We start from the raw sequence: 231,596 nt of genomic DNA, 5'->3' as shown, positions 1-231,596 counted from the left end.
GTAGATAGGAAGGAATGAGGGCCTAACCTAAGAAAGAGTGTTGAGGTCAGGAGAGGAGAAATTGTTCTAGAAACTTAAGCCCTTCAAAGTGCTGAAACCTGACTTGTACCCCAATGGAAGCTCTAGAATTGGCCTTGACACCAGGCCGCTCATGAGGATGGTGTCCTGTTTAGCCAGTGACTACTGCACTAGGCAAACAATATGCCTCTTCGCTCAACTCACATGAGTCACTTCCTACCTGCGTCAAGGAAAGGAAACCTACCTTATCAGATGCTAACATTTATGCCTCTGATCAAGACCCTTCTCCCCAGAAAGGCATGAAATTCCTTTACAGTAGGGACCACAGTTTGTGCAATGTGGCAAATTGTTGTAAGGGAGGTAGGACATCCAAACTCTAAACTGCTGAGTTCCTCTCTGGGTCTTAGGTTCTCAGCGTAGATAATCAACGGATGTTTCTGTGACAGGCATGTTCAGGTCCCTTAGCTGCATAATTTGGGGGTGCCTGGAAGCATGTTAGTACATTTTTCATCCCTTAAGTCCTAATGGTGCGGTACAGCTTTTATATGAAAGCAATGCCCAGAGAAGTTACAGACTGGCCCAGGTGTGGCGGCCGTGAAAATGAGCCTCTCAGAACTCCCTACGAGGGGCGCAGAACCGACTGCTCCTGCTGCTCCAGCTGCTAAGCCCTGAAAATCCGCTAGTGCCTCCACAGCGAGAGGGCCCTTCCTGAGGGTTGCTCCAGCCAGTGACCGAGAACAGCAGGGCTACTGAGGCAGGCCCATTTCTAGGAGAGGCTGAACTCCTGACAGGCAACTTTAGCTTGAGGAGTCTCCCATGGCCTTAGCCAAACCTTTTTTTTTTTTTTTTAAGATGTATTTATTTATTTAAGAGAGAGGGTGCATACAACTGGGGGGAGGGGCAGGGGGCGAGGGAAAGAGAGAGAAGCTGACCCCCCACTGAGGGCAGAGCCAGATTGATCCCATGACTCCGAAATCATGACCTGAGCCAAAATCAAGAGTTGGACACTTGGGGCGCCTGGGTGGCACAGCGGTTAAGCGTCTGCCTTCGGCTTAGGGCGTGATCCTGGCGTTATGGGATCGAGCCCCACATCAGGCTCCTCTGCTATGAGCCTGCTTCTTCCTCTCCCACTCCCCCTGCTTGTGTTCCCTCTCTTGCTGGCTGTCTCTACTGTCGAATAAATAAATAAAATCTTAAAAAAAAAAAAAGAGTTGGACGCTCGACTAACTAAGCTATCCAGGTGCCCCCTGAGCCAAACCTTCTTAAGAGTTGAAGTGCAGTCTAAGTTCAGTCTAAGTTCTTTCCACCCATCCAACCTTCCCTCCCTCTATGTTTCAGTCCAGGTCAGACCTGCCTCATGTTTAATGGCTCTTTCACTCACCCAATTTTTCCCACAGGTGTTACCCTTAATAAATTTTTGCATGGCTAATTCCCCTTCCTTTTCATCCAATTTGTGTGAGAGTGTGTGTGTGTGTGTGGTAAAATGCATATGACAAAATGGACCATCTTACACATATTTATTCATTTACTTTAAGTAAACTCTATGGCCAACATGGCGCTTGACCTCATGACCCCAAGATCAAGAGTTGCATGCTCTACTGACTGAGCCAGCCAGGCGTCCCACCCTCTGAGACATTTTTAAGTGCAGTTCAGTGTATTTAGTACATGGGTTTAAGTACGGTTCCGTGTACTAAGTTCACACTGTTATCCATCTGTGTCCATAATTTTTCATCTTGTAAAACCAAAACTCTATACCCTTTAAATAATAACACCCCATTCTTCCCTCCTCCCAGCCCCTGGCAACCTCCATTCTGCTTTCTTTCTTTTTACCGTTCTACTTTCTGTCTCTGTATTTGCTCTAATCACCTCATACAAGTGGATCATGCAGTATTCGTCTTTTTGTGACTGGTTTATTTCACTTAGTGCAATTTCCTCCAGGTTCACCCATGTGGCAGAGTATGTCAGTTTCCTTTTTAAGACTGGAAGATATTCTGTTGTATAAGTAGACCGCCTTTGCCTTATGCATTCATCTGTCGGTGGGTACTTGGGCCGCTTCCACATTTTGGCCTTTGGGAGTAAGGTTGCTATGAACATGGGTGTACAAATACTTCGTTGAGACCCTGCTTTCAGTGTTTTTCACCCAGAAATGGAATTGCTGGATTACGGTAATTCTGCTTTTAATTTTTTGAGGAACTGCCATACTGTTTTCCATAGCTGCTGTACCATTGTACATTTCAACCACCAGTGCACAAGGGGTTCGAGTTCTCCACATCCTCGCCCACCTTTTTTTAAATTTTCTGGGGTTTTTTTTAAGTTTATTTTTTTAAGTAATCTCTCCACCCAGCATGAGGCTCAACCCACAACCCCGAGATCAAGAGACATATGCTCTTCTGACTGAGCCAGACAGGCTCCCTTATTTCCCAGTTTTCTTTTCTTTCTTTCTTTCTTTTTTTTTTTGTTTGGTATGGTGGCCATCCTGCTGAGTGTGAGGAGGTATCTCATCGTAGTGTTGATTTGCATTTGCCTTGTGATTATTAATGTTGAGCATCTTTTCATGCGCTTATTTATATCTTCTTTGGAGACATGTTTACTCAAGTCCTTTGTCCATTTTTTTAATTGGATTGTTTGTTTTTTTGTTGATGGCTAATTCCCTTTTATTGTCTGCTTCCTGGCAAACCCAGAGTAATAGAAGTAGTGCTGGGAGTGTTCCAGAAAACAGGGAGTAAGATGGGGATGATGGGACCCCGAATAATAAGAGCCAGGAGACCACAATTACCATTATTACCAGCAAGACTGAAAAGGCAACCAAGGGGCCAATCAGCAGGGAGTTGTGGAGAGGGTTAATAAAAGATAGCATCCCTAGGGGCAAAATAGACTCAGTTAAGAAGGGTGATTTTTAACCTCCATAACCAAAAAAAGCCCACAAGAATGGAGGAGCAGGAGGCTAAGGGTAGCTATCCCCAGTAAGTCATGCTCCCATGCTCAGTTTCGAGACCTGAGCCAATTTTCAGACCAGAACCCATTGATGAATAAGGAGCTGGGAGCCTAGGAACAAAGCCCCTGCAACACCATGGCAGATATATACCCCAACTATGATTCCCTCTGTCCCTCCCCCAAAGAGACTCATGGCCATTTACTTGGGTGACCATACACTGGCAAAAGGGAAATAACCAAGTACGTTGAGGACCATTGGACACTTGGTCTGAGTTGACACTGACACTCAGAGACCAAAGGCATCATCAGCCCCCTGGCTTCTGGGGCTCACTAGTAAATGGAGTCCTGGCTAAGGTATGGCTCATAGTGGCCCCAATGGATAGGTGGGGATCATTTCCCCAGGCCCCAAATATATCACTGGAAATCTAGAATAATACCACATTGTGTTTCTGGCCTGTGTGGTAAGAATTGTAACAGGGAAGGCTAAATGTGAACCTTGGAGACTGCTCTCATCACTGGCCAAAAGAGCAAATTAAAAGCAATGTCTTACTAGGGGATGGAGGATGGTGGTGATTAGTGCCACCATTAAAGACCGGAAGGATACAAGTGTGACCCTGAAAGAGGCAGGGTGAAAGATATTCCTAAGGAGGGGAACTGCAAGCCGTGCCCTTGGTTTTCCACTTTATATGGAAGGACGAGTGGTCTAAGGTGAGATGATATAGACAGGTTCTTGGGCAGGGTTCAATGGCACGGTGGCTGTGGATGAATTATATGGAAGAAGGCACAATACGTAATTTTTATCAGATGACAACGCCCACCAGAAAGCCTCCACCATGGAAGAGGCACTGAACAATCAAGCAGGCAAAATGATAGATCAAGTCACATTAGCCAGTCTTCAGCCCCTGCAGACTTGATAGGCTGGGCACATGAACACAGCGGCCATGGTGACAGAGATGGAGGCAACATATGGACCCAAAGTCCATATGGAAGAATGGACTCCCGCTTACCAAGGCTGCCTCTGAAGGTTCACCCTGTCAGGAATAGAGAACAACACTGGGTCTCTGATTGGCTCTATTCCTAGAGAAGATCAAGCAATTGTGTCAGGTTAAGTCAGCTGCAATGTGCTCCCTCCTTCCGAAAAGGCCAGCAATTCATCCTTACAGGGCTAGATACCTATTCTGGGTATGGATTTGCCTTTCTTGCTCTCAGAGCTTCAGCTAGCAGAATGTCTGATTGAGACACGGATTGCCACACAGCGTAACATCTCACCCAGGGGACCCACTTTACAGTGAAGGGATTGCAGAAGTGAGCCCATGACCACTGGATCTGCTGGTCATATCATATATTACACCATCCAGAAGCAGCCAGCTAATGGAATACTGGTAATGACCTTCTAAAGGCACAGCCGAAGCAGTAGCTGAGAAGAAACACTCATCAAAGACTGGGGTGCCATTCTTCAGGATGCGGTATTAAATAAGAGACCTCTTTATGGTGCTGTAACCCCAAGAGAGGGAATACATGGGTCCAGGAACCAATATGGGGAAACAGAAGTGACCCCACTTACCATCACTCTCAATGACCTGGGTGATTTTGTGCTTCCCATCCCAGCAACTCTGGGCTCCACGTGGTTGAAGTTCCTGTGTCCCTACAGGGGGTGCACTTTGCCACAGGACACAGCAAGGGTCCTCCTGAAGTACAAGTTATGACTGCTCCTTTGGGACCTTGTGCCCAGGGACCAGTAGGTGAGAAGAGGAATCACCATACTGGCAGTGGAAACTAACCCTGATCAATAGGAGGAAGTAGGGCTGCTTGTATATAATGGGGGTGGGAGGAAATACCCAGGTGGTCCACTTGGGTGCCTTCTGGTTCCCTGTTGCCCCTCTGTAACTATAAGCAGACATGGGCAACAATACCACACCAGACTGACAAGGGTATGATGACCAAAGTTCACACACCACCACCACCACCAATAACAACCCAGGAATGAGGGGCGCCTGGGTGGCTCAGTCGTTAAGCGTCTGCCTTCGGCTCAGGTCATGATCCCACGGTCCTGGGATCGAGCCCCGCATCAGGCTCCCCGCTCAGTGGAAAGCCTGCTTCATCCTCTCCCTCTGCCCTGCTTGTGTTCCCTCTCTCGCTGTCTCTCTCTGTCAAATAAATAAATAAAATCTTAAAAAAAAAAACAAAGACAACCACCCAGGAATGAAGGCGTGGGTCACATTACCAGGTAATCCACCAAGACTTCTGAGATGCTAGCTGAGGGTAAAAGAAATTGAGAATGGAGGAAGAAGAGGGTGAATACTAGTTGTAGCCCTGAGATCATTTGCAATGACAGACGTTAGTTTTTTCCACTAATCTCCCTCATTGGAGTTTTTCCCTATAGAGAGAGATCCATTGAAACTATGGAATAGCTGTTCACCAAACTAACAGAGAAATACATTTGTGGGACCCAAAGGGTGGAATATGGTGGTCATGAAAATTTGCCTCTCAGGTCTCCAGCTGTGGGAGTGAGTACAGCTGACCAGTCTTCCCAGCTGTTGTGCTCTGAAATCCACTGCGTTCACTCTGAAACCACATTCCCCAAGGGTTACTCCCAGCCAATGACTGACTGTGGCAAAGATGCCTAAAGCAGACTCATTCCTGGGAAGCTTTCATCCTAGTAAGTCTCTTCCATGGCTAATCCTGTCCAGAGAATGCTTTTTTTTTTTTTAAGTTTTATTAATTTAAGTAATCTCTACGCCAAACATGGGGCTCGAACTCAGAGTCCGGAGATCAAGAGTCATGTGTTCTTCCGACTCAATCAGCCGGGCATTCCTGAAAACTGCTTCTCCTAGAACCCAGAATAACCCAGCTATAGGCAAATGGTGGAGTAGATGATGAAACCCAGACTGCCTAGTCTGGCTTTCGTAACCCACAGTGCTATCCCCAAGGCACGAAATAGGAAGGCACCCAGAAATTGCTGTATAAACGAATGAGTATAAAAATGACATGTTGACAAGGGGTTAATTTTCCCAGGGAGGCTTTAAAAACTTTGAGACTTTTGGGAGAGCGCTGAGAGATAAGAAAAAAAAGTTTTAGGGTGAAAGTGTTAGAACTTCACGGGTCAATGTAACTTCTATTTGATCTTGAAATCTTGGATACTGGCAAAGGTCAGGAAGCTGCCTGGGGAAACGGAGACCACCCGGACCGTCCTACACTTCAGCAACTGTTGCCAGAGACCCCGGGGGGGATCGGTTAGTTGTTGGGAACAGCGTATTCCTGGATCCCACAATCAGAAACGTTTGAGAATTGCTCCAGTTGATTCAGCTGCACAGTCAAGTTTGGGAAAGTATTGCTGAACTCTGGAAGCTGCCATAGTCCTTAAATCAGAGCAAGAAGGGACAGGGGGACTGCTCTGCCCAATCACCTCCTTTCACCTTGCTTGCCCAAACAGCGGGTGAGAGAGCAACTGGAGGACTTTGCGGAAGTAGGGACCTTTCCGCCATTCAGCAGTGGGAGAAGCAGCTTGGCCGTGTCAGTAAGTCTTCACGGATTGCCCTCCCTGTGCCCAGCACCACGCTGAGCACCGTGCGGGTAGTCGTGAGGGGGTGAAGACTCCACCTAGCCCAGCTCTTACTTGGCAATTAAATCATACCCTCTGCCGAAAACCCTCCAAGAGCTTCCCGCGGCACTTCAATTTAACTGGACTTAAACTTCACGCAATTGTTTCCTGTTTACCCTGTGCTCTTTGATACTTTATTCCCACCCTTTCTGTCTTCTTTTGGATTAATCATATGCTTTTTATTCCAGTGGGGTTTTTTTGTTTGTTTGTTTCTTCTATTAGCTTTACACATACACATTCTTTTTTTTTTTTTAATTTTTTTTATTTATATTATGTTAGTCACCATACAGTACATCCCTGGTTTTTGAAACCCAGAAATGGACCCTCGGTTCTTTGGGCAACTAATTTTTGACAAAGCAGGAAAAAACATCCAGTGGAAAAAAGACAGTCTCTTCAATAAATAGTGCTGGGAAAATTGGACAGCTCCATGCAAAAGAATGAAACTTGACCACTCTCTCACACCATACACAAAGATAAACTCTAAATGGATGAAAGACCTCGATGTGAGACAAGAATCCATCAAAATCCTAGAGGAGAGCATAGGCAGCAACCTCTATGACATCGGCCACAGCAACCTTTTTCATGACACATCTTCAAAGGCAAGAGAAACAAAAGATAAAATAAACTTGTGGGACTTCGTCAAGATAAAAAGCTTCTGCACAGCCAAGGAAACAGTCAAAAAAACTAAGAGGCAGCCCACGGAACAGGGGAATATATTTGCAAATGACACTACAGATAAAAGACTGGTATCCAAGATCTACAAAGAGCTTCTCCAACTCAATACACGAGAAACAAATAAACAAATCATAAAATGGGCAGAAGATATGAACAGACACTTTTCTACACATACACATTCTTGTCGTGTTCTCTTAGTGTTTACCGTAGACTCTAGGGCCTAGAGAGTGCAATCCGTGTCCTTGATTATATACTGTGGGAGTCATATGGTTCACTGTTAAAACTGTTATAAATCCCTCATTACTGTTGCTTAAAGCAATATTAATTGTCCACATACTTACTCTGTCAGCGCTCTTTATTCCTTCCTGCAGTCCTATGCTTCCATTGCGTCATTTTCCCTCAGCCTAGAGTAGAGCAGCTCTGCTGGCAATGAGTTCTCTCTCTCCGCTTCAGCTTATCTGAAAATGTCTTTAACCTTTTTTAAAATGGGTCTAATTGCATTAAAAAAAATTTTTTTTATTGAGGTGAAATTCACGTAACATAAAATTCACTACTTTCACTGTTTTTTAAATGTACCATTCAGTGGTTTTTAGTATATCCACAATGCCGTGCAACCATCACCACTATCTGATTCCAGAACATTCCATCACCCCCAAAAGAAACTCCGTACTGTTTAATTCTCCCCCCCCATCTCCTGGACACCATTAATATGCTTTTTGTCTCTATGGATTTGCCTATTCTGGATATTTCGTATAAATGCAATCATATAGGTGAGCCTGGCTTCCATAGTTTCTACCGAAAAGTCAGATACAAGTGTTATTGCTCCTTTGAAGATAATATGTCTTTGTCTTCTTTTAAGATTTTTTCTTTCTTTTTGATTTTCAGCAGTTTCATGATGATGTGCCAAGATTCTTTGTGTTTGTCTGCTTGGGGTTCCTGGAACTTCTTGAGTCTATAGGTTGATATCTTTTTTTTTTTTTTTTAAGTTGTTATTTATTTATTTGACAGAGAGAGAGCCCCCCAGCGAGAGAGAGAGAGGGGGAACACAAGCAGGGGGAGTGGGAGAGGAAGAAACAGGCTCCCAGAAGAGCAGGGAGCCGGATGCGGGTCTCTATCCCAGGACCCTGGGATCATGCCCTGAGCCGAAGGCAGATGCCTAATGACTGAGCCAACCAGGCGCCTCTACAGGTTGATATCTTTCATCAGTTGGGGGAAATTCAAAGCATGTCTCTTCAATATTGAGCTGCACCATTGTCTTTCTCCTCTCCTTTTGGGATTCTAGTTATATATGTGTTAGAACTTTTGACTATGGCCCACGTATCTCTTAACACTGTTCTTTTTTAAAATCTTTTTTCCTTAAAATAAAAAAAAAACAAAATCAAATCAAATCTTCTTTTCTTTCTGTGCTTCCTTTTGGGTATTTTCTCTTTTTCTAATTTTATTTTATTTTATTTTATTTATTTTTAAAGATTTTATTTGGGATGAGTGGGTGGCTCAGTTGGTTAAGTGTCTGCCTTTGGCTCAGGTCATGATCTCAGGGCCCTTGGATTGAGTCCCGCATGGGGCTTCTTTCTCAGAGGGGAGCCTGCTTCTCCCTCTCTCTCTCTGCCCCTTCCCCCTGCTTTTGCTCTCTCTCTCTCTCTGACAAATAAATAAAATCTTAAAAAAAATAAAGATTAAAAAATAAAATAAAAAAATAAAGATTTTTATTTATCTATTTAGAGAGATTGAGCAAGCAGGGGGAAGGGCAGAGGGACAGGGAGAGGAAAAGAACACCATGCAGACTCCTCGCCAAGCATGGAGCGCAATACAGGGCTCGATCCCACCACTCCAAGATTACCACCTGAGCCAAAATCAAGAGGTAGATGCCCAACTGACTGAGTCATCCAGGCGCCCCCCTTTTGGATATTTTCTTTTGACCTGTTTCCCTTCAATAATTCTGTCTTCTGCCATATCCAGTCCCATAGATTGAATGTGTCCCCTCCCCCCCAAATTGATGTTGAAATCCTAAGTCAGTTGCTTAACTGACTGAGCCACCCTGGTGCCCCAGAGATAGTCTATTTTATATTGAAAAGTCATTGAGGTCGGGAGACCCAAGTTAGGTCAACCCTCTTCCCACTGGCTTAGGGGTTGTACTAAAATCTAGACTGGCCTGACACAGCCTGAGCTGGCAAGGTTCCCAGATTTCTCTGGGTTTCTTGCTTCTTGGTCATTGTGATTTTAAGATAGGCACAAACACTCCTCCCTATCTCCAGAGGCAATCTGTGGCTGGGTTTAGTGTTTCCTCAGTGCAGTCTGAGAGATAGGCAACTGCAGGCTTCTCTTAACAGTTTGTCAATTTCTAGCCTTAAACCAGTTTAAAATTTTTTTTAAAAAACTTTTATTTATTTAAGTAATCTCTACACGCAATGTGGGGCTTGAACTCATGACCCTGAGATCAAGAGTTGCATGCTCTTCCAACTGAAACAGCCAGGCGCTCCTAGCCTTATTTATTTATTTTTTAAGATTTTATTTATTTATCTTAGAGAAAAAGAGCGAGCGAGTGAGCGAGCAGGGGAAGAGCAGAGAGGGAGAGGGAGATAATCAGCACACTTTGCACTGAGCTCAGAGCCCAATCCCAGGACCCTGAGATCACGACCTGAGCCTAAACCAAAAGTCAGCGGCTCAGCTGACTACTGAGCCACCCAGGCACCCCCTTAAACGAATTTAAAATAATCTCCTACTTGTTGTCTGAGCACATGCAGGCCCATTATTGAAAATTAATGGCCCCTAGTGACTTTTCAAGAACTTCTGGTGATGTCTCCAGCCTGTCGACTGACAACTTCCCTATGCCGCATATCCGTTAACCAACACGCACGTTTATCTGGTCTATCCTGGGCTGCCTTAGTCAATGCTAAAGTTTGACAGCAGCCTCAGGACCATTTCACGGCAGTAGCGGGGGATTGTTGGCAGAGATGCCAACATACTGTCATTCCCAGAGACAGAGACCTGCTGTCAGCCATAGTGGGGGGTTTGTACCCCCAGAATATCCTCGGTCTCAGGGGTTCCTTATGGAGTCTCTGAGGCCCCACCTGACTTTTTAAAAGATTTATTTATTTTAGGGGTGCCAGGGTGGCTCAGTCAGTTAAGCGTCTGCCTTCGGCTCAGGTCATGATTTCAGGGTCCTGGGATCCAGCCCTGCCTCCCGCTCCCTGCTGATCGAAGAGTCTGCTTCTCCCTCTCTCTCTGCCCCTTTCCCCCACTCGTGGTCTCTCTCTCACACTCTCTTTCTTAAATACATACATACATACATACATACATAATTAAATACATACATACATAATACATACATACATAAATACATACATAAATAATACATACATACATAAATAATTAAATAAAATCTTTTTTAAAAAAGATTGATTTTAGAGAGAGAGCCTGTGAGAGCGTGCAAGTAGGGGGAGAGGCAGAAGGAGAGAATCTTCAAGCTGACTCCTAGCTGAGCACGAACCTGAGGTGGGGCTTGATCTCACAACCCATGAGATCATGACCTGAGATGCAATCAATGAGTCCGACACCTAACCTGCTGAGCCACCCAGGCCACACACACTTCTTTCCTGACTTTTTAGACTCTAGTTATGTCTGGTCTGATCTTCACTGCCCATTTGTGGGTCAGAACAGAAGAAGTTGCAGTTTTGAACATGGATCACCAGTTGGGATCATATGCCCTTGGCTATCCTCATTCCTCAGTATGCTGTATTGGTAGAGTGGGATAAAAGTGCACCACGGCACTGGGAAGCCCCAAGGACCCTAGTCCCAGGCTGGCAGAGTTCATGCTGGGCAGGTCATTTAACCCTGCTGTGCAGAACTTGTTACCATCTCTGTGCCATTCCTCAGTTGAATTAGAGTCCAACCCAGGCCTGATACAAAGCCAAACGACAGTGGATGTGAAGGTACCATCTCTCCTAAGGAGAGGGAGGGGACACGGGTGTGAAGTGAAACCACCAGTCCCTGCCTAATGTGCTGAAGATGCTGCCTGCAGGTCAGCAAAAACCGTTCCCCCAGGCACAGACTTAACCTGAGACCTCAAAGACCTGGTTTGTTATTTTCTTCTCCTCCTTTAAACACGAGGTTAGGTTCTGTTCTACAATCGGGACTCTGGCACAAAAGGCTTCTCTGTTTATTAATATTGGCTACAACTTTTTGAGTTCTAGATTGTGGGCCAGGCAATTTCCTTATTATTTTTTCTAATCTTCACAATTACATTTCACATTAGAGCTCCTCCTTCTCGTCATGGGACAAGAAGAATAAGACTCAGAATGTTAAACGACTTGCCCAGTCTGCAGGGGAGCAAGGCTTACAACCATTACCGGGTCTTTCCTTTTCCCGGAACCTGTGCTCCTAACCATTATTCAAGGCTGCCTTCTTCCCTGGTAAGAAAGATTCTGAGGCAGGGGGAAAGCAGCAGGGAGAGATGCAAGAAGAGGCTCTTAGATTTCGGAATACACCTGACCGTGTAAAGTTCACCTCTACACACAAAGTTTTTTTGTTTTTTCCCCCCAGTCACTAAACACGCGACATACTCCACCGGCCATCTTGGTTGTGGCTATCCCAATTCCCTTTTATTTTTCTGTGACGACAACCAAGGGAATGAAGCAAAGCCGCCCAGCCCAGGCTTTTTAAGGAGCTCCAGCAATTCCCCCGGCAAAGAGCCTCCGGGGCCTAGGGCGTGGGCCATTTCAGGCGCAGCGTCTTCCAGGGCCCGGCTCCCCGCTCGCGGGTCGGCGCCGGACGGGGAGGGGCTCGGGCTGGCCCCGCCGGGCCCCGCCCGCGTCCCCGCCCCCTCATTTAAATACGCGGCGCCGGCGGGTGCGACGAGCTCGCCGCGGACCCAAGATGGCGGCGTGTGGACGTGTACGGAGGATGTTCCGCTTGTCGGCGGCGCTGCAGCTGCTGCTGCTCGCGGCGGCCGGGGCCCAGAAACTCCCGGGCCAGGGCGGCCACAGCCAGGGCCAGGGCCCGGGGGCCAACTTTCCGTCCTTTGTAGGGCAGACTGGAGGCGGCGGGCCGGCGGGTCAGCCGCTGCTCCAGCTGCCTCAGTCACCTCAGCTCCAGCACCAGCAGCAGCAGCCGCAGCAACCGCCGCAGCCGCCGCAGCCGCCTTTCCCGGCGGGTGGGCCTCCGGCCCGGCGGGGAGGAGCGGGGCCAGGCGGGGCTGGCGGGGGCTGGAAGCTGGCGGAGGAAGAGTCCTGCAGGGAGGACGTGACCCGTGTGTGTCCCAAGCACACCTGGAGCAACAACCTGGCGGTGCTGGAGTGCCTGCAGGACGTGAGGGAGGTGAGGAGGCGGGACGGGGCCGGGAGGGCCAGGCCTGGTGCGGGCCCGAGGGTGTTGCCGGCCTTGGAAGCCGCTGACGCCGGTCCGCTGCTTCTCTCTCCCCTCCTCTGTGCTTTGCTCGCTCCTTCCCTCCCCGTCCGTAACTAGCTCCCCGGCGCATTCCGAGAAGAGGACCCCACCCCCCATCCCTCATTCCCTCCCTGGTGCGGGGGTCTGGGACTCAGACCCTGGCTCCTGGCCGCTGTCTGCGAAGGCCCAGAGCCTGTTTATGTTTGCTCCGGTCTTTTGTGTGATGCTCTTAAGCACAGTAGCTCCTCGCCGAAGACCTGCTTAGAATTTGGCTATTTGTTTCGACTTGGACAGTTCGTAGCAGCCGTTTTAAACATGAAAAAATGGTTGGCGTACTTAAGCTGTTAAGAAATGGTCTGTTTATTGGCAGTAGATCAGGTTTGTTTAGGTAACTCAGGTTCTGTTCTGATGTGTATTGTAGTCAATACCGAATTTACCGTCTTTACCCCATTCTTTTATAATTCTCAAATTCCTCTTATCAATAGGATGTTGAAACTAATGTATGTCTTTTTTTTTCTTAATTTCTTTTGATCAATTTGTAGTGAATCTCAAGTTTAAGCTATTACTCCAAGTAAATTAGCGTCCCAAAGCTTGGAAAGTTGGGACAGCAGTCGAAGCTGTAATACCTATACAGTGTTTGTGACTGGGTTGTGGGATCTTGCCTTTCTGACGTCTGAATATGATTTTAGTAGTCTCTTTTAATGAAGTCTAGATTTGATATTCTTTAATGTGAGTCAGTTAACTGACATGTCTTCTCTAGATTTAATATTGCAGACATATTTGACAATTCTCAAAGTTTGGGAGCAAATCTGCTAGGGTTGTGGGTTTTGTGTTGTTGTTTTTTGTTTGTTTGTTTTTAAGGTTTAGCTGTATAGAATTAGACCTAAAGGTTGACAAATAGAATGAAACTGCTGCTTGATACAGTTTTGTTTGGGAAATTGTATCATCAGAATTGTCTAAGGTGTTCATGATCATGGCAAGATCACTGGTTTGTAGAAAATTGCTAGTCTTGGCAGTACGCCCCCCAACCCACCCCCCCATCCCACTGTGATACCTGCTCTAGTATTCTGTACAGAGTAATTCACAAGAGGAAAAGACATACATAATCAGAAGACAGAGAGAAAGGAAATTACCTGAGCTAACAGAAATGGTGGGGCCGCAGATGACTTCTCATCTACAACTTGAAGACTAGAAGGAAAATCCATTGTTATTCTTTATTCTTCAGCTACTTTTCTAGTAGATACAGCTGGGATTCTTAACTGTCAGGCTTTTTGGAATTGTCTGTTTGGTCTTTGAGGATGTATAATTGATGTTGTTCCCTCAGAGTAAGACCCTAATATTGGTGACCACTTTGTTAGTGGTTTGTGGCAGAAATAGGATGTTATTAGGGAAAGTGGCAGAAAGTGGCCCATGCTTGGAGTACACGTCTCTTTCTTTGTGTGCATTAGGGACATTTGAAAACCTCCACACTCAGGAGCAGGCTTTCTTTGTTGTGCAGAAGTGTGTAGCAGCATATGTAATCCATAAATAACAGATTTGACCACTTTTGGAGTCTGTTTAATTTTCTGCGTACTGTCTTGCATTACTTAGTGCAAAGAACCTGGCTTGAAAATGGAGTCCCTGCTCCACATTTGACTGTAAGAATCTCAGCAAAGATACTGTTTCAGTAACTAAGTTTTTCCTCCTTAATGGAGATGATGTATAAACTCTTTGAGGGTAGTTACTGGGTCGTCTATTTCCTTTGTAACTTTCCGGAGTACCTGATTCAGTGCTGAGACTCAGTAAATATTGCCAACACATTGAGGATGAATAAACTAATGAAGTCAGTTTTATGCTCCAGAGGAAGAAAAAGTGTCATGTAAATTGGAGGGGGCTATTCTGGGGAGCAGGGCTTTCCAAATTTACATTTTAGTTAATTTTCCTCTAATTTTATATACATAAAAGTTGCAAAAAGAATACCATGAACAACTGTGTATATTTTTCGGGAGGTCCAACTATTTTCTCTTTTCTTTTCTTTCTTTCTTCCTTTCTTCCTTTCTTTCTTTCAAGATTTTATTTATTTATTTATTTATTTGACAGAGAGAGAGTCAGCCAGCGAGAGAGGGAACACAAGCAGAGGGAGTGGGAGAGGGAGAAGCAGGCTCCCAGCGGAGGAGCCTGATGTGGGGCTCGATCCCGCGGCTCCGGGACCACGCCCTGAGCCGAAGGCAGACGCTTAAGACTGCGCCACCCAGGCGCCCCTCTTTCTTTCTTTTTTTTAATTTTTAAGTAGGCTCCATACCCAACGGGGGGCTCAAACTCACAACCCTGAGATCAAGAGTTGCATGCTCTAGGGACCGAGCCTGCCAAGCTTCTGGAGATGGAGCTATTTTTAAACTACTTTTTCTTTACTTTAAAGACAGCAAAAGAACATTTTAATCCACTTAGTTTGAGAATTAGTTAAATCTGATTTATGTGTTTGAAAGAGCATACCTGAATTAAAGAAACTGCCTAGGCACTCTTGAAGTGAAATTATGGAACATGTTTTGTATTTGCTTTTGGTAAGTAGTACTATTTGATAGGAAGTTGATATAATGTGCTGCTTTATCCCTTTGGGTTTTCTTTGGTTTTTTTTTTTGTTTCCTTCTTTATCCTTTTGGATACAGATTTGGAGAAGACTGTTTTCTGTGTACTTGCTATTAGAATTATGGAAAGGCAAAGTATTGTGAGTATTTAAATGGTAGTAAACATTTTTATTTTGAAACAGCATGGGGGTATATAGTGTTAAGTCTTAAGCTCAAATATTTTAAGATTTTCTCTATTGTAGTGTTCAAGGTTATGTGGTAATTCACTTACAAACTTGATTTGAAGATATTTTAAAATAATTTCTACTGATACTTTCAGTTTGTCTAATGTATCATATGCCAACAAATTAAATATCTAACTGTAAACTACAGTAAACCTGCATATAGACTATAGGTCACAGCTTTTCCTCAGTCACTTTGGCTGCTATTTTGAAGGTTATGTGTTATGTGAGGGATTTTTTTTTTTTTTGAACCCTGTCAGATGAGTCATGCTTTTTAAAAGGTCAAGTATACCCAGTGGGTCCACTATTAAATAGTACATGTAATGGTAGTAATGACGGGATAGTAGTCCTGGTTGTGTGTGTGTGTATGTTATATGTGTTATGTATACTTATGTATGTTAGGTTACATACATATGTATACATATAGAACTAGTAGTAGTGCTAGTCATAAAAAATAGAACAAGAATATATAAAAGGGAAAAGGAAAAATGTACCCTGGGCTATTCTACCAGGTAGAGGAATAATAATACCAAAGAAAGAGAGGTACTGCTTTGTAGTTAATATTTAATAAAGAGATAAAACATGCTTTATGTTGAGAGTAATTTTAAAATACTTTATATATTTTTGGCTGAAATGACTGGTATTATCTTGTGTTTAGAAGTTTTAGATGGGGGGGGCGCCTGAGTGGCTCAGTCCTTAAGTGTCTGCCTTTGGCTCAGGGCATGATCCCAGAGTTCTGGGATCGAGCCCCATATCAGGCTCCACTGCTGGGAGCCTGCTTCTTCCTCTCCCACTCCCCCTGCTTGTGTTCCCTCTCTCGCTGCCTCTCTCTCTGTCAAATAAATAAATAAAATCTTTTTTTTTTTTTTTTTTTAAAGAAGTTTCAGATGGAGACATTGGTTTCTTGGGAAAAGTTTATTACTGAAGTGCATAGTTTTTCTTAGGGTTTTTTTTTTTAATGTTTGTTTTTGTTAGGTTTTTTTATTTTTTTAACATTTTTATTTTTATTTTTTTAAGATTTTATTTATTTGGGAGAAAGAGATAGCGAGAAAGAGCAAGGGTGGGGAAGAGAGTGGAAAAGCCCCCGATGCGGGCAGGGCTCGATCCCAGAATCCTGGGATCTTGACCTGAGCAGAAGGCAGATGCTTAAATGACTGAGCCACCCTGGCGCCCCTGTTTTTGTTAGGTTTTAAAACAAAAAACTTTCTAATATGGAACATTTCAAGCATGCACAGAAGTGAATAGTATGGTGATTCTCCATGGATACATCACCCAGCTTCAACTATCTCTACGTTTTTTGTTCATTTGGCACAGGAGTTGGGAGACTGGCATATTTTAAAGCAAGTCCCAGACATATATCATTTCACTTTCTTTCTTTTTTTCCATTTCACTTTCTAGCTACCTCATTGTGTTTCTTTGATAAGGACTTCAAAAAATAAAACAAATGCAGATATTTAAGATGTACTATTTTACATATTAAACAACAATTAACATTTAAACATTACAGACTGTTGGGGCACCTGGGTGGCGCAGTGGTTAAGCGTCTGCCTTCGGCTCAGGGCGTGATCCCGGCGTTCTGGGATCGAGCCCCGCATCAGGCTCCTCCACTGGGAGCCTGCTTCTTCCTCTCCCACTCCCCCTGCTTGTGTTCCCTCTCTCGCTGGCTGTCTCTCTCTGTCAAATAAATAAATAAATAAAATCTTAAAAAAAAAATAAAAATAAAAATTTTTTAAAAAAATAAATAAACATTACAGACTGTAAACCCACTTTCAAACTCCATGTGAGCATTTTTATTACTCTATTCTTTAAATTTTTTTTTTATTTTTGAAGATTTTTATTTTTCAGTAATCTCTACACCCAACATGGGGCTCGAACTTACAACCCCGAGATCAAGAGTCTCACACTTTTTCAGCTGAGGCAGCCAGGTGCTTCTACTCTGTTCTTAACCTTCCATTTAACAGTACAAGATCATGTTTTGCACCATCTATATTATCTCATTTAATATTCTGGGTAGTCCTGTGAGGGTGAACGTCTTATTATCTTAGTTGAGAAATAGGCTCAGAGAGATGAAGTAATTTGTCTGATGTTATGTCCTAAGTGGTAGACCTGGTATTCAGCATGTTCTCTTTGACTTCAAAGTCATACACTTTGCAATCCACCATGGATGGTTGCAGCTAGGGAAATTGGTATGTGACTGTTGAGAATGCCAGGTGTTCAGAAATGGACACAAAATGAAAAGAGTTGCCTGGAATTAGAATCCTCTATTTCTTTACTACCGAGAACAATTGGGTAGCAACAGCTCCCATGCACTCGAATATTGTAGATTTCTCAGGGAGACAGACCAGCATTATTAGACAAAGTTAATTTAATTTCTAGTTTGAGCCCATCATGAGCAGAATTTCTGCTTAATGAAAACATTTTCAAATCCCATCTTACCTGAAGCAGGATTTGTACTAGTATAATGGAAGAATTTAGATATATTTCCCTACTGTTGGTACTGAATCCGTGGAACAGCACAAAGAGTGAGCTAGGACTAGAGCTGGCACTGCCATTAGCTAACCATATGACTGGGCAGGTCTTTTTACCACTTTGAGTTCTGGTTTCCTCATGTACTAAATGAGAGGTTTGGGTAATAGTACAGTTTCCAAAGACTTATTTATTAGAGAAAGCACGAGCACAAGCAGGAGGGAGGAACACAGGGAGAGTCTTAAGCAGACTTTGCTCTGAGCACAGAGCCCTACATGGGGCTTGGTCTCACAACCCTGAGATCATGACTGAGCGGAAGCCAAGAGTTGGATGCTTAACCGACTGCACTGCCCAGGCACCCAGTAAGATCCCTGTTATTTAACTTGTACAAGTTTCCTATATTCTCTATGTATATGTTGTATAGTTTTTAGGATTTATAAGTATACCATCTCCTGATTCCTCATTCATTCATGGATGGAAATAGTGATAGGACTAATGCAAATGGCAATTAATCCAAACGTTGTTTGGCTTTAGGATATGCTACGATTGTTTTGTTTGAGCCAACGTGGAATTTCCTCCAGTGCTAACTCTCAGTGGTTGGAAGCAATCTAACCACAAAATCAAGGCATTATTGATCTTTTATTATGAAAGAACACTAGTGCTTTAAGACACTACCACTGCTTATAGTTGGTTTGATAAATGAGATTGTGATCAAGAAACAGTTATATAAGAGAGTGTTAATCCCTTGGTGCCATCCAGACAGTAAATTGTTCAGGGCAATGAAAAGAGCACAAAATTAGGATTTAGACTTGAATAGAATCCGGCTTTGCTACTCTTAGCTTAAAAGTTTTTTTCTCCCTTAAGTTGTGACTGTTCAACCATGTCATAAGTAAAGATATACATGAATTCTTGAGTTTGATGTGCTACTTATATTTTTCTAATATACATTAAACAAAATATATGGCCATTAAAGTATACAGTACTAACACCATCTGAAATTATCTTTCTTACCTTCTATGGTACCTGCTTTGGAAAATACCAGGACTGGATTATCTCTTAAGATCCTTCTAGCTTTGATACTTCGTGATTCTGTGATCTGTAAGAATACAGTTATGTGCAAGAGAATGAAAAAAGCACAGGTGAAAAGGGGAGATACTTTAAAAAATTTAGGGGGTTGTACCAACTAAAATAGAGTTTGAGAATTTTTTCAGAGTCCAGATTATAAAGGGTCTTAGATGTACCACTAGCTTGTTCTCCAAGTAAAGCCCAGAAATGGGATGTGTTTTTATTCCAACCTCAGATAAAAATACTGATTGAGAGTTACTTGTAAAATTCCACTGTCATTGATGAGAAATACTTTTCTAAGAAGTCTGTTAATAGAGTGCTTAATAGTGTATAGTTGCTTAATAATTCATTGTTCTTTGGAAGAAAATAAAAATACTTGAACAGTCCAAAAGATGAAATGGTACATTTCTCTTCTGTACATTTCTCCTAATGTGTTCAAAACCAATTTAGTCAGCAACAATCAAAAAAAAAAAAAAATCTTCACCTGTTTATATAAGATACTTAAATATTTGAAAACTAAGCAGTTAAAATGGCTTATAGGATGTCATGCAAATTAATTTTTCTTCCTTAAGCAAACATTTATTGAATACCTACTATGTGTAAGACACTGTGCTTAGTGTTAGATGATATAAATACATGATAATAGTTAGCATTTATTGAAGGCTTTCTGTGTGCCCTGTGCTAAGGGACCAGATGTTTTCTAGGCACTATATCTCATTTAATCCTATTAGAGATATATTATTATTATTATTACTATTATTATTATTATTTAGTGAGGAGACTGCCTCAGGGCCAGTAAGTGGTAGAATTAAGATTTGAAAGCAAGTCTGTCCAACTACAAAATAGCTCATTCCTCTTCTATCCCTGTGGTAGTCCAGTGTGGTAGTCACCAGCTCTATGTAGCTGTTGAGCATTTGAAACATGAATAGTCTGAATTGGGATGTGCTGTGAGTGTAAAAGACACACTTCATTTTTAAAGACTTGGTACAAAAAAAACAAGTGTAAGATATCTCATTAATTTTTTATATTGATTACATGTTTAAATGGCATTATTTTGGATATATTGAGTTAAATACATTATTAAAGTCAATTTTACTTTTTATTTTTTTATATGACTACTAGAAAACATAAATAATAGATGTGGTTTACATTTGATTTCTAATGGACAGCACCGATCTGGAAGAAGAAAAAGAGATCTTTACTAAAAATTATTAATATAAGTTATAAAATAGTAAGTACCATAAACGAAGGATAAATGAAGTGCTAGGGCATATGCTAGAGGAAGTGGTTGGGAGGATCAGAAAAAAGCTTGTGAGTACTTTCCATTCTTCTTAAGTTGATTGTTCATATCATGAAATTCTTTTTTTTTTTTTTTTGGAAGATTTTATTTTTCAGTAATCTCTGCACCCACCGTGGGTCTTGAATACCACCCTGAGATCAGGAGTTGCATGCTGTACTGACTGAGCCAGCCAGGCGCTCCCATATCATGAAATTCTTAATTTAGCTACCTTAAAATGCCTCCTGATCTGGCATCATCCCCATGCCTAATTTATGAGTTGTAAGGGGTGCTCCTTCAACTTGAAAAGAGCAATACTCATAAAACCGGAAGTCAGTAAGTGGTTCAGCTTTATTTGGTTGACTTATAGAAATTGGAAACTTACGAAGGAATCTCAAGTGATGGCCCTCAGAACTGTGCCAGTTGCTAACTCTTGTATCTGCATTAAAATAGAGTGTGGAGGAACAAGAAGTGTGGACTGGAATCTAAAAACAATGAATTAAGAGAACCAGGCATCTATTTTTATTCAGCTTTAATAATTTTACTGAAATTAGAAAATTATGTTAGATTGATTGCATAGTATTTATAGTACGTTCTCCTAACGAAGACTTGAGTAACATGTATAACTCTGTAGGGGGAGGAGTCAGTGAAAACGGGTACTATCCTGAATTCCTGGATCTATACACTTGTAAAATAGAACAAACTCTTAAATTGTTTTTGTGTTCCTTAAAAATAACAAATGCGATATATATTTAGGATGATAAGTAAGATAAACAGTGAATTGAAATGATGTGGGAGAAAAATTAACTAGGAGAATGTGCATACAAGCTATAAATCAATTCAAATGCAAAGTAACAACAAGAAAGAAGGAAAGAAAAAAAATAATGATTAAAGAAAAATACAGAAGGTATCCACGAAGGTTTCTTTTGTAACTTAAGTTTAAACTAGAAAGAGCCTGCAAGTCAACAGAATCCCCAAAGTTCCTGCACTGTCCAAATCAGTTTTATAATGTGATAAATAATTGAAGTGGACAGAAACTTCAAGGAGGAAGAAGGGGATGTAGTGGAGGGTTTTAATCATGAACAAATCTGCCTTCTGTTAATTAGTACCATCTACTGAGCACACCTATTTAATACAAGAAATAAAAATCAGAATTACAGTCCTGGATTCAAATCCCAGCTCACTTACCACTTACTGTGACCTTGGACAAATTACTCTTTTCAACTTCAATTTTCTTATCTATAAAACTGAGATATGAAACCCACTCCCACAGGGTTATGGTGAGGATAAAATTTTTTAAAATATGTAGACCATGCATCAAATTGCATTTGCCCATAAATGGTCTTTCCTTTTCCTTTCTCTTTGTTGTTGCAGATGAAATCATTCAAGATAAGGTTTTGTGTTCACTGTGTTAAGAGAAATGTGAAGTGAATGTAATATGCCACACCTTTTATATAATAACTTCCTAGACTCCTTAGTGAAAACTTTAGTTGAACTTATTTGAAGAGTAAGGTTAAGAACATTTATAGTCTTTTTTTTTTTTTTTTTTTTAGTTTTCTTTCAGGATTTTTTTTTTTTTTTAAGTAATATTTACACGCAATGTGGGGCTTGAACTCACGACCCTGAGATCAGTAGTCGGATGCTCTTCTGACTGAGCCAGCCAGGCGCCCTGAGAACATTTAGAGTCTTTACTGAGTATTTAAAATGTGTGCACTTTGAGATTATGGAGTGCAAAGGAGTGAATTCTCTGGGTAAAGGAATTCAGTTCTGCCAAATGTTCTTTAATTCTCTTGGCCTAAATGATGCCTAAATTTGGAATATACAGCCTGTCAGACAAAGGAAAGTCCCGTTCTTAAATAGAAGAGGAAAAGAATTAGTTCTTCTATTCTGAAGACAGCATTACTTAACGCAGATCCTCCCTCTGTAGAATGAAATGACTAAGAACACAGTTTTTTATTAGTTGAGAAAAAGAAGGCATTGATTCTTTTTCCCTATTTTATAAAACCAGATAAATATAAAAATCACTGAAATTTTCCTGAAGATTGGCAGCTTTTCAGAGGGAAAGTAATATGTCAGGACTTTGATATTCTTAAGGTTGGAATATTCTCTGGGCTATGAGCAATCTATATTAAAATATAAATACAAAAATTAATCATACATTAAGGATAGTACAAAGTATTTACAGAATGCAAGCCTTCTTTCTGAGGTAATTAGGTAGCAGAGTTAGTTTTGAATAGTTCTGACACAGTTAAAATTCTACAGTCTCATATTATTAAAACTGATTTGATCTATTGGGACCTCACTGTTTGCCATGTGTATTGATAAAAGTTTTTGGTGTGTCTGGTTGTTGTTGTTTTATTATTATAAGAAGTTTCAAGAAATTATACTATTATATATTGATTTCCACCTTGAAAGTGTATCTAAAATAGGAGAAATTAGAACAGTGAGAACAGAAATCAGAAGAGATTGGTGTGATTCTTTCCCTTCTTATGGAGACAGATTTACATTCTTTAGTGCCATGATCTCTGCCTCCTCCTCCAGCTCTGCCTCCTGCTAGCTCATGCAACATCCTGCTGTTCCGTGTCCCCCACTCTCCCCATAGGTGGTGTAGTGGTACAGGCTTCCAGAGAGCATCACCTTACAGCTTGTGAGTTTACAGAGTTTTTGTGTAAATAATATTTGTTGGTAAAGATTTTATATTCAGTGATTTGGGAATTTTCTGCACCAGCATATTGTTCACTATCTTTCCCTTTGTATAACCCAGTGTCCCTCTCCCACTCCAGCTCTTCTTTAGGCATTGTTTTCTGGCCACATTGTTTTTATTAGATTGAATGAAGAATTACCAATATTTGGTAATATTTGACTTAGAAAAGCAGCAGTTTCATATGGTTCAACCTAATAGTTAAGATTTTGAGTAAATAATATCCGCCATTTGCAGCAATTCCATTGTTTACTTTTTTGTATCATCTTGAAATCAACAGTTAAGAGTGAGGAGATAGGATGAATTTGTCATTTTAGTGGAGAGCTTCATCTTGGGAGTCTCCCTGAGATGTTTTTCCCCTGAGCTTTTTACTTGGTTTATCTGCCCCCAGGACCAAAAGAAGACAACCAGTCTAGGTTATTTTAAACGTGTACTCATCATTTGTAAAGTATTTACTGAGCACTTACTGTATGGGTTAATTAATTAATAAGCAAGATTATTTGGCATAAAAAAGGTGACTTGAGAGTTTTGTTTCATATAATGTGTTGCAAAAAACTTAACTCTTGCAGTGGTAGAAGTGTGAAACCAGGTGCAAATATCAAAAAGGACCTTACCCAAATACACTTGCTTTTTAAAAAATGAGTGTTGGCCTAACAGTCTAATTAATCTGAGTCAAGTAAGTTGCTATCCAATATGTGATTTATGGAACCCTTTTTTTTTTTAAAGATTTTATTTATTTATTTGACAGAGACAGCCAGCGAGAGAGGGAACACAAGCAGGGGGAGTGGGAGAGGAAGAAGCAGGCTCCTAGCGGAGGAGCCTGATGTGGGGCTCGATCCCAGAACGCTGGGATCACGCCCTGAGCCGAAGGCAGACGCTTAACAACTGCGCCACCCAGGCGCCCCTATGGAACCCTTTTTTATGTCACTTGTAGCTCTTGATAAAGTATACAGTAGGTAGAGTAGATATCAGCCTTATTTTACAGATAAAAAAAAGGAATCAGATGGATTGTGATTTGCCCAATCACATAAGTATTAAAAAAAAAGAGCTTAGACTCCAACCCAAATCTTTTTAAATGTAAAGCCTCTTTCTGTGTTATCACATTGCTTTTCTGATAACTTTTACATTTACATACACATTTTTATTTTGTTTTTTATAAACTTTCCTATTTTTATTTAACTCTGTCAACAATATTTGAACATATACTATGTGCCATTGTTTCTTCAAATAGTTTTTCTGTGCCTCTTCTCCTGGGCTTTAATTTTACATAGGTTAAATTGCTTGCTATTGTCTTAAGTCTTGAGGAGATGTTCTTCATGCTGTCCTCCCTGCTGACCATTGTTTTCTTTCCCCACTCTGTTTCATTTTGGATAATTACTGTTGCTGTGTCTTTAGGTTCATTGATCCTTTCTTCTTTGGTTTTCAGTCTGCTATTAAAGCCATCTAGTGTATTTTTTATTTTCAATATTTTATTTTTCATCTATAGAAGTTTGATTTGGATCTTTTATATATATGATATAAATATATATATATATCTTTTATATATATATAATACAAGTATATATATTCCATTTCTCTATTATGTTAATGTACCATTTGTTTTTTTAACACTTTATTTTTAAGTAATTTTTTTTTAAAGATTTTATTTATTTATTTGACAGAGATAGAGACAGCCAGCGAGAGAGGGAACACAAGCAGAGGGAGTGGGAGAAGAAGAAGCAGGCTCATAGCGGAGGAGCCTGACGTGGGGCTCGATCCCAAAATGCCGGGATCACGCCCTGAGCCGAAGGCAGACGATTAACCGCTGTGCCACCCAGGCGCCCCTTAAGTAATTTCTGCACCCAATGTGGGGCTTGAACTCCCAACCCTGAGATCAAGAGTCATATGCTCTATCAGGGGCGCCTGGGTGGCACAGCGGTTAAGCGTCTGCCTTCAGCTCATGGCGTGATCCCAGCGTTATGGGATTGAGCCCCACGTCAGGCTCCTCCACTATGAGCCTGCTTCTTCCTCTCCCACTCCCCCTGCTTGTGTTCCCTCTCTCACCGGCTGTTTCTATCTCTGTCAAATAAATAAATAAAATCTTTAAAAAAAAAAAAGAGTCATATGCTCTATCACTGAGCCAGCCAGGTGCCACTTTCTTTATAGTCTTTTCCCCTCCCCTTCCTTTACAGTGTTGAGTGTATTTATAATGGCTCTTTTAGGGTCCTCATCTGCTAATTCCATCAGTTGTCATTTCTTGGTCTTTTTCTACTGATTAATTCTTCTTCTTATGGTCACATTCTCGTTTCTTTGCATGTGTGGTATTTTTTTTTTTTTAAGATTTATTTATCTTAGAGAAAGAAAGCATGTGCTTGCATGAGCAGAGAGAGTGAGAGAAGCAGAATCCCTGCTGAGTGGGCCTCCAGCTTACAACCCCTGAGATCATAACCCCAGCCAAAACTGAGTCTGGTGCTCAAACAACTGAGCCACCCAGGCTCCCCTACATGTGTGGCAGTTTTTAATTGGATATTGGCCACCATGTATTTTATGTCTTTGAGTGTTGAATTTTGTTGAATCCTTTAAAGAATGTTGGATTTTGCCTGGCACAGAGGTTATATGCAGATCAGTTTGAGCCTTTTGAGGCTTGCTTTTAAGTTTTGTTAGGTTAAGTCCAGAGCAGCCTGTAGTCTGTGCCTAATTTAACTCTGCTACTAAGATGTGGCTCTTCTGGGATTGTACCCAATGTCCTGACTTATATGAGGTCTCTCCTTTCAGGCTGGTGGGAATGAACTACTCCGTGCCTTGTGTAAGCATCAAGAATTATTTGGTCTATTTGCTTTTGTGGTTTTTTTGCCACCACACATGCAAAGGATAAGACAACACTCCGGGGGATCCCCTCTGCAGATATCCTGGGTTCTCTGTGTAGCTCTTTTTTCCAGCACTCTATTTTGCACGTTCTAGCCACCTTGAATCCATTGAACTTTGATTTCTTTCCTCTTCTCAGTGAGAATACTAGATTCTGTTTGGGCTCCCCTGTTCTGTGCTGTAGCCTAGAAACCCCAGACAGTAAGTTGGGGTAATCATAGGTTCACCTCGTTTCCCTTCTCTTAGGGATCATAAGCCATGCTGCCTATTGTCCAGTTACTGAAAATTATTTCATATATTTTGTCCAGTAGTTAATTACTATGGAGGCAGTTCTTGTAATAATTAATCTTTCATAAGCAGCAGTAGAAATCACCATCACTTGAATTTTAACTTCTGACATATCAAATGGGATTGAGTGGGGAGAATTTGATAGAAAAGGAGATCATGAATTATTTATTAAAATTGTAAATATATGTATGTATCTTTTGACCCAACAGCCCTACTTCTGAAACTTTATATATCACAGTATGATCAATGTGTAGGAAGTATTTTATTGAGGCTTTTTTTGGTAATTGCAAATAATTGGAAATAACCCAACAACCCTTCAATAAGGGAGTGATTAAATATATTATGTGTATCCATACAATGAGCTATTGTATTATTGTGGAAAAGAAGGTATTTACATGAGGTATGGAAAAATCTCCAAGATCTATTATTAAATTATTTGCTTGTATTTGCATTAGAATGCTCTGGAAGGGGGAGCCTGGGCTGCTCAGTCGTTAAGCATCTGCCTTCAGCTCAGGGCGTGATCCCAGAGTCCTGGGATCAAGTCCCACATCAGGCTCCTCTGCTGGGAGCCTGCTTCTTCCTCTTCCTCTCCCACTCCCCCTGCTTGTGTTCCCTCTCTCGCTGGCTGTCTCCCTCTCTCTCAAATAAATAAATAAGATCTTTAAAAAAAAAAAGAATGCTCTGGAAGAATACAGAGAAACTAGGCTAATAATGGAGGATAAAAATTTGTGGGAAACTTTCCACTATATTATTTATATTTTTTATTAAAAAATTTTTTGAGCCAGTTATATGCTATCTATTTGATATTTTTAAAAAATTAAGATAACAAAAGATCTTTATTGCCCTTTGTTGACAAAACTACCTTAGCACAAGAGTGCCACAGGTATAATTTCATTATGTGTCGAGGGGTCAGCTTCTCTGTAACTGGGTCGTGCCAAGGCTTTTACTAACTTAGAAGATAAAAGATTTCCTTTCAGTTAATGTATTATTTAGGGCAAAACTAACTCCCCATAGTAAACCCCAAAATATCAGTGGCTTAATGCAAGAGAAGTTGAGGGAACTATCAGCGGTCTGGTGATCCAGAGACCCTGGTTCCTCCCATCTTGTGCTTTTGCTTCTTAGGGCTTCAGAACCCCTGCCTGCCTGCTCCTGTTTTTTTTTTTTTATTTTATTTTTTAATTTTTAATTTTTTTAAAAGATTTTATTTATTTATTTGACAGAGAGAGAGCGCCAGCGAGAGAGGGAACACAAGCAGGGGGAGTAGGAGAGGAAGAAGCAGGTCCCTGCTCCGCTCTAGGACCCTGGGATCACGCCCCGAGCCCAAAGGCAGACGCTTAATGCTTAACGACTGAGCCACCCAGGCACCCTCCCACTTTTTTTAATCCTTATTTCCCTCCCCATCTTTATTCCTTCCATAGAATTCACATACTATAAAATTCACCCTTTCAACCACCTTCTCTCGAAAGCCCTAGCCCTGAGGTGATGACTGTGTCGTTCCCATTCCACTGATGAGAACTTTTCACGTGCAGCACCTAGCTGCATGGGGGAGTGGGTAAGCACTCCCAGTGACAGTTTGGCACTGTGAAAAGGGGAGCACACAGTTCTGGCAGACAGTTAGCAAGCTCCATCGCAGTTGTCTGGGCAAGTCAGATCAGGTTCATGTGCCAGCCTTTGATTTGTCATATTAAGAAGTTAACGTTCCTTCCATTTTCTCTAGGAAAGTGAATGTTGTTGATAAATAATCAAGGTTTTTCTTTTCTTTTTTTTCCTACTCTAAATGTGTAGAAAGGGGGGCGCCTGGGTGGCACAGCGGTTAAGCTTCTGCCTTCGGCTCAGGGCGTGATCCTGGCGTTATGGGATCGAGCCCCACATCAGGCTCCTCCGCTATGAGCCTGCTTCTTCCTCTCCCACTCCCCCTGCTTGTGTTCCCTCTCTCGCTGGCTGTCTCTGTCGAATAAATAAATAAAATCTTTAAAATAAATAAATAAATAAATGTGTAGAAAGGGAGATACTTTCTTGTGATCAGTTTTCTGTGTTACAGTCTCTGATTTAAAGTATGGAAGCAGTCTCAGCAGTGCATATTGATCTCAGTTCTAATTTTATAATACTTGCTGAGGGTCAGTATCTTCCTGTCCCTGGTCATTGAGCCCCAAGCCCCAGGTTAATGAAATACTCTCCTTTCTTCCTCTCTTTCTTGGTGCTCTGTGTTTTGTTTTGTTTTAAAGATTTTATTTATTTATTTTAAAGCGAGCCAGTGTGTGTGGGGGGGGGGGCAGAGGGAGAGGGAAAGAGAATCCTCAAGCAGATTCTCCACTGAGTGGGAGCCCGATGTGGGGCTCGATCCCATGACCCCAAGATCATGACCTGAGCTGAAACCAAGAGCTGGCAGCTTAACCAACTGAGCCACCCAGGTGCCCCGGTGCCATGGTTTTTAATCCATCCTTCCAACCTCCTTCTCCTGGCAGCTAGGGGATTCCTCTTTTCTTCTGTGTTTGCCTGCACCTTTAAAAGGGCTTTGTTGATAACTGTTTATTGATGAAGGCTTTTCAAGTTCTGTTCTTAACTGAAGAACATACATATTGCTAGAACCTGAAGTTGTTGACTTTTGAGGTAACTTATTCTTTTGATGTTGTGTAAAAGGGATGAGGAGATAGATTAACATTTTTTGGGCAACTCCTATGTGCTTGTGTACATTATCTTGTTTAAGCAGCACTGTTCCTAAGAGATACATTTAGCTTTGGCCCCCATTTTATTATGAAAAGTTTCAAGCATACAGAAAAAGTTTTTAAAAATAGTACATTGAAAAAAAATCATACATTGAACACTTACGTACTCAATCACTGAAATTCTACCATTAACATCTTACTGTTTTTATCACATAAAGACGTTAGTTTTAAACATGTAAGTTGTATGAAAAATTGTATTCCATGTCAATTTTAATTCATAACTTTTATTGTGTTTACTAAAATAAAACATCCTCCTACTGCCAGAAGTTAAAAAATCTTGTATCTTAGTAGAAAACAACTGCATCCCTCCTGCCCCCAAAGTGCCTTAAAGTGGTTAGGAAAACCAGTATCTTTTCTGAAGTGGGGTTGCTTCATTCTGCTCTGGTTAGCCAATATTCTTAGACTTTCCTTTTTTCCTCAGTTTCCTTTCTTTTCTTTTTTTTTTTTAATAAGATTAATTTATTTGAGAGAGAGAGAGGGAGAAGGAAGGAGAGAGGACGGGAAAGGGCAGAGGGAGATAATCTTCAAGCTGACTCCCTGCTGAGTGTGAAGCCCAATGCAGGGCTCGATCCCAGGACCCATGAGATCACAACCTAAGCCAAAACCAAGACCTGGTCACTCAGCTGACCCAGCCACCCAGACACCCCCTTTTCTCTTTAGTTTCTGAAGAATTTTTTTAACAGTTGCCTATTTCTGGATGTGTTCTTTCCCTTGTTATAAGTATCAGTTTATGTAACCTAAAAGGAATTCCAGATGCTTTAAGGCATACCAGACTTGGGAAATTGAGCTTTCTCCTGAATGGCAGACCCTGCAGCAAGGCATGGCAAGCCAAATTGATACACGTTGAAACTTTTGCTATTATACATGAGAGTTTAACAGTGCCGTATGATGGTGATTTATAGATTGCATTGAGGTAGTGATAGATTTATTCTTTTTTTTTTTAAAGATTTTATTTATTTATTTGACAGAGATAGAGACAGCCAGCGAGAGAGGGAACACAAGCAGGGGGAGTGGGAGAGGAAGAAGCAGGCTCATAGCGGAGGAGCCTGATGTGGGACTCGATCCCATAACGCCGGGATCACGCCCTGAGCCGAAGGCAGACGCTTAACCGCTGTGCCACCCAGGAGCCCCGATAGATTTATTCTTTAAGTTAATTAGAACATAGCAAGGATGATGTAGCAAAAATGGAGAATAATTGTTACTCTGAGCCAGTATCCTCCATCACCCAAAATAATTGTTTAATAATTTAGTTATAATAATAGTTTGTATGGAATGTTGTTAACCTTTTGAAATGTTTAATTTACTTTTTTTTTTTTAACGATTTTATTTATTTATTTGACAGAGAGAGACAGCCAGTGAGAGAGGGAACACAAGCAGGGGGAGTGGGAGAGGAAGAAACAGGCTCCTAGCAGAGGAGCCTGATGTGGGGCTCGATCCCAGAACGCCAGGATCACGCCCTCACCCAAAGGCAGACGCTTAACGACTGCGCCACTCAGGTGCCCCAAAATGTTTAATTTACTTTTAAAAAATTCCATTATTTTGTTTCTCCATTGGTTGATTGAGAGATCAGTCTTCTGTAATGATAAATGAATTCCATTGACATGCTAAAGTCTAGGCATAGATTTATTCTTGCTGTACAGTGCCTATATTTCTTGGATTCCGAAGTTGGCTGTTAGCTGGAGGTTTCTAAGAGTCAATCAGTATGATTGGATATATGTTAAAATGCTGTTGGTATTCGTAATGACTCCTTTTTGCCAGAAGAACATTTAAAATGTAGGGTTCTAGTTTATTTTTTCTTTCTTATGTGGTTAGGTTACAAATTAGAATACTTGTGAAATGATGCTACTTGTTGAGGGAAACAAATTCATTTATATAATGTATTTATATAACATTTATATAATATTTCCCCCAAAATGGTTAATTTCTTTCCTTGCAACACTTAAAAATTCATCACATTTTCAGCAGAGAAAATGAAAGCAGATTCAGCCATGGAGAATGTTTGCTATCAGCACAGAAACAAATTATTCAAGAAATAGTTGTGTGTATAGTTTTTGCAACAAAATTTGGTCGCTTTGCACATAATCAAAGTGGTGATGCCCATTATTTAGTGTTTATTTGTATTTGTGTTTTAAATTTTTCCACCAGCAAACTGAATAATTGCTGAGCAAACACTTAAAGTTACTCATTGAAATGGACTCGATATCCAATTAGGGATGTCTTACAACTTAGTGTAGAAGGTATTGTTCAGGCCACTATGCCTGTTCTGCTAGTGATGCTGTATTTATTGATGAAGTAAAGGAAGGTATTTATTTTAACTAAGTATGAACATATATAATATTTTTTAAAACTTTGAATCAGAAAATCGTAGATTCTAAATTGTTTTGTGTAGGTCAATTTGGTGAGCTTCAGTTTCTTTATAAAAATGAGCAGTTTTAAGGCATAAAGGTTAAGTGATGTGTGGTGTGCCTGGGTGGCTCAGTCGGTTAAGTGTCTGCCTTCTGCTCAGGTCATGATCTCAGGGTCCTGGGATTGAGTCCCGCATCGGGGCTCCCTGCTCAGCGGGGAGTCTGCTTCTCCCTCTCCCTCTGCCTGCCAGTCCCCCTGCTTATGCTCTCTCTCTCGCTCTCTCTCACGTGCAAATAAATAAATAAAATCTTAAAATAAGTTTTTTTAAAAAAGGTTAAGTGATGTGTGATCTGAAAGCATTTGGTGAACTAGAAAGCTTCGTATGGGGTATAAAGAACTCTACTACTGATCAGGATGTTCTGTGGGAGTTGGCAGATTATGTCAATTTAGCATTACATGGAAGAATTATAGCTCTTTCATTCAAGGTTTGGAACAGTTTATCAACAAGTATTAAAAATTATTTTTAGAATATTAAAAGGAAGTATTCCCATTAATGTATGATTAGTTAATTTGATATTTGTGTGTAAACTTGGATTTGATTTAATACTTTGGATTAGACTTTATAAGCAGCTTTTTATGTTAACGATAAGAACTTAGTGATAGAGATCTCTTGCTGTGATGTGCCTTCACCATTTGGTTTAGCTTGAGGGCCTAGACCTCTGTCTGTATTTGCTTTAAGCTTTTATCCAAGGCAATTATATTAAGTACCATTTTTAAAACACATTCTTTGTTTATCCTACTATACCATTCTTATACCCTTTCTCCTTCATTTCAATTTTGGGCAAATTACCTAATGTCTCTGAATTTAATGTAAGACTGGTGATTAAACCCAGAATAGTTGGATTCCTTGTTTAGTTCTTTTTGAAAAACCGAATTGGAATTCTTAACTAAAAATTTGTGGTAAAATTCCCACCGTCCTTTTTGAATTTAGATATGGTGTAAGGACAGGTTTATTTTATAAAATTTGAGGAGTGTGACTGTTAAGGTGTTTGTGTTTTGTTTTGTTTTTTTTAGTAGTGTTTAATCATGAACTGAGGTCCATTTCATTCTCTAAAAGCACTAAATTTAGCAAGACTATTTGATAGTCTTCCCTTGCCTGCAAAATTTTGGGGTCATATTGTGATTTTCTAGTGGTGTGGTGCCTGCCTGATGTCCACTTGTTTGTTTTTCTAATCCAGAGGTATTCTAACTTTAATAACGCAGCTTTTTAGTTCAGGAAGTTCTTTGTATTGAAACATGAATAAAATTATGCAGGCACGGGGGCGCCTGGGTGGCGCAGTCGTTAAGCGTCTGTCTTTGGCTCAGGGCGTGATCCCGGCGTTCTGGGATCGAGCCCCACATTAGGCTCATCCTCTGGGAGCCTGCTTCTTCCTCTCCCACTCCCCCTGCCTGTGTTCCTTCTCTCACTGGCTCTGTCAAATAAATAAATAAAATCTTAAAAAAAAAATTATGCAGGCATGGGATTAAATCACTTAGTAGTATAAGTGTTTTAAAAAGAATCTTTTAAAAAATTGGTAGTATTTCTTTCTGTGTAGATCTTTATAATAATGTGAAAAATCCATCTGGGGAAAACATACTTGCCTTAGAAACCACAGTTTATTTATTTTTATTTTTAAAGATTTTATTTATTTGAGAGAGAGTGAGAGAGAGCATGAGAGTGGGTTGAGGAACAGAGGGAGAAGCAAACTCCCTGCTGAGCAGGGAGCCCAGCGTGGGACTCCACCATGGGATTCTAGGATCAGGACCTGAGCCGAAGGCAGCTGCTTAACTGACTGAGCCACCCAGGCACCCAGAAAACACAGTTTAAATTACTGGATTTAAATAATGAGAAACTAAGCCACTTGATTGTGTTATATACTATTTTCGTAAAGATTTTAGTATCATAGCATAGTGACACAGTGTGGTTGGCTTTTTTTATTTTAAAGTATATGTTTTGTATATTTTGTATAGAAAAAACTTTTTGAAAAGGAAATGTGCAGTTTCTTAATGGTATATTAATAGATTTTTCTGATATTGAACTAGTCCATCTCTTCTTTTAGATAGCAGAATTTAGTTTGCTATAATTTTACTTAGAATTTTTGAATCTGTGATCATTAGAATTTAAGGACAGATTTATAAAATGGAACTTTCTGAGACTATGATCAATAGGAATGTTATAAAAAATAATACTAATCATACCTTCTAAGAAATATATCCTAAGAGATGGTTTGTAAATCTGTTGCCAACAAGACTTGCTTAATTAATGTCAGGCATTTATGATGCAATTAATAGTAACATTTCCAAGGTAATATTACTGGTGGTGGTTTGCATGGAAGAATAAAGGAGAGTCAAAGAGAAGAATCAGTATTTTTCAATACATGGCCGGTGGGAACGGCTGCCCTGAGTAGCTGACATTCGTGTTCATGGCAGATTGAGCTCTTTAGTGAAATGTCTACATAAGTTTAGATCTGTTTTTGAGAGAAATAGCAAGTCAGTGAAGATTATTGGGTAGGAGAATGGCATGGTAAAATAGTTAAGGAAATTATTCTTGTGTGCAATGTGGATTGAAGTAAGGAAAATCTGAAGGAGCTCAATTTTGAGTAAGCTGCTTTTGTAATTAAACTGTGAAGTAAAGACCCGGACTATGGTGAACTAGTATGAGATGAGGATGGGATTGATGGGAGACTCATTACCTAGGAAAAATTTAGAGTGCTTTTGTTCATTCATTTGACAGCTTTTGGGTAAATATTATTTATTCCATGTCCAAAACTTAATGATAGATGCTGGGAATATGGTGACTATCATACCCCTCACCTCCTACTCTGAAAAGACATGATCCCTGATCTTAAGGAGTTCACCATCTAGTGGAGACGGTAGCCATTAAAGAATTACACAAATCACAAAATAAATGGAAAATTATAGCTATGATAAGTGCTATGAAAGAGAGAGATGTGGACATTTGGCTAGTCAGAGAGTCAGTTAATGTTTTCCTGAGAAAATGATGATTGAACTGAAGAAACAGTGGAATTTAACCAGGTGACAAGAAGTCAAAGTTTAACTGTTAGGCTACCCCCAAAAATATATAATTCTTAGTTTGTGTTGAATTTGAAATGACAGCCAGGTATTTCAAGCAATTTCTAGTAAAAGGATGTAAATTTGGAACTAAATCTTGAACTGAGTCTAAATTTTAGTCGTTCAGCTTAGAAGGCTATAGTTGGAGGTATAAAAGTGGTTGAGGCCTCTTAAGAATGTGTAAGTAGAAGAGTATGATTGCAAGGACTGAGCCTGGGCAATGCTCACAATTGAGGGTTGGAAAGAAGCTTGCGGAGGGAATTACAGGGAACAGAAAGAGTGGTTGAGAGTTAAAAGAAGATTAGAAGAGTTTAATTGTGGAAGCCAAGGAGGGAATTTTTAGTTGGGGGAGCCAAGGAAAGGGAGATTTGAAAGGAGGTGGTAGTTATCACTAGGGTAAATAGAATAATAGTTAAGGTTAATGACTGAGAAAAGAGCATGGTTTTTGGTAAAATTGAGATAGAACAGTTTCTGTAGAACCCAAATTTGAATCTGTTCCAGGAATTCGGTAGTGGTGACAAGAGGTGAGAATAGGTGGAAGGGAGGATATTCCAGTTTTTTTTTTTCAAGATTAAGGAGATCTATTTTAGTTTAAAAGAAACCAGTAGAAGGTGAAAGATTGGAGATGCTGAGAAGGAAGAAGATGAATATAAATGCTCATGAAGAAAGAAAGGAGGGGGGAGATTCAAATCATTTGGTGACAGAAAACATGATTTATAATTTTTTAAGAACTTAAGGCTATAGCCCTTAAGAATTTCAGAAATCTTACCAGTTCCCAAGAGAGTTGCTATCTCAGGTTGCCATGATCCACAGAGTAAAGATTATTCTGCTTTTCTTCCTTTTCTCCTTCCTCAGAACTGTTTTATTCTGAAGTTAAATTTCAGCAAAAGTAGAGATGTTTAACTCTGTTGTCCAAAATAATTGTGTAGCTGCTTTCTAAATTGTCACTGTGTCGATTAATATTGCAGGGTAGTTTTGGGGTGAGGCCAAACACCTGGGGCTTTGCGCTCCACAAATAATGTTTAGTAAGCCTGGATGACCTCTAGGAAAGTGGATCAGAAATGGCTTAAATGCCATTCTGTAGTAGATTCAGAAAAGTTGCGAAAAGCACCGTAAGTAGCTACTGTAAAGAAGAATTGTAGCTTTGGGAATGCATAGTGTCAGGATTAGTAGGAGTGAACATTCTGGATCTAGCTAGAGGTTTTTCACACTTGAGCTTAGCCAGAAGGCCAAGAAGTGATACCTAGAAGTTTTTCAATATGTTGTTTAATACCTGAACTTTATCAGTGTCTCACCTGATTTTGTGTCTGTGTAGAAAGACCTGACTTTTTGGGCTCTACTGAGTATATATGCTTGCTTGTAGCAGAACAGTGTTGTATTCTCAATTCCCAGCCCAGTGCCTCTTATGTGCTCAATAAATCCTTGATGGAAAAAGAAAGTAACTTTTTACTGGCTGTGAGTAATTAGAAAATTATTTTAAGTTTCGCCGCCACTAATGCAAACAAGGAATATCTTGTTTTGTATAGTTTATTTTCAAACTTGGCATCTATCCTACTGTTTTTTGTTTGTTTTTTTAGAGAGAGAGAGGGTGTGCATGAGCAGGGCGGGGGAGGGGGAGAGGAAGAGGAAGGAAGAGAGAGAGAGAGAGAGAATATGAATCAAGCAGGCTCCATGCTCAGCACGGAGCCTGCGGCAAGGCTGGATCCCACGACCCCGAGATCATGACCTGAGCAGAAATCAGGAGTCAGACGCTTAACCCACTGAGCCATCCAGGCGCTCCCCCTACTGTTTGTCTTACTCTTGTACCAGCAGCGTACAAGTTCAAGAACAACCTAAAACTATGCCATCCATTTTTTCCCACTTTTTTTTTTATTGCACTTCATATTTTATTGTGGTAAAGTATATACAAATAGAATTTAGCATTTTAACTATTTTAAGTATTCAGTTCTTAAGTACATTCACATTGTTGTTAAACCATCAATCACCACCATCCACCTTCAGAACTTTAATCATCCCTAACTGAAAGTCCCTACTTCTTAAACACCAACTCTGCATTCTGCCTGCCTCCAGCCCCTGGCAACCACCATTCTTTCTGTCTCTGAATTTGACTATTCTAGTACCTCATGTAAGTGGAATCATACAATATTTGTCCTTTCGTGTCTGTCCTATTTCACTTAGCATTAATGTCTTTAAGGTTCATCCATGTTTTGGCATGTATCAGAATTTCTTTATTTTTTATTTTATTTTATTTTTTTAAAGATTTTATTTATTTATTTGACAGAGAGAGACAGCCAGCTTTTTTATCCAGTTTTTCTAATATCATTTGTTGAAAAGACTGTCCTTTCCCCCACTGAATGGTCTTGGCATCTTTGTTGAAAATCATTTGATCATATATGATAATGTTCCTTTCTGGGCTCTTTATTCTCTCCTATTGGTCTATGTGTCTTTATGCCAGCACCACAGTTTTAAGGCTTTGTGATAATTTTTGAAATCAGTAAGTGTGTGAGAGCTCAAACTTTGTTCAGGATTGTTTTGGCTATTCAGGGTCCCTTGAGATTCTATATGAATTTGAAGATAGATTTTTCAAAAAACATTATTGGGACTTTGATAGGGATTGCACTTAATTGTAGATCTTTTTGGTAGTATTGACAATATTGTCTTCCAATCCATGAACATGGGATGTCTTTCCATTTATTTGTGTCTTTAATTTCTTTCCACAGTGTTTAGTGGTTTTCAGTGTACAAGTCTTTCTTCTCCTTGGTTAAGTTTATTCCTTTGTATTTTTTTTTCTTTTTGATGCTATTGTAAATGAAATCGTTTACTTAGTTTCCTTTTCAAATCCTTCATTTCCCTGAGTTTTTTAATCTCAAGCTTGACCACACTGAGCCTGGAGCAATTGTCAGTTACAATTCCTGTGTTCCCCTGGGTGCTGGATCCAACAACAGTCTTCTGCTCCTGGGCTTCGGCTTCCGGTAAGCTGTGATTCTCTGTATTTGTCTGTCTCTCCAATTTTTGGCCAAGAGTTTACCCCTATGACGTCGGTTCTCTTCTGGATCTAAGAAGAGTTGTTAATTCTTAGTTTGTTCATCTTTTTTCTTGTTGTGAGGCTAGAAGTGATGAGGGGCACGTGGGTGGCTCCATCGGTTAAGCGTCTGCCTTCAGCTTAGGTCATGATCCCAGGGTTCTGGGATCGAGCCCTGCATAGGGCTCCCTACTCAGAGGGGAGCCTGCTTCTCCCTCTCCCTCTTCCTGCCACTCCCCCTGCTTGTGCTCTCTCTCTCTGTCAAATAAATAAATAAAATCTTAAAAAACAAAACAAAACAAAGAATAGGAGTGATGATTTCGGAGCTCTATATATATCGGCCCAGAAACCAGAAGTCTCCTAGGCTGTCTTGTACTTTTTTAATCCTAGCCCTGAAGTCACTCACTTCTCCAAGGAGTTCTCTTTCCTTTTAGTGGAGAATGATATTTAGAAGCCAAGGTCCAAGTACTAGATGTGCTCATTGCTTCTGAAGTGTTACTGCTTCAGCAGGCAAATGTATAAAGTGTATGTGTGTGTTTCTGTGTATTTACATAAATACATTCATATGTACATATGCATATCCATATGTGTGTATATATACACATAGACATCTATTCGTATCTCTGTGTGTAGACACACATGTTAAAAAGTGATTTTTATTCATATTGATGCCTCTAGTACTACAGGGTTCATTCTAGCTTCCATGTTTATAATTTCCTTCTATCGCTTCCTGTCATCCTCAAATTATTTATTTATTTGTTGAATCCTATAATAGAGTTAAAATAATTTTAGAATGCTAAACTATGCCGTTATGAGAAAACAAACCTACTAGAGTTCAGTATTTGTTTACAGCTCTTTTTGTCATTGGACAGAAGATATATAGCCAAAATACTGTGTTCATGAGCCACTCAAGTTATTCTCCCTCCTCCTTACTTCTCTCTTTATACTTGTTCTCATTTTTATAGTTAGGTTCATTTTCTTTCTTTCTTTCTTTTCTTTCTTTCTTTCTTTCTTTCTTTCTTTCTTTCTTTCTTTCTTTCTTTTTTAAGATTTTTATTCATTTGAGAGAGAGACAGAGAGACAGAGACAGAGAGAGCACAAACAAGGGGAGAGGCAGAGGGAGAGAGAGAAGCAGGCTGCCTTCTGAGCAGGGAGCCTGATGGAGGACTCGATCCCAGGACTCTGGGATCATGACCTGAGCTGAAGGCAGATGCTTAACCATCTGAGCCATCCAGGCACCTTAGGTTCATTTTCTTTTCTTTTCTTTTTCTTTTTCTTTTCTTTTCTCTTTCTCCTTTTTTTTTTTTTTTTAAAGAGAGACAGCAGAGGGATAGAGAGAGAGAGAATTTTAAGTAAGCTCCACACCTAGCGCAGAGCCGATGCGGGGCTTGATCTCGCAACCCTGAGGTCATGGCCAAAGCCAAAATCAAGAGTGGGGCACTTAACAGACTGAACCACCCAGGCGCTCCCATTTTTTTTTCTTCTTTTAATTGCATTTTTCCCTCCCCCATCTTATTTTAAAAATTTTGAGTCAGTAAAAATAATATGGTTCTAGGGGCACCTGGGTGGCTCAGTTGGTTAAGTGTCTGCCTTTGGCTTAGGTCATGATCCCAGGACCCTGGGATGGAGCCCCATTTTGGGCTTCCTGCTCAGCAGGGAGTCCGCTTCTCCCTTTCCCTCTGCCCCTTCCCTCACTCATGCTCTTTATCCCTCTCTCAAATAAATAAATAAAATCTAAAAAAAAGTAAAGTAACATGGCTCTAGAATTGCCTTCCTGCTACACCTTTTACCCCATTCACATTCTTCCATTCTTTCCTGCACATTCCTAGGGTAGCCAGTCTCAGTTTTTAATTTATACTTTGTTTCTTTATGTACAAGTGAGCAGATACATGTGTATTTTCTTATTTTCCCTTCTTTCTTACCCAGATGGAAAGCATAGTTGATACTCTTTTGCACTTTGCATTTTTTCATTTAACGTTATATCTTGGAAATCACTTTAAATCAGTTCATAGAGATCTTCCTTAGTTTATTCAGCCACTTTCCTATGCATGAGTATAAAAGTTATTTACCATATTTCAGAGTTATGAACAGTTCTGCCCTGAAAAGCCCTGTACTTAATGTACTTTCATCTTGTTGGAGGTACTACTGTTCCTAGAAGTGCAATTTTGTTGACTCTTGTTACTGCACCAGCAGAATATAGGTTCCAAAGCAAATTAAAGATTTTAGAAGTTTTGTACAATTTATTGTTCACCAACAGTTGATTTTTCAAAAACCTATTAATAGATGACTCCCCAGGTATTGCTACTGGGTGATGTAACCTGGCTGAAAAATTCCACCTATCTGAATTGCTTTAAAAGTTAAACATGATCAAATTGAAACAGGAAGCCTGTCCTTATCTCAGTATGTTATGTTCAAGTTCATAAATTTACTCTTAAGTCATAAAACATTATATACTATTTCATAATTATTTTTCTTAATTAATAGTTCTTAGTTGCAATTTTTGGGAAAAAATTGTCCTGTACAGTTCTGCGGGTAATATGAAATACAAGCCTGTCACTTGTTAGGGAAAAAAATCTAGACATATATTAACAACACTTACAGTTTTAAAAATTGGTCCTTGATTTAAAAAACAAAACCGTCACAGCATTTGCAGTTAGTGTGGCTTTGATTCTCAAGGACTTCCTATAACGAACTGTTGCTTTTCTCCTACCCAACCCCTGGATCTCCTTATTTTCCAGATAGGCCTAGAAGAGCCTCACTGGGATTTGTTCTTATCCATACTGAGAGCAACATTCTCAATTTAGTTCTTTGATTTAGCATCTTTAAAAGCCTTTAGGATTTAGATCTGTGTTTTTAAAAAATGGTGCAGTGTGAGATTCAGCTATTCTGGAAGTGTTATGCTAATACCTTCACATGAAGATCTCTTGAGTTTTTAGAATAGTTTATGCATTTAATTTCTCAAATCCTGGTATGTTATTAGTACTCAACATTCCTCAGGCAGCCTTGAACCCTCTGATTCAGGATCCCAACCCATTTATCCGGATTATTAGGAGTTGGCTCTTAATATAGAACTTTCAGGACACATTTACCTATTTTTAACTAGTTAGAAATTACTTAAATGCCTTGTAAGACCATGTCATCTTGGCAAAAAACATCGTTTCAAAGGTCTTTTCTTAAATTTTGTTTTAACTGGAGAACTGAAGATAATCTATATAAATGGGGAGAATTTAGGGAGGAGAATTTAAGAAAACCAAACCAAACCATTGTCTCCAGACTAGGTAACTTTTTACATACTGAACCACAACAGAGCAGAATAGGAGTACAAGTTCAGAAAATGCTCCCATACTCACATAGACACCGTATATCCTGGCAGGCATATGGATTATTCGAGTAATACATACATCGTTTTAATACGTGATTGTAGAAGTCAAGAGTGCTACCAGTTTTATAATGGAAAGCTGTAATTTTCTATTTTAGCTCTCCCCACTTTGAACTCTTTTAGCTCTTTATTCTTGCATTTACCTAATTTTTAAGTAGAATATTTATGCTGTTCTTGTTTTTTTTTAAATATTGGACATTATCTATTGATTTCTTACAAACGATTTACATTTAGTCCTCATAAAGCACACTTGACAGTATTTACTCTGAAATTGAACTTCATAGAGCAAGAAATCCTACAAAGTTACAGGATAAAATAGACTCTGTTGTACGACAGACAGTATTCAGACAAGTCCGTAGCTGTAGAATATGGCATTAATTGGCTGAGTTCTGCAGAAAGCTTTCACCTACATTAATGAGGTCAATTTTGGTCCATTTCCTTTTTGTCTCTGTCTCATTCATCAGTCATGAGTCATCAGCATACTCATATAAGTAAACACTTTTTTAAAAGAGAAATCAAACTCATTGCCACTTAGGTCTGGTTGGTTAAAAAAACAAAAGCAAACAAAAAACCAACCTAAAGTTGTGTTTTATTCATTCTTTCTATTTTAACAGAGAACAGGGAGCAAATCTAAGTTCTTGCATCTAAGAATGTTTTAGTGTGAAGTCAGAACACTTAGAGCAAGACATGGGATCCCCCTACTTTGGTGTTTTGTAATTTTTATTGTTATATTTGAGATTCTTGTTACAGATTACAGTCCATTAGCTATGTTTATTTTGCATTGCTGGACCCATAGTCATGGCCCATTTTAACTTTGCAGAGTTCTTTGTTAGAAAGCATTTGTAGAATCTACCTTTGGTGATTTCCTTTGTGATTCATACAATTTATCAGAATAGATTTACGTAAATTTGTGTGAATGTAGTTTTTAAATTAGGGAATGTTTTCTTCAACATAGGAACAGCTAAGGGTATATATGGTCAGTTTGACAGAGATTTTTCTGAACTGGCATTCAATTTTTTAAGTTTCTTTTAGTAACTGCTGAAAACACCATTTATATAAAACTCACCAATGAATTGATTTTTCCTTTTATAAATAAGTACATACTGGGCAGCACTAATACAAAAGCTATTGCTTTAGCCTTGGCATTTTACTGACCTTTAAAGATTCATTTCTCTTTCTTTCTTTTTTTTTTTTTTTTTAAAGATTTTATTTATTTATTCGACAGAGATAGAGACAGCCAGCGAGAGAGGGAACACAAGCAGGGGGAGTGGGAGAGGAAGAAGCAGGCTCATAGCGGAGGAGCCTGACGTGGGGCTCGATCCCATAACGCCGGGATCATGCCCTGAGCCGAAGGCAGACGCTCAACCGCTGTGCCACCCAGGCGCCCCTCATTTCTCTTTCTTGATGTTAATCATAGCCTGTATAGGCTTTGCAATTAGCAAAGTGAACAGGATAGTCCTCTGAAAGTTTCTTCTTGTGTATTTTTGTTGAAGCCCCGGGTTGTGGAGGGTAGCATCCCATGTATAGAGTATGGTAGAAGTCATTAGAAAAAATGATTTGACCTCAATAAGATCTCAATGTCTGTTTTCCTAAATTAGAATTGGTATATGAAATAAAAATAAAAAATATTTCTTCAGCCACTCATTAGGTTCCTATGCATAAGTAAACAGAACCTTGTCAAAGGTTAGATTTTAAATGAAAAGAATAAAAAAGTTTTTCTTCACTAAGCTTCATTGGTTTTTTTGGCTTAGCAGCTCTTGTTAAAGCATTTTTCCAGACCTATTAAATTAAAATCTGGTATAGACCTGTTCTCTAATTTCTTCAGCAATGTTGTTTTATGAAGCACCCATTTATTCCCACTTATATCTTAGACTAGAAATTGGCCATCTACAGCCCATGGGCCACACCCAGCCCATAGCCTGTTTTTTTATGTCTCTGGAAGTAAGAATGGTTTTTACAGTTTTAAAAGATTGTTAAAAGAAGACACCAAGATTGTAGAGATTGTGTGTGGCCTGCAAAAACTAACAGTAATTATGATATGTCCCTTTATAGAACACATTTAATATATAATATATAATGTACATACAGTTTTTTAAGAGTTTACTATCAGTCTGAATTAGAAGAATGTTTTGGTATAGCCTCTTTACATAATCCTGCATTTATTGTAGGACTTCACTGAATTTGTCAGTTTTTATTTTGTTACGAACTTTTATTAATCAGGGCCAAATGTGTATGCGTGACACTGCAGACTTTCATTAGATTAGTTTGGCTTTTTGAGAGACAGAGAATGTGCATGGTGCACAAGTGAACCAGCATACTTAATGCTTACTTTCTTGGGCGGGTGTGTACATTTTTGTGATATTGCTTTAGGGGTGGTGATGAATTTGAATATTGCCATTTCTCCATTGGTGTAGCATTTTCTCTTTGATACCTTTGTCTACTGCATAGAGAGTTATTTCCTTGAGGCTGTATTTTGATATTAAATTGGGTTGTGTATGGTTGGTTTGGATGAGAGTTTTAATACTGGTAGACAGCTTCTGGCAAAAATCCCCTGGTTGCCTGGTTATAATGCTTTGTCATTTATCATATTTTATTGACTATAAAGCATACTTTTTATTTTTCACCTTAACATCTTTGAAATCAGGATGCATCTTAAATTTTATGACGTAATTATGATTGGCAGAGTTTTTTCCTCTAGTGGTACATGAAATAATGGTGCATCTTAAAATCGACAAGGTATGGCTTGTATATTCTAGTCATTTATAATATCTGTTAGGTGCTTTGTTTTCTTATTCCTTATGTTAATCCTGCGCCTTCTTATTTTGCAATTGCAGCCAGAATTCATTATTTTGGAAATTTTTCATCATTTAAGGGTTTGCTTTGAGGGTTATTTTAATTCTGAGATTGGTGAATTGATTTAGATCATAAGCACCATCAACCATTTCTAGTCAACAGAACAATTTAGGAAAATGAACAGTTAACATAGAGTGTTTGAGTAGTACAGTATCCTGATCTGTTACTGTTAGTTTAGTTAACAGATCGCCGGTAGCCTGGTCTTTAATATTATTTACTATTTTGCTGAATACGCTGTAGAAGGACATTAACTAAAAAACCTGTTTAGCTTTAGCCTTAGCTGAGATTTTCTTGAATGTTTGCAACTGGGAACACCTTGTGAATTTATAGTAATATCCGGTTGATGGAAAATAATTAGAAATTACATAGTAATTGTTTTAAGACTTTTACTGTCTCCTGAGGTGAGCCACTTTGTATTACAGGGACAGTAAGTTTTTAAAAATCTTTTTCAGTGGAAAATCACAAGTCAATAGTTTCAAAAAAGGCAAACCAAATAAAAGTAGAAAGAAGTTTGGGGTTAATGCCACCTTTAAATATACATGCATAAGGTTTTTGTTTAAGTTAGTGATTCCAAGCCCTAGTTGCACCTGGGGTGATTTTTAAACTGTTAGTACCCAGATGTCTCCGGTAAATTAAATCAGAATGTCTGGGGGTGGTTGCTGGCATTGAGTTTTTTTAGCTATTGTATTACAAAAGCAGCTGGCATTGGATTTTTTTTCATTCTATTATTGTATTACAACAGCAATATTTTTATAGATTTCCCCATGTATTTAGCCCTTTCTTTGCTCCTCATGCCTTCTCACATCTCTGATCTTCCATTCCATATGGGACCACTTTCCTTCTGCCTCCAAACATTCTTTAGAATTTCCTTTAGTGAGGGTCTCCTAGTGGCCAGCTGTCAGGTTTTGTTTGTCTGGAAAGGTCTTTATTTTACCCTGTTCTTAAAAGATATTTTTGTTGCATCTAGGTATCAATTATCTATTTCTGGGTAACAGACCATTCCAAACTCAGTGACTCAAAAACAACTGGCTTCCCCATGTATCTGTAGGTTAGCAGTTTGGGCAGAGCTCAATGGGATGGCGTGTCTCTGGTCTACGTGGTGTCAGCTCAGCTCATTCATGTATCTGTAGTCACTTGTCAGGTCACCTGGGGGCTGGACAGTCATATGTCTGGTGGTCTGCTATAGAAATGGCAAGTTCCAATGCACAAGCACTTTTCAAGCCTTTGCTCGTATTTGCTAATGTCTCATTGACCAAGAGCAAGTCCTGTGGCCAAGCCTGAGTCACATTCAAAGGGGTATGAGAAATGGGAGAGGATTATGGCCTTAAAAACAAACAAACAACAACAACAAAAAAACTATCACAGTGTAGAATTTTAGGTTGGAATATTTTTTTTCTTTTAGCACATTTTCTTCTTTCCACTGTCTTTTGACTTTCACTGTTGCTGTTGAGCAATATCTGAAAAGTCAGATATTCTTTGTGTACTCTCATTGACTGTGATTTGTCTAGGTGTGAATTTCCTTTTATTTGTCTGTCTTGGGCTTTATTGAGTTTCTTTTGATTTAGTGTCTTTCATCCATTCTGGAAAATTCTTAGCCATTATCTGCCTCTGCCCCACTCGTTCTCTTCTTCTAGAACTTCAAGTAAGTTAGATTTCTTGCTGATTTCCCATGTATATTTTTTTTATTTCTGTGAAGGTTTTATTATACACAGAGTGGGGAGAAGGCTCAGTCCTTTTGGCAGCCAGGACTTTGCTCAGCTCCTCTTGCTTCCTCTTGGCATGGATGTGTCCCCATGCTTTTCTTGATGATCTCGAGGGCATACTTGCCCTTGGAGACTTTGAGCAGCTCCAGCGTGATCTGCTTGTATGAGGCGAAGCCACATAACTCTCCGATCATGTCCCTTAAGAATTTGGTGTGCGTGGTAAGGCATCCACAGTGGTGGCTGTGCCTCAGCTTGCTCGTTTGGCCCTTGTTGAGGCCCATGGCCACGGGGTATCACAGAACCATGGCTGCTGTTCTTCAGTGGCTGCTGTGGTGTAAGGCTCTGCATTTATTAGCTTTTCTTCATGCTACATTCTGAAGAATTTCTTTCGACTTACCTTCCAGTTTACTAATTTGCTCTTCCATTATGCCCAGCTGCTTAACTCTGTCTACTTTTTTTTTTTTAAGATTTTTTAGTTATTTGTTTGACGGAGAGAGAGAGAGAGCGAGCGCAAGCAGGCAGAGCAGCAGACAGAGGGAGACGGAGAAGCAGGCTCTCTGCTGAGTAGGGAGCCTGACACAGGACCCTGGGATCATGACCTGAGCCGAAGGCAGATGCTTAACTGACTGAGCCACCCAGGCGCCCCTACTTTTTTTTTTTTTTTTTTAAGATTTTATTTATTTGAGTGAGAGCGAGAGAGAGCGGGGGCTGCGGGGGGAGGGGCAGAGGGAGAGGAACAAGCAGCCTCCCTGCTGAGGAGGACCCTGAGATCATGACCTGAGCTGAAGGCAGACGCTTAACCGACTGAGCCATCTAGGCACCCCTCTTTCTACTTTTTAAAAAACTAAATTACTGTAGTTCATATTTTTTTTTCCTTTTTTAAAATTAAGGTATAATTTACATGCAGTATAATTGTGTGTGTATGTGCATGCGGTCTTTGAGTTTTAATGCACACATAGATTCTTTTTTTTTTTTTAAGGTTTTATTTATTTATTAGAGAGAGAGAGAGGGAGTGTGAGAGAGCACAAGCAGGGGGAGTGGCAGAAGGAGAGGGAGAAGCAGACTTCCCCCTGAGCAGGGAGCCCAGTGCAGGGATGGATTCCCGGACCCTGGGATCATGACCTGAGCTGAAGGCAGACGCCTGACTGAGCCACTCAGGCACCCCAACACATGCATAGATTCATTCCTTTTGTCTATATGTGCTTTTGCCAATATCAAACTTTTTTTTTTTTTAAGTTTTTTTTTTTTTTGAGAAAAAGAGAGAAAGAGCAAACGGGGAAGCACAGAGGCAGAGGGAGAGAGAGAGAATCTCAAGCCGACTCCACCCTGAGTGCGAGCCTGGCTCGGGGCTTGATCGCACAACCCTGAGATCATGACCTGAGCCACCCAGGTGCCTCTCTTACGCTCTTAATTACTGTTGCTTTTTAGTAAGTCCTGAAATCTGGTACAGTGTCTTTTTATTTTCTTTTTCAAAATTGTTAGGCTCTTCTAGTTCTAGATCTGCTAGATCACTTTTTGTATTTTACTGTTCCATAAAGACTTTGTCAAGTTTGTCTCATTCTTTAACTCTTGCACTGTAAGGTTGCATTGGATGCAGTTTTAGTTTTTGAGTTTCTTTTTGAAAAATAGTATTTGTGAAGATTGATATCATGACCTTTATTCTTTCAGAGAACAAAGAAAATTTACGTTCTGTCTTGTAGTTACTACATGGATGCATTAGACCTTTTATAACATACCATCTTTACAGTTTACTTTAGGCTTTCATTCAACATAGTCGAAAATTCTAAATTTTTAATTTTCTGTCCATAATGGCAAAGAGAAAAACATTGACAGAAGAAGATGCTTCAGTTACGTGAATTAGGAGAGAAATGTAAAGAGACACATAGCAGCACTGTATATTTATGTGTTTTGATATGATAGGCACCATATCAAAGGCTTTATGAGGGTATTGAGCACTTTGAAAAGTGGATTGGAGATGTGCTGTAAGTGTAAAATGTACGTGGGATTTCAAAGACTGGAAAGAGAAAAGACAGGTAAAATATCTCAATTTTTTATACTGATTACATGTTGAAGTAGTATTTTGGATATATTGGGTTAAATCAAATATATTAAAATTAATTTCACCTGTTTCTTTTCACTATTTTAATGTGCCTACTAAGAAATGTAAAATTACATGTGTTGCTCATATTACATTTCTGTTTGGCAGCACTGGTCCGTAATCTAATAATATAGAAGCAACATTTTGGGCTGAGTATTTAGACAACAGTATCCTAGGTAAATTTTCTGAAACTCAAAACTCAGTGGGTGAACAAATTATTTCTAAGGATAAAAATGAAATATATTCTTATCTAATAAGTTATTCAGCAAAGTCTTCATCAAGTAGTATTTTATGACAAACATCTAGAACATCTTTTGCTGAAAGAATGTACGGCTGTGTTTGTATATCTTTTATGATGTTTTTGCACCAAAATTTACTAAACAAGTGGACAAATGCTGAAGTCGGGTGTGTATACAGAGGTTAATAGAAGGATACAGGTGATGTAGAAGTGAAAATATTCTTTGGGTTTATTATCCTGATTGGTGTTTATTAATATATAAATGAAAATGTTTTGCAGTGATAGAGCAAAGAAGCAGCAGTCCTGTATTATGAGGTATCAGAATTTTAAAAACTGCACTTTGATGATGAAAGTATAAGAAGCAGCAGAAGTAATGATAAACTGGAATCTGTTAGAGATGTATTTGAAACCTGAGATCAGTATTTACAGGATGGATGTGTTCTCTGTTTGTTACTGACAGCTGATGAACAGCTGGGTATGTATACCTTCAAACCCAGGAAAATATAGAATAACTATTTGGGTTTACCATATTAAAAGGTATATTGAGATTTCTAATAAAATTTTCTACTTCTACTTTATTCTACCCTAAATTATTCATGAAGTTTTTAATATAAAAATTGTAAATAATGATTTACCTAGTATTTTTCATAGTATTCTGATGTTGCTGGTGACTACCTACATGATTTTTCCTAGTATTCTGAAGGTTAATTATGATTGTTCTATTATCTGTTTCAAACAGTTCTGAAAACTGAAGTCTTTTAAGATCTCTCTGTCTTTTTGTTCTCATTCAAGGTGACTTATTTCACAGTATGTTTAGTTATTTTTACTGTATGTCACTTACTGTCTTTTGGGAAAGAATGATTTGGAGCCTAAGATAAAAGTGCTATTTTTCGGAAGGAATTTTTATTTGCTTCTGTCAGGCACTTCTGACCACTACCAGTCCAGGACCACCTAAATCAGTTTCATAGTCTTGAGGTTTTCTGAAATGGCCAGACATGCAAATCTGTGGAGGGGATGGTTTGTTTACTTGTAGTTTGCCCTTCAGAGTGTAGCCTTGTGAGATTCCAGCTTAAAGGAGGAGCATCTCTAGTAGACTTTCTACCTTGGGCAGATCTTGGCTTTGTTTCTGCCCACATAGCCCTTGAAAAAGGAGGACCATTTTGATAGGTTTAGCAAATACCTTCAAGGCTAAAATGAGGTTTTTGAGTTCTCCTAAGTTTTTGGATGGCCCCCTTTCTTTCAGCACTGGCTTGGCAATATCTGTAATATTGTTAGCTATTCGTTGTTTTTAAGAAGATTTTTTAAATCTTTTAACATTTTTAGTTAATTATAATTTGAGGATCATTCCAAATAATCTAACCCACCATTATAAGAAATGGATTAGTTTACCTGTACATTAGGTTTAGGATACTATTGATTAAGCAAATAGAAGATATGCGTAGAAGGTATTTAAGTATTATAGGAAGATCAGATATTTTAGTAACTTGTAGTAGGCTCTTGCTATGATTCTTGGTCTTGGTGGTCTCAAATACATATATCTTTTCTTGAGCAGCAAAACAAATGGTTTAGAGCAGTGTGTCAGAGACATGGCAGAAGGTAAATCGAATTGGCGTGTTGGTGAATGGGAGCTTGAGAGCTGGTACTTATGTTCCCATTCATATTGAATCTTGCAGTTTATGAAGGCAAAAGAAGAAATTAAGTAATTAATGTAATTGTGCCATAAGGAGTGAAATTTTTGCCCCTTACATGATTTGACAACTCTGTGTGCCTTGTAACATGCTTTGGTTTATTATGCATTAAAGTCAATACTGATGTTTACATTTTGCGCAGTGAATTATGTCGAGGATCATTGTCAGCTGAGATAGTCACTATAAAGTCAGGCTGGAGTTATTCTAAGCATTGAATAATTCATAATGCTATGAATTGAAAAACTGAGTGTGTTAATACTTATTAGGCTATAAACATTTAACCACATTTTTACATCAGTAATCTAGCACCACTCTTAAGAAAATATGAACGAGTTCTGTTCCTATACTTGTTTTTTTTGTTTAATACAGTTTTTGTCGTTGTTGTTTCTCTCTTGACTCTTGCATCCTTAGAGTAGTTGTAGCATCAACTGCTACCACCAGCAGCCACAAAACTGTGTTTTGGTTAGTGTCATTTCACAGACCTATCTCCGAGAAAAACAGGATAACTTCTTTCCAGGATTACTTACATGTCATCAGCTTCTGAGTCTTCCAGAGAGGCAAGCATTTTATTTTTAATAGTTCTACAAAACTCATTTGATTTGTTCTGCTGTAAGACTATCATTGAAATACCTTGTGAGCCAGAGATCTGTTAATAGAATTTGTGTAATATTGAGATATAAACTTAGTGGTTTGCCATCTGCCCATTAAAAAACAGATGAGATTCAAATAAGCAGGTGAAAATTTAGTAACTCTTCTAAGCCTTATTGACAAATCTAATTTAGAAGGCTGAGGGATCCCATTGCGATTAGAAAGATACGTGATATGAAAGTGTGTCATGTTACTTTTGGAAGATAGGAGACAGAAGTTGTTCTTCAGAACTAAACAGGCCCACTTGCCAGACTGTAGAATGATAAGCTTTAATGTCTTAAAAGTATTGTGTTCCTTTTTCCTGTATCTTCTTAAATTTGGTTGGGTGACTTCATTGCACTTAGCACTTCATGTGTCTCTTTTCCTTTAAAGAAATCCAAATACCATTGGATTTCTTTAAAAGAAAAGAGACTTTTACTGTGTTGTCATTACAACTTTAAATAGACATGGGCTAGATCAAAGATAATAAATTTATTCTAATGTTTCCTACACCTTTGTTTTATCTGAGTGAGATTTAAGTAAGAAGTACACATTCCTCGTAAATCATTTAGGGGTTATGATTCTTTTGTGGTAATAGGAAGCCCTATCCAAACTAGGATAAGCTAAAAAGAGAATTTGCTTCATATAACTGTAATAAGGAATAACACTGGCTTCGGGCTTACCTAGATACTGGAGCTCAACCTCTTAGCTGGACTCATTTTTCTCTTCCCTCTGCTTCTGGGTTGGCTTCCTTCATAGTCTCTAACTGGTGGCAAGGTGGCCAAAGTAGCTTTTATTCCTACTCCATCTATGCCAGCATTATTTGCAAATGTTTTATTGTTTGTCATTGTCTGAGTCCCTGAAACACTTAGGAGTGTTATATGTATAGTCTGAGATTGGAATCATTTGATTTCCCTTCCCAGGAATGAAGTCCCACCTGAAGTGCTGGAACAGAGTAGGATTAAAAGTGGGAGACACAAACAGGAACTCACTGTATGTAATAGAGTTTGAACATTGGAAGCAGTGACTTTTGTTTTTGGGAGTATTTCTGAGGTGACCCAAATCAAGATCAGTTCTATGTCCTAGAAAACTCTAATGTTTTTACTTTACTTCTTTCATTAGAATAATGAGATATCTGCCATCTCGCTCATTTCACGTTCCAAAGAGCTGGCTGAACCACTGTGAGCTAGGATAGAGCTGAGGGAGATGTTCACAACACAGATGACATACTGTGTTCTTTCCACTGAAAAACGAAACAAAGGAGACATAAAATTCTCTCTATCTGAAAGACAAGTCCAGGAGGCCAGTGCTCATGTTTCGTACCATGAGTTATAGATCTCAGCTCTTAGTCAGTCTTCAGTTCTCAGTAAATTTGAGAACTTTGTAGTAACGAAGTTTTAGTGTTTTGCTGAATTAAACAGTTTTTAACCTCTATTCAATCATATCTCTCTTTATATTAACAAGAATTTAAAAAGCTTTCTAGTCAGAAATGTTATTAGCATTTTATAAAAGTAAGGAAAAGTAAATGACATTTGGGGACCTCACACTTTATTTCCTCAACAAAAATAAGCCTTGCCCCCCTGCCCCCCTTTTTTACCACTGTCCTACCATCCTTTATTTTTTGTGTTAAATGGTTGACAAAGCTATACCACATTATCTCCTGCTTACAGGTCAAGAGACAGGATTCGGGGGCGCCTGGGTGTCTCAGTCGTTAAGCATCTGCCTTCAGCTCAGGGCGTGATCCCAGAGTCCTGGGATCGAGCCCCACATCGGGCTCCTCTGCTGGGAGCCTGCTTCTTCCTCTCCCACTCCCCCTGCTTGTGTTCCCTCTTATGCTGGTTGTCTCTAATACTGTCAAATAAATAAATAAAATCTTAAAAAAGAAAAAGAGAGACAGGATTTGATCCCTGTGGTATAGTATATGTCATTTTAGTCAAGATTTTCTCCTATAGAAAGTTCGAAATACTAGGTTTTGGAAGACTATTGAAGAGTCAGGATTCTTAGACTCCCTACATTATTTTTCCAGGTAAAGACATTTTTCTTTCCCAGCTTCTTAGATACCGTTTTGGAACCCCTTAAATATTTTATTTGACATTTACATTTTTCCTGTGATTATATATATTTTTCTTTTTTCTTTTTTTTTTAAAGATTTTATTTATTTATGTGACAGAGAGACAGCCAGCGAGAGAGGGGACACAGCAGGGGAGAGGGGGAGGAAGAAGCAGGCTCCCAGCCGAGGAGCCCGATGTGGGACTCGATCCCGCAACGCCGGGATCACGCCCTGAGCCGAAGGCAGACGCCTAACGACTGCGCTACCCAGGCGCCCCGATATTTTTCATTCACACCTTAGCAATATGTGTTAGGTTTAAAATAATTAACATTTAATATTTCTATTATTTATTTAATTTTTTGTAGGCTGTTTTTATTTCCTAGCATGGAGACTAAACTGGTGAAGAAAAATTTTGTTGTATTTTCTACTTCCCAGCAATTATTTATTATGCACTTTCTATATTCTATACAAATTTAGAGTCAGGAATACTCTTTCTGCCTCTGCAGACATTTCTGTCTCATACAGTATGACTGTGTGATACGATAGGCAGATTGGAGCAGAAAAACACATGGAGGAAAAAAAAAATAAGACCTGTTCAGAGCTTATTTAAATCATCTAGAAAGTGAGGACGGCCTGGATTAAAGCAATGACAGAAGAAATAGAGATTGACTAAATCTGAACAACTGTGAAAAAAATGACTCGGGAGAGCTTGTTATAGAACTAAGATATGGGACATGGAGGAGAAAAAGGAATCAAAGGTAAATCCAAAGTCCCATTGGGTATGTGGGGGTTGCTCACCAAGGGAATGCTGATGCCATTCGTGGTAGAAAGGAGAATTGAAGTGGGGAGAGAAATTAATTTTATTAAATAAATAAATGGGAGAGAAGAGACAAATCTGTATGGAATAGCAGATAAGTTACATAGATACTTCTCCTTCTAGAGGTAGTGCTTAACTCACCATTCCCCTTTAAGTACGAGTTGAGCTTAGTTAATTGCTTCCAAAGAGTAGGCTATGGGAAGGTAGATGGGAGTCATTTTACAGTGGAGAAACCTGGCAGACACTCCCTTGACCAGGTTTTCATCAGTGATGTCACGTTTATGTCATGTCTGCCTTTGTAATGATGTGTTGAGAATGGCTCTTCTTGGGCGCCTAGGTGGCTTAGTCTGTTAAGCGTCTCCCTTTGGCTCAGGTCATGATCCCAGGGCCCTGGGATCAAGTTCTGCGTCAGGCTCCCTGCTCAGTGGGGAGTCTGCTTATCCCTCTGCTTTTCCCCCCCCCATGCCCCCCCTTCGCAAAAATAAATAAAATCTTTTTTTTAAAAAAAGAATGGCACTTAACTCTCCAAAACCTATAACCTATGGGAAAAATATCACATAAACCTAAACTGAGGGGTAGTCTTCAAAGTACTTGACCCCAGGTTTCCTTAAAACTCTCAAAGTCACAGAGACACAGAGGCTAAGGAGATAGAATGACTAAATCCTAGATGGGAATAATGATTGACCAAATATTTGGGCACACTTTGGCCTAGTCAAGTTGATACGTAATCTTGTGCACTGTCCAAAACTAAGAGAGGATAGAAGGTTAAAGAGGATAAAGTATTAAGAAGGAGGAGAGAGTTGTGTCTTAAACAGCAAAAACAGCAGAAAGCGTCAAGATGGTATACAGAAGATTATTTTTATTTTTATTTTTTTATTATCAGTTGAAAAGATTATTTTTTATGATAAAAGTCAGATGAAGTAGGAAATAAGGAACTGTAGACAGACTCTTTATCTAAAAAGTGAAAGGAAGATGCACAGTGACACAATGGATAGTAGAATTAACTTAAAATCTCATTTTATTTTAAGATGAGACTAATTTTTTAAAGATGGATTTAAACATTTTTATCTGTCCTTCTCTTAGGACATCCTTTTCTTCTGACTACTTCAGTCCCCCCATACCCGTAGGGCCAAAATAACAATACATAAGACTTTACTCAGTTCTTGCGGGGATAAAGCAAGTTTAACAGCCCCTCCTCTCAAAAAAAGCAGATGCTTCACATCCTCTAAAAATGTCTTGAGATTCTCACGTATTCAAATTTATGAACATGTATCCATGGAAACATGGATGAAAGCCACAGAGGTTAAATCAGACTTACATATTATAAAGCAGGTGCTCAGTGAGTTAACAAATATTATAAAATCCTAAATTGCTCTTATCCTTTTAGGTATAGTCTTCAATAATATAGTTCAAATATATGTAAACATTCTTTCATTTTATTATCCTCCATTCATAATTGAGTACATGGAAGACTGGCTTAAGAACAGAAAACAGTTAAATTGGAGATGCTTCTTTTTGCTAATATCAACGCTTGCACCCCCTTTTCCCCCCAATCTAAACTAGGGATTCTAGTAATTTCACAAAGATGCACCTTAAGTAGTGATAGTGCCAAAGGTGAAGTATTGATGGGCAAGTAGTAGTACCTCCACTCAGGAGTTCAAATGTTTGTCAGTTGGTAAAGTCGTCAAGCACGCATAGTCTACTAAAGGGACAGACCATACACAAGACCATTCCTTCAACTTTAGGAAAAGTAGCTGTTCCACTTAATCCACAGAAACAAATACAGAAAGTCAAGTAAAATGGAGGAACAGAGGAATATGCTCCAAAAGAAAGAATAACAAAGGACCTCAGGAAAAGAACTAAATGAAAGAGAGATAAGCAATATGCCCGATTAAAGAATTTAAAGTAATGATCATAAAGATACTCACTGGGCTCGAGAGAAGAGTGGAAGAACTCAGTGAGACCTTCACTAAAGAGACAGAAAATATAAAAAAGGACCAGAGTTGAAGAACACAATAACTGTAATTAAAAAACACACTAGAGGGAATCAGCTATAGATTAATGATGCAGAAGAATGTATGCGTGATCTGGAACACAGGGTAATGGAAAGCACTCAAGCTGAACAGCAAAAAGAAAAGAATTTGAAAAATGAGGGTAGTGATCTCTTGGACAACATCAAGCAAACAAATGTTCACATTATAGGGGTCCCAGAAGTAGAAAGAAAAGAGTAAAAAACTGATTTGAAGAAATAGTAGCTGAAAACATACCTAACCTTGGGAAGGAAATAGACATCTAAATCCAAAAAGTGTTAAGTGTTAAAAACAAGATGAACCCAAGGAGGTTAACCTCAGCATGTAATAATTAAAATGTCAGAGATTAAAGAGAGAGAATTTTAAAAGCAGCAAGAGAGAAGAAAAAAGTTACCTATAAGAGAAAACCTATAAGGCTATCAGCTGGTTTTTAGCAGAAATTTTGCAGGCCAGAAGGGACTGGCATGATATATTTAAAGTGCTGGAAGGAAAAATCCTGCAACCAAGAATACTCTACCTGGCAAGGTTGTCATTAGGTTTGAAGGAGAGATAGTTTCCTAGACAAAAGATAAAGGAGTTTATCGCCACTAAACAAGCCTTAACGGGACTTCTTCAGGTGGTAAAGGACTGGCCATAATTAGATCTAAGAAAATTATGAATAAAAAGATGTAAAATATGGCAATATATACATAAAACATGGGGGAGGGAGTAAAAAAGGAAAAGGAAAAGTTTTTTTATTTTTATTTTTTTAGGTTGTGTTTGAACTTAACCATCAAATTAACATAGACTGCTGTTTACTTAGGATGTTATATATGAACCTCATGGTAACCACAGACCCAAAACCTGTAATAGGTGTAAAAATAAAGAGAAAAAGCTAAACAACACCACAGAAACCAATCAATCACAAAGAAAAAAGGCAAAAGAAGAAAGGAGCAGAGAATTACAAAAAGAACCAGAAAACAAATAAAATGGCAATAAATATGTAACTATCAATGATAAATTTAAATGTAAATGGCCTAAATCCTCTCTTCAAAAGACATAGGGTGGTGGAATAGTTAAAAAAACAAGACCCATCCATATGTTGCCTACAAGAGACCCATCTCAGACCTAAAGAAAGGGCTGGGAAAACATTTACTATACAAGTGGAAGCAAAAGAAAAGCCAAGGTAGCAATACTTCTTTCGGACAAAATAGTCTTTAAAACAAAGACTGTAGCAAGAGACAAAGAAGGGCATCACATAATAACAGGATCAATCCAATAAAAGATACATAACAATTGTAAATATCTACGTACTCAACACTGGAGCATCTAAGTACATAGAGCAAATTAAGACATAAAGAGAGAAACTGATGGTAATACAATAATAGTAGGGGACTTTAGCACCGCACTTACATCAATGGATAGATCATCCAGGCAGAAAGGAAGGACAACAAGGAAGGACAGTATCTTTGAATGACACATTGGACCTGATGGGCCTAACAGATACATAAAGAACATTCCATCCAAAAATAATAGAATACACATTCTTCTCAAGTGCACATGGAGCTTTCTCCAGAGTAGATCATGTTAGGCCACAACACAAACCTCAACAAATTTAAGAAGATTGAATCGAACCATGCATCTTTTCTGATCATAATGGTATGAAACTAGAAGTAAAGAACAAGAAAAAAACTAGGAAAAAAACCCACAAATACATGAAAACTAAACAGCATGATACTAAACAACAAATGGGTCAATGAAGCAATCAAAGAAGAAGTTAAAAAATACATGGAGAGGGGCGCCTGGGTAGCGCAGTTGTTAAGCTTCTGCCTTTGGCTCAGGGCGTGATCCCGGCGTTCTGGGATCGAGCCCCACATCAGGCTCCTCCGCTGGGGAGCTTGCTTCTTCCTCTCCCACTCCCCCTGCTTGTGTTCCCTCTCTCGCTGGCTGTCTCTCTGTCAAATGAATAAATAAAATCTTAAAAAAAAAAAAACATGGAGACAAATGAAAATGGAAACATTATGGTCCAAATCTTTGGGACACAGCCAAAGTAATTTGAAGAGGGAAATGTATAGCAATATAGGCCTATCTCTGGAAACAAGAAAAAGCTGAAATAATCTGTCCTTACACCTAAAGGAACTAGAGAAAGAAGAACAAAGAAAGCCCAAGGTGAGTAGAAGAAAGGAAATAATAAAGATCAAAGCAGAAGTAAATGACGTAAAGACTAAAAAAAAAGAAAAAAAAATCAGTGAAACCAAGAGCTGGTTCTTTGAAAAGATAAACAAAATTGATAAACCTTTAGGAAGACTCATCAAGAAAGAGAGAGAAAGGTCCCAAATCAGAAATGAGAGGAGAAGTAATGGCTGATACCACAGAAATAGAAAGGATTATGAGAGAATAGTATAAAATATTATATGCCAACAAATTGGACAACCTAGAAGAAGTAAATTCATAGAAACATAAGATCTTCCAAAACTGAACCAGGGAGAAATAGAAAATCCAAACAGACCAATTACAAGTATAACTAAATTGAATCAGTAGTCAAAAAAACAATAAAAAGATAAAACATCTAGGTCCAGATGGATTCACAAGTGAATTCTACCAAACGTTTGAAGAAGAGTTAATACTTATTCTTTTCAAACTATTCCAAAAAGTGGAAGTGGAAGGAAAGCTTCCAAATAGATTCTACAAGCCCAGCAATACCTTAATACCAAAACCAGACGAAGATGCCACAAAAAAAGAAAACTACAGGCCAATATTTCTGATGAACATAGATGCAAAAATCTTCAACAAAAGATTAGCCAAGTGCATATAAATGCATTAAAAAGATCATTCACCATGATCAAGTGAGATTTATTCCAGGGATGCAAGGATGGTTCATTATTTACAAATCAGTCAACATGATATACCACATCAACAAAATGAAGGGTAAAAATCATATGATCATCACAGATGTAGAAAAAGCATTTGGCAAAATTCAGTATCCATTCATGATAAAAACTGAACAGAATGGGTTTAGACGGATCACACCTCATCATGAGAAAGGCTGTATATGAAAAACGCACAGCTACCATCATCCCCAGTGGGAAAAAACTGAGTTTTTCCTCTAAGACCAGGCAGAAGAGAAGGATGTCCACTCTCACCACTGTTGTTCAACATAGTACCGGCAGTTCTAGCCACAGCAGTCATATGAAAAAAGAAACAAGAGGCATTCATATTTGTGAAGAGGAAGTTAAACTCACTATTTGCAGATGACATGATACTATACATAGAAAATCCTAAAGACTTAACTAAAAACACTAGAAGTAATAAATGAATTCAGTAAGTTACAGGATATAAAATTAATACCCAGAAATCAGTAGCATTTGTATATACTAGTAATAAAAATAGCAAAAAAAAAAAAAAAAATAAGAAAACAGCATCATTTATAATTGCACCAAAAAGAATAAAATATCTAGGAATAAACTTCACCAAAGAGGTGAAAGTCCTGTACTCTGAAAACTATAAAACACTGATGAAAGAAATTGAAAATGATGCAAATGGGGGCACCTGGGTGGCTCAGTTGTTAAGCATCTGCCTTCGGCTCAGGTCATGATCCCAGGGTCCTGGGATCTAGCCCCATGTCAGGCTCCCTTCTCAGCGGGAATCCTGTTTCTCCCTCTGCTTCTGCTTGTGTTCCCTCTTGCTGTGTCTCTCTCTGTCAAATAAATAAAATCTTAAAAAAAAAAAAAAGAAAGAAAGAAAATGACGCAAATGGAAAAATACTCCATACTCATGGATTTTAAGAATTAATACTGTTATGGGGCGCCTGGGTAGCGCAGTCAGTAAGCAGAGTCTGCCTTCGGCTCAGGGCGTGATCCCAGTGTTCGGGAATCGAGTCCCACATTGGGCTCCTCCGCGGGAGCCTGCTTCTTCCTCTTCCACTCCCCTGCTGTGTTCCCTCTCTCGCTGGCTGTCTCTCTGTCACATAAATTAATAAAAAAAAATCTTAAAAAGAATTAATACTGTTAAAAAGTCCATATTACCCAAAGCAATCTACGGATTCAATGCAGTCCCTATCAAAATACGAACAGCATTTTTCACAAAACTAGAACAAATAATGTTAAAATTTGTATGGAACCACAAAAGACCCTGAATAGCCAAACAGTCAAAGAAAGAAAAACACAGCTGAAAGTTTGACAACTCCAAATTTTAAGATATACTACAAAGCTGAGGTAATCAAAACAGTATGGTACTGGCACAAAAATAGACATGCAGATTAATGGAACAGAATAGAGAGCCCAGAAATATACCTGTGATTTTATGGTCAATTAATCTATTGCAAAGGAGGCAAGAATATACAGTGAGGAAAAGACAGTAACGTCACTAAATCGTTGTGGGAAGACAGGACAGCTGCATGTAAAAGAATAAAACAATCACTTTTTGACACCATACACAAAAATAAACTCAAGATGGATTAAAGACTTTTTTTTTATTAAAGATTTTATTTATTTATTTATTTGACAAAGAGACAGCCAGTGAGAGAGGGAACACAAGCAGGGGGAGTGGGAGAGGAAGGAGCAGGCTCCCAGCAGAGGAGCCTGATGTGGGGCTCAATCCCAGAACGCCGGGATCACGCCCTGAGCCGAAGGGAGGCGCTTAATGACTGAGCCACCCAGGCGCCCCTGGATTAAAGACCTTAATATGAGACCTGAAACCATAAAAATCCTAGAAGGGAACACAGGCAGTAATTTGTCTGACATAGGCCATAGCAACATTTTTCTAGATATGTCTCCTAATGCAAGGGGAAAAAAAAGTAAACGATTGAACTACATCAAAATAAAAAGCTTTTGTATAGTGAAGGAAGCTATCAGCAAAATTAAAAGGCAAACCTACTGAATGGGACAAGATATTTTCAAATTATGTATCTGATAAGGAATTAATATTCAAAACATAAGGAACTCATACAACTCAACACCAAAAAACAACCCGATTAAAAAAAGAGGAGGGGCACCTGGCTGGCTCAGTCCGTTAAGCCGCCCACTCTTAAAGTTGAAGACCATCTGTAAATCAAAATGCAAGTCTTTAAAATTCTTAGCTACCCAGGGTTTTATTGTTTTACTGCTTTATTTAAGTTAGTATGTATTTGCCGTTTTAAAATGTTCTTCATTCAGCATATGTTCTTTCCAGATAACTAGTGTATCTTCTAAAAAGGAGTCATTTTACTTCCCCTTTACTATAGGGGAAACTAATTAAAAGCCCAGGCTCAAGACAGGACAGTTTCTACCAAGGCACCAAGGTGACTGCTTCTGGATAGCTGCATGTGCTGGACTTCTTTTCAGATGCTTCTGGGATACAGTCTACTGACAGGGCTCTTCAGTCTTCTATGCTTCCTTTTATCTGTTAAGTTTTAAAACTCCTCACTCAAATGTTGGATCTGTTTTCCTACAGTGTTCAAACCTGGAATAGTGTCTTAATTAACTGTCCCCGGAGTTTTGGCATATCAGTATCTGCAAATTGTATCCACCATCCAATCACTCCCTCTTAGATCAGCGTATACTCTCCTTTTCTTTTCTTTTCTTTTCTTTTCTTTTCTTTTCTTTTCTTTTCTTTTCTTTTCTTCTTTTCTTTTTTCTTTCTTTCTTTCTTTCTTTCTTTCTTTCTTTCTTTCTTTCTTTCTTTCTTTCTTTCTTTCAAGATTTTATTTATTTATTGGACAGAGAGAGACACAGCGAGAGAGGGAACACCAGCAGGGGGAGTGGGAGAGGGAGAAGCAGGCTTCCTGTCGAGCAGGGAGCCCGATGCGGGGCTCAATCCCAGGACTCTGGGATCATAACCTGAGCCAAAGGCAGACGCTTAACGACTGAGCCACCCAGGCGCCCCATACTCTCGTTTTCTAGACCCAAGCAGAACGTTCTGCCTATTTTAGTACGTAAAAACCTCTATGATTAAAACTTGCCTTAATTGGGAGTCTTACTGCTTTACTTCGGTTCACTTATTATATAGTAAAAGGAATAATGATCTAATAAATAAAGATACATAAAAATAAAATGAAACTCACAACTTAATGGTATGTGGTTACAGAAAAGTTGTGTAATCTTTCTGGATCAAAGGCCCTTCTAGTTTTGCTAACCACACCAGTTTGGATCGGGAGTGGAATTGCTCAGTGGGAAAAGTAGTTTGACCCTACTGATTAAAGAATGAGGGGTAAATCTTCCTCTTATCAATTTAATAAAGTTCTTCACTGTTCCTGAGCAGTGAAATTCTGAATTCATTTTCTTTATGAGAATCTAAGTAAGTTAATTAAAGTCATATTATTAGAATTGTTTTTACGAATGTCCTTATCTGTCCATATAATGTACCAGCCTACATACTGTTAGACTGTTAGTTTCAGCTAGACTTTATTCCTTGGCTCCAGACTTTAGGTTATTTTGTATATGATCTGCATACTAAGATGGTCCATATAAAAGTTGGTAAAATTGCAGTGCTTGAGTTATCCTCAAGCTAAAACAAAAATTTTGTGGCGAGAAGTCTGTGTCTCCTAGTAAAAGAGTTTAAGCTTTTAGTAAAGAACTAGTATTTAAAGTCAAATTTTAGGGGCGCCTGGGTGGCACAGCGGTTGGGAGTCTGCCTTCAGCTCAGGGTGTGATCCCGGCGTTCTGGGATTGAGCCCCACGTCAGGCTCCTCTGCTGTGAGCCTGCTTCTTCCTCTCCCACTCGCCCTGCTTGTGTTCCCTCTCTCGCTGGCTGTCTCTATCTCTGTTGAATAAATAAAATCTTTAAAAAAAAAATAAAGTCAAATTTTATAAAATGATGAAATCAGTAGGCTCTTACTATTGTTTGTTTCATCTTGCTTTTCTCCTATAGGACTGTTTTTGCTTTCTTGTAGTAAAAGCAAAAGGGATTTTCAGTGATTTAGGAATTTGGAATTGACTCTTACTGTAATACAAAGTAGATGAATTATCACTAGCTTATAATTGTCCCTGAATGAACTAGTGACTGAATTTTTCCCCTGAAATCTTTTAAATCCTGGGCTAATTGTTTGTGAGCCATTGGTCAACCTGTATTCAGGAATGGGGACACATTTTAGTAATTAGCTCGAGGAAAACGTAATTAAAGTTAAGCTATTGCTAAGTGAAACCATATGATGTTCCACAGCAAAATACAAATAGGGGTTGATATATCCAAACCAATTTCTTTAGTTAGCATTAATTAGTGAGAGAAAGCCTAGAAATGATCCTAGTTCTTACCATAGAAGGAGAAGCTAGCAAGAACTTTGTTTTCTGCCATGCTCTGTAGTATGTGAGAAGTTTGCCACTGCTATACTATATTACAGAAACTGATTAACACACATCAATGTTATGATGTTTGATGTTATGCATGGTTATTTTATACAGAAGCATAAAAACAGTTGCAAATCATTTGGAGAATGGGATCACATTTTCAAGGTACTGATGGAATTGATTTTTTTTAAAGATTTTATTTATTTGACAGTGAGAGGGGGAACACAAGCAAGGGGAGTGTGAGAGGGAGAAGTAAGCTTTCTGCCAAGCAGGGAGCCCGATGCGGGGCTCGATCCCAGGACCCGGAGATCATGACCTGAGCCGAAGGCAGACGCTTAATGGCTGAGCCACCAGGCACCCCTGGAACTGATGATTTAAAGGAAACTTGTGCTAAGTTTACATTTTTAATGTTCTGTATAGTGGATCCTTTCACAACATGAATAATTGACCTATCTTATGTTTTGTCAGTCTGGAACAAAGCCACTAAACAAAGAAGATTATGATTTGGGAGGGTGTGATGACCCAATCCAGTTTCAAAGAAGGAAAAGTTGGCAATTTGTGAACATATTTTTAAAGCCACTACAGTGATCATTTGATCAGTAGGTGACAGTAGTCCATCTAGTTAGTATCACCCAAGCACAGTTATGACTGATTAAACTTTTTTTTTTGCTGTTGTGTTTTTTACGTTTCACCACAAAATCCTATAAAATAAATGGAAGGAAATTACATCTTTTTATATTAGCATCTCATCTTTGGTATCTATCAGTTGGTCCACTGTTGAGCAGAAAGTGAGTTAAAGTGACAAACAATGATATCATTGAGTTTACAGGTTGAGGAAATGAATACTAATAAGATACATCCATCAAAAGATTTTATTCATGCATTTTACAAAGTTTCTGTCTATAACAGTTCTTTCCCTGACTGTTAATTTTCATCATGATTTAATGAAGTCCCATCTGACTTTAAGTGACCAACTAATATTTAGCAGCAGTATAGTGAAGAAAGTATGGGAGTCCAGCCCATTTATTGAAGAAATCCTGTCTTAAATAACTTTTGAAACGAAGTAGGGTTTAAATATGTAATGCTCAGGAATTGAACAAAAAAAAAATTTTTTTTCAAGACTGATTTTGTACAAACAGTAATTCCCAAGTATCTCCTGGGGGGGATGAGTATTCTGTGTTGTACCACCTGTTTTCTAAAGACTTCTGCTACTGAAGTTTACCATAATTGTAAGCCACGTTGCCATGGTTAAGAATGTTGGATGGATATGCTTTGGCTAAGGATTTTTAATAATCCCATAATAAATCTAGATTGATAATTTATACCTTTGTATGTGTGAGTCCTTGTTATCACATGGCTCCTTCTGTAAAAGAGCTGTTTGCCATTATGGGATTTGGATATACAGTGAAAACTCAGATTTTAGCAGGCACAAGAAGACCAAAATCATGGCAAAGTGTAAGAACTGGAGTTGAAACTGTTGTGAAGTCTGTCCCTGTTTTAATTAATTAATTAATTATATTTATTTATTTTTAAAGATTTTATTTGAGAGGAGAACAGAGCCCCGAGGAAGGGGGGAAGAGGAGAAGGGAGAGGGGGGAGGGGCAGAGGAAGAAGCAGGCTCTCTGCTGGGCAGGGAGCCCAACACGGGGCTCCATCCCAGGACCCTACGATCATCACCTGAGCTGAATCCAAGAGTTGGCTTCTTAATCAACTGCGCCACCCAGGCACCCCCAGAATAGTCAAATTTTAAAGACAGAGATAAAACAGGGTTTCATGACTCAACCATGAACTTAAATGCAAGTTACCAGGGGGAGTTTCTCCTAGAAGAGGAAGTAAAAGCTGGATTTAGTGAGCTCTGTGGGAGAATGGAGAATTCTCCCTGAATCATAGCCCACGCTGTACTGAGGGTATGGCTGAGGTATGGCTGTGGAGACACTGTAAAGGCAACTCCTTGGAAACTGCTTCTGTTCCTCTGGGCCCCTGTTGTGCTTGAAATGACCCAAGCTAATTTTGAGTTTTAGAAAGGCAGTTGAAGAGCAGACCAAGTGATCCTCATACATCCACTTTCACACTGGTGAATTTGTGGCATATTTATAAGGAAACAAGCTTCCCTCATTTTTTTTTAAGAGTATGGAATGATAAAAAATGTATTTGGTCTTCATCCCTGGTTCCAGGCACAGAGCTTCTAAAGCCCCCGGAATTTCCTGAATGATAGGAATTCTTTTGTTATTTATAACAAGCCTCCTTCCATTATACCTGCGTCCATGTGAATGTGGTGACTTAAGGTGGGGCCCCTAGATGGGGCTGGTCATGTGAAAGGCCAAGAGATTAGAGGGTTGGAACTTTCGGTTCCACCTACCCACCTCTAAGAAGGTGGTGAGGGTGGGTGGCTGCTGGAGGATGAGCTTCATAAAAGCTCTTAAACTTGAAGACCTGGAAAGCTTCTGGGTTGTTGAACATACCAAGGTGTTGGGAAGGTGTTGGGAGTCTTCTGGCTCCTCCTGCCACTTTGCCCTAAGCATCTCTTCTATTTGTTTATTTCTCAGTTGTATCCTTTATAATAAACTGGTAAATGTGAATAAGTGTTTTCCTGAGTTCTGTGAGTCAATCTGTAGAGTTACACAACTTGATGAGGGGATCTTAGTGCCCTCAGATTTGTGGCCAAGTTGGACAGAAGTACAAGTGTCCTTGGGACTTGGGACTCGTGACTGGCATCAGAAGATTGAGAGCAATCTTGTGAGATTGACCCTTCAACTTGTGGGGTCGGTACTAATTCCAGATAGTATAGAATTAAAAATTTTGTCATCCCGTTGGTGTAGGAGAATCTGATAGTTGGTGTCATAAAAAGTAAGCTCTGCTTTGCTTTTATATGTCTTTACTAGATATTAAAATTTGCATTAAAAAACAGTGCATAAGAATGAATCTGATAAGAAAATAAAGATCTAACTAAATAGAGATGGCAATCTTCTAGGTTTGGAAGACTTGGAGATTAAATTCAGTGGAATCCCAGTCAAAATCCCAGCAGGCATTTTGGAGGGAGGAGGAAAGGTAGGGAATAGAAAACTGACAAGCTGAGTCTAAAATTTATATGGAAATATAGGTGAACTAGAAATAGTTTCAATAACTGAAAAAGAAAAATAAAATTAGATGTTTTGCATTACTTGTATTTCAAGACAGTTTATAAAGACTTACTATAAAGCAATTAGGACAGTATGGTGTTATCAGAAAGATAAATTTATCAATCAGAGGTCCATGAAATGGCTGTGTGTTTTGTAAAGGAAGTTACATTGGAACAAGGCAAAACCTGTTAGTTTACATATTCCTTAAAGCTGCTTTGGACCTCCAATCACCAAGTTGAGTGTAACAGAGACTATAGATGGCCCCCAAGCCTAAAATACTGTCTGTCCCTTAAGATCAGTGGTTCAGAATAGTAAGTCCATAACTAGATCTACATATTATGGTGTCTCTCCAGATTGGATGGAGGCCCCCAAATGTGGGGCAACCTGATCGGATAGAAGCTGGAGGCATAGGTGGTGAATTCACTTGAACCAGAACAAAGGAGATAGAAGTTTATTGAATACACCACAAGGGAGCAGTGGGCAGGACAGCAAAGCAGCGACTGTCTTCAGTGAGGCAGTGGTTGGGGGCTGTATCTAAAGGGGAAGGTGTAGAGGTATGGGGACATAAGGAATTTTCCTTTTTTGGTACCTGTGCCTGGTTTTAAGTAGCCCATTGGTTCAGTAGGGCTTCTGGATATTTTGAGATGGGTCACCCGATGGGCCTGTTTGTATTCAGCCAGGGGGTTACAATAGGCCCTTTTTTTTTTTTTTTTTTAAAGATTTTATTTATTTATTTTGACAGAGAAAGAGACAGCCAGCGAGAGAGGGAACACAAGCAGGGGGAGTGGGAGAGGAAGAAGCAGGCTCAAAGCGGAGGAGCCTGATGTGGGGCTCGATCCCATAACGCCGGGATCACGCCCTGAGCCGAAGGCAGCCGCTTAACCGCTGTGCCACCCAGGCGCCCCACAATAGGCCCTTTTGCCTTGATCAAGTTTCCACTGCTCAAGTCTGTTGCCTAAGAGCATCCTCTACACATATGCGTGGCCAAACAATTTTTGATAAAGGTGCCAAAAGGGAAAGGCTAGTTGTGCTAACACAATTTGTTGAGGAATGTGTTATACTTATTTGGAAAAAAATTAATTTCAGACCTACCTCACAACCTTCACAAAAATTAACTTGAAATGGACCATAGACCTAAACTAAAACTGTACGAATTCTAGAAGAAAATACAGAATATTCTTCATCAACTTGGAATAGGCAGATTTTTTAAGACACAAAAACACTAACCTTAAAAAGAAAATAAAAATGGATAAGTTTGATTTCATAAAAATTAAAATTTCTGCTCTTTTAAAGTCACCATCAGGGGTACCTGGTGGCTCAGTCAGTGGAACATGTAACTCTTGATCTTGGGGTTATAAGTTTGAGCCCCACATTGAGTGTAGAGATTACTTTAAAATATAAATACATACATATGTAAATACATAAATATCACCATCCAGAAAATAAAATGGCAAGTCACAGACTAGGAGAAGATATTTGTATCTAGAATAAATCAAGAAGTCTTTAATAATAAAATAACTCTAGGGGCACCTGGGCATCTCAGTCAGTTAAGCATCCAACTCTTGATTTTGGCTCAGATCATGCTCTCAGGGTCGTGAGATGAGCCCCACTTTGGGCTCTGCTCTGAGCATGAAGCCTGCTAAAGATTCTCTCTCTCCCTCTCTGCCCCTGCCCACCTGCCCACCTGCTCCCCCGACTTGTGGTGTACATGTGTGCTCTCTCTTAAAAAAAAAAAAAAAAAAAACCAACTCCACTTGCAAAAATAGGAAGAAAGATTTGAACAGTGCTTTACAAAAAATATTAAAATGGTCACTTATCACATGCATAAATTCTGTATATCATTAGTCATCAAGGAAGTTCATATTTAAACCATGAGATGCCATTTACCATCCACTAGAATGGCTAAAATGAAAAACAAGGAAGTGAAGCAGCCAGAGCTCTCATACATTCTGGGGGGGGGGGTCTAAATTGGTGTAATCACTTTTGAAAACTGTTGTAATTTTCTTATATTTCAACATACTTAACATATAACCCAGAAATTCTAGCCTTAGGTAGAAATGAAAACAGCCTTACCCAGTGGAAATGAAAACATACTCACATGTAAAGATCTGTACATGAATGTTCAGAGCAGGTTTTTTCATTAAGAGCCCAAATCGGAAACACCCCAATTGTCTATGAATTGGTGTAAATGGATAAAAAAATTATGGTATGCTCATACAACAGAGTGCCACTCAGCAGCAAAAGGGAATAAATTACTGATACACACAATGGCACGGATGTCCTTCACAGACATTTTGTAATTGAAAGTGAATAGACATAGAAATGAGTCCATTCATATGAAATTTTAAATAGGCAGACATTTATCTGCTGTGATAGAAAACAGACCATGAGTTGCTTAAGGCAGGGGTGGGGACAGAAGAGATTGTACAGGGGCTCAAGTGGACTTTGGGGGATGGGAATGTTCTATATCTTGATTGTGGTGGTGATTACGCAGGTACATACGTTTGTCAAAGTCACCAGCCTGTACACTTAAAATGTGTGAATTTTATTATTGTATATCTCAAAGTTTATTTTTTAAAAAAAATTTATTGAAATGTGATGGATAAACAATATCTCTTTTACAAAAGTAATTTCATCATGTCTATACCCTAATTGAAATCCTTTAACACTTTCTCAATCAATTTAAAGATATTATTTATTTGAGAGAGAGAGCACGTGTGCATGCGTGTGGGGGGAGGTCCACACCCGTCTTTAGCTGCTAAAACTTAGCCAGACTCTTTCCAATATGATGTTCCCTCTGCCTAGAATGCTCTTGCTACACCTCCACACCCCCCCACCCACTTTTGTATAGCTACATCCTCTCCCGCGGCTTAAGTGACAGAGCTTGTCCTGCCCTCCCCATCTGAAATAAACTTCCCACTGTTACTCATTATTCACTGGTTTGTTTGTTTCACAACAAAATTTGCTGTAATTTTAGTCGTCTGCCTATTTTTTCTTTACCTCAGTAGCTCTCAAATGTCGGTTCCGAGAGGGAGTGCCCATGACTGTCTCATCCAGCATGCATCCCTAGCGCCTACACCAGAGGAGAAATGAAGGCATGAACATTGTTCCTTAAGCCTGAAATCTCTCTTCCTTCTCCTCTATTGAAATTCCCCCTCATCTTTCAAGGCCTAGCTCAAATGACAACTATTCTTCAAAGTCTTCTTCCAGTACCCTATTTAATTCCCCTAAGAATTATTTTCCTTCGTGTACAGTTTAGTGTTGATCAAATGTTTTCAAAACTGGTGAAGGAACTTAGAACCAAAGCACAGATTGAACAGTGGTTTAAGCAGAAGGACCTATAATTTAAAAGAGTTCCTATCTTCCAAGGCAAGACGCTTGAAGGAAAAGATAGTAATTCATCCCGTAGAAGATAATACTGAGTCTCAGGCAAATGTTGGATACACTTTTGATTGCTCAGGGAAATTTTTATGTAGCCTATTTTCAACATTCCCAAACTAGTCATAGCCGTGGCTTAAACTATATACACTTCAAACTTCTTTGGTTAAAACTTAATTCTTCAGGAGGAAAGGTGAAGGACTGTAGGAAAAGAAAAACTGGAAAGGTGTTTTCCATTTTCTTCTAGTTGTAATTACCTTCCTGTTCTAGACTAGCTTCTATTGTGTCTACTTGGACTAATGTGTTAGCCTGCAGGTGAAAAAAGTATTTTATTCATTTTTAAATATTTTATTTTAAGTAGGCTCCACACCCAATGTGGGGCTTGAACTCAAAACTCTGAGATCAAGAGTCACATGCTGCGTTGACTGAGCCAGCCACGTGTCCTGAAAACAAATATTTTAAAGGAGATGTCTTCTCCTTCCTCTTCTTCCTCCCCAGTAATTCTCCTGGTACATGATTTATCTCATACATTTGAAATCAGCCATATAACATCATTATAGTCTTTGGCGTAACACTTAAAGGCAACCCCCTGCCCGTCAACACAAATACCTGCACACAAATTGACAAACTCCACTTTAAAGTTTGTCTTTTCTTTTATTTAAAAAAAAAAGGCGGGGGCACCTGGCTGGTTGAATAGGTGGAGCATGTGGCTCTTAGTCTTGGAGTTGTGAGTTCAAGCCCCATGTTTGGTGTAGAGATTACTTTAAAAAAAAAAAAAGATATAGCACTTGAAGGAATTTCTTATTTCTTCCTATCATCGGCCTCTGATTAATATATAACTTCTAGGCATTAATATTCTTAGGAAATTAGAACAGCAAGTTTAACAGAGTAAGTGAAAGTTGTTAAATTGCTTTTCAGCAATAATCTGTATTTGGCATACTTTTTTTTTTTTAAGGTATATTTATTTGAGAGAGAGCGAGAAAAAGAGGGCGAGGGAAAGAGAGAATCTCAGGCAGACTGTGCAATGAGTGCAGAGGCTGACATGGACCTCAGTCTCACGACCCTGAGATCACACTACTTGAGCCATAATGAAGAGTCAGACACTTAACCAACTGAGCCATCCAAATGCCCATGCGTACTTTGTCTTTCTCATGTCAAAAGTCCTCAGTGGTCCTCAAACTTGAGCATCCATTGAACCACCCGGAAGACTTGCCTAGAATACAGATTTAGTAGATCTCGGGTGGAGGGCTAAGAACTTGCAGATCCTGGTGTGGATGCTCTTTGAGAACCTCAGTAGCTTGTATGAATGTTTCTGCACGTTTGGGCCGGCTGCACCACAGCTCTCTTTATTTTTATTTATTTTTATTTTTATTTTTAAAGATTTTTAAAATTTATTTATGAGATAGAGACAGCCAGCGAGAGAGGGAACACAAGCAGGGGGAGTGGGAGAGGAAGAAGCAGGCTCACATCAGAGGAGCCTGATGTGGGGCTCGATCCCATAACGCCGGGATCACGCCCTGAGCCGAAGGCAGATGCTTAACCGCTGTGCCACCCAGGCGCCCCACCACAGCTCTCTTTAGGTGAATGTTACCTGCATTTACAATTTACCTACTCTATTACTCTAGATAATTTGTGTTTATTGTTATGCAGTGTATTGGGTGGGCAGGAAAATGGAGTTTTCACTTGTAATTTTAGATTCAGCCTAGTCTTTATCTTAAAATTTTCTTGCCTTATGTAAAGCAATTCATAAAACCCATTTTATTTCAGGGCAAACTAAAAGCTATTTTTATTACCTATAATTAACCTAATTCAGGAAAAAGGAGCAGGCTTGGGGAAAAGGCTAGCATTGACACAAGTGTGGAAGCTCAAAAAATGCTTTTCTGAAATTAATATTACCCACCTCGATATAGCATTCAAAGTTGTTGTTTTGAGGATCCTGGACCTAGTTATTCCAATCTAGGGCTGCACTCGTAAGGGTTAAATAGTTTGTTGGATTCAACATGAATATTCCAGGCTTGCTCTGACTTCAAACATCATGTCATCTTATTTGAGTAGTTGGAGGTATGTTACTATGCTAAAACTTGTAGAAGTGGATAGAAATACAGAATCCATTCTATTGATGAACCGTCTTTAATCTTCTCACACCTACTGCGCTTGTTTCATGTTTTCAAAATGTAGTATTTCAAAAACTGTTTCTACACATTGCACCCTTACATTTATAGTATAACTATAGAGTTTCTGTTTAAATCTTTAAAAAATATTTTCAGAGAATAGCTGCCAAGCTTATTCTCCAAGTCTTGACTTTTGTTTGTGTCTTTGTCGTATTTCAAAGACTGACAGTTGTTACCCAGTTGGCCTTGAATTACAAAAGTCCAGTACTTAAAATGTTAAAAAAGATCTTTTTTGGTTTAAAATTCTTAATGTTTTAAATTTGGGAATTATCACGTTTCATGGCCCAAAATAGCACATTGAATTTTTGGCAGCTTCTGTCCTGCCCATGCCAATAAAAGCAGCACCATATGGTGTGACTGCTGTTACACTAGGAAACCCACACCCTGTGGAGACACTGCCTGGCACGAAGCAGAGTCACTGCTCCCCATGTGCTTATCTTTTTAAGTCAGCATATTGGCTAAGATGTATTCAGATTCCAGGACATCATGGTATCCTATCAGTTGAGTCTTGCAGCTCTTTTTCCCACCAGCTTTAACGTTTGGCCACATTATAAAAACATGTACTCAAAACTTGATGGAATCTCACCCATCTTCAGAAAAAAAGCTTTTAAATGACTATTGTAAGAAAGGAAAGTGTATACTTTTTAGGACACAATTAGTACAATCAATTTAGTACTCCTTGCAGAGCTAGTACACCTCCACAGCTGTGTAATCTCTTCCTCTCCTACTAACCCTCCTTCCCTGACCAAATATCCAGAAGGAAAACAATTTGCAAATATTCATCCTTGGTGTGGGTTAAATGTTGGAAGATAGGCTGGAATTTGTAGTTCTATGTGATGGCAAGAGTTTAGAACATGGCAAATAGAAGGGACCAATTGCTGTCCTTCTCTCTCTTCTGTGTATTTTGACCTTTGTTGACTGGGTGTATTATGTTTTCCAAATAAGTGCCCTCTTCCTGTTCTTTGTCCTATGCTAGAACAGTCATTTAATTCATTGTGACCTTCATCCAAATGTTTCCCAATCATATAAAATTACTAATAAGGATTTTCAATATAAAATTAGCTAATTCTCCTGAAAATCAAGGCACACAGGTAGGTTTTCTTTATCATAATTTATTAGTTTTCAATAACCTTGTTCAGTTATTCTTAAATATAAGCACCTACTAGGTGTACTAGCTGTACTAGGTACTGTGTGTAAAAAAATGGAATAGACAGATTTTCACCCTCCAAGAACACAGAAGCACTTTATAATACAGTTTAAGATTTTTTAAAATGTATTCATTTATTTTTTTGGGGGGGGGGCATGTGTGCAAGCAAGGCGGGGGGGGGTGGGGGGAGAGGTGGAGGAAGGGAGAGAGAGAACCTGAAACAGACTCAGAGCACGGAGCCTGACGCAGGACTTGATCCCACAACCTTGAGACTACAACCTGAGCTGAAATCGAGAGTCAGATGCTTAACCGACTGAGCCACCCAGGCGCCCCTATAATACAGTTTAATGCTTTACTAGAGAGATATACTATGCTTGTATCTTGAGGCAGCTGATGAAATTACGCTTTCTAAAGATTCAAAGGAAAATACTACATTTCAGCGTTACAGAGAAGTGCTTATACATGTTATTGCATGGTTTGTCAAAAAATGCTTAAAGCTCAGAGGGAATTATAAGCCTGGTTCAAACTAAGTGACAAATAACTGAAAAATTAAATATCTCTTTAAATATTTGATGTTATTTCTTTTTTTAAGATTTTATTTATTTATTTGACAGAGAGAGAAACAGCCAGCGAGAGAGGGAACACTAGCAGGGGGAGTGGGAGAGGAAGAAGCAGGCTCCTGGGGGAGCAGGGAGCCCGATCCCAGGACCCTGGGATCACGCCCTGGGCCAAAGGCACAGACGCTTAACGACTGAACCACCCAGGCGCCCCTGATGTTATTTCTAAAATTTGAATATCTAATGGTCATCTGTGAGTTTTCAAACAAAATTTGGGGAAATTATATTTTTAATTTGCATATAGTGGAATATTTTGTTGGTAAGGCAGATGCCTTATATTTAAATATTTTAGGATAAGAATCTAGATGTACTTAACCTTTTGAGGTGCTAATGTGAACATAGTTTAAGTCAGTGTTTTTCAGCAGGAATGCTTTTGGTGATTAGGAGGGACCATTCCTCATTGTGCAGTACTATCCTGTGCATTGAAGGACATTTAGCATACTTAGCCCCTTCTTTAAATTTTTGTATTTGTATAAAAAGCTAAATGCCTGCTTAAAACTGTTTAGCCCAGTAACATCAAGGCAGCTTTTATTAAGTATAAGTGAATACCAGTATGTAGTCCTGATTATTATTATTATTATTATTATTATTATTATTATTATCATCATCATTATTTCTTCTTCTTCTTCTTCTTTTAAGATTTTATTTATGTATTTGAGAGAGAGAGAAAAAAAAAAAACACAAGCAGGGGGAGGAGCAGAGAGAGAAGCAGGCTCCCCACTGAGCAGGGAGCCCGACTTGGGGCTCGATCCCAGGACCCCCAGATCATGACCTGAGCCTAAGGCAGGCACTTAACCGACTGAGCCACCCAGGTGCACCAATAAATTGTAGTTTAAACATTTCCCTCCACATGTCAGTCTTACCCACAAGTCCGTGTAATAAACAAAAATGCCCCTTCATATTTTCAAATGTACCTGATTGGAACTTGGTCACTGTTAAAAAACAAAATTCAACTGAGTAAATGTAGAGGTCATATTAGTTTTATTCGATGATGAATTGGACAGCATCCTATCTAGCAAATAGAGAGGAGCTCCAAAGAGCTACACAAAATGGGAGACTTCTGTAGGCAGAAGGGGCAGGGACAAGGAAGGAGTGGACCTCATCTTTCTTTGGGGACCAGAGGGAATCTGCCACCCAGGCAGATTACCTCACTAGTGCTGACTAGGAAATTCCAGGTTGAGTGGTTTAAGATTACATTCCTGAGAGAGATTGAAACTGTGAAGTTAGGTATTAATTAAGTCTTGGGTTAACACAAGTGACTCCATTTTGGGCCTTTTTTTTAATTAAACACTGTTTACTTATTACATAGTCCCTTTGCTCTCTGTATATGTATACCAGATTTTACTTTCTGAACTTTGAGGGCTGCCATGAACTTTAACAACTAAAACATCTCTCTCTTTTTAAAAAATTAGAATACATGCTTAGATATCTGTGGAAGGGGTTTCCACCTTGCTTGGTGTGGGAGCCTATAATTTTGGTTATTACAAATCTCACCAAACATTTTCTCATGCTAGAAATAGTATCCACATCACAGTGTAGAAGATATTTTCTTTTTTTTTTTTGAAAAACAGCTTTATTGAAGGATATTTAACATAGTCACTCATTTCACGTTTCCAGTGATCTTTAGTAACTTTATTGAATAATGTAATTATCACCATAAATCAGTTTTAGAATATTTTTATCCCCCCACCCAAAGTCCCTCATGCCCATTTATAGTTAATTTTACCCCATTAATTCCCCCACCTAGACTCTACTAATCTACTTTCTGTCTCTAAATTTCCATTTTTGGACATTTTATATAAATGCAGTCATGAATATGTGACCACTACCTTCTTAAAACATTTTTCTGAGGAGGCAGTGACCTCTTTGACGTTGGCTGTTGCCACTTTTTTCTAGATATTCTTCTGAGGCACGGGAACAAAAGCAAAAAATAAACTATTGAGACTACATCACAATAAAAAACTTCTGCATAGGGGCGCCTGGGTGGCGCAGTGGTTAAGCGTCTGCCTTCGGCTCAGGGCGTGATCCCGGCATTATGGGATCAAGCCCCACGTCAGGCTCCTCTGCTGGGAGCCTGCTTCTTCCTCTCCCACTCCCCCTGCCTGTGTTCCCTCTCTCGCTGGCCGTCTCTCTCTCTCTGTCAAATAAATAAAAATCTTAAAACAAAACAAAACAAAACAAAAAAACTTCTACATAGGGAAACAATCAACAAAACTAAAAGGCAGCCTACAGAATGGGAGAAGATATTTACAAATAACATTTCTGGTAAAGGATTAGTATCCAAAATATATAAAGAACTTCTATAACTCAATACCCAAAAAACAAGTAATCCAATTAAAAAATGGGCAGAAGACACGAACAGACATTTCTCCAAAAAAGACATCCAGGTGGCCAACAGATACATGAAAAGATGCTCAACCTCATTCATCATCAGGGAAATGCAAATCAAAACTACACCGAGATAACACTTCATACCTGTCAGAATGGCTAAAATCAACAACACAAGAAACAATGGGTGTTGCCGAGGATGCGTAGAAAAAGGATCCCTCTTGCTCGGTTGGTGGGAATGCAAACTGGTGCAGGGCACTGTGTAAAATAGTGCAGAAGTTCCTCAAAAAGTTAAAAATAGATCTGACCTATGATCCAGGATATTACTGGATATTTACCCAAAGAATACAAAAACACTAATTCAAAGGGATACATGCACCCCAATGTTTATACCAGCATTATTTACAATAGCCATACTATGGAAGCAGCCCAAGTGTCCATTGATTGATGAATGGATAAAGAAGAGGTGATATATATATTATATATATAATGGAATATTCCTCAGCCATAGAAAGAATGAAATCTTACCATTTGCAATGATGTGGATGGAGCTCTAGAGAGTATAATGCTAATAAGCAAAATAAGTTAGGGAAAGACAAATACCATATGATTTCACTCACATGTGGAATTTAAGAAACAAAACAGATGAGCAAAGTGCGGGGGAGAGACAAATTAAGAAACAGACTTAATTATAGAGAACAAACTGATGGTTACCCTGGGTGGGGAGATGGGTGAAATAGGTGATGGGGATTAAGGAGTCATGATGAGCATCAGATGATGTATGGAATTGTTGAATCACTATATTGTACATCTGAAACTATTCTAAGACTGTGTGTTAACTAAGGAATTAAAATAAAAACATAACATTTCTCTGTGGCTTTTCTATTAGACTCTTCTTTCTCAGTCACCCCCTTAATCAGGTGCTTAAATGTCATGGTTCCGTTCTCACTTGGCCGGGGTGATTTCATTCCCAGGTAAATGTGATGATTCCTGTATCATAGGCCTAAACCTTTCTCCTGAGCTCCAGACTCATATTGCCAACTATGTCTGTGGGGGATGTCCATGGGCACTTGAGTCTCAACATTTCTGGCTGGAACTGAGCTGAGTACCTGCTACTCCAAGCCTACTGGGCCTGGATTTCACTTCTCAGTGAAGCTGCCACCAGCCACTTTGTCCCCCAACCCAGAAACTAGGGCACCATCATCCTTTATCCTTCTTTCCCTCACTTCAGTGTCCAGTAAATTGCCAACTCTGAAATCACCTCCTAAATACCACATACACTGAATATAGTTAACCTAAATTTAAATGGCATAAGTATGCCATATAGTTTGAGTCAAGAATATGTAGAGATTCTTTTTTTAAAAATATGTGGAGATTCTAAGTCAAGATCAGGCCTTAATGGGAAGCGTAGTAAATTCTCACCCTTGCCAGTAGTTAAAGGTTTCAAGATTGATCAAAATAAACTCAGCACAATTTTAGTAATATCTTTCACAAGTTTCAAAATTCTTTTTATCAGCTTTAATTTTATTATAATTTAGCTTTAATTTTTTCTTTTTTATTTATAAAAGCTGCACATAATTTAAAGAACAGTGGATTCAACAAAGTTTGTTAAGACATGGCAATCTGTATTTCCCCTTAGGCTTTTTTAAAATTAAGGCTAAAGCATAGATTCTTCTGGCTTTTATCTCCCTTTTCCCTATACTGTAAGAAAAGTTTTCTACTTTCTATAGAAGTATAATTTACAGTTTCATTTCTCACAAAACAAAATTGCTACTCACATAACAAATTGAATGTCTGTTTGCTGTGGTTTGAGACAGTTAGATGGAAGCAGTTTCCTGTTTAGTAAGTCAGTGCCACTGTTTGTATTTCCCTGTTACAAAAGAGTAAAGTTCCTTTTTATTCTTTCATTTAGCAGCAAATTTTAGTTGGATAAAGAGCATTAAAAATTTTATGCAGAATCTTTGTTTACTTAGACTTCCGGGGCACTCACATCGTGGACTGAGTGGAATTCGCGAACTGAGGAACAGATTTGTGAGACTCTGTAGAAGCTAGCAAGGATTCCTTTCCTTAAGCAGCTGTTGAGAAACTAAGGAGAGGGGTTTTTCTTTCTGTCTAGGAGATGGGTTTCCTATGATTTCCTCTTCTGAATTATTTTTCCATCTGTTATCTTGGGGATGTCATCACGTTTTGCTCTTTAGTTCTGTTTTCTTTTTTTCTTTTACTGCTCAGGCCCTCTTCCTGTCAACGTTTCTTCCCTCCGCACAGGCCTAAAAAGTGCAGGTCCTTGCCGCCCCTTACATGAGGTTGACTGGTGCTCATCCACGCTCATCGCTGTGTGCCTCCCGCCCGCTTCCTAGAGTCTGCTCCAAATAGGTGCTTACAAGACGGAGATGAAGCAGAATTTACTGAGAGATTTCATATGAGATTGATTTCTGAGCAGAAAGTTACCTTATACATAAGTTGTTAACCAGTTTGTATCTGCCTAAATTTAGAAGTTTTTAAAAGGATGTATATGGCAGGGGGCAGTTTAAAGGGATAACGACCTCAGGAGATAAGTCGGCTTGTCAGAGGTGTCTTTTTTTTCCCTTCAGATCTAATCCATTGGTGTTTATTGACATGGGATGTTTTTTCTTGGTCATTTCTAAAAGCTTCATTTGAGGGGCACCTGGGTGTCTCGGTTGTTAAGTGTCTGCCTTTGGCTCAGGGCGTGATCCTGGCGTTCTGGGATCGAGCCCTACATCAGGCTCCTCTGCTGGGAGCCTGCTTCTTCCTCTCCCACTCCCCCTGCTTGTGTTCCCTCTCTCGCTGGTTGTCTCTCTCTGTCAAATAAATAAATAAAGTCTTTTAAAAAATAAAATAAAATAAAATAAAAACTTCATTTGAAGGATGAGCAGTTTCTGCCAGGAGAATTGGATTTAAGTAAATAATGGTGATGAATTCCTTCAGACGTGTGCAGAGGAACTCCAGAAATGCAATTCTTGATAACCTTTTTCTTCTCTGTCCTAGTGCTTTTCCATCAAGAAACCAAAATAGTGGGCTTAATTTTCTGAGAGTAGTGCTCTTTGATCTCTTTATTTAGTAATTTCTTGTCCCATCCAGCTTAAAGTCATTGCATAGTTTTGGTTTTAATTTGGGTCTATATTAGTGAATTGATGTTAAAATTAAAAAGTCTGAAAAATAGACCCAAAAGGAAGAGGTTCGGGAGAAGGTGTTTGTTCCATTGTGACCCCAGTGACTGACAGCTTGCCTTTGGAAGCCTAGAGATCAGATAGAATTTCTGTCAACCAAATAAAAAATGTATATAGAATGCCAGTATGTGCCTAGTGTTGTGATGGCCCAAACTGTGATCACTGCCTTCCTGGAACTGCCCTCAGTTATTTATTTATTTTTTAAGATTATTTTATTTGAGAGAAAGAGAGAAAGAGGGAGTGGGAGGAGGGGCAGAAGGAGAGGGAGAGAATCCTAAGCAGACTCTGCACTGAGCGTGGAGCCCATTATGGGGCTTGATCCCACAACCTGAGATCATGACCGGAGCTGGAAACCAAGTCGGATAACCAACCGGCTGAGCCACCCAGGCGCCCCACTGCCCTCAGTTATCTGAGAAGAAAAGTAACTCCAGAGAGTATGGGGGTTTTGTGATCAACCAAGAATTTATTTCCTTAGGATTTTAATGTTTAAAGAAAGAATTTCAAGATAGATAAAACTTGTAGGCAAATTACTGCACAAAATTTCTTGTGCATTTGCCTGCTCTGTGATGTCATGGTTGCACCAAGTAAGAATTAGAACATAGATTTGAAATTCTTACTCAGTTTGGAATGAATAAGGTGCCCTGTGGCAGATATTTTTAGAATGGAGGAGCAGCTCCAGGGCTTGCTGTGAGTCAGGTTCTCATTCAGAGACTGATCCTGAATATTGACTTTAAGAGTTGGAATCTTTCATCCTGGATTAGTTATTCTTCTGTTCTGAAAATGCAAGTTTAAGCTGTTGTCAGTAGATTAAATCAACACTTTAGCTAGCTAGCTAGCTAGCTTTATCTATATATCACAAGAATGCAACTTTTGGCATCAGAGACAATTTAAATGATCCCTCTATTTGGAAGTGGATATTTTTCACAGATGTAAGCTGTTGTGAGTTCGTAGTTATACTATCAAAATTGTCAGAGGGCTTCAGAAAGGTTGGTTCTGTTTTTTATAGGGGAAAAGTTTGAAAAAATGTGTTTTTCTCTTTTTACCATAGTTCAGATTCAAAGAATTCTAATGGCAAAGGATGAGATTAATGATTGGCTTCTCCCAAATCATAGCATAAGTTAACTGGTAGAATAGGAATTGAAATTGACAATTTCATAGTCTTACCTGGTCAGTTGGTTTCCTCGCTATGCAAAAAGAAAGCTGAATATGAAAAAAAAATTGAATTTTTGTCATAAGTGGAAACTGTAGCCTTAAGCCAATTCACAGATGCAAGATACTTTTGTCTGATCTATTTTGGGGGCAATTAATGATGTAAACTAGATCTACTTAATCTTAAATTCTAAAGTAAGGATGATTAGTCATCTCTGGAAAAAGAATCTGCTGTTTATTTTTTCTGTTTCTGTGTTTCTGAGACTTAGAGAGGATGTGTAATTATATTAATTAAGGTATTGATGAAACAGGGAAAAGGTTGAAAGGATAATTTACATTTATAGGAATTTTCTTGTGTTTATTTTTAATTGAGGCACTACTCCAAGAGGGCAGAGGAACAAAATAAAAACAGAAAAACTTAGGAATTTTTAATGGCCCCAAAGTGAACTAATAAGAGACTGTTATGTATGTATGTATGTATGTATGTATGTATGTATTTTTCAAGAGGGCCTGTACGAGCCGGGGTTGGTGGGGGAGGGAGAGAGAATCTTAAGTAGGCTCCACTCAGCGCAGAGTCCGATGAGGGACTCCATCTCATGACCCTGAGGTCATGACCTGAACTGAAATCAAGATTTGGATACTAAACCAACTGAGCCACCCAGGAGCCTCAAGAGACTGTTTTAAACCAGGGAGGTCATCTTCCCGTTCTTATATACTGTTTCTTTGTCTGGAAGCGGGGGCAATTTTAGTAACCAGTTGAATACATTATTTTGATAAGTCATGGATAGTGAGATCATTTATTCAATGGCAAACCTTTTGGAAAGGAAGTATTAATGCATTCACTTCTTTTCGGAAACTTCATTAACTTGCTCTTAGACCAAAATTACTCCATATTTATATTTTAAGATGTGTATTTGCTAAGTTTTTTTAAAGATTTTATTTTTAAGCAGTCTGACATCTAATTCGGGGCTCAGACTCAAAACCCCGAGATCAAGAGTCGCACACCTCACTGGCTGAGCTAGCCAGGTGCCCCTCCTTGTGTATTTGTTAACTTTGAGATAAAGCTTAAAAATTAAAGTTACAGCTAAAGGTTTTTAGTAAGTTAATTAATTAGTTAAAATATTCTAAGATAGAATGTCCTAAATTTTTATTTTATTTTTATTTAAAAATCTATCATGGATCACATAAATTGGTTTGTGTATATGCATCTGAATTCCTTATGTTAATGCCATCATTAGCTATCAACATCATAGATTCTTAACCAGGCATATGACTCAGAGTGGACATATGCAAGTGTCCAGTACTGTTTACAACTGAAGTGTGTACTTTTTTTTTTTTTAAAGATTTTATTTATTGACAGAGTGAGAGACAGGCAGTGAGAGAGGGAACACAAGCAGGGGGAGTGCGAGAGGAAGAAGCAGGCTCCCAGTGGAGGAGCCTGATGCAGGGCTCCATCCCAGAACGCTGGGATCATGCCCTGAGCCGAAGGCAGACGCTTAACAACTGAGCCACCCAGGCGCCCCTGAAGTGTGTACTTTAAATAAGTCGTAGGGGGTGCCTGGGTGGCGCAGTCGTTAAGCGTCTGCCTTCGGCTCAGGGCGTGATCCCGGCGTTCTGGCATCGAGCCCCACATCAGGCTCCTCCACTGGGAGCCTGCTTCTTCCTCTCCCACTCCCCCTGCTTGTGTTCCCTCTCTCGCTGGCTGTCTCTCTCTGTCAAATTAATAAATAAAATCTTTAAAATAAAATAAAATAAAATAAAATAAATAAGTTGTAGAATGTTTCATTTCGTGGATTTTATTTAGTACATATTACAGAAAGGGTAAGTCTCATTTAAATGCTTGAAGCTTTTTTCCTTGCATACTGAGGTAAAAATAAGGAACATGGAGAATCTAGGTAGGTGGTTTAAAAAAAAAAAAAAATCCACGGCACCAGAAGCAAGATTTTTAGAGAGAGAGAGAGAAAGAGAGAGCAATCCCAAATTGACTTTCTACTATCCACCCCACCCCATCTCTTTTTTCCCTTTGAAATTGAAACAAAAATGTGTTTTCCATTATTAGATATCATCTCTTGCCTCTGAATAGGTCTATGAATTTGATATGTTCTACCTGATGCAGAGAGCCTTTCCCCAGTCAAGTTCTGTGATGTGGGTTATTTAGTAAGATTTCTCTTGGAAAATGCTTACGTGCTTTTTGTGGCTCACTTAGGTTATTTGGTCTGTCCTCTTTCTGTGGTCCATGAGGTATTTCATTTGTATCACATATTCGAATTTAATATATTATCTTTGAAATAGCACCCTTTCCTCCAGTGCTTATCTTCTCTTTCTGGTGTAGACTAAAGATTTAAAGACCTTTAGTCAAAGCCCTGTATTTTAGACATTAGGTAACACAATATTCTTCTGAAGAATAGTAATTGCGATATCAAAATTTTAAAGATAGTATTTTAAGATCTGAGTGTATTTGGAAGAATTGTGGTAATGTAGTCCTGGACCTCTTTTGCACTGCTTTATTTATTTATTTATTTATTTATTTATTTATTTATTTATTTATTTGCTTGCTTGCTTGCTTGCTTGCTTGCTTTTATGAGAGAGGGAGAGAAAGAGTATGTGCCCACATGAGCATGAGCAAAGGGAGAGGGAGAAGCTGACTCCCCGCTGAGCAGAGAGCCTGTTGGGGGACTCAATCCCAGGACTCTGGGATCATGACCTGAACCCAAGGCAGACGCTTAACTGACTGAGCCACCCAGGCGCCATTTTGCCCTGCATTATACTACCTGTTACAAATGGCCGTCAAGTGATTTGAAATAACAAACCCAGACGAATGCAGGACACATAAATTGAATTGTCGGTCATTGATCTTGCTTATTATTAAGTTGACTAGTCGGCCACAAGTAACATTTATTTTCACAAAATGAATCAACTTGAGTTTGATGTGATGAGAAAAGTGCATTGACAGCCAGTGGTGGGCTAGAAACATTTCCTAAGTGATTGAGAAGAGTGATTTTAGATGACTAATATCCTTGGTTTTTTGCATATTTAAAGATAATTGCATCTGAACAGTCGGATTTAAATATAAAGGCTCTTTGGAGCCTTAAAACATGAGTGAGCAAAACCAAAACTATATAATCCTCTGATGCTTAGTTAGATACAACCTAAATGAAGTTCAAAATAGGTACCACGTCTGGATTTGTATATGGATATTAGATTGAAAGATGAGTGTGAGGGGCAGGCAGAAATTGCACACACACTTGTTTGTGCTAAGCAAACTTGATGAAGTCATTTAAAGACTATTCTTTCCATTGGGGTAAGATTTTTCTACCATAATTTCCTAAATTAATTTATCCCTTTACTCTCGTTTATCCTAATGTAATTGAACTATTTAAACTGAAGTTGCCTTCCAGTAGCTAATATCTATGTATCTACAAACTTACTCCTAAAGTTGAGGTTAAAAAAAAGAAAACCTCTTTTTATTTTTTTCCTTATTTTTGAGATTGATTTATTGATTTATTTTGGAGTTATGGCAGTACAAAGTTAACACTCCTCTAGAATATACTGTAATATTATTATAGTTTATTATATGCTTACAGTGAGCACTCATAGGTGTTTTATATGTTTTGCCCTACTTATTCCTACATATATAATAAATATTCATCCTCATTTATAGATAAGGAAATTTAGGCTTACAAGAGTTAAATAATTAGTCCAGAAAGTACCTTGAAAAACCTAAATCTGATCCCAGTTCTTTCCAAAGTCTATGCTGTATACCTTGCCCTACAGACTATATAGTAATGAGTGCTTAGAAATAGCTTGGAGTGTCCTTTGTTTCCATTACTGGAGGTGAACGTTCTGTACCTGAGAAGTAATGCATATTTAAACCATCGATATACTTAAGTATTTTAAAACAGTAATTCTAAAAGGATCTGCAACTGTTCCACTTATCTCCTTTCACTTCTCCCAGTGAACTACTCCCTTTCTTTACTTTCACTACTCCCCTTCTGTAACAACATTTCCCTTTCCTCAGAAAGGTAGTATTGTTTTTATGGAATCATACTAGATATGCAACCAGTTGGAGTCAGAATGTCTTGCTTTTTATTTAGTTTTCCACTTGTTCCAGCTGAAGCATTGGGAGATGTGACTTATTCAGGTCGTATAGTGATGATTAGCTCAGTTGGAGTACCATTAAAAGGATCCTCCTGGTCTTTTGTTCTTTGCACTTTGGTTTCAAAATCAAATCGTTTTATAATAGAAAATTACAACTTTAAAAAGGCAAAGATACAATTTGGAGATTATGGATAATTCTTTTAAAATATTGCATCTTTATTAATGTTTACATTAATCTGTCAATATTTCCCAAAGTGTTTAATTGATACCATTTTAGCATTTGTAGTTTGATATAGTGGTGCTTATGGACATATACTTAGTAGTACCTTGTTCTGTCAACTGTAGATTGATACTAAGCAAGTAGAAATGTGGGACTCTTTCAGAGATTTTATTAGATTGTAGTATGCACATTAATGATGTTTATATTCCCAGAAGATTCAGTTTTTAAAGTGTATCAATTGAGTTTTTCCCAGTTTAGCTGTAGACTCCCTTCTTTGAGCTGTATATTGAAGAATCAATTGGCATGGACCCCAATATACTTTCCTAAATTTCACCAATCTGTTAATAAAGCAAAGCTGAATTCATTAGAATATTTAGTACAGAAAGGAGAACACCCCCGTGACAGAAAGAAGTCAAAATTGGGATATTTAGATGGTTTTCAAAGGGCCTTTTAAAGAAGGGAACTGATTGTAATTGGACAGATTTGTTATACAATAATTTAGAATCGGTGGACACTTCAAGGTAAAGGTCTTAAAGCAATTCTTTTTTTTTTTTTTAATTTTTAAAAGATTTTATTTATTTATTTGTCAGAGAGAGTAAGCACAAGCAGGGGGAGCAGCAGACAGAGGCAGAAGCAGGCTCCCTGCCTGGCAAGGAGCGATGCGGGGCTCTATCCTAGGACCCTGGGACCTCAGCCAAAGGCAAACACTTAACCAGTTGAGCCACCCAGGCGTCTCAAAGCAATTCTTGATCATAAACATGTTAGATAAGAAAGTTATTTGCTCAGAAAAGAAGACTCTTAACTCTGATGAATTGATCTCTTAGGAATTCCCCGAATCAAATGGTGAAGTTATTTATTGATTTACAGTTTGTCTTTCTCGGGCAAAGATTCCCTGAAGTAACAACTATGTCATGTTTAGCACAGTTGGTCTATAGTCCTACGTTACCCTGACAGAGTTGGTCTTAGTTATCTGTCCCCTCTTATGGTCCTTCTTCAGCCCAGACTGGAGAGTGGAGCGTTGTCACCTAGGGACATGATCAATCCAGATGTAGACCATTGTTTTAAAGAGTCATGGTTGCATATCCAGTTTCTGGTCGTAGTACTTCATCCACTACATGTATCAGCTTTTCTTCTTCTTATTGTGGAGTAATCATTTGTTTGTTGGATCATCTGATCCATCATTTAAGACTCTGGAGATTGTGTATTTGTACACTGCGGCTGCAACAGGAGAGAGATTATGATCAGAGTTTGCGGTTCATTTCTTTCTTTTTTTTTTTTAAAGATTTTATTTATTTATTTGACAGAGATAGAGACAGCCAGCGAGAGAGGGAACACAAGCAGGGGGAGTGGGAGAGGAAGAAGCAGGCTCATAGCGGAGGAGCCTGATGTGGGGCCCGATCCCACAACGCCAGGATCACGCCCTGAGCTGAAGGCAGACGCTTAACCGCTGTGCCAGCCAGGTGCCCCGCGGTTCATTTCTTAACCAGGAGCCTAGTGCCCAAATTAAAACAAGAGAACAGCTTTCATCCAAAGTTCACAGGGCCTGTAGATCTATGTATGGGGCTATCAGCCAAATTATTTAATTTCATGATTTCTTTGATTGTCTAGTTCCTCTTTCAATCTGTGAACCATAGCATATAAGAGTTCCCCAACTTTCTGCCCCACTTATAAAGTGTGCTTGAAGAGGATTGAGGAAAGACCGTCCAGAATTCCTGTTGAGTAGTTAAGGCTTCAGATCTCAAGTTGACGCCCACTTCTTTCTTTCATTAATATTTTATGATAAATACTCATAACATAAAATTTACAAAATTTACTGTTTTAAAGTTTACAATTCAGCACGGAGTCCCACATTTTCTGTTTCTTGAGAGAAGTTACCAATCTCATTCTTTTTTTGAGGAAGAAGGGAACCAGAGGATCAGAATGGACCCTGAGTCAGCATCATTTTCCCAAGCTAGCAAGTACTCATCCAGTTTGCTGGTAGTAACCAACAGGCTTTTGTATCACACATCAGTACCAGTTATTAGGGACTACCCAGTGACCAGTTCTTTACCAGAATATTCCTATAGGTTTGCTAAATTTTAATGTGTAGTTTTGTTGTCATTCAAAGGAAGTTAGATGGCAGGTAGGAGAATATTAAGTGGAGACATTATCAAGTAGATAAACGGTTAGATCTGATAAGGAATCAGAAGATTTACTTATATAAGTAAAAGGCCTATAAACATGAGAGAGGTATTAAATATACAACATCGTTTTCATGTTGACAATTTGGCTACAGACTAGCTCCTGAAAATAGTCATTAAATGTTTTTTTGGTGGAGTCAGAAGCCTTTCCTAGTTGTGACATGACAGAATGTTTTAGATTTGGGGTTTTAGAATGGAGTTAGAAGAAGATAAAGGAAAAGGTGGAGTTTCCTCTTGTTTGGTTTTTTGTGTTGGAGTGCTGGTTTTGGTTTTGATATTTGAAGGATTATATTTGTTTTACAGCTGTACATTCAAATCGCAGTTATGCTAGGTTTGCCCAGTTCAGTTTTCACACAGATTTTAATTTTTTTCTGTACTTAATGCATTTATATGGAGCCTTAAGATTTTCATTCAGCCAGCAGATGATTCTGTGATGTTGAGCAAACGACTTCCCCATTTTTTTTTTAAAGAAGAAAGGTTTTTTTAAAAGATTTTATTTATTTATTTATTCATGAGAGACAGAGAGAGAGGCAAAGGGAGAAGCAAGCTCCCCATGAGGCAGGGAGCCCGATACAGAGCTGGATCCTAGGACCCTGGGATCATGACCTAAGCTGAAGGCAGACGCTTAATGGACTGAGCCACGCAGTTGCCCATGACTTCCACATTTTTGACTTAAGTGGAAAGGTGGAGTGGTTGGGGAGGTGGTTTTGGACTACCTCGTTGCTCAGTTTGCGGTGCCTTAGATGGTCATGAGGAGTATGGAGGAAGTCCCCCAAATTTGAAAATCTCTTGGATAAAGTATCTCTAAATTAAAAGAACTTTTAATTCTTTGACCTGATGATTCTGTGAGTTTTAGGACATAACACCCTTTGTAGCTTTTGGTCAGGACTACTTATAGGAGTTTCTGTAGGTTCTTTTTTTTTTTTTTTTTTTAAAGATTTTGCTTATTAATTTGACATAGAGAGAGACAGCCAACGAGAGAGGGAACACAAGCAGGGGGGGTGGGAGAGGAAGAAGCAGCCTCCTAGTGGAGGAGCCTGATGTGGGGCTCGATCCCAGAACGCTGGGATCACGCCCTGAGCCGAAGGCAGACGCTTAACGACTACACCACCCAGGTGCCCCAGGAGTTTCTATAGGTTCTAATAGCTGAATTCAGGTTTTCTTTTTTATATATGTCTGTTATTTTATATTTGTCTTTTTGTATATCTGCTGTTGTTCAGTAGTGATTACTTTTGCCCATTCAGTTTCTTGACGTGACTCTCTTTCAAGAAGAGACTATTTGTGTAAAAATATTTGCTCCTTCTTTGACACTTTTCAAGTCCATCGATGCTGAGGTATGAGGTACTGTTCTTCCCCCATTTCAGCTTAGCATTTTCCAGTATTCAGATGGTCTTTATCTCTCTCATCTAACCTTATTTTTGTCTTCCTGGCGGCTCCTGCTTCAAAACTTACAAATCCTTCAGAATTATGCATTTGCTCCCGCCCCCATCATCCCTTTGAAATAGCAGAAGAGAAAGAAAATAGAAAAATATGGACTGGGAAGAGTATATCGTCCTTTCATTGCCTCAACCGTGAAGATGTAGTCCAAATATTTTCAGAAGTATCTCTGTTTAAGCTTAAACTGGAATTGTCTTTGATTTTTTTTTCCATTTGGCACAAAATTCAAAAAATGCAGAAGGGTATATAGTGAAAATACATTTTTTTATGTATTCTTTCAGAGATAGTGTGTACACATACAGTTAAATATATACGTCATGTATTTTGAATTCATATTCTTTGCATGAATTATGGCCTACTAGAAAGCAGTAATGTTGCTTTTGATGCTTAAATGATTGGATTATTTACAGAGAATGAAAGGCCAATACTATCTTATATTTGCAAGGCCCTCTAATTTTCAAAGGCTTCATTCTACTTGCAGCAGCCCCATGAGTTGAGTAAAGCAGGATTTCTCTCTGTGATAGACATGAAATTTAAAGCCTAAAGAATTAGGTGACTTGATCAAGGGTGTTACACAATGAATATGCAATGGAAGTGGAATCCTAACTCGAGTCTTTTGGCTCCTAGTCCAGAGTTCTTACTGCCCTGTTGCCTCTGAAACAGGATGATGTAAGGGGATCTATTATACTGTGTCTGCTTTTATGAGGTTATGAAAAATACTATGAGTTGCTATTTTAGAAGAATTTTGATACTATATTTTTATAGCAGCAGTATAGTAGTAGTATTTACAGCTTCACGGTTCAGAGGAAGTATGGCCTTTGTGATGAGTTTTCTACAAGATAGTTTATTAATGCAAGCACTTTAGACTGAGTGATACTGCTCTAGGTGTCACTCTGGTAATGTAGGCTCCAAACTGACTTTATCTAGGCAACTGGGCAATGGAAAACAAGGCCTTTTATCCCTTTACAGCTCTGTGCCTGCCGTGGCCGTGGCTGGGAGCAAAGCTGATAGACCAACCTGTTGAAGATTCTTTCCCTTGAGGCTAGATGGAAATCTGGTTAAGTATTCGAAAGAATGCCTGAATCTGTTTCCTTCACCCATCAATTAGGTAAAAATGTTCCCACCAGCACTAAACTGGAATCTCTAGATTTCTTTTTTTTTCTTTTTTTTTTTAATGATTTTTTATTATATTATGTTAGTCACCATACAGTACATCCCCGATTTCCGATGTAAGGCTCGATGATTCATTAATTCTGTATAACACCCAGTGCACCATGCAATACGTGCCCTCCTTACTACCCATCACCGGTCTATCCCATTCCCCCACCTCCCTCCCCTCTGAGGCCCTCAGTTTGTTTCTCATAGTCCATAGTCTCTCATGTTTCATTCCCCCTTCTGATTACCCCCCCTTTCTTTATCCCTTTCTTCCCCTACCGATCATCCTAGTTCTTATGTTCCATAGATGAGAGAAATCATATGATAGTTGTCTTTCTCTGCTTGACTTATTTCACTTAGCATTATCTCCTCCAGTGCCGTCCATGTTGTAGCAAATGTTGAGAACTCGTTCTTTCTGATAGCTGAGTAATATTCCATTGTATATATGGACCACAACTTCTTAATCCAGTCATCTGTTGAAGGGTATCTCGGCTCCTTCCACGATTTAGCTATTGTGGACATTGCTGCTATGAACATTGGGGTGCATATGGCCCTTCTCTTTATTACGTCTGTATCTTTGGGGTAAACACCCAGTAGTGCAATGGCTGGAATCTCTAGATTTCTAAGTCATCTCCTGGGGAGAAAAAAATGAGTTATGGGAGGTAACTTTTCCGTCCCTGCTGATTGTAGGCCCTCATGAGGAAGGTTTAGTTCCAGAGAAGCTCGTTCATTCACAATGGGGAAATGAGGCAGAATCTTTGTAAGGCCATAATTGGATTTTAAAATGCTTGTCATTATAAAACAATCCCTACATTTCTTGAATATTGAGCAGTAGAAAGTTGATGAAAAGGTTGAGCTCTTATGTGAAAAGAAATATCTCCAAACATTCTTTTGAGGATGACCTGTCTTCTACAGTTTATAGGTATCTCTATTTCTAATTCATAATTGTAAAATAGGGGGAAAATAAGGAAAGAGTTCACAATATTTCTTATGATAGAGAAATTACATGTTTTTGTAATTTACATTTTTAAAATAAATCTTAAGATTTGTAAAACCAGAATCCTATGTGATTATGCTGTAATGTGATTGTGTAGTTTTTTTCAATAACTAGATCATTGTATCCTTATTTGGTGTTTGCCATTTCCTGCTCTGGGCAGAGAAGATGATAAATTACATTAATTTTGAATGTTTCCATTCAGTCAGTTTAACTAGTTCTAAAATTTACTTAAAATTGTTAATCTGACATCTCAAAGAAAATTTTGGGGCATGGCATCTTCATGGATATGGATCAGTCCATCATTGAGTCAAGAGTTGCTCAATTTGTTCTTGTTTGTTTTTTGTCAGCCATTAAGTTCAGTAATTAACCAGATTGCACTGTGTTTTCATATTTTCAGGATAGGGGTATAACCTCACTGAAGATGAGTGGATTAATACTTGACAGAGCTGAAAGTCTTGCCAGTATTTATTTGTATGGGTCAACTATGCTATCTGAAACAAAACAGAACTATTTGCTAATTCCCACTGTAGTGTGTATGTGTGTGTCCTTTTACTTTATTAAAATTAAAGAGCATTGAAGGTATTTTTTCATTTTAAAGGTACAGATCGGTCTTAACCTCAACATAGCCCCCTTACTGCTCTGCACTTGAGTGAGACTATCCAAGAGCCAAGGCACTAATTTATCTGTGAGGATCTTTTTTTTTTTTTTTAAGATTTTATTTATTTATTTAATTTATTTAAGAGAGAAAGTGTGTGTGGTGGGGGGGGCACGGGGGTGGGGTAAGGACTGAGGGAGAGAGAATCTCAAGCAGACACGCTGCTGAGCTTGGAGCCTGACAACACCGGGCTTTAATCTCATGACCTGAGCCCATACAAGAGTCAGACACTTAACCAACTGAGCCACCTAGGCACCCCCTTCTCTGGGGCTCATATCTATCTTTTACCCCTTTTAAAACTCAACATATTCTTATAGAAGTAACTAGTATGCCTTATTCTTGATGTTGAGTTTTTGGGCTTGCTCCTCTGACTATGCCTAAATAGTGTAGTCTGCACTGACACCTGGGGCCAAGATGATGATGGTAAGGAGTCCTTCCATGTCTGCCACCGTTTGTGTAGCCAGATAATCCTGGTGCTGGGCTGTCAGAGAAATTGTCCATGAGGCCCTGAGATTGGTTCCGTGTGATTGATACCGCCAAACATGCCCACAAATTTTGTAACACAGAAGATGAGACTGTGTATCTTCAGAAGCCTGAAGGCATTGAACAACAATACAGGAAGACATATGCAAGGTGTGGACTGCCACTCTTTTGCCAGTCCCCGGAAGAATGCTCCTGTGACATTTATTGTGGATGGAGCAGTAGTCAAGTTTGGTCAGGGTTTGGAAAATAAGTATTTATGCTCAGAAACAAAAGCCTCCTAAGAAAGTGATGATGAGGGTGCCTGGGTGGCTCAGTCGGTTAAGCGTCTGCCTTCTGCTCAGGTCATGATCCCAAGGTCCTGGGATTGAGCCCCACATTGGGCTCCCTGCTCCGTGGGGAGCCTCCTTCTCCCTCTCCCTCTGCTGCTCCCCCTGCTCATACTCTCTCTCTGTCAAATAAATAAAATCTTAAAAAAAAAAAAAGTGATGATGACCAAATGGACTAAAGAGATGGGCAAGTTCATCTCTGTCACTCTGCCTGCGGTCGATGTAGAGGAAGAGGAGATTGAGGCTAGAGAAGTTGCTGACTCGTGCACACAATGCGGAAATGACTGAAAAACAGTTGGACCACTAAGTCCTAAATAAAAGACAGCTGCTAGAGCTGGCTCTACTGGAAGCCAGGCAAGAGAAAATGAGGGAGATTTTGATTGACAACCAGTTCAAATGATCAAGACCTTTCTCCCAACCCATACTGGAGGCAAAGGTTTAGATCAGGAGGAGAAAGAACTTCTTCGGGACTACACGGTCTGCCTCCTACCTTTATGCCTCAGCCCCACTGATTCTCCTACATTCAGCAGGGTCTTTGCTTCCATATGATCTGCTTTCTAGAGATGGATTTTTCTAAATCTTTCTGTATATGGATCTCCTGTACTATTTTTTGTCTGTTTGATATAAGCTTCTTCAGCTGTGTAGAAACCCTATGAATAGATCAGTGCTTGAGTGTCTCTAGTTTCTAAAGTAGCTGTTCCTATTCCTTCTTCAAAACAAAAATGTTTATTTTTTATTTTTATTTTTTAAAGATTTTATTTATTTGTCAGAGAGAGAGAGAGGGAGCACAAGCAGGGGGAGAGGCAGGCAGAGGGAGAAGTAGGCTCCCTGCTGAGCGAGGAGTCTGATGTGGGATTCGATCCCAGGACCCTGGGACTATGACCTGAGCCGAAGGCAGAAGCTTAACGGACTGAGCCACCCAGGCATCCCCAAAACAAAAATGTTTAAAGATTAAAAAAAATAATAAGTAGTAGTAACAGTACAGTATTTACCAGCTATTACCCCATCCACCTACTGGGGAAGCACACAGGTAAATAATAGTAAATTAAATTACCACTCTCTGCACTGTGTTTAGCATAGCATACTAATTTGGATTATGGGAAACCATTATTCGATCAGCATTGGGATTTTATTAAAATTTGTAGTTATCCCACCCACATTATATTAGGAAATGTCAAATATGTAAGCCCGAGAATGGTCACCATAGGGTTCCTCACTTTCTCACTTAGGTCTCTGCCCTCTGCACAGAATGTGCCTTTCCGATTCCTCCCACACTGTAGCATTCTTCTACCTTGCACAGCCCCATCTCGTCTGCCTCAGCATACACACAGCATCACATCACCAAATCACAGCCTCCTTTTAAGGCTCAACTCAGATGTGCCCTCCTGCATTAGACCCCCTCTGACTTCCTTTCTATCATCCTACTCATGGTGGTGGGTACGGTTGCGGGGGGGGGGGGCTTTTTTCATTCTTTAAAGTATCAGGCCCTCCCTCCACCCCAAACTCCACTCTTTGCATCACAATTACATATAGACTCATGTTTTATCTACCACACTAATTAATTTACTTGAGAGACAACATCTATAATCTGTGTCTCATACCCTTTTTAAAAAATCTCCCACTGGACCTTTACTGTACATACTTTTTGAAAAGGTGGTTGAATGTTAAGGAATCACACAAAAACGCAACTCTTTAGTAAATCGCACAGAGCATTGTTGGAGGGCCCAAAGCCTGTGTTGATCACTGTCCTTTTGGAAAAACAATACTTAGCAGCAGTCCCTGGATACAAATAAAAAAAGTTAATTCTGATTGAGCCATAATAATGCACTAAGAGGTTATGAATCTGACTGATGGTTAAGATTCAATTTACACTTGCTCAGGGAAAGTTTACCAAAACTAGAAGACTGACTTTATCCTTTCATTACCAACCATATTATGTTCAGTTTGCTTTTTTTTTTTTTTTTTTGTGGGCAGGAGGGGGTGGTTTGGGTCAAGTTAATAAATGAATTGCTCATATGATTGGCACTTTACTAGGTTCTTAATGAGTAAACTCCAGAAGAAGGGTCTCTTTACTACTACTGCAGGACAATGTTTCTATTTACAGGGAGACATCGCGTTGTTGCCCAGCCTTCAGATTTTTGCAAGGTCACAAAAGCATTGATACTGTTGACATTTTTCCTTTGTTTTCTCCCAGGTGATTAATAAACAGAATCTGTTGTCACTTAATTTAGTACCAGGTATAATCTTGTGGATAGTTCAACTTCAGTCGATCTAACTTTAGAATGTTCCAAATTTTAGACAAAATCCAACTCCCAAGCATTTCTGTTTTAGAGACTGGGACAACTTCCAAGTTAGTTTTGTGAATCCTTTAATTTCTCCTGCCAGACTCATTAACTCAGCCTGTTCACCTTGGGGAAATCATAGTTCAGACATAATTTCTATAAAAAAACATCCTCTTAAGTGAATGTGATCGTTGATTTAATGGGGAACATTCAGAATCAAGCTTTTCAGTAGTTTATTCTGAAACCTGTTTGTTGTGCTTTGACCAGGAGAGAATGATTAAGATGAAGCACTAGGAAACCGTGATCATAATATGCAAATTACCTACATTAAAAGACATGAAATCAAGAAATACCTCTGTTTCTGTATTCCACATCTCAGATCTTACAGACTGCTAAGGCTGCAGAGCATTTCAACCATCTTAGACCACCGTTTCTTAATTTTTGGGTGTCTTATGGATCTTTCTGAGATTATGATGACAGCTGTAAATTCCCAGAAAAATATACTTACACACAAAAGTTTGTATTCACTTTCAAGACAGTTTCATTCCTAAAGTCAGTTCATGATCCTAGGTGAAGAAATTTCTGTTCTGTCCTCAGGGGTCCTGGAGAAGTTAAGTGACACACCCAAAGTCACATAGCTTCTGTAGCTGAGTATTTCCTTGGTTCATGGACCTGGCTTTGCAGAGTATATGTAGTCATGGGAATATATATATTTTTATATTATATATATATATATATATATAATTATATATATATATAATTTCTGTTTTTAAAAAAATTTTCTATTTCTATTTTAAATTATATACTTGCAAGATTATAGACTTCTAAGAAGTTACATTGAGGTCCTGTGTACCCATCACCTAGCTTCGCCTAGTGGTGACATGAGGTTAGTATGTATGTATGTATTTGAGAGAGAGAGCAGTAGCAGGAGGGGCAGAGGGAGAAGGAGAGAGAATCTCAGGCAAACTCTGCACTCAACACGGAGTCTTGTGGGGCTTGATCTCACAACACTGAGATCAGTACCTGAGCCGAAATCAAGAGTCCGTCACTTAACCGACTGCGCCACCCAGACGCCCCGAGATTAGTTTTTAAATCATTGATGGACCTTCTTTGCCCTCTTTAATAAGCCTGGTTTTGTTTTTTGTTTTTTTTTGTTTTTTTGGTTTTGTTTGTTTGTTTGTTTTTAGATATCTAACTTTCTTTAAAGAAAGGACACCTGTATTGTGCCTGATCCTCTGTAGCTTTCAGGATTATGAAGTGCCCCGTAAAGGATCCTGATGTCACTATTGCTGTTTTTCTTTAGTACTTTCTTCTCCATTTCCCCCCATTTTCAGATTGTACCATTGATTGGGAAGTGATGATGTCTCATCTATTTTTCTGGTATATTTCTCCCTGGCAATCTAAAACACATATAAGCCCAATTTTATTTCCTACTTTGAAGAAACATATTCAGTTAAATATTCAGATTTCTTGTTTTGAGTTTATTTTGGTGGTATTTGAAAACTTGAGGGCTTGTTTTTTTTGTTTGTTTGTTTTGTTTTTAACATCATCTCCTTTTTTTTTTTCCTTTTAGCCTGAAAATGAGATTTCTTCAGACTGCAATCATGTAAGTATGGATTTTCCATAACTCACCATATGTGCTTTATATATATGGCAGATTCAGGATGCTTTTCCTGTTGTTTTGGGAAACATTATGTCTTCTTAGATTCTCTTAATCTTAACAAGGATGATAAACCTTATTTAAGGACTATGGTAAATCTGAAAATACCCCTCAATTCTAGAAACAAGCAGATTTTTGTCAAATATTTATGTACTTAAGCTTAAGTTTTACTTCAGTTATAGCTGCCATATGAAAATAATTGTTTCTCTGCTTATCATGCTTACAACTTTATTTTTATTTTTTTATTTTTTTTATTTTTATTTTTTAAAGATTTTATTTATTTATTCGACAGAGATAGACACAGCCAGCGAGAGAGGGAACACAAGCAGGGGGAGTGGGAGAGGAAGAAGCAGGCTCATAGTGGAAGAGCCTGATGTGGGGCTCGATCCCATAACGCCGGGATCACGCCCTGAGCCGAAGGCAGACGCTTAACCGCTGTGCCACCCAGGCGCCCCTATTTTTATTTTTTTAAAGATTTTATTTATTTGAGAGAGAGAGCCAGCATGAGAGAGAGCATGTGGGTGGGCAGAGGGTGAGGGAGAAGCAGACTCCTGCTGAACAGAGAGCCCCACGCAAGGGCTCCATCCCAGGACCGTAGGATCATAACTTGAGCCTAAGGGAGACACTTAGCTGACTGAGCCGTCCAGGCGCCCTATGTTAAAGGTTTTATACACACGCACACGCACACACAGATATACTCTAGAGATAGCTATAATGAGTACATTGAATATCATTTATATAGGGGTGACCTGAGATCCTGACCTAAGCTGAAACCAAGAATCAGACACTTAATCGACTGAGCCACCCAGGTGCCCCAAAGGACTATATTCTTTAATAGAAAGTGCTGTTAATAAACATAGGCAACAGGGTCTCCTGGGTGGCTCAGTCTGTTAAGTGTCTGCCTTCGGCTCAGGTTATGATCCTGGGATCCTGGGATCCTGGGATTGAGCCCCACGTTGGGCTCCCTGCTCTGCGGGAAGCCTGCTTCTCCCTCTCCCTCTCTGTCTGTTTGCTGCTCCCCCTGCTTATTCTCGCTTTCTCTCTCTCTCTCTCTCTCTCTCTCTCTCTGTCAAATAAATAAATAAAATCTTTAAAAAAATAAATATAGGCAAAAGGTATAAATAGACTATTCACAGGTAAAGAAAAATGTCCAATAAACAATCAAAATTTGGGGGCGCCTGGGTGGCACAGCGGTTAAAGCGTCTGCCTTCGGCTCAGGGCGTGATCCCGGCGTTCCGGGTTCGAGCCCCACGTCAGGCTCCTCCTCTATGAGCCTGCTTCTTCCTCTCCCACTCCCCCTGCTTGTGTTCCCTCTCTCGCTGGCTGTCTCTATCTCTGTCGAATAAATAAATAAAAAATCTTTAAAAAAAAAAAAAACAATCAAAATTTGTTTTCTCTTGATTCTCTTTTAAATAGAAGTGTGAAAATTAAAAGACAGATGAGTGCGTTTTCATCCATCTGATTAGCAAATATAAAAAATTTGATAAATACACAGTATAGATGGGACTATAGGGATTTAAGCATTCTCTAGCCCACTGATCAGCACACTGCTACCCACTGGCCAAATCCAGACTACTGCCTGTTTTTATGCATCAAGTTTTATTGGAATGCACCCACACCCATTCAGTTCCATACTGTCTTTGGTTGCTTTCCATGCTATAGTAGAAAGGTTGAGTAGTTTCAGCAGTGACTGTGTAGGTCCCTAGAAGTGTAAAAGATTATACTTTCTGGCCTTTTGCAGATAAAGTTGCTAAACTCTGGTCTAGCCTATGAATAAGAATATAAATAGGAAAAACTTTGTAAAGCAGTCAACTTAAAATGTGTATATGCTTTGGCCTAGCATTTTTACTTCTAAGAATTTATGTACAGTTACACTTAAAAAAATGGACTCACATAGGTCTGTAAGAGGATATTGTGGCATTACTTATAAAGAAAAAAGTAAGGAAAAAAACTCTAAATCCATCAATAGAGTGGCTCTGGCACAGGGAAATCCCATAAAGCAGCTAATCTGTGCCCTAGAACTCCTAAAAGGCTAGAGGATAGGAAGGATTTGACACTGCTGAAAATGGGAACAAATAGTATACCAGAAAACAGGAGAACTGATGTCCCTATAAAAAGAGAAGACTAGGACACAGAGACAGAGAGAAAACCATGTGAAGATACAAAGACCTGATGGCTGTCTTCACAAGCCAAGGACAGAGGTCTCGGAAGAAATCAGTACTTCCAACACCTTAATCTCAGACTTCTAGACTCCAGAATTGTGAGACAATAAATCTCTTGTTTAAGACACCCAGTCTGTGATATTTTGTTAGGGCAGCCCTAGCAAACTAATACACTTTTGGGTTGGGATGGGTTGCATGATAATTTTTCCCATTAAAATTAGTGGAACAGATTTTACAAATTAAACGGTTTTCCACCTAGTAGGGAGTTGTGGAATGAGTTAGTGTTGTTAACCAAGAGATAAGATTAGTTGTGAACAATTGTTAGGCCAATACATTTGAAAATGTTTACGCAATGGACAAATTCCTAGAAAAACAAACTTACCAAAGAAGTAGAAAATCTGGGTAACCTGTATTTGTTTTAAAAAATGAGTTTGTAAATAAAAATCTTACTGGCTGGCTGGCTCAGTCAGTGGAGCATGTGATTCTTGATCTCGGTGTTGTTAAGTTCAAGCCCCATGTGGGGTGAGAGATTACTTAAATAAAATTTTTAAAATATATGTATATATATACAATATTTTAAAGATTTTATTTATTTATTTGAGAGAGCAAGAGCCAGAGAGCACAAGTGGGGTGAGGAGCACTAGCAGGGTAAAGGGCAGAGGGAAAAGCAGACTCCCTGCTGACAGGGCTCCATCCCAGGACTCCAGAATCATAACCTGAGCTGAAGGCAGCCACTCAACCGACTGAGCCACCCAGGCACCCCTTAAAAAATATTTTTAAAAAATGAATCTGTAAATAAAAATCCCATAAAGAAAACTTAAGGACCAGATGGATTTTTTGGTGGAAGGGAAAAAACACCACCAGTCTTTTATTTATTTTTAAAAATATTTTATTTATTTGAGAGAGAGTAAGAGCATGTGCAGGGAGAGGGGCAGAGGGAGAGGGAGAGGGACAAGCAGAATCCCTGCTCAGTAGGGAGCATGATGCCGGATTCCAGAACCCTGAGATCATGACCCCAAGCCGAAGTCAAATGCCCAACCACTGAGCCACCCAGGTGCCCCATCACCAGTATTTTATTTTATTTTATTTTTTTATTTTTAAAGATTTATTTATTTATTAGAGACAGCTTGCACACAAGCAGAGGGAGCAGCAGAGGGAGAGGGAGAAGCAGGCTTCAGACTGAGTGGGGAGCCCAGTGTGGGGCTTCATCCAGGACTCCAGGATCATGACCTGAGCCGAAGATAGACACTTAACCGACTGAGCCACCTGGGTGCCCCAATATCATTCTTTTAAAGAATAAAAAAAATGGAAATATTTTTCTGTACATTATGAGGCTAACATAACCTTACTACCACCTAACAAGGATATAACAAGTGTCACTTGTGAACCATAGGTGAAAAAATGTTAACCAAATTAGTAGCAAACTGAATCCACTAAAATATAAGGGAAATACATCAGGACTGCATTGGATTTATTGCAGAATTGTGAAGTTAATTTACCATTTGAAAAGTTAATCACAGTAAAGGAGAAAAAGTTATGTCATCATCTCAGTATGTACATTGAAAATTATTTGACTAAATTCAATATTAGTTTTTTAAGTTTTTATTATGGGAAATTTTCTAACATTAGTAATTAGACTGAAGGCTGCAGGATGTAAGATTAATAGATTAAAAAATCAGTTGTATTCCTACTGACCAGCAATTAATGATCTGAAAATGAAATTAAAACTACTTTATTTACAATAGCATCAAGAAGAATCAAATACCTAGGAATAAGTTTAACAAAAGAAGTATAAGACTTGTATACCGAACTCTATGGAAAAGATGTTTGAACAAAATTAAAGATGACTTAAATAAAAGAAAAGACATCCTGTTTCATGGATTAGAAAACTTAATATTGTTAAGATGGTAATACTCCCCAAGTTGATCTAGATTTGATGCAATTCCTATCAAAATTTCTGTTGACAGCCTTGCAGAAATTGACATGCTGACCCTAAAATTCATATGGAAATGCAAGGGATCCAGGATAGCCAAAACAGTCTTGAAAAAAGAACAAAGTTGGAGCATTCATAATTCCTGATTTCACAGTTTACTACAGAGCCACAGTAGTTAAGACTGTGTAGTACTTGCATAAGGATAGACATATAGATCAGTAGAATAGAATTGAGAATTCAGAAAGAAACACATTGAGTTATGGAAAACTGATTTTCAGCAAGAGTACCAAGATAATTCAGTGTGTGGGGGGGCGAACAATAGACTTTTCAACAGCTGGTTCTGGGACAACTTGATATCCACATACCTAAAGATTAATTTGGACCCCTGTTTCATAACGTATATAAAAATGGATCAAAGACCTAAATATAAGAGCTAAACTGTAAATCACCCAGACAAAACTATAGGTGTAAATCTTAATGATTAGATTAGGCAAAGGTTTTTAAGATATGATACCTGAAGCACAAGTAACCAAAGAAAAAATAAAGTGAACTTCATCAATATTAAAAACTTTGGTGCTTCAGAGAGCACTATCAAGAAAGTTGAAAGACAACCCACAGAATGAGAGAAAATATTTGCAAATCATACATCCGATAAGGGTCTAGTAATGAGAACAAATTTTAAAAAGCCTCTTAGAACTCAACAATAAACAAACTTTAAAATGAGCAGTGAATTTGAATAGACATCTCTCCGAAGAAGATATACAGATGGCTAATAAGCACATGAAAAGATGCTCAACAACATTCGTCTTAAGGAAATGCAAATCAAAATCACAAGCTATTCTATTATACCCACTAGGATGACTGTAATAAAAAAGATAGACAATAACAGATGTTGAAAATATGGGGAAACTGGAATCCTCATGCACTGCTGGTGGGAATGTAAAATGGTGCAGCCACTACAGAAGATAGCCTGGTAGTTCTTCAAAAGGTTGAAAAAGTTATGATCTGAACAATCAGTTCCACTCCTAGAGACTCCCAAGACAGTTGAAAACATATGTTCATGCAAAAATGTGTACACAGGTGTTCATAGCAACAATAATTATAGCAGCAAACAAGTGGAAACAGCCCAAACGTCCATCAGCTGATTAATGAATAAATGAGACACGATATAGCCATATAATAGAATAATATTTGTCAGGAAAAGGAACAAAGTATTGATATATGTCACAATAAGGATGAAACTTGGGAACTGGACACAAAAGGTTACATATTTTATGATTCTGTTTATATGAAATGTCTATAATAGGCAAATCACAGATTAGTGGTTGCCAACGGCTAGGGGAAGTAGGGAATAGGAAGTGACTGCTAGTAGGTATGGCATTTCTATTTTTTTAAATTTATTTATTATCATTATTATTTAATTCCAGTATACTTAACATACAGCGTTATATTAGTTATACAATATTAGTTATATTAGTTTATACAATATTAGTTATATTAGTTTATACAATATTAGTTATATTAGTTTATACAATATTCACCAATTCCATACACCACCCAGTGCTCATCACGACAAGTGTACTCCTTAATCCCCATCCCGTTTCACCTATCCACCTACCACCTCCCCTCTGGTAACCATCAGTGTGTTCTCCATAGTTAAGAGTCTGTTTCTTGGTCTCTCTCTCTTTCTCTCTCTCTCTTCTTTTTCCTCTCTTTGCTTGTTTGGTTTCTTAAATTCCACATATGAATGAGATCATATGGTATTTGTCTTTCTCTGACTTATTTTGCTTACCATTATGTTCTCTAACTCCATGGAGTTTCTTGTTGGGATGATGAAAATGTTCTAGAATTAGTGGTGATGGTTGTCAACATTTGAATATACTAGAATACACTAAATTATACTATAGAAGGGTGAATTTTTAGTACATAAATTTTATCTCAGGAGTATAGTATAATCAACCCTCATGTAATCACCACACAGCTTCAATTATTTGTTCAGATACATCTTGTGTCATCTCTAGCCCTACTTATTTCCCCTCCTTTTGTGTTATTTTGAAGCAGAACCCAGACATCATTTCATTTTTTAATATTTTGTTAAATACCTCTAAAAGTTAAAGGCTTTAAAAAAATAACCACAATACTGTTATATCTGAAAATCTCATAATTCCTTAATGCTATCAGTTAACCAGTTAAGGTTCAGATTTCTAATTTAACCCCCATCTTAGAAGAGGATTTATTTAAGTAACCTGATCATATGTGGTTATAAAAAGACGAATAGCAACAAAAATAAACCATTGGGACTATATCAAAATAAAATGTTTCTGCACAGCAAAGGAAACAATTAACAAAGCTAAAAAGACATATCCAATAAAGGGTTAGTATCCAAAATATACAAAGAGGTGCTAAGTTCAATACCCCAAAAATAAATAATCCATTTAAAAATGGGCAGAAGGTATGAACAGACATTTCTCCAAAGAAGACATCCAGATGGCCAACAAACACATGTAAAGATGCTCAACATCATTCATCATCAGGGGATTGCAAATGAAAACTACACTGAGATATCACTTCACCCCTACCAAATGGCTAAAATGAAAAACACAAAAAATAACAAGTGTTGGCAAGGATGTGGAGAAAAAGGAACCCTTGTGCACTGTTGGTGGAATTGCACACTGGAGTAGCCACTGTGAAAAACAGTATGAAGTTTCCTCAAAAAATTAAAAATAGAACTACCCTATTATCCAATAAGCAAACTGCTAGGTATTTACCCAAAAAATTTTAAAAAATTAATTCAGAGGGATACATGCATCCTGATGTTTATAGTAGCATTATTTACAATAGTCAGACTATGAAAAGGGCCCAAGTGTCCATCCGTAGATGAATGGAAAAGAAGAGGTGATTTATATAGAGGTGATATATATATATATAATGTTTTTATATATTTATATATATGTGGAATATTACTCAGCCATGAAAAAGAGTGAAATCTCGGATGGATGGATCTAGAGAATATAATGCTAAACAAAAATAAGTCAGAGAAAGACAGATACTGTATGATCTCACTCGTGTGAAATTGAACAAAACAAATGAGCAAAGGAAAATAGAAGAAACAAACTAAGAAACAGACTCTTAACTGTGGAGAACAAACTGATGGTTACAAGAGGGGAGGTGGGTGGGGAGATGGGTGAAATATGAGATGGGAATTAAAGAGTACACTTATCATAAAGAAAATGAAAATAAAATGATAAAAAAATATACCACTTCCCAATGGGATACAAATGGAAAAAAGAATAGCACACATTTTCTTTTGTAATCAGAGAGACTGATACACATTAGTAGCAATGAAGAAGTGAAAGAATTCTAGATATGTATTAGATCCTAATGTCTAATAAAGTGTAAAGGGCTACATCTAGACTGAAAAAAAAAAAAAGACAAACACGATGAAATATTAACAGCTTTCTACCCAAGATTGGCAATAAGACTAGTTGGGTCATTGTCACAGAGATCCTAGCCAGTGTAGTAGGGTAAGAAAAGAAAAATGGGTAAAAATTAGGAAGGAGGGCACCTGGCTGGCTCAGTCAGTAGATCATGAGACTCTTGATCTTGAGGTTGTAAGTTTAAACCCCAGGTTGATGTAGAGATTATTTAAAAACAATTGGAAAGGAAAAAATAAAACTCATTATTTACAGATGACATGATTAAGTAGAAAACCCAAAAGAACTTACAGATAGACTATTAATAGGTGAATTTAGTAATGACCTTAGGTATAAGATCAATACACAAAGCTTAATTATGTTTTTATATAGTAGTAACAAGCAGATTTCTTAAGTCAATTTAAAAGTGACACTGTTTAGGGTGACTGGGTGGTACAGTTGGTCAAGTGTCCAACTCTTGGTTTCAGTTCAGGTCATGATCTCAGTGTAGTGAGATCAAGCCCTGCAACAGACTCTGAGTTCAATGTGGAGTCTGCTTAAGACTCTCACTCTGCCCCCCCCCCCCCAGTAAATAGTTGTTTTTAAAAGTGACACTATCTAGCATATAAAACATCAAATACTGGGGCGCCTGGGTGGCGCAGTTGTTAAGCGTCTGCCTTCGGCTCAGGGTGTGATCCCGGTGTTCCGGGATCGAGCCCCACATCAGGCTCTTCCGCTGGGAGCCTGTTTCTTCCTCTCCCACTCCCCCTGCTTGTGTTCCCCCTCTTGCTGGCTGTCTCTCTCTCTGTCAAATAAATAAATAAAATCTTAAAAAAAAAAATCAAATACTTAGAAAATGTGTAAGACTGCTCCACAGATAACTACAATATGTTTTTCAGAGAAATTAGAAGACTTAAATAAATGAAGGGATGTATATACTATGCTCATGAGTTGGAAAACTCAGTATTATAAAAATGTTAAAACTCTCATGAAGCTGTCTGTAAATTCTGTGCCATCTTTTATTTGTTGTTATCAAAATGGCAGGCTGATTCCAAAATTTATTTGGAAACACAGAAGGCCAGTAGTAGCCAAAACAATCTTGAAAAGAGCTACACAGAAAAAATTTCACCACCTGGTTGAAGACTTAATGTAAAGTAGCAGTAATTAAGGCCGCATGATAGAGGCACAAGGGTCAACAAATAGAAAAGTGGAACAGAATGAGTCCAGAAACTATCTACTATGTATCAATCTATATATCTAGAGAGAGAGACACTTGAATAAAGATTGTTATCCCTGCTGTACACGATTCACAGAAAATCCATTCTAGATGCTTATAGATCTAAATGTGAAAATTAGGGGCGCCTGGGTGGCACAGCGGTTAAGCGTCTGCCTTCGGCTCAGGGCGTGATCCCGGCGTTATGGGATCGAGCCCCACATCAGGCTCCTCTGCTATGAGCCTGCTTCTTCCTCTCCCACTCCCCCTGCTTGTGTTCCCTCTTTCGCTGGCTGTCTCTATCTCTGTCGAATGAATAAATAAAATCTTTAAAAAAATAAATAAATGTGAAAATTAAAACAAAATTTCTAGAAGGCAACAAAAGAATACTTTCATGACAATGAGATTAGCAAAGAATAAATGGGAGACAAAAGACAGCATAAAGCAAAAGATTGATAAATTACATACATTGAATTTTATTTTATTAAATATGATATTAAGAGTGTGAAAAGGCAAGCCATAGAGGAGAAAACATTTTAATACATATATCTAACTATGTGTCCAAAATATTTTAAGAATTCATACAAAGCAATAGAGAAAAGACAAAGAAATAGAAAAATGGGTAAGATAAATTTAACCAAGGAACTCAAAGTCCTGTATAGTGGAAACTACAACACATTAATGAAAGAAAATGAAGACACAAATAAATGGAAAGATACTCCATGCTTATGGATTGGAAGACTTAATATTGTTAAAATGTCCATATTACCCAAAGCAGATTCAGTGCAATCCCTATCGAAATTCTCATGGCACTTTTCACAGAAGTAGCACAAGTGATCCTAAAATTTGTATGGAACCATAAAGACCCCCAAATAGCCAGAACAGTCTTGAGAAAGAAGAACAAAGCTGAAGGCATCACACTTCCTGATTTTAAACTGTATTACAAAGCTATAGTTACCAAAGCAATATGGTATGGGCATAAAAACACATGAAGATCAGTGGAACAGAATAGAGAGCCCAGAAATAAACCCATGCATAGTGGTCAGTTACTTTACAACAAAGGAGCCAAGAATGTACAATGGGGAAAGGACTGTCTCTTAAATGGTGCGGGAAACTTGGACTACTGTATTGCACCATCCACAAAAATTAACTCAAAATGGTTTGGAGACTTGACCATTAAGACCTGAAGCCATAAAACTCTTGGAAGAAAACATAGGCGTTAAACTCCTTGACATAGGTCTTATGATGATTGTTTGGATTTGACACCCAAAGCAAAAATAAACAAGCGGGACTGCATCAAACTAAAAAGCTTCTGCACAGCAAAGGAAATAATCAACAAAATGAAAAGACACCCACTGGGTGGGAGGAATGATTGCAAATCATATATCTGATAGGGAGCTAATATCTAAAATATGTGAAGAACTCATACAACTCAGTGAAAAATGAAACAATGCTATTAAAAAATGGGTGGAAGATGTGAATAAACATGTTTCTAAAGAAGACATACAGATAGCCAACAAGTACATGGAAAGATGCTCAACATCCTTGATCATCAGGGAAATGCAAATCAAAACCATGTTGAGATATCACCTTGAACCTGTCAGAATGGCTACAATCAAAAAGACTACAAATAATAAGTGCCGGTGAGGATGTGGAGAAAAGGGAACCCTCATGCGCTGTAATGTAAATTGGTGCGGTCACTGTGGAAAACAGTTTAAGGGTTCCTCAAAAAATTAAAAATAGAGCTACCATATGATTCAGCAATTCCGCTTCTGGGTATTTATTCAAATAAAATGAAGACACTAATTTGAAAAGATATGTGTACCTTCATGTTCATTACAGCATTATTTATAATAGTCAAGACCTGGAAACAACCTAAGTGTCCATTGGTGGATGAATGGATAAAGAAAATGTGATATTTATGTACAGTCAACTGTTATTCAGCCATAAAAAAAGAACAGAATCTTGCTATTTGTGACAACGTGGTTGGACCTTGAAGGCATTATGCTAAACACTATACGTAGTGAAAGCCCAGTGGGCCCTGCTGAGTCCCTGGTGAGGCTTCCTGCCCCTGCCTCTTTCCTGCTTTCTAAGCAGGCTTGTTGTGGGTGTTTGGGACAAGGGTTGTCTTTCAAAATTTTGTATTGTTGTTTTTATTATTTGTAATTTAAACCCAGTGACTTGCACAGTTGTCTTCTCACACCCCGAGGAGGAAGACCCTGGCGCTGCCTTCCATCTTGGTGGCAGGTTGGGGGAACTCACACCTTAGCAGCGACCAAGACTGAGTCCATCCTGGCCTGGGCCAGAGCAGGGGAACTGGCCTCCCCAAACCTGCCTGGACTCTGTGACCTCTGGGAGCCAAGCCAGCCCCCATGCCAGCCCTCAGGGCCTTGCCTTCCAGACCACCTCCCTAAGGCCAACCAGCGTCTGGACATTGTCTTCTTGTAGGAGCCCCACCCTCCTTCAGGGGCGGGCTAGAAAGGCCTGCAGCCCCTCTAGGGCCCTGACTCCTTCCCCACCCCTAGGCAGTGATAGAAAAAAAATGTTTGGATTAAAAAAGAGAGAGAAAGACAAATTCTGTCTGATCACTCTTATATGTGGAATCTAAAGAAATTTAAAAATTAAATAAAGCAAACTCATAGATACAGAGAACAGATCGGTGGTTTTAAGACGTGGAAGCAAAGGATGAGAGATATGAGTGAACTGTTTTTTTAGTGGGTTTTGTTTTTTTAATTTAAATAAAATGAAAATTTTAAAATAGAAATTATGCCTTAAGATACAACATAACCATTGTATGGACAAATTTGATGTAAGTCTTTTTAAAAAAAGAAAAAGGAGGGGCGCCTGGCTGAGTTAGTAGGAAGAAAAGGGAACCCAATCAAGAGTCGACCATACGACTTTTGACCTCCAAGTTGTGAATTTGAGCCCCACGTTGGATATGGAGATTGCTTAAATAAATAGAACTTTAAAAAAAGGGGGGAGGGGGAGAAAAATAGGTAAGATACTTGAACATCCATTTTTTAAAGATAGTATCTGAATGACCTCTAAACAAATGAAGAGGTACCCAACCTCATTAGTAATCAGGGAAATAGAAATTAAAACCTCAATAATTCACCATTAGAATCACTAAAATTCAAGACTGATGGTATCAGTACCATGTATTGGTGTGACTGTGGAATAAGAGAACTTTCATGCATTGATGGTGATAATGTAAATTAGTACAACCACTTTCAAAGCTGTTTGACTTTATATTCTAAAGCTGAACATAAGCATCATATATGATACAACCATTTCACTTCCAGATATTTATTTACTCAACAGGAATGTTTATGTGTCACTAAAGAACGTTTATAGCAGCTTATTTTAATAGCCCTGTTTGTGAAAGGTTAATAAAAACCTTTTCCCTTTCTTCATGAGAATTTGAATTCTATTTACTATGTAACTCAGTTCTCTGGTAACCTGATAAGAGTAAAATACCAATTAAGTTTCAAGGCAGTATTGCTTATGATGAAAATGACCCTAATTGGTAAATTCTATTTGCACTGGGAAGAACTATACATGAATTATAATTACTCACTAAGGGTGCCATACTTTGGGCTTCCCTGATGTGGCAACTCATACCTGAGTATGTTCCTTGTGGGGACCCTGAAAGCTATGGCCAGAGGTTGTTACTGGAGATGGTGGCTCCCATGGGGCTTTAGTCTTCTAAGCCAAGGCTCCTCCTTCAAGTGCCCATTATGGGTCTTGTCTTCTCACACCTGAGCTGTTACCTGGAGAGAATATACCTCCAGATGGAACATACTGTTGCCAGGACTTCAATTGAAGAACAGTTGATGCTGCCCTGGTGACAAGCTGTGGTTCCTGTCTTTTCTCCTATCCCCAGAAAGCCAAACTGCAGCTGCTGATTTCACATTTCTACTCTGTGATAGTCCTTTCTAGAACTGAACTCTACTCTTCCAGGGAAGAGATTAGGGATTATTTAGTAATGGGTATAGTGAAAAATAGGCCTATGAGATAAATTATGTTAACTATATGGGATAGACTAAAAGTAGAAAGAAACAAATATAATAATAATAATCTGTATGGCTCAGGATGTATACTCTTTTACATCATCAATAGTATAAATTCTATCTTACATTCTGATTTAACTATATTGGGATCAGGAAGAAGCATATAAAAGTTCATTCCTTACCTTCTATAGTATAAAGCTATTATAGAATATCTAAAACTAACAAGTCAGGAAACAGCAAGTAGTTTAATGAAAGTGTAGAGTTAGGTGTGCCTGGGTGGCTCAGTTGGTTTAGTGTCTGCCTTCAGCTCAGGTCATGATCTGGAATCTGCTTCACCCTCTCCCTTGACCCTCCACCCCTGCGCTCGCTCACTCTGTCTCTCTCACTTTTGCTCTCTCTCTCAAACAAATAAAATCTTTTAAAAGTGTAGAATTAATTACCCTAAGAAAAAACTAAAGGAATTTAAAATATTTGTCTCTGGGGAGTTGGTAAGACTTCAGAAAGGGACTTGTCAGGCAACTGTTTTGTTTTTTACCTACCTTTATAGAACTAATTGACTAAACAGCTTTGATTTAAAAATGTTAAGATGACTGGAAGAGCAAGTGGATAAAATGAGCTATACAGACTTTCAAGAGCTTGCATGAAGGAAGATTTTTTCCTTCACCTTCCACACCCAAAACTTGTCATTATCCTAATTTTCTCACATACATCCCATCTTCTCCCATCCACCAGTTCTTGACTTTTAACTGGTCTGCTAGCCTCCTCTAGTCTAGCCCTTCTCTGCACTGTAACCAAAGTTGACATTTTGAGTTCGTTAGCTTCCCGTTTCCTGTAAGATAAAACACATTCTTTAATGTGAGCTCTGATACTCAGTGTGATCTGATCCCTGCCTGCAGTCCCCCAGCCCCATCTTTCATACCTCAACCCAGCCATTCTGGGCTATGGGTGTCCCTAGAAGTTATCATTACTCTTTCTGTCCTTTTTAGCTTTGTACTCCTAGAACCCCAGTCTCCATCAGTTCACCTGACAAAATTCCTTCTTATTCCTGGGGATTGAGCCTGGTATACCTTCACCACTACCACCCCACCTATCCCTCCTCCACATTCACTGAGCTGTGTTCTTCTTTCGTATTCCCATAACATCTTCTGTATGCATCTGGCGTCACATTTATCGCACTATATTTTCTTATTTGCGTCCCAGTCTGACTCTTTTCGTCTTTAGGCTCCTGTGGTTGAGCTTCTTGAATGCTGAGGCAGTGGCTTTTTTTTTTTTCTATACCCTTCATTTTGTCACCTAGCAGGATTCCAGGTTATAGTAGTTACTTAGTATGTGTCTAGGAGAGGGAGATGGGTAGGTGGATGGATTCATAAGTGAACATCTTATGTTTAAGAAAATTGAAGCTGAACTACATCCTGCTAACTGACAGCAATTAGTGTCAAATTGCAGTTATTTTTCTTAGTTGATTGTCACCACTCAGAAAGGGACAAGTATCAAATATGATGCAAGTAATCAACTCTCAAAAATCAGGTGTACTGTGTGTTTATGTTTTCTAGAAGAAAAGGTTCTAGTGGCAGCCTATGCTGCATTCCCTTTTTACTTCATTCCTGAAAGAATAAAAATGCATTACTAGGTCATATTAAAAATAAAAGACCAGGAAGTAGATTAATGGTTGCTAAAGGATGGGTGGAGGAAGGATGAGGAATGACACAGCAGCTATGGGGTTTCTGTTTGGGGCAATGAGCATGTCCTCAAATTAGACAGTGGTGATGGTTGTACAACCGTGTGAATATACTGAAAACCACTGAATTGGACACTTTAAAACGGTGACTTTTACAGCATATGAATTGTATCTCAAAAAAATGAAAAAAATGAGATAAAGTTAAAGACATTTCAGAAGCTCTAAGTGATTATCTAAATGGCTTTGACAGAAAATCAATTTCTAGCCCATCACAGGATATGTGAGTTTGCATTAAAGTAAGGAAGCACTCTGTGGTTTGTATTTTACAATTTTTCTGTCACTTTTTGCTGTTTACTCTAAATCCTTGAGCTACCAGACAGCTTTCCTTTCTTGTTTCTTTCTTTTTCTTTCTTGGAAGAAATGGTACTGAGTCAGCTACAGGTCACTCAGTAAGGAGGAAATATTTTAATCTGTCTTTGGTTTGATGTACACACAGAATTAGAATGTTCTTAATTTTAAAAGAATGTTGCTTTAATTTTAAAATATAAAATTTAGGGGTACCTGGGTGGCTCAGTTGGTTAAGTGTCTGCTTTCAGCTCAGGTGGTCCTGGGATCAAGCCCCAACAGGCAGTCTGCTTATCCCTCTCCCTCTGCCCTTCCCCCCACTCATGATCTCTCTTTATCTCTCTCTCTCTCTTTTCAAATAAACAAATAAAATATTTTTTTTAGAACTTTTTTTTTTTTTAACACTTTATTTATTTATTGGACAGAGAGAGACACAGCAAAAGAGGGAACACCAGCAGGGGGAGCGGGAGAGGGAGAAGCAGGCTCCCCGCCGAGCAGGGAGCCCCATGTGGGGCTCCATCCCAGGACTCTGGGATCATGCTCTGAGCCAAAGGCAGACGCTTAACGACTGCGCCACCCAGTAGCCCCCCAAATAAAATCTTTTTTAAAAATTTTAAGGGGCGCCTGGGTGGCGCAGTCATTAAGCATCTGCCTTTGGCTCAGGGCATGATCCCAGAGTTCTGGGATCGAGCCCTGCATCAGGCTTCTCTGCTGAGAGCCTGCTTCTTCCTCTCCTACTCCTCCTGCTTGTGTTCCCTCTCTCGCTGGCTATCTCTGTCTGTCAAATAAATAAATAAATAAATAAAATCTTTAAAAAAAATTTTTTAAATAAAATATAAAATTTAATGACCAAGTAGTACTGACTTGATTCATAGATAATTGTAAAATGTGTTTGTAAAATTCTGACCTTATCTTTTGAATCATTGGATTCATCTTTGCTTGTGAGGAGCCAGGAGGCCCAAGATTCCTTCAGTTAGAACTAAGCTTCTCCTATACCCCCATTCTCAGTTTGGCCTCATATGTCCTATTGGTTGAATTTGTCACTCATCATGGTATAAGTTTGTTTGTTTTTTTTTAAATCTATTTAACAAATACTTGTTGATGCCTGTGTATTCCATCCCTCACTCTTCTAGGCACTGGGCATACACTGTGCTGAACAAGGCAGAAGTCCAATCTTTTAGAGGTTTTGTTATAGTTGGTGGCCAGATTCTACTCCTTTTTTCTAAAAACTCACTTATTGATGATAGGTGAGGGATTAGAGCTTTTTGCTGGCTTTTTTTGTTTTTTTTCAGGGGGGCAGAGAAGAAAACTCATCCTTCATATTTTATTTATTCACAAAATTCTCAGTACTCCTGTACAGAATTAAATGCTTATTTCTCTGTTGTTCCTCACACAGGTTATATAAGTCTCTGTTCTTCTAAAAAGCAGATCTGGTTATATCACTCTCTTACTTTCCCTTCAGTGACTCCCCATTACTCTCAGGTTGAAGTTCAGACATGGCTTGCAAGGGTTTTCAGAGTCAGTCTTCCATTAGACTTTCAGTTCCTCTAACATGCCCTGTTTCCCTTTTGGTGAGCTTCCACATATGCTGTTTCATTTACCTAAAATAGTTCTCTCCCTACCCCTTTACTGTGGCTAACTGCTAATCTTTCAGGGTTCATCTTAGATAGGACTTTCTAAGGTACACTTTACTTGACCAACCCCCCCATCGCAGTCCAGTACAAATTGCCGTTAACCAAATACACTACTTGCCGTTGACCAGAGCCACTGCTGGATAGTATAGTCTTTGTCTTTCTCCTTTTGTTGTATCCCCCAGTTCCTAGTACAGTACCTACTCAAACTTGTTTTTCTGTTTCCTCTAATAGCCTATGAAGACCTTGAGTTTAGACTGTGTGTGGTATAAGTGCTAAGCAGATGTTTCGGTGAATCAGTGAGTGAGTGATTGTATTGTTTAGTCTTGGAGTATAGCAGAGAGAAAGGCTCGTGAACTGCATCTCTCTCCCCCAGTCTCTTCATGTTCAGCATCATACAAAGCCCCTGCTCTGTCTCTCCATCTGAGCCAAGTATAAGGGATCATTTGTGCTACGTCTCAGAAATTGAATCATACATAGAAAATTGTTAAGTAAAGTTGCGAAAGGTACGATAATATTCAGTGCTCATCCATAAATAGTAATGGCTTTAGGTAGTTTGGAGTTTAAAACATGTTAAAAACAATTGTGTAAAGTAGACCTTATGGTGTATGTGTCAAGACAAAGGAGGGTTTTAAAGGACTGAAGATGGTTGTGCTGCCAACTAGACGCTTGGCATCTCTTCTTCATAAACTGATCAGTGGAAGCACTGTGGATTGTGAAATCTGCAACTAAACCCACCAAATCTGAGCTTCTGGGTTAGACTTTTTGATTTAATAGAATGTAGCTTGTACGACCTTATTAATGTTCTCTCTGAAAACCTTATCAGGGATTTTAATTGTAATTTTTTTCTTGAGGTTAAAAAAAAAATTGTCCGTAAGTGAAAAAAGAAAAAAGTATGCCTAAATGGTAGTGTTTTATTTTGTCTGCCCATTTTTTTCATTTTATCTGTAAACACAATGACATTTTTATCTTACTTTTCATTAACTGAATATGCTTTATCTGACACTGTATAATGGACTTTTATCACTTAAAGTAACCATCGATGAAAAATTTCATACTATTCTAACTGGAGTTTTTGTTTGTTTTTTCTCTTGTACACAGTTGTTGTGGAATTACAAGCTGAATCTAACTACAGACCCCAAATTTGAATCTGTGGCCAGAGAAGTTTGCAAATCTACCATATCAGAGGTAGGTTGTGAAAGAATTTTGTGGTTATTTAATGACTTAGAAGAGAAAATTACATCTGTTGACCAGGCCAGTCATTAAGGGAGGAATGACTGACTTGGTTACTTTACTTTTTTTAGAATTCACATCTGTATTGGCTGAGAGAGAGGCCGCAGCGGCGGGCAGTGTAACCAGCTTCCTTTTTGTTAACATGCACCTACATTTATCGTAGGATGCTGTTGATTCAGACACATTGGAAATCAGGCTCCATTGGTCCCCAGAGGACATAACTGCTTCTGTCATCAGTGCTGCGCTCACACTTTTTGCAAACTGCTGATGTCTGAAGCATATCAAAATGGTCTCCCCAGGAGGCTTATAAATGTTTCTGAGTTACAGAGTTGGTTCAATTGAACCACAGAGGCATATGCTTCAAATAATAGGAGTTAGCATTAAAAAGGTTTGTGACAGGATTATGTATGTTGCTATAGATAGATGTTGAGTATAGAAACAAAAATGATTAATGAAAGTGTATAGCATTGTATGGATGCTAAGTGGGGAAAATTTTCAATTATCTTGGTTCAGTGTGAACACAAATAATGTTAGTGAAAATTGTGGTTTTGAAATTTTTATTTTATTTTTTGGAATCAGTGATTGAAATTTGAAAAGCGGACGCCTGGGTGGCTCAGTCAGTTAAGTGGCTGCCTTCGACTCAGGTCATGATCCCAGGGTTCTGGGATCAAGCCCCACGTCGGGCTCCCTGCTTCTCACTCTCCTCCTCGCTCATGCTCTCTCTATCTCTGTCTCTCTCTCTCTCAAATAAAATCTTTAAAGAAAAAAGAAAGAAAAAGAAATTCCAAAAGGCCAGAAGTATACTGAAGTATAAGAATCACAAAGAATAGTTGTTGTTTTTCTACCTCAAAGTTAATAATTCTAAATCTTGCAACACATAGATCTGTCCTCAAACTATGCTACTGATGACTTAATTCAGGACCACGTTCTTAGCTCTTAAGGAAGGCACTATTGCAACCAGATAAGCTCTCAGCTATTCTTCCTGACTGACATCATCATGGGACCTTGTAGAACATGTTTTCTTCCTCAGACCTTCTAGTACTGGATCCGATATGTTTTATTCTTTTAAAGCAGTGACCCTTCTTCATAATTACTTTGGGGCTCCAGAATAGAATAGCATATCTTCCAAAAACATTGGCTTCAACTTTAGTATTCTGCACTTCGTACTCCTTTTACTAGCTATATGGTTAGCTGTGTAGACCAGTTGGATTGCCACGTGGAAATTTATTTCAGAGTCTACGCAGAGTCATCAGAATAATTTCCCTCTTTACTGGCTTATAAAAGATATGTGTGTGTGTGTGTGTGTGTGTATGTTTGTGTGTGTATGTATGTATGTATAACTGGCTTTCTTATAATGTTTATGTAATGGTGGTCCTCTTATAACCTTTTGGGGTGTTGTGGTTTTGTAAATGATTTCAAGTAAAAATAGGAATTTATCCCTCCCTAGAGGGAGATTATAGTGGAGTCAGGAAAATTAAATATCAGGAAAACATTGTTGCCAACAGAATGTTTTATTTTCTATCTCCTTCCTTTCCTCTTTCTTGCAATCCTACTTGCAAGGAGAAAAACAGCATCACAAGAATACCTGCAAACTGCAAACCAAACTTCTATTTACTCTCCATTGTTGAGCCAAATACTGCGGGCTTTCCTCCTGCTTTGTGTCACCAACAGAGTGAGGGCAGCACTTTTCTAATGGCACCTTACGAATCTGCTCCCCAGCCACTTCAGAGTTACTCCCATTCATGGACTGTTGATGACTTAACGGTGTTTTTTGCTGTTAATCATAGAAATTTTCCTTCTCTTGTATTAAGCTTCTAGCCAATGGGAGTGGTTGAAGGAAAACACAAACTTTTAATTCAGACACTACACCCTATTGTAATTAGTGGTGAACTGAAATACAAATAGGTACTACATCTCTGTGTTTCAATAAAATCTCAAGTGATTAAAGCTAAATATACATTTATTTTCTCATTGGGGCTCCAATTCAAAATGTGCTCCCGGATTTTCTTCGGATTTGTAAACTATTGATTGTCCAGCATAAGAGCTTATGAATACTTGCACTTCACTAAGTTTTAAAACCCAAGCATCTGCCGCTAGTTCTGTGTTTTACGGGGTTTTCTCAGTGGTTGAATTACAAATGCTGAGATTTTTCAAGCAGCTATTTCTCATTTCACTTTTGAGACTTAATTCTGTTTTGCTCAAAAACAAAACAAAAGCCTTTTCCTGGAAATACATTCATGACCCTCTTTTTGGGCATCTCAAAAAAAAAAAAAAAAAAAAAAAAAGCTCAAGGTTAACTTGAAAGAGTTGCATTCATCTTGATTGTTGAAGATCTCTGCTGCCTCTTGAAGCCAGTGTGAGACTATTTGCTTAAATTCTCAAGTTTGCTTCTTGAAAAGGAAACGCCATTTTCTGTTTTGAACTGAGTGTTTGACTTGGTTTGGATTTGATACAAGAGTTAGACTTGAAGAGACCCAGGATAATGAGTGTGTGGTGTATTCTTCACCCAGCACCTTTTGGAAAGGGAGAGTATATTTGTTTTGCCCTCTGTACCTATTTAGGGTAGGTAGTGTGATAGTAGAGAATGGTCACTCTTGGTTTCAAAAAGCCAATAAAACATTTTCTTCTTGTTTATATTAAAAATAAACATTTACATTTGGGCCCTTTACTCTTGTCAAAACTACCATTTTTGTTTGTTTTTAATTTCTTCAAATGTGGTAGGATTTTTCCAAACAACCTTTCCTGTTTTATAATTGAATCTTACAACCCAATAAGTAGATTTTACTTTTTTTATGCCTGAATTTCAGCATTTTGGGGCTAGTTTGCTTCCTTAGCACGGTGGGGTTTGGGATGCACTTTGCAGGAACATAAACCATGTGGAATAATTCTGTGCGTGATCCACTAGAACATGTATCTAAACCACCCAAATTAGATTTGCAGTAGTCTTCCCCCTCTCAGACTTCTTGCCAGACTGCAGTGAGCATCATTTTAAACATGTTTCTGTTCCAGACCACAGTGGTGAAGCTGGGAGTCTACTAAGTTCAAAAACACATGTCCGAATCCACAGTTAATTCAGAACATATTAATGTCATGTCAAGAAGTAATATTATGCCTTCCTGCCTCCCTTCTTCTGGCCATTAGGTTTACCTAACAATAATAGTTCGCTGTGTAGCTTGGCTTGGGACATGCCACTAGACTTCAGTTCCACACCTGTTTTCCAGAACTGTTTCCCAGATTAATCTCCTCACTGTCCATTGCATTCTTTGCGTGGATAAAGGGACTTCTCAGTAGAACCATTCTAAAGCTGTAGATTTTAAAAGTTTTTTTAAATTATATCTCAATAAAGCTGAAATTTTAAAAAATTTAAAACACATTAATCAGGTATTTCCTAGACGCCACAACAATCTGAGTAAGCATGACACTATTTTCTTTATAACAGATGTATTTCTAAGTGCTTTCCTCTTTTTCTCCCAAATATAGATGGGAAATCAGTAAGAAAATATCAGACATTCTCTTTTGTAAAAGTTGTTTGATAAGAGAATAAAATACTTGTGTAAAATAGTCACTTTCTTTGGAGCAGATTAAAGAATGTGCTGATGAACCAGTTGGGAAAGGTTACTTGGTTTCCTGCTTGGTGGATCACCGAGGCAATATCACTGAGTACCAGTGTCACCAGTATATCACCAAGATGACGGCCATCATTTTCAGTGATTACCGTCTAATCTGTGGCTTCATGGATGACTGCAAAAATGACATCAACATTCTGAAATGTGGCAGCATTCGGCTTGGAGAAAAGGTATCTACTATATTATACTGGCTTCACCATGGGGGTCCTACGAACTTGTTGAATGAAAAGTTTTGTATAACTGGAACGGGAAAAATTTAAGGCTGGAGATGGCCTTAAAGTGGAGGTACAGACAGCCCCAAGGTCTAAGGCTAGTTGACCCGTGAATGCATGTCATCTTTTTGTAGTGTTTCAGTACTGTATGAGGAAGCAGAGGAATTAATATCAGTCAAGAATAGTGTCATCTTCAAAATACTAAGCCAGTTGCTTGTTCCCTATAGCGTTCCCTGGCAAAGCATTGGGCAAAGTAGTTGATTTAGGAGAGACTTGAATTGTCTAACCTTTCTCTGCATATACCTCATTGATGCTATAAAAAAAAATTAGTAAACACACTGGTATCAAAGAAGATATTTAAGTATTAGAAAAGTTTAAGATACATGAAGGTGCTTCTGGCTTGTGAGAAGAAAGGTACTCTATAAATGGAATCTATTGCGGTCTTTATCTCAGAAGAACTAGTTTTAGTAAAGACAAGAAGGAAGATAACCACCTAGCTGATGACTTCTTTATTAATTATGTGTGGTCTTATTTTTGTTCTTATGGGTCTGTTGTCCAGAAGGTCACAATGGAGGTTTGGCCAGGTTTATTCTGAATTTATTGGCTCAGCAAAATGAAAGAAACTCCTGAGAAGTAACAGATGCTGGGGGAGAGGTGGTCTGAGGCATATGTCTGACATCAGCTATTAGTTGCCACTGCTCATTAATCTGCTCTTTAGGAAATATGATGGAAAATAAAACCCTTTTGTCTCTTTGGCCTCTATTTGTTCATTGCCCCACGGTTTGCTGGCTTCTGTCACTAACAGAGGGTGGGGGGCATGGTGTTGGAATGCTAGAACTGCGCACACCAGTTCAGATGACGGTTTTAGTGCTGGTTATTGTCTGCCTGTCACCAAATACCGTTTCCTTCATACCAACACAGGGCTCTGGCCCTTTCACAGGGCACCTCTGAGTCAGTCTTGAGAGCACTGTGAACTTGGCATAGAGCTTTTGGCAGCTAAAGAAAGGCCAGTTTTAATAAAGAAGGCAGATTTCTTCCTTCCTTGCAGACTCTAGAAATGGCACAAAAGCACTTAGGCTACCCTAATAATTTAGGAAGCTCTTTTGACTTTATTTAGGGTGTTAGAGATCATGTCCAATTCCATATCTCACTCTTTTTAAAAAGCTTCACCTAAGTGTTCCAGACACATTTTTTTTAAGGAATCATTGAAGACACTTTTGTGATCAGTGGTCCACACTGTAGAGTAGACCATTACAATTCATCTCTTTTTGTAGTAGTTTTTCCCTGTTGACACCAAGATAATCGCGGGTTAGCTTCCCACTAGCAAATCTGAATTGTCAGTATAAAACCTGCTTTAAGCTGCATGTTTGAGTTATTAGGTCTTAGTGCCTGAAACGAACACAGAAAATAGTACTAGAGCCCAAGAACAAAGCCCAACTTTGTTAAAATAACCTTAAAAAAAAGTTTCTTTGGATCCCCAAAATGCACATTTTTGTCATGTTTATCTTTTGCTATACCTACCTGGTTAGGTGAATTTCTGTTTATACCAGGCCCCTGTCCTAGCACCAAAGGCTTTCTGTATTTTGGGGACAATGAGATAGATTTATGCTCTTGAAAAAGTGTGCTCCTTCCTGTATAATCCACTCTGGTGCTACAGCCGGGTTTAAAAATGAGGGAGGCATGTCCTCAGCCCTTCTTGGCTTTTCTAACTATAGTTTATTTCTTTGAGGCCAGTTGTTTAGATATCCTGAAAATGAATGAATCAGCTTCTGGCTTGTTGATTTCAAATTTGCCACTAAAGCTTGCAAACTCCTCTGTGACTGGCTTTGAACTGACTTCCTCCAAAGGTCAGAGGACAGGGGCAATGGTTAATCTGTTTGTATCCTGCCTCTGTATGAATGTAGAAGAGTCGTGGTGTCAACTATGATTTTTTTCAAGATGTTAGTATGTAACTTTGAGAACAAAGACTATATATTAATAAAAATTTTTGTAAATAAATATAGTTAAAGTGAAAGGGCAGATCTTCAAAAGTGAAAGTGTAAATGATTTACATCATCAGAAGAAAAAGTACAATGTGCGCTCCAATACAGGAACTTAATTGTGGACATGTTATTACTTTTAGACTTTTCACTTGGTAGTTATGTAATTTTATTATTCCCTGCTTTTAACCAGCTACTTTGAATAATTTGGACAGTCTTTTTCTCTTTTTATGTAGTGAGGAAGATCACAGAAGACACCAAAAACATTGAACTAGAGAGTGGTTTATAGCAGAGATGAAAACTGAGTTCTTTGTTTTTGAGATTGTGTTACTTTTCTTTAAAAAAAAAAAAAAAAGGAGGAGGAGGACCAGGTTTATGGGGAAGAGAAGATATTACCTATCAAATTGCTAAAAACTGATCAGGACACTTAGTAGTAGATGACATTTTTTAAGACAGACATTTATCTCACCACAGTAGAAGTCCATTTTAAGTCCATTTACAGGATCATTTGTTATTCCTATGTCAAGCCTGTGTATTAATAACCTATTTAACCTAAGTAATTTTATTTTCCTGTAGATGGTGTGCCAGTGTGTAGTTTACCTCCCTTGCTTTCATTCTTATTCAGTAATTAGCCATGCAGCCTTCTTTGTCAAATATTTGCATACATTTCAGTTGTATAACTAAAATGGGCCGACCTGGAAATGCTCAGAGACGCAAGGAAACCGAGAAGAATTCTTGAAATACATTTATTTGAAAAAGTTATCTAAAGTTAGGATGAATGAAAACATGTAATAGAGATGATGGTATGGCCCAGCACCAATATGTGATGCTACAATTGCTGTAATCATAATTAAATCTCAGATTCCTTAGGGGGTCTCAAGCCACGATGATGCTGCCTTTATTTAAATCTAAGAAGAAACAAATGGAACCATTAAGAAATATAATAGCCCTAAATAGATAATCTTACTGGTGGCACATTTAAAACAGTTACAGACCCTAAGCATACAGGGTAACACTTAGACTTGTTATATGGAAATAATTTCTTTACCCTGTGCTGCCAGGACTAAAGGCTAAACCTAAATCAAGAGTTAATTTATCAGATTATTATTTTCAGCCCCTTTTATATGATTAAGACTTATTGCTAACAGCCATCTAAGTAAGTTATGGGCTACTGAACTTTGGGATAGGATGTTGTTTTGTTGTTTTATAAACTAGGATTACGTTTATAATAATCTCTTGTATACTGTAAATAGTAGTATCTGATATGTTTCTGTCGAAATGTTTATTATCATAGGTTTGCTTTTCTTTTGGGAAGTGGAAACGGGTAGGCCTTGCCTAAGTGGGTCATAGTCAGACGAACTTGAGTGTCACTCATAAATAAGGAAGAAAAAATAAGCCTTATTCTGGATTTCTGGGGTTTGTGTCGACTCTTCTCTCTGCCTTTATCTTTTTGTCACTTGTCTCTCAGAGTTTATCTTATTCAGAATTGCCCTCCAAAAAACCGTTTTGGTTCTCTCAGGTTTTTATACATTGAATACAATCATACAACTAGTGCTCAAGTTCAGGTACAGATAGAGAATAGGAGGCATGAGAATCTGCTAGTAGAGTGTGCTTCCTGATCTTTTTGGGGTCAGCAGACCTTTTGAAAATTTAATGAAAGCTGTGAACCCTCCTCAGGAGAAATATATAACACCCACATACAAATTTGAGGAGTGTCCTAGAACACCAAGGTCTAGAAAAATAAATAATGGACTGTTATGTAGGCATCTTACCTTCTGCAACCTAAGGCCTGTGTTTACTCCTCTGCACAAGAGATACCACAGCTCTTATGCCCTCTCCACAGGTACTGTAGGAGAGAACGTGGACATTTTCATGGAAATACTTGGGAATTAATGTGCTGTCAAACAAACTGCATTACAACTAAGTTTAGGGGAAAAAAACTGTTATTGTTGAAATTTTGCTTAAAGTAGATGTTTTCCTGCCTGGTTTTAGGCATCTTTTTATTACGTACAGGTGATTTCATAGACCCAGTGTTTTACTATAATAAGATTGTGTGTGTAAATAAGAGATAGCATATAGTTCCTGCTGCTTTGGTTTGCTGTATTTATAGTTATACCTCTCACATTTTTGAAGCATGTCTTTTGAGTATACCAGATTGGGACTCTTGAATAGAAATATTTAGGGGAAATTCCTCATATTTTGAGTGAATGAATGCTTGTGGTTGCTATGGGGACGATGCAATGTACAATTAAAGATAATTGGATGGTTTTAGGAAAGCTCTCAAACTGAGTTTGTATGAAGGGTGGTAATCTCATTAAATCATATTAAGATAAATCCAAAACATCAAAGTGAGTATTACACTACAAATTGTACATATTGGGGTCTTTGTGGACAGTATAGGGTAGCAAAATGAGAAAGAGGGTCTCTGTAACGTTTTTTTCTCAATGGATTTTGTGCTTGTTTTTTTTTTTAACATGACTAAAAGTGTTATTATTCAGGAAATACCTCTCACCCTTTGAGGTCAACGAACAGAGATTTCTGCACGGTTAATTCAGTATTGATATGAACCACGTTCAGAATATTGGGCTGATGTAAATTCTTAGAATTTTTCTGACGTTTTAAACATAAAGAATTCAGGTTTCTATTTCTGGTGCTAACTAAACTGTAAAATCTCCCAGGATCTCGTTTTCCATTTGTAGCATGCAAGTACTCTGTTCTAACAGAAGATTGTTGAGGACATTTTCTGTAACTTCCACAGTGTGGTTGGTTCCCACCGAATTTCTCAGCAGAATATCAATAAGCCAACTATGTGTTGAATTGAGGGTTGTTGTTTTCTTAAGCAAATGATGTTTATTTGAAGCTCATTGTGGTGAGAGTTTTACAATATTAGTACCCTTGCTATTTTAGGATGCACATTCACAAGGTGAGGTGGTATCATGTTTGGAAAAGGGCCTGGTGAAGGAAGCAGAAGAGAGAGATCCCAAGATACAAGTCTCTGAACTCTGCAAGAAAGCCATTCTGCGGGTGGCTGAGCTGTCCTCAGATGACTTTCATCTAGACCGGCATTTATATTTTGCTTGCCGAGATGATCGGGAGCGTTTTTGTGAAAACGTGAGTCAGCTCAGAAGCTGTTCTTCTCCTTTAAAATGTTTTTTAATTCTCTAGTCCAAAATAAAATAAACCAGCACACTTTCCCATGTAGATAAGGCAGTGAAATGGAAGGCGGAGTCGTTCCCAGGATAACAGAGAATGATGTTAGATATTCAGCCTTGATGATTTAACATCTAGTTAGCAGTTGGCTTCTGACAGTCTCCACACATTATTTTTTCTACTTTATCTCACTTCTCAATTTTAGTTCTTGGAAGTCTATGTTATTTATATACAGGAATCCTGTTTTACCAGGGAATCCTATTCACACCTATTCCATGGCTAAAACTGCCATATTACATGTTATATGTTTTTGGCTAAGATGAACAAAACAGCAGCTGGCTAACTTTTAAAACTAAATCCTTGATTACTATCTGCAGACCTTACAGAAGACTTGCTAAATTCTCTCCATCCTTACAAAAAGAGCTGAGAGTAACGTGTATACCCCCACCCTCTGCTGTTTTGAATTAGCAGCTTTAACCCTCAGAGCCACTGATTATGAGTCTTATTGACTCCAACATAAAGTATTAAGAAAAGACTCACAGACACTTCTCTTGGTTCCCATCTTTCCTGCGATCACTGTTGTCTTCCAAAGGCTACTAAATGTTATTTTTAAATGGCTGAGCCATTGTTCAAAGGTACTCACATTTATAATAATTTAAAGAAAGTTCTGTGTAAGACTGTGGATAGTGCCCAGTGTAACTACATCGCTGATTGTCATCACCCTCATCACCGTGTGTATGTTCCATCTCACAGACGCAGGCTGGTGAAGGCAGGGTGTATAAATGCCTCTTTAACCATAAGTTTGAAGAATCCATGAGTGAGAAGGTGAGTATTACTTTGAAACAAAGCAATATTTTATTCATTTCTTAAAAGTTTACTTAAATCCTCTCAAACAATGTTCTTATAAATTCATATCAGAATATAAATGACTGATAAAGCTTACCCTTTTCAGAGGCGAGACACTTGGCTTTTAGTAGAGAACCAAAGCATATTTTGCTTAAGCCAAGAAAACAAAGCGTTGTGATATCTAGACATTGGGAAGCCAATTGGGAATCAATTTGGGGAGTAAAACTAGAGAATTGTGTATCATAGTCACAGTGAAGCCAGCCCTGCAAACTTAGGAAGCTTAGGCTAACCAGACCTCTGTGCTTTACAGGTAATTACCTATTTAATTTTTCAGCAGCTGTCTCATTAAGCATTCTCATTACTATTAGTCCCCTGTCCCTGGATGCATGCAAGAATCTTTTATGACTTTTAAAACGAAAATTATTCTTGGTTTTGCTCTCCTGCCGTTTGCTTTCCTGTGCAGCTGAAGAAATGTTTCATTTCAGTTGCTTGTATCTTTTACTATTGAATAATTCTATTTTAAAAGCATAGAATGTAACATAGCGTAGCATGGAGTGTATGTCAGCTGCCAGTTTGATTCTTGTGAACTTGACTTGAGGGCCATTGTGGAAGAGGAAGATGGCTTGGTCAAGTCTCACTGTATTAGAGGCCACCAAGCACTCGTGTGCATAGGACAACTGCTCTGCTGTTGCAGCAAGAACCAGCAGCTCAGGGTAGGATTCCAGGCCTTTCCCATCCATTCACCCCTCCCCCTTACTACACTAGTTTCACATACTTGTGTTCGAGTCTAACCAAATTTAAAGGTAGGCGTTTTGGTGACAGCTGCAGTTGTTGACATATACTCGGTCATGAGCCTCTTCTGGTCTCAGAGGTCCCTGTGAACACCAGAACCACGGGAGTGGTCTTACAACTCTGTTGTTGCATTCTTTATTCAGTGTCGAGAAGCACTGACGACCCGCCAAAAGCTGATTGCCCAGGATTATAAAGTCAGTTATTCGTTGGCCAAATCCTGCAAAAGTGACCTGAAGAAATACCGGTGTAACGTGGAAAACCTTCCTCGGTCCCGGGAAGCCAGGCTCTCCTACCTTCTCATGTGTCTGGAGTCAGCCGTCCATAGAGGTAAGAGTTCATTTCTCCTTATCCTTTTCAGTCCTTTTTGAATTCACATTCTAAAGCCTCTTGTACCTGTAAATGTTATTTTCCTCCTGCATTTGCTCTTTTGAGTGCATCTGTCCCTTGCGACTCAGGAACATTTCTTTGTAACCATAACTCCAGGAACTGAAGGCTTGGTGTCCCAAAGCCTTTTTGAAGGCTCTTTCTCTTAGCTCAACAGTCTCCAATTTTTATTCTAAATTTCTTTATTTGAGAGAGAGAGAGAAGGAGCAGGGGGAGAAGCAGAGGGAGAAACAGACTCCCTGCTAACCAGGAAGCCCAATGTGGGGCTCGATCCTGGGACTCCAGGATCATAACCTGAGCCAAAGGCAGATGCTTAACTGACTGAGACACTCAGGTGCCCCGTTGTTTTTTTTTTTTTTAAGTAAGGTATATTTCTCAAATCCAATGATTTTGATTTTTTAAAGTGCATAGTCAACATTTTTAGGAGAGTCAAGGTAGGATAATGATTTAACAAAAGAGCTTTGGGTCGGAGAGATTTGGCTTTAAATTAATGGCTCCATCATCAAATTAACTGGCTGGGTGGCCATTGTTTACATTTCTTAATCTCTCGCCAAACTTATTTTTCTTATCTCTAAAACAAAAACAATATTTATAGTGAGGAGTTCTTATGAGGCTTGAATGAGGTTATTTGGAATAGCACTTAGCATTCAACACATGATAGGTACTGTTATTGTTATAATACTGATGATATTAAGAAACTAAATAGAAACTTTTGAGTTCAAAAGTCAACCCCTGACTAGAGAACCAAGATGGCTCTATAGAAGATCAGGATTGTCTTTCTTAATACTGCCTACAAGCTGTAAAAATGAAATGCTTAGCTCTTATTAAATAAATGATACTGGGACAATTGGTTAGTGATTAAAAAGTTAAGTGGAGGGGCGCCTGGGTGGCACAGCGGTTAAGCGTCTGCCTTCAGCTCAGGGTGTGATCCCAGCGTTCTGGGATCGAGTCCCACATCGGGCTCCTCCGCTATGAGCCTGCTTCTTCCTCTCCCACTCCCCCTGCTTGTGTTCCCTCTCTCGCTGGCTGTCTCTATCTCTGTCGAATAAATAAATAAAATCTTAAAAAAAAAAAAAGTTAAGTGGAGGGGCGCCTGGGTGGCGCAGTCGTTAAGCGTCTGCCTTCGGCTCAGGGCGTGATCCCGTCGTTATGGGATCGAGCCCCACATCAGGCTCCTCCGCTATGAGCCTGCTTCTTCCTCTCCCGCTCCCCCTGCTTGTGTTCCCTCTCTCGCTGGCTGTCTCTCTCTGTCAAATAAATAAATGAAATCTTTAAAAAAAAAAAAAAAAGTTAAGTGGAAAGTCAATCATTAAAATCAATAAAACTCTGAACTTTTGATGAATTTTTTTTTTCATATCCGGATAGTGGGGAAAACTCCTAAGCTTGAAAGCAATGGAATAGCACCCAGGGACAGTGCATGGTCTTGGATTGAATACCAAACAAAGGACATTTTGGAGACAATTGGAGAATGTTGATTATGGTCTGGATATTAAATAAAATTGTCCTAAAATGGAAAGGTGGAGATTATTGACTTGTAAAAGAATATTATAAAAGAGTATACATAATATCATCTAATTTGGGTATTTAAAAAAAAAGAGTTAATGTTCTAAAACTGCAGATTAACAAGAGAAGAAAGACTCAGTAAATACATGGCCAAAGGCTATATGCAGATAATTCAGAAAAGTTACACAGATTGCTAATGTTAAAAAGACTGACCGTATTAAGTGTTCATAAGGATATGGAAGAACTGGACTATGGAGCACTGCTGATGGGAAGTTAAAATAGTACAACCATTATGGAAAATAGTTTGCCAGTTTCTTGAAAGTTAAATATATACATCTACCGTATGACCCAGCCATATTTACCTAAGAGATACGAAAGCATATGTGCATTAAACTCTTATACATGAATGCTCATAACAGCTTTATTTGTAGTAGCCCAAAACTGGAAATGACCCAAATGTCCATCAACAGTTGAAGGGATAAGCACATTGTAGTATATCCATATAATGGAATCATATTACTTGACAATAAAAAGGAATGAATTGTTGATACATGGATGAATCTAAAAACAGTTATGCTGGGTGAAAGAAGTTAGACAAAAAAAGGAACATACTGTATGACTGTTTTATATCAACTTCAAAAAAGTGGAAACTGGTAAACTGATCTGTAGTCAGAGAAAGCAGATCACTGGTTGATGTGGGAGGGAGCTGGGTGGAGAGGGAGGGAGAGATTCTCAAGGACCATGAGAAACCTTTGGAGTTAATGGATATGTTCAGTATCTTGATTGTGGTGATGGTTTCAACAATGTACACGTATGTCAAACTTCCCCAGTTGTATGCTTTAAAAATAGAGTCTATTTTATGTTAATTATACCTCAATAAAGCTGTTTATTAAAAAGATTTCTTAAGTTTTCCCAGTTGGTATTTTTGGCTAAAGGAAGGAGCCTGGGGAGGCTATAATGAATATTTGAAGTGTGGTCTTTTTCATAGGCTTTAACCCTGTAGGCCAGTAGGGAATGTTCTTGGCTTTCATTGTTACCCCCATAATTATCTTATTGATAAGACTTCCATTGGCACAGCATTTGCATTATTAGTTTAGTATTATAAAATCTATGCAGAACACTGTCAAGATAAACCCCGGTCTCTGAAGTCTTAAACTCATTTTGCGCCGATAAAGCTCTTTCTGTATTCTAAGCTTCTCAGTCTAGATGATAGCATGACAGGTATATTATATTCTAGAGGAAAACTTGTACTTTTATATGTGTTGATATCTGATTGTAATGCTCACCATCCATAATGTTGTGACTTAAATCCTAACTTAGGGCGCCAGGTGAGCAGTGAGTGCCAGGGGGAGATGTTAGATTACCGGCGCATGTTGATGGAAGACTTTTCTTTGAGCCCTGAGATCATCCTGAGTTGTCGGGGGGAGATTGAACATCACTGTTCTGGATTACATCGGAAAGGGCGAACTCTGCATTGTCTAATGAAAGTAGTTCGTGGGGAAAAAGGGAACCTCGGAATGAACTGCCAGCAGGCGGTAAGGAAAAATTTTCTATTGCCATTTTGAATGTTACATTCTGTAAGCTGAGGAGCCTCTTCCTGACACTGTCCCTGCTTCATTTGTCTGGATCATTTGTGACATCACATGAACACGGTGCAAAGAACCAGACACGGAATATTTTTCAGGCGTATCTTAATAAGAACGTGGAATTTATTACAGAGCAGAAGTTTGAATTTATAAACAATAAATGGGGCTATATACTTAAAGAAATAGATAAAAAGCATTGTCTGCTGGGTTTTTAAAGGAAAGGTAACTTGCCAGGTAGAGTTTCTAAACTCAGAACCAAGGTGAACCAGGTTCTGGTAAATCAAAAAACGTCCTCCACTGAAAGAGGATTTGCCTGTTTCTATAGGTTTGATTGAGTTGAGGCTGAAAGAGAGCTGTAACGAACTGAAATTTTCTAACAGTTTCTTTTTATTACTGATGCGCAGCATACCATGGATTCCTAGCCTGAAGGATCAAGAGAGCATGTCATTTTCAAAGTCACACCATCTTTCTTGTTACAGTAGGGCAACTATGCATGGAAGGGCCTTTCTTTCTCTGTCCCCAAACTCTACCATCAGTTCTATAAAGATATTTGGAAAAAATTAGTGTACTTCTTGGGAAGATAAAGTTATTCTTTTTTTTTTTTTTTTTTTTTAAGATAAAGAAATTCTTGCTCCAGGGTTCACGAACAGTTGAGTAACTACAGACCAGGGACATAATGTAAAGTTAACAAAATACTATAGATGCAGTGTGTCTATTTCATTACCATTGTCCATATTTATTACTTTTTACTGAATAAAAGTCTTTGAACAATTCTCAATACCAAATGCAACAGTGGTACCCTGTACAGTGTACCCCATGCATCCCTTAGGATGCACAAAAGATACCGTTTAGTTTTGTATCCTAAATTAGGAAGTTGAGGTTCTTTTCTCAGTGAAAGTTAAGAAGACCACAGTTCAGTTGGTCTTTTATTTTGTTGGCATTTTTATTAAAAATTGAATATTTCAGAAAATCAGAATTTTACAGTCTGAAACAAAATTCCCATAGAATTTTGGTATGGAGTAAAATTTCATCTTAGCTCCTCTTACTTACCCTGACCTGGAGTAGACAGTAAGTTTTGTATATCCTGTGGTAGAAAAGGTAGGAGAATATATAGGCTCGTCTCCAAAATCCCAAACCCAGCTAGAAGGAAGGCTTCTGGAATTGGCTGTGGCTTTAGTTGGCACAGTGTAGTTCTTCAGGAGCAGTCCTTGCTGGTGATTATTTGCCTAGGAAACCTCTGTGACAATATGTGTGCCTGGGCCTCAGACCAAGAATGAATCGAGACAGCCCATATTTGCATCTCATCCTTAATGCAGCATGTGAAGGAGAGGGAGATGGTCAGGAATAAACCCGTCTTTTTACTGAGGCTGCACTTGTACCAAGGTGTACAGAAAAAAAGAAAAATCGGTTTAACTTTATTTCACGGCATCTACCTCCCGGGCTTTTTAAAATTTAGCTTGTTAAAAAGAATAGTGAGTCAACTTGAAAGATAAGTAAGGATCACCTGTCTCATCCTTTGTGTCTAGAAGAAAAATGGGTTCGAAACCTAGAGGTTAGTCTCAAATAATGAAATATGTGGTTTTGCCCACATTGAGTTTAGCCAAGTGGGAAATACACACTTAATTTGGGTTATTAGGGACCCATGATTTTTAGTCTTTGCTCACAAATATTAAAGGAGTAAATGAACCGAAGGGATAATATTTTCAAAAACTTAGTCGTCTTCTACTACATTATCCATCCTCAGTCAAGTGGAAGAATGTTTTGAAATAATTTATCTTGAGTAGGTTTCTTTCTCTCTTTTTCAAAGTTCTCTTCCTTGACAGAGTAAGCTTCCATGCCTGCCTCTGGTTGGCCTCTAATTTCCCCCGTTCTCTGCTTGGTGATGCTTTGACTCAAGTGATCTCTCAACAAAGAGTAAACTGTGAAACATGTGGACAATTTTCATCTTAATGAGTACACACTTTTCCAAATGTACCATAATCATGAACTTATTAAATTCTCTTCAGTTATGGCTGAGCGCGTCTGGGCCCAGTCTCTCCTTGGCCAAAGATGACTATGCGGTGTATTCTCTAGACTGATCGTTGCTCAGAAGCATTTCCCCAGGTTTTTCCTAAGCATTCAGGGGCTGAAATGGATATACAATCATGTAGCAATTCATGTTCTTAAGTGTTTTTTCCCACACTGTATCCCTGGATTCCAGAGTGGCAATGATCCCTGGAGCTGTTGGCCCACTGGAGTCTGTTGGGCATTCATTGTCTCCTTTTAGGAGCTGCAGTCTGGTGCATTCGTTGTGAATTCTCAAGATTTGCCTGTCACTTGTAGATACTTAACTGATATAGTTCTTACAGAGACTTTCAGATTCCCATGATACTTACAACTTCTCTCAGAAGAAGATGTAAATATTTTGGTCTTTGTCAGCAAGCGTCATTACTAAAACTGGTAGTAATCTTTCTGTCACCTAACCACAGCATTTTATACCTTCTCCAAATTGCCATCAGGAATTGGTATAGGGGCGTCTGGGTAGCGCAGTCGTTAAGCGTCTGCCTTCGGCTCAGGGCGTGATTCCGGCGTTCCGGGATCGAGTCCCACATCGGGCTCCTCCGCTGGGAGCCTGTTTCTTCCTCTCCCACTCCCCCTGCTTGTGTTCCCTCTCTCGCTGGCTGTCTCTCTGTCACATAAATAAATAAAAAAAAAATCTTTAAAAAAGAATTGGTATAAATAACTTCCATCCCACAATATTGGAAATCTTTTCTATTTCTCTCCTCTTGATTGTTGATTTTAGGATAAACAGAATTGGGATTTTCTTTCTTCATTTCCTTTTGATGTGTGTTCTCTGATCAATGTGTGACGGGGTCATTGGTTTTTTCTATGAGCCCTGTGGGATTGTAGGTCACGTGTATGCAGATCAGAGAAGGCTCTCCTCCATAAGTTAAATCTGTAACACAAAAAGGGCTCCCATTCTTTAACTTGGAAAAAAAGGAACCCAAACCAGAAGGATTATAGTTTCCAAGCTTGCTTTCTGTTATTTAAGGATCCCACCCCAAAACACCATCTGCTGTCCATCTGTACTAATAATGATCTTTTACATACATAGAATGCTTTGCTGTTTATACAACCTTCTCCTATCTATTACTCTTTCTTGTAATCCTCTTCAGTTCAAGAAACTGCAGCTAGAGGTTAATCATGCCCATGTTCTCAGAGCTAATATCTGGCAGAGCCAGAACTATTAATAGAACTCAGGTCTTCTCATCCTTCATTTAGAGCTTTTTCCTCTATGCCCCAACTGATTTCTCCTCAAAGACAGGAAGAAAGAACTAGAGGCACATCTTCTCATGCTTTCACTTTATTCCATGACAAAGGATGGACGAAGCAAAAGTAAATGTTAAAGGAAATACCCTCATTTTCAACTGCATAATGACAAGTATTTTTCTGGATATCTATAACAAGGAAGCTCTGATTTACCTCTTGGTTATATAAAAGATAATTGAGGAAAAATGGGAGTTTATAAGTATTGTATTCTTGATTTTGGAATTGATATTTCTTGCAAGTTAAATCTCTCCTCTGTTTTTAACAACGTGAAGCATGCTTGTTTTAATGCCAGTGTATTGGCAGCAAAATTCAAACTCTAGATTCTTATGACCAAATTAGGTCTCTGACTGGAAATGTCTTCTATTTACCCTTCTCCACTCAGTTCCGGCTTGGCCGGCTGTTAGTGTCAGATTTAGCAATCTGATTAACAAACGGGCAGACATGAAGGAAAAGGCAGCCTTTATATTGTAAAGACCTTTTGCTTTGCAAATGTCCAGGGATGGTCCAGACAGGTAGGCAAGCAATCCCCACCATGGCTGAAACAGAAAAACTTGCACTCAAGACAGAGAACCCAGTTGGAAAGTATTTGGCAGGAGCTCTTGAGCGTGGCCAATGACAGTTGTAGTACCTGTTCAAAGTCCACTGTGATGTACCAGACCAGGGAACTATTTGAAGAGATGACACTGCTCTTCCCTGATGTGTAAGTGACTTTTTCTTACTTAATTTTTTTTTTTAAATCCAGCTGCAAACCCTGATTCAGGAGACTGACCCTGGTGCAGATTACCGCATCGATAGAGCTCTGAATGAAGCTTGTGAATCTGTAATACAGACAGCCTGCAAACACATCAGATCCGGAGACCCAATGTAGGTTATCTCATTTGGGGTATTGATTCATACTGTATTTTTTTTTTTTAAAGATTTTATTTATTTATTTGACAGAGATAGAGACAGCCAGTGAGAGAGGGAACACAAGCAGGGGGAGTGGGAGAGGAAGAAGCAGGCTCATAGCGGAGGAGCCTGATGTGGGGCTCGATCCCAGAACTCCGGGATCACGCCCTGAGCCGAAGGCAAACGCTTAACCGCTGTGCCACCCAGGCGCCCCAATTCATACTGTATTTTATTTGGCAGTGTAGCATCGGGAAAATTCCTTTAAATGACTTTTGCATGGTTTTAACATCCTAACTAAAGTTGTGTTAAACAGAAACACATAGCACCCTTTGTTAAAACTAGTATCGGAATTGAGATCTCGGCTGTGCCTCATCCGTGATGTAGATCCCTAGACCCAGCATTGTGATGATGTTTATTGACCGTGACTGAGCATGTATAGGCCTGTATGTTAGGTCACTGAATAATTCCGTTTCATGGTCCAGTAAAAAACAAGAGTGAGAAACACTCAGGATAAAGTGACACATACTTTGTCTCTGTACTTTCATCCTGTTTGTATATTGACTCATTATATACATTGGCCACTTGATAATTATTAGAAAGTCATTAATTACAGTTGAAATAAAAAACAAATGTGGTTGGAGGATGTAATCATGAATAAAATGGACTCTTAAGTTGCATCCACGATTTAGGAGAGCTCTAAAATGCTATTATAAAGTATTTGAATCTCATGCAGTAGTAGTTTTATTGCATATGATGCACAAACAGCTCTTAAAACCAGGTTGCAGGTAAAGAACAGGCTTCCCATTCTGCAGAAATCTGTATAGTCCGCGCCCAGCAGTACCCAACAATAAAAGTAAGCAGTTGATGTGTGTCACCGAGCTGCAGGATTAAAAAAAGGTACTCTATTTTAAAGCTCTTTGTGCAGTTGGAGGACATAGACAAACACAGTGAAGACTAGTTAGGAATATTTACCAATATAAAAATAACTGCATCAAGCATGAGGGGTCAGGGGTGAGGGAAGGAAGGGGAGAATTGCTACAGCTGAAAATCATTTGAAGATACTATCAGTCAAATGCAATGTGTGGACCTTTTCTGGGTCCTGGTTTGAACGAACATACAAAAAGTCATAAGATACTGCAAAAAATTTTGAGAACTAATGGGATATTACATGACATTAAGGATTTTTTAAATTAATTTCTTTTGGTGGGATTATGGTATTATGTCCTCCTAGAAAAACATGCTCAAGAATTTATGAACAAAATGGTATGGTATCTGGGATTTTCCTCAAAATATGAGCAAGGCGGGGGGAGGAAGGTGTGTAGAGTTAAAAGAAACTTGGCTATGGGAAGGGAATGTGGCTATTAGGATTCTTTACTTTTGTGTGTGTTGGAAATTTTTCCTAGTAAACAGTTAAAAATACAGCTACTGCACACAGATTCTGTGCACACCGAGTCCCAAGTGCCAAGTGGCCCTGAAGTGGCGAGAAGGCATAGTCACCGTCAGACTAAGTTAATTTGAGTTATTCTCAGAGAAGTAAATCCCTGACTGCCCTCAAAAATAGCTCAAGGGCTTTTTCTACAGACCAAGGAAATACTGATGTGAGAGTTCCAAACCTGCTGTTATAATTTCATCCCTGGTTTATGCCCAGGATCCTCTCGTGCCTGATGGAACACTTATACACAGAGAAAATGGTGGAAGATTGTGAACACCGTCTATTAGAACTGCAATATTTCATCTCTCGAGATTGGAAGTGAGTATTTTGAAGCCAGAGTCAGGTGTAAGCCTCAGCCTGTTCTCCTGTTAGTCAGGATCTCCTCTATAGTTTGAAATAATCAGTAAGAATAAGTCTTTCTTAAATTCTGGGATGGCCAACGTGCTCCATTCCCCTGAAGAACCTTTCTTGCCTTCAAAATAGTATCTAAAAGCTGAGGCGGCCCTTGCGGGTCTGCCCCGTGTGTCCCCATTCACTACGACTTGGGAAGTCAGAGTCAAGAGTCACATGTTTCTGATACCACAGACATCCGTCCTCAAAGAACTTGGGCACCTGTAGGGCAGCAGAAGCATCTTCAGATAGGTCTCTAAGCAGATAATAGTGCTTTTTTATTTTTATTGATTTGCACTGAATATAGGAATTTGCTTTTATTTCTTTAACTATTCAAAGTTACTGAATTTTCTATCTTAAGAGGCTCTTATCAATAAGTGACAACTTGATTCTCTAATTCTCTTCTCATACTGTTAGCCAAAAAAAGGTGGGGTAGGGATGAAATAAGAGCAGGATCTGTGTTATAGTCAGAATCACTCTAATTTACTGGCTTCACTGCCCTCTTCTTTTCAAGTTTTAGTTTGCCTTCCACCCCTAGAGCAGCCAGTACCCAGCCACTTGGGAAGCTGGCTGTTCCTCCTGCTCCCATGGGAGCTCAGCTGCATGTTGACTTGGTTGTTTTAACCACTGTAGTTTTCTGGTGATTGAATATATTATCCACATACTTTACTGGAAAGAGATGATTCAGAAGATTCAGTGTATTTTTTTAAAGAAGTTATTTATTTATTTTTATTTTGTGAGAGAGAGCGAACACATGAGGGGGAAGGGCTGAGGGAGAGGGAGAAAATCTCAGACTCCATGCTGAGCACAGAGCCCAACGTGGGGCTCAGTCTCATGATCCTGAGATCATGACCTGAGCCAAATCAAGAGTCAGACACTCAATTAACTGTGCCTCCCAGGCACCCCAGACTCGATGCATTTTTATTTCTGTTCTCTCAAATTAGCTCTGGAAAGGACTAAAGAAAACTATGTGGGAATTTCTCCGGCCATCTAAACCAAAATAACAGGGTTTACTGAGTTTATTGCTTTAATCAAAATCATCTCATTTCCTTCCCCCTTCCTTCCCCCACGTAGCTCCTTCCCCCATGATCAAAAAATGCTTCACAGGCTTAAAAGCTACTCATTAAGTGTTAGCCTTTCTCCTCCCATTGAGTAGCTCTCCCCCAAAGTTGACATTATGATGTGGATAGAATTAAGCATCCATTAGTCTAATCTGGAGAAGCATCAGGCTCATTGCCTTAATCCATTGTCTCCAGAGTTCAAAGTTAAATGTCAAGTTTTTTTAAGTTAATAAGCATATTCAAGCAAACTAAAAATAAAACTGCCCTACTTGGCATGGGAAAAAGAAGAGGAACAGTTTGACTAGAAGGCATATCAAGCGGGAGATTCTGTTTATCTTGCCATTTCCTGATCTTATGAATCTCATATATCAGGTAGGATTGAATTTCATTCACGCTTAGAGAAACAGTATTGAGTGAAGAGTTGTGAATTGCCTGGTGATAGCTACAGCCCCGTTGTCCCATTTCAGCCAGGGCCTGTTAGTGCTGAGTCCACTGTAATGTTGTGCATCTTATGTAGCCAACGTGGCCTCCTGGAGGTGGGACCTAAAGCTTCTGCACCAAGGTCAGCAGACTTCTACCACTGTGTATTCCTGAAGAACAAAATTCAGGAATATCTTTTAACTCTTAACCTTATAGGCTGGACCCTGTCTTATACCGCAAGTGCCAGGGAGATGCGTCTCGTCTTTGCCACACCCATGGTTGGAATGAAACCAGTGAACTTATGCCTCCCGGAGCTGTGTTCTCTTGCTTGTACAGACATGCCTACCGCACTGAGGAACAGGGCAGGAGGGTATGCACTCAATATTGACTTCATTTCTTCTTATCAATCATTTGTTTTTGAATTAGTTTGCTGTGTATCGTTCTGATTTCTGCCATCGTAGGAAACTTTATCAGTATATCTGGCAGGGAAGGGTTGCTGCGCTTCTGGGAATTTCATTCAGTGAGTGTCCATAGAGTTGCTTCACCAGCTTTTCATCTGATTTTACGTTTTCAACAAAGTATTTGAACAAAAATGTCAGGGGACATTTCCACTTTTTTCTTTAAATTACTAATATCTGAATGACAAATAGACAATTTAAGTATTGTTGCCGTAACTTCATTTAGCATTAAAGATCCTTTAGAAACTCTTAACCAGGATACAAATGGTTTTCAGGCTTATTCCGAGTTCAGGTAAATTTGAATTCAGTGCTCCTGACCCAAGTGTGTGTTCTGTCCTGAACTGGAGCGGGCATTCTGCTCTACATTCATGGAGTAATAGCAGATTAGTTTTGCTAAACAGAAAACTTAAATCCAGTTCACTTTTTATCCACGTACTCTGAGAAAAGGATGTTGTTTCATTCAGTGGGTTAGAAAATGTTGAATGTACATTCTCCTTCCTCGAGGTATGGGTTTGTAGAAACCTCCTACAAGATTTAATCCTGACTCTGGAAGAGATTTGGGGTATAAAGTTTATGTAAATAACTATAACATTATTAGTTTCCTGACAACAGATTTCCTTTATGTGGTATCTTTTAATTTTGGTTCTGGTACTTTTAAAGTATTTTGCTGCTTCTTTCTCATGTAGCTGTCTCGGGAGTGCCGAGCTGAAGTCCAGAGGATCCTACACCAACGTGCCATGGATGTTAAACTGGATCCTGCCCTCCAGGATAAGTGCCTGATTGATCTGGGGAAATGGTGCAGTGAGAAAACAGAGACCGGACAGGTAGCTGACATAGCTATACCTGTTTATCTTCTAGTAATAATAATAATAATATTCATGATGAACATTTTACACAGAGTACAAACACCATAAAATGCATCTCTGTCTTTGTTACATTATTCAATGTCTTCTTCATAAGAAATCCTAAGGAAAATTTGGTCTCTATATCAGGAATAACTATACTTTTCCAAAGCAGTTGGTTTGTTTATATATTATGGTTACTGTATTTTGTAAATGATTATTTTCCTTCTTTGTGTTGCCTCTTAAAAAACCTGAATCCAAAGGTATGGCCTGCCTGTAGCAAGTATGTAAGATTTTGTGGTAGGCATTTTGGTACCAAGCTTACTGCTAGTTCCATCCCACTTTCTTTACCATATTTTCTTTTCCTTTTTTAAACTTGTTTTAAATTTATTTTATATTGTCTTTTTTTTCTTTTCTCAGTTTTATAAGGTACATTAAAGTCCTTTTGAGGGAAGGCAGGGTATCAACATAAACATATATAAATACTGGCATGCGTGAATAGTGTACATGCCCTACAGTAGTCCTACAAGATATGTAAGAATGGGAATTATTTTTTCCATTTAGTAATTGACAAAATTGATGCCCATAGGAGTGAAGTGTATCAACTTTCTTATGTGATACTCAGGTCTAATCCTAGCCAGACATCTGATCCATTGTCTTACAACCTCTCCATACAGGAAAGTGTAACAAAGAAGTAGCCCCCAAGAATTACATGCATGCTGTGAACGGTTCCTAAAGATTTTGTGTCTGGTTTAAAAAATAGAAAAGCTGCATTAGTAGTGTGTTCTAGCAAATTAAGCTGTCTTCTGTCTTAAGGCAGGGAAACCAAACATCAAGGAATAACTACTTGTTTAAAGCTCCAGTAATACTAGAACAAGTTGTGAACAGGTTTCCAGGTTCCACTCTTACTACTCCAAGACACCCTCTGGGATTAAACTACCAACAACTCACCGTGAGCAGGATTTGGGCGTTTTTAAGAAGCAGCGTGGCTCACTACTCAGACCTGGTGGCCCTGCCAATATCATTTTCAGCAGTCTGTTTCCTGGGCCTGCTGCAGTTCTGTCGAGTTTATTGTGAGAAAATGCCTGCAGTTGAGCTTTCTGCTGCCTTTGTGTAACGAAACAAAGGGTATGGTCATATGGAATCCCAGAAAACAGTTTCCTTTAACACACCCTTCAAAGTAACATTGAGAAAGCTGCACTGTATTGCAGCCCATCACTGGGAAGCTCCACTTAGGAAAGGATTCTGTGAATGGGATTTTTCCCTTAGCCATTTCTCTTACCAAAGGTTTTATGCATTTTCCTTCAGGGGTTCCCCCCCCCCCCTTCTGGCCGTTGTATAACTCTACAACCCTGCCTGTCCATTCCTATTCTAATTCTAAAACAGAGATTCTTGCAGAATACTAGTTAAACTTGATCCTTTAATAGAGCCCTTTGCCGAGAAGCAGCTGTTGATATGCTTTGGGAAAGTGAGCTTCTGTTCTACTTAAAACCTCTAAATTTCTAAAAGGAATAGTAATGGATTGATGCTACAAGGTCACTCCAGGTCAGGTTCCAAAGCCCAGACAAGATAGCTTTTAGATGCCCAGACCCTAGTGTGCTCACTTGCCTTGTAATTTCCCTCAGGATCCTTCTGTGTGGGCTAGGGTTAGAATTCCCTGGTTGACTTGTAGGAGCTATTAGCTCTATGCTGAGTTTTGGACCCTGGGTCCCGACCTACTTTGCTCATGAAGAGCTTTAAAATATTCCATGTCTTTCTACTGTGAATAATTCACTAATTATTATCAACATGCAGATTTAAAATAGGAGCAAAGATATCAACACACAGATAAAAAAATGGAATGATAGGTTTTTGATGGAATAGAATAAAGGCCTGATAAAATTGTTAGACGCTGAGGACATCTGAACATTGATTCTTGTTGGACTTACCGATTTGGCCTTCTGGAGGATTTGTATGGCTCTTGTACCCCCTTGACCCTCTTCACCACCCTGTTGCATCAAGTACTTCTCTTCTCAACAATCCCGGTTTGGGGACTCAAATAAAGCTTTAGTGTTCCATTCAGTGAAATAGTTCTAAAAAGGAAAGATAAGGAAGACCACTGAAAAGGAAGTAGACACTTCTCTCAGCTTCCCTTGTTCATTTATATAATTGAAGAATGCCGAGGGATTGCTTTCTTATTTGCAGGAGCTTGAGTGCCTCCAGGACCACCTTGACGACCTGGCTGTAGAGTGCAGAGATATAGTCGGCAACCTCACCGAGTTAGAATCCGAGGTAAGCGGCTTGTGGGCTCATAAACCATGGGCACCCTGTCAGTGGCCCATCCTCTTTTCTCAGTCCTGCCCTTTCTTGGCCCCTGAGAGTGCCCATTCCCTCCGTTGGCTTTACGAAGAAGTATATTGTGTTGCTTCCTGAACCCCTTTCCTCATCTCTCCACAGAAATACTCTATATACTTAGCCCTTTGGTTTTCTTCAGAAATTAGAATTATCACAGTGATTAGAATAATCTTTTTCCTCCCCTTTAAGAAAAGATAGCAGCTGTGCTTCAGATCTCTTAATCACATGCCAGACTAGTCCAAGCATTCCTGTTCCTGTTCTCTTATCTTGGCTCTTTCAGTTAGGTCAACTGGCAATGTTTGTGTCATCAATAATAAATAAAAGCCTGGGACTTCCATGTAACCGTGGAAGACCGAATACGTGTGTTTATCCCTGTTTCATCCTGAAACCCACAGAAATATTAAAAAAGAAATTAGAAAGTCTCATAAGCTTAGACATATTATTTAGAAATATAGAGAGCATTACTGGGGAGGGAGCAGCTAAAAATGTTAAAATTGTCTTGTGGGGGCAGAAATCAGGTAATGATGGGGCGATTGCTCTTAGTTTTTTTTTTTTTTTTTTTTTTTTTTTTTAATCTTCAGCCTTTTAGAACTGTTTGAGTTGTCGAAATAGGCAATATGTAAAATTACATTTCCCAACTAGTCTTTTTTTTTTTTTTTTTTGCTTTCTGTTTTTCTAAAATTTATTGCTTTCTTTCATCTTCTGTCATCTGCCTTCTCCCATTCTCATTGTCCTTGTGGGCTTATGAGGACATTTTGGGGTGTGTCACTCTTTAAAGGAAGATGTTATTTCAGCAGCTAGTGCTACACAGAGGTTACTGTCGCTTAGAGACATTTGTGTCTATTCCCCAGAGGCAGTGGTTTGTCATCTGTTTGTAGGAGCTTATAAACTAAAGACAGATGTCAGTTACCCATATTTTCATTTTGAACTGCTAAGCCATTTGGAAAAACTCCAAAGGCTAAACTCTAGTATTACTGTTAAATTTTTTTTTCTCTGCATTGTTCTTAATCCTGCCTTCTCTTTTTTGCTCAGGCTCGAGGGGTATTTGCCTCTAGAAAAACTTGCTTTCAGAGCATAATGGAGGAGCAGTTCGGTCTGTGCCCAGGCTATCTAACCTAAAGACTAGAATAGTGCCCAGGTGTACATCTGAGATATTTGCCCATCAGTTGCTCCTGATTCAGAAACACAAACTGCCACTCTTGCCACAGCTAGCTCTTTCTAATGCAAAATTATTAATATGTTTAATCTTCTACAGGACATTCAAATAGAAGCCTTGCTGATGAGAGCCTGTGAGCCCATAATTCAGAACTTTTGCCATGTAAGTAATGTCTGGAGAAATGGATGAGGAACAGAACCAAATTCGCTGGGACTTTTGCCCTCAAGTATATTGCACTTAACCTCTGCAGCATACATGACTCCTGAGTGATAGATTGACAGGTTAAAGTGGAAAATGTAAACAAATTAAGATGGGGTGCCACCATCCTGGGAAACCTTACGTAATTATGCTTGGTGGGTGCCCTGATATGTGATTAGCGGCACTTGTCGAGACGCCCTTCCTAGGGGGTGGGGCAGGCCCCTCCTGAGCACGGCTGAGGTGCTGCCAGTACATCAGCTCGGGGTTTGTTAGCAGTGATAATAGCTTCTCCTTATAAATGGAATGAACTCTGTTACTTTATAACTTTATTCACTTATTGAACTAGCTAAACTGCGGGGGTGAAACCATGCAGGAACCATGGCTCTGACAGTCAGGAGGCAGTGTTAGGTGTGATCCTGAAAGCCAGCTGCTGGCATCACGGGGGGAAGGAGCAAAGGCCTGCACAGTGCTGTTCTCGTTGGAGCTTTATGCTGGGCAGCTTGCTGTGCAGCTTTTACTCCACTGCATGGTTATCCCTTATAATTTCTCAGGCTGGTTTTGATATAATTTATGATGTATGATGTTGGAGAAGGCTCTAGAATCAGTCTAGTTTTCATTTTTTATGAACTGGGGTGCAAGATTTGTTCGTTAATTGTTAGAAATGAAGTATAAGTGTGCACTGCCTTCCCCAGGACGTGGCAGATAACCAGATCGACTCTGGGGACCTGATGGAGTGTCTGATTCAGAACAAACACCAAAAGGATATGAATGAGAAGTGTGCCATTGGAGTCACTCACTTCCAGCTGGTCAGTAATGCCAGGCTAACCCTGCCTGTCTTGGCTGCTTGGGTGGTTCCGAATTCCTTTCTCTTCCAGAGCATCAGAGCACCTCTCTGTGAAAAATCATTTTTTCCAAATAAGCCCTTTTCCAGTTCTCAAAAAAATGTGGTCTTTATCCACTATGCCCAGGCACAGTGGTAAGGTCTGGGAATGCAGTGCTAAATAATATGGAGTCTATACCTGTAGGGAACGGGCAGCCCAGTGGGGATAGAGATGAGTCACAATGCTTGCTTTTGTAAGGTATGTTAGCCTTTGCTTACACAGCTAGTATCAGTGGGATCTGCTGTTCTGTGTTTCTGTTCAGTGCAGCAGTCCAAATGTCTATCAGTACACTAGACCCTAAGCTTTTTTCTTTAAATCATACTACCGTATCAGGTCTGACATCCAAATAAGGTTAAACTGTACTCTTCATAGTTGGCACAGATCTAAAGGAAGTGTTTCTGGTAAAGCAAGCACCTCCTTCCCAAGAGGATGAAATCTGTCATCTGTGTAAAAGTGATCTCTTCTTGGGGTCTTTGGCCTATCATTTGCCTTTACCAAATGATATTGAGGGCCTCTAAGGGCACTGGAGACAGTGGGCTCCTTGAGCAGATAAACCCTGCCCTTGTCAATTTTATGTTCTAGTAAGAAAAAGACACAACAACACGTTTACAAATAAATACAATATCAGGTGGGCCTATGAAGAAAAATAAAGGCACCTACTGGCTAGGGGGGGGAGGAGAAAGGGGACTTCAGAAGGAGATGTTTGAATAGACGTGCAGAAGAGGTAACAGAACAGACCATGGGTGATCTGGAAGAAGAGCCCTTTTGGCAGAGAGAGCGTGATTGGAATGGTAGGGAAGCCAGAGTGGCCATAGCAGAGGGAGGAATGGGGAGGTGGGCAGGTCCTGAAGTCTGAGACGGAAGGCGAGTTGCACAGGGCCTGGAAGGTGGGCCTTTGCAGTCTCTGCACACGGTGTCACCGTGCACTGCGAATTGGAGCTTGCCACAGAGCTGCTGATTTTCTTTCTCATCATCTTTTTCAGGTGCAGATGAAGGATTTTCGATTCTCTTACAAGTTTAAAATGGCCTGCAAGGAGGATGTGTTGAAACTTTGCCCCAACATAAAAAAGAAGTATGTAGCTTTTACTTGATTCATTTCTGCTTCCCTAAAGTCTGGACAAAGATCCTGTGAAGTTCTGGTAGGATTAGCTTGGAGGCCGGCACACGCCTGTGGTAGTGTGGCCAGGCACTTGGATTGTGTGGCCAGATCATCTTTATAGCTGCCCGGAGCCCCAGGGGGCACAGGTGGTTCTGACGGGGAGAGGCCTGGAGGCTAAAGGGCCGACTGACATTCCCAGGTTCAGGCCGTCTGACTGAGGAAGCAGGTTGAGATTGCACTTAGAGGAACAAGTCGCAGTGTGAACAAGAGGTTAACGGACTTCCTCCTGACATCATTCCATTATGTCAGCTCTTCCGGAGAGCACCAGAGGCTTTTACTGAGTTAAGAGGTCTAGTGAAGAAACAAAAACTTTATTCATGTAAGAATTAGGTCTCAGTGAGGAGAGTGATGAGGTTTTACAGCATGGCGCACCAGTTCTTCATCTCACGCTTTTCAAAAGCACATTTCTAGAACATATCTCCCTCGTATAAACCAAGTTCCCATTTTGCTTACATTTCTGTACCTTTCAGGAATGAATTTCACTGTTCATCAAAGACACAGTCCAGAGTTAAGAGTAGCATTCCTCTCTGGTCACATGTTTGTAACAAAACAAGCATTGAACTGTCCTTGCATACACGTCCCCTCTCTGGCCTCCCCAGTCAGGAATGTAGTCTGCCTTCAGACGTTGCTAACATGCACGGTCAGATTACCGCTTTCAGCGCTCTGTAAACACAGTGAGACTTCTAGAAAGGGCATTTAGAAGAATGGTAAAGGGGGTCATGCACTCGGGGGTGGCAGATGATCTGGCCCCTGCCCCAGCCTGGCTCCAGCCAGTCTCAGCCTTCTCCTTTCCTTGGCAGGGTGGACGTGGTGATCTGCCTGAGCACCACTGTGCGCAATGACACTCTCCAGGAAGCCAAGGAGCACAGGGTGTCCCTGAAGTGCCGCAAGCAGCTGCGGGTGGAGGAGCTAGAGATGGTAACGCTGCGTATCATGGCCTCTGGGCCCAGAAACATAGGGGCAGGGTCTGCAAAGTTGGGTGGAGGGTGAGGGCAAATTGGAAGATTTTTAGCCACTACTGTGATTGTTAAGACTTGGAGCCTTGTGCTAAAATTTTACCATGTGACAGCTTCTTGCTTCACTTTTCCTAACCGATAAAATATTTCTACCACGTGTCACTGGAAGTTCAGCTGTAAGCATGTGATAGAATCATTGCATCAGTAATGCCCTCAAGGATCAAGGGTCTCTCCCTCTTGTCCCTGCTGTTTGTGGCACCAGCTTCGTTGCAAGGCTGGTTTCCCTCACAATGGCTTCCTGCAGTACCTGGGCCACCTGCTCCAACATTTGTCTCCAGCAGCAAAGTAGAACAGGAGAAACCTTCTCCCTTCCCGACAGCCTGTAGCAGGATGCTTCCCTCAGTGTTTTGTGTGTGTGTGTGTTTGTTTGTTTGTTGGGGTTTTTTTTGAAAGAGCATGAGCCGGGCCAGGGTGGGAGGGTGATAACGGGGTGCAGAGGGAGAGGAAGAAGCAAGCTCCCTGCTGAGCGGGGAGCCAGACATGGGGCTTGATCCCAGGACCCTGGGATCATGACCTGAACCAAAGTCAGACGCTTAACTGACTGAGCCACCAGGCGCCCCTTCCTCAATTTTCATCTTTCAATTTGAGATCTGTGCCCACTCCCTGACCAACAGCAGTCTCCAGGGGAGTGCCGCACAGTGATGAGCTTACAGGTCTGAGGTGAGACAGCTGTTGGCAAGTCAGCTGCAGTGTGCACTGTAAAAGGAAACTTCTTACTTTGCTTTTGAGGTTAAACCATGTTAAGAAAACAGCTAAAAGTATGTTTAATATGTTCTGTATTGTGAATCATACTTACTTCACCTCAGTCTAAGCAAAAACGAGTAATGAATACCAAACACCAATAATATCGCAAAAGCTGCATTACCAGATTTTCCCATAGGGCGGGAGTGATTCAATGATAATTATGTTTAAGTGGAGCGTCCTTGATGTCCTATTATAATTGAGATTTGGGGTCCCTAGCTTTGAACTTTGCTCTTTCAGTAAAATAATAATAATAATAATAAAAGTAGAACCCTACATTTATAAAATGGTTTTGACTTTCTGAAGTGGTTTCCACATCGTATGATCTAACTTCATTGCACAGCAGTCCTGTGAAGGGACCAGGCAGGTGACAGCATTTTGTTTTGCAAAGAAAGTCCAAGGCCATCTAGCCAGTTAGTGGCAGAATTGAAACTAAATCCCAGCTCCCTTGTACTGTGGTGGCCACACTGCTGCTACTTTGCTGGGTAGAAGTTGTGGTCACTAGGCAAGATCCGGTCAGCACATGAGGATGTAGAACCTTTGACATCTCCAGTTTAGAATAAGCTCATTTTTCCTTGCTGGCTCCCTCCCGTGCAGACAGAGGACATCCGTCTGGAACCGGATCTGTATGAAGCTTGCAAGACGGACATCAAGAACTACTGTTCCACTGTGCAGTATGGCAATGCTCAGGTGACTGCTTTTATTTTCTAATTGTGAAAATGAGAAAGTAACATTTTAATAATTAATTCTTTGCTGGTGGGATGAGCCTCCTCACATTCTCTCCAGTCCAGTCATCCCCTTGTATGCTGTACCAGACTTCTCCCAAAGGAAGTTCCTTACCTGCGTTCATCTTAATCTCCTGTTCATTGTCTTCCCTCTTTCAGGTTCCCTTGTCCTTCCCCACCATGTCTTCCTGAGAAGCTTTTCATGATCCTTCAAATGCTTCCTCCTCTCCATAGCTTTCCTAACACCGTGTACCTCCAAAATGGATTATTCCCTTATTCTGTGCCCATTACACAGAAGTTCTTAACTGGTTCTTATTCTTAACATAAGAATCAGCGGTAAACTCTTTCCTTAATGCAGAGAACAGGGCCCTACCCAGAATTGTCAGGAATGAGGTGCGAGGGGCGTCTGGGTGGCTCAGTTGGTTAAGCAGCTGCCTTTGGCTCAGGTCATGATCTCAGGGTCCTGGGATTGAGCCCCACATCAGGCTCTCTGCTCAGCAGGGAGTCTCCTTCTCTCTCTCCCTCTGCCTGCGTCTCTGCCTCCTTGTGCTCTCTCTCTCTCTGTCAAATAAATAAATAAAATCTTTAAAAAAAAAATGGAATGAGGTGCAAGCAAGTGATTTTTTTTCTTCTAATGTTCTTCCAGTGACTCAGCTACCTTTCCTAGTTCAGGGCATTGCCATGGTGCTTTAGTCTCAGTTATTGTTTTCTCAAACACTGCCTTTTCCTTCCTTCTGGAACTCAGACAGTTGGAACATCTGAATCTATCCTCTGTGTCTCCTTTTCCTTCATACTTTCCATTTTTTGCTGTTTGTACTGCATTGAGGTTAATTCCCGGTTCCACTTCCCAGCGTAAACATGTATTCTTCAGCTCTGTCTGTTCTGCTCTTAGAGAGACCACCAGTGGGGTTTTATTTTTTGTTTCCAAGATCTATAATTGGTTCTTTTCACAACTATCTGTTCTTGATTCTGATTTACCATTTCTCTCTGTTTGTTCTAAGGATATATTTTTTTAATTGCTCTATTACTGTTACCTCTCAGTTATTTGGTGATTCTTGGTTGTGCCTTGAGGATTTCCTAGAAGTCTCCTGACTTCATGTACAGCCCTAGTTACTGCAGCTTCCCATCTGCTTCCCTTCTGTATCATTTGTTTATAATATCTAAAAGGTGGGTATAGGGAAGGGCAGATTTCAGGATACACTTAAGTCACTATCTTAAAATCCATCATGTGGCACTTTATGCTTTTTTGTTAACCCACTTGTCTTTTTTTTTTTTTTTTTTTTTTTTGGTAGTTACTTGTTTATAAAAGTTTACCCTGTGAAACTGTATTTATCAGGGGTAAGGACTGGGTCTCTTTCATGTCTGGAATCTAACGCTCTGTTTTCATGTGGTAAATGGTGAGTTGAACTGAACCTCCTAGCTTGTGCCTCTTGTCTAGTCAGGGCTCTTGCTCCAGAGAAAGGCAGAGAGCCTAATGTGGGCTCCAGAAGGAATCTTGACAAGGAAGAGCTAGAAGGCAGAAGAAACCAGGAATCCTGAGTGGGTTTCCTTCCTTTTAGACTCCAGTGCAGCCTGCTCAACTCATCCATTATTTTTATACAGTCTGGTTCACTCTTAGCCCTGAAGCTGTAAATCTATAAATATAATTCTCCTTGGTGAGCAAATTCTGACTCCTATTGCCTAGGAATTCGGAATGGAACAAAAGACGGGCGATGCACTAAGAACTGAAGGCTGCGGTCAGAATACATGGATTATCACGCCCGGATACACCCCTTAACATGACCATGATTCTTGTGCCCTAGATTATTGAATGTTTGAAAGAAAACAAGAAGCAGCTGAGTACCCGTTGCCACCAGAAAGTTTTTAAGCTCCAGGAGACAGAGATGATGGACCCAGAACTAGACTACACACTCATGAGAGTCTGCAAGCAGATGATAAAGGTAAGGGATCCAGAACTGGGGGAAGCACAGGGTAAGTAAAAATAACATCATCTTCTTTAAACTTTGGAGCACGTTTGTGTAATCTTTCCATTCATCCTCTTTTATACAAATGAGACAATGGTTCTCATAGCATGGTCCCTCAGCATCAGCTGGGAACTGATAAGTGCTTGGGGCCACCCCCCCATCTTCTGAACCAGAATCTCTGGGAGCAGAGCCTTCCAGGTGATTCTGATGCCGGCTCAAGTTTGAGAACCACTGAGCTAAGCTAACTGAGCTCACCTTGACCTAAGGCACAAGTGAACAGATACCCAGTAAATACATGACTAGTCTCTGAGGGTGGTTAGTTGTACGTATACTGAAAGAGGCACCACCAAGTGTCCTGATCATCCGCCTACTGCAGTCAAAAGCTTTCCTGTTCTACAAGTTCTTTCGTTTCATATACTTCTGCAGTGAGCGTTCTCCACAGCAGGGCTGACTTGAGAACCTAGATACCACTTCCTGGATCTATCCACATGTATAAAGAGATGAAATTTAAAGTTCTAATGCCTTATTTAAAATATAATAAAACAAAACAAAATGCTTTATTATAATTTACTTAAAAAATAAAATACTATTTAAAATAAAATGGTACTCTTTACTCTCTCAGATACCAAAGAAAATTGTGAAAGTTAGAAGTGTCTTTAGCTGGGCCTGGTAGATTTGAGTCCTGTGTAAAAGCAGAAATGTCAGACCCTGATTTGAGGGAGTTTTATAAGATTTTGATGACTTTTATACAAATCAATCAGCAACCCACATTAGCAGCCTATATTAAGGTATCAGTAGACTGTAATTAGCAGATGGACTGTTGATTAGCACATAGAGATGGAATTTATTGCTAGTCCAAAATGGATCTCTCTGTCTTCAAGAACTCTAACAAGTGTGCAGAGGCTAGCTGCATAGACTTTGGTAGGGTTATAGCCCCCATAGTTAAAAGATGAACTAAACCGGTCCTTCCCCTACATTCCTGTTCACATTGTTCGGTGGGTAATTTTTAAGTTTCCCAATTGGGTAGATATGGCTTGAGGGCTACCTGGCCACCTGGTATGGCGTTATGTTCATACTTAAATAATATTTGAGCTCAGGAGATGTTATACAATGTAACACAGCCATGTAGGTACAAAGTCAGTCCTGTGCAAAATAGGAAACAGGGTAGTAGAACTGTGAGCGATACAGTAGGGAACAGATGAAGAAGGGAAGTTGAGGCTGGGCGCGTGTTCACACTTAGCCGTTCTCTTGTACCGAGTGGTATCTTCAAGCCGATTCTGTCATTAGCACACCAGTAGAAGAAGGAGTGATATGGCTGGTGTTAATTGCCGTATTTGGATAACTACTTTTGTAAAACTTTGTTTCTTGCAGAGGTTCTGTCCGGAGGCAGATTCCAAAACCATGTTGCAGTGCTTGAAGCAAAATAAAAACAGTGAATTGATGGATCCCAAATGCAAACAGATGATAACCAAGCGCCAGATCACCCAGAACACAGGTAATATCGTGTCCTGGCTTTCCTGGTCCCACTGAGTGTGGCTTCAGTGGAACTGAGCTGGCATATACCTGCCTCATTAAACTATAGGTGTTTTGTTGTCCGTGGGTTTTAAGGGAATAGTCTGGATACAGTAAGCAAAATGATTTATTCTTTCTTCAAAGAGTATCTGGGAGAACAGAATGGAAGTCGTAGGAGAGAGGAGACAGAAGGAGTCAGGGCTGGAGTTCTTTGAAAAGTCTAGAGATTTAACAAAACTTCCTGCATGTAGTAGAATATGTGGGTAATGTCTTTTAGAACAGAGAAATTTCGGCTATGAGTTGCAAGACCTTGCAACATAGTGCGTAAGATGAGTCAGGTATTCTCAGTGTTTTCCAAAGTGTCGGTTATGGGGAAGGCTGGCTATGGCTGCTTGGTCTTCATGACAACTGCTAAGAATACTGGTACCGGCAGAGCCCGCAGAGCTGCTACAAAGTAGAAGTCCTGGGGTCTCTGTCTCCACCCCTGCTCTTTCATTAAATTCTACTGCTGATTGAAAACAGCACAGTGAGAGCTCAGTAAATGTTTAGCAAATAAACAAATCAGTGGTTTATTTGTGGTCATTGACATAATATGCCCCCTTTTGAAAGGTAGATCTCTAATGTTTGTGAATCCATGTGGAATATTTTATCACGTACTTATGAATTTCCTCTCTAGATTACCGCTTAAATCCTGTGTTAAGGAAAGCCTGTAAAGCTGACATTCCTAAATTCTGCCATGGTATCCTGACTAAGGCCAAAGATGATTCAGAGCTGGAAGGTCAAGTCATCTCCTGCCTCAAGCTGAGATATGCTGATCAGGTAAATTGGCTTGGACTCTTCACAGAGGTGTGTTTGTAGAGGCCCCTCGACTCCTGGTAGTTTTTTCTTCGGAAGTCCCTAGCTTGCTCCTACTTTCCCAAGACATTTTTTAATACCTTCCCAAATCAGGGGCCTAATAAAAAGCTGAAATTGTCTGACGGGCTGATTAAGTCTCCCTTTGTCACATGTAGCGGCTGTCTTCAGACTGCGAAGACCAGATCCGGATTATTATCCAGGAGTCTGCTCTGGATTATCGACTAGATCCTCAGCTCCAGCTGCACTGCTCAGATGAGGTAGGTTTTGGGTACGAAGCTGGTTATGATCAGAGCTGATCAGGTAAATGTTTATTGGAGGGGTGCCTGGGTGGCACAACGGTTGGACGTCTGCCTTCGGCTCAGGGCGTGATCCCGGCGTTACGGGATTGAGCCCCACGTCAGGCTCCTCCGCTGTGAGCCTGCTTCTTCCTCTCCCACTCCCCCTGCTTGTGTTCCCTCTCTCGCTGGCTGTCTCTGTCTCTAATAAATAAATAAAATCTTTCAAAAAAAAAAAAAAGAAAATGTTTATTGGAGAAAAGTATTCTCTTTCTCTTCAGCCTTGAATCCAGCATAGTTGAAGGCCCATTTTCTGGATTCTCCATCGTTTGAGTTTCTGGTTCCCTGTGACACTGAATTAGACTTGGCCCTGGTCCTGTCACGATACATTGTTGGTTCCGTATTTCTCTGTTGTACTAGGGTATTCTTTTATTATATTTGTCTCTGTATAGTTTGTTCTTCCCTTCTCTTTATTCTGATGGTAACCTAGAATACCCTAAGGCTTGCCAGAAAGATAAAGCGCTCCTATAATAGCACTAAAGAAATGCCTTTCCTTGGAAATCATTTGACTTCCTAGCTAGAAAAGGCCATGTGGAGAACTTTGTTCAGCATATGTCAATTTTAGGGGATCATAGCTAAAGGTTTTTAAAAGAAGCTTACTCATAAAGCTGCCTAAAGGAGGCTAAGTTTTTAATCTTTGGTGTGGACTCTGTTTTAGGACCCCTTTGTGTGTGTGTGTGTGTGTGTTGCCAAGTTGTGAGTCTGGGTTGACCCTGAACCTTTGTAAAGCATTTGCTTTTGGTATTTCACTTGGCTATATCACCTTCCTCCTGTGTCATAAAGGATAGCCTTCTTTGTGACCAGTCTTGGGACCGTCTGATCAGATCTCAGGGTTGACAGCATAAAGATGGGTACACTGACTGACTTTCGACTCTGTGTGCTGGTCCTTGTGAAGGAGAATGGGGCCTGGCAGCTTGTACAGGAGGGAGGGGAGTGAAGTCCATCAGGAAACTGTTTGAGAGGACGTGTGGCCCTGTGTGGGAGGATCACCAAATCTACAGGCTGCAGAGACGAGTTTCCTGGTGAGAGTAGAGATGGCCTTGTGTTTCGTGTGTCTCCTGAGCAGATCTCCAATCTGTGTGCTGAAGAAGCAGCAGCCCAAGAGCAGACGGGTCAGGTAGAGGAGTGCCTCAAAGTTAACCTGCTCAAAATCAAGACGGACACCTGCAAGAAGGTAACCACCACCAACTGCCCTTTCCCCTGCCTGTTTTCACTCCTTTTTCTTTTTCCTTCCAGTGCTGTGCTCTGACATCTCAGTGATAACATCTAAACCTTCCTCCCCAGAATTATACACTGTCCTCTCTTAGGAAACCTTAATTGGGTTCTTGACAATTAATCACCTGTAACTTAAGTATTCTTTCACATGTGCTAATTATTTGTGAATATGTCTCACCCCATGACCGGGCCATTATTGAGGGGCACTGTGAGTACACTGCCGAGAGCAAAATGTCAAGTCCAGCATATCAGTACATATACTGCCTCCATTAAAATCATTTCAGAAATAGCACATAAAAACGAAGTTCACAGAATATGACTGTTAAGCATACATTATCTTGCAGAATTGCAACTGAGATGATCTATTTGATCTTTTTTAAAAAGCTTTTTCTTTTCTTGAAAAGTATTTCAGTGATGTCATTGTTGAGTCACTGTGACTATTGTACACAGATCTTTTCATCTGCTGAAATGCTTCCGATTGCACACAGTCTGAGAGTTGGCGGAAAGCTAAATCCAGATATTTTCCTTGGACTGCTTCGTCATCAAATGATCCTGTTTAACTTTTAGGAGGACTTTTTGAACAATATTTGAACTTTGGTTTTTGTTTTCTTGTTTTTGTAATTCTTGTTTTACAAGGACTGTAGTCTTTCCATTGAAAGCAAACTATTTTTATTTAAGAAAGCATTTCCGGGGGCACCTCGGTGACACGGTTGAGCGTCTGCTTCTTGGTTTCAGCTCAGGTCATGATCTCGGGATCGTGGGATTGAGCCCCACGTCAGGCTCAGCACAGAGTCTGCTTGAGAGTCTCTTGCTCACTCTCTCTCTCTAAAGTAAATAAATTTAATTAAAAGGAAAAAAAAGCATTTCTGGCCTGTCTTTACCTTGTATTTTTCATCGTATATAAATGGAGAGACTGCAGAGCTGATTTCAGTTCCATCATGTTTATGTTCCTCTTGTTCGGAACATCTTTAAACTCAGAATTGTTCTTGCGGTAAAATTTACGCTCTCTCCGTCTTTTTTTCTTTTGAGGATAATGGAGGTAAAGTGAAACATTTTGTAAATGTTGACCGTTTTTTGGGAATTTTAAGATAGCATATTACTCTGATTTTCAGGTTTTACATTTTTTAGTCTTCTTAAAGTAAGAAAATAGCTATATTATCCCAGTATAAATACTAACACTTAGTATTTAATAATATGGCATACCAGACTGCCAAAACCCATATCTGATTTTATAACCCCCCACTTTACTTAGCACACAGCTTTGCTTACACTAGGTCTCCACATGTATTTATGGAATTAATCAGCTGCTAAAAATCTATACATTCTTTGCATTGTCACCGCACTGCCCCTATCTCAACAAGTTCTGTTGTTAACCCTCAACCTTCCCTCCTTGACTTTTTTGTTTGTATATAAAGTATTTGCAGATAACAGATCTGATGCATTTCCTCTATGAAAGCTCTCTCTGCGATGATTTTCCCTTCCTAGGAAGTGTTAAACATGCTGAAGGAAAGCAAAGCGGACATCTTTGTGGACCCAGTCCTTCATACAGCATGTGCCCTGGACATTAAACACCACTGTGCAGCCATTACCCCTGGCCGAGGGCGTCGTAAGTCACTGTTCACTCTGACCCTCTCTGAACTCTGTCTCAGACTCCCTCTGAGAGCACTTGCAGCTGCTCTGTTCTGTAGCTGCAGCTCAGCCACAGACAATATCCTCTGGGGGCCTGGTTGATGCTGGGACTAGGCTTTTGTGGCAGAATGAATTTTTTGTGGCAGAATAATCCTGCGGGTTTGAACTGACCTGGCCGTGACCAGAGGTACAGATCTGATGAAAAGGGAAGGTTGAGTTACTTATCAGAGAAGCAAAACTTAGTCATCATCATGGCCCTCTTCCCCCTTGCCCAAACTAGAGCAGCTCTATCAGCTTTCCCAGTGGCCATACTGGGCGGGTCCTGGGCTGGTAGAAAGTTGTTTCCAAGCCAAAATTGCCCAATAAAGATGAGAAAGGTTTTAAGAGGCTCTGGGCAGCTGGCCTTGGAAGTTCAGTATCATTCTTCTTCATGTGAAATCTAGGGTCAAGTTTCCGAGAACAGATTTAACTTTGTAGAGCCTATAAATCTGAATTCTCTGGTGGTGAAGTCCCCTTCTTCCCAACCTTATAGAAATTTCTGTTCTGGGCAGTTTCAGACTCTTCTTATCCCTTTTCTTTCACAGAAATGTCCTGCCTCATGGAGGCCCTGGAGGATAAGCGGGTGAGGTTACAACCCGAGTGCAAAAAACGCCTCAATGACCGGATTGAAATGTGGAGTTACGCTGCAAAGGTAATGACCAAGAGAATCTGCTGAAATGGCCATCTCTCTGTCAGTTCCCCAGATACTCCACCGGTCTTCTTGTCCTTGTTGAGAGACCGGCAGTGAGAGTATTTGAAAAGTCCGTCAGTGTCCTTGAAGCCTCCCCGGCTTCCCTGAGCCTGCAGCCATGATCTGCTTCTGCACTGGGCTGTGTCTGCAGGCTTTGCCAGGGCCAGCGCTTTCTCCTCGTTGCCCGTAGTCCACCATGGAAAAGCGAGTCACCCAAAGGATGGGACTGAAGCCAGCCATACAGAGAGAACCCAGACATCGTACCCATGGGAAGGCAAGCAGGCTGGCCACTGCTGTCTTAAAGCTTGGTTTTCTGATTTGACACATGTTTGGGAGGAGCATACGTATGTGAGACTAGCCCTGGCCCTCGGCTAGCCTGAAGCAGGGAAATAATAGGGCAGGGAGACATCAGGACACTGGTGAATATGTGTGGTACCCGGGCAGACTGCGGCTGGGGGAGATTTTTCCTATACAGATTCAGCCTCAGTAAGAAGAATAACAGTTCTTCTCATGTATACGTTGCTTTGTGGTGTATAAAACACACTGATGGCCATATTAACTCACTTGAACCTTGAACCCAATGGGATGAGTGATTATTTCCTCACTTTTCGGTGGCGGGAAGCCGTGACTTGGCCAAGGTCCCTCAGTGAGAAAGTCCGGTTTCTAGATTCATGCTCTTGGTATCACCCCACACCAGGACGGACATTCCCAGTTGCCTTGGATTAACAGAATGATCATGAGAACTGCCCCCGCTTTCTTGACCACTTCCTCCTGTCAGCCACATGAAAGGTCAAGGCAAACAGGAAGGACCACGAAAAGTCTTCACATTTAGATGTAAGGGAAGAATGAAGGGAAAGGATCATAGCTGTCCCAGTAGCAAGCATGCCCCTCACCCCTTCTTCCAAGTGGACATAGTTGGCTTGGAAGCCCTTGGCTAAATGAGGCAGCAGAGAGGTGCCAGGTCAGCCTCTTTCTTGCTCACTGCCCCCACCGGTCACTCGCTGAGCAACGCTGTGGAGACTCCAGTGCTTGTTTTGTGTCGGCGAATGTCAGCACTGAGACTACATGCATCCAAAACCTCTCTGCTCTGCGTCTATGGGGTGAGCAGAGAAGCAGATAGACGTAGCCAGACAGCTCCAGGCAGACCCTCTCAGGCACCCTGGCTAAGGTGAGACCCAAAAGAGCAGGTCCCTATCCCTGTGCACCTCAGGAGCCTTTGAGCCCTGATTCTGCTCTCGCGGGCTGCAAGAGAGAGGTCCATTCAAGAAAGCCGAGAGGAAAACAGGGTGGAAACTGGCTAGACTGCAAGTCCGTGACTGTGGGAGTGGTGTGGTTTGTTCAGTCGGCCTGAGTCATGTTTGCACAGTGTTTCTGCTGGGGGCAGCGCTCGTGATTTATTGGTGAGTGAAAAGAAGTCAAGATAGAGAACCAGCATCCAACACAGTCTTGACTAGTCTGCGTTTTTGGAAATAAATCCGAATATATAAGAACCTGTGATATTGTGCAAGTAACCACCTTCCACCCTTTGGGCCTCTGTGTCTTCAGCTATAACGTGGGAGTAGTAAAATCTACTTTCAAGGATTGGTATAAGGAATAAATGATTAAAAACCTGTCAGTGGGGCACCTGGGTGGCTCAGTCGGTATACCGTCCAACTCTTGATCTCAGCTCGGGTCTTGATCTCAGGATCATGAGTTCAAGCCCCACCATGGGTTCCACGCCATGTGTGGAGCCTTGTTGGAAAAAAAGCAAAACCATGTGGAGCACTCTGCCAGGGCCCCACCCACGGTTAGGTCCTCAGGGTGAGGGCCGCTGCCAGGTTAGTGGTGGTGATCACCACAATGGATGGTATGAGACTCCACCTCTTTGTCTGTATTTTCTCATTTCGTGCAGTAGATATGCACCATATTATGATCAGGAAAAGGAATTGTAGCTCATTGATTTTCTTGTCCCTTGTCCTCTTTTTCCAAAAGAAATGGCATAAACTAAACTAAGAATTGAGGGGGGCGGGGGCGCCTGGGTGGCACAGCGGTTAAGCGTCTGCCTTCGGCTCAGGGCGTGATCCCAGCGTTGTGGGATCGAGCCCCACATCAGGCTCTTCCGCTATGAGCCTGCTTCTTCCTCTCCCACTCCCCCTGCTTGTGTTCCCTCTCTCACTAGCTGTCTCTATCTCTGTCAAATAAATAAATAAAATCTTTAAAAAAAAAAAAAAAGAATTGAGGGGGGCAAGTTAGAGCTGGCACCACCCCAGCCCACTTCTCTCTCAGGGGCCGATGCTGCGCTGTGTCGTTCCAGGTGGCCCCAGCAGATGGCTTCTCTGACCTCGCCATGCAAGTGATGACATCTCCATCAAAGAACTACATTCTCTCTGTGATCAGTGGGAGCATCTGTATATTGTTCCTGATTGGCCTGATGTGTGGACGTATCACCAAGCGAGTAACACGAGAGCTCAAGGACAGGTAGAGCCACCTTGACCACCAGAGGAACTCCCTGTCCAGTGCCCAGTTTGTACAGCCCTCCTGTATAGTGTACCCGCTCACCTCATTCTTCTCAGAGGTGGCACCAACACCCGTGTTAGAGCAGCAGCAGGTGTCCTCTGCATTGTCCCGTCTCCGACTTCGCCCGTGTCCGTGGTGCCCTTCTCCTCCTCAACCATTTTGTGCAGCAGCAGCAGCTGGCCGCTTTGGTTATTGCCTGTATTGGCAAATTTGGGTTTACCTGCCCGTAGACAAGTCTCTCTCATACCAATGGAACTACCAGTACTTCCAGAACCAACTTACCTGACCTGCAACTCAAATGATTTTTTTTTTAAAAAACCAAAAAGAAAAAAAGAAAAAAAAGAAATTTTTAAAGAAAGAAAAAAATGTATATAGTAACACATCTCCTCCAGGCTTGATTTGGGCAATGGGGTTATTTCTTCTGTGTGACTGTAAAATGAAGGCAGGACTTTAGGGGAAAACACACCACCCAATATGCTATTACTGGGATGTCTTGCTCATTTCTCAAAAGTACCTTTGGACCATGTGGGGGCCGTGGACTTCACCGAGGAGTGGGAAACCACTAACCAGCCTGCTTTGGGTCTTGTTTTCTTCTGCTGAAACAGTGATGCCTTCCAGTTCCCACCTTAATAGAGCCGCTGCTGGTCAAGACCCCAAGGCCATGAGTATTTCTATGATCTCCTCATTTCAGTGAAGTAAAGCAAGTATGAGCTTCCATAGGCCAAGGGCAAATGGGTTGGGGAGGAGATCAGAAGGATGTGAAGCTGGTCAGTCACTTGATCTGCACCGAGAGGCTGGACCCTGAGTCCCAAGGAGCAGGATCCCAGGCATCTTCCTCCTCCAGGCTAGCACAGGACTCCGTCACATTTGGATTGACCCTCCTGGGGGATAGCTGTTATTTTAGAAGGCCTGCCGGGAGGCAGTGACTACAGGATGGGAGGGAGCTCAGGCCAGGAAGGAGGGGCAGGGGTTGGTTCACTTTGCTTTATGTTTCAGGCAACAATGCAGGTCAGAGACGGTGGCTTGTAAAGATTTAGTGTGGTCTCAGGGTCTGATTGGCCATCCAACCTGACCCTTGTGTGGGCTCAAGGCCACCTTCCCAGACAAGTTCCCTTATACCTCTTTGTGGAGAGGACTTGGAAAGTTACTATGTTAAAAGATGGAGCCTATTCTCTGTGGGTTTTTTTTTCCTTTCTGTCCATTTGCTGCGTACATCCACTGTAGTCGGCATTGACTAAACGTTGTACTTTGATGATTCATCAGTCTTTCCAGAATCTGAGCTTTATGGAAGCAGTCTTCCTGGCCGTCCTCCCTCGTCCCTCCAGTGTGGGATGACAGGTTTGGAGTATCAAGGGGAGGGGTGCAGGCCTCAGGGTGCAACCAGGCACACCTTGGTTTGAGTTTGGGGCATGGAGTTATGGTGGCTGCACAAGAGGGCGGCGTGTACAGTAGGAGATATATTTATATAATATATATTTTATTAACCTGTTAGACGTCCACAGAGTATTATAAATCACGTGCCTAAAACTGTCCACATAGACCATGGCACCCTTCCTTGCCCTGCCCCTCCTTTGCCACCGTCCACATGGGCTGCAGGACCTACGCAACATTTGTCTCCCCTGAAATGTGTTTGATATGAAGTGGGTCAGTGTGTGGATCAGTTGATTCAAATTACTCCTTGTCTAATCTGACTGACATATATTTGAATACTGTGGTTTTCTTCTTTTGCTTGTTGCTGCCCTTCCTTGAGGCAGTGAGGTCCAGGAGCCACCTCTATCCCCCTGCCTAGGGTGCTTCAAGTCACCAGGGGAAGCTGCTAAGCTGCTTGGTGCCCTCAGTCCTGCTCTTAGGGTCTTCCTGATTCTCAGCACCTGTCCTGGGATTCTTCAGTCTCATAAAACTTGAAACTCTTGGAGTCCGGGCAACAGCACCCTACTATCACCATTGTGGGACTGAATTGGGCTGGTCCAGATGGTCCACCTCCAGGAGTCCCCACCCGGGCTGTGGGAGCTTGGGAATGAGAGCTGGGGATGTCATCTAAACGTAGGCCCTCACCGACGTGTCTGGCATGGTTTACAGGATAGAATAAACATTCACCATTTGGTGAGTGTGCGGATGCCGCTTTCCATCTGTACGTACTCCCTCCCAGTGTATGTAAAACATCTCCATAGTTTAATGTGTCTTGACATTTTGGGTTTGTCTTGGTTGTCTGCAGCAAATCTGGAAGCTTGAAAAGGAGTTTGATTCTTGAAACATTTGTCATCCTTAGAAATAGAATAAAACGGATAATTCTGCCAGTATTTTCAGTTGCTTGTTGCTAGAAAGCATTTCACCATCCTGCTTGGAATAGTTTCAGGTGACCGGTTCTTGAGAGTCCCAGGTAGTGTCCTGAGCAGTTTTCTACCTCCATGGAGCCCCGCACCATCGGAACCTGCAGCTCAACTGTATCCATTCTGTCCCTCCTTTGGTGGAACCACACAGGTTCTGGGCCTCATGGATTACTGGCCTTATGGGTCAGTTGTGGTTAAATCAGCTAGTCAAGAGTTAGTCAAGAAGAGGAAACCATGGCCCTAGCGGAGGAGCCGATGATGGACCTTGTCCTTATCTCTTCTAGTGTCTAGCCCATGGACAATAACAAGCAAACGGTAAGGGGTGGGGGGTTCCAAGGTCAAGGCTTCAGGCACTTGCTGAAAATTACAGTAGCCAGGTAACTCATCTGGCCTTGTCAGCTCACTCTGGTGTCTCCGGGAGTCCTACTTAGTGTGCTCCACGATGCTCGAGAGCCGCCGGGAGGTTACTGTCCTAGGCTGGAGGCCCTGCGGTACAGGAAATCAGAAATGCAGGCAGGCTGTCTGCATCTGTTCTCTCTGAGTTTCTCTCACAGAAGGGTAGCTCTGGAAGTGAGACCTTTACCCTGGTGCATCCCTGGCCTCCCTCTACTCTTGCTGCTGTCCCAAGAAAAGTCCGCTAGCAAGATGTGCTGAGCTGGGGGCAGAGTGAAGGCTCAGGTTCACTCCAGCAGGAAAGCCTTCCTCCTCTGCATTCCCTGAAGACCCTCTGGCTGCCACTCCCAGTTCTGTGGGTCCAGTCAGCTTGTTCGGAGCCAGCCCATCCTTGGAAGCCAGGGGATTCTGGTACTCAGCAGGCATTGGCTTGAATTCTCTGCAGGCCTCTGCTGTCTCATATCCTGCACTTCCTTTTCTGGGGGAGAGTGAGCAGCTCTTCGGGGGGGGGGGGGCATTCTGCTTTCCCAGAAGAGGTGACAGAATGATCAGATTTCACATCCTCCCATTTCCCGAAGTCATGTAATAAAAGAATCCAATAGTAAAGAGGTCTGTATTATCCGTTTATATATCATCAAAGTAGAAACGAACTTATGTGCTGATTTCCCTCTATTTTCCCAAGAGAAGATTCACTCTCACGTGTGACTTCTGGAAATGTCTCCCATCCTCCCCACCTCCAGGCTGTGGTATAGCTTCTCTCCCAAAGACCCCCACTGTAGTGAGTCACCCAGGGAGAGGTGGATTGCTTCAGGGGGTCTCCTTACTTAGCTGGTCTCAAGTTCTGAGAAAAACCTTTCGTTTCCTGTTTCTTCCCCTCCCCCACCAAAAACTACCCACACTCGGAGTACAGCTTAGGTTAAGTGAGCCAATAACAGAGGCCACGACGCCAGTCAACCCAGCCTGACACGTTCAACCTAAATTTTGCCATAGAACAAAAAGAAGAGGGCTTTTTGAATTGTGTCATTTAGGTGTATAGTATTTGTATTTCACATTCTTCGGAATTTGAGAAACCTGAAAGATCCCTTTTATTTCTCACCATTTGGGCGGCACCTGCATCGCTTTATCAAGTGCAGCACTCCAGTGCCCTGAGTTTCTCCTGGGCCTTCAGGGACTCCTCTCTCTCTTCACCTCTTCTCCTCTGGTCTCCGATTCCCAAGGGCCGTGGGGCCAGACCTGATGTTCTGGCTTGCCTCTATCTTTCTTACTGTCTGCCTCTCTCATCTGTCTTTGGTCGGCCATCTCTCTCGTACTCTCCTTTTGGTCCTCCTCTCCATTAGGACCAGGGTCACATGTTAGGGCAGTCGAGTTCAAAGGCAAGGCCCCCTTCCTGCCCCGACCTCAGACGACAGACAAGTTATACAAAACCAGACTGACTCTTCAGAGTGACCAGCTTCCCTGAGCCATCTAGTGAGGTCACTATGGAGACCCAGGGACTGTTTGTCATCCGGAGCACAAGGTGGGACTGTCTCTGCTTGGGCTGGTGGTGACAGGATCCTAATGATGGTTTCCTGTCCTTCTACCTTCCCAAGATTTGTCGCCACACACTGGTGGGAATGTTGGGATACAGGCAGTAGAGAAACCTCCCTAGGCAAGGAGAAAATTCAGATAGTGCCTCTATATTCTGTTTTTGCCTTCCCCCATCATGGAATCAATACCTGGACCCCAGAGCCCAGCAGGCCCTATGCCAGAGCCGGGGAGGCAGGAGCAGGCCCCCAGGGCAGGCTGCGGCACGTGGGCTGGAGCGGCCGCGGCAGAGCCGAGCCCCCAGCAGGCTTCCTGAGCAGCTCCTCCCGGCTCGGCATGCCCAGGTCAGTCCAAGCAGGAAAACAGACTGAACAGCAGATGCTGTGTGAGATCTTAGGCCTTGAATTTTTTTTTTTTAAGAAAGAGAAAAAGTAAAATTAACAAGCCTCTTTTGTAAATGATTTTTCTTTCTATGTATAAAATCCCGGCAGTTCCTTGTTTTTACATGTTCATGCTGTGTAATTTTGAGATGTTACCGAGATCCTGAACATAATGTGCATTTTTTTCTGTACAGATGAAATGGGAGAATTTAATAAAGAGTTTGCAGGCTTTTACTCGTGAAATCTTCTCTGGTGACTGGGAGGACCCCCCCCCCCTCACCCCCGCCCCAGAACCTGCTCTGCCAGGAGCGGCCGCGCAGCTGTGCACGCTGACTGAACTTGGTGCTGACTCGCCGCTGGACTTGCTGGTGTCCTTTGTCTCCTCGGCTGAGGAGGTCAAGCAGAGTAGGACATAGGACCTTTAGAGAAGAGCTGGAGGCCAGATCCAAGGTTTTCTGACTCTCAGGCTGAGGTGTTGGGAATTATTCACTTGAGGGATGTGTTTAAGGCACAGCCTCTGGCTCCTTCTCCTTACGGAAGGCACATGTGGATGGCCCCAGTGTCTAGTGGCCACCTTCCCACTGGGGCCAGAACTAGGCTGTATTTCTTCTCTGTGCCCCACCAGGTTCCTATTGGTCAGCCCTTGCCTCCCCATCCCAATAGCCCAGTCCCAGGGCCAGTGACCTCTTTGACACCCTTCCTGAGCCTTTTGCCTCCTCCACTGTTAGCAAAGCTAATTTGCATCGGGGTATTACAAAGTCCTCGCTTAAGGAGTTGGCATGATAGGAAGGATTTCTCAAAGTAGATATGTGTGTACCAGGATTCAAGTGCTGAGATGCCCAGTGTGAGAGGACTGAGGGGTCCTGGGACCAGGGTTTCTTCTCAGAACTCCTCAGATCCATTTTCGGCAGGTGCCACATAGTTGTAGCATGGAGGCTGGGAGAAGGTGTAGTGTAGAAGAAAGGAGGAAGAGGGCTTGGGGCCTTTGAGCCCCAACTACAAACGCTATGTAGGGAGCTCTGGGAGGCCAGCACCCTGAATGAGAGGAGTCTGGGGCCAGATGCTCTAGAGAGTCCTGGAGAGGCTCCCCTCTGTGGTGTAAGCATGGGAAATGAGATGCCAGGTGAGGCTGCTCATCACTGGTATTCCCACAGAGGAGAAGGTGGGTTACCTTGCCTCGCTGCACTTGGCCTCTCAAGGGGTCACTACAGCGGTCATGGGGACCATGCTGCCTTAGCCATCTCTGAATGAATCCCCCTACCGTAAAATTCTGTGTGATCTTTCTGGTAAAAGATCCTTGACCAACTTCAATCCTCAGAGGCGTTTGGCATTTGTTCTCAAAAGGGGGTAAGAGGGGCGCCTGGGTGGCTCAGTCGGTTAAGCGTCTGCCTTTGGCTCAGGTCATGCAGGGATCCTGCTTCTCCCTCTCCTGTTCCCTGTGTTCTCCCCCTGCCAAATAAGTAAATAAGATCTTTAAAAAAAGGTGGGGTAAGAATGAAAGGATTTTTAACCAAAAAGGGGAGAACCTTAGATACCCAACTCTCAACTAGATGAAGAAGTGAGAGAGGGTGGGTGTGACCTGGCTTTCTCAGCAGCGAAACGTGATTGTCTGCCATATGTGTTTCCCTCTGACTAGCCAGATTGGCTTTAGGACCTGTATAACCATCAGGCTCCAGGCTGGGGTGGCTGCCCTGTCCCCCAGAGTCTGCCGACCCTGGACAGGTGTCCCCTGGGAGCTATTGGCCTTGGTCCTGGGATCCCCCCTCCCTTGCCCAGAACAACCAACAGCACAGCAGTAGCTTCTCAAATTCCCTATATTTAGGAAGAAATTTGGACAGTCTGGGAGGAAAAGGGGGACCCGCGAGATAATGAAAGGCAGCGGACTAGGAGGAAGCTGGCTGGAGCAAGGAGGGAGGGTCTGGTGCACGGGCAGCCCCTCGGAGGATGTGGAATCCATTGTGGCTCTGCCCCTTGTGCACTGGGGCCCTGGCAGGAGGGCCCTTTCTGCCCACCTGCATCCTGGAACCAAGGGCTGCTCCTTGACCATCTCGGGTGAGTGGCTCCATAGGGTGGGCCCAATGGCAGCGAATCCTCCAGAGGGCAGCCAAAATCAGGCCATAGATCAGAGCTGCACCCAGCAGTCCCAGGTAGCAGTAGGCGGCGGCAGTGAGGGTCTGTTCCAACTCCACTGCGAGGGAAATGGGCACAGGGCAAAAGTCAGACCTGCCCAGCCTTCTGACACTGCATCGTCATGGTTTTCTCCCCGCCACTGCCTCCTTCTGAAGAGCTCTCTCTGGCTCACTTGATCCTCCCTGAGGTGGTATTACTCCCCATTTTTACACATAAAAAACTCAGACTTAAGATCTGTAAGGGCAAAGACGGTTTGGACTGGGGATGGTAGATCAGTGGGTGGATCTGAGGCCAAGAGAAGGTGAAAGACTCACCCAACGGGCCACAGAGAGTTGAGGGTAGAACTGGGACTAGACCCGGCTGCTCGTGACTGGGTCTACACCCTTTCCAGCCAGAATCTGAGGGCTCAGTTCTGACTCTGCATCGTCCCTGGGAGCTTCTCAGACCCTCTTGCAGGAGAGCCCCTCTGCTCTCTGCGCTCCTGAATATCCCGTGTTCCTGTCCTAAAACACTTACAGCAGTTTTTCTTGCATTTTAAACATTGGTTCAGTATCTGACCTACCCTTCTAGACTTACTAATGTTCAGACTGTTGGCAGTCATCTCTCTGCCCTGGGAAATACTTAATACTCCATAAATGCTTGCTAAGTGGGTCGTTGATGGTGAAAAGTCATGGCTTTGCCACCTAGGGGGTCCAGGTCCCAGGTCAGTGTCTGGGGGTCCATACCTAGACGAGTGTGTCCACTCTTCTCATGAGTCTCATTCCAGTTCTCCGGTTCTAGCCTTCTTCTACACCCTGGAACAGAGCAGATGCCCTTCAAATAGCTTCCCTCTTCTGTATCCCCCAAAGGAAATAAAGAGGCATTCACCAGAAGAGAACACAGAAGCCAGGAGTGACAGAGTGGGTATTAGGGCTTTGGGGATAGCTGGTCCCACAACATCATTGCATAGGCTCCAAAGCCACATCTAGGCTTCACCCAGAAGCTGGGGCAGAGCCAAGGGTTCTTTGCCACACATACAGTGCCTATCTTGACCTTCCAGTTTGCCAGGGGGGACCTGATGTCAGTGTTCCAGGTGGTTACGTCACGAAGACTGGAGCACACCCCCTAGGTCCTCTGTTCTCACCTTGGCTGCAGGGCAGGGGCAGCACAACTTCTGAGACTCCAGTCTGGTGCAAGCCTCGGCAAGTCACAGACATTCCTGCCACCTCCTGACTCAGCTGCAGCCAGCTGACCACAGGATCCCCAGCTCCTCCAGTGGAGTCCTCTTCCTCCTGATACTGGCCATTCAGGACCCAGGAGACCCTCAGAGGGTCAGGGTTGTGTCCTAGGGCCACACAAAGTACATGGAAGGGAGGGCCAGAGGCTGGGACGAACAGGCTCAGCTCAGGTGGCTGGAAAGCTGGGGATTGCATCTTAGCTGCAGGGAATGAAGGGAGGAAGCATGTTACCCAATACCACCAGCCTCTTCCAAACTCATAGTCCTACTGCATCTCCTTCCTTCTGGGGTCTCTGGAGACACTTCTTCCCTTCCTCTATGGCCTTCCCTTGCCTTTCTCAGAATCTGCTTTCTTCCACAGCTAGCCTTCTGGCCAGAATATGAGCTCTGAGCTTGTCTCTGCCACATACTTTTCAACCTCTGGGCCTCCAGTATCCTTCCTACAGAGCAAGGGAAGGGAATGGACTTAATGTTCTTGATTAAGCTTCCCCTCCCAGGCCCAAAAGTCTGGGCCTAAGGTGTCTATGTCCATCCTCAAATGCTCCCAGTGGATTCCACCATCCAGAAGCATGAGCCTTTTCTTTGCTGGCAGTCTAGTCTTCTAGACCTTCCTTCTCTTCCCCTCATCCCTACTAACCAAGGCTTCCTCTACAGGGGCTCCACCATCTACACCTTTCTGTCCACTGCCACCCACTCCGCTGCAGTCTTCTTAACACACTTGGGTCACCAGGTCCCTACACTCTTAGACTCACCCTGATAGAGCAGACGGGTACCTTCTCCAAAGACATACTGGCCTGAAAACCACAGGGCACAGTAGTAGGTGCCCTCATCAGCTGGGCTGGCATTGCCCACGGTAAGGAGTGCGGCATTCTTGGCTGGGTCCATCTCTGCCAGGAAACGAGGATTCACACCCAAACCATAGGTTGGGGGAATCCCTTCTCGCTGACTCAGCAGGAAGGTGGGGCCACTCCCTGTCAGCTGCTGGTACCAAGACAAGACATGAGCCGTGGCAGGGCTGCCCTGCACCACACACCAGATCTGTGGATTGCCTTGTCCACTCACCACAGAAGACTGAGGCTGGAACAGAGAGGGCTGGGAGACCTCTGAGGCACCTGAAGAGGCAGAGAAGATAGTGACCTACTTGAAACAACTCAGCGGTCATTTCTTAGACACTGTCAGCTCAGCCCAGTGTATAGTCCTACTAGAGGGCCATTCGACGATACCTGTCAAAATGGCAAATCATACTCTGTGATCTGGCAATTTTATTTCCATAAATTTATCTTACAAAGATAATTGAACTCGTGTATATTGGTATACCTACAAAGATGATTATTACAGTACTCATTATAATAATGAGAAAATAATTATAACTAGAAGAGAGGTTAAATTTTTAAAAGACACCCATATGATGCAATACTCTGCAGCCCCCAAAAAGGAAAATGTAGAAATTTCACTTCTGGGTAGGATGGAGTAGTTGGCAGCCAAATAATGTTCCCAGTGAAAATAACTAAAAAAGCCAGAGAAACAGGTGATATTTCAAGTTTAAGAGAGTTACAGAAACAACAGTGGCCAGAAGGGATGAGGTTGTGGAGAGGGGAGAACCGTGGAGATGCAAAGTGACAATTCCCAGCCACTTGCATTTGCTGACTCTGGCAAGAGGCTAAGGATCCAGGTTTTCCCCAGGCAGAAGACTGCAGGTGAGACAAGAGAAATTAGCAGAGGTTTTTATAGTTTCATAGGCTGGAGTGACAAAATTGAAGGCTTGAGAAGCCTCCAAATTCAGTTTTCATGCCATTTACTGAAGTCTGAAATTTTACAAGATGGGAACCTTCAAAGTTAAGCCCAGACCTCTGTAAAGCAGAGCAGAATTTTGCAGAGTCACAGTGCTGAGAAGATAAAAGATCAGAATTCACCCTCTCTCAAAAGGAAATACCCTGCTGTATACACCAGGATTTTAGTTGAAAACCTCAAAGGAACCCCTAGGAACAAGGAAAAGGAGAAGTAGATGGAACTCTATTAAAACTGCATTCTGAAGACTTCCAACTAATTGTAGAAGGAATTCTGGAATTATAAAGCCACCATTTGACAGCCACCATAGTAATAATTGCTCAGACAAGAAGCATCAATAGATGATGAAAAGTTTTGGGCTTTTGGTTTGGTTTGCTGTGTGTGTGTGTGTGTGTGTGTGTGTGTGTGTGTGTGTGTGTGTGTGTGTGTGTTGAGACCAGTATTTTCATAGATTCTCAAAATTCCTCCCCCCAAATTACTTGTCCAACTACAGAGAGAAAGAAATAGTAATGTATAGTGGATAAACCTGGCAGACACAGCTTAACCACATGGTCAAAATTAATATCAGCAGGAAGGGGGCAAATAGGCATCATGTGGCTCCTGATATAATGCATTGAGAACACAACCTCCTTTCTGTGGTATTCCTGTCAAAAATGCATAGCCTGAATCTAATCATGAAGAAACATCAGACAAACCCACATTGAGGGATGTTCTACAGAATAACTGGCCTGCACTCTGTCATGAAAAGTGAAGACTAAGGAACTGTTCCAGATGAAAGGAGACTAAATAAATGCGATAACTAAATACAGCGTGAGCCTAGATTGGATCCTGGACCATATTTTTGTTGTTGTTGTTCTAAAGAATACTAGAGAGAGAACTGGTGAAATTTGAGTGAAATTGGTAGGTTAAATCCCATATTAGTGTTGGCTTCTTGATTTTGATCAATGTACTGTGTTACACTAAGACTGAGGGCTGATTTATCAGATATGATGGAAGCCAGAAGACAATGAAAAGACATATTTAAAGTTCTGGGGTGAAAAAAAAAAAACTGCCAACATAGTTTTGTTGTTGTTATTTTTCCTAATGAAAACAGTCTTTAAAATAAAGGTGTTCTCAGATAAAAGCTGAGAGAATTTTTCACCATGAGACTTTCACAAAAGGAATCCTAAAGGGAAATCTTCAGGCAAAAGAAAAGTGATCCTAGATGGAAATAAGGAAATGCATGAAGGAATGAAGAGTGCTAGAAAGGGTAAATATGTAGTTAAATATAAATAAATATTGTCTGCACAAAGCATTACTAATGTCTTTAAAATATATATTGACTTAAAATGTCTTACCAGAACAACACAAAAGTTGGGAGGAGGCAAAGTACTCTAACATCTTAGCCTTATTGGAGAAGTGATCAAAGTAATACTATAGTAGACCATGAAGTCAGAAATGCATATTTTACTCTGTAGGAGTAGCCACTAAAAGAATAATAAATGAATGTATAATTAGCAAGTTTCTAGAGGAGGGAATGATATATTTTAAAAGAATCCAAAAGAAGACAACAAATGGAGAAAAAGGAAGAAGAAACAAGCAATAGAGTAGATATAAACCCAAATATATTAGTTATTATGCTAAATATAAGTGGACTAAATTCAATGTTATAAGACTAAGGTAGAATGGATCAAAATCTAACAACTATAACCTGCTAACCAAAGACACACCCTAAATATTAGGACCTCAAAACATTGAGAGTAAAAATATTAATATAACTGGTATAGCTCTACTAATATCAGACCAAGTAGACTTTAAGGCAAGAAATGGTATGAGAGATAAAGATGTACACTTAATGATGTAAAGGGGTCAGTCTGCCATAAACCCAGCCATATCAATATTCATATTAAGTGTAAGTGGTCTAAACACCTCAACTAAAAGTCTTGATTGGGTAAGAAAATAAGCCCAACTATATTCCATCACAAGAAACCCAACTTAAAGACAAAAACAGTTTGAAAGAAAAAGGATGGAAATGTGATACCATGGTACTATGATTAAAAAAAGAAAACAGTATCAAAATCAGATAAAGTTGATTTCAGGGCAAAGAATATTACTGATGGTAAAAAGTTTTACTTCATAGTGTTAAAGAGCTTAATTCATCAAGAGAATTTAACAATCGAAACGTTTATGTACATAGTGGAGTTTTTAAATAACAGAAGCAAAAGTAATAGAACTATAGAACTGCACAGAAAGATCCACAATAACAGCCAGAGATTTCAACACCCATCTTTTAACATTTGATAGAAGTACACAGAAAATCACTGAGGATAAAGATGACTTGAATAATACCATCACACCCCCCCTTTTTTTTTTTTTACCATCAACCAATTTACTAAATGCAATTTATAGAACAATCTACCCAACAACTGCCAAAAACACAATTCAAATGTCCATGGATTTTTGATCAACGTAGATCACATTCTGAGCCATAAAACAAGTCTTAATACATTTAAAAGGATTCAAGTCACACAAATAATGTTCTTTGACTACCATGGAATTAAATTAGAAATCAGTAACAGAAAGATACTTGAAAAGTTCCCAAGTGTTTGGAAAATAACATACCTCTAAATAACCCTTCTAAAACTGCTTTTAAACTCAATTGTACACTTAAAATGGGTGAATTGTATGACATGTATACTTCACAGAAGTTATTTCTAAAAACACGTAAGGACTGGAAAGGAAGAAATAAAAATTTTGTAGACAACCTACTGGTATTCATAATAAGTTTTTAAGTGTATAAACTATTAGAATTAATAAATGAGTTTAGCAAGGTCACTGGATATAAGGTGAAGATAGAAAAATGAATTGCATTTCTACATTAGCTACAAGTACACAATGAAATTAATAATATCTATGATAGCATCAAAAACAACAGATACCTAGAAATAAATCTAATAAAAATATGCAAGTCCTCTACACTGAAATCTATACATTATTGAAAGAAACTGTGAAAATGTAAAGAAGTGGAGGGATATACTTTGTGCATGTATTGGAACATTCAGTATTTTAGTTGTCAGTTATTCCAAACTGATTTCACAGTGTCAAAAAAGTTCTGATCAAGCCCCAGCGGGTCTTTCTGTGGAAAATAAGCTGATTCTAAAATTTTTATGGAAATACAAAGTTCCTAGAATATCTAGGGCAATCTTGAAAAACAGCAAAGCTGAAGGACTTTCACTACCAGGAACCAAACCATTAAAGGATTGATGTAATGCGAACAGTGTGGTGTTGGTGCAAGAATAGACAAGGGGTCAGTGGAGCACAAGACAGAATCCAAAACATGTGAACAGTTTTATGACAAAGGGATACTGCAAGACTGTGGAGAAGGGACGGTCCTTTCCATCAGTGGTGCCAGGTGAACTTGATACGCACAAGAAGTGAATTCTAACCTCTACTCTTTGTAGAGTACAACCAAAAAGCAGTTTCAGCTGGATTATATATCTAAATCTGGAGCATAAATCAATAAAGCTTAGAGGAAAACATAGGAGAATATCAGCATAAATCTTAGAAAGAAATCTTCGTAGGCAAAGATTTCTTAAATGGAACACCAAAAAAAAAAGTCAATTATAATGGAAAAACGTTTATTTAAACAACATTAAAGTTGGGAGCCTTTGTTTATCAGAAGACACCATTAACAACAGTGAGAAGATCCACAGAATGGAAGATACAATGCATATAACCAACAGAGGAGTTCTATTTAGATTATATAAAGACCTATAAATCATTAACAAGAAGTCAAACGAACCAATAGAAAAACAAACAAAAATCTGAACAGGCCCTTCACAGAACAGGATATGCTAAAGTTCAGTTCACATGAAAATGCGCTCAATCCCATTATTCATCAGGGAAACAGAAATTAAGACCACAGTGAAAGCAGGTGCACACACACCTGAATGGCTAAAATGAAAGGTAATATTTTGGTTTGGCAAAGATGTGGAGCAATGGGAATTCTCTTACATAGGTATGTGTCTGTTTTGGTCCGTATCCCCAAATCTGAAGGAAATTTTAAAACCATTAATAGTGTAGTGTGTGGGTTTGGAATCATGGGAGGTCTTACACCTCTTAATATTTCTACCTCTGTTTAAGTGTATTTTTCAGGCTTTACTATTACAGTCAGAAATTAAAAGTTTCACATTTGGAAAAGAACAAGCCCCTCTCACCCACCGCACTTGACCACCACAACCAGTACATAAGAGGATCTCCTGGACTTCATCTCTCCTGACCTTTCTGCAGCACTGACCTTGACCACTCCTGTGTCAAAGCCTGGTCTGCCCTCAGCACCCCCAGCTAACCCCACTTTCCTCCCCTCTCTCCTGGCTCCTGTATGAACGCACCTGGGGGTAGCTCTTCCCTGAGGACGCCTCAGTTTCTCTCTGGTCTCCTTTCCACACAATTAGAGTGAGGAAGATTCCCCACCCTCTCCATTCCCCATCCTCGGAGATTCACCAGCCTACAGACCAGTCTCGGTCCCCAGGTCCTGCAGATCCTGTCACCCAGCTGTCCTCCCCTCCACCAAAGCCTCCCCAGCCCGGGTCACCTCCTGCTTCATCGATGGCCCCCAGCCTCCCACTGCTCCTGCTGATGCCTCTGTCCTGTCCCAGCCCATCCTCTCCCGCAGGAACTCCACCACTTCCACCAGACCCACAGCGGCTCCCGGGTCAGCTCCCCATCTGCTAGCTTGTGACTGTGGACACCTCACGTAAGCCTCAGTGTCACTATAAAGTGAGGGTTGTAGAACCTACCTCACAGAGTTGTCATAAGGATTAAATGAGATAAAGTCTAGCATACAGTGAGCACTTAATCAATGTCACAAATTTCTATTTCTGTTCAGCTCCATTGGACAGCATCGCACAAGGGATCTGTCCCCCTTCCCCAAGTACTAGTGCCGACCCACCCATCCCTCAACTGCCCTTCCCAAGACCTTTGCCAGTCCAGGCCCAGACCCTCATTCCCCCACCTTCCCGGTGCCCTGTTGTCACTCAGGCCTGGGTTCATCACAGGGGCTGGGAGTGAGGGGTCCATGGGACTGTGCACCAGCCACTCTCCAGCCCACAGCCCACTCCTTCTAGGCTCTAAACCAGGGTCTGTCGGTTGTGCAGCCCTCCACCCCTATTAAAAAGGAGAGAGAGGCCTAATTAGGATCTGGGACAGGGAGAAGGAAGGACCTCACCAGAGACAGAGAGCAGTAGCCAAACACGCAGGGCCCAACCACGCCAGGATGCCAGGACTCCGCTCGAAAGCTTTGTTCGGGTTGCCATCTCCGTAACCGCCCAGGGACTGGACGGAGCGGGCAGTGCTTCTCAAACTGAGCCTTCCCTGGAGCCCCAGAACCAGGGGCTTGGTGTTTGCTTCCTCCCTAGGTCTGGAGGGTAGGGGGCAGACACAGGCGCAGTGCAGTTGCGGGCCAACCCCAATATCCGGGTCTCTCGGAAAGCCCCTGGAGGGGTGGGGGTGGTGCATCTGAGTGCTGGGTCGAAGCACAGATGACAACTTGATTTGCAAGAAACTGAAACCCAAGTGCAACTGGTTTAAGCAAGGGAGGTGGTTTATTGGCCCCTAAAACAAGTCCTGAAGAGGTCCCAGCTTTGGGGATGGCTGGATCCGCAGGCCTGAACTGTGATGTCAGAAACACATCCCTTTCCTTCTCTCCGTTCTGCATCCATCTTTTGGTTTGGTTCTCAGGCAGGCTCTCCACATGTGGTATAAAGATGCCCTCCAGCACCCAAGGCTCCGGCTGGCCAGCATAGCAACCCCAGGGAAAAGGAAAAGTCTGCTTCCTGCTACTTAGAGCACAGATCCAAGACTGATGTTGTTTGACCTAGCCTGGCTCATGCATTTGCCCAAGCCAGTCACTGTGATCAGTGGGCTGGCCCGGCCCTCTGGAAGCTTGGGCGGGGGGGAGGGGGGGCAATTTCAGCTGATCTTTGAGGGCTTCAAGTCATAATACAGTGGTTCCCAGAGGAAAGCTAGATGCAATTACCAGAGGGTCCCGGGCAGGCATCTACCTGTCCAAAGGGACAAATGTAGCAGAAGGGGGGACCACTCCTGCCCAAGCAAGGCCCCTCTGCAGTTCCCTTCCTGCTTCTCAGTTCAGCAGCCATGTCCTGACACTTTCCCACAAAGCTTCCACCTCATCGTGCTGCTCTCTAAAGGGCGCCTCTGCTTCCTGATGTGTCCCAGGAAGTGCGAGCCCTGAGACAACTTTCCCTCTTAGAGACCAAGACCTCTTGGCTCTCTGATCACAATCAAGATAATAATAACAATAAAGAGGTGGCCACTTCCTCATCTTCCCTTCCGGTTGGGTTGCTGGGTGGACTTAGTACCATTGCTGTAAAGTACTTAGCACACACGTGGTTGAAACACCTGCTGAATGAGGAAGGTTGTATTTTCCAAGATGGCGGCCACAGTGCATTTCACCCCACACACCCTTCCTTTTTCCACCATAGTATTCATTTTGTAAGTTAAGATATAATTGACACACAGTAAACTCCACATATCTAAAGCGTACAATTTGGTTAATTTTGACATGTATATGCCTGTGAAACCAACACCACTATCAAGATATTGAACATATCCATCAACCCTAAAAGTTTCCTCATGCCCCTCTGCCATCCCTCCCTCCACCCCACCCCTAGCATCTCAGGCATTGGTGTGCTTTCTATCATCACAGGTTACTTTGCATTATCTAGGCTTTTATATACATCGAATAATACTGTACCTGCACTTTTTTGTCTGGCTTCTTTCACTCAGCCTAAGAACTTGGAGAGCTGTCCATGTTGTTGCATGTATCAATAGTTAATTTTTAGTGCTGAATTGTATTTCACCGCATACCATAAATTACTTATCTGTTCACCTGTTGATGGACGTTTGGATTGTTTCTCATTTTTGGCTAGTTCAAATAAAGCTGCTGTGAACATACGCTTTCCTTTCCCTCGGGTGCTTACCTCGGAGTTGCATGTCTGGGTCCTACGGTAAGTGGATGATTCACTTCCGAAGAACCTGCCCAGCCCTTTTCCAAAATGGTTGTATGAAAGCATCCTGGACAACACTGGGTATAGTCAGTCTTGTTGGTTTAGACATTCTAGTAGGGGTGTAGCGGTATTGCATTGTGGTTTTAATTTGCATCGTCTATGACTAATGATGCAGCCGGGCTGCCATGCTGGGAGAAAGCTGAGTGGCGACAGGCAGAGCCCACGTGTAGGGTTTCCGCTGATGACCACCCACAGCCGCCACTGCTGGACATGTAAGTAACCCTCAGGTGATTCCAGCCCCCACCCTTCAGTCCACCCCATGGATGCCACATGGAGCAGAAGCTAGCTGACCCCACCAAGCCCGGCCCAAACGACAGATTCACGAGCAAAACAGATGACTGGTGTTTTAAATCCCTGTTGGGGAGGGGGGTGTGCCGCAGTAGAGAACCTGAACAATGAGTCCGCTAGCTGTGATGCTGTTATTACCACTGACTTAGTTGTGTCCTTCCACGGGTGGTTTCATCATCTCAACAAACGCGCAGCTCCTACAAGACAAATATCAGCTCTTCATTTCTGGAATCCTAGCCCCAGAACCTGGCTCCTGACTTTCATTTCTTATCCCTTCAGGTCTTTGCCTTCTACCCTCCGACCCTTCACCTTCTCTTAGCCACCTCTCGGGGTGGGGGCTGGGGTAGAGGTGTGGAGGAGCACAGGCTCTCCCGTGGGGCTGCCTGGATTTGAATCCTGTCTCTGCGACTTCTTTTCTAAGCCGTAAGAAGTTAACCAAATTCTTTAACCTCTCTGAGCCTGAATTTCATCTTCTACAAGATGGGAACAGCAGCACCTACCTTGGAGAGTAGGTATGAGTCTAAAACAATCCAAGTAAAGAACTTAGCAGACTTAGTCTGGTCCCTGCTACTGTTGTTTTTACTAGTGCTCTCTGATGGCTGTCTGGATATAAACACACCCTCCTTCATTCCCTCCCAGGGAGCTTGTGTGCCCAGCTCCTGGCGGAACACCATCAGGTGTATGGGCAGGAGGCGTTAATATCGGTTGTTCTAGGCGATTTACAAACATGAAATCACTTGGGTTTTTTAAAATCTGGATTCTCTCCTTATAGGTCGTATATTGCCAGGCAAAATGTTCTGCCTCTCTGAGCCTGCTTCCTGTCTCCCAAAATGGGGGTAACACTGTTTCCCAAACAGGGGTGAATGTAGGGTTGTTATAAGGCACCATCCTGACACAGGTGCCTGATAAATGGTAGCTATTAACACAAGTAACATTTATCCTGTGATATAGCAGGTAACTAATTACTTTGGAAGGTAAAGAAGGGTGGGGGATGACTTGTTAATGCATATTTTTTGGAGCGTTTAAATTTTTATATTATCTATGTTGTTTTAAAAATTAAATCTAAATTTTAATAAATTTTAATAACATCAATAAATTCAAATCATTAATAAATATTTAAATCTGATGTACTGTGTGCCACATAAATATTTTTATTCCAATTTATAGGTGAAGAAACCGAGTCACAAATAACTTGCCCAGGTTCAAGCAGCCAGCTGAAGCCAGAGCAGGATAAGAACCCATGTCTGCCTGATTCCAGAACCTGTGGCCGTTCCTTCCACTTCTCGTCTCGTTTCTGGGTAAGTAGCACTTGGCTGCCCAGGCAGCCTAATGGATGGGAGTAGCTTCCTAATGAGAAGCTGGCCCATGCCTGATCCTCCTTAGACTTCTGAAGATGGGGCATCTCCTCAGGCAATCTTCCAGGAAGGAGTCCTGTCCTCCTCGCCTTCCCATGTTTGCTCCTTGGGGTCCCCATCCCTTGGACAGCAGCCATGTCTAGGACTGAGCTGGATGTTTCAGAGGTGCCAACAACTACCTGCCACCCCCCTCTCCCAGGTCCCATAACCGGGTCTCCCATGAGCAACAGCCCTATCCCCAGAACCCAAGTGGGGGCACCCATGGGGTTGGGGGCATTTGGGAGGGCTTTAGCACCTCCATAATTCCATTCATTCCTTCCCCCAAAAATGAAACAGCTTCATGACAAGTCCTCGAGTCCCCACTTCCTGATGCTCTTCACTCATTTCTACCAGACATCCCATATGTGACCGTGGCCGCTGGTCAGAGCTCAGTTTCCTGACCATGTCTATGCTACAGCCTGCTTCCTGTTGGCCTTACAAAAATTCAACCCAAGTATTCCGGAAACAACTACATTCTAAAAAAAATTACGTACCTGTGGGGCCGGGGTGGGCCTGCGTCATGCGCCTGGCCCCAACATTTTGCACTTGGGGAACCTGGATGGGGATGCGCAAAGACGCGCCTACGGACAGCGGAGGCCCAGGCTCTTCCGACTCCCAGTCACCCACCAATGCCCTTCTCCCTGAGGGCCCCCCCTGCAGGGAACCCAGAACAAACAACAACAAAGACAACACACCGCCTCCAGGGCTTATGAATGTTGCTGCTAGAAAGGAGAAGTTGGGGTGAGGGGTAGAGCATTAGATTCAAGTCAAAAACGAGGGAACCAATGGTTGTCCCATAACAAAGTCCTCAAGCTCACAGATGAGACCAACAGGCAGACCTCTGTGGGACTCGGGGAGGACGAGGAGGCGGCTCAAGACTGCTGTGCATAAGTGAGTGTGTGGAGTGAGGGCAGGGAGAAGATTATGGCCGTATTTTTGAGTCTTTCTGGAAAGGTGAGGTCTAGTCACTTAGCTGTGCTTGGTAACAGACTCAGGAAACAGAGAGAAAGGTTTGCCCCAACTCTGACATAGGAGCTCCTCAGTGTGGGGCATCACGTTGTCTGGTGAGAGCAGGTGTCCTCAAAGGGAAGGCAAACCAGATTTTGCTCAATTACACACCATGGACATAACCATCCAAGTGTCTCAAAGTGCTCACAGGAGCACCAGTGACACGGATACGATGACCTTTAAAGGGAAAATAAGATTCTGAGACAGGACCAGTGTCAGGTGTGAAACAGGAAACCCACAAGCCTGTAGAACTGTTCTAGCTGATCCTTCCACAGATAAAACTGACTGGCTTAACACCCTGATCATAGGCTGCCATTAGAGCTTCAACCCAAACCCCATGAAGAAGAGGAAGAAAAGCAAGAGTTTTCATTTGTTGAACAGAGAAACTTAAAAATATTGCTTTAACAAAGAAAGCACACATGCACGATGATCCAAAAAATTGTATAAAAAAAGAAATGGTACACATAGGTTTTTCATTGTAAGTAAATTTACCTTCTCCCCCCTCCCCCCCGCCAACAAACCAACTTTAAATAAACACTGAACTCTAGTTAATGATATGAAAGTTGAACTGTTTTGGAGGGTGGCCTGTCAGCTTCCGTAATGGAGGAGAAATCTCACAAAAGGATCTCCCAACGAATAATTATACACTTTGGACAAAATACAGAACACAGTGACCTGAGAGCTCTGAAGATTGAATAGAAGCATGCAGTTTTTAGAGGGGAGTCAAACCTTGGAGCAGCACCCTGAAGCACCCCATGCTAAAACTCCAGGACTAAAACCCACCAAGTTCTGGTGCCTCAGAAGGACCCCGGCTGCTAGAAAGTGAGGAGGAGCCTGAGAGAGGACTGGCCAGAGATGGCCTAATTCCAGTGAAAGCTCACCCAAATCTGGCTGACCCCAGAAATGTGCATGGGAGGGTGCCAATGATTCCAGACTTGCCAGCCCCCATAGTCCCGGGAGCCAAGAGACAAGCATTCCCAAGTTTCAGTGAGATACAGTGACATTGGAACCTGCATATATTGCTGATGGCAAATGAAAAAAAAAATGTACACTTTGGAAAAAAGTTTGGCCGTCTCTTAAAAAGTTAAATATATACTTGCCATGAACCCCAGAAATTTTATTCCTGATTATCGGTCCGGGAGACACGGACACATATGTCCGTACAAAGACTGGCCACAAGTGAGCGCCATACCACGCATACCAGCCCGAAGCTGGAGACAACCCCCACGTCCCTTGGCATGTTGAACGGATAAACTGTGTGGGGCCATAAAATAGGATAGCATTCAGCATTAAAAGGGACCAAGCTTTGAAATGTACCAAACCTGAGACAGATGAATGAATGGACGAAGGGACAGACGAATAAAGATGTGACCGGGGATGTTTAGTAAAGTGATAGGATCTAGCCCTGGGTACCTGGGTGTTCGCTGCAAACTTCTTTCCACTTTGCAGTACCTTTGAAATCATAATAACATGACACGGCTCAGCTGCGACTGTTTTTATGAAGTCAAACAATGGAAATAATATTGATTTCATCCAAAAGGGAAAAGAAAAACAGAGTTGAAAAACTAGGTGGCAGGGCGCCTGGGTGACCCAGTCTGTTGGGCATCCGACTCTTGATTTCGGCTCAGGTCATGGTCTCGGGGTCAAGAGATCGAGTCCTGCGTTGGGCTCCTTGCTCAGCAGGGAGTCTGCTGGAGATTCTTTCTCTCCCACTGTCCCTCCCCTCCTCCCACTCCCCCCAAAACTAATAAATAAATCTTTAAGAAAAGCTAGGGGGCAAACGGAGGGAACGAGTATGTGTGCGATGTGAGAGCTCCCTCGCTGTCCGAGTCAGTGGCGACTCGCCGAACTTCCAGTCTGAGAAACAGCAGTTAAGGTCGGTTTAAGAGACTGACTGACCCGCAGAAGAAAGAACGACAAGAGTTCTCTGAGAATCGGAAGGCTGGGCTGGTCAGGGAACTGCTGTTTCCCATTACCAGCCTCGTGGTGTTGCTCGACTTAAAACTAGTGTCTGCGTTACTTTGATAAAAATAAACATGAGATTAAAAAAACTAGTCACCAAAAGCGCACACTTAAGCTCTTAGGAAAATAGTAAGACCCAAGGCCTTTGCGTGGTTGAGGTGGACAGTGAGGCCGGAGACCAAAGTTGCCCAAGGCTGGCTCCCTTAGGTCAGGGCTGCTTCTCTGGAGGGCGGGGGGCTCCTGGGTGCTGGAGGGGCCCCCTCACCCTGCAGAGTCCCCTGCTCCTGCCTCTGCCTCGGCCGTTGCCATGGGAGTCGGCGTCTGCAGGAGCCTAGAGGCTGAATGCCCATCTTGTGCTCCTCTCGGCTCCTGGCTGGCTGAGTAGCCACAGACCGACACCGGAATCCTGCCTGGAGGAGGAAAGCAGGGCCCAGCGAGGCAAAGAGAATGTGGGATGAGATGTGGCACCGGGTCATACGGAGAGTCTGGGCCTAACCCGTACTGAGAAGAGTATAGGGACCACACGTTTACGGAGCATTTTGAGAAGAAAAGGTGGAGCCTACAACAGGCACGTGTGTCGTCAGGCCCAGACCTCTGCACTGAGTGGATTTGGAAAGGAGAATGGGACCTTGCTTTTTCACGCACAGCACCCCAGACTTATTGCCACTGGGATTTCTCCCTCCTGTGGTTCTGCCAAACTTCCATTTGAGAAGCTACAGGAGAAGGAGAGCCGGTCACAAGTGGGGGATCTCTGCTGGGAGGAGACTTGGGCCAGGAGCCCCCGTGTCCGCACTCCCCTCCTTGGCCAGGGGTCCCAGCTGCCTTTGCTCCTCAAGGCTGGCGGGAATGGGTCCCTTGTAGTCATGGGCTGCAGAGACTGGACGCAGAGCTTCCCTGGGAGCCTGCTGTTATGTACAGGCTGGAGCCTAGGGGAGCAGAGGCTGTGCCGAGCCTCACGGGTCGCCCAGTGGAGGAGATCTAGAGCTCAGACAGCAGAGTGGGGCCAGCGGGTCCAAGGAGGGATGGAGCGCAGACATCCAGCTGCAGGCGCAGCCCTGAAGAAGCTGGAGAGCACAGGGGCCAAGTCAGCCGAGACCACCGGACGCCCGGGGTGGCACTGCTCACATACCGTCTACATAGTTGCACAGCCTGGGCACGAAAAGATAGGGGCCTCTGGGTGGCACAGTCGGTTGGGCGGACGACCCTTGGTTTCAGCTCAGGTCGTGACCACGGGGTCCTGAGATTGAGATTCTCTCTCCCTCTCTCTCTGCGCCTTGCCCTCATGCTCTCTCTCTCTCTCTCTCTCTAAAATAAGAAATAAATAAATCTTAAAAAAAAAAAAAAAGCTCACTGAGCTCAGACAATTTTGCTGAGCTCCCAGGCACATCCTGGAATAAATTTACATCAAGCCCAGGTCGTTAGTAAACAGGTCATGATAAGCTCAGTTCAAAGGGAGTCCCAGCATAAGCATCTGCCTAACAGGTCCTTTGCTCCTTGAACTTCATGACTCTCATTCCCTTTGGATCACTCAGCGTTGCTAATCCCCCAGGGTCTCCAACCCCCTAAGGTGCCAGGCCATGCAGCTCCCCTTGCAACGTAATAAAAGCAGCTGTTGTGCTCTGAAATTTGTGCTCTGAACCAAGTATTTTATCCACATGTTTGAGTCTTAAAGAAAGAAAGAAAGAAAGAAAGAAAGAAAGAAAGAAAGAAAGAAAAGGGAAAAAACAGAAGAATAAAAGACAAGAGAAGAAAAGAAAAAGAAAAAAAAGGAAAGGTGTCATCACCAATTTTACAAGCGAGTAGATAGAGGCTATGATGATTAATTTTATGTGTCAACTTGGGTAGGCCAGGGTGCCCAGATGTTTCGTCAAGCACTATTCTGGATATTCTTGTGAAAGTATTTTCTAGCTGTGATTAACACTGAAACCAGTAGACTGACTAAAGCAGATCACCCGCTATACTGTGGGTGGGCCTCATGCATTCACTTCAAGGCATTAAGAAAAGGACTAAGGTCTCCAGAGGAAAAGGGAATTCTGCCCCCAGAGTCCCCTTGAACTCGAGACCTCGACATCAACGATTCCTGGGGTCTCCACCCCGCCAACCTGCCCTGCAATCTCAGACTTGCCAGCCGCCACAGTCCGGTGAGCCAAGTCCTTAAGATAAGTCTCTCTCTATACACACATCCTATATGCCTCCCCCCTTCTCTATAGTCTCTGTTAGTGACGACTACAGAGGGGGCTCGGGAAAGGTAATGTCCCAGGGTCATACACCAAGGGAGAGGCAATGCGGGCACTGGGACCCAGGCCAGGTCAGCTCCAAAGTCATGTTCTTAACCAAACAGGACAACAGCCCTTTCACCCTGGACTCTGGGGACTGAGTCAGACGATGCCCCAGATCCAAGTGTCTGAGGTCCCTAAGTCCACAGAACCCCTTCAGGCAAGGTCAGCAGGAGGGAAAGGGGAGGTCCCTCTTTTCAAGGCTGCACAAAGGAGCCTCTCCTCAGGCTCTCCTGAGTCCTGGGGGCCACATGGGGTATCACCGCTCAGGGGGAGATTTGATTAGTCTGATTTGGGTTTCTAGTTCAAGATCTGCACTCCAGATGCAGGGGTGGGAGGCCCCAGGAAACTTCAATTCGTATGTCACAGCGCCACCTACTGGTCCGTTAGAGGGCCAGCTGCAGTAACCCAAAGTCCTCTGCTCTCTGAGGCCAGGACATTATCCCATTTTGCAGATTGGCAAACAAGAGCTTTTGCTGTCCACTTTCCCCCATTCGTTCAATCATGTGTTAGATGCCGGGCACGATCTAGATGCTGGGGGTTCAGAGAAGCCAGTCCTCCGCAAAGGGATTGACAGAACGAGTAGGGGAGAAAAACCAGGAAAGACGGAGGTGGAAAGAGTAGGGGGGGCACACCAAAGGGAGGCCAGTTGTCGTGGGAAGGAAAGGCTTCCCCGAGGAGCTGCTGGTGATGGTGGGCTGAGGTCTTGAAATTTTGGAGGGGTCTGCCGGGCTGATGGGAGGGGCCCTTGGGGGATCATTTGATTCTCAATTCAGGACTCTTCCCCCAGCACAGAAGGACGGTGCCTGGACGGGCATCTTTGGGAGCAGAAGATGGGTTTGGCCGAGTGTGACGTGAGAGCAGGGTGTGAGATAGGATCTGTCGCACACAGTTGGCCCCAGAGCCACCGGGGATACCTCTGCCGGTCCCACTGTGGAGACCGTGCTCTGCCAGGCTAAGGAGTCTGAACACGTCTCCCCAGCATCGGGGAGTCCCGAGGAGCCCTGAAGTTAAGCCAGTGAGTAGAATGATCTGACGGCTTGGGAGAGACAACCCTGCAGAGTGAGGACGGGGTGACGCCAGAAGCAGGGACATCTTTTTAGGGATGATCTTCGAAGCAAAGGATGCCAACTCTCTGACCTCCGGCGGCGGGGGTGGGGAACGAGAGGCCAGAAGAGAGGAGACTTCCGGGGACACAGACTAGGTCGAGCTGGGTGATGAACTAGGGGTACAGGGAGAAACCAGCGAATGGGGATCTGGAGGACTCCCCGGTTTGGGGCTCAGTTGCCCATTCGTGGACCTGAAATAGAAGGAGATTTGGAAGACAGGATGAGGAGGTTGTTCCCGACGTGTTAGCCTGTGGGATTCCTGCATGTAGCTGCCGGAACATTGGTGAGATAGCAGAATAAAGACCCGTGACTCCACGTGGGCAGCCAGTGGAGAATTCCGCAAGGGGACGAGACCCTGATGGCATCATCCCTACACGGCTACACTGTCAGAGACGCCGAGCTTGGGCTGCACAAGGCGGCGTACAAACCGGCCCCAGACCTGGTGCCTTCCACAAGCCCTTCCTCTCGTGCTTATGGGCCTGCGGGTGGCTGCGGTTTGGCCGGGCCGCTGGTTTCGGCTGTGGGTCAGTGGGCTTGGCCTCAGGTCGAGGTCGCATCTGTTTCCCGTGTCTCCCATCCTGCGTGATCCTCCGAGATACGGTGGCTGCTCAGGGCTCCGTCTTAGGGCGATCGGCGGCCGCCAGGAGGCGCTAGTGACCGCGCACAGTTGGCCTGAAGGCCTGGCTCCCCCTGCGCACCGGGGCGGCGGCCTCGCTTTTATAGCAAGGTCCAACCAACATGGCAGGACGAGGACCACGCGGCAAGCCGGTCCTGCGCCGCAAGCTCACGTGCCAGAGGAACGAGGAACTGAAAATGTCCAGTGCACCCCAGCCAGGGGAGCACCTCCCGGTTACCCTGTGAGCTCTTTTCTCTCTCTCTGTCCCCAGCCTCAGATCGCCTCCTGGCCACCTGCCCTGTGCTACAGTGCACGGACCTTTGGGTTCATTTCCAGATCTTCTCCCAAGCTGTGTGCTCTTGGAAACGTCATGTTACTTCTGAGTCTACATCATCTGCTAAAACCTCACCTCCTGAGATTGTCCTAAAGATGACATGGGATGCTGTATAAGAAAAACCCCGTCCTGCTCAGGGACCAGCGAAAGTCCTCCCTAAGCCACAGATCTTTCAACAACCACCATGTGTCCTGCAGTCTAGTTCAAACTAGACGCAAGAGGAATTCCTGGAAGTCTCTCGAGAAGTCCTGATCAGAATTGTTGATTCCAGTTCACTCGGAGGGGATTGCTTTCGGTGTCGCCAGATGATTCCAAGGTCCCGCCACTGGCGTCTAGCACACGCTTAGCACTTGCTTGACCACTTCACTGTTTCGTGTGTTCAAGACTTGGGTGTGAGTCCTCCTAACCTTCAGAAGGAGGAAGGGAGGCTTTCCGTCTGCAGCCACGCCACCGTGTGGAGGGTGGTGTAATGCCTGTGTCTGCTGAACCTCGGTGTCCAGATTCTGTCTCACACTCTGGTGACACAGATACAAACGGTTTCATGTACCATGTTTATCCTGTGTGATGGCAAATACACACATCCAATCACTAGATATGAAGACCATTTCACAAGTAGACACAGCCAGGGTAATGAACACAGCTGTTTATTCATTTACAAACCTAGTAGCGTGAAAAGAACGTGTTGATCAAAATCCGGCTTGATAGAAATACAGAGCACGATGTTACTACCGCCTTTGCGGAATCAGAAACGCTGGTCACTCTGGGTGCCTAAGGCCACCAGGGCTCCTGAGAAAGATCCCATGCCCTAGAGTGCCTCAAACGTCCTCAGGACCTCATGCTGTCGCTACCCAGGGACAGAAAGGGGCTGAGCGAACTGCACACTTACAAAGGTAAATAAGGAGTTACAGCCCTGTACAATAATTACGATGGCATTTCCCGCATCCCAAGAGTAGACCCGAGAGTGAAGTGTGAACTGTGCTGCTAGAAACCCCTTGACTGAAACAAGCTGCAGAAAGGCATTTGATCTGGGGACGGGAGGCTCTTGGGGGGAGGATGGGAACCCTCAGGATGAGTAGAGTTGCTTTGTTTTTCTCCTTCCTCTCTACACCCACCATGGGACCTTCTGGGGTAAGGCACGAGAACCCGGCTTGGAGAAGACAGGTGCTCCCAGCTCCAGTTGCTGGCGTGCAAAGGAAATCCTGACACAGATCTTTTGAAACAGATGGTAAAAATACCCTCCCCACCCCTTGTAATTTCTGTCCTTGACAGACAGAAAACCAACTATCAAATCCAAATATCATGAGAATAAAGTCCTACGAGGACATGTGTAATTGTGCACGGGATGCTCTGCCCTGTGAAGTATCGTACAAGAAATCACTTCCACCTTTCACGGACAAGGAGAAGCCAAAAAAGATAAAAATATTCAGTCCTCTTGAAGAATAGTGCAGTTGGTGGGTATGAGAGCCTACAAAGTACAAGAATCAACGTGGACAATAAAAGGAGGCTTAGGACTCTGCGGAGACAAACAGCAGTGATGGTTGAGGGAAGCAGGGATTAATCTGTATAGCTTGTTCACCACTCGCTGCATGTCCACAGAATGGAACCAACACCTTAACTATCACTTGACTTGACCCACCGTTTCCTACAGGCAGCTAGGTTTCTCCCAAATTCATAAGCCTGCCAATGGCATAGGTCAAACTGCTCATCAAGGAAGCTTGTGAAGGTTTTCTCCGCAGACTGCCGCGTCTGGCCATCGGCAAAGACTTCCCCAGGAATACACCTCAGATGAGTTAGTCTATTTCCTCTTCTTTTGGGGCAGTCAGGTGACCCCAAGCCCTCGGCCATTAGCCAAAATATTAAAGTATTTCTTTAGCACAGAAGCCCAGAATGTCTTCACGTTCACGTATCAGACTAGCCAGAGATGGAGTTTCTGTCCTCAAGCAGCCCGAACTCATCTGCCCCTTACCTGTGTGTCAACTGGCCCGTCAGTGGGGTAGCAAGTATGCAGCTTGTGGGCTGGCGTGGTGCCACAGGGGTCCCCGGAGCTTTCTTGCCACTCCGTAATGGAAGAAGCCCTGTCTTTCTTGGGCACTGCCGAATCCCATCGCCCAGCGCGCGCCTGGCCATGAGGAAACAAGATTGGCTTGTGTGGTGCTGGGGGCCTAAATTCAAGGAACGGGAAATGAGAGTGTGTGTGGCGCAACCTGTAGGGGCCGCTGTACCCTCAGAACGCTCTCCATTCAAAGAACTAGTGACTGGACGACGTGCCAAGCAGGGCTGCCTAAGACTGAGGTTCTGTCGAGAGACGGCAGGGCTTGCAATTGGCGGCAAAGGCAGTCAACCAACACAGGGCCCCGTGACAGTAAGGGAGGGCTGGACTGGGCCTTCTCAGAAGATGGACTGAACGAGTCCATTTTCTCCGGCCCAGACAAGCCAGGAAGGCGCAGAGTGACATCCGGCCCAGAGCTCAGGGCTTCTAAATCCCGTCTCCGAGGTCAGGCCGGGCCGGCGGACCGCATTTCACTGGAGCTCCCCTACAGTGTCGCCCCGGAGGAGCCGAGCACCTGCAAGTCCAAACGCCCTTTCGCGCCCTGGACCAGAGCGGCTTTGAGCCGCGACCCACTCGGGGACGGAAGTGGGAACGCGCCTGGAAGGCTGAGCGAAGCGCCGCGCTCCCCACAGCACAGAAGGGCGAGCGGCCCACCGCCGACATCCCGGCTCCACCTGCAGAGGTCAACCGGGTCGGCGGCCCGCATTCCAAGACCGCCCCGACCACCGCGGCCGACGCCCAGACACCCGGGGCGGGGCCTCGCGAGACCCAAACAAGCCCCACGTGGCAGGGGCGGGGCCGCCGCGGGGACGTCACGGCGAGCGCGTGCGCGGTAGCGATCTCGCGCCGGCGTACCCTTGTGGGGGCCGTAAAGCGCGGAAGGTCGCGGTCCTCGGCTTTCCCCGGAACTTTTTATTCCGTCTGCCCCGCCCCTTTCCCTTACCCATTCCCCCGGTTCTGGCGCTAGGTCTCCCCCCCCCACCGCCCGCAACTGTTGTGGCTGCTGACGCCGGGGTGCTGCTGACCGCGGAGCCCGCGGGGGCCCGGGAGGTAAGGAAGACAGCTGCGGGGCCGCTCGGGCTTCCGCTCCGCGCGCGTCCCAGCGTCCCCCCCCCCCTTTCCGCTTTGGTCTCCCTCGGGGGTAGTCCCGGCCGCCCCTCGTTTCGCGTCGCTTGCGCGAGGGTATTCGCCTCGGGGCTTCGGATGCCCGGGCCGAGAGGGGTCCGCCTCATCTCTCAGCCTGTCCGCGGCTGCGCCCGGTCCGGCCGAGGTGGTCCGGGCGTCGGAGACCCGTGCCCGGCTGCCCCGGGGCCTGCGCGCCGGCTCCTCAGGGGGCGTCCGCGGCTCAGCCCGAAGTCCAGAGCGGCCGGGGTGACCTCGCTTCCGGCTCCCGGCCTCGGGCTTGCACGGCCCCTAGCGCGGGTGAGGCCGGTCTCGCCCGGTCTTCCTCCTCCACTGCGGGTGCAGTTGCTTTCCCGCCTGGAGCCGTGCGGTCCGCCTGTGCTTCACTAACTTGGAAGACTGCTGCAGAGTGCGGCAGCCAAGTTGCCGGGAAAAGCGTAGGCCCAGGGCAGTGAGCCGTCTTCGTGATGTGTGACCACTCGGGACCGATGTGAAGGACACGGAGATTAGATTCGGGCATCTTCAAGTGCATTTTGCGGGTGTGTGTAAGCGTGACGTACGGGGCTGCGGAGGGGAGCCGGGCCACGGGGCACACCTGGCCAGCGCTTAGCGATTTGTAGTAGTTTCTTAAACTTGCGTGATCACCTGGTGGCACTTGTTGAGAATTACACACCCTGGCCCCGCGGGATCCTGTTGACTCTCCAGAGGCGGAGCTTCGGAGCCTGGGATGGAAATGTGCTGGGTGGCTCTTGGGCTGAGGCAGGTGTGGGAAATGTTGTTAATCATCTCCACTCACCAGACTTCCTTGTCCCCAGCGGCCCGTTTGTACACGCGCTGTGACCATACAGAGGAACAGCTCAGAGGGACTTGGAGCTGCCCTCTTGCCCTTGTTGGTGGAAACAGATGTGAGCGTACCTAGTCCCAATATTGAGGTTGCTTGGCAGGTATTTTTCTTCTTAGCAGAAAAATATCGTAGGGTCAGCTTGGTTTTTAAAAAATATATAATTTATTGTAGGGGCGCCTGGCTTAGTGAGTCGGAAGAGCATGTGACTCTTGATCACGAGTTCCAGCCCCAGTGGGGTGTAGAGATTATTTAGATAAAACTTAAGATACCTAGATACACACACACACAGTTTATTTTAAATCCTTTTCTTTCTTTGTTTTTGACCTCTTCAGTTTCTTCTCTACTGACTTGCCCTCCTCTGCGATCAAGCTTTGCCTGGGTTTTGCTGCCAAACCTACTTGGATACTCTGGTGCCTTCCTTTCCTTCTTTGTTTGCATCCACCTTAAATCCCTTTTTGCCCTCACCACTTCAGTGACTCTTTGAAGGTCACAAAGTCACAAATCCTTTTCTTGGTTCTTACCGCTTACCGCTGCCCTACGTTTTTCTTTTTTTTTAATCACCCCAGGTTTTTAACATTGTTTATTCCATCTTGAACCTCTTCTGTTATTATGTGTCTTCTGCTACGTTTGCAATTCCTTTTATCCTGCCAGGGGATGTGCCTTGTGGTTCTGTCCTCACAGCTACCCTTTCTTTACTCATCTGATGTTGTTTGAAAGGTAGCAGGGAGTAAAAGATTCTAGGGTAGACTCTCTGGGGCCAGCCTGGCAGGGCTTGACTCCTGGCTCTGCCACTCACCGGCATTAGAGAAGCTGGGATGAGTTACTTCTCTGGGCCTCAGCGTCCTCAAGTGTAGAAAAGAAATTTTAGCTATCTACCTTACAGGGTTGTGAGGCTTAAGTCAGTTGTACACCTAAAGCAGCATCTGGCAGATTGTAACTGCCTATGAAAATATTACCATTTTCTTTTTTAAAATTGTTTCACGTGATTGAGATATCCCCTCAAATCTGAGGGCCAAATCTGAGGGCCTCACTTGAGCCTTGAGATCTCAGGGTCCTCGTTGAACTTTTCCCCCTCTCATTTGCTCTCTATTCTCATCCATTCAGCAGCGCATATTTCCTAGCTGCCTACCCTGAACGCTGGGAAAATCATGATCAAGGTATATAATCGGTGTCAGCTCCCAGAGAGCTCCATCATGACAGGAGACTAAAAAGTACCACTTACTGAGTGCTGCTGAGGTGCCAGCTGCCATGTGTTTCCTTTTTGTCTGATTGTTTGTAGCAACCGTGTGAGGTGGGTAGTCCTAGCTCACCTGATGGGTGAGGAGCCCAAAGCACAGAGACGGAATAACGTGCTGAAGGGCATAGAGCTAACGAGAGGCGCGGGGAGGTTTTCACACCCACAGCTGTCTGCCTCTCTCGAAAGCCTTCATGCTCAGCTGGGTTGTTGTGCTGCTTCCCTGATTGGCGAACAGATGTGACACAGTCCGGGAAGCCCTGTGCCGGGAGACGTGCAGGGTGTGATGGGAGAACATAGAAGAGTCACCTGACCCAGGGTTGGGGGAGAGGGGGTCTGATGTCAAAGAGGCTGAGAGCTGAGGCGATTACCTTTGTTGGGGGGTTGGGCGGAGTGGTTAGAGGAACAGTGTGCCCAGGTCCCGGAGGTTTCAGAATCCCGTCCTGTTTGAGGCATGAATTACAAGTAGTTCAGTCTGGCTGCAGAGGACGAGACCCGAGATACGCAATGAGCAGGTAGTGAAGGGTCTTGCACTTCCCGTGAAGAAGATTGCCTTTTCCTGAGGACAGCAGAAAGTCATGGATGAGTTTAAAGCGGGGGTGTGAGACAAGCTTTTCACTTGAGCGGAGTGGCTCAGAGGCCGGTGTCAGGACTGCCGGATGTGGGGAGACCGGTGTGCAGAAGGCCCGTCAGGAAGCTCTGCAGTAATGTGAGCAAGGGTGGCGGCCTGGACTCAGGTCCCTGCGTGGGGATGGGGAGAGGGGATCCATCTGAGGGAAGTGTAGCTTGTGGAGGCGTTAGTCCTTGCCGGTTGGCTGCGTAGAGGAGATGAGAAAGGGAGGAACCCAGCGTAACGCCCAGGGGTCCCGTATGTGCTGTCAGTGGGGGACCCAGCAGTGGAGCAGGTTTGGAGAGTGAGGAGGACGGGTTTCCCTGTTGGGTGTGCCCAGTTTGCCGTACGGGAGCCCAGGTGGACACGGCCGTTGTTCCGCTAGAGGTGCAGATGAAAGGTCGGGGCCGCTGTGGGGTGGGCCATCCGTCGCGGTAGGCAGCGAAATCCCCCTGGAGAGGCGCGGGCCGAGGGGAGAAGCCGCCCCCGGGGCGCCGTGAGAGACGCGGACCGAGAAGGACGGGCAGGGGAGAGAAGCCAGCGAAGCCGTGGCCGGGGTAGTAGGAGTCAGAATAACACCGGGAAAGAGGGCGTGAGTAGCAGGAGCGATGGGCGATATGAAGTGCTGTGGAGGATGTGAGGTGGCGCCGGGGTCCCCGGAAGTTGGCAACGTGAGCCTTCTTGGTGAGAGCAGCGTTCCTGGCTTGGCGGGACAGAAGCCCAGCCGCGTTGGGTTCGGGACAGACTGGAAACGGGGAAAAGGGACAGGTCATGTAGGAAGCCCTCTCCTGAAGGTATTTGTCGAGTGGAAAGGCAGGTTGTGAGATCACACGGAGAGTCAGTTCTGGCTTGACCGCCGGCAGACTCTGCAGTCACTGAGGAATAAGGAAAGGAGGACACAGGACAGGCGGTGGCACTCAGGTGGACAGCAGGGCAGCACATTGGGGCTGCTTATATGGAATGATGGGAAATCGTCGTTTTTTAAAATTTTATTTGCTTGAGAGAGAGGAAGAGAGAGAGAGAGCACCTGTGAGTGGGGGAAGGGGTAGAGGGGGAGAGAGAATCCCGATGTGGGGCTCGATCCCCCGACACCGAGACCATGACCTGCGCCGAAGCCAAGAGTCGGACGCTCGACCAACTGAGCCACCCAGGCGCCCTGATGGGAAATCATAATTTCCTCCTATGTTTGTGTTTTTTGCCAAGACCATATTCTTTATAATTTAGAATTTTTAAAATGAAAAATCGCTACTCGAAGACAGTTACGGAGCTTTTGTTCCATTTCTTCAGTGGGTTGGGAGGACTTGAACGTATGAAAACGCTGAGGGTCAGGGGGGAGCACCGAAGGTACGTGGCAGAGGAGCTGGGTTCATGGAGCTGAGTTCCCGGGAAGGAGGGAGAGGGATCCGGGGCACTTGGTGCGGGGATGACCTTTTGACGCTCTGAGGGAAGGAGAGATGGCTGTAGGTGCAAGTGGGGTTATTGGTGGAGTTTCAGGGGATGAGATGAGACGGGTTATCTGCTTTGAAGGAAGAGAGGAGGTGGGGTCCGAGGTTGGGAGAAGAGCAGTGTTGTGGGTTCAGAACCCGAGTGTGGACAGACATCTGCCTGTGTCTGAACCCGCCGTGGCCCCGGGGCTGGGGAGAGAGTGCCTGGCACCTGAGCCGCGAAGGAACTAGGCCTTTTCAAGTCTGAGCCAGCGGTAAGAGTTCTGAAGGGAGGAGGAGATGCTCACCCTCCCTCCTGGTGGCGAGCTCAGAAGAAGGCGGCTGGCCATGTGGCGGTGGCCGTTCCCTCGGAAGAGCTGCATCTCCACGGAGACCGAAGTGAGAGCGTACTGGCAAGGGGCCTGGTGCTTAACTTTGGAAAGGATGTTCTGGAGGGCAAGGTGGAGAGATCTGGAGGGGAGGACAGCAGAGACGGGGAGGGGGGACAGAAATCGGTCCTGTGGGGACGAGGTTGCAGGAAGAAGCTTCTGACCATTGGACAGGGACCGAGGGTGTGAGGCCTGGTGACGACCGCGAGGTGGCTGAGTAATCAGCCCTGCTTGGATGGGATTTGTCTTGGGACGCGGTGTAGGACTGCTCGGTCTGCGTTCTGAGATCCTGTGTGATGGACGGGCACCCACACCTTGGCCTTGGACGAGTTGGGCTATTTGGGGCCTGCCGTGGGTCCCGGGCTGGTAGTGGCATGCTGCCGGGTGTACCGTCTGCTGGGGCTGTCCTCTGAAGTCCCCCCTCTCCCCACGCTCGGTGACCCTGCCGTCTCCCGGCAAGTCTGTGTGCGGTTTCCTGAACGTCGAACAGGCCTCTGCTTTGCCGGGAGAGTAATTCTCCCTGGTGGCCCGATCCCATACCCTTTCCCTTCTCTGCCTTATGATGGTGGTTGTCTCATAGACACGTGTGCTTGGTCACAGCCTGTGACACCCGAGGGTGCGGGATAAGCCCACCTGGACTAACCCGCCCCTGTTTCCGGGAAGAGGCCTGCTGGACCTTGAGTCTCCCTCTCCAGCCCGTGGCCTGTGCAGACACGGGGCACGCCGTCCCTCACTGCGGCTTTGGGTCCTCTCTCTCTCTTCTCTTTCAGGATCTCATTCTTTGTCACCACCTGTCCTTCCGGACCCACCTCTTTCCCGGCCCTTCCTGCCACCAGTGAAACAGTCTCCACGGCCCACGCCTTTATAGACGGAGAACCCTGCTCTGTCCCCTGTTCTTTTCTTGCTGCTGGCTGGTTTTCCTGCTCCCTTCAGAGCAGAATGTGAAGGAGCAGTCTGCATTCCCTCATCTCCTCGCTTGGAGCTTGCTCTGGTCCAGATTTCATCCCGAGCACTCCCCTGGGAATGTTCTTTTTGGGGACACCAAGGCCTCTGTTGTCAAGTCCCAGCGGACCCTTCACCGTCCTGCTGCACCCCCGGGCACCCTCCGTAGTGAACCGCTTCTTGAAACCCTTTCCTCTCTTGGCTTCTGTGACAGCGATGCCTGGTTCTCTTTCTGCCTCGCCACGGCTCCTTCTCTGTTTCTTGAACCACTTCCGTTTGTCTGGATGCTCTGTCAGTCTGCCCAGCACTCTGTCCTCTGTCCAGGACTTTCTTTCTCTTCCCAAGCTGTACCTGCTGGGGAGCCTCAGGGTTCTTCTTGTTCCTCAGCACGCCGGCTCCCCAGGTACCCCGTGTGTTCCCCTAGCTTCAGGCCTGGATGTCTCGCTGCTGCTTGGCCTTTTCCCATGGGTGCCCGCTAGGCGTCTCGCACCTAACCCCTCAGAGTGGAATGTTTGCTTGTCTGCGCACCCGCGTCTGTGCCCCTTCGCAGCCTCGCTCTCACTCACTCTCCTTCCAGAGCCGCCTCCCTCCCCATCCCTAGCCCTTCACACTGTAGCTTAACCCAGAAACTCTGCCATCATTCTTATTTCTCCCCTTGCCCCATTTTAACATCCCGTTTGTTGGCAAGTAAGTTCTGTCCTTTCACCTCCAGAACAATCCTGTCGTGGGTCTGACTCCACTGCCACCATCCTGGTCTAAGCCCCCATGCCCTCCCTCTAGGACTATGCTGTAGCTTCCTAGCCCTGTTTTTCCCCTCGTCCTCCAGTCCACTCCCTGCCGTGGAGCCTGACTGATCTTGGAAAAGCATTATCAGATCATTTCATTCCCTGCTTTAGTATTTTCCTTTGCCCTCGGAGCGGAATCCCAGCTCATCACGATGGCATCCGCGCGCTGTGTGTCATTGCTTTCTGCCTGCCTCTCCAGCCTCGTCTTGGGTCCTCTCCGCCTCACTCATCGTGCTGTGGGCACACTGGCCTCCCTTCTGTGCTCGGACTGCTCAAGGTCTGCCTCCCCTCAGGGCCCTTGCATGTGCTTGTGCCTCTGTCTGGAAGACGCATCCAGCTGATTCCTGGTCACCATTGGGTCTCTTTTCCAATGTCACCTTCTTCCTGACCATCCTATTTTACATATGCCTTCAGTTATGCCAGCACATTGGCCTTGTTCCTTGTTTTATCTGTGTATGGGCCGCCCCCACCAGAGGCACCCTCGCACACACTCAAACCCCACTCACTCTCTGTGTCTCTAATGAAAGTTGCATAAAGGCAAGGACCTCCTCCTTGCTGTCCCCTGCTGTCTCTGTAGCTGGCAAGGTGTCTGGAACTGCGCAGGGCCTCAGACGTTGGCCGAAAGCACGATTAGCGTTCGTTGTTGCCTCCTCTCCCTCTCTCAGTAATCCTGTGCACTGGGTGCAGTGGGATGAAGTCTGCTTGCTTTCTCTGTCCAGTGTGAATGTCGGGGATCTCCGCCTAGCCGAGTGAGAGGACACCTCCGAGCTGCTGACAGACGTGATGTTTTACCGGCTGCTGTCGGTGGCCCGAAGACAGAGGACCGGCCGAGGATGGCAGAACTGGTCGTCGGGGAGGAGCAGCGCGTCGGCTGCCGAGGCGCATTCTGTCGCCCTGCCGGCCCAGGCGCAGGTGGTCATCTGTGGTGGTGGAATCATGGGCACATCCGTGGCCTATCACCTCTCCAAGATGGGGTGGAAGGATATTGTTCTTTTGGAGCAGGGCAGGTAAGGACCAGACGGCACACGGCTTGGGGCTGCGTTGCACCCACTGTGTGGGCTCCCCCTCATCCCCTCTCCTCCCGGTAATATCGTCCCGCCAGTAGCTACCCTGACTGGCACTAAGTAGCAGGAGAACCACAGAAAAGGCAACATCTTCTGTACGCAGTTTCACGATGCGCACTGCCCGTGTTTTCTGGCTCGGAGAGAGGTGGCCGACTCCAGCGCACCGAGTCTCTAGAGAGGGTGCGTTTCATTTCGGGGTCACGGCACACCTCACCATCTTGTCCTCTTCGTTGTAGTGGCAACATCAGCCCTGTGGCTCAAGGGCTTCCTCTGGGAGCCGAGATGAAATTGGCTACACCCTTCCTGCCTGATCTGTTTCTTTTCTTCATTGAACTCACGTACTTGAGAGCAGTGGTAGATTTCTAGAACAAACGTGAAGGTAGTGCAGCGGTCCCCTATGCCTCACACCTGTGTGCACCTAGGAGGAACACCTTAGGTTGGGATCGCCGTTAAACGTAATGGATCCGTGTGGATACCTGCCACTAGCTGAAGCTCATGCTTTGTTCAAGTTGTTTCACTTTTCCCCTAATGTCCCTTTTCTGTTCTATTGCCTACCAGAAATTGGATGACCTTTAACACGTCTGTTGTATTTATTTCTGAATAGGCAATACATTTACACGATTCAGATTGAAAATTGTAAAAGAGTGTACAGGGAAAAGTCTGCCTCCCACCCCTGACTTCTAGCTGGAAGTTTCCCTCGCTGGAGGCAAGTTAAGTTCCTTGTGTATCGTTCCAGATACTCCCCACGTATATGAGCCAATCTGTATCGGTCAGTTTGTATGTGTGTACCTGGGTATTCGTTCATTATTTTTTTCTCTCTTTTTTTATACAAGTTAGTAGCGTATCTTAAACAGTGTCCCTCCCCTTGCTTTCTTCATTAGGATTGTCCCATATTGTTGCGTAAAATTTGCTTTCTCTCGTTCCTTTTTTTATGGCTGTGTAGAGTATCCCATCGTAGAGGGGCACTCCAGACCGTTCAGTCCCGCTCTTGTCGGTGAATATGTAGGTTGCTTCCAATCTTTTGATATGCCAGACGATGCCGTCATGAGGATCTTTGAACTAGTTGCCCTCACAGACGTCGAAGTCTGCCTAATAGCACTTTGGATGCATCCCGCAGGCTGGCTGCTGGCTCTACGAGGTTCTGTGCCGGCATCCTGAGCACCGCCAGGCACTTGACCATTGAGCAGAAGATGGCGGACTATTCCAACAAACTCTACCACCAGTTAGAGCAAGAAACGGGGATCCAGACAGGTAAGCAGGTAATTTGCCGTTTCCTGGTCTGCCTGTGCCCCAGACTCTGGTGCTCCGTACCGTGTGCAGCCCGACGCTACGTCGGCCTGCGGATTTGGTAGTCAGGGCTTGAGTCTCAGTCTGGGCTCTGCCACTCGCCAGGGTCTTACCTTGGGCAAGGCTGTCAGCGTGCTGGGCTCTCTCCCTTTTCCCCACCCAGCAGTCGAGGGGATTCCGACCTTACCCCAGATCCTTTCCAGAGCCTGTCGCTCTCAGGGTAGGAAAGTCTTCCTGGGCCATTTCCTCTTATCTCCCTCACTGAAGTCTAGTAAGTGGCCACACCTGGCTCCTGAATGAAGAAGCAGAGGACATACTTCAGTTTAGGTGCTTGATGGTGAAATTGTGGTTGACCCGCTGCATTTCACCAGTTGCTCTGAAGGCCGTTTCTGACTAAAAAGCTTAAACGTAGGTTACCCCTTATGTGTGTCAGCAAGGGAAGAGAACCCGGGGAATCGTGAGCTGAGTGCGACCGGAGCAAGTAGAAGGGGAGGCCGAGCCACGGGCTGGTCCCGCACGACCACAGGTTAGAAGCGTGTCTGTCAGCGTGTCGTCAGCTGACGGATCAGCCGGAAGCCCGGGGTGAGCCTCGCGTCGTGGCTGAAGAAACCGTCTGGTGGCCACGGGAATCATCCTGGGGGAGTAGCGGGGCCTAGGGATGAAATTCATCCGTAGGACGCGGGCATCCGTCAGGGTTGCTCTTCTGAAGACCTGCATAATTCAGATCACAGATAATTCCAGACTAATCCTGACAGGGTTGGTAGCTTGCTCTGTTCGCCAGCTGAGCGGCCCTGCTGGGGGGATCACAGCGTAAGCACAGCGGATGGTTTCCTTTGCTGGCCGACTCAGCCCTTATGTGACCCATGACACAGTTTTCGTTGGGAAGGTGAGATTTGAATTATTAGAAATTTTGATGACAGACTAAGGTTTTATAGCATTTCCCTTTCGCAGGATTCCTACTCTGGTGAAGTGTCACCTTGTCTGTAAATCCTAGAGCAAGACTGAACGTCTGGGCACTAGGATTGGGTAGATGTGTGAGTGGAGAGAGGAGGTGCCAGGAGAGGAGCTAGAGGAGGGAAGGAAGAGGCCGCCTGCCCTCGAGCACGTTCGCGGGGGTCCCGGGCTGGCCTCGCCCTGGTCCCCGCCCAGGAGCTGCGCCTGACTCCCCCACGGTGTTCTCAGACTTGGCCAGGCTTCCTTTTGAGAGGCGAGGACTCTGAGGGAAGACAGTAAGAAGAGTTCCTGCTGCCTCACCGCTGCCTCCCCACCTCTGGCTTTCGTTAGGGAGGATGCCTGCTACGTGCGGGCAGGCGGGAGCGAGTCCCTTTTGGTTGGATTTAATTTGATGGCAACGGGTCCTCGAATCGGGTGGTAAGCAGAGTTTGAGTCAGAAGATGGTCCACCTAAGGGGCCCCGAGCTGGAACTGCTGACTTCCGGTCCCCTGGTTCGGTCCCTAGTGCTTTGCCGAGCCCTGCATTGCTTACCTGCTTGGATGCTAGAGGAACCCGGGTCACAGGCCTCTTTTCTGTAAGGTAAGTTCGTCTCACTTGAGTTCTGGGGCACCACCTGGAACCCATTTTTGGGCCTGGTGTCTCCTCGATGCTTGCAGGGCCGTGAGGAAGTCAGGCAAGGGAGGGTCCGGGGATTACCCTCAGTCTGTCACCCCCATTGCAGTCCAGCCGTGGGGCCGTGAAAAGGGGACGAGGGGTCCCCCGAGGGGAGAATTCTGGTACCGGCAGGACGTGTAGGTGCCAGTCAGCGGACTGCTTTTGAGACGTTAAATGAGGACACGTGACCTACGTACAACCTGGATTTCCTGACACTACACGCTAATCCTCAGAAGATATGCATTTTTGTGAGGTGTACATCCCTTCCTTTAATATTCTGACCCATCAGTACTTCATCCAGCTCAGGTAGTCCACACAGATCTTTCTCTCTCCAAAGTTCGCATTACCTTTTGTCTGTGCTGTTTGTTTTACAGTTTATCATATACTCTTTGTACTATCTTTTTATCGGGAATTGTTTCTCTGCTACGGGTTCATTTCATGTTTCCTCAAATACAAAAACATTTTTAATAGTAAATGAAAGTGTATTATGGTGGGCTCTTCGAATCTGCCCATAAATAAGTGTGCTTTGGGGCGCCTGGGTGGCTCAGTTGGCTAAGCGCCTGCCTTTGTCTCAGGTCATGATCCTGGAGTCCTGGGATTAAGCCTGGCATCGGGCTCCTTGCTCAGCGGGGAGCCTGCTTCCCCCTCTGCCTATCCCTGCCGCTCAGGCCTGCCCTCTCTTTCAAACCAATGAATAAAGTCTTAAAACAAATGGGCGCCTGGGTGGCACAGTGGTTAAGCGTCTGCCTTCAAGGCTCAGGGCGTGATCCTGGCGTTATGGGATCGAGCCCCACATCAGGCTCCTCCGCTATGAGCCTGCTTCTTCCTCTCCCACTCCCCCTGCTCGTGTTCCCTCTTTCGCTGGCTGTCTCTATCTCTGTTGAATAAGTAAATAAAATCTTTAAAAAAAAAAAAAAAACTCTTAAAAAGTCTGCTTTGTGTGTAATTGTAGAGGAAGGTGCCGGAGGATGTGCAGTTTATCATTTCTCATCACCTGCTCTTTATGGTGGTGGTGGTGTCACAGTGATGCGGTACTGATCGTTGTCAGTGTATATTTGTTTTCACACACCGACAGTGTGCGAGAGTGCTTGTTTCTTTAGTCTTCTCAGCATTGCCTGTTGTTTTATTTTTCATTTTACTTTTTTGTTAAGTAATCTCTAAGTCCGACTTGAGGCTTGAACTCACAACCCTAAGATCAGGAGTTGCACGCTCTACCAACTGAGCCACCTAGGCGCCCCAGCATTGGGTATTATTTTCATTTTTACTAATTTGAGAGATGGAAAAAGTTAACAGGTTCCAATTTGCATCTTTTTCAGTTAAACATTATTTCGTAGGTCTACTGGCCATTCATATTTCTCTGACTTTTTAATATCAGATGTCTACCTTCTTTTTTTTTACCGAACGTAAGAGTTCTAGTTTATGGCTTTAAACCTGTGATAAAGCACATTTTATGTCAGAAAGCTCTAGATCAAATTGAAAAGTCCCCTGTGGGAGAACAGTGGACTGTTACTCTTGTGAGCCAGTGATAGGCTGCTGTTGTGGCCGGTGGTTCTGCTTGCAAGAGCGCGATCTGAGCTCGTGTGTGCCGTGGTATGTGGCGTAGCTTCGTGCACAGTGGCACTGCCCTCCCACGGGGCCTGTTTGGTAGTGAGTGGGAAGGGACTGCTGAAGCCTCTCTCTGCAGGTGGCACTCAGTGTGGTAAGCCAGGATCACTGTACTGGTCTGGGCTGTCTACAGTTTTTAAAAACCAGTCTCTGAAATTTCAGTTCTCCAAACTGAGACATTCTCGTCGTGTCAGGGAAGGGCATGTTTATGTCATGATTTCAGAAGAGAGGAGAAAAATATTTATGTGGTCCTCCTGTGCTGCCTTTTAAAAAGATACCCTGATTGATTCAGCTTTTCCATCATCAGAACTGAGAGTCACTGCATGTTAGGAAGATTGTCATTGACGCAGGCGTGATCAAGGTTGTGTCAGGTACGTTGATTGCAAAGAGCAGTAATCGGCTCTGGCCAGCTTGGGCAAAAAGCTTGTTGGAAGGCTGTCGGAGCCAGTCAAGTTGGCAGAAGGCTGCCAGCTGCAGGAGGCCATGTGGAGGCTGGACCAGGGGGAGCCCCACGGCAGGCAGCCCCTCAGCTGAAACAGGGCCCATCTGGCCAGGACGCTGCTGCTCTGAGATGACTGGCCTCCAGCCATTCACCCACTTGCTCCAGACTCAGGATCCCAGGAGGGTCTGACTGGCTGAGCTTCGGCCACACGCCCACTGGCTCTGCCAGGGAAGGAGAGGGAGGGAGGGTTCAGCCCCTGGGCGCCAATATTGTGAGTGGCTTGCATCAAGGGTCCCACTCCCACGAAAACCATGAGGAGAAAGGCTAAAAAGACTGAAGAAGCTGATAGGTTTTGGGGTACATTCCCTTCCAAAAGGCTTTGTAGCAACAGTATCTCTCATTTTTATTTTAAGAGTGATTATTTAAGATGTACGTGAAAATCCCACTCATCTTCCCAAAATCCTAGCTAGGGATGTCTGGATGGTGGCGGTGCCAGGACTCCTCACCGGTCTTCTAACTTGTAATCTAGTGGGTTCGCCCCCACTGGCCCCTGCAGGAGGCCTGGGCTGCTCAGTCTGGGCTGGTTTTCCTTACAGGTTACATAAGGACAGGCTCAGTCTTACTGGCCCAAACTCAGGACCGGCTGATCTCCCTGAAGCGCATCAACGCAAGGCTGAAGTACGTATGAGGCTAGAAGCCTGTCCCGATGCTCCTGTCAGGCTGACCTCTGCCAGAGGGCCATGCATGTCATTGTCCCCTTGTGTTCTGCGGCAGTGTCATAGGCATCCCTTCTGAGATCATCTCCCCCAAGAAAGTCGCCGAACTTCACCCTCTCCTCAACGTGCACGACCTGGTGGGGGCCATGCATGTTCCCGAGGATGCTGTGGTGTCCTCTGCTGACGTGGCTCTTGCCCTGGCAAGTGCTGCCTCCCAGAACGGTAAGCAGGTTTCTGGGTGAGGAAGGAAGAGGTTATGTAAGAAGGAGTCTCACAGCCGCAGTGACACCAGCTCGGCTTCTGTTCATTTGAACACTGGCCCTTAGAACGTTTGAATATACCTGTTAATAAGTGCTTTTCCACAGGGCCACATTTTCTTATTAAAGTTCTAAGGAACTGCTTAGAACTGCTTAGTACTGACCAGGGCACTTCAGGCTTGTGGGACCCCCCCACCCCGGTCCCCAGAACATGAGAAGCTCCAAGATCACAAGACATAGCATGGACTGAATCCACAGCTGGCCGTGTCCTGGGGTTGGAACAAATGAGGGCAGACTAACCAGTGTCTGAGGTGTTCTGCACTTTGGATGAACTGATTGTGCGGGTGGGTTAGGGTTTAAGATGCCTTATTTGAACTTTTTCTCCCCTGCCTCTTCTATGATTCCTGGAATTGAGTTGTGTACTAAAGTTGCCTGCTGTTTGCAGTCTTGGAAAGGCCCATCGACACAATCTCAGGATGTGTTCTGGGAGTTTTTGTGTTTTGTTTTGTTTTGTTTTGTTTTTTAAATCACTGACCTGGCTTTTCCAGTGTTTCTCAGGGGTTGAGAATCTGCTACAGAGGCCTTCATTCTGGGCCATCAGAGGATGGATGCACCAACTCTTTCTTTACCTTGGAACAGGCGTTCAGATCTATGACCGGACCAGCGTTCTTCATGTAATGGTCAAGAAAGGTCAAGTTACTGGTGTGGAGACAGATAAAGGACAGATCGAGTGTCAGTATTTTGTCAACTGTGCTGGTCAGGTAGGTTAGCAACAGTCCTGGGTCACTGATCTTCTCACTTCACTGGTGCCTCCGGGATTTTAGGTGTGGAGATGGAAGGTTAGTAGTGTGATGAACCAAGCAGATGGCAGGGACCACCTGCTCCTTGTTTGGGCTAGAAACCTCAGAATTCTTGTATTCCACATCAGAGGGCTGTAGCTAGTCCTCAGAGAGCAGCGCCAGTAGGGGCCTTTTCCTTCCTCCACTCTGGGTTAATCGGTGCTCTCCAGGCCAGGAAGTCTGTGAAATGGTCGGGCATTGACGGAAATCCTTGGTTTTGGGTCTCCTGGGATGTTTCATTTCATCCTGCAACCTAGCAAAATAAAGCATGGGGCTATTTTTGTGTCAGGAGTGTGGATTCAGTTTAGAACACTAAGCTGCTGCTACTTTTAAGGCAAACTGGTCCCTTGCCTTCCACTCTGCAATCTTCAGGTGACCTAGGGGTACTTTTTGCCTTGTGAACGTCACATGTGATGTTATCTTGGGTTTGTAGTTGGGGCCAGGCGTTTTGTTAAAAGGGCATCACGTGCCCCCCAATGAGCTCCTTTTACTAGTTGCTAAATCTCTCATTCTTTGGTCTAAGAATAATTGTTATGGTTTAAAAGGGACCGTGTTGCTCCCCATCCACATAACTGATGTAAAGCAGGCTGCACCTTGGCTTCCCACACGGGGCGTTGGGGCAAGAGCTCGCACAGGCCGCTTGAAATCAAACGCTTTGCAAGTGGCTACGCATGCTCATTTGTCTTTGTTCCTCTTCTCACCCACAAATCAACCTGTCTGTTTGTAGTGGGCATACGAGCTGGGTTTGTCCAACGAGGAGCCGGTTAGTATCCCGTTACATGCGTGCGAACACTTCTACCTTCTGACTCGCCCCTTGGAGACCCCTCTGCAGAGCAACACACCAAGTGAGGACTTACACTTCGTTTTTAATTTTGTTTCCTTACCACTGTCCTATTCTCTGAAAAGGAAGAATTTCTGCTCAGGACAGACTGTGCTCAAAAGAGCCTTGTCTCTTCTGGAGCATGTTATGGGGAGGCCGACCCAGTTCTACCTTTTCTCTAAGAACTCTGTGAAAGGATGGACAAAATGGGCATTCCACTGAAGCAATCTTTTGGTTTGTTTTGTAAGCTAATTGCAGTCCCATACAGAGGTCCAAATTGAGAATATTTGGAATGTAACCTGGAGTTTTTGAGTTGAATGCCATACATTGTAGAGAGGTGCTAGGTAAGCTACAGAGTCCAGTTGCTCCACAGCCCCGAGTGCCACAGGGGAGGGCTTGACATCACCTGGAAGGTCTCAACCCCTAGGATGGGCACGCAGTCCCCTTTCTGCTGGGCTTTCATGTGGTGCTGAGGCACTTCCGTAGTTTGGTTGGGAGCACCACTGAGAAACAGTGTCCCCTGTAAATCGGAGAGGGAAGATCCTCCCCCATGACCTCGAAAGGTCTGTTTTCACAGAATGCTCTTTCGCTATTAAAGCCAATAATGAGTGTCTTTGTTCTGCTTTTTCTGTCCATTTAGAAAGCTGGCCTACCTCTAAACCTTGCTTTTCTCTTCTGTCGCCCACTCCCTTGTTGTTTCTGTTCCTCAGCTATCGTGGATGCTGATGGAAGAATTTATATCCGGAACTGGCAGGGTGGGATCTTGTCTGGGGGTTTTGAGAAGAACCCGAAGCCAATCTTCACTGAGGGCAAGAACCAGCTGGAGATTCAGAACCTGCAGGAAGACTGGGATCACTTTGGTGTGTGAACTAGAGGATAACTATAACGGCCTGTGGTTGTCTAAGATGCTATCTTTTTATTTTTTTTAAAAGATTTTATATTTATGTGACAGAGAGACAGCCAGCGAGAGAGGGAACACAAGCAGGGGGAGTGGGAGAGGAAGAATCAGGCTCCCAGGGGAGGAGCCTGATGGGGCTCGATCCCGGAATGCCGGGATCACGCCCTGAGCCGAAGGCAGACGCTTAAGGACTGAGCCACCCAGGCGCCCCTAAGATGCTATCTTTTTAAAAAACATTTTCAAGAAGAGTTCCTTCTTTGGTCTTTGTGACAGCCCCCATGAGGTGCTCACAGAGGGCAGCCTGCAGAGTTCACCTGGTCTGAGACTGTGGTTACTGGGTCACAGATTCAGGGGACAAAGATCTTGGTTAAGGGACTTCTGGCTTATTACTTACCTAAGACCACTGCTGAAATTCTAGGCGAGGAGGAAAGCCTTTCGTAGGAGCATCTAAGGTGGAAGAGATTTTTAGAAAGCAAAATCGTTTTGTTAATATGATCTTTTAGTCAGTTTTTGTTTTTATTGAAGAATTAACCTATGATGCTGATTAGTTTCAGGTGTACATCATAGTGATTCAGTATTTATATGCTTACTTGATTTTGTAATTATTTTTATTTCTGGAGGGTTAATACTGTCCCATGGGCCAGATTCCAAGGATATGAAGGGGTCTGTAATGGAGAATTTCCCCTTCCACCCTTAATTTAAGGACCTTTTTAAAAAATAAACTTTTTATTGTGGGAGATTTCAGATTTTTAAAAGTGGACAGAATGGTGTACAGAACTCTCTGTGTACCCACCAGCCAGCTTCAGTCTGGTTTCATCTGTTGCCACTGTCCCCCTGGAGTAATTCCCAGGTGGCAGGCTGACTTTCAGACAGGCTGGGGACCTGTCTTTTGCCGCTGTTCCAACTTGGGAAATCCTTGCTTTGCCTGTCTCCTTGTGTCTCGGAAGAGCTTTTCCCCAAGTAGTGGTCCCTTGGAGACCTTCCCTGTCCTCCAGTGTGTTGTGTGCCCTTCCACAGCTCCTGGCCTTGCTAAGAGTGTCTTTTTTCTCTGTCTTTATGCCATGCACTTTGTAGGTTTGTCCCTTAATTCCACCACAGTGTCTGCTTTCTGACCAGGGCCCATTTGGCTCTTCTGAGAAAGCCTCTTCCACGAGTTCTTCTGCGAGGAGAGGGCGTCCAGAAGCGTAAGGAGTGGAAGTGTGTGAATTCCCCAGAGCTGAGGCCGGTGTTTGGGTTTGTTTTTATGGCTCAGAGCCCCTGCTGAGTTCCCTCCTGCGGCGCATGCCAGACCTGGAGACTCTGGAGATCCTGAAGTTGGTGAACTGCCCTGAGACCTTCACCCCAGACATGAGGTGCATCATGGGCGAGTCTCCTGCAGTCCAGGGCTACTTTGTCCTGGCGGGAATGAACTCTGCTGGCCTTTCGTTTGGTGGAGGGGCTGGGAGGTAAGTCTTCCTTGCTCAGACCCTCCTTGCTGGGGGCTTCCTTCCTAGAGTGACTTGGTGTTAGTGTGGCGTGTGGTGGACGGATGTCATCTGGTATGCTGTAATGAGGAGGTACACATCATTAGAGAGTTGTCCCCTTCAAAGTAGTCACTGTGGGATCTTCCGGAAGTGTCATTGTGCACAATGTTTCGGGAACTTCTCTTTTGGAATTAGTCTCAAAGCCTGTGGGATGTACTTTTCGGCTCTTGCAGTGATTACAAATGTTGATCCTTCGAGTGCATTTGAGTTTGGAAACAGTAAGTATTGTGAGTGAGACAGACAATCGTGCTAATACAAGACTTTTCAAAAACATTACATACGAATTAAAATCAGCCAGTCAGGAAGGACAGATACCGTGTGGTCGCACTTCTGTGAGCTAGTTGGGCGCCCGGGCGGCCGCCAGGGCTGGGGCCCCGGAGCGGAGAGCGGCTGCTGGCTTCGCGGAGCGAGTTCAACTTCGGGAAGATGAAGAGCTCTGGAGGTGGATGCTGGTGACGGTCACACTGCAGTGTCGAAGTACTTAATGCCCCTGAACTTCACACGGGAAAATGACTAAGATGGTCAATTTTATGTTCTGTTTTGTTCTTTGTTCTGTTATGTTCTGTGTATTTTACCACAATTAAATTTTTAAATTTTTTATTCATGAGGCCACTTTTCTTGAGTGACTTGTAGAATTTTTCTGAAAACAGGGAAGAGGAGTTACCAGAAGTGTTTGGAGCTGAGACGTGGTCAGATAGTTGTATAACCTCCGAGGGTTTTCCAGAAAAAAACCACTAGATGGATAAGTTAGAGCACATTTGTATGTATCTTTTAGTCTTTTTTCCTAGATGTGGCTTGTTTTATAGCACTTTCTAGGGAACCTTATTAGAGCTAAAATAGTCATAGTGATTTTGAAAGCAGTAGATGGATCCTCGTTTGTTTGTTCAGAAAAGTTAAGGAAGCTGCCCGGAATTTCGCAACCAGTCTGTGACAAGACGGGATGTTTCTATTGGTTCTTGATTCCTCGTACAGTTAGGAGGGTCCCATCTGAGGTCTAGCAACTTCCCCCACATCTAAACAGGTACCTCGCTGAATGGATGGTGCACGGTTATCCATCAGAAAACATCTGGGAACTGGACTTGAAGCGTTTCGGAGCCCTCCAGAGCAGCCGCACCTTTCTGCGCCACCGCGTCATGGAAGTCATGCGTGAGTGGAGCTCAGTCCCAGCTGCACCTCACTGAAGGTGTCTTCCCTGGGGCCTGTTTGATCGTTCTGTTGGAGCAATAATTGCTCGGGGTTGGGCTTCTCATATTTGGTGGAGGCATTAGGCCCCATGTGATATTTACGGAACCTTCTCTTTAGTGTATTGTCTTATTTACCTCTGGGAATAGGCAAGAACAGGACTTCCGGGTGGTAGTTGCTGTCCGACTCCCTGCAGCAGCTCCTTGGAGATTGCTAGTGTCATCTGCTTTCCACTGTGCTTGCAAAGTCCCCATGCCAGGTGAATGCTCTTGCTCCCTACCTGATCTTTGAGATCATGATTTGCTTTCCAAGGCAGAGAATTTGCGGCATTATTCTCAAAGCTTCAAGCTTCTCTGAATGATTTTTGTCCTTAACTGCTACATGTTAGCAAGATAGGAAACCATGTCTCATGGAAATACAAAACATACGTTTCTGTTCTCCTTGTTCTTCTCTCCAGCTTTGAAGGCGTCTTCATTTTAACTTGTTACTCTGCCTTGTCTCTGACTTGCTCTCTAGTAACCCTTACAGTCAGCTTTTGTATCAGGAATTGAACCAAATCAGACTGTCGTTTCACTGTCCTTTACTGAGGAACTATTATTCTGAGACTTTGCCAAAATATTCCTAAATATTTGGGGCATATTTATGCTCCCAGCCAAGTTTCTACGTTGGCTGCGAGCACCATTCTTGATTACCAGTGAATTGTTGGTTTGGTAGCAGGGGTTCCATTCACAATGAGGTCTTTGGATAACCTTTAGCTCCTGTGTGCTCCCTTCTAGCCTGTGGCAGAGAACTGTCTGTGGGAGACAGAGGCCCTGGCAACAGTCTGGGTGGCCACTAAGGTTCTTTTATTTTAGCAAATATCTTAGTTAAAATGGTGAACTGCCATAAAGCCTGATTTCCCCAGCCGTAGTTACCTTAGAACCTGTGCAAATCGTAATGGAGCTCAAGTTTCTCCTTGATGACATGACACGTATGGTGGCCGCCTCTGATTCTCACAGAACAGGAATCGCAGGCACGATAGAAAGTGGGGAAAGGGTAAGTAGGCGAGAGGAGATTGAAAAATCGTCACGAGATAAGACAACCAGCGTGGCCCCTTTCTCTTGGATCTTTCAGTCTCTTCCCCACCCCGCTGTCCCTCTCATGTGAAATGCTGTGAGGTCAGGTTTTCTCTGTGCAGGGGACTCGAGCTCACTCTTTCTGGGTGTTTTTACATCTTGCTGTTGCAGATTAGAAACTAGGAGAAATGAATTCTGACCCTAGCTTTGTTATGTGAATATGTCACTGGGCCAGGACTATGCAACCTGTCCGATTTCAGAGCCACCAAATCAGGATATGCTGTGTGCCCTTTCACTTCGGAAATGGGTTGGATGTTAAGTCTGTAATAGTTCTGAGGTCGCAGCGACTCAGGCACTGTCAAGAAGCAAGCACCATGTTTACACACGTCGTCGCTCCCTGTGTGCTCTTGCGATGCAGCCTTCCTCCCTGCTGTGGAAGTCTAACCTTCCTGCCGTTGTTTCTGCCTATTGATTCGAAACGATGATTGTGAACAGAGACCTGGAGTTGTTCAGTGACTCACAGCTGTGTAACTGTGGAGGGATGATAGCAGCTCTTGCAGCATTACTCTTTCTGTGGAGCCGGCCGGTTACACTGGGCACCGTTTGCACATTAGGCCCCGTTAGCCTGGAGAGCGTGCTCTTGTGAATCTAGTGGATGCTGCGCTCTCCATCCTGTGGTTTGGCTGGCAGACACTGTGCTTATCTGTTCCAGCTCTGCTCTACGATCTGAAGGTTCCCCGTTGGGACTTCCAGACCGGGAGGCAGTTACGCACGTCTCCTCTCTATGACCGGCTGGATGCACAAGGAGCCAGGTGGATGGAGAAACATGGATTTGAGAGGCCAAAGTACTTTGTGCCACCGGACAAGGGTAGGAAGGCCCATTCTCATTTTTGTTCTTTTTTGCCTGGAACCAATAAAACCCACTTAAAATGTATTATAGCTAGAATGTGTTCCTAGAAGAATAAATAAGAAAAACCTGTCACACTCTACTATGCTATACATGGAGGGTCCACGATATAAATTTCCTTTTCTTCCTTTTGTTGTTTTCTGGTCCACAGACCTCCTGGCATTAGAGCAGAGCAAGACTTTCTATAAGCCTGACTGGTTTGACATTGTGGAGTCTGAAGTCAAGTGCTGTAAGGAAGCTGTGTGTGTCATTGACATGTCTTCTTTCACAAAGTTTGAGATAACAGTAAGTGCTTGGGACCCAAAAGAAGAGAGTAGGAACCTTTGCATATTCATTGAATGCACCCTGTTGTTCATCTGTCACTTTAAAATTGCTTCTGTAAGAACTCTGGTATATTTTGGTGTTTTATCTGTACTGTAGCATTTTTGTAAATTTTTACTCTTTGTTGCTGGGTTTTAATCAGCTTGCAGAGGCCTACTTACCATTCGAATCAAGAGCTAGCTTTCTCTGGAGTGTCTTTCGATGGAGTAAATGCACAGACAGTGTTGCCCGGGGACTGAAGAAGGGAGTTTCCTCAGCAAGTTGAGCCGCCCGTCAGCCGGTGTCACCCAACCACACGCTCTTGTGCTCACGCTGTTTTGTTCCCTAACCCTGCAGTCCACCGGGGACCAGGCACTGGAAATCCTACAGTACCTCTTCTCCAACGACTTGGATGTGCCCGTGGGCCACATCGTGCACACCGGCATGCTCAACCAGGGCGGGGGCTATGAGAACGACTGCAGCATCGCGCGCCTGAGCAAGCGCAGGTGAGGCCCGCGGCCGCCCCCCGGGCCCCGCCTCCCCCGACGCCATGCGGCAGAACCGAGCACCCAGCCCTCCACTCCGGGAAACCTGATTATACCGAGAACAGAGGGATTTCAGTCACTGCTGGCCTGTTCGTTGGCAGTGCAGTACAAATGCAAATCACGAACGAAGAAAGCAGAAGAAACACCCCAGATGATGTAAAACTGGATGTGGACAGAGCAGTCATCCTGGGGGTGGAGGTGTTCACTTGCAGTAGATCTGTATGCCGTCTTGGCACCGACAGGAAGCCCAGATCTTCTGTTTTGTCCTTATGTGGTAATTAGGTGCTGCTGGCCCTCTCTGAAAGCTAGGAGACCATTTGCCAGTCTTCTCATTGGTTGCTTTGAAACAAGTTAACCTGCCTGCTTCCTGACCCTTTCTCTGCTGCTTGGCTTTGATTACTGTCCATCTCCCTTTCAGTTTCTTCATGATTTCCCCCACCGACCAGCAGGTCCACTGTTGGGCCTGGCTTAAGAAACACATGCCAGAAGACAGCAATCTGCTTCTGGAGGACGTCACCTGGAAGTACACCGGTAAGCGGGCCCTCTGGGGTCAGCTGCACAGGAAAAGGCCAGCCTGTCCAGATTTGTCTTCTCCATTTGCCTTCTGTCTCTTTGACATTCAGAAATGGGGGTCACAGTGAGAGGCTCCATGCTGAGCACTGAGCCCCGTCACGACCCTGAGATTGTGACCTGAGATGAAATTGAGAGACGGATGCCCGACCAACTGCACCACTCAGGTGCCCCAAAAAGTATTTTTTAATTTAATGCCTAAGTATTATTTTCTTCAAAATTCCCCCTTAGCTTTTTTTGAGTGAATAATTCTTTTTTTTTTTTTTTTAAAGATTTTATTTATTTATTCAACAGAGATAGAGACAGCCAGCGAGAGAGGGAACACAAGCAGGGGAGTGGGAGAGGAAGAAGCAGGCCCATAGCAGAGGATCCTCCCATAACGCCAGGATCACGCCCTGAGCCAAAGGCAGATGCTTAACCACTGTGCCACCCAGGCGCCCCTGAGTGAATAATTCTTGAGGACAACTTACTTTCCTGATTGTGCCCTCCTCAGCAGTCCTGTGGGGGAGCAGCCCCCCCCTTCAACCTCCTCACTTTAGGTTTAATGCCTACCCACCCCGCACTTAACTGACACCTGCCCCTAGCCCCCAGCAGGCCCTCACTGTCAGTTCATCATAGCAGCAGCCACGTTTTCCTTCTGGCTACCAGACTGGCAGACTATAGAACCGAGTTTTCTGGCCCGTGAGAGCAGTTGATGTGTAGTGACCACAAGCTGCTGTCACAGGATGGAATCCCAGGTGGCTGGGCAGCTCTCCTCAGGGCTCTCTGCAGGTGCAGACTGGGGATTGGGCTCTTCCTGGCACATAGCAGCTCTGGAAAGAGGGAGGGAATGGGAACTGTGCGGCAAGTTTGTGGCCAGGCCTGGAAGTGGGCTCCTATCGTCAGCCAGGACGTGGTCTTGCGATCCCAGTGTCACCGCAAAGAGGCTGTGGGACGTTGTCTCCCGTGTGCCGGGAAGAAGTGCGCTCGCCAGGCGCGCTCGTGCCAGCAGTGAGCGGCTGCACTTCGCAGGCCTGTCGGGAGAGGGGTGTTTGCCGGCACTGAGGCGCTCTGTATCCGTCCTTGCGTGGCTTGAGCGGAGGGTTGCCGTCATGGTCTCAGCACCCAGGCCTGGCGGTAAGGGAGCAAGTCCAAAACAGACTTTTTTCTTTGGCTCATCTGTTAGCTGGACTGGCATGTCTTGTTCTTTTCCGTTCAGCCCTCAATCTGATAGGTCCTCGAGCTGTGGATGTGCTGTCCGAGCTGTCCTATGCCCCTATGACTCCAGACCACTTCCCGAGTCTGTTTTGCAAGGTGGGTGCTAGTAAAGTTTTAGTTTTGAAATGGGTAGGGAATATTTCTTTTACAGGGATGGCAGTTACATGTTCTTACTACAACATTAATGCCCACAAAGGGTGTTGTGGTTTTCATTAAGCAAACAAAATGAGTAAATTCACTTCTTTATTTTTCACATTTCCAGGTCTCCTTATTCAATAAGCACTAGGATATCTTTGAAGTCGATTTAACTTTTCTGAGTATCAATCCTATGTATTTATTGCTTTGTGTAGCAGTGGCTTAAATTTTGTAAGTTAAAGGGTGACACAGATGCCAAAAAGTGCCAGTTAAGGTCAGGTCCCCTCCCTCTGTGCAGTGCTCCCCCTTTCCCTTCACAGGGTAACTTCTGTGTATGTGGTGTCTCCTGGGGAGCAGTGGTTTGGGTGGATCCCTGAACAGCTTTGTAAGTTTCTTCGATTTGGCAACAGTAGCAACTAGTAACTGAGTAAAAAAAATGGTGACTGAATCCTGACGAGAGAGGTCACACAGACCAGTGGTTCGGTAACCCATAACAGCTGTAGCAAACAGCTGCGGGACAGTCACTGACGGAGGCTCCTGGAAGTTCGCACCCAAGCTGGGGTCACCTACTGACTGTACAGTTTTCCTTTTTCTCCACGGCGGAGTGAAAGCAACAGAAAACTCTCCCCGGTAGCCATCAGCAGACCCTTCCCTGCACAGTTTGCTTCCCGAACGAGTGAGCCACGTGCGGGAGCCTGCAGAGTAGTGTGTCCTGTTGGGCTCCCTGTGGGAATGATTTGCTGCAGGGCCATCTGGGCCTCCCACTTCCCATGACAGGAACAGCGATGATGTCAGAGGCCCATCAGGTAACTGAGCTGCCGTAAACACATTTTGAGCATCAGAAGCCCAGTCTCTGACCCCAGAGTAGCAGGTGCGCCGTGTTCCGTGGTCAGCAGGCATCCGCTTTTGCAGAGCAGGTGCCCGGGACTTGGCTGCCAAATGCCCTGGAGAAGACATTTACCCGGTCTTCGTTGCTCCTGATGCCCCTAAAATAAAGCCTTAGTAGGACTTCGAAAAGAAATATTTCATGCTTGTAGAGACTTTGCCTCCACATCCCACCAGCAGCTTGGCTGGCACTTCTGAAATGGTGATACTCATGAGAAGGGAGATTGTAGAGACGGGACTCCATTCCTGGTGACCCTGGTACCTGGACAGACCACTTTGAGGATGAATTTCTTTCATTCACATGTACCTCTTTTAGGGTCAGAGAGTGCAAGGCTAACGAGAAGGGTTTACCTCAGGTGTTCATTACTTTATCAGATGTGGGGTGCTCAGCTTCTTCCTTTGCTTCCACAGGAGATGAGCGTGGGCTACGCCAATGGGATCCGGGTGATGAGCATGACCCACACAGGAGAGCCGGGGTTCATGCTTTATATCCCCATAGAGGTGAGCCTCACGGCGGAAGGCGGCTGCTCTCCCACGCCTGCTGGGCGCTGGCAGGGTAGAGAGCCGGGTCTGGCCGGGCCTCGGGAATCGAGGTAGGCTGCAGTAGAGGGACTTCAACATTCTGAACAAGTTATTTACTTTTTTTGAATAGGAAATACATTTACATGGTTTAAAAATCAAAACCTATAGGAAGGACTTAGTGCCGCCTGACCAGTTCCCACCAATCACCACTGATGATACAACTGTTAGTTTTTGTAGGTCATGTCAGAGATTTCCATGCATATGCAAGCAAGTTCAAAGGCACTCCTGACCCTTTTGTAGAAGCGCAGACGGAAGCATACTGCTGTTCTTCATCTCTTAGTAATTTATCGTAGAGCTCCTTCCCAGTCAGTACAAACAGAAGAGCTTCCTCTTTATTTTTTTAACAGTGGTTCGTGTTCCTTCAAATCGTCGAGTCGTAATTTACTTCATTAGTCTGGTACTGATAGACATTTATGGTTGTAGCGCTTTGTAGTCCGTTGCTGTTCTGAGGTTCTGTGTACAAGAGTGTGTTTTCCTGTGGCACGTGTGTGCACGTAGCAACACAGCTTTTTCGGCCGATAGGTACGAAATTGTCGGTGCACTCTTTATTTTCTTGATGTGTGAGATGAAACAACTTTTCAGAACCCATTTCCAAGTAAAAGCTCATCTGTAGGACAGTCCTGCCTGCCTGTCCCCCACCCTGTTCTTCTGACCATATCCTGCCTTCTCCGCCTCTCCCACTCCTCCCTGCTCCTTGACCGTGCTGCTGCTCCTGCGTCAGGGGCTTTGCACGTGCTTCCGCTTCCCCAGAGTGTCCTTCCCCAGAGAGGCTCTCAGCCCCACGTGCTTCAGGTCTTGTTCACAGGGCATCTTCTGGTTGAGGCCTTACGGGCCCCTAGTTCTCCCTCTCTGCTTTCCTTGTTTTGCTCCATAGGGCTTATCACTGTCCGATAAAATGTATTTTCTTTGTTTCATTCATCAGATTACCCTTGTTTAAATATAAGTTCTCTGAAGGCAAGGATTTCTGTCGCTTTTATGTCCCCAGCACCTAGAGAAATATTTGGCACATAGTAAACGCTTAATAAATGTGTGAATGAATGTTCTGTTATACCCTTTGTGCATTTTTGTATTAAATGATTGGTCTTTTTACCCATTTCTAGGCATTGTCTGAATCAGTCCTTGCTGTTGAGTTGTAAACTTTTTTCCCAGTTTGTCTTTTTTTTTTTTTTAAGATTTTATTTATTGGGGCGCCTGGGTGGCTCAGTCGTTAAGCGTCTGCCTTCAGCTCAGGTCATGATCCCAGCGTTCTGGGGTGCAGCCCCGCATCCAGCTCCCTGCTCAGCAGGGAGCCTGCTTCTCCCTCTCCAGCTCCCCCGTGCTTGTGTTCCCTCTCTATCTGTCAAATAAAATCTTAAAAAAAAAAAAAGATTTTTATTTTAGAGTGTGTGCGCAAGCGGGGGAGAGGCAGAGGGAGAGAGTCTCAGGCAGACTCGGCACTAAGCACAGAGACCGATGTGGGACTCGATCTCACAACCCTGAGATCATGACCTGAGCTGAAACCAAGAATTGGAGGCTTAACCTACTAAGCCACCCAGGCGCCCCCTAGTTTGTCATTTGTCTTTTCATTTGTTTTGCCACTTAGGTTTTGTTTTTGTTTTAATTATTATGAGAAATGTTTCATATGTTGCAGAACACTTTGATTTTTATGTAATTGAGTTGATCTTTTGTGCCTTCTAGAGTTTGATGCATAGAGGGGACTTCTCCACTCCAGGATTATGAAACTTTCTCAGTTTTCTTCTAGTGCTTTTATAGTTGTGTTGTTCTTTTGTATGGGTTTGTTGGTTTTTTTTTTAATATTTCAGTGCTCCACCCTTCTGCAGTGTCTCTTGCTGCAGTTCATGAGATACAGATCAAACTTTTTTTTCCATATGGAACCAGCTGATTTGACAGTCTACCCTTAACAGGTCCCTCTGTATTTGGATTTATTTCTGGACTTTTATTCTGTTCCCTTGGTCTACCCATGATCAGGATCACACTGTTTTAATTACTGAGTCTTTATTATACATTTTAATATTTGGTTGTGCTTATCCTCCTTCATAGCTTAGAAAACTCTGGAAAAAAAAATTCATGTTCCCTATTTCCGCTTGGGAACTTTATAATTATCTAGTTAAAAACACTCTGATGGCATTTTTTGGATTATGTTACATTTATACATTAGGAAGAACTGACGTGATATGTTGAATCTTAAAAAGAATGCCTTTTAGTTTTTATTCAAGTTTTTTTGGTGACCTTTCAGAGGTATTTTGAAGTTTTCTTATAGATGTTATAATATTTTGTTATTGCTATTGTGAATGAGAATGGTGTCTTTGTTCCATTATCTTCTAAGTGATTATGATATTTTAAAAATGATTGAGAGAGAGTGCACGAACGTGCGCAAAAGTGGAGGGGAAGGGCAGAGGGAGAGGGAGAAGCTGAGCAGGGAGCCCAATGCAGGACTCGATCCCAGGACCCTGAGATCATGACCTGAGCTGAAGGCAGACGTTTAACCAACTGAGCCACCCAGGTAACCCAAAGTGATTATGGTTTTTGAAAACTTTTTTTTCCTATTCTTTATTTCCTTACTAAATTATCTTATAGTTGTTTTTTAGTTAAGTCCCTGGAATTTTCAGGGTCCGATCTTACACATACAGTAATAGTTTTTTCTTAGCAACTTTTATTCCTACAATTTCTCTTGTCCAGTTGTGACAAGGAATAGGGATCCTAGGCATCTTTGTCTTGTTCTTGACGTTAGTCACATTACTTCTGGCGTTAGGCTTTCTTTTAGTTATTAACTGAAGCATGCATTTACCAGCCCATGCAATTTTATGTGCTTGTCCGACAAATGGAACAGTATAAAGATGAAGGGATTATTCACGATTTTGGAAGAGTTGATACAGAGGGAGCTGACTTGTGCCTGTACAGCTAGAGATGGATTCTGAAGCTTTACCACTTGGGTGTCTGTGTTATTAATTGGCCAAACTCGATCAAGAGCGGGAGGCTCTGTGACTCCAGCAGTTTCATTACTTGAGGCCTTGGTTTCTACTTCTGATGATCCTGGGCTGGTCCCATTTTTATGATTTTACATGAATCCAAGAGGTGATTTGTGCCATGCCTGGATTTTCTTCAAGCTGGCTTTTGTCCTCAAGAAGGTTACACAGTTGACCCTTAAATAACTGTGGGGGGCACAGACCCCCCCCGACTCAGTCAAAGCTCCACACGGAACTTCTGACTCCTCACAAACCTCAGCTGCTAGCCTGCTGCTGACTGGAAGCCTTACTGATGAGAGAAGGAGTTGATTAACACCATCTTGTGTGCTCTGTGTATGGTGTGCCGTCGTCTTACAATCTAGGAAGCTCAGGAAAAGAAAATGTTAGTAAAATCCTAAGGAAGATACATTTACGGCCCTGTACTATATGGAAAAATCCGTGTAGAAGTGAGTTCAAACCCACATGAACTATAAGTGTCTCTTTGAGGGAAATGTCTTCTGAAACATGGTGGCAGATGGCAGATTCTTGTTCTGGTCACACTAAATCCCCAGCACTTAGAAAATGAGTGCATGCTGGGGACCTGCTTTTCTCATCTAACCCAAGGCTATTACCACCTTTAAATCTTTATTCCCGGGCCTTCCTCTTAACTGCAGTATTCAGCTGGAGACAGGAAAACACTGAACGGAAGGCACCAGGCATGGAGGCCCTTTATTATTCTCGTTTCCCTGTCAGTAGCCCCCGCTCCCCCCGTGCCCATGTAGGTGCCTCCCCGCACAGGCGCCACTGGAGCCTGGAAGCTCCTCCTGCGGTTCACGTCCTCCTGACCCCCATGGCCTTCAGTAAGTGCCGACTCAGCCCGAGGAGTGCAACCAGCAGGGCAGCGGCCCCCACCAGGGGAAAGAACGGCAATGCCAAGGAAGCCGGGTGTTTTCCGTTTTTCCACTTTTATTGAGCTTTTGTGGGCACACATCGCTGGCCAGGTTTAAGCGCGCAGCCTGGTGGACTGACACGCGCCACAAAAGAACTACCTGCTAAGTTCTCAGAGGTAGAAGAGAAAGCACAAAAGGTGTTTTGCTTGGGATGAAGACACTTAGGATTCACCCGCTTAACAGCTTCTGCATCCGTCACACAGCCGGGTCCCTGCCAGGTCATCAGGTGGTTCACTCCCTCCCTAGTTCTTATTTGTCTCCCAACTGGAAGTCTGTACTTTCGGCCCCCTTCCTCCACTTCCCCTACTTGCACTCCCCAACTCTCGAACCACAACTCTGGTCTCTTTTTCTGTGGGTTTGCGTTTCTTGTTTTAGATTCTGCTTAGAAGTGCGATCTTACGGTATTTCTCAGATTTCTCATAGTTTTGTCTTTTGTTTTACAGTTTTTAAAGCAAATAATGCTGTCTGTTCTGGCTTTAGATTCCACAGAGTGGGTTTAGGGAGGGATTGAACATTCGCTTTCTGTTGGGAAAACTTTGTTTACTTAAGGTATCTGATACTTAGTTTCTGGAACCAAGAAAAGAATGCCATGAGAGGCTGGCTGTGCGGGACACGGGTAGAGGCGTACTGCCTTCCTGGCTCCTCCGTGACACACATTTCGTAGCACAGGCAGTGCATAGTGGGTCATAGGGGTGGCGCGTGGGGCAAGAGAGCAAAGCCAACAGAAGGTGAGCGGGCTGTTTGAGAGGCAGTTACAAGCCTGGCCATGGACTGGGTGACAGGAGTGCGTCTCGGTTTCATACTTGAGGATTGCTCCCTGTCCTGGGCACCATAGAGAAGGGGAAGATACGGGTACTGCCTTCATGGAGCTTAAATTGGGTTTGGGGTGACCCTGGCTCATTACCCCTGGGCAGTAGTGCTTTGGTGTGTCAAGGATGAGACGTCCTGAGAATTTCATACAACCTTCTGCCATGTCAGAGTCCAGGTGGTCCGCCGTCGGCTCTGCCAGACACACCCCCTTGTTGAATTCTGAAGGTTACTGACCTTTCCTCTCCCCCTCTAGTATGCCCTGCACGTGTACAATGAGGTGATGAGTGTTGGGCAGAAATACGGAATCCGGAATGCTGGGTACTATGCTCTTCGTAGTCTTCGAATTGAGAAGTTTTTTGCCTTCTGGGGTCAGGATTTAAATACCCTCACCACCCCCCTGGAATGTGGACGAGAATCTCGGGTGAAACTGGAGAAGGTACTGTATCTGCCCAGCCCATTGCCTCCCCCCACCCCCACTCTGCTGCGGGAGCAGACTGTGCCTCAGAAAGGAAGGGCTAAGGTGGCAGGCCCAGGGATGGCCTTGGGTGGAAAAGGACAAGGAGGATGTCCTTAGAGTGAAAGATGCGTGTGTCCTAATAAGAAAACTGGTTGTGAGCACTTGGCTTCCCCCCCCCCCCCATGCTGAGATCCAGAGCCGCACGCTGCACTGTCTGAAGCACCCAGGTGCCCTGCTTGGCGCTCCTGCAGACTGAGTGGTTCCAGGGAAGGTTCTCCATTAACATGCCACAGAGATTTGCACAAAGTACTCCTCTTATATTCAGCTGCCTCATTTTTTGTTTCTTTTCAAACATCATTTTCAAAAAAAGTCCTAGGTCAAGAGGATGTTAGGGAGAAGTCTCTTTCCCACCTCTGAACCCCACCGACCTGCACTCCAAGCTGGCCCAGCAGCAGCGTCCCTGCTCTGAGCGCGCGCACACACACACGAGCGCACTCCCTCCCCCCTGCACTCCGCCGGCCGTGGCCATGCCACACGCTCGCTCCACCTTGTTTCTTTAAACTTAACAAAATACCTTAGTCATTCCTTGTCAGCACAAATCTGTAGTCTTCGCTGTGTGCAATTACAGATAACTGTTTTTCTCTGATAGAAAAGTAATGAATACTAATTTTGGAAAATAGGGGAAAGTATCAAGAAAATTAAAACACCCGTTTTATCTGATCATAATCACTAAGTTTCTATCCTTCTTAGGTTTTTTTATACAAACCTATATGCATTGAATATAGATATATATGCATGGGCTTTTTATTGAGATTATCTGAATATTGTTTTTGTAGAATAATTTTAGTGATACATTCGGATGATTTTTTTCCTAAATATTTTTTTCTGTGTGGTCTTGTGGTTGAAATCTGTTTATAAGATGGAAAAGAAAAATATATGCTTGTGTTAACAGAAGTTTTCTGAGGTCTTTTGTACGGTGAAGGCAGTCCCTCCGGTCTCAGCCCTGCCGTTCTTTCCTAGGGGATGGATTTCATTGGCCGAGATGCCCTGCTGCAGCAGAAGCAGAACGGGGTGTACAAGCGCCTCACCATGTTCATCCTGGACGATCACGACACCGACCTGGACCTCTGGCCGTGGTGGGGAGAGCCCATTTACCGCAACGGGCAGTATGCGGGCAAGACCACCAGCAGTGCCTATAGCTACACCCTGGAGCGCCATGTTTGCCTGGGCTTTGTGCATAATTTTTCCGAGGACACTGGGGAAGAACAGGTGGTGACAGCAGATTTCATCAACCGGGGAGAGTATGAGATTGACATCGCGGGACACCGGTTCCAGGCCAAGGCCAAGCTCTACCCGGTCACCTCACTCTTCACCCACAAACGCCGAAAGGATGACGTGGAGCTAAGTGACTTGCATGGGAAGTAATGGCTGCCAGTCTGTCTTACCCACCTGCCCACTACCAAGGGCTCCCCTCCTCCTGTCCCCCGCCTCCCAGCTCCTTGATGGGATTTTAAACTTCACCTGCTTTTAAACCTTTTGCTTTGCAACCTCTCTTCCCCTTCCCCCCACCCTCCTCCCTTTTGCACTTTCCCATCTACTACTCACTCTGGGCTGTTCTCCCCCCTTGACCCCTCAGACTCCCGTGGTGACATGAAGCATGTCTGACGGGCAGGACAGGTGCAGACTCCACTTGTGGAAGTAGGTACTCGGGACAGTCGGATTTGTGATGTTGTGTCTCCAAGCGAGGGAAGCTGGTGGTGTGCAGGCCTCAGGGCAGGAGTCCAGCTCCAAGAGGTTAACTTTTCTCGGAGCGACCTGTTCATTTTGGTGGGTTGCTGTGCTGGAATCAGCCCTGTGCACGAGCCCGCCTGTGCTGCTGAGCCAGGCAGATCGTTCTCCTTTTCCACTGTGCTGTGGCTTGGCCCCGATACCTTAACAAGAGGACGACCATCTACCTCAGTCATGAGAGGCATCACGTGCACGTTACCTGTGGTCTCTGGCACCATTCCGGCCTCCCTACCAGCCCGGTTAGTACGCTGTCAGGCCAGGGCTACTGGCCTCAACTTTTCTGTCTCTCTCAGCTCTGTAAGAGGGTTTGTTGGCCTGAGTAAACAAGCCAGTGTTTGAAAGGGAAAAACCATGTTGCCTTTTGTGTTGCTTTTCCCAGCTGAAAGGATCTGCTCTCAGACGGTGCGCAGCACTGACGTGGTGTCTTGCCGTTAGAACGCTGCTGCTGCTTTCGGCCGCTCCAAGCTCGGCTGTTCCGGCTTGACCCTTCCTCTTCTCCAGGTGCATTTGACTTAGTCTGTCCTCCCTCACCTGTCCCTTGTGCAGTAGGCCCACTCAGCCAGCAAACACTGCTGTCCCTTTGGAACAGGGCAGGCGTGCTGTTCTGGTGAGGAACCAAACCTTGCTGGCCTTGCTGAGTTTGAGAAAGCTACTGGCCCCCCAAGTTTGGCTTCTTCTGGCCCAAAACAGATCCACACAGAGCTGACCCCCGTGGGTCTGTTGAGAGTTCTGTGTGTGGAGAGTGTACGTTCTTTGAGTCTGCTCTCCAGCCAGCCAGGGCTCTGGGAAGGCCCTCCACCCTGTTAGGTAGGGTCTGTTTCCGAAGGGGTGAGCTGGGCACTCACAGACCACTAGTTATCCTTTGCTGTTTCGGATGTTAAACTGTTGTCTTGGTATCTTGGAAGCATGAGCTCTGATAGGTCCCTACACTACACTTTTGTTTTAGAGGAGCTTAAAATTGTCAGGTGTGTCTGTTGGCTGTGGCATGTCTTGGGATCTGTTTATCCATTTAATCAGATGGAGTCCTTCTAGACACAACTTGCCATTTCCCCAGCCAGACAACTCCTACTTGATTACTGACTGCTTAAGGAGGTGAGGTCTTAGTTGATTTATCAAGGGAGTAGGTAGGTAGAACTCTGTTCCCAGAGAAATGCTGCCCCTGGGTAGGGAAGAGGAAGGGGCAGGGGTGTCGCTCCGCTGGACAGCAGGACCCAGGCGCCGGGCTGACGCAGGTGTGAGTGGCAGGGGCCCAACGGACCAAGGAAGATGGAAACAGGCAACACAGCACTAAAGGTATCCCGTGCTCTGTGCCATGCTCCTCTTTGTAAATGGAGATTTAGGGTTTATTCTAAAAGGCATTCTAGATTTATGTGTAAATTATAACCATAAATAAGGGTCACACTTTTAAGACTCTGGCGAGATGTTAATTTCCTGGAGCATCACTTGTTTATTGAGGGCCCTGACACCCACACTTTGACACTCACCCTTGAAATCCCCTGGGTAATTCAGATATCAACAGTATGAATCTGGTAGTTTATCTCTTTGGTCCTAACTAATTCTAAAAGGGGTGACTCTTTCCTGCCTCCCCACATACCTGACAGAATGTCATTTCTGGGGCAGTCAGGCCCCATGCATTTACCTGTGTGACCACTCCTCTCTCCCTAGAGATCCGAGGGATCAGGACTTTGGTTTCAGGTGGCTGCTCCTTTTTTTCTCCGAAATGATCGGTCGTCACCTCTTGTACTCTCTTGAGGGAGGGGCTCTGCTCTCTTCTTTTTGAACCTAGAAACACAAAGCGTACTGGTCTCAAGCAGATGAAAACTCAGGGCTGCAAGTCTCCTGTGGCCCCTCGTCCCTGAAATATCTGCTAAGCCCCCAGTGACTCCTGCCACAGTCACTCGTCTGACATGGAAGCTTGCAGCCGAGAGACTTCCTGTCCATGACAATGGCACTCAAGTCAGGAAAGCTCTAAATTTGGAAATTTAGAGCAAGGGACAAGAACTGCCTGTCCTGCACCCCGTGTTGGAGCCACCGCACGGGCGGGACCTGCTACAGGACAGAGAACCGAACAATTCCCAGTACATTTCCAGTGCTCTGGGGGCGGGGGTCCCTCCCTGTACCCCCAAATACAAGAGATGCCATTCAGGCCAGGGGCTCAGAGACCATTAAGCTCGGTGGTTAACCTCAGTTATCCCATTTCTGTAGGAGAAGCCCAGTCACTTGGCTTCTCACTAGGAGACATGTCTGTGGTTTCTGCCTTCTTGTACAGACCGACAGTTTTACCTCTTTCCCTTCTAAGAAAGTAGAACAAGTGAAAAGTAACTCCACCTTTCTCCGCTACCCTGCGTCTGAGTGCGTTTGAAACGTTAACACCCCCTGCCCCCCAGCGGATGTGGCAGGAGTGACAGCAGCTTTTTAAAAGTGGTTTAGCTTCATGGAAGAGCGGACCCCTCACTTTGCTTTCTGGCTCGGTTTATCCTCTGCCTGATGGACACGTGGGCTGGCATCTGAGTCTTTACCCTCCCTTATCACCTAAGAGAGATAAAAGGGAATCTTCTATAACCTGTAGTCTTGGTTCTGACCGTAGAAGGCTGTGTCCTGGCTGACTTTCAGGGGTTAGCTACTGGCTTCAATCTTCTGTCTCTTTTAACTGCTTGACCAGTATAATAATAGGCAAGGATCCCCTTAAGTATCCAAGGTAGAGATCTGATCACTAGGACAATACTGGAAGAACTTTCTACTGTTTTCATTTCCTTTTGCACACTCTCCTGCACCCACACTGACAGAAGCAGCTTTTATCAGCATGATAAAGGGAACATTTTCAAGAGTCACGAATTGTCATTTGCAGGCACATGGATTCAGCAGAAGTACAACAAAGGGGCAGAAATGGTAGATGACATGAGAGTTTTCAGGCGCTAACCGTGTCCTGCAGCGAGCTGCGAGCAAGCCTTGGGTCTGCCTGGCAGCGCCTCCCCCGCACCCCCACCTCGGTGTCCTCCACTTTAAGGTGCTGAGTTGTGAGGCTCCCTCCTCATCTGCACAGGGCTTGCACTTGCCGTCCCTCATCACTACAAATGCACTATTTTTCAAGAGAACTAAATATTTTTGTATGTCTTTGCCTTCTCTTGTCCATTAAACACCAGAGTTAGTTATTCATCGTATACTAGGATTCTTGACTTCTCTGAGCAGAGACTGCATCCCTTGAAGAATTAGACACTTCATGGGCTTTCTTTCTCATATTTAGATGTACCTATTTTTACCCTTTGCAAACCTTTCCTGCCTTCTCGGTTTTCTGTCTCTCAAGGACAGAAGTTATAAGAGGGTGGGAGGGTATTTTGAGCATCTGTTTCAAAAGATCTATGCCAGGATTTCCTTTGCACACCAAGAACTGGAGCTGGGAGCACCTCTCTTCAAACCCGGTTCTCGTGCCTTACACCAGAACGTCCCATGGTGGGTGTAGACAGAAGGATGAAAAGAAACTTCATTTCAGTTTGAGGGTTCCCATCCACCTGCCATAGCCTCCCTTCTCCAGATCAAACAGGTGAGGGGTAGAAATTTCTGCAACTTCTTTCAATCGGGGGGTTTCTAGCAGTGTATTTAACACTCCACTCTCGGGTCTACTCTTAGGATACAGGAATTGCCATCGTAATTATTGTACAGGGCTGTAACTCCTTACTTACATTTATAAATGTGCAGTTCGCTCAGCCCCTTTCTGTCCCTGGGTAACGTCAGCTTGTGGTGCTGAAGACATTTGAGGCACTTTAGGGGATGGGATTTTTCGCAAGGGCTCTGGTGATGTTAGTCCCCAGGGTGACTGAACATTTCTGCCTCCATGAATGCGGTATTAATATTGTGCACTGTGTTTCTATCAAGCCAGATTCCAATTAAGATTTTCATGTTACTAAGTTTGTAAATGAATAAACAGACATTTTAATTACTCTGGCCGTGTCCACTTGTGAAATGTTCTTCAGCTCTAGTAACTTGGTAAATGTATTTGCCGATGCAAGGTGTTTGTTTACTTTCCATAAAACCTTATACTATTACCTAGAGAAGGAAAACCACGTGGAAACCAAGGGTAAGCTAGAGGCATATGCCACACGGTGATGGCAGCCTGCAGAGAGCACCTCTCATTATCATCTGAGGTTACTGTCCCTGTCCATGGATTTGACCTCCCCTCCTGCCGGACAGCTGAGTACACGGTAAGAACCTGGCACTGGACATATCACCCGTCCACCTGAGGGCCCATGATGGTGTGCAAAACAGACTCTGTATATCCTTGCTTACACAGTAGGAAGAGAAGAAAACAGAGAAACACCCAGTGATCCTTCACTATACGGACGTAAAAATTCAGTCACCGGACATTATTTACGCAACTATTTTTTGAGCAATTACATCTATGAATGGGGAGATAGGCTAATATGTCTATACCAATCTCATCAACTTGTCTTCCAAACCTATTTCTTAAATTTCCAGATCACTGAATGGCCAACACTGAATATAAAAGTACATCCCGCAGGCTCCAAGAAAAATGCCAAAGCAGAATTCCTGAAACGTGCACAATGACACTTCCGGAAGATCCCACAGTGACTACTTTGAAGGGGACAACTCTCTAATGATGTGTACCTCCTCATTACAGCATACCAGATGACATCCGTCCACCACACGCCACACTAACACCAAGTCACTCTAGGAAGGAAGCCCCAGCAAGCAGGGTCTGATCAAGGAAGACTTACTTACCTCCCAGCCCCTCCACCAAACGAAAGGCCAGCAGAGTTCATTCCCGCCAGGACAGAGTAGCCCTGGACTGCAGGAGACTCGCCCATGATGCACCTCATGTCTGGGATGAAGGTCTCAGAGCAGTTCACCAACTTCAGGATCTCCAGAGTCTCCAGGTCTGGCATGCGCCGCAGGAGGGAACTCAGCAGGGGCTCTGAGCCATAAAAACAAACCCAAACACCGGCCTCAGCTCTGGGGAATTCACACACTTCCACTCCTTACGCTTCTGGACGCCCTCTCCTCGCAGAAGAGCTCGTGGAAGAGGCTTTCTCAGAAGAGCCAAATGGGCCCTGGTCAAAAGCAGACACCTCACGAAAATGCAAATCTTCTGAGGATTAGCGTGTAGTGTCAGGAAATCCAGGTTGTACGTAGGTCACGTGTCCTCATTTAACGTCTCAAAAGCAGTCCGCTGACTGGCACCTACGCGTCCTGCCGGTACCAGAATTCTCCCCTCGGGGGACCCCTCGTCCCCTTTTCACGGCCCCACGGCTGGACTGCAATGGGGGTGACAGACTGAGGGTAATCCCCGGACCCTCCCTTGCCTGACTTCCTCACGGCCCTGCAAGCATCGAGGAGACACCAGGCCCAAAAATGGGTTCCAGGTGGTGCCCCAGAACTCAAGTGAGACGAACTTACCTTACAGAAAAGAGGCCTGTGACCCGGGTTCCTCTAGCATCCAAGCAGGTAAGCAATGCAGGGCTCGGCAAAGCACTAGGGACCGAACCAGGGGACCGGAAGTCAGCAGTTCCAGCTCGGGGCCCCTTAGGTGGACCATCTTCTGACTCAAACTCTGCTTACCACCCGATTCGAGGACCCGTTGCCATCAAATTAAATCCAACCAAAAGGGACTCGCTCCTGCCTGCCCGCACGTAGCAGGCATCCTCCCTAACGAAAGCCAGAGGTGGGGAGGCAGCGGTGAGGCAGCAGGAACTCTTCTTACTGTCTTCCCTCAGAGTCCTCGCCTCTCAAAAGGAAGCCTGGCCAAGTCTGAGAACACCGTGGGGGAGTCAGGCGCAGCTCCTGGGCGGGGACCAGGGCGAGGCCAGCCCGGGACCCCCGCGAACGTGCTCGAGGGCAGGCGGCCTCTTCCTTCCCTCCTCTAGCTCCTCTCCTGGCACCTCCTCTCTCCACTCACACATCTACCCAATCCTAGTGCCCAGACGTTCAGTCTTGCTCTAGGATTTACAGACAAGGTGACACTTCACCAGAGTAGGAATCCTGCGAAAGGGAAATGCTATAAAACCTTAGTCTGTCATCAAAATTTCTAATAATTCAAATCTCACCTTCCCAACGAAAACTGTGTCATGGGTCACATAAGGGCTGAGTCGGCCAGCAAAGGAAACCATCCGCTGTGCTTACGCTGTGATCCCCCCAGCAGGGCCGCTCAGCTGGCGAACAGAGCAAGCTACCAACCCTGTCAGGATTAGTCTGGAATTATCTGTGATCTGAATTATGCAGGTCTTCAGAAGAGCAACCCTGACGGATGCCCGCGTCCTACGGATGAATTTCATCCCTAGGCCCCGCTACTCCCCCAGGATGATTCCCGTGGCCACCAGACGGTTTCTTCAGCCACGACGCGAGGCTCACCCCGGGCTTCCGGCTGATCCGTCAGCTGACGACACGCTGACAGACACGCTTCTAACCTGTGGTCGTGCGGGACCAGCCCGTGGCTCGGCCTCCCCTTCTACTTGCTCCGGTCGCACTCAGCTCACGATTCCCCGGGTTCTCTTCCCTTGCTGACACACATAAGGGGTAACCTACGTTTAAGCTTTTTAGTCAGAAACGGCCTTCAGAGCAACTGGTGAAATGCAGCGGGTCAACCACAATTTCACCATCAAGCACCTAAACTGAAGTATGTCCTCTGCTTCTTCATTCAGGAGCCAGGTGTGGCCACTTACTAGACTTCAGTGAGGGAGATAAGAGGAAATGGCCCAGGAAGACTTTCCTACCCTGAGAGCGACAGGCTCTGGAAAGGATCTGGGGTAAGGTCGGAATCCCCTCGACTGCTGGGTGGGGAAAAGGGAGAGAGCCCAGCACGCTGACAGCCTTGCCCAAGGTAAGACCCTGGCGAGTGGCAGAGCCCAGACTGAGACTCAAGCCCTGACTACCAAATCCGCAGGCCGACGTAGCGTCGGGCTGCACACGGTACGGAGCACCAGAGTCTGGGGCACAGGCAGACCAGGAAACGGCAAATTACCTGCTTACCTGTCTGGATCCCCGTTTCTTGCTCTAACTGGTGGTAGAGTTTGTTGGAATAGTCCGCCATCTTCTGCTCAATGGTCAAGTGCCTGGCGGTGCTCAGGATGCCGGCACAGAACCTCGTAGAGCCAGCAGCCAGCCTGCGGGATGCATCCAAAGTGCTATTAGGCAGACTTCGACGTCTGTGAGGGCAACTAGTTCAAAGATCCTCATGACGGCATCGTCTGGCATATCAAAAGATTGGAAGCAACCTACATATTCACCGACAAGAGCGGGACTGAACGGTCTGGAGTGCCCCTCTACGATGGGATACTCTACACAGCCATAAAAAAAGGAACGAGAGAAAGCAAATTTTACGCAACAATATGGGACAATCCTAATGAAGAAAGCAAGGGGAGGGACACTGTTTAAGATACGCTACTAACTTGTATAAAAAAAGAGAGAAAAAAATAATGAACGAATACCCAGGTACACACATACAAACTGACCGATACAGATTGGCTCATATACGTGGGGAGTATCTGGAACGATACACAAGGAACTTAACTTGCCTCCAGCGAGGGAAACTTCCAGCTAGAAGTCAGGGGTGGGAGGCAGACTTTTCCCTGTACACTCTTTTACAATTTTCAATCTGAATCGTGTAAATGTATTGCCTATTCAGAAATAAATACAACAGACGTGTTAAAGGTCATCCAATTTCTGGTAGGCAATAGAACAGAAAAGGGACATTAGGGGAAAAGTGAAACAACTTGAACAAAGCATGAGCTTCAGCTAGTGGCAGGTATCCACACGGATCCATTACGTTTAACGGCGATCCCAACCTAAGGTGTTCCTCCTAGGTGCACACAGGTGTGAGGCATAGGGGACCGCTGCACTACCTTCACGTTTGTTCTAGAAATCTACCACTGCTCTCAAGTACGTGAGTTCAATGAAGAAAAGAAACAGATCAGGCAGGAAGGGTGTAGCCAATTTCATCTCGGCTCCCAGAGGAAGCCCTTGAGCCACAGGGCTGATGTTGCCACTACAACGAAGAGGACAAGATGGTGAGGTGTGCCGTGACCCCGAAATGAAACGCACCCTCTCTAGAGACTCGGTGCGCTGGAGTCGGCCACCTCTCTCCGAGCCAGAAAACACGGGCAGTGCGCATCGTGAAACTGCGTACAGAAGATGTTGCCTTTTCTGTGGTTCTCCTGCTACTTAGTGCCAGTCAGGGTAGCTACTGGCGGGACGATATTACCGGGAGGAGAGGGGATGAGGGGGAGCCCACACAGTGGGTGCAACGCAGCCCCAAGCCGTGTGCCGTCTGGTCCTTACCTGCCCTGCTCCAAAAGAACAATATCCTTCCACCCCATCTTGGAGAGGTGATAGGCCACGGATGTGCCCATGATTCCACCACCACAGATGACCACCTGCGCCTGGGCCGGCAGGGCGACAGAATGCGCCTCGGCAGCCGACGCGCTGCTCCTCCCCGACGACCAGTTCTGCCATCCTCGGCCGGTCCTCTGTCTTCGGGCCACCGACAGCAGCCGGTAAAACATCACGTCTGTCAGCAGCTCGGAGGTGTCCTCTCACTCGGCTAGGCGGAGATCCCCGACATTCACACTGGACAGAGAAAGCAAGCAGACTTCATCCCACTGCACCCAGTGCACAGGATTACTGAGAGAGGGAGAGGAGGCAACAACGAACGCTAATCGTGCTTTCGGCCAACGTCTGAGGCCCTGCGCAGTTCCAGACACCTTGCCAGCTACAGAGACAGCAGGGGACAGCAAGGAGGAGGTCTTTGCCTTTATGCAACTTTCATTAGAGACACAGAGAGTGAGTGGGGTTTGAGTGTGTGCGAGGGTGCCTCTGGTGGGGGCGGCCCATACACAGATAAAACAAGGAACAAGGCCAATGTGCTGGCATAACTGAAGGCATATGTAAAATAGGATGGTCAGGAAGAAGGTGACATTGGAAAAGAGACCCAATGGTGACCAGGAATCAGCTGGATGCGTCTTCCAGACAGAGGCACAAGCACATGCAAGGGCCCTGAGGGGAGGCAGACCTTGAGCAGTCCGAGCACAGAAGGGAGGCCAGTGTGCCCACAGCACGATGAGTGAGGCGGAGAGGACCCAAGACGAGGCTGGAGAGGCAGGCAGAAAGCAATGACACACAGCGCGCGGATGCCATCGTGATGAGCTGGGATTCCGCTCCGAGGGCAAAGGAAAATACTAAAGCAGGGAATGAAATGATCTGATAATGCTTTTCCAAGATCAGTCAGGCTCCACGGCAGGGAGTGGACTGGAGGACGAGGGGAAAAACAGGGCTAGGAAGCTACAGCATAGTCCTAGAGGGAGGGCATGGGGGCTTAGACCAGGATGGTGGCAGTGGAGTCAGACCCACGACAGGATTGTTCTGGAGGTGAAAGGACAGAACTTACTTGCCAACAAACGGGATGTTAAAATGGGGCAAGGGGAGAAATAAGAATGATGGCAGAGTTTCTGGGTTAAGCTACAGTGTGAAGGGCTAGGGATGGGGAGGGAGGCGGCTCTGGAAGGAGAGTGAGTGAGAGCGAGGCTGCGAAGGGGCACAGACGCGGGTGCGCAGACAAGCAAACATTCCACTCTGAGGGGTTAGGTGCGAGACGCCTAGCGGGCACCCATGGGAAAAGGCCAAGCAGCAGCGAGACATCCAGGCCTGAAGCTAGGGGAACACACGGGGTACCTGGGGAGCCGGCGTGCTGAGGAACAAGAAGAACCCTGAGGCTCCCCAGCAGGTACAGCTTGGGAAGAGAAAGAAAGTCCTGGACAGAGGACAGAGTGCTGGGCAGACTGACAGAGCATCCAGACAAACGGAAGTGGTTCAAGAAACAGAGAAGGAGCCGTGGCGAGGCAGAAAGAGAACCAGGCATCGCTGTCACAGAAGCCAAGAGAGGAAAGGGTTTCAAGAAGCGGTTCACTACGGAGGGTGCCCGGGGGTGCAGCAGGACGGTGAAGGGTCCGCTGGGACTTGACAACAGAGGCCTTGGTGTCCCCAAAAAGAACATTCCCAGGGGAGTGCTCGGGATGAAATCTGGACCAGAGCAAGCTCCAAGCGAGGAGATGAGGGAATGCAGACTGCTCCTTCACATTCTGCTCTGAAGGGAGCAGGAAAACCAGCCAGCAGCAAGAAAAGAACAGGGGACAGAGCAGGGTTCTCCGTCTATAAAGGCGTGGGCCGTGGAGACTGTTTCACTGGTGGCAGGAAGGGCCGGGAAAGAGGTGGGTCCGGAAGGACAGGTGGTGACAAAGAATGAGATCCTGAAAGAGAAGAGAGAGAGAGGACCCAAAGCCGCAGTGAGGGACGGCGTGCCCCGTGTCTGCACAGGCCACGGGCTGGAGAGGGAGACTCAAGGTCCAGCAGGCCTCTTCCCGGAAACAGGGGCGGGTTAGTCCAGGTGGGCTTATCCCGCACCCTCGGGTGTCACAGGCTGTGACCAAGCACACGTGTCTATGAGACAACCACCATCATAAGGCAGAGAAGGGAAAGGGTATGGGATCGGGCCACCAGGGAGAATTACTCTCCCGGCAAAGCAGAGGCCTGTTCGACGTTCAGGAAACCGCACACAGACTTGCCGGGAGACGGCAGGGTCACCGAGCGTGGGGAGAGGGGGGACTTCAGAGGACAGCCCCAGCAGACGGTACACCCGGCAGCATGCCACTACCAGCCCGGGACCCACGGCAGGCCCCAAATAGCCCAACTCGTCCAAGGCCAAGGTGTGGGTGCCCGTCCATCACACAGGATCTCAGAACGCAGACCGAGCAGTCCTACACCGCGTCCCAAGACAAATCCCATCCAAGCAGGGCTGATTACTCAGCCACCTCGCGGTCGTCACCAGGCCTCACACCCTCGGTCCCTGTCCAATGGTCAGAAGCTTCTTCCTGCAACCTCGTCCCCACAGGACCGATTTCTGTCCCCCCTCCCCGTCTCTGCTGTCCTCCCCTCCAGATCTCTCCACCTTGCCCTCCAGAACATCCTTTCCAAAGTTAAGCACCAGGCCCCTTGCCAGTACGCTCTCACTTCGGTCTCCGTGGAGATGCAGCTCTTCCGAGGGAACGGCCACCGCCACATGGCCAGCCGCCTTCTTCTGAGCTCGCCACCAGGAGGGAGGGTGAGCATCTCCTCCTCCCTTCAGAACTCTTACCGCTGGCTCAGACTTGAAAAGGCCTAGTTCCTTCGCGGCTCAGGTGCCAGGCACTCTCTCCCCAGCCCCGGGGCCACGGCGGGTTCAGACACAGGCAGATGTCTGTCCACACTCGGGTTCTGAACCCACAACACTGCTCTTCTCCCAACCTCGGACCCCACCTCCTCTCTTCCTTCCTTCAAAGCAGATAACCCGTCTCATCTCATCCCCTGAAACTCCACCAATAACCCCACTTGCACCTACAGTCATCTCTCCTTCCCTCAGAGCGTCAAAAGGTCATCCCCGCACCAAGTGCCCCGGATCCCTCTCCCTCCTTCCCGGGAACTCAGCTCCATGAACCCAGCTCCTCTGCCACGTACCTTCGGTGCTCCCCCCTGACCCTCAGCGTTTTCATACGTTCAAGTCCTCCCAACCCACTGAAGAAATGGAACAAAAGCTCCGTAACTGTCTTCGAGTAGCGATTTTTCATTTTAAAAATTCTAAATTATAAAGAATATGGTCTTGGCAAAAAACACAAACATAGGAGGAAATTATGATTTCCCATCAGGGCGCCTGGGTGGCTCAGTTGGTCGAGCGTCCGACTCTTGGCTTCGGCGCAGGTCATGGTCTCGGTGTCGGGGGATCGAGCCCCACATCGGGATTCTCTCTCCCCCTCTACCCCTTCCCCCACTCACAGGTGCTCTCTCTCTCTCTTCCTCTCTCTCAAGCAAATAAAATTTTAAAAAACGACGATTTCCCATCATTTCATATAAGCAGCCCCAATGTGCTGCCCTGCTGTCCACCTGAGTGCCACCGCCTGTCCTGTGTCCTCCTTTCCTTATTCCTCAGTGACTGCAGAGTCTGCCGGCGGTCAAGCCAGAACTGACTCTCCGTGTGATCTCACAACCTGCCTTTCCACTCGACAAATACCTTCAGGAGAGGGCTTCCTACATGACCTGTCCCTTTTCCCCGTTTCCAGTCTGTCCCGAACCCAACGCGGCTGGGCTTCTGTCCCGCCAAGCCAGGAACGCTGCTCTCACCAAGAAGGCTCACGTTGCCAACTTCCGGGGACCCCGGCGCCACCTCACATCCTCCACAGCACTTCATATCGCCCATCGCTCCTGCTACTCACGCCCTCTTTCCCGGTGTTATTCTGACTCGTACTACCCCGGCCACGGCTTCGCTGGCTTCTCTCCCCTGCCCGTCCTTCTCGGTCCGCGTCTCTCACGGCGCCCCGGGGGCGGCTTCTCCCCTCGGCCCGCGCCTCTCCAGGGGGATTTCGCTGCCTACCGCGACGGATGGCCCACCCCACAGCGGCCCCGACCTTTCATCTGCACCTCTAGCGGAACAACGGCCGTGTCCACCTGGGCTCCCGTACGGCAAACTGGGCACACCCAACAGGGAAACCCGTCCTCCTCACTCTCCAAACCTGCTCCACTGCTGGGTCCCCCACTGACAGCACATACGGGACCCCTGGGCGTTACGCTGGGTTCCTCCCTTTCTCATCTCCTCTACGCAGCCAACCGGCAAGGACTAACGCCTCCACAAGCTACACTTCCCTCAGATGGATCCCCTCTCCCCATCCCCACGCAGGGACCTGAGTCCAGGCCGCCACCCTTGCTCACATTACTGCAGAGCTTCCTGACGGGCCTTCTGCACACCGGTCTCCCCACATCCGGCAGTCCTGACACCGGCCTCTGAGCCACTCCGCTCAAGTGAAAAGCTTGTCTCACACCCCCGCTTTAAACTCATCCATGACTTTCTGCTGTCCTCAGGAAAAGGCAATCTTCTTCACGGGAAGTGCAAGACCCTTCACTACCTGCTCATTGCGTATCTCGGGTCTCGTCCTCTGCAGCCAGACTGAACTACTTGTAATTCATGCCTCAAACAGGACGGGATTCTGAAACCTCCGGGACCTGGGCACACTGTTCCTCTAACCACTCCGCCCAACCCCCCAACAAAGGTAATCGCCTCAGCTCTCAGCCTCTTTGACATCAGACCCCCTCTCCCCCAACCCTGGGTCAGGTGACTCTTCTATGTTCTCCCATCACACCCTGCACGTCTCCCGGCACAGGGCTTCCCGGACTGTGTCACATCTGTTCGCCAATCAGGGAAGCAGCACAACAACCCAGCTGAGCATGAAGGCTTTCGAGAGAGGCAGACAGCTGTGGGTGTGAAAACCTCCCCGCGCCTCTCGTTAGCTCTATGCCCTTCAGCACGTTATTCCGTCTCTGTGCTTTGGGCTCCTCACCCATCAGGTGAGCTAGGACTACCCACCTCACACGGTTGCTACAAACAATCAGACAAAAAGGAAACACATGGCAGCTGGCACCTCAGCAGCACTCAGTAAGTGGTACTTTTTAGTCTCCTGTCATGATGGAGCTCTCTGGGAGCTGACACCGATTATATACCTTGATCATGATTTTCCCAGCGTTCAGGGTAGGCAGCTAGGAAATATGCGCTGCTGAATGGATGAGAATAGAGAGCAAATGAGAGGGGGAAAAGTTCAACGAGGACCCTGAGATCTCAAGGCTCAAGTGAGGCCCTCAGATTTGGCCCTCAGATTTGAGGGGATATCTCAATCACGTGAAACAATTTTAAAAAAGAAAATGGTAATATTTTCATAGGCAGTTACAATCTGCCAGATGCTGCTTTAGGTGTACAACTGACTTAAGCCTCACAACCCTGTAAGGTAGATAGCTAAAATTTCTTTTCTACACTTGAGGACGCTGAGGCCCAGAGAAGTAACTCATCCCAGCTTCTCTAATGCCGGTGAGTGGCAGAGCCAGGAGTCAAGCCCTGCCAGGCTGGCCCCAGAGAGTCTACCCTAGAATCTTTTACTCCCTGCTACCTTTCAAACATCAGATGAGTAAAGAAAGGGTAGCTGTGAGGACAGAACCACAAGGCACATCCCCTGGCAGGATAAAAGGAATTGCAAACGTAGCAGAAGACACATAATAACAGAAGAGGTTCAAGATGGAATAAACAATGTTAAAAACCTGGGGTGATTAAAAAAAAAGAAAAACGTAGGGCAGCGGTAAGAACCAAGAAAAGGATTTGTGACTTTGTGACCTTCAAAGAGTCACTGAAGTGGTGAGGGCAAAAAGGGATTTAAGGTGGATGCAAACAAAGAAGGAAAGGAAGGCACCAGAGTATCCAAGTAGGTTTGGCAGCAAAACCCAGGCAAAGCTTGATCGCAGAGGAGGGCAAGTCAGTAGAGAAGAAACTGAAGAGGTCAAAAACAAAGAAAGAAAAGGATTTAAAATAAACTGTGTGTGTGTGTATCTAGGTATCTTAAGTTTTATCTAAATAATCTCTACACCCCACTGGGGCTGGAACTCGTGATCAAGAGTCACATGCTCTTCCGACTCACTAAGCCAGGCGCCCCTACAATAAATTATATATTTTTTAAAAACCAAGCTGACCCTACGATATTTTTCTGCTAAGAAGAAAAATATCTGCCAAGCAACCTCAATATTGGGACTAGGTACGCTCACATCTGTTTCCACCAACAAGGGCAAGAGGGCAGCTCCAAGTCCCTCTGAGCTGTTCCTCTGTATGGTCACAGCGCGTGTACAAACGGGCCGCTGGGGACAAGGAAGTCTGGTGAGTGGAGATGATTAACAACATTTCCCACACCTGCCTCAGCCCAAGAGCCACCCAGCACATTTCCATCCCAGGCTCCGAAGCTCCGCCTCTGGAGAGTCAACAGGATCCCGCGGGGCCAGGGTGTGTAATTCTCAACAAGTGCCACCAGGTGATCACGCAAGTTTAAGAAACTACTACAAATCGCTAAGCGCTGGCCAGGTGTGCCCCGTGGCCCGGCTCCCCTCCGCAGCCCCGTACGTCACGCTTACACACACCCGCAAAATGCACTTGAAGATGCCCGAATCTAATCTCCGTGTCCTTCACATCGGTCCCGAGTGGTCACACATCACGAAGACGGCTCACTGCCCTGGGCCTACGCTTTTCCCGGCAACTTGGCTGCCGCACTCTGCAGCAGTCTTCCAAGTTAGTGAAGCACAGGCGGACCGCACGGCTCCAGGCGGGAAAGCAACTGCACCCGCAGTGGAGGAGGAAGACCGGGCGAGACCGGCCTCACCCGCGCTAGGGGCCGTGCAAGCCCGAGGCCGGGAGCCGGAAGCGAGGTCACCCCGGCCGCTCTGGACTTCGGGCTGAGCCGCGGACGCCCCCTGAGGAGCCGGCGCGCAGGCCCCGGGGCAGCCGGGCACGGGTCTCCGACGCCCGGACCACCTCGGCCGGACCGGGCGCAGCCGCGGACAGGCTGAGAGATGAGGCGGACCCCTCTCGGCCCGGGCATCCGAAGCCCCGAGGCGAATACCCTCGCGCAAGCGACGCGAAACGAGGGGCGGCCGGGACTACCCCCGAGGGAGACCAAAGCGGAAAGGGGGGGGGGGACGCTGGGACGCGCGCGGAGCGGAAGCCCGAGCGGCCCCGCAGCTGTCTTCCTTACCTCCCGGGCCCCCGCGGGCTCCGCGGTCAGCAGCACCCCGGCGTCAGCAGCCACAACAGTTGCGGGCGGGGGGGGGGGGGGGGAGACCTAGCGCCAGAACCGGGGGAATGGGTAAGGGAAAGGGGCGGGGCAGACGGAATAAAAAGTTCCGGGGAAAGCCGAGGACCGCGACCTTCCGCGCTTTACGGCCCCCACAAGGGTACGCCGGCGCGAGATCGCTACCGCGCACGCGCTCGCCGTGACGTCCCCGCGGCGGCCCCGCCCCTGCCACGTGGGGCTTGTTTGGGTCTCGCGAGGCCCCGCCCCGGGTGTCTGGGCGTCGGCCGCGGTGGTCGGGGCGGTCTTGGAATGCGGGCCGCCGACCCGGTTGACCTCTGCAGGTGGAGCCGGGATGTCGGCGGTGGGCCGCTCGCCCTTCTGTGCTGTGGGGAGCGCGGCGCTTCGCTCAGCCTTCCAGGCGCGTTCCCACTTCCGTCCCCGAGTGGGTCGCGGCTCAAAGCCGCTCTGGTCCAGGGCGCGAAAGGGCGTTTGGACTTGCAGGTGCTCGGCTCCTCCGGGGCGACACTGTAGGGGAGCTCCAGTGAAATGCGGTCCGCCGGCCCGGCCTGACCTCGGAGACGGGATTTAGAAGCCCTGAGCTCTGGGCCGGATGTCACTCTGCGCCTTCCTGGCTTGTCTGGGCCGGAGAAAATGGACTCGTTCAGTCCATCTTCTGAGAAGGCCCAGTCCAGCCCTCCCTTACTGTCACGGGGCCCTGTGTTGGTTGACTGCCTTTGCCGCCAATTGCAAGCCCTGCCGTCTCTCGACAGAACCTCAGTCTTAGGCAGCCCTGCTTGGCACGTCGTCCAGTCACTAGTTCTTTGAATGGAGAGCGTTCTGAGGGTACAGCGGCCCCTACAGGTTGCGCCACACACACTCTCATTTCCCGTTCCTTGAATTTAGGCCCCCAGCACCACACAAGCCAATCTTGTTTCCTCATGGCCAGGCGCGCGCTGGGCGATGGGATTCGGCAGTGCCCAAGAAAGACAGGGCTTCTTCCATTACGGAGTGGCAAGAAAGCTCCGGGGACCCCTGTGGCACCACGCCAGCCCACAAGCTGCATACTTGCTACCCCACTGACGGGCCAGTTGACACACAGGTAAGGGGCAGATGAGTTCGGGCTGCTTGAGGACAGAAACTCCATCTCTGGCTAGTCTGATACGTGAACGTGAAGACATTCTGGGCTTCTGTGCTAAAGAAATACTTTAATATTTTGGCTAATGGCCGAGGGCTTGGGGTCACCTGACTGCCCCAAAAGAAGAGGAAATAGACTAACTCATCTGAGGTGTATTCCTGGGGAAGTCTTTGCCGATGGCCAGACGCGGCAGTCTGCGGAGAAAACCTTCACAAGCTTCCTTGATGAGCAGTTTGACCTATGCCATTGGC

At 43.3% G+C, this 231,596-nt stretch overlaps 4 protein-coding genes and 1 pseudogene across 13 annotated transcripts; 3 read left to right on the top strand and 2 right to left on the bottom strand.

Annotated features, from left to right (window-relative positions):
* The first annotated feature begins 12,073 nt into the window (after positions 1–12,073).
* Positions 12,074–158,860, top strand: GLG1 (golgi glycoprotein 1). The gene is made up of 26 exons (XM_045795981.2): positions 12,074–12,544; positions 94,471–94,503; positions 112,044–112,130; positions 115,756–115,971; positions 120,900–121,103; positions 121,896–121,967; positions 122,924–123,107; positions 125,988–126,202; positions 130,305–130,426; positions 132,099–132,200; positions 133,970–134,123; positions 134,898–135,035; positions 137,238–137,324; positions 138,643–138,705; positions 139,434–139,547; positions 140,606–140,694; positions 141,582–141,699; positions 143,136–143,228; positions 145,066–145,203; positions 146,599–146,722; positions 147,416–147,558; positions 147,750–147,851; positions 148,996–149,103; positions 150,630–150,750; positions 151,358–151,464; positions 153,797–158,860. Exons 1-26 carry the CDS (start codon positions 12,104–12,106, stop codon positions 153,962–153,964), a joined length of 3,543 nt encoding a protein of 1,180 aa, XP_045651937.1. The 5' UTR covers positions 12,074–12,103; the 3' UTR covers positions 153,965–158,860.
* Positions 80,751–93,621, top strand: LOC148108240 (STING ER exit protein pseudogene; annotated as a pseudogene).
* Positions 158,861–160,477: 1,617 nt separating the features above from the next.
* LOC148108239 (uncharacterized) lies at positions 160,478–162,370 on the bottom strand. Its single transcript, XM_087870597.1, has 3 exons — positions 161,880–162,370; positions 161,482–161,550; positions 160,478–160,814 (listed from the first exon to the last, which is right to left on the bottom strand). The coding sequence occupies exons 1-3, from the start codon at positions 162,166–162,168 to the stop codon at positions 160,510–160,512; spliced, it is 663 nt and encodes a 220-aa protein (XP_087726723.1). The 5' UTR covers positions 162,169–162,370; the 3' UTR covers positions 160,478–160,509.
* Positions 162,371–186,648: 24,278 nt separating this feature from the next.
* On the bottom strand, positions 186,649–231,093 carry LOC123778679 (pyruvate dehydrogenase phosphatase regulatory subunit, mitochondrial-like). 3 transcript variants are annotated; one of them, XR_015728067.1, is made up of 5 exons: positions 230,172–231,093; positions 222,871–223,158; positions 219,319–221,696; positions 193,051–216,363; positions 186,649–192,276 (listed from the first exon to the last, which is right to left on the bottom strand). XR_015728067.1 is itself a non-coding variant. In XM_045776224.2 (4 exons), exons 1-4 carry the CDS (start codon positions 223,092–223,094, stop codon positions 216,273–216,275), a joined length of 642 nt encoding a protein of 213 aa, XP_045632180.1. In that variant the 3' UTR covers positions 216,005–216,272. The 3 variants fall into 3 exon arrangements, 1 of the variants encoding a protein (XP_045632180.1); XR_015728068.1 differs by having other exon boundaries at positions 186,649–191,857; XM_045776224.2 differs by lacking the exons at positions 186,649–192,276; positions 230,172–231,093 and having other exon boundaries at positions 216,005–216,363; positions 219,319–219,511; positions 221,563–221,696; positions 222,871–223,094.
* LOC123778678 (pyruvate dehydrogenase phosphatase regulatory subunit, mitochondrial) lies at positions 189,998–226,447 on the top strand. Of its 8 annotated transcripts, none has more exons than XR_015728066.1 (20): positions 189,998–190,221; positions 191,396–191,529; positions 195,817–195,898; positions 195,995–196,158; positions 196,833–196,954; positions 197,760–197,877; positions 198,563–198,712; positions 200,003–200,195; positions 201,295–201,419; positions 203,223–203,378; positions 203,569–203,702; positions 204,075–204,223; positions 204,681–204,793; positions 206,031–206,125; positions 207,461–207,550; positions 212,590–212,772; positions 213,814–214,820; positions 214,961–215,082; positions 218,630–218,780; positions 219,055–226,447. XR_015728066.1 is itself a non-coding variant. In XM_045776222.2 (17 exons), the coding sequence occupies exons 1-17, from the start codon at positions 189,998–190,000 to the stop codon at positions 214,216–214,218; spliced, it is 2,637 nt and encodes an 878-aa protein (XP_045632178.1). In that variant the 3' UTR covers positions 214,219–218,519. The 8 variants fall into 8 exon arrangements, 2 of the variants coding, with proteins under 2 accessions (XP_045632178.1, XP_045632179.1); XR_015728065.1 differs by having other exon boundaries at positions 213,814–215,082; positions 219,055–220,041; positions 221,235–226,447; XR_015728063.1 differs by having other exon boundaries at positions 213,814–215,082; positions 219,055–220,041; positions 220,816–226,447.
* Positions 231,094–231,596: the final 503 nt, after the last annotated feature.

The sequence above is a fragment of the Ursus americanus genome, chromosome 21 (assembly GCF_024610735.1).
Source record: "Ursus americanus isolate L20-20 chromosome 21, mUrsAme1.1.p, whole genome shotgun sequence".
NCBI lineage: Eukaryota > Metazoa > Chordata > Mammalia > Carnivora > Ursidae > Ursus > Ursus americanus.
This window is presented reverse-complemented; position numbering and strand designations above follow the sequence as displayed.

Excerpts from the sequence above, each read along its gene's own strand:
- LOC123778679 (XM_045776224.2), bottom strand. The coding sequence starts at position 223,094 with ATGTTTTACCGGCTGCTGTCGGTGGCCCGAAGACAGAGGACCGGCCGA. Across the intron at positions 221,697-222,870 it reads GTTCTTTTGGAGCAGGGCAG|GCTGGCTGCTGGCTCTACGA; the intron begins GTAAGGACCAGA and ends TGCATCCCGCAG. Across the intron at positions 216,364-219,318 it reads TTTGGTGGAGGGGCTGGGAG|GTTCAAAAAGAAGAGAGCAG; the intron begins GTAAGTAAGTCT and ends TTGTGTTTCTAG.
- GLG1 (XM_045795981.2), top strand. The coding sequence starts at position 12,104 with ATGGCGGCGTGTGGACGTGTACGGAGGATGTTCCGCTTGTCGGCGGCG. Across the intron at positions 132,201-133,969 it reads TTCATCTCTCGAGATTGGAA|GCTGGACCCTGTCTTATACC; the intron begins GTGAGTATTTTG and ends TTAACCTTATAG. Across the intron at positions 143,229-145,065 it reads TGCAGTATGGCAATGCTCAG|ATTATTGAATGTTTGAAAGA; the intron begins GTGACTGCTTTT and ends CTTGTGCCCTAG.
- LOC123778678 (XM_045776222.2), top strand. The coding sequence starts at position 189,998 with ATGTTTTACCGGCTGCTGTCGGTGGCCCGAAGACAGAGGACCGGCCGA. Across the intron at positions 190,222-191,395 it reads GTTCTTTTGGAGCAGGGCAG|GCTGGCTGCTGGCTCTACGA; the intron begins GTAAGGACCAGA and ends TGCATCCCGCAG. Across the intron at positions 207,551-212,589 it reads TGCTTTATATCCCCATAGAG|TATGCCCTGCACGTGTACAA; the intron begins GTGAGCCTCACG and ends CTCCCCCTCTAG.
- LOC148108239 (XM_087870597.1), bottom strand. The coding sequence starts at position 162,168 with ATGCAATCCCCAGCTTTCCAGCCACCTGAGCTGAGCCTGTTCGTCCCA. Across the intron at positions 161,551-161,879 it reads GCCCCTGCCCTGCAGCCAAG|GGTGTAGAAGAAGGCTAGAA; the intron begins GTGAGAACAGAG and ends GCTCTGTTCCAG. Across the intron at positions 160,815-161,481 it reads GAGTGGACACACTCGTCTAG|TGGAGTTGGAACAGACCCTC; the intron begins GTATGGACCCCC and ends TTTCCCTCGCAG.